We start from the raw sequence: 245,725 nt of genomic DNA, 5'->3' as shown, positions 1-245,725 counted from the left end.
TTCTTGAACCTGGAGTCACGGTTTTCAGGCTGCTGTACCTTCTCCCTGATGGCAGTAAAGAAATTAGAAGAAGGTAATGGTGGTGTGAGTCTTTAATGATATTGGCTGGCTTTTTGTGGCTACGTCTCCTATAGATCCTTTAGTGGGGAGGTCAATGCTAGTGATGGACCAGGCAATGACCACAAGATTCAGATTCAGATTCAGATTCAACTTTCATAGTCATTGTCAGTGTACAGTACAGAGACAACGAAATGCAGTTAGCATCTCCCTGGAAGAGCGACATAGAATATGATTTCAATAAATAAATCTATTTACATGCATTTTTTCTGTGGGAGGAGTGTCCGGGGGGGGGGGGGGTGATTGGCAGTCACCGAGGTACATTGTTGAGTAGTGTGACACCTGCAGGGAAGAAGCTGTTCCTGGACCTGCTGCAGCTCTCTGCAGTGTCGTTCGCTCCTGGGCGTTCAAATTGCCGAGCCAGGCGATAGTGCAACCAGTCGGTATCTTCTCCTCCGTAGGAAATAGGCAACGTTTCGGGCCGAAACCCTTGGGGTTTCGGCCCGAAACGTTGCCTATTTCCTTCCTTCCATAGATGCTGCTGCACCCGCTGAGTTTCTCCAGCATTTTTTTGTGTACCTTCGATTTTCCAGCATCTGCAGTTCCTTCTTAAACACATGTTCTCTACCGTACTCTTGTTGAAGTCCGATAAAGTAGGCAACGACACAGTGAAGAATCTCCTCGATCTTCTAGAGTTGTAGAGGCTCCTGTGCATTAGTGGCATCCTTGGCCCTGAGTCATAGGTCATGGTTTAAACTGCACTCCACAGACCTAGCTGAGGCTGATGATTCAGTGAGGCAGGTTTGGAAGTGCAAGAAAGCCTTGCAGTTAGATGAAAAAGACCCATTGTACCATATCACCATGAGCAGGGAAGCTCTCTCTCGAGAAAGGATGACACACAATCAATATTACCAGAGACGGACTACCTAGTCGTTTACCTCATGTTTAGCTGTGAGGCCTTGGCATTTGCATATTTACTTATTTAAAGCAAAGATTGCACTTTAACATAGAAACATAGAAAATAGGTGCAGGAATAGGCCATTCGGCCCTTCGAGCCTGCACCGCCATTCAATATGATCATGGCTGATCATCCAACTCAGTATCCTGTACCTGCCTTCTCTCCATACCCCCTGATCCCTTTAGCCACAAGGGCCACATCTAACTCCCTCTTAGATATAGCCAATGAACTGGCCTCGACTACCTCCTGTGGCAGAGAATTCCAGAGATTCACCACTCTCTGTGTGAAAAATGTTTTCCTCATCTCGGTCCTAAAAGATTTCCCCCTTATCCTTAAACTGTGACCCCTTGTTCTGGACTTCCCCAACATCGGGAACAATCTTCCTGCATCTAGCCTGTCCAACCCCTTAAGAATTTTGTAAGTTTCTATAAGATTCCCCCTCAATCTTCTAAATTCTAGCGTGTACAAGCCGAATAAACAAGAGTAACAAATATTTAACATGTAATGCTTTGGGATATTATGAGATCATGAAAGGCCTTACATAAATACAAGTTTATTTAGTTATCTTGTTTGTTATTTACTCCTGTCCTCGAGGCAGAAGTACCTGTACAACCTTTGAGCAGAAGCGAGCATCAATGTACCAGAGTGATTTTGGTTATCACATTGGCTCATGCACTTCCTTCCACCTTTGACAGCCTGGTCTCAATGCTTGGTGTGACAATGGCCTAAAAGAAGGTGACGGGTTGATAAGTTCAGGTTTATTATTTTCATGTGTACCAAGTTACGGTGCAGACTGTAACCTGTGCAGAGTAAGCTTCACCTCCGGCGAGTTAATGGTTGGGATGAATCAACTGACCTCTGCACAGGGAGCTAACTCTGAACAGATTAGTCCACTCAAGGATGAAGAATTACTTCGCCATTTTGAAGATTACTATTGAAGCTGTTTCGGCACCATGTCCAGCTATGCATAGCAGATCATGCCATCGTACGATGTGGAAAAAGCAAGAAACTTCTTTGGACTGCGGGAGTGTCTGTGAATTTCGAGCAAAGATGGACAGATGTTATTAAGTGACATACGCAAGGGTCCATTCCTGACACCTCGTCCTAAAGTTTATACATAACTTGTATGCTCAGTACCAACCTAAGCTACACACATTCAGGATCAACTCTTTCCCCACTGTTGTCAGACAACTGAATAGTCCTCCAATAAGGTAGGGTGTACTCCCGATCTTCCAACCTACCTCATTGTGGATGGTGCACTTTTTAAAATCTGCACTTTCTTTGTAATTGTAACACTGCAATGTTGGAATACTGTATTCTGCACTCTGATATGTTTCTCATTGCAGCACCTGTTGTACAGTTTTTCACTGTATCTTGATGCTCATGACAAAAATCTCCCCATTTACCAACACATGCCCCAAAAGCTCTCCGGACTGATACAATCTTTGAAGCTCTTGCAATATTGACACACTCCTGCAGAGCATTAATATTTCCTTTCAGATTTCCAACTTAAAATGTAAACAATGTTAATCTACATAAATGATCGAGATTCCAGCGCCTGTAGTTTGTTGTGTTTATGTAAATGATAACACAAGCTTGAAGGAGCAAATTGCCAGCTTCTATTTCTAATGTTCAGAACAGTGTTTAGGTTCATAAATTATAGGAGTAGAATTAGACCCATCAAGCCTACTTCACAATTCAATCATGGCTGATCTATCATTTCTGCTCAACCCCATTCTCCTGCCTTCTCCCCACAACCCTCAACACCCTTATTAATCAAGAATCTGTCAATCTTCACCTTAAAAACACCTATTGACTTGGCCTCCACAGCCATCTGTTGCAATGAATTCCACAGATTCAGCACCCTCTGACTAAAGAAATTCCTCCTCATCTCCTCCCAACAGGCACTTCTTTTTATTCTGAGGCTGTGGCCTCTGGTCCTAGACTCTGCCACCAGTGGAAATATCCTCTCACATCCACTCTATCTAGGCCTTTCATTAAGTTTCAATGAGGCACCCCCTAATTCTTCTAAATTCCAGTGAGTACAGGCCCAGTGCCGTCAAATGCTCATCATATGTTAACCCAATCATCCCTTGGGTCTTTCTCCTAAAAAAACCTCCTCTGGACCTTCTCCAATGTCAGCACATTCTTCCTCAGAGACGGGGCCCAAAACAGCCTAAAAAATACTCCAAATGTGGTCTGACCAGTGCCTTATAAAGCCCCCAGCATTACATCCCCAGTTTTGGAACAGTGCTTAGACAGGCAAATAAATGTTGCGAATATTCTCACTTGAATCCTCTACTAAATGAATCACAGGCTGAAGAAGGGTCCTGACCTAAAACGTCGTCTGTCCCTTCCCTCCACAGATGCGGCCTGTGTTCCTTCAGCAGTTTGTGTCTTGCTCTGACTATTTATGTGGTTAATATCAGCATGGCATGTTTTAATTTGTGCAGTTGATTTTGACATGCCTTGCATATACTAACACTTTTGCTCATGGGCCCAGCAAGAACATGCAGGATATTCTGAAAATATTGATATCCATGCCACCACCATATAGACATGACACAATTTCAGAATTAGATGTATTAACTAGCTAAAGAAAGCACCAGCTAACAGATGGGTACAAAGCAGATAACCCTTTGGACCCCTTGCTGAACCCCATTTACACACATTTGTGCTGAAGAATTGTGCCGCTGTGGTACTCAGCGAATTGCCTTTCTTTTGTTTTGTTCAACCAAGGCAGCGCGACAGAGAGAGAGAGGGGAGAGACGTTTTCAATGCGTGAAATTGCATATGAACAGTGCTGTGAGTTCAAGCAGCTGTGAGTTCATACAGTTAATGGCCACAAAAAAAAATCAACTGCACAAATCCAACATACCGTGCTAACATCACCCACCACGTAAACAGTCAGGGATTCATTTTGCTGAGCACATTCAACTGAGAATACAAATGCTAGTTATTTCCCTCAGGAATATTAGGAGCAGAACATGGAAATCCAGTCGTTCAAGCTTGCTTTATCATTGATGTAGATCAACATTGCATCCAATTGTAAGTCTGAAATCCATATGAAAGTGTTTATGCTCTGCATGAGCCATTGTCAACCACATCTCACCATATTATCATATCCCATCCCATCCCATAATGTTCGTTGGATTCCTTTAAAATTATTGATGGCTATTCACCTCAGCCATCCATGTGGCAGTTTCATATTTGAACCACTGTGAGAGTGAAACAGCCTCTCTTCAACTCCAGATCGGTCTTGCAAATGAATATCCATTTATGACAAAAATGCTGGAGAAACTCAGCGGGTGAGGCAGCATCTATGGAGCGAAGGAAATAGGCGACATTTCGGGCCGAAACCCTTCTTCAGACTGATGTGAGGGTGGGGGCAGGAAGAAGAGGAGCCAGTGGGCTGAGGGAGAGCTGAGAAGGGGAGGAGAAAGTAAGGACTACCTGAAATTAGAGAAGTCAATATTCATACCGCTGGGGTGCAAACTGCCCAAGTGAAATATGAGGCGCTGCTCCTCCAATTTACAGTAGTTCTCACTCTGGCCATGGAGGAGGCCGAGGACAGAAAGGTCGGATGCGGAATGGGAGGGGGAGTTGAAGTGCTGAGCCACCGGAATGCTGCCTCACCTGCTGAGTTTCTCCAGCATTTTTGTCTACCTTCGATTTTCCAGCATCTGCAGTTCTTTCTTATACATTTATGACATTCAGCTTTGGATCCCACAAGAAGTAGAATTCACCTCGATTCATTTACCAACAGAATTCTGTGGAGACCCAAGAAACGACACATTCTGGAATCTTGACTAAAACACAAAATGCTGGAGAAACTCAGCAGGTCAGGCAGCATCTGAGGAGAAGAAAACGGATGGATGATATTTCAGATCGGGACCCTTCTTCAGACTCAGTCTCTGTCAATCAATTACATCAGTCGCAGTTTTGAATTCTTCAATTGATCACCAGCAACTCCAGCACTGTATACAGAGGCTGAGGGGAGACTCGTGCAATTTGTTATGGTCCCTCTTTCTTGAATGCCCCACTTTGAAGGGTTTGTGAACACCTTTCACATGTCCAAATCAGACAGACATTACTACACACCAGGAGCTCTCTTATTTGTACAATGCCCTGCTCCATGTTAATTGATACGTGTCTCCCTACTACCTTAATGCCTCCTTCACCATTCCCTATGTAGTGCACATTACCTGCCTGGATGTTATCCAACTTGAACTTCATCAGGCGGTTATTCGACCTTGAAGTTTATCATTGCCAAATGCAATTCTCCACCAACTTGCCATGCACTTGCGTACGTGCACTGGAATAGCAATACGTCTTGGGGATCAAGAGGATTATTTCCCTCTCTGGTCCAACAAGTCAGTTATTGTTGAGTAACCCAAGAACTTGTCCATCATGATTCTGTATCAAGGAACAGAACTATAGCACCTGGTGCCACCAAAATCTAAGTGCATTAAACAAATGACTTGAAGCAAGAACTATGATTTAGGAGACATTGAGGCAGGTTTAAAAGAACAAAACAAATTTTTATTAAGTGCAAATGCAACTTGCATTAATAAAGAGCATTTCAGAACATCAGGATGTATAGATACAGAAGTTTTTACAGAAGTTAATCTGGTGAAGTAAAAGTTTGGCAGACAACTGGTGCATAGCAGGTCCCAAGAAGGCAGAGTGAGAGCCAGATTGTCTGCTCTTTGTTGAAACTGAGGGATAAATATTTGTCAAGATTTAGGGGGGAAACTTGATTTTTATTCTTCAAAATATTGCTTTGGTAACTGTAGTGTCTGGAAGAGAATAGACTGAGGCTCGGTTTAATTTCTGAATGGAGACACAGCACATTCAGCAATGCAGCTTCTTCGCAACAGTGAACTTACAGCACAGGGCTGTGGGAAGCTGGAATTGTGAGATTCACTCAGGTTTTGTAGAAATGTAGACAGAAATAGAAAAGAAATAGGCAAAATCGTGCACCAATTACCAACTCGTCTCCTGCTTTCCAGCAATGGTGGCAAGGTGATAGTCCTTGAGGCTTTGTGGTCTGAAGGATACAAAGGAACTCAGCGGGTCAGGCAGTGTCTGCAGAGGGAATGGATAGGCGTCGTTTTGTGTCCGGACCCTTCAACAGACTGATAGAGTGGGTTGGGGGGGGAAGAGAGGTTGCTGGAAAAGTGTTGGGGGCAGGACAAAGTTGGCAAATGATAGGTGGATCCAGGTGAGGAGGATTTGACTGGCAGATGGGTGGAGGAAGTGATAAAGGCCAGAGCTGAAAAGGATACAAAAGCATGGCAGATTAGAAAAGTGAAACGTAAAGCCAGAGGGACAGATATAGGAGGAAGGAGATTAGGGCTGGGGGTGGAAAAGAGGGACGGAATAGGGAGAGAAATGCGTGTGAACTGGGATGGGGGAGGGGGTGTGGAATAACAGAAAGACCTGCGATAGGGGGACATGACTTAAAATTGGACAAATCATTGCCCTTTCCCAATCTGAATGTGAGGTGCTGTTCCCGCAGGGAAAAAATGCTTGGCAGTCTTTATCAGTTCCTTCTTGCTTTCATTGCCGTCTGGCTAATGGCACTTGTAGTGATGTCCATCTATTTGATCTCTATCGGGAAGCATTGTCTGGTATTCCATGTCCCAGCTATCTGAGTAATTCTAGTGCTGGCTGCGTCATCCTTTGACGTACTCTGGAATCACTGGAGTGGGGGAATATGGATTGGAGGTGGGAGAACCTGGCAGAGTATCTGCTGCTGGAATCGACAATTGAATCTCCAGGAAATTGGGTATATTTGCCTGTAATTTTAAGCTTTAGCTTGGTCTGATTAACTCTATTTTACAGCCTTGCTCAGGGTACATTCCAAGTGTAAAAGTATATCATATTTCCCAGTTTAATATATGATTCCCAGAATAAAGATTATCCAAGAACTACCACGGCATGTATGTGCGTGTGTGCTCAGATGTGATTGTTGTATGCGTATGTGTGTGCGTGCAAATGTATGTCTATATATGTGTATGCAGGTGTATGAGAGTGTGTTTAGAAACATAGAAAATAGGTGCAGGAGTAGGCCATTCGGCCCTTCGAGCCTGCACCGCCATTCAGTATGATCATGGCTGATCATCCAACTCAGCATCCTGTACCTGCCTTCTCTCCATACCCCCTGATACCTTTAGCCACAAGGGCCACATCTAACTCCCTCTTAAATATAGCCAATGAACTGGCCTGTTTGTACAGATGTGTGTGAGTATATGTGTGTGTGTGAGTGTATGTGCATGTCTGTGTGTGCTTCTGTGAGCATATGTGTGTGAATATATGTTTGTGCATAAGTGTTCTGTGCTTGTCCCACAGTCAGGCACCTGAGTGAGATGTAATGTCTGTAAGCTTGCATATAAAATGGTCAGCCCGACCCCTGAGTCTGCCACCACCAAACTGTTGTTGCTCCACCAATTCAATACATTAGGACAGGAATAATAAATAATAATAATGGATGGGATTTATATAGCGCCTTTCTAATACTCAAGGCGCTTTACATCGCATTATTCATTCACTCCTCAGTCACAGTGGTAAGCTACTTCTGTAGCCACAGCTGCCCTGGGGCAGACTGACAGAAGCGTGGCTGTCAATCTGCGCCTACGGCCCCTCCGACCACCACCAATCACTCACACACATTCACACACAGGCAAAGGTGGGTGAAGTGTCTTGCCCAAGGACACAACGACAGTATGCACTCCAAGCGGGATTCGAACCGGCTACCTTCCGGTTGCCAGCCGAACACTTAGCCCATTGTCATATCTGTCGTCCCCAATAAACAAGATAATAGGAATTCTGCTCCTTGAGCCTTTCCGCCATTCAATTTGATCAAATTCCTCAGTACCTTAACACTGTCCATTCGTACTAAAGCATATCTCTCAGTACCTTTCTGCACAAAGCTCTCATTGGTCTCAGTTGAGACACTCAGTCGATTGAAGCTGAACACTTTTTTCGCTAACTGACTGGCCCACCTTTAATTTTGTCCCATGCTCCCCAGTGCAATCAGTGGCTGTAAACCCTGCCAATACTTATCGCCATCCTAATATCAGAGATGTCACTATATTTTTCTCCCAATATTTATTGAGGAGAGCCCGTTCTTTGTCTCTGAGGACGTGGCAGTGGCCGTCACTGAACTATTAAGAGCAACAGAGATGGTTCACGACAAATGTTTATTACAAATACTGCCCTCTGGTGTCTACAGGAGAAAAGAAAACAAGAGACGCTGTCCTGAAAACCATGGTTATTGCAAGAAAGAACTGCAGATGCTGGTTTACACCGAAGGTAGACACAAAATGCTGGAGTAACTCAGCGGGACAGGCAGCATCTCTGGAGAGAAGGAATGGGTGACGTTTCTGGCCGAGACCTTTCGTCAGTATTTAAGAAGGAACTGCAGATGCTGGAAAATCGAAGGTACACAAAAATGCTGGAGAAACTCAGCGGGTGCAGCAGCATCTATAGAGCGAAGGAAATAGGCAACGTTTCGAGCCGAAACGTTGCCTATTTCCTTCGCTCCATAGATGCTGCTGCACCCGCTGAGTTTCTCCAGCATTTTTGTGTACCTTCCCTTCGTCAGTATGTCTGAAGAAGGGACTCGACCCGAAATGTCAGCCATTCCTTCGCCCCAGAGATGCTGCCTGTCCCGTTGAGTTACTCCAGAATTTTGTGTCTCTATTCATGAAATGGTATTTCATTCAGTGTCAAGCAGATAAAAATTGGTTATTGTTTGCAAAGGAATGTAACGTGACAATTTCAGGATTGCATCTTGCTACTTTAACAGGTACTTCCAGCTTACATTGGTGAAGTGAGTTCAGTGCAATATGGAGTTATGTCGTTACTCATGCAATGTTCCTTTTGGAGTATTGCCCATTAAATTAATTCATGTTGTTCTGCAAATGTGGTTTGCACTTGCGGAGCAGGTTTTGAAAGCCTTGCTGCACAGCAGTGCCCCTGTCCCACTTAGGAAACCTGAACGGATGCCTCTGGAGACTTTGCGCCCCACCCAAGGTTTCCGTGCGGTTCCCGGAGGTTTTTGTCAGTCTCCCTACCTGCTTCCACTACCTGCAACCTCCGGCAACCACCTGCAACCTCCGGGAACCGCACGGAAACCTTGGGTGGGGCGCAAAGTCTCCAGAGGTTTCCGTTCAGGTTTCCTAAGTGGGACAGGGAGGTTCCAGCGTCTCATTAACAATCCACCTACAGAACCAAACTACTTCTCACAGCTGGTACACAAAATTGCTGGAGGAACTCAGCGGGTGCAGCAGCATCTATGGAGCGAAGGAAATAGGCGACGTTTCGGGCCGAAACCCTTCTTCAGACTGATGGGGGGTGGGGAAAGAAAGAAGGAAAAAGGGAGGAGGAGGAGCCCGAGGGCGGGCGGATGGGAGGGTGGGAGGAGACAGCTAGAGGGTGAAGGAAGGGGAGGGGACAGCACAGGCTAGCCAAATTGGGGGAAGTCAATGTTGATGCCATAAGGGCGCAAGGACCCCAGACGGAATATGAGGTGCTGTTCCTCCAATTTCCGCTGTTGCTCACTCTGGCAATGGAGGAGACCCAGGACAGAGAGGTTGGATTGGGAATGGGAGGGGGAGTTGAAGTGCTGAGCCACCGGGAGGTCAGGTAGGTTAAGGCGGACTGAGCGGAGGTGTTCGGCGAAACGGTCGCCCAACCTACGCTTGGTCTCACCGATGTAAATTAGCTGACATCTAGAGCAGCGGATGCAGTAGATGAGGTTGGAGGAGATACAGGTGAACCTTTGTCGCACCTGGAACGACTGCTTGGGACCTTGAATGGAGTCGAGGGGGGAGGTGAAGGGACAGGTGTTGCATTTCTTGCGGTTGCAACGGAAAGTGCCCGGGGCGGGGGTGGGGCGGGAGGGAAGGGAAGAATTGACGAGGGAGTTGCGGAGGGAGCGGTCTTTGCGGAAGGCAGACATGGGGGGAGATGGGAAGATGTGGCGAGTGGTGGATGAGACCCTGGTGTGAGCCTCATCTATGGTGGCGGAGGGGAATCCCCGTTCCCTGAAGAACGGGACATTTCATACCAGGGCATCGGAAATGTCCTCGTTCTTCAGGGAACGGGGATTCCCCTCCGCCACCATAGATGAGGCTCACACCAGGGTCTCATCCATACCCCGTAACACTGCTCTCTCTCCCCATCCCCGCACACGCAACAAGGGCAGAGTCCCTCTGGTCCTCACCTTTCACCCCACCAGCCGGCAAATACAACACATAATCCTCCGCCATTTCCGCCACCTCCAACGTGACCCCACCACTCGCCACATCTTCCCATCTCCCCCCATGTCTGCCTTCCGCAAAGACCGCTCCCTCCGCAACTCCCTCGTCAATTCTTCCCTTCCCTCCCGCACCACCCCCTCCCCGGGCACTTTCCGTTGCAACCGCAAGAAATGCAACACCTGTCCCTTCACCTCCCCCCTCGACTCCATTCAAGGTCCCAAGCAGTCGTTCCAGGTGCGACAAAGGTTCACCTGTATCTCCTCCAACCTCATCTACTGCATCCGCTGCTCTAGATGTCAGCTAATTTACATCGGTGAGACCAAGCGTAGGTTGGGCGACCGTTTCGCCGAACACCTCCGCTCAGTCCGCCTTAACCTACCTGACCTCCCGGTGGCTCAGCACTTCAACTCCCCCTCCCATTCCCAATCCGACCTCTCTGTCCTGGGTCTCCTCCATTGCCAGAGTGAGCAACAGCGGAAATTGGAGGAACAGCACCTCATATTCCGTCTGGGGTCCTTGCGCCCTTATGGCATCAACATTGAATTCCCCCAATTTGGCTAGCCTGTGCTGTCCCCTCCCCTTCCTTCACCCTCTAGCTGTCTCCTCCCACCCTCCCATCCGCCCGCCCTCGGGCTCCTCCTCCTCCCTTTTTCCTTCTTTCTTTCCCCACCCCCCATCAGTCTGAAGAAGGGTTTCGGCCCGAAACGTCGCCTATTTCCTTCGCTCCATAGATGCTGCTGCACCCGCTGAGTTCCTCCAGCAATTTTGTGTACCTTCGATATTCCAGCATCTGCAGTTCCCTTTTGAATACTTCTCACAGCTGGTTCATTCAAAAGTATGTTTCAATTGCACTCGTCCAACCATCACTTTCCCAAAAGTTTTACATTCTTATTGTTATTAATAATTAACATTTCATCACAGAAAATCTCATGGAGACTGTAAAGAGTTTAATTATTAATTACAAAGATTGGACAGCTTATGTAAATAGTCTTATGTCATTGGGGAATGTCGCAGAATGTTATGCATGGGATAGGGACACCTTTAATTTTACACTTAACGTGAAAAGTTTTTGCTTGTGCTCATCCGGTGACTCCCTGTGTAGATACAACATGTGACGGCACAAGTTTGATTCATGGTCTATGCTGAGTCATCTGTGTTAGTGATGAACATAGTACAGGAAATCTGTATCAATTTGTTATTGTCACGTGCACTGAGATACATGGCAACACTTTGTTGTGTGTGTAGTTCATACTGCACGTGAGTGTAACCAAACCACACATTGGTAGTCCAAAAAATGAAAATAAATAGTGTGCAGAATATAGTTACAGCTCCAGACAAAGAAAACAGCGAGGGCTGCAGTGAGGTAGATTGGAGGATTGGGAATGCATTATTAGCTTATGAGATGTCCCTTCAACAATATGCACAGTTGATCCTTCGGTGGTGCCAGACTAGCAGATTTCCATAGAAACATAGAAAATAGGTGCAGGAGTAGGCCATTCGGCCCTTCGAGCGTGCATCGCCATTCAATATGATCATGGCTGATCATCCAACTCAGTATCCCGTACCTGCCTTCTCTCCATACCCCCTGATCCCTTTAGCCACAAGGGCCACATCTAACTCCCTCTTAAATATAGCCAATGAACTGGCCTCAACTACCTTCTGTGGCATAGAATTCCACAGATTCACCACTCTCTGTGTGAAAAATGTTTTTCTCATCTCAGTCCTAAAAGATTTCCCCTTTATCCTTAAACTGTGACCCCTTGTTCTGGACTTCCCCAACATCGGGAACAATCTTCCTGCATCTAGCCTGTCCAACCCCTTAAGAATTTTGTACGTTTCTATAAGATCCGCCCTCAATCTTCTAAATTCTAGCGTGTACAAGCCGAGTCTATCCAGTCTTTCTTCATATGAAAGTCCTGACATCCCAGGAATCAGTCTGGTGAACCTTCTCTGTACTCTCTCTACGGCAAGAATGTCTTTCCTCAGATTAGGAGACCAAAACTGGGGGTGGGGGGGGGGGGGCGGAGGTGGTAAGAAGAAAGGAAGAGGCGGAGACAGTGGGCTGAGGGAGAGCTGAGAACGGGAGGAGAAAGCAGGGATTACCTGAAATTAGAGAAGTCAATGTTTAAACTGCCCAAGCGAAATATGAGGTGCTGCTCCTCCAATTTACAGTGGTCCTCACTCTGGCCACGGAGGAGGCCCAGGACAGAAAGGTCAGATTCAGAATGGGAGGGACAGTTGAAGTGTTCTGTTGCCGGTACATATGACAATTAAACACACTTGGCTTGATTTTTATATTGCATCTTTACCGACCTCTGCCTGTCGAAGCTTTGATGCGTAATCACGCTTGTATTATTAGTTGTCTATTTGTTAACACAGTTTAATGAGACAGTGGTAAATCAACTGCCACACACAAAGTGCTGGAACTCAGCAGGTCAGGCATCATCCACGGATGCAATGGAACAAGGACCTTTCAGTCTCAAGAAGGGTCCCAACCCAAAACATCACCAATCTAATCCATTCCCTCCATAGATCCTAACTGACACACTGAGTTACTCCAGCACTTTGTGTTTTGTTCAAAATTCCAGCACCTGCATTTCCTTGTGTCTCCACGAAAACAACTGTCAGGTATACCAGCCCATATGGATTAGTAGTGTTCAGGTACAATGAGGAGCTGTGCTTCAGCCTTTGTACTGCTACACTGATGTGAGGTTGAGCCTTCTGTCTGATTCCTGGAATCATCGAGTCTTGCAGCATTGAAACGAGGCCACTCGGCCCGACCCGTCCATGCTGACCAGTGGGCGCCCTCCCATATTAACACCCTTATGCCCCACGGCAGATACCAGCCTTGCCATCAGGGAATATCTGGATTTCAAATGGAAAACCATTGCCAAGATTTGCAGGCTGTGATTTTCACAGTTATCCAGCTGCTGCCCACATAAAATGAAAACATTTCTTAACGCGAGCCGGTGGGGGAAATAATTAAATGTCATTGGCACACTCTGCTGGAAGACCTCCGTGTCACCAAGGCAGCAACACCACCACTGCCAAGAAACTGCCACCTTGTTCTGACTGACGGACACTGGAATGATTCAGAGTGCTCTGGAAAAATAGTGTACAGAGATGCCGTGGGTTAGAAGGCAACCTCCTCACCTATGGAACTACAGTTTGGTTGCAGGACGTTATCATTGCAGGAGAGCTCTGATTGCTGTGTGCAGTCCAAAGAGTTTTGGTGTAGCACTTCCACTACTACCCTCGTCCAATAGGTACAAGTTCAGTCATAAAGTGTTGGGGAGAGAGAGGGGGGCTGGAATGTAGGACAATACAAAAAATACTGGAGTAACGCAGCGCGTTAGGCAGCATCTCTTGGGTAAGTGACATTTTGGGTCAGACTGAAGAAGGGCACAATCCGAAACATCGCCTATCCATATCATCCAAAGTAGGTGCCTGACCGACTGAGTTACTCCGGCACTTTGTGCTTTATTTATAAAAACTCCTGCATATCCATAATATTCCTTGTGCCTACATAGAACAAACAGTACAGCACAGGAACAGGCCCATCGGCCCATAACATCCGTGCCGTACACGAAGCCAAGGTAAACTAATCTCCTGTACCTGCACCTGATCCATGACCCTCCATTTCCTGTGTATTCATGAGCCTCTTCAACACCACTATCATATCTGCCTCCACCTCTACCCCTGGCAGTGCTTTCCAGGTACCCACCGAATCCCGCTTCTGAGTGCATACTGTCGTTGTGTCCTTGGGCAAGACACTTCACCCACCTTTGCCTGTGTGTGAATGTGTGTGAGTGATTGGTGGTGGTCGGAGGGGCCGTAGGTGCAGATTGGCAGCCACGCTTCCGTCAGTCTGCCCCAGGGCAGCTGTAGCTACAGAAGTAGCTTACCACCACCGAGTGTGACTGAGGAGTGAATGAATAATGCGATGTAAAGCGCCTTGAGTATTAGAAAGGCGCTATATAAATCCCATCCATTATTATTATTATTATTATTTTGTATCAAAAACCTGCCCTGCACATCTCCTTTAAACTTTGCCCCTCTCACGTTAAAGCGACTGGATGCCCTTTAGTCTTTGACGTTTCCACTCTAGCAGAAAGGTTCTGACAGTCTACCCTATCTACAGGGTAAATAGGATGGGGATGGAGGCTTGTGAGGAGCAGCTTTTGTTTAGTTTAGTTTAGAGATACAGCACGGAAACAGGCTCTTCGGCCCACTGAATCTGTGCTGACCAAACACTTACACTACCCTACACACACTAGGGACATTTTACAATTATACCAAGCCAGTTAGCCTACACACCTGTACGTCTTTGGATTGTGGGAGGAAACCAGAGATCCCGGAGAAAATCTGCACAGGTCATGGGGAGAACGTAGTAACTCCGTACAGACAAGCACCCTTAGTCAGAATCGAACCAGGGTCTCTAGCGCTGTAAGGCAACAACCCTACCGCTGTGCCACCGTGCCATGCTGCGAGGCATGGGTTGAAGACTCACTCTGCGACAAGAGGCAGCAGATCTACCAGCTGTGCCACTATGTTAAACTAATTTTCTCTGCTTGCCTGTGATCTATAATCCTCCATCCCCTGCATGTCCATGTGTCTATCTACAACCCTTTCTCCATTTCCCCCCCAGCTCTAACATTCTCTGCAGTCCCCACAAATCCAGCCATCTCTTCAGTCCAGAGTGCCAACGGCTATTGCTAAATCTTTCCATGTCTCATCCTCAACCACCTGATTTCTTTGGCTACTTGATGGTATGCGGGGCTGCTTCCTGGTGTCAGCGTTTCCCTGACTGGAGAAAACAAAAACTGGAGTTTATGTGGCATCTTCCACATCACATCTCAGCACCAAAAGGCACTACAATATTTTTTTTTAATTGTCACTTTTGTGATGCTGGAAAAAAAACAGCAGCAAAGCTGTGCAGAGCAAGGTCCCATACACAGCAAAATGCTGCATGAGAAGTTGGTGAGGCCATTGAAATGGATGAGTATCGGTCACCCCATTATAGGAAAGATGGGAAGGGTGCAGAGAAGATTTGAGGATGTTGCCAGGACTTGAGGGGCTGAGCTGTAGAGCGAGACTCAGCAGACTAGAATATTATTATTTGGGGTTCAGGCTAAGGGGTGATCTCATAGAGGTGCATAAAATCATTAGGGGAATAGATAGAATGTACAGAGTCTTTTCCCCCCCAAGGTAGGAGTATCATTAACAAGAGGGCATAGGTTGAAAGTGAGAGGGGAAAGATTAAATAGGAACCTGAGAAACAACTTTTTCACGCAGAGGGTGGTGGGTATATGGAACAAACTACTAGAGGAAGTAGTTGAGACAGGTCCATAATAACATTTAAAATACATTTAGCCTGGTACATGGATAGGAAAGGTTTTGAGTAATATGGCCCAAATGTGACTATATTAGCTGGGGCATTTTGGTGGCATTGGCGAGTTGGGCCGAAGAGCCTTTTGCTGTACTCTATGACTGTTGTGATGACCAAATAATCCATTTTAGAGATGCTGACGCCAGAGATAACTCTGCTGTTCCTCAAAGTCATGCTCCGGGATATCTGATATTGATTGAAGAGAGCTGACAGGGCCTTGAATTAAAGACTCAGCTGCCAGGCAGTACTTCCAATAGTGCAGCAATGCCTCAGAACTGCGCGGGTCGTTCAACCGAGCGAACACGAGAGTAAACACGAGTGAGGGGCCTGGGAGTGTTTCACTTGTGCTAAAACAGACGCAATGGAGGGAGGACACCACCTCACAAACCTCAAGAGTCAAGAAACATAGAAAACAATGCAGAAGACCATTCGGCCCTTCGAGCAAACATAGCAACTCAGCGGGTGCAGCAGCATCTAAGGAACGAAGAAAATAGATCTTTGGTTGACAAGGTTGACAGCCTATTTCCTTCGCACCATAGATGCTGCTGCACCCGCTGAGTTTCTCCAGCATTTTTGTGTACCTGGGATTTTCCAGCATCTGCAGTTCCTTCTTAAACACTTGAGCAAACATAGAAAATAGGTGCAGGAGTAGGTCATTCGGCCCTTCGAGCCAGCAATCGGCATTCAATATGATCATGGCTGATCATCCAAAATTAGCACCCTGCTCCTGCTTTCTCCCCATATCCCTTGACTCTGTCAGCACTAAGAGCTATATCTAACACTCTCTTGAATACATCATTGTTTTAATAATGTGAGAAAGTGTTTCATACTATGTACTAGCAATGGGACAATTACATTCTTACTTGCTACAGCTTAACAGGCCCATGAACCTAAATAAATAATGATCAATAATATAACAAATCAATAACAGACATTGTGGACCAAAAGGCCAGTTACTGTGCTATACTACTCCATGTGGTACTAGGTAACCTGACTATAATAGAGCAAACCTGAAGTCTGTACAGCAACCAAGACACAGTCCATAGAAGGTCGTAGTTGCTGAGGTTAGTGTTGTGCAGTGTTCGAGAGACTGATGGTTGCTGGGAAGAAGCTTGTCTTGAACCTAGTGGTCATGGTTTTCAGGCTCCTGTACTTTCTTCCTGATAGTAGGAGTGAAATGAGAGCGTGGCCAGGGTGGTGTGTGCCTTTGATATTATCTGCCTTGTTGAGGCAGTTGCTCCTGTCTGCTTGCCCCCCTCATTCCCCGCTCTGTGGTAGTGTCTGAGGAGACCCTCACTGGCCTTGTCAACCAAAGATCCTATAGCGGAGCAAGATAGTCCACTCCTGCTAAATCCAATGGCCTGACGTGTAGTATGCAACGGAGCGGAACGTGGACCATTTCAGTAACCTGACCCGACTTTGGTTATCCCTCTCGTAGTGTAATCAGCGTTGCGGGGGAACAGTTTGTGTGTGTGTGATTTAGGGTTAGATTCCTAATTTATAATTCTGTTAATTTTTGTTAAAGATTAATATGTTTATAAATTATGATTCTGTTAATTTTCTTTTTTAATGCATTTTTAAAACATTTCTTTTTAAATGGCTCATGTGCTGTGATTTTAGTTGATTTTTGTATTACGCTTGCACTCTCTAATTCATCTAATCACACTGTTTACAACTGCAGTATTTGGAAAAATAATAGCAATATCAAGATTCCAGTTGCTCTACTCTTGGGATGTTCCTTAAGGATCTTTGCTGTCAACCACCTTAGCACCTGTTGGACTTGAGGGGAAGTGGCCAACCCTGATCCCAGGAGAATGAGCAGGGAATATCTGCACTGTGCATGGACAGTGACACCCTGTGGCACGATCTGAGTACTGCAGGGAGATGACCGGATCCATGTGGCTTCAGTTGTTTCCCCTTTGACTGCTCTTCGTTCCTGTCCCATGCTGTTCTGCAGGATCACGTGATGACAGTGATGCCTCAGCCAGCATTGTTGTCCATCTCCAAATGTCTTAAAATCTGAACGTTGCACTTGAATTGTAACTAAACCCTTATTATTTTAACCTTAGGGAGGACAATGTAGATGTCCAGAGCGGGTGGAGCTGTGGTGGACGCTGCTGCGACCCGACCCCCGGAGTCCGGAGGCTGCAACTGCGGGTTTGGCGGGCGGCACCGGGAGCCCGGTCCCTGGAGGGAGACCGCTTTTCAGGGCTCCCGCAACGGCGACTTCTCCCGCCCGAGTTGCGGGGTTGAAGAGCTCCTGGAGTGGGGCCTTACAGCACCGCCCCGCGCGGCTTGGAATGGCTGCGGGACTGCGAGCGCATGCCGGGGGCTCTAACATCAAGACCCGGTGTGCGGCCTTGCATCACCCGGCGTGGCTTTAATGGCTGCGGGACAATTCGCCATCGCCCGCCGGGGGCTTTGACTTTGACTTTGACTCTGACATCGGGGGGGGGGGAGTGCAGTGGAGAGATAATTTTTTTTGGCCTTCCATCACAGCAATGTGATGGATGTTTATGTAAATTATGTTGTGTCTTGGGTCTATTTGTTGTAATGTATGGCTGCAGAAACGACATTTCGTTTGGACCTCAAGAGGTCCAAATGACAATAAATTGAATTGTATTGTATTGTATGCTTGAGAGGATGTCAAAATAACTTACAGGGAGGAGAGGGGTGTGGGCTATCGGCCAGGTTGGGCAGGAGAACCTGGGGCTATTCTCCTTAGAACAAGGAGGTTTGATAGGATTTTGATGGAGATCTTGAAATACCAACTGTATAAGAGTCCACATCTTGAACAACGGATACAGTAGATGAGGTTGGAGGAGGTACAAGTGAACCTCTGACTAACCTGAAGGGACTGTCGGGGGATGCTGCCTTTCCCGCTGAGTTACTCCAGCTTTTGTGGCTATCTTTGGTTTAAACCAGCATCTGCAGTTCCTTCTTACCCCTTATGTTCTTGATCACCTCAATAAGGTCATCCCTCAGCCTCCTACGCTCCAGAGATATTTCATCCTATCCAACCTCTCCATCAAGTCTGATATATATATATATACACACACACAAACCTATGCAAACACACATAAATATGCATACACAAGGGGTGCCGCATTGATGGCAGCCTCTGCCTACAGTCTGTCCGTTTTTGCTATATTTAGTTTGTCATAAAAAAGCATGTTTTGGAGGATTATTTTGTTTTTCTATGTGGGGGAGGGAGGTAGGGTAAGGAGGAAACCATTTCCCAGTCACTTCCTGGCTAGGATGCGACTATTCTCCGGGTCGCGTCCTCGCCCCCTCCTCGAGTCGTACCAACTGGATTGGCGCGGCCTTTCCTGCCGGGGACCAGACCAGAGCTTCAGCAGCGGCGGCACAGCGCTGGATTCACCGCGGAGCGGGGCGATGCCTACCTGGATCGCCGTTTGAAGCTCCGGAGCGTTGGGCCTGCAGCAACAACATTGCGGTGCTGTGGTTTGTGGGGCTTCCAGCGCGGGTGGCGCTGACTTCAACGTCGCGGAGTCCTGGGATCCCTTTGCCGAGGGCCGCCAGCGTGAATCTCCGCCCAGCGCGGCCTGTGGACTTCGGGAGGTAGTGGACGATTTGGAGGTCCAAGCCACTGAGGCTGTCCTCCCGTTCCGACGTCACAGTTTCATCATCCCGGCGAGCGGGCCCGAGCAGCGGGGCTAACCGTAACGGCGACTGTGGAGGGCTCGGAAGGCCCCGGGTGAACATCAAGAACATCAGAGGAAGAGGACTGACTTTGGTGCCTTCCCTCACAGTGGGAAACTTTGATTCTGCTGTATGGGGATGTTTTATGTTGGAGTCTATCCTGTGTTGTGTTGTTGTTTTATTTATATGGCTGTATGGTGATCACACATTTCACTGTACCAACTGGTACATGTGACAAATAAATGTATCTTGTATCCACACATATGCACCCACACACATACATATGCACACATATACATACATACATATATATCCCCAGCCTGTTCAATAATTGCTCTCATTTCTTATTCTCTGCCAAGCTAGCCAAAGGAAGTAACTTTTTGGAATGTACCTCATCAAGCCCTCTATGAATTCTGCACATTTCAAAGAGATTACCTCAGTCTTCCAAATAGCACAGCGTACAGCCCACTTGTGCAGCTTTGATTACAGGAATGAATCTTGTGAGACCTCTTTCATACAGAGTGTTATCTACTACATGATTCCCAGTTCCAGCAGGAAGAGCAATCAGGAAGATGAAAGGACCAAGACCGAGTGATGCTTTGAATTGTAAAAGACCTCTTCTTATTGAATCCTGTTTAATTACATTCTCAACACACTCGAGGATGTTCGCAGGTTCTCAAGAAATGAACAAAGAGAAAGCTTTATCCCACTTAAAAAATAAGACCCAAAACAGTACAGGCAATAAAAATTAATTATAATTTTTCTTGTGCAAAATTGTAATAATCTCTCTTCATAAATTACTAGCAAATCTGTAATAAACTTAGATAAAGAAAAATAACAAAAATTTCTGTAAAGTTCCTGTACATGCAAGTCTGGTCAAGTAACTGAAGTGGAACAAATTATCCCTTCTGCTTGTTGTGGCTACTGACAAGAGTAACGATGAGGTAACAGTATATTTATAGATATAGTTTTAATCATAGCTTCATTATTCCCGATTGGATCTTTTTAAAGAGGTCTTCCTCCAGTGAAACATATTTCTGCTGTCGTTGATCCAGGAGATAAAGTCTGTCCTTGATGAATCTTGGGTCAAATCCTTCCTTTCTCATCTCTGTTTTTTGGAACTTGAAGGTCCCTGGGAATGGGAAAAGAAGGAAAAGGTTAGCGTTGAGTATAATGAATGTTAGGTGTCAGCCGCGAGTAGTGCTTTCATCTCCGAGTCACAGGTCACAAGTTCATGGTCACGATCTTAGTTCGACACTTACAGACTCATACAGCAGGGAAACTGGCCATTCAGCCCAACTTGTCCCTGCCAATGAAGATGCCCCAACTAAACTAGTCCCGCTTTTGGCTCATCCCTCTAAACCTGTCCTATCATGTACCTCTTCAAATGTCCAACTTATTGGGGGGGGGGGCACTGTATTGTTGGAAGTACCATCGTTCAGATGCAGTGTTAAGATGAAGTCCCATGTCTTGCTCCCTCAGCTGGACCCCAACCCCCCCCCCCCCCCCCCAATTGGAGATATGCAAGGGGTTCTCAACAATGAAGGTCAACTTTCATATTTCAACCAACATCACGGAAAGATGTTACTTGATCAATTATCTCACCATTTTCCGGCCCACAATGAATGCATTGCTTCCCAAATATTCCCAAACCTTTGGCTGAGATTGGATAGCTACATACCCGTCTTGCTCACTACCGGCAGCAACCGCAGGAACACAGGCCGTGCGTACGGTGGCAAAGCCATCTCAAGGTCCACGTAGAACTTCTCCAAGTCTATCCAACCACTGGTGTCTGATATGGCAGCCATCCCAGCTTTACCTTCCGCGCCTAAAGTAAGGGTTGGGGAAAGAAAGAGAGAGAGAGAGATGGAAATACAGCATCACTAGAGACGACTTGAGCATTCGAGAGTGGTCAAATGATCTGGAATTGGTGGCTTGGTCCTACTGTCCTCATTGCAAATAAAGAAAAGATGACAAGGTCAGTCACGGTATAGTTGATGATTAATGATGAAAAGGACCATCACTCAGGTCAGTTCACACAGACTTTTCCAGTCACTCTAAAAGCAGCTCCAACTCAATCTTCTCTCTGCTATTTTTGACAAGAAAAACAGTGACATTGAACAGACTCTGGCTCCCCTTCACCGCCTCTGCCAAGTAACTGACCTACACCTCGAAAAGTCATTCCGCCTTTGCTCTGCTCTGCCCCGCTCCTGGCAGCTTGAAGCTTGCGTTGCTTTAGGACGTGGCTGAAATAACCTGACTCAGAAAAAGCCGCTTCCCCCTCTGTTATCAGGCTTCTACAATAAGCTAGGGTACTGTCCAATTCACCTCCACCACATTGGAACTGGTGCGCTACATTCCTGAGAACTATTTGCTGCACTCTTTATCTTCCTCTCGGCTCTATTGCACTGGAGTGTGATGTGATTGTATTTGTGTATTGTATTATCTGATCGGAGAGCATGCAAAGCTTCTCACTGTACCTCAGTACATGTGACGATAATAAACCTGAACCATGGTGTTTCAGTCTCAGTGCAAAGCCCTCAGCTGAAGCCTGATGGGTGCTACAGGCAGAGGTGAACGGGTAGAACTCGGGAGGTTAAAAACCTGATGGTTTCTCTACAGTCTGTCGTAGAAACTGAAGTTGATGTGCTCCTGCTGAAATAAGGACATAGAAACCAAAGATGGACCACTCCTGCTAAATGCAATGGGCTGACGTGTAGTACGCAACGGAACGGAACGTGGGCCTTTTTTTCATCCATTTCCGTAACCCGACCCGACCGGACTCGCAGTGTAATCAACGTTGCGGGGGAACAGTTTGTGTTAATAAATTAAAATTCTGAAAATGAGGAGAAGATTTTTACCAAAGAACTTTTATTTTTACGAGGATGTTTCCGTAACCGGCTTCCGTCTCCGCGCTAGTATCTTTGCTCCGCTATGGGATCTTCGGTGCGGAGAAGGAAGCCGGTTACGGAAATGGGGCCGAAAATTACCCACGAATCTGCCCATGACCGTACTACGTCTTTTTCGTCGAGTGATCCATCCTGCTTGCTATAGGATCTTTAATAGAAAGCGGCCACCGCGACACTAACACACATCCACAGATGGAGTTCTCTTACCTGGCACCTCTACTCCATAGACAACAACGTCAGCCATGCTGAGATAGCGACTTAAAATTCCCTCAACCTCTGTGGTCGACACGTTCTCACCTTTCCAACGGAAAGTGTCCCCAGTACGGTCCCGGAAATACATGTAGCCATAGTCATCCATCACCAAGACATCGCCTGGGACAGAGCAAAATCACAAAGGTCGCTGGGTGAGTAAAGTGCACACAATGAGTTCCTCCCCAATTACAAATACACTGGCAGGTACGGGAGCGGAAAGTCCTCTCACTCTAGTTCAAGCTGGCGGATACCTCACTGCATTGTTGAGGGAGGGAAAAAACAGTCAAAGGTGCCACCTTCTGGTTGAAATGTTAAATTGAGGATCTGTTTGTACCCTTGTGCATATGTAAAAAGTCCCAAAGCAAACCTTTCACAAAAACAGAAGAGTAAAGATGGCAGACAATAATGCTGGAGAAACTCAGCGGGTGCGGCAGCATCTATGGAGCGAAGGAAATGGGCAACGTTTCGGGCCGAAACCCTTCTTCAGACTGATGCAGGGTGGGGGGGGCGGAAAGATGAAAGGAAGAGCCAGAAGGCTGAGGGAGAGCTGAGAAGGGGAGTATGCATGCAAGATGGCATGCTAGCCAATGTTTACCCTCAACCCATGCCTCTGGGCACTAGTTAGTGGGAACGGGCAGTGTATGAACTGGTTGATATATCCTACATTACAATAGATTATTGGTGTAAAGCAATAAAATTGCAAAGCCCAGAAGCAGTGCAATGAATATTAATGCATGTATTGATTTCTTTGCTTTAGGACGTGGCTGAAATATCATGAAACTTATCCAATGTAACTTCATTTGATGTCACGTCAAGCTTGGCTTAAATCTAGGCCAGACTGGATTGTAAGGGTGACACAAATAACCCTCAGTCCCTGCAGTTGACGAATTTTTTAAAACTCTTTTTCATCCTTAAGATATTCCTGAGTGCCACATCTTGATTTGAATGCCACGATTTGAGGAACGAGTAAATTGACTGAAAAACACAGCATGAAAACAGGTCCTTCGGCCCACCGAGTCCACGCTGACCATCGATCTCTCGTTCACACTAGTTCTATGTTATCTCTCTATCACATGTACTCCCTACACACCAGGGGCAATTTGCAGACCCATTAACCTGCAAAACCACACTTTGGGATATAGGAGGAAACTGGAGCACCCCGAAGAAACCCTTACGGTCACAGTGAGAACATGCAAACTCCACACAGGCAGCACCCGGAGTCGGTATCGAACCCGGGTCTCCAATGCTGCAAGCCAGCAGCTCTACCACTGCGCCAATGGTAACGGTTGAGGGAACTGTGAAGCACTAAGTGGCAACCTGCTCAACTCCCGGGTTGGCAATAGAAACATAGAAAATAGGTGCAGGAGCCAGATGGCTGATCATTCAAAATCTGTACCTCGTTCCTGCTTTGTCCCCATATCCCCTGATTCCGTTAGCCCTAAGAGCTAAATCCAACTCTCTCTTGAAAACTGATATGTTCGTGGATATCCAAATTCACCCATTCCATCCAGCCCTTACCTGAAAGATAGGCCATGTCTCCTTTCTTGAACACATCGTTTGCGATCTTATGCGTTGTCGCTGAATTGTTTACATATCCATCAAACCTCCGGAGGGGGTCATTTTGGACAATACGCCCCACCAGCTGCCCCGGCTCCCCTAGACGGGAAAAAGAATAGAGTCAACACAGAACAGCTAAACCCCCACAATGTTTAACATTCACCAGGAAACAGACGGGGCACATTCACGCACAAACTCTGGCTGGTTAATGCGCAGTTGGAAACTGATCCCTAACTCAAACCCTCTCTGCTCGCAGTTAATAATACAGAACTGATTTTCCCTTTTAAACACAAAAAAGGGCAGCACGGTGGCAGTGCGGTACGGTGGCGCAGCGGTAGAGTTGCTGCCTTACAGCGAATGCAGCGCCGGAGACCCGGGTTCGATCCCGACTACGGGTGCTGTCTGTACGGAGTTTGTACGTTCTCCCCGTGGGTTTTCTCCGAGATCTTCGCTTTCCTCCCGCACTCCAAAGACATACAGGCATGTAGGTTAATTGACTCAGTAAATGTAAAAATGGTCCCTAGCGTGTGTGGGTTAGTGTTATTATCCTATTAACACTATCCTACGCGGACCCGGTGGGCCGAAGGGCCTGCTACCACGCTGTATCTCTAAACTAAACTAAAGATAGAATCATAAATTGCCTTAAGTCCAGGAGAATGTGAAATGGCTTGTCGCCAGTTTACCAATGGGTGCGGGAATACCTGGTTGACAGGGAATGCAGACACCTTTGGAATTCCGAATCAACTCCATCGTGTCCTCATCCACCTTAACCAATCGAATCGGGTAGACAAACGGAAGAATGCGGCTATTAAAACCACACGCACCAATCTACAAAGAAAAAATAAGGAACATTGATTAACATGCGATACAACTTTATTCATCCCCGGAGGGAAATTGGCCGTCAACAGTCATAAAGCACAACAAATACACGAAACATTAAATTAAAGTTAAATTAAAATGATGAGTGGAAAGTCGAGGATTCTGGATGTGCAAAGATTGAGGGGGGGGGGGGGGGGGGTGGGTGAGAATAGGGAGTTAGTCTGTACAAACAACAGAAGGGAGAGGAGTTGTACAGTTTGAACAAGGATCTCCTGTGGTGATCTGTGCTGCATCTTGGTGGACCCAGTCTGTTGCTGAAGGTACTCCTCAGGTTGACCAGGGTGGCATGGAGGGGGTGAGCTGTATTGTCCAGGATGCTCCGCAGTTTGAGGAGCATCCTCCCCTGCAAGACCACCTCCCATGAATCCAACTCCGCCCCCAGAACCACAGAACCACCCCCATTGACCACGGCTTGGAATTGCAACAGCCGTATCCTGGGCATATCCTGGCAAGACAGAGTGTCCAATGCCGAGATCCTGTCTCGCGCTGGCCTTCCCAGTGTGTACACTCTACTCAGGCAGCGCAGACTGCGGTGGCTGGGCCATGTCCACCACATGGAGGATGGCCGTATTCCAAAAGACGTCCTCTATGGAGAGCTGACGTCTGGGAGGAGAACCATCGGCCGCCCCCAGCTGCGTTACAAGGATGTCTGCAAGAGACATATGAATGCGCTCGACATCGATGTGGAGTCCTTGGAGAGCCTTGCAGCTGACCGCACGAGGTGGAGATGTACCCTGAACCAACATCTCAAAACGGGGGAAGAGAAACTGTTGAACGCAGAGGCAGACAAGCGGGCACGCAGAAAGGAGCGCAGCAACTTCAACAAACCACAGACAAACCACACACAAATGTGACCATTGAGACAGAGACTGTCACTCCCGCATTGGTCTCTTCAGGCACAAGCGACGCTGCTCTAGCTGAGGCTTGGAGCAAGCAGCCAACAACTATGATGCATCACCCACGGACAGTCATGACCGAGGGTGGCCTACGACTCATTGCCAACAAGCTCCCAAAGGTTTACTAGCTACAGGTACTGTCCCATGCACCTCTACCCCATTGTGGATATTGGACTTTGTCTCTGGAACTGTAGCACTACAATGTAGAGAACTATATTCTGCACCCTGTATCTTCCCCTATTGTACTTGAGGTCGACTTTATTGTATGTATGGTGTCATCTAACCTGATTGCATAGCCTGCAAAACAAAGTATTTCACTGTAACTCAGTACATGTGACAATAATAAACCTAAACTTAACAAATTTCCAGAGAGGAGAAACAAGGAACTGCAGATGCTGGTTTACAATACAAGGTCACAAAGTGCTGGAGTAATTCAGCAGGTCACACAGCATCACTGGAGAACATGGATAGGTGTTGTTTAGGGTCGGCACCCTTCTTCAGACCCATTCAGTACAAAGAAGGGTCCCGACCCATTATGTCACCTATTGATGTTCTCCAAAGATGCTGCCTGACCTGTGGTGTTACTCCAAAACTTTGTATATATATTTTTTCTAACAGATTTCAGGTTTCCTGTTCAAATGTGTTTGTGACTAAATTTCCCAGTAATATGTGCTTACAGAGAATTATCTTGTGTAGTCCAACAATTACGCTACTTGGCACCAACAACAAAAATATTCACACATATATACAGCATCTTATCATTTTGTTGCAATGTTTCAAGGCAACGCCCAATCCTCTTCATATCATGAGAAAACTGAACCAGAGTCTGGCCAAGGTTGGCTGCCTGACGCATTTATTTACAATAACACGCATTTGCTTAGTGTCTTTAGCACAGCCAAACATTACAGGTACTCGTTCAAGAGTTTAAAATCACAGACATAAGCAACAATTCTAAATTCTGTGCAGATTTCTCATTGCAGATTAAAACATACATTAAGCAAAAAGGAGGCGTGTTCAAACGATCAAGGTCAAGGTTTAATCGAGTGCCTTAAAAGGAGGAAAGTGGAGAGGTTTAAGGAGGAACTTGTAAGTCTAACAGCATGTGCAAGTGAAGCCCCAGGTGTCAATGATTGAGCAATAAGAAGATGCAATACGTAAGAGGCCAAAACTGATTTAGGAATAACCTCAATAGCTGCTATGCATCAGTAAGCCTTTTTCTCCCAGGGTGCAAATGTAAAAAATTAGTGGGCAGAGCTCTACAGTGAGAGGTACAATGTTTAAGTGAGATGTTTTTCCCACCCCCCCAACACAGAGAGTGGTAGGTGCCTGAAATGTGCTGCAGGGGTGGTGGTGGTGGGGGCAGATACAATAGTCACGTTTAAGAGGCATTTAGATAGGCACATGGACATGCAGGGAATGGAGGGAGATGGATTACATGCAAGCAGAGGAAATTATTTTTTCCTGGCATCATGTCCAGCTCAGACATTGTGGGCTGAAGGGCCGGTTGCTGTGCTGTGTAAAGGTCTATGTGGTGGAAGTACAGTTGGGAGACCCCCAGGTATTTCTTTGCACAGAAGAGCAGCAGTGGGAAAAGACAAAGCATCGGATTGTTGCAAAAATTAACATTGAAGGATCAGCTAAAATTGAAGTGGGAAAATGTCAGCCAAAGAACCTGGATCAAGCACTCATAAACAGTAACATAGTAACTAATCGAGTCAGTCGATGGTGGTTGAGGAAGCAATGATATACAGAGAGATGTGGAACTCCCGCACCATTCCCACTGGAGTGAGGGAAAGACTATTTGTACTTGTTGGGGAGTCAGTGATGATGGGAGAATCATCTGTATTAAATACCCATCAGGAAGGTGGGAAGCAAGGGGAAACATCTTTAGCTTTACGAAGTGGTTAGGGATAGTGGAACCTTGAAGGCAAAGGTCGATGAATATTTGAGACAGAAAAATACATAGAAATAGGGCAGAATGAAAGGACTCTGCCATGTTCATATTGAATCATGGTGCTGGCTCAAAAGGCCAAATGGCCTACTCCTGCACCCAGTGGCGGACTGGCCAGGGTGTCAGCTTGCTCGATGGCAAGTGGGCCCCTGATGAAGTGGGCCCCCTATATCAAGTGGGCCCCTGATGAAGTGGGCCCCCTATATCAAGTGGGCCCCTGATGAACTGGGCCCCCTTTGTCTCCTGGCAACCAATATTTTTAGACCCAGTCCGCCACTGCCTGCACCTATTTTTCTGTTTCATGTATTGGATCTATCTAAGAAATGGAGTGCAGGGCTTGGAGGGAATGCAAGAGATGTTTCCCATGTTTAGAAAGGATTACCCATCAGGAGAGGTCAGGCAAACTTGGATTGGTTTCTCTGGAACATTGGAAGTTGAGGAAATATGAAAGGCAATAGTTAGGGTAGATAATTAGAACCTTTTTTCTACAGGGAGTAAACGTCAAGGATAAAAAGGCAAAGCTTTAAAGGCGAGAGAGACAAAGTTTAAAGAAGATGGGTGGGACCATTTAATAACATTTACACAGAGGGTGCAGAGCGCCTGGAACACACTGTTAGGGGAGGTGGTGGAGGCAGACATGAGAGGTGTATTAACGATAGGTGCATGGATATGTGGGGAGTAGAAGCATATTGAGCACGTGCATCAGAGATTAGTTTCACTTGGCGTCCTGTTCTGCACGGATATTGTGGGACGGAGAGCCTGTCCCAGTGCAATGCTGTTCTGCGGATATTAATTAGCCACCGTTCATTCTGCTGACATGGCGCTATTCACGTGCAGTACCTTGTTGTCGAAGTTGCCCAGGCTGCAGTTGCATTCCGTGGCCCCGTAAAACTCGGCTATCTGCGGGATCTGGAAGCGGGAGGTGAAGTCCTCCCAGATGGATGGGCGCAGGCCGTTTCCCAGGGCCATGCGGACACAGTGCTCCCTCTCGACGCTGCGCTGGGGCTGGCTGAGGAGGTAGCGGCAAATCTCCCCAATATACTGGATAATCTGCAGAAGCAAATATGAATCACAGCCTCTGACCTTGGGCAAAACTTAAATAGTTAGGGATTGAAACAATAGTCGTTGCTGGAAAATTACAAAGAAGCAATCAATTTCAGAAAACAGATCTTCTAGAAACCCTGGGTAATGTCAGTGTGTTTTAGGTTTCGGGAAATATCAAGAGGTTTAAGGTGAGAGGGGCAAAGTGGGGAGATGTGTGGGGCAAGCTTGTTTTTTTTGCACAGAGGGTGGTGAGTGCCTGGAACAAGCTGCCAGGGGTGGTGGTGGAGGCAGATATGATAGTGGCATTTAAGAGGCTTTTAGATCAGCACATTGATATGCAGGGTACCGTTCTATGTTATAAAACACAAGGGTTATTCATATGGATAACAATCTCTATAGAACACTGTGCTGGCCCTGTACATTCTTGGGTATCCGAACATGAAATTGGAGCCCAGAAGGGTATTAGTATCACCAGGGGTTTCTCCAGGGTGGAGGTGGTACTTAAGAGGAAGTCTTTCGGGATCTACCATTATCCCTTATCCCCAGTTAGTTGTTAACGAAGCTGATTCTCCAGATCAGACAGAAATATTACAAAAAATAACCAGGATTGCTTTCTTAAGAATAGAGATGGCTGCGGATACTTTACAGCTGTTTCAGTGTGTGTATTTATTGTGTTAGACGAGGGTCAAATGGGAAGGTAACAGATTGAAAACCAATGAATTCTTCAGCTGACTCACCGTGCACCTGTACTTGATGCAGTCATCCCAAAAGCGAGAGGCAGAGAATTTTTTCCTGATTACAACAGTCAGTCCATGTAAAAGGCATTGACCTATCCCCACAATATTCCCTGGAAAAGAAAGCACTCAAATGAGTGACTTTGCAATTCAGTCTCCAAAGAGTTCCGTCTGATTCCAACCAACAAAATCGGTGGATAGGTAAATTAAATACGGTCAAAATAGATTTGCTGATGCATTAAGCTAGGCTCTGCTCAGAATGTGGAATTCCCTGCCTCAGAGGGCGGTGGAGGCCGGTTCTCTGGATACTTTCAAGAGAGAGCTAGATAGGGCTCTTAAAGATAGCGGAGTCAGGGGATATGGGGAGAAGGCAGGAACGGGGTACTGATTGGGGATGATCAGCCATGATCACATTGAATGGCAGCGCTGGCTCGAAGGGCCAAATGGCCTACTCCTGCACCTTTTGTCTATAATGGTTGAAGCATCAGAACTGAACACTTGAGCACGAGACAGTGCTGGAGGAACTCAGTGGGTCAGGGATCAAACAAGAGGTGATGTTTCAGATTGTCAGAATGATCGGAATTGGGGAGAAAACTGGGGGGAGGACAAAGCCTAGGAAACAAAATGGTGTCAGATACGGAGAGATGAGAAGTGGAGTGTAAAGCTGGAGGGTGGCATATAGACGGAAGGGAAGATGCGGGGGGGGGGGGGGATAAAAAGAAAGAGGACCCGGGGCTGGGGGAAAGCACACAGAGAAGGAACAGCATGACTGGTTGGGGTTGGGGTTGGGGAAACAGTGGGTTCCTCCAGGACTTTGTGTCTTGCTCAAGATTCCTGCATCAAAACGTACTGAACCAATCCATGTTAAAATCACTACAAGTTGTCACGATGGATTTTTACCCCACTGAAGGCAAACATTTGTAATTGAGAGAGTGATTTCTGTTGGAAATGGGGAGGTGGCGTAGATAGAGAAAGCTGTAGTGGGAGCCCAAAGCTTGGTCAATGGCTGAAAAACATTTCATTTGTGTACGCTAATCCAGCCCACAACTCCCAGCCAGATTACCTGCAGAGTGATAGAGAGGCAAACAGTCATAGACAATGTCATCGGCGCACATCCGGTAACCATAGTAAACCAAAGCTGCCATCCGGTAGTACCTGGAGAGGGAACATTACGCACATCATTCAACCGCAAATGCAAGATCTTTCAGAATAATCTCCACCCATCAGGTTGGTCATTAGAGCCATGCCAAGACTAGGGAATGATCAAGAGCTCATATTATGTGTCAGCCTCAGAAGAGAAAACATGAGCCCATTATTAGTTACAAGGAGAACAAAATATACAAACGCTGGGGTAACTCAGCCGGTTGAGTTGGGACCCTTCTTCTGAGGAAGGATTCCGATCCAAAATGTCACCTGTCCAAGTTCAAGGGTTTCGGCCCGAAACGTCGCCTATTTCCTTCGCTCCATAGATGCTGCTGCACCCGCTGAGTTTCCCCAGCAATTTTGTGTACCTTCTCCACAGATACTGCCTGACCAGCAGTTACTCCAGCACATTGTCTTTTTGTCTCTCTCTACCTTCTGCTGAACAGGAGCAGAGAGACGGCGGGATGACTGGAGTGGGACAACTCTTTGATTATATTGGCAGCTTTTCCGAGGCAAAGGTTATGTTGCAGAAAGTGGCAGCTTTAAGGACGTGCCTGTCTGTGAGCAGTTTGCTGGCTCTCGATGTCAAGGTCTATAAATAAAAAGGCAAGTGGCCGTGCCAAATGGTGTGGGAACCACAACTTTGGGCAGCTGATCCCTGGAATGGCAACTCTGGGCAGCTGCTCCCACAGATGAAGGGTAAAAACAGGAGCACCTCATTTTTTTCAGGCACCTGAACGATGGGATATAACCCTGTAACTTGTTGTGTCCTGCTGCTGTATGTGCAGAACAGCCCTGTGGAAAAACTAGCTCCATTTTAAGCGCAGCGGCCTCGAGGCTAATCCTATTCCATGACAGGAGCTCCAGGTGGGATTGTTTTCTCTGGAGTTTTGGAGGTCGAGGGGCAAATCAGGGGCAGATGGAGTCTTTCTCCCAGGGTGGAAATGTCAAAAATTGAAGGGCATAGGTTTGAGGTGGGAGCAAGAAGGTTTAAAGGCGATTTGCGAGGCAAGTTTTTTTAAATATAGAGCATGATTGGTACCTGGAATGCAATGGTAGGAGAGGTGGTGGAAGCAAATACGATAGCAAATGTTAAGAGGCAGGGGATGGAGGTATCGAGACCATGAGCAGACAGATGGGATTAGTTTAAAATAGCCTTGTGGTTGGCACAGACCATGTGGGCCGAATGGCCTGTTCCTGTGCTGTACTGTTCTATGTTCCTTCAATTCACCCCCTTTTCAGTAACTCAGTGTTGTACAAATAAAGAGGTACAACAGATTCTGTTAACCCCCTCCCCCAATCCCTGAGGAAATTCAGCCATAATGCATTTTGTTAACTTATTGTGCTCCTTCACCATCAACCTTATCCCTTTTCCTGACATCTGATCACAGGCAAAGTCATGTTTAAAGCGGCGATGAGTTTGAGACCATTTATTCTCCGCATTAGTAAGTCCACCAGCTTTTACCTCCATACAATTCTCTCACCCAATTCTATCTTTGTGTGTAGGAAGGAACTGCAGATGCTGGTTTAAACCCGAAGATAGTCACAAAAAGCTGGAGTAACTCAGCGGGACGGGCAGCATCTCTGGAGAGAAGGAATGGGTGGCGTTTTGGGTCTCGACCGTTTTGTGTCTATCTCTGGCTGAGCTTACCTGCTGCTGAGAGCATCATCCACACCATTCGGCTTTCCTTGTTCTATGCTCAATGAAATTCAGGATCTTCTAAATCTTTGTTCCAACTCTCACCATTCCATTCATCCATCATTGGCTTACAACAATTGTTCCTACTTAACCAATGTCTTAATTTCAAAATTTGCATTTATTCTTCTTTCAAATCCCTCCATGGCCTAATTTCCCCCTTTCACAATATTGTCTAGCCTCCAAATTGTGTCGCTCTATTTCTGCCTCTTATTCATACCTGTATTTAGCCACTCAGTCATTCACAGATGGCCTTTGCTCAAAACCCAAGCTCTGGACTTCACTCTGAGCCTTCTTCCTTATAACACATCTTTCTGAAGGGAAGAGAATGAAGTTCTTTTTCACCTTCCATCACAGTGAGGAAGGTGGAGGAGTCACTGTGGTGGATGTTTATGTTAAAATGTATTTTGAGTGTTTTGTTGCTTTTTATTGGTATGACAGTATGGCAAATCAAATTGCTCGTATGTTGCGAAACATACTTGGCTAATAAAGTATGATCATGATGATTATGATCTCTGGGCCACCCGCTTTTGTATCTGCATGCAGCTTGGAATCAGACGTTGTTTGAGCTGTGCTGTCTGTGTGGCGTTTGCACATGCTCCGTGACCACATGGGGTTCCTCCAGGTGCTCTGGTTTCCTGCCATAACCCTAAAGTGTGCCAGTTGGTAAGTTTAATTTAGTTTAGAGATACAGCACGGAAACAGGCCCTCCGTGTCCACGGCAACCATCGATCACTCATTCACATTAGGTCAATGTTATCCCACTTTCTAATCCACATTGATCCCACACAAGAGGCACAATTTACAGAGGTCAATTAACGTACAAACCCGCACGTCTTTGAGATGCGGGAGGAAACCCATGTACCCGGTCAAACACACAGTAACAGGGGAAGCATGCAAACTCCACATACACAGCACCAGAGGTCAGGTTCGAACCGAGTCTTTGGCGCTGAGGTTGCAGCTCTACAGCCGCACCACTGTACTGCCCATTAATTGGCCACTGTAGAATGAACTTACTCTATGGGTGGTTGGTAGAATCTGGGGGAAGTTGACGGGAACATGGGACAAATGGTTTATATTAGGATTACGATGAACGTGGGTGCTTGATGGTCAGTGGGGACCAACGAGCTTGTTCCTCAATGACTTTGTAACATTCATCTGAAAAGCTTTGAGATATTTCATTATGTTACAGGCAGTGTTTAAATAAAAGGTGTTGTTATTATCAGTTCCCAAAGTGACGAGACAGCAGGTGGGAACTGGCGCAGATCTTCAAGTCAACAGTTGGCTGAGTAACTCAGCAATGCCAGAGTGTGTCAAACCTCTTTATGTAGCTACATTTAGGACTCTCTCCTGACTCCTCAGCAACCGTTAGAGATTTCTCTCACCGTCAGAGAAGGTGCCTCCTGTTGTGAGACGGGCACGTTACCCGGAGAGCTGGGAAAGGGGATGGAAGCACTAACAGCTGACAATGACTCAGGTTTGACTCATCTGTTCTCCCTGTCAGAAGAGGAAGAGTGAAGGGATGAACGGGAGAAGACAAGAAAGGAAATCCAGAACATTTTTAATCAACTGAGCAACACGGAGCACAAACTCGTTCGACAGGTCATTCCAAACATCAATTCTGTTGTAGACACAAAATGCTGGAGTAACTCAGCGGGTCAAGCAGCATATCTGCCACAGAAGGTAGTTGAGGCCAGTTCATTGGGTATATTTAAGAGGGAGTTAGATGTGGCCCTTGTGGCTAAAGGGATCAGGGGGTATGGAGAGTAGGCAGGGATGGGATACTGAGTTGGATGATCAGCCATGATCATATCGAATGGTGGTGCAGGCTCGAAGGGCCGAATAGCCTACTCCTGCACCTATTTTCTATGTTTATATCTGGAGATCTGGATAGGTGACGTTTGGGATGTGTTGTAACTGTGTTGTGATTCAGAAAAATCTTTCCACTTAAATATTTTAAGTACATTGTCTAAGATATTACTAATGTTCAGATGGGAGTGGATATTAGATTGAGTGAGATGGAACACCATGGGGCGAGTCCAATGGGGTAAATGGCCATTGACGTTCATGGCACACTGGTCCTTACCTGCTATGGACAACAATGGCTGCCTTCGGCATTCCCGTTGTTCCTGAAGTATAAATGTAGAACAGTCGATCTGTAACAAAGAAGGGCACATTTGCAAGCAGAAGAAAGGGCAATTTGAACTTGGACAAAGGAGTCTATGGTTCACAGCTTTGGTCATTTCATCAGAGACTATCTGATGGCGAAGGGAATAAACTGACTGCCTTAATTCACGGATTGCTCCATTAGGTCAAGAAGAGCAGCGGACCTCCACATTCAGTTGTTTAAGGCCAGTGCTCGGTTAGAAGTTGAGGTAAATGCCTCTTTCCCCAGAGAATGGAGGACCTCTGCAACAGTCTACGCAATCATCCCAATCTGCTGGTCTCCAGCAGCGAGGATGACACCCATACCACCTTGCACAAACACCAAGTAAAACAAGGAATTCAGGGATGGCAGGATCTCCCTGAGTTTTTTCTCTTTTGAATTATTCAAGGGACGAGGGCCTTGCAGGCTTGAACCAGCAGTTAATAGACCATGTCCAATTGCCTCGAGGTGGTGGTGGTGAACTGCTTTCTTGGACCGCTGCCAGTCTCGAGATGCAGGTATACAACACATGCTGTTAAGGAAGGACACCTTCCCAAAACATTGTCTGCAGGTGGGGATCAGAGAGGACTTTCAAAGATAATTTGCTCTCCAAACCCAACCCAAGATCAACGGGACATTTTATTGTCCTCATACGGAGTTGAGGGTGCGAATATTGTGAGGTTAGGATTCACAATTGTGTTTATGGCAAGCTGCCAACCTGGGCATGCATATCTCTCAACATCTGTCCTGGGCCCGGTCCAGATGCAATCACAATTAATGCCCATCAATGTCTCCACTTCCTTCAAAGAATGAGAGGATTTGGCTTGAATGAGAGTGTTCAATGAACTCCCAGGAAAGATGGAGATTACTGAGTGATAGACACTGCCCAGTCCCACAGTTACTGACCTCCCACCATGGAAGGGATCTACAGGAGGTGCTGCCTCAAAACGAAAGCCAACATCATCAAGGACCCACATCACTCTGGCCATGTCTCCATGACCACCAAGATTGAGAACAGCTTCCACCCAGCAAACACCAGGCTCACGAATGCTCACAACACTAACCCCAGCAACTATGAACTTCTCTGGACTGTCTTTAGTTGCACTAAACTTTTCGTTTTTCTGCACTATGGCTATTAATGTATTGAAGTTTTAATAAACGATATTATTTTACATGCATTGCATTTACGGTCCTGTTAGGTTGGTGCAAGTAAGATGTTCATTGTTCCATTATCGCTACGTTTGACAAATAAACACTGTTGGCTTTTCCTGCTTTTCATAGCTAGCATGTTCATACCTGTGAATCCTCGGTTCTGGAGAAGGGGAGGGTGATGTGATGGAGAGGCTGCCAGTAAATGGTCGAGATTCACAGTGCCTGCAGGCAACTCGCCAAAGGTCCATTCTCCGGAGCAGTACAACTGCATGGATTTCCCCAGGGTTTGATGGATCTCCTTCAGGGCTGTTCAAAGACAACAGTGAAGTGACAGCAAGTCTCATTAACGGCACCCCATCCTTCATCCGAACCATGACATCCCTACAACCACCTTGTCCCAGAAGTGTACAACCACAGTACTCTGCTCCTCCTGTTTAATTCCACTGTTTCACACAACTACCACACAGTAACTAAAGCAACTAAAGCTTACATTTCTTTCACACTCCCCAGTCTGATGTCCCAAATCATTTATCATCATCCAAATAGCTTTGAATCATACTGATGGAAATAGGAACAAAGACATCATGCTGGAAGAACTGTGGGCCTAGCAGCAGCTGTGGAGGCAAAAGGAGTACGTCAATGTTTTGGGTTGAGACCCTGCATCACAACTCGTGCTGCAGAGACTGTGCGGGGTCTTGATCAGAAAAATCAATGTGGGCCCTCTCACGGCTAGGGCAGGTTCCGATCCTGTGAAGGGTTCGCAACCCGAACAGCTTGCTAATCGGAAATGTGACAGAGTTCCGACATGGCAGTAGATGCCTGCAGCAGCCAGCAAATCCATCTTGCGCATCTCCCAATTATAAGGGCTGTACACAAGGTGGCCATTTGTAACCTGGGGGAAGAACTGTTCACGTGCTTTGCCCATAGAGATGCTGCTTGACCTGCTGAGTTCTTTCAGTGTATTTCATTTTGTTCCAGATTATAGCATTTACAATCTATTTTGTTGTCTTAATGGGAATAGGAGCTAGTTAGTACATAGCAAGTTCCCACAAACATTGCAATCATTTTGTTAATATTCTAGGTATATTACCTTAGGGATAAAATCAGGCTAGAAAGCGAAAAAATACAGCACAGGTCACTTCCCTCCTTTACTTCAGATTAATGTTGTGGGATTGTTCATGGTTGTGTCTAAGGGTTAACAGGGCCTCCGTTTAATATATCTCCTCTAAATGCTGGCATCTCTAACAGTGAATTGCTGCAATGGAATGTCATATCTGGATTACAGGCTCAAGCCTCTGGAGTGAACCCACACACACAGATCCTGCTTGGAATAAGTATGAAGAAGGGTCTCGACCCAAAATGTCACCCATTTCTTCTCTCCAGAGATAATGCCTGTCCCGCCGAGTTACTCCAGCATTTTGTGTCTACCTCCAATTTAAACCAGCATTTGCAGTTCTTTCCTACACATCCTGCTTGGAAGACAGGGGCATCTATAACTGACACACTGGGTAACAGCAGCTGCATCAAGGAAGTGTGGTTCAGAGTGGGCCAAAACTAATGGAATGTGGAGCTGCCTACGATCGTGAAAACGGGATCGCCAAATCATCCTCCACCTTCCATAAATGGAGTGGGTACTTGAATTTCTGCTACTCAGCAACCGCTTGCTTTTTTAAACAATGCTCTTAGTGTGGCCAAGCATGCCACAGGAACATAATCAGTCAAAACATCTACACTGACCCAAGTAAAGACATTAGTTCTGTTCACACAAGGATGGCCTTTTAGAAAGTGAAGGCATGTTAGATCTTGTTTTATTAGTTTCTCTGATTAATTTTAATGTGTTCTATTTTTGTTAAACAGCACAAGAGAAAAGAACTCTGGTTTAGTTTAGTATAGTTTAGAGATGAATGAATGAATAAGTTTGTTGGCAAAGTATGTACACATACAAGGAATTTGCTTTGGTGCTCCGCTCGCAAGTAACAACACGACATACAGTAACAATTAAGAATAAAACATAAAATATTAAAACATTAAGAATAAAACATTATAGTTTAAACACGTGAATGAAATAAAATACCAGAGCAAAAGGAGGCTACAGTCTTTTGGTTATTGAGTAGAGCTACTGCTCGTGGAAAAAAGCAGTTTTTATGTCTGGCTGTGGCAGCCCTTGTCTCACTGAGTCCCTGCTGACCATTAATTGCCCGTTCCCACTAGTTCTACGCTATCCTACTTTCTCATCCACTCTCTACACACTGGAGGCAATTCACAGAGATCAATCAACCTACAAACCCGCAGGTCTTTGGGATGTGGGTGGAAACAGGAGCACCCGGAGGAAACACAGTTGGTCATAGGGAGAACGTGCAGACAGCACCCAAAGTTAGAATGGAACCCGGGTCTCTGACGCTGTGAGGCAGCAGCTCAATCAGCTGCTCCTCTGTGTAGATAAGTGCTGGTTTACTGTGGGGTGGGCCAACATTCCTGTTCCTGGAGGAGGTGAGGTTATTAAACAAACAGTTGTAAAGTAAGTTTTGAACAGCAACTCATTTAGAATTGCAAGGACGGTGTAGCTACTTGCAGGAGACCAGAGAAATTCCCTTTTTGCTTCCGCATTCGTTACTGCCCAGTGCTCTCAACTGAACCAATACCCGAGGTGCTTTAACTAGAGTTCAGAAAAATGAGAGACAATGTTATTGACACATGTGGGATCCAGTTGACAGGGTGGATGCCAAGAGGACCTTTCACTTGGTGTTGATGTCCCAAACCAAGAGGCACAGCATCAGAATAAGGGATCACCCATTTCAATGGTTTATTGTGACATGTACAGAGACACAGTGAAATTCTTGTTCTGCATGCATGGCCTCAAATCATACCATATACGAGTACAATAGATTCTCTTCTGGTCAGCACACAGAGTCAAGGAGCAATGTCCTTTCTTGCAGGGCTGTATTCACACAAATTCTAACTCGGAGCACATTGGATATATTCAGGATGGAAGAATGGAACATCTTAGTTTTGTTTATTGTTACGTCAACCCATTTCTTGAGCAAACTGGATGACAGATCTCTCTGTGAGAAGGAAATTACATTTTATGATAATTGAATCGTTTCTGAGTCACTATTATGGGCTATTTTTATGAACTTTGAATTCAAATGAGAAAATAAACCGCAAACTCCACAGTTGCCATGGTGAAATTCAAGTTAACGTCTTTAGGTCAAAAGTCCGGAGATCTGGAAACTCGCCTAGTAACTTAACCCCTATCCCATGATGTGATACAACTGACTGCACGTCAATGCTGGGAGAATGCATCTGACATTAGACAGCAGGTCTCCTGATGGCCAGAAGACCATCTGGGTTTTGGAGATAATTTTATCTTTGAAGAGAACTTTAAAGACTATGAAAGTTAGACTCTCCCTACAACAATGTACAGAGTAAGGACCCACTGATTGCCTAGTTCTAGTAGGAGCAGGTCTATCATGGAAAAGAGGGAGTGTATAAACACAGCTGTAATTTCTACATGGTGAAACCAAATGTATAAAAATGGCCTTTAATAAAATCTGACAATGTGCACTTTAACCACGTGTGATTTTTTTCTATTACAAATCTCAAATTGTGGAGTACAGAGGCAAATAAATAAATGATGGGTCTTTCTCCCAAACATTATGCAGGGCACTGTAAGAATTCTAAAGAACAAGACACAAAGAACTGCAGATGCTGGAATCTTGAGCAAAACACAAAAAGCAAACCTAGCCGCTGAGTTACTCCAGCACTTTAAGACAGAGAGAGAGAGAGCAGGTAAGATGATGCTTTGACCCTGCTCCACCATTCAATAAGATCCCTTCAATCCCATCATCCTGGCCTGACCCGATATACATCAAATCGACTTGTGTCCAAAATAAATCAATAGAAACTTACTGCACAGTGGCAACACAGTGGTGCAGCTGCTGTCTCACAGCGCCAGTGACTGGGTTCAATAATAATAAATATAATAAATAATGTTATTGATCACATACACCTAGGTGTAGTGAAATGCTTCTTGCCATGCAGCACATAAAGAAAGAATACAAACATAACAATAATAAAGACATTTAAACATAAAAACATCCCCCCACAATGGTTCCCATTATGAGGGAAGGCACAGTGTCCAGTCCCCGTCCCATGTCCACCCATAGTCGGGCCTATTAAGGCCTCCACAGTTGCCTTTAAGGAGGCCCGATGTTCCAGGCCGTTCTCGCCGGATGATGGTGCTCCGGCGTCGGGAGATCCTGATTTCGGACACTGCCTGTGTAGAGTTTGCAAGTTCTCCCTGTGACTGTGTGGGTTTCCTTTCACATCCCAATGACGTGCGGGTTTGTAGGTTAATTGGCCTCCGTAAACGGCCGTGAGTGTGTAGCGTGAATGGGTTGATCGATGGTCAGCATGGACTCGGTGGGCCGAAGGGACTATTTCCATGTTGCATGTTTTAATCAAATCAACTAACTTAATGGCCTCACAGAAAGACTCGAAATTTGGAGAAGATTTGGTCAAGTAAATGAGAGAAGAACAATTCCCTTCCTGGAACAAGGAATGAGCAGCATGGTGGTCCAGTCTGGGGTCATGCAGTCGGTAGAGGGGTTTAGAAGAGAAGAATTCTGAAGGCGTTCCACCTTGCACAAATATTTTACAAAACACAACTTTAATTCGCTACCCAGTACATTGGGCTAAACAATATGCTTCATTGTTGTGTAATCCTTTGGTTCTATCCTTCAAAAATTCTCCTGAAACCAGTACTCAGTAGATTGCCAGAGAAAGAGACCAATTGTAAAAGTCAAAGATGTTTTCTGTGCAGAGTTGAGGTAGGCTGCAATTTATAATTTGCAACTCTTCAGGCAGATAACACCCTGCACAGAAAGTGTGCACACACACACACACAGCTTTAATTGGGATCACTTGGAACGGCCCACACAGTACCAAACCTTCAATTAAACACTGGAATTTGGTAATTTGGTAAACACCCACAAACAGACAGCACCACGATATGCTCGAGTATTGCATTATAACAGGGAGGATCCCTTCTGAAGACTGCCTCCCTCTCAAAGCCAACCCAGTCAGCTTGCTAAACGATAGAGTCTTTACTGGATGCAGGGTGGGAAGAAGTGTAGTCTAGATAGCAATGGGAGTCAGTAGGTTTGTAGTAATTGTCTGTCTCCTGTGATGGAGACGGTGAGGTCCAGAAACAGTAGGGAGATGTCGGTGATGGCCCAAGTGAATTTTCTGTACAACTTTCTGTACAATCTTTTGTACAACTGTTTTTTTTTTTTTAATTGTTATCGTATCCATCTCAACTACTTCCTCTGGCAGTATACCCACCATCTTTTGTGTGAACTATAACAGCCTATTGCACTTTATCTGTTTATTTAAGTGTATATATATTTTCTATGATATATGGACACACTGATCTGTTCTGTATTTATGCCTACAATATTCTGTTGTGCTGCTGCAAGCAAGAATTTCATTGTCCTATCTGGGACACATGACAATAAACTCTCTTGACTTGACTTGAACAGTTACCCCTATTAAATCTTTCCCTTCTCACCATAAACCCATAACTTCTAGTTCGTGATTTCCCTACATTGTCCATTCACCTCATACATCTTTACAAGTTCAATAACACTGTGCTTTATTCTGACAAGGACTGCACTGGCAATACTGATCACAGAATACAGACACAATGTTTCAGATCCTAATGCCTTTGCTATTTCAGATTTTAATTCCAGATTTAATTTACCCCACCCCACGAGATGAGCATGACAAACTGCACTGCCACCCAGTCACCTCATATTAGCAGCTTCCTTCCCACAGGCAAATCTGCCCCGAGATTGTACTTGTGTGTAAAGCAGTTCAAATTCTACACAATTCCCCAGACACTTTTTAATGGGTCTCAACCCGAAACGTCGCCAATTCCTTCTCTCCATAGATGCTGCCACACCCGCTGAGTTTCTCCAGCATTTAGCATCCAACACTTTGTTATGAATGTTAACATTGTCTTATTGGAAAACTGGATTATAACTGGAACCTCCCACAGTTTTGCTCCCAACACGTTAAACATTTGGTTTCAATGCAATATACCACTTTATATTCAGAATTCAAAGTACTTTATTATTATACTTTTACCTATTCTTGAGATAATTTTTGATTCTTTCCTTGATTTAATATTCAGCCAACATAAAATTTATCAGTGTCCTATAAAGTATGTAACAACTACTGAAGTAGTTGTTGCTGACACAAGACATTACAGATGCTGGAATCCTGAGTAAAACAGAGGGGATGACAGTGGCGCAGATGGAAGAGCTGCTGCTTTAAGCGGCTTTTTCACGGGGCGACTTGACGCAAGAGTTAACCGGAGTTTAACATCGTGGGAACCTCGTGCGATAACAGTACGGCATTCGTGGACCACCGTGGACCACCGTAGCGCTAACGGCAGGTCATCGTGTAACTTGGTCACTCGGGAGAAAATTCAAGAAAGTTTGAATTTCTCCAAGAGTGACTTGTACACTTGTGGTTGAGTATTGCAACATTATATGAACGTAGTGGCCAGTGCGATATCCGTAATAACTCTTGCGGGTACCGTGGGAACTCCTGCGAACGGTGAACCCGGAAGCTGGACAGAGGGGACAGAAGGTGAGTAAAAATTATCTTCTGTGGGATTGAATTTAAAAAATAAATAAAAATAAAGATTTGCATCCGCATATGGACATCAACTTATTCATGAGTTATGTTAATGAGATTCAAGAAAATAACTATAATCTTTAAAAGGGACTTTAAAAGGGACTTTACTGAAAGGTTACGCATTTTTATGGTCCGTGAGAAATTTTTCACATGTACTTCTTTGAGAGATACAGCTCGGAGTCCTCGGGTCCAGGGGTCCTGAACGCTACCAATCAATGTTGTACAGAGACCCGTGTAAGGAGTGAACTGCACATGCTGGTTTAAACCGAAGACAGACACAAAAAGCTGGAGTAACTCAGCGAGTCAAGCAGCATCTCTGGAGAAAAAAAGCTGATGTTTCGGGACGAGACACATCTTCAGACTCAATTCCGATTAGGCTGTCTGAAGAAGGGCTCCGATTCGAATCGTCACCTATTCTTTTTCTCCAGAGATGCTGCCTGACCCGCTGACTTACTCCAGCTTTTTATGTTTTTCTTCCCAGATCTGACTTACCTGCTGAGTTACACCAACATTTTGTGTCCTTCTGTGCGTATTAACCAGCATTAACCAGCGTCTGCAGTTCCTTTAGACATTACCTAACTTCAGATTTTAGAGATATAGCGCGTGGGAACTCCTGCGAACGGTAAACCCGGAAGCTGGACAGAGGGGACAGAAGGTGAGTATGTGTCCTTCGAGGACGTCCCACCTAATTGTCATTGTTGGATAATCTTTTTAACAGGAACACTTGCAGAGATGGCTCCCAGAAAATCTCAAAGAAAGGGGGTAAAGCGTGTCAGAGATGTTTTTGCCATGTTGCGCTATTCAGTTTCTATATTGTTTCAGTTTCTATATCTATATTGTTGCTCTATTCAGTTTCCCAGGGGGTCGGGACGGGACTGGAGTTGGGAGGGAAAGGTGGGGGAGTCGAGGGAGAGGAGGGGGAGACAGATGGGGGTGTCTTCATTTACTGGCGGCGGGTGTCTGTCACTGAAACAGGCAGGTGAGATTTCACATCCACCTTGTGTGTGCCTCTCTCTCTCTCTCCCTCCCTCTTACACAGGCTGAGAGACTCTGCCTCTGTGAGTGTACGTCTCTTTCTCCCCCTCTCCCACACACAGTAAGACCGAGGTACTGTGCTCAGTCCATCTGTGTCTCCCACATACACAGTAAAATATGTCTCCAAATGAGCCAATTCAACCAAGGGAGGATATATATAGTGTGTGAAAAAAAAAGTTACATCATTTGTGTCACGTGTAGTTCATTCAAGATTTAACGCGAAAGCTCGGGAAACGGACAAGTCACTCGCACAAATAACAGAAATGCCGAGTACCGTGGGAACTCTTTATCTACCCCCGTTATATCGTGCGAGACTCGTGCTGGACCACGACCACTTCACTCTGGTGACATCTTGCGTCAACTCGCCCCGTGAAAAAGCCCCATTACAGCGCCAGAGACCTGGGTTCAGTCCTAACCTTGGGTGCTGTCTGTGTGGAGTTTGCACATTTTCCCCGCGAGTACGTGGGTTTCCTCCCACATCCCAAAGACATGTGGGTTTATAGGTTATTGGGACACTGTAAATTGCCTCTAATGCATAGGGAGTGGATGAGAAAGTGGGATAACATAGAATTAATGGGAGCAGGTGATCGCTAGTTGATAGCTGAAGGGAGAAAATAAACAATTGAAATTGTCACATTTGTGTAGTCTCTGTCACTTTCCAACATTGAGGTAAGCATGGAAAGCCGAGGGCGAGACAAAACTGTTACAGGCAAGACTTTTCCCAGTGTTTGAAACTGAAGCTATTACTCTCCCTGTAAAGTAAATTATCTCCCTTAGACTGAAGACATTTAGCTGGCATCTGCTCATGTAAATAGTTCCAATTAACACTAATTTGTAAATCTCAATTTAATCCTCTATCTCACAACGCAAAAATGCATTGTGGTTAAATTACTAGACCAGTATCTAGAGACGTAAAGTAACATCCCACTTCATATGTGGAAATCCTTCCTGGATTCTTGGGGAATTCAAAATGTGGTTAAATAAGTAAACTAGGAATGAAAAGGCTTTTATGAATAAAAATGACCAGAAAAACATTGCAATGTCATAAAAACTCATCAGGTACACCAACGTCCTTTCGTGAATAAAATCTGGTATTCTTACTGGTTTAGCTGCACTTGCAACACGAGAAATGAAGTTTGGCTTAACTACCCTCCGAAATGGCCCTACCTGGACCATCCACTTCTGGAAGCAAATAAAAATGCCTTCATTTGCTTGTTTCATCTCCCAACTTAATCCTTATTTTTAGTTGCTCTTTTCCAGACCTTTCTTCATCCAACATTTGGAAGCCCATTTGTTTCTAAAGATGGAAACGATTGTCAAGAAATTCCAAACTATTCAGAGGGGGGGGGGGGGGGGGGGGGGGACAACAATTGCATCAACCAAACAAAATGGAAGGAAAACCAAAAGAAAAATGGCAGGCCAGATCTACAGGGAAGAACAAATGCTGATTGTAAGTCCTGACAGTTTCCTGCGATGAGTGTGTAAAAACTGCTCCCCATGAGGAGAGAAATGTCAAGCCAATGGACAGGCCACAATTTTGGTCAGGAACCTACATCAGTCCCCCAATCAGTCTGAGGAAGAGTCCCGACCCACAGAAAGGTACATTTTGCGTTTTGCATTCCAGCATCTGCAGTCTCGTGCGTCTCCGTTGGAACTTGGTGCACTGCAAAAATGTAGCTTAAAAGCTAGTGACAAACTGTCAAAGGATGTGGGTATGTTTTTAATATCCACAGGAAGAAAGGCGTTACGCATTCTTTCGCTCATTTGAAAAATACTTAGATGCCGGATTTAACTTTCACATTCTCAAATCATTCCCGTTTACACTCATTGACTCACCTATTCAATCAACATCTAAAAGTTTAATATTCTTGTCCTCTTTCTCAAATTCCACCACTCCACCCTACCCTTATCCCAGCCCGAAGCGACAAAATCTCTGGCTTTCTGCATGAGAAATGTGGTGTCTCACAAATCTGCGCCTTTGAAGAGGTCACCAAAAGGATTTAAGAGGGCATCGTGGTGGGCATTGTCCATATGGACTTTAGCAAGCTTTTTGACAGGCCCCATATGGTACATTGTTCTCGATGATTAGATCACAGGGAGGTTTTAAATAGACATTTGGATGGATACATGGATAGGAAGGGTTTAGAGGTATATGGGCCAAATGCAGGCAAATGTGACAGCGCAATATGCCAATTTGATCGGCGTGGAAGAATTTCCTCCCAATGCTTTTGGCCTCATTATTTCCCTTCCCTTTTAAATGCTACTTCTTGAGCAAGCTTTTAATCGCATGTCCGAATGTGCCTTGGAGCCATTTTCTGTCTGATTATGTTCCCCCTGAAGCTTGTGGTGCTTTATAATAGGAAATGTGCCAAACCTATACAAATGATTGTTGTGAATAAATATGTCACAGCATCTCAGCACTGTCCAAATTCTGGTCTGAATTGAGTTTGCTGCCAACTTTGAGAGTATTATTATTGCAGGAGGTTACAGTCAGTCAGGTTTGCAATTCCTTACCTTCTCAAACTGCAACAAAATGAAAAGGTCGGTGGAAATTTGCCAGTTTATTCATTCTTCAGTAAAGGTAACTAATCTCACGGCTCAGTGAGAATCACCAAGAAGCATCATCTCCTAGGGTGTGGAACTGAGCAAAATGCCCAAGATCTGCATCTCAGCGCAGTCAAAATACATTTTATTCATTCCCGTCTCTCGGGTGCCAATGGCAACAAATTATAATCTTCCAATTTTGAATTAAACCATAAAGGGGAGATTGTCCCCTCACCTTCATTCAACCAACCAAATGATACACAACAGCATAAAAGAGTCTGAAGAAGGGCCCCAACCCGAGATGTTGTCTGTTCATTCCCTCAACAGAAGCTGAGTTCCTCCAGCACTTTGTTTATAGAATAAAACTGTAACTATGAACAGAACCAGGACTAACTAATCTGTTAACAGTTAAAGTGAATATACCTAATACGTGGGAATCAAAGTGTGTGAAAGGGGAATGGATATATTACTTTCAGATGTTCAAATGAAATGATCCCAATCAGACAGTAGAGATTTATTACACCAACCAAACATTTGGGCAGATTGTCAAGACTGATTCCCTCTTCTGTTCACAGCCACCAAAAGATAGACTGTGTGCACCAAAATCTGACTTTAGTCAAAAACATTAAGACCAGAGATCACATTAGCAATTTTCTTTCATCTAAACAAAATGTACATAGACCTAGCACCACTAAATCTGAAGAAAGGTCCCGAATAGAAACATCTTCGGACTCCTTCCTTCCACGGATGCTGCCTAACGTATTCCCCTTCACCCCAAGTTCATCTACCTGTTGTACTTGAGTTTGGCTTAATTGCATTAAGCGAGAGTTAGATATAACGGAATCAAGGGATATGGGGAGAAAGCAGGAACGGGGTGCTGATTTTGGATGATCAGCAATGATGATATTGAATGCTGGCTTGAAGTGCCGAATGGCCTACTCCTGCATCTATTTTCTATGTATTCATGTATAGCATTATTTGATTTGATTGGATAACATGGAAAATAATGTTTTTCACTGTACCCCATGTATGACAATGATAAAGCTAAACCTCTGGCAGTGTGGCATGCCCTCATTTCTGCACCAGAATATCAGCTCAACGTTTTGCCGAGGTGGGAGTTTTACCGAGGTTGATGCTCAATGCCTGCCAGCTTTCCTGGATGCCGTGCATCACTCTCACTATTTTCAGTTCACGAGGAAAGATGCTCAAATAGTGCTAAAGAGAGCACAAATACATTATGGCATTTACAAAGGGGACAGAAAAGAGGAAGACAAATAAAGAGCTTCACTTTTATTTCAACAGTACCTGCAGATTTATAAATCCACTGTGTACACGGGGAGCAATGATGCTGGAATCCTTGTTTAAATATAGCATACCTCTCCGGGTGCTGATTATTACCAGATTGTGTCCTTCACTTGTGAGTCTTTGCATACTGGCAGCGCACAGGTGCTCCTCAGGAACGTCAATATGTTGTGGTATACGGAGGCCCAATGCAAATGTAAAACTATCCATTACATGACCTCGTTTTGTGCATCGAAGCCTCAAATACATATTCAAATGGATTAGATCCTCTCATCTCCTCATGCATCATATATAATATCCTGAATCCAGGATATATTGTCTAATCTCGTTTGCAATGTATTTGCAGTACACAGAACAGAAACAGGCCCTTCAGCCCACCTTGTCCATGCTGACCAAATTGGTCTTTTGGGCTAGTCCCATTTGTCCGCATTTGCTACATAACCCTGGAAACCCTTCCTGTCTCTATATCTGTCCAAATGTCACCTCGTGCCAGTCGCATGGTGGGGAAGGTTGAGAGCGGTGAGAGGAGAGGAGGGTTGTTTTCCTGGTGTTGAAGTGTCACAGAAAACTGATGTGTCCCACTGGTAACTCACAGGGCTCACAGGACATTCTGCCCTCAATCATCTGCTCCACTCTACCATAGTTTTCACAGGTCAAAGCCCCTCGCTCGAGGATTCTCTTAATTCCACAGCTGCTTATACTAATGCTCAGTGCATTACTGGGGGATAACAAATTGCACACCATATAGCTGACATTCAATTTTACACCAGAATGATGCACAAATCCTGTACATCAATGCCAGACACAAATCTGACTTCTAGGCAGCTGGCAATAAAACAAAACAGAAACTGCTGGAAATGCACGAGGTCAGACAGCTTCTATGGAGAACGAAAAACAGGTAATGTTTTTAAAGGTAGACAAAAGTGCTGGAGAAACTCAGCGGGTGCAGCAGCATCTATGGAGCGAAGGAAATAGGCAACGTTTCAGCCCGAAACGTTGCCTATTTCCTTTGTTCCATAGATGCTGCTGCACCCGCTGAGTTTCTCCAGCACTTTTGTCTACCTTCGATTTTCCAGCATCTGCAGTTCCTTCGTAAACAGGTCATGTTTTTAGTTCCTTCACAAATACTGCCTGACTCGAGTATTTCCTGCATTTTCTCTTTTAACATCACATTTCCAGCTCCTCCAGTATACTGTTCTAGATTGTTTATTTTAATAGTTTTCAGACTTGGATTGGGATCCTCCTGTGGGAGGTCATGTGGTTGAGGGAAGGTAGGAAAAAGTGGCAAGATGGTGTTGTTAGTACGTAATGAACAAAATCAGATAATAATTTTGTTGCCAAAAGATAAGTCTCTGCTTAGCCATTAAAAGTATTTTGCAAGTTGTGGCATCCAGTGAAGTACTTTCAATATAGGCGGTGTGGCAACATCTCATAGACAGCAATGTTATAATAAAACACAAAGTGCTGGAGGGACTCAGTGGGCCGGGCACCTGAAGAAGGAATGGACAGTGTGAAGAAGGGTCCCGAGCCAAAACGTCATCTGTCCGTTCCCTCCCAGATGCTGCATGACGCAATAAGTTCCTCCAGCACTTTTGCACAGGATTGCAGCATCTGCAGTTTGTATCTCAAGGCTATCGTAAAGACCACTTGTAATTTGAGTTGGTTGAGCAATAAATTTGGGCCAAATACTGGAGAAAGTTTGTTTATACAGTTCCATGGCCAACCTGAAAGATGGCATCTCAAATAGTGCACTGCTCCCTTAAGACCACATTCCAAATGCCAGCCTGGAACTTGTGCTCAAGTCCCTGGAGTAGATCTCCGAGAAGCAAGATTGGCATTAGCCAAATCACACCGGACAAAGTTCCTGTCGCTTGCTGCTCTCGATCACTTGCTGCTCACATTTTACATGTCATAATGATGAGAGGTTGATATGCTTTGAGTCCAAGCCTTCTGTAGAACTCTACATTATTTTTAATAAACAAAATGTGACAAAGTGCTGGAGAAACTCAGCAGGTCAGGCAGCATCCCTGGAGAATTATGGATAGGTGGCTTTTCGGGTAGAGACCCTTTTTTCCCCCCATAAATGTAATTTGTTTCCTGTTTTTAAATGTTTTAAGACTGTGCCCTGAAGTTCTGGCCTAATCGAAGACAACAGAGACCAGGAAGAGGAGCAGAAATTGCCGTGTCATGTTGCACTGACATAAACATGAATATGTAAAATGACTTCCAATCCCACTGATGGTCACAAAGCACAGAAGAAGAATAAGAGTATTTTTTTCCCACCATTATATCACTGAATACCTCAAAACTAAAGGAATAAAGCTACCTGGACTCTTTCAACCTTAGTTAGCCTTGAGTGTGATTATGAATGCATTCTGAACATTGTATTCTTTTTGACCTTGTTTCCTTCAGAACACAGCACATTTGGCTCTGCTCATTCAGCTTGACTGGCCAAAGAGGGAGGGGCATCGGAAGGGGAAGAAAAAATACATTATACTGTATTTTAAAACTCGGCAAGTTTACAAACTCAAAGAATATTGGAAACAGGTTTAATGAAATGTTTCTAAAGTGTGCTAGATAAAGGATTTTAAGGTACAATGTGCAGTGCTGTGGTGAAAGAGCAGGCGGGTGCCTCCAGGGAAAGAGATTGCAAATTCAAATCCTGTTGCTGACGTGGGAAAAAATTTGAGCTGCACAATCCCGCACAAAACTGAGGGAGTGTCGCACTTATGTGGGCAGCGTCCTTTAGGGGAAAATTAAAACAAGACCATTTGCTCCCTTAGTAACAGAGAATGCTTTAGATCCACCCAAAACAAAACAAATCAGAATACTCCCTCATGTCCTGGAGGAGAGTATTTATCCAAATGCCGCAACATAGTGGTGCAGCCGGTAGAGCTATTGCCTCACAGCGTCTGACCTCCGGTGCTGTCCATATGGAGTTTGCACACTCTTGCTGTGACATAGAAACATAGAAATTAGGTGCAGGAGTAGGCCATTCGGCCCTTCGAGCCTGCACCGCCATTCAATATGATCATGGCTGATCATCCAACTCAGTATCCCGTACCTGCCTTCTCTCCATACCCTCTGATCCCCTTAGCCACAAGGGCCACATCTAACTCCCTCTTAAATATAGCCAATGAACTGGCCTCGACTACCCTCTGTGGCAGAGAGTTCCAGAGATTCACCACTCTCTGTGTGAAAAAATTTCTTCTCATCTCGGTTTTAAAGGATTTCCCCCTTATCCTTAAGCTGTGACCCCTTGTCCTGGACTTCCCCAACATCGGGAGCAATCTTCCTGCATCTAGCCTGTCCAACCCCTTAAGAATTTTGTAAGTTTCTATAAGATCCCCTCTCAATCTCCTAAATTCTAGAGAGTATAAACCAAGTCTATCCAGTCTTTCTTCATAAGACAGTCCTGACATCCCAGGAATCAGTCTGGTGAACCTTCTCTGCACTCCCTCTATGGCAATAATGTCCTTCCTCAGATTTGGAGACCAAAACTGTACGCAATACTCCAGGTGTGGTCTCACCAAGACCCTGTACAACTGCAGTAGAACCTCCCTGCTCCTATACTCAAATCCTTTTGCTATGAAAGCTAACATACCATTCGCTTTCTTCACTGCCTGCTGCACCTGCATGCCTACTTTCAATGACTGGTGTACCATGACACCCAGGTCTCGCTGCATCTCCCCTTTTCCTAATCGGCCACCATTTAGATAATAGTCTGCTTTCCTGTTTTTGCCACCAAAATGGATAACCTCACATTTATCCACATTATACTGCATCAGCCAAACATTTGCCCACTCACCCAGCCTATCCAAGTCACCTTGCAGTCTCCTAGCATCCTCCTCACAGCTAACCCTGCCCCCCAGCTTAGTGTCATCCGCAAACTTGGAGATATTGCCTTCAATTCCCTCATCCAGATCATTAATATATATTGTAAATAGCTGGGGTCCCAGCACTGAGCCTTGCGGTACCCCACTAGTCACTGCCTGCCATTGTGAAAAGGACCCGTTTACTCCTACTCTTTGCTTCCTGTTTGCCAGCCAGTTCTCTATCCACATCAATACTGAACCCCCAATGCTGTGTGCTTTAAGTTTGTATACTAATCTCTTATGTGGGACCTTGTCGAAAGCCTTCTGAAAGTCCAGATACACCACATCCACTGGTTCTCCCCTATCCACGCTACTAGTTACATCCTCGAAGAATTCTATAAGATTCGTCAGACATGATTTACCTTTTGTAAATCCATGCTGACTTTGTCCAATGATTTCACCACTTTCCAAATGTGCTGCTATCCCATCTTTAATAACTGACTCTAGCAGTTTCCCCACTACCGATGTTAGACTAACTGGTCTGTAATTCCCCGTTTTCTCTCTCCCTCCCTTCTTAAAAAGTGGGGTTACGTTTGCTACCCGCCAATCCTCAGGAACTACTCCAGAATCTAAAGAGACTGCGCGGGTTTCCTCCAGGTGCTCCGGTATCATCCCACATTCCAAAGACGTGCGGGTTTGTACACTCAAAAGTGGGACAACAGAGAACTAGTGCAAACCTATGATCTATGGTCAGCATGGACTTGGTGGGTCAAAGGGTTTGTTTCCATGTTGTATGTTCCAATAGAATTAATATCACGGTAAACAGATCATTATTGTATAGACCTCAATAAAGTGCTAATTGGTAGCAGTGTTTTTGACAATACAAGGGAGACAATAATTTAAAAAAAAAATTATTTGCTTGTAAAATGTTTTGGGCCACCATGATCTGGTCTAAAATTAATGTGGTTTGTTAGGCATAGTATCATAGAGTATGGAAACTGACCCTTCGGCCAAATTCATCCATGCCGACCGAGATGGCCCATCAAGCTACCCCATATGCCTACTTTGGCCCATACCCTTCTAAACCTTTTTTATCCATGTACCTGTCTAAGTGTCTTTTAAATGCTTTTTTAGTATCTGCATCAATTAGTTTTTTGGCAACTTGTTCCATTTACCCACCACCTTTTGTGTGAACAAGTTGCTCTTCAGGTGCCCCTTTCACCTTGCCCCTTTCACCCATGTGATTCCCATACCTTGGATAAAAGACTATGTATTCACCCTATCCCCCTCATGATTTTCTACACCGTTATAAGATCACCCCTTCAGCCTGCTGTGCTCCAAGGAATGAAGTCCGAGCCTGTCCAACCTCTCGCTATAGCTCAGGCACTCTAGTTCTGGCCACATCCTTGTGAATCTTTTCTGCATGTCATTCCAAATAAATGACACGTCTCTCTTTTTAATTTAGTCTTAAGCAAGTCACTTACTTGTCACCTTTGGTTCTGCATGTTTAATGCAGTCAGTCATGTTGTACTTACCATCGTTCAGCTCGCTGCCGAATATAATGGCCTTGGCCTTGGAGATGGTGATACAGTGAGTTAGAGCGTCCATCCGCAAGTTGAAGTTAATCAGTGCCGCCTCCACTCCAACTTTGGCCAAACCTAACCATAGTCCCACGTACTCGTTCCTGCTCTCCATGAAAACGGCCACCACATCACCAGTGCGGTAGCCCTGCTCATAAAAAAAGTTGGCGACTCTGTTCGAGTATTCGTCCAGGTACCGGAAACTCCAAGCGGCACCCGTCGCCTCGAATATAAGCGCCGTCTTATCCGGGTGCCTCTGCACAACTTCATGGAAGATCTTTGGGACTGTGTTGTTCAATTTCAAGTTCCGTTTAACATTGAGCTTGACTTTGAGGAGGACACCAGCGGCACTGAGATAAAAAGACAAAAAAAGTGTTAGTTGCTGTCTCCTTTCCTTGAACGTCTTCACAGGGCAAATGGTGCCATATTTGAAAATGGTGAGCATCAATAAGTATAGATTTAGGGTTGTTATTACCACTTGTACCGAGAGAAGCTTTTACACGCTATGGAGTTTACACGCTATCAAAACTGACACACAAATACAAATAAATTATACCCAAGTACAATAAGTAGAGCAAAAAGGAAGTGGAGAGGTGAAGCAAATGGAAGGACCATTCAGAAGCCTGATAACAGAAGGAAGACGATGTTCCCGAGGCTGGTGGTGCGCGGCTTTCAAGTTTCGGCATTGCATTGTTGAATTTCAAGTTGATTGCATTGGCTGCTTACAGAAAAGCAATCTCACCCCTAGTGCCCTGGCCTACATTGCTCTCTCACTGATATTTAAAATAGATGACGGTCTGGTTACTTCCTCCTTTGATGCTTGTGGGAGATTGCTATACACAAACTCCTATCATGTTTCCTGTAGCATAACACTACTTCCTTTCTGATTACTCAGGGCCACTTGATGCAATACTGGGAGAGTGATATTTGGGATTAACAAAAAAAAGGAAAGAGGTGGGACATAAATACAGCCGACAGGGAAGAAACAAACTGTAAGGAAGAAAATGGCGAGACGTCGTAATGAACTGAGAGACCAAGATATCAGCCAGTCCATTACTGCATTTCAGACTGCCCACATTTAAAAAAAACATCCTTGAGAAATGTTTTGCATTCATTAGGATGAAGGACAAGGGGAGGCAAGAAGTTTTTAATTTCACAATTTGCTAGCCCAAGGAAGATGTGTCCTGATCCAAAATGTCACCTATTCATGTTCTCCAGAGATGGTGCCAGACCCGCTGTGTTACTCCAGCAATATGTTTATAGCTCTGTTTGGAGACATACTACTGCAGCTGCGCTAAGCCTTCTCACCCCACTGCTCACAGACCCTCGCTCAGTCTCCATCTACATGGTCCTTGAGGCATATGGCAGCAAAGCAAGTCTGGATCCAGCCACCGGCAATGAAATGATTTGGGGCTATGTTAGCCCAGCCAGGTCAATCACAAAAAGGAGAATCCTCGCCCGTGTAATTATAGGGCGAGTGCCCAAGAATAATACTTGCTGACTAATTATGAATGTGTTATTAGTCACAGACAAAGGGAATCTCCACCACAGTTCTGCACCACATCAACAACATTCTTCTACAATCATTACTGCAAACACAGGGCGGCACAATAGAGCAGCTGGTAGAGCTGCTGCCTCACAGCTCCGGGGACCCAGGGTTGACCCTGACCTTGGGTGCTGTCGGTGTGGGGTTTGCACGTTTTCCGTGACCATACGTTTCCTCTGGAAGCTCCGGTTTCTTCACATAAGCCAAAGTCATGCGGATATGTAGGTTAGCCTCTGTAAATTGCCCCCAGTTTGTGTAGGGAGCGGATGTGAAAGTGGGATAACACAGAACTGGTGTGAACGGGTGATCAATGGTCAGCGTGGACTCAGTGGGTTGAAGGGCCTGTTTCCATGCTGCATCTTTCAGTCAATCAATTTAATCACAGTAATGGAGGCCACCGAACCCATTGAATACAGATCAACTCCTAAGAGTAATTCTGTCATTCTCATTCTGTTCTCACAGCCATGCTATTCTCTCTCAAATGACAATCCAATTCCCAAACCCAGGTCGATGCTGCTCACGTCATTTCTGAAGCCAACGACTTCCACCCACCCTTTATTTTTTGGCCAAATAAATTTAAACCCGCCCTTCAAGACCATCCTTATGCCTCTTCTAAAACTAAAAGCTACCCCATCTAAACCAATCATGATTTTGCATACCACTATCATAATTTTCTCAATTCCTCAAGGAAAAAAAAACACTTTTTTTTTTAAACTTGTTCCTACCATTAAACTCCTATATGTGAAACCTATATGGTGGATGGTGATTTATTTGAAATAGATGTGGGCTATTCTGTGTGCAGAATAAATTAGCCCCAATGTACCCAAACCTTAATACCAGAAGGTATGCCCAACAATTCCTATGGTAGAACTTTAAGCAAGTCTCATCCAGCCACAAGCTGCTTTGTTCTGTAGTCATTGAGCATTAAAAATCTGTTTATCACCTGCAAGTTTCAAACCTGCCATTAGATTGATCGCTGCAACCACTCACTTCCACTCCAGCCAGCCTCCGCTAGATGGTCCTGGCAAATCCTTCATACACATCTCCCGCACAGGCACAACAAACTAAACTGTCTTCTACACTGCAAAATTCAGGATTTCACCAATTCCTTCTTTTACATTGTCGTTGTTCCAGCACCCATTCTTCTTTCTCAGATCAGTCTCTCAGAACTAAGAATGAGTTTGGTTTGGTGGGATCCGAGATGGGTTGTCATCTCTACTTGTTAAGTAGAAATATTTCACCGCTTGCTCCCAATTCATCAGTTAAACTCTACCTCTTTGCTACTCCCTCCTTCTTTTGATGCAAGCTCCACTTTTGGGCCAACCTTATATTATCTGTTTGATCGTGTCCTATTTTGAACTTCATACGAGGTTTATAAACAGTCAAGACTGGAAACACTCATAGGGTCAAATAGCATCTACAGAAAATGAAACATAGTTAATATGTCAGACTGAAAATCTTTTTATCTGGCATGGTACCAACATTTTGTCTTTTATTTCAGTTTTCCAGCTTTTGCGTTTTAATAGATGTGTGGCTTATGTTGCATTATAAAAGAGAAGTGCTAAAGAATTGCACATAAATACACGCAATGTGCAACAGATAGAGCTAGAGGAGACACAAGGAGCTGCAGATGCCAGAATCTTGAGCAAAACAAAGGCTTGGAGGAACTCAGCAGACCGGGGGGGGGGGGGGGGGGGGGGGGTGTGGTGTGTGTGTGTGTGTGTGTGTGTGTGTGTGTGTGTGTGTGTGTGTGTGTGTGTGTGTGTGTGTGTGTGTGTGTGTGTGTGTGTGTGTGTGTGTGTGTGTGCGTGCGCGCGTGCGCGTGCGCGTGTCTGTGTGTGTGTGTGTGGTGTGGGTGTGTGGATAGTGTGGGTGTTTGCTTGGGACCTTTCATCAGGCTGACAACTGCATAGATACAGCCAGTTCTTTTCTTTTTGTAATGGTACATGCCGGTACTGTGTACTGGCAACTACAAGAACTAGATTTTCACATTTTTTAACGCCCATTGATTTTTGAGTTATTGCCTTAAATTAGAAGTTGATTTGCCACAAAATCCGAGACAGATGGGGGGACTGGGGGTATATTAATGGGAGATTTCATAAATGTTACTATCTTTTAAATTTATATTCATGCCGGCACCTTTATGTCTACAAACAAAAAAGCACTGGATACAGCTCATTCACAGATGAATTGATACAAACATTTGTGTCATTTCTAAATTTCCTCACATTCTTCATAATCTAACTTTAATGGCATAATAACTTTTCACTCAGAACTTCCCATCAAATACTTCTACCTTATTCACCTCAACATCTCCTTTTGGCAACAACTTCCACATTTTAACCATTCCCCAGGTAAAGCTAAACAAAACCACAGGGCATTGATCTGAAGCATTATCTTTGTTTTGCTCCCCGTGTACTTTGCCTGGTCTGATGCACGTCTCCATTTTCTGTTGTTAATACAGTGCAAATCTATTTAAGTTGTGCTAACTATTTGGTGACGATACTGACACTTGCCATGATCTTCTGCTTAAGTTGCAAGAAAGTAATAATTTTTCCTTTCAGATATTCCCTTGTCCTATCATTCCTTCCTTATATATGGTCTCAACCGAAATGTAAGCGGTCTATTCTCTTCATAGCTTCTGCCTGACCTGCTAAGTTCCTCCAGCACTTTGATTTTGTGCTCAAGATTGCAGCATCTGCAGTTTCTTGTGTCCTCCTTGCTCTTCTCTTATTACCTCTCTGTCCCAGTTCTAACAAACAATCTTGGACCTAAAATATGAATTGTTTCTTTCCACAGATGTGGGCTGGATTTTATGAGGTTTTATTATGCAACGTTAAAGAATTTAATGACATCGTCTCTGCCTAATCACCATTGTTTTAGCACTAACTAATATAGTTTAATAAAAATGTTTGTAATTTATCTGGAGAAACAGCTGTGCTTAGCGGATATTCTCCAATTAAAAAAATGTATTTTAGCGATGAGCCATTGCCACTCCAGTTGTAACATAGAAACATAGAAAATAGGTGCAGGAGTAGGCCATTCGGTCCTTCGAGCCTGCACCGCCATTCAATATGATCATGGCTAATCATCCAACTCAGTATCCTGTAATTCAGGAACCATCCCAATCCCTCCTCAGGCAGCAAAACAAAACTTTGCTTTCCTGGTCAACGGTCATATTTTTACCATAGTTCAATTTCCAGATTTTTCCCAATATCTCCAACTGTACATTTAACTATTAAAATAAATAATGTTGCATCGCACGGTAGTCAATTTTCCTGCAAGGCTAACTTTACCCGCTGCAAAGTTTTTGACCCAGGGATTTAGGGTGAAAAGGGACAAGTCAATTAAATGCCCTTGTAAATATGGAATGGTGGCCTCTTTTATTAGACAAAATTATTTGAAAAGGAAGAATATTTTATAAATCAAATAAACAAAAAAAAAATCATAGAATACACAAAAAGTTAGACGTAAACAAACGCGAGCTACACAAAGAAAAAGGATATCCACATCCTGAAGTTCATCAACCTAATGTCAAGGTTCTAGGAGGCCCACCCTTTTTCCATTATATTTCTTTAAAAGATGGCAGTGAATGTCTCATTTATTCCTTGGTCTCTTTCCTTTCTTGCAATTTTCTTTTCCTTTTCAAGTATACACCACATGCATTTGGCCACACCAAACAATGTTTATTCAGCGCTGACCTTAAACTAGAAAATATGTTGAAATCCTCCCTTTGCAGTTAGAATTAGTAAGAATCCCTTTGTAAGAGTCAGTACATACTCTTCCCTATTTTGGCTTAGCAAAGCCCAAAAGAGGAAATAGTCCACTAGCATTATGATGAAAGAACCTGGAAGCTATTCAAATATTCTGAATACAACACACACTTAATCAGGCATATTTTACATTAATATAATGTTATACATGTGAAGGAAAAACAAGTCTTTTAAGAGATGGTATGGCATGGGCTTCGTCCACCTCTATTTTCTAATGACCGCTGCTGAAAATTAAACCCGCATGGACAATGACAGGGTCAGGCCAAGCTGTTTAGTCCATCTGCAAGTGGGTAAACGGGAAAGGTCAACTCATATGGAATGGTCACCCAGGAAAAGTAACAGAGAAACTGGTGACCATGGAACAAGCAAGAGAGGAATGAGAGGAAAATAACAACTCTGTGACATATAACTTGATGCTGTTAAGGGGAGACACAAGGAATTACAGGTGCTGGGATCTTGAGCAGAACACAAAGTGCTGGAGTAACTCAGCAGGTCAGGCAGCAGTCGTGGAGGAAATGACTGCATGACGTTTCAGGCTGGATCCCTTCAAGTTTGAAGAAGGGCTGCAACCTGAAACGATGTCAGTCCATTTGCTCCACATATGCTGAGTTATTCCAGCACTTTGTATTCTGCTCAATGCAGTTGAGGGTCTTGCCATTAACTCTAACTTTCCCCTTATGTATCTCCCAAAATGCAACACCTCACACCTTTTCGGATTAAACTCCATCTGCCATTCCTCTGCCCATATATGTAATTGATTTACATCCAGCTGTACCCTTCGACGGCCTTCTTGACTGACTGCAACTCTACCAGTTATTGTATTCAAATAGGGAAGCCAAGTTGTAACGAGTCCCCACTGGTCATCAACAGGCAAATACATTCCAAGACCAAATCATTTAAAAATTTGCAACCTCTCTTCATTTGTTCTAAAACAGGTGGTCGGCAATGTTGGATGCAAACGAGTCATCTGATTGTCATTGCCCATTTAACTCCCTTGGTGAAGTTCAATGTTACGTACGATGAATTTCTTTCCTGTCGATTCAGAAATTCAAACGTTTGTGCATTAGCCATCGCCAGTCATGACAAAGCCTGTACTTTTAGAGATATATACATGTCTATCTTTTGTCTGGTTACATGACTAACAGAAAGCACCTTGCCCCGAAGAAAGGCAATAGCAGAGAATGGCAAACAATGAAATGCAGAGACTGGACTCTTCAGTAAAAGACAACGTGCTGGAGGAACTCCTCGGGTCAGGCAGCATCTTTGGAGGGAATGAACGGGGAACATTGCAGGTCAGGACCCTTCTTCAACTAGGTCATTGTCCCCATTTCTGTCAAGCTCCACTATTCACCTCAACATCAGCTGATATCAAGCAAAGTTCCATTGTTACAGTTCCCTTTCCATCATCATTGTTAAAACTCTTTCCTGCTACTCTCCTGGGATTCTTACACGGAAAAATAATCAGTTGCACAGGAAAGCAAAGAATTGCTGGTTTGTTTGCAACCACGCCCCAGCAGAAGTCACTGCCCTCCACATAATCCCAATATCGAGTAACGACAAAGGACAAGGAACCAGAGCAGGAAATGATAAAAGTCTGTAATGAAACTTGCTTCCTGCAATTTGCCTGAAAAAATAAATAAATGCCTGCTAGGAGTTCAGAAGTAGAGATGTGTGGAAGCCTGGATATTTTTGTTTCAATTATTACAATGAGGGAGATCTAAAGGTTATCCTTAAAATATTTTAACAGGCTAACTTCAGTAGAATATATGCACATGTCTTCATTGTTGAAGGCATGAAAATCCTGTTAGAAATACCAGAAAATTAAGTCACTATAGAAACAGTTTTTACCCACACGCAATCCGAATTCTGAACACACTATGACAACAGCACATATCCTCCCCATGCATGTACTGTATATTGTATGATGTTGTGTTTTATGTTATGTTTGACGGGAATCAGCCTACCTTGTAACATCCTGTGCTGAACCTGAATTCCACCAGTTTGACTGTGTGGTCATTAAATAATCTAATCTAATCTAACATAAATTAGTTTGAGGGAAAACAAAACAATACTGGAAAACTCACTGAGACTAAAAAGTCAAGGACGTAATATACCAGAGATTTGGAAGAGGTGGTTGGAGAGGTAGCAGATCATCTTTGATAATTCTATAAATGCTAGAATGGTTTGTGCAGATTAGAGGGTAGTAAATCTGACCTCACCATTTAAGGGGGGAAACAGAGACCTGCGAGTCCACCAGCAGGCCTGGGTGAAATAGCACGCAACAAAACCTTTTCACTGTACATGTGACAATAAACTAAAATGTAAATCTAGAGTATTGTGGACACTAGAGTATTGGCTTCCCACCAAAAATATATTCCGGTACTGGCCTTGGCAGGAGTGCATTGCAGATTCATCAAACTCATTCTGGGACGGCAAGTTTGCCGTAAATGGTGGGATTGAGCAATGTGGTGTGGTTTCTCTAGTTTAGTAGAGGTGACCTCATTGAAACGTATAAACTTATTTTAGGACTTGATCAGGAGATGTTTCCATCACCTGGCTAGAATGTCTAGAACCTGGAGTCACAGGTCTCAGACCAGGGCCCGGGCCATTTAGGGCAGAGAAACTTCATTATTCAGAGCATGGTCAATCTTTGGAATTCACTATGCGAGGGCTATAGAGGCTGTTGCAAAGTTCACACAAACCAGAGAATGACCTGGATATTAAAGGAATCTCAGAAAATGGGGAGAGTATTGGAAAATGGAATCGGAAGAGAAGCTCAGTCATAATCTTAATGAATGGTGGGGTAGTCTCAAAGGGAAAGGGGTCCTACTCAGAACATAAAACTGTACAGCACGGGAGCAGGCCCTTCAATTCACAATTCCCGTACCAATCATGATGGCAAGGTAAAATAATCTCATCTGCCCGCACATGATCAATATCCCTCTATTCACTGCATACCCATGTACCTATTTAAAAGGCTCTTAAATGCCACTATTGTATCTGCCTCCATCATCACCAGTGCATTCCAGCCACCTACCACTCTGCGGAAAAAATAAACTTTCCCCATACATCTCATTTAAATTTTGTCCCTCTCACCTTACAGCCATGCCCTCTTTGTCCTTGATATTTCCACCCTGGGGAAAAATACCCTACCTATACCTCATAATTTTATATACTTCTCTCAGGTCTCCCCTCATCCTCTGAAGTACCAGAGAAAACAGTCCAAGTGTGTCCAACCTCTCCGTTTAAGTAATGTACTCTCATCCAAACAATGAATGAATGAATGATAATCTATTGTCACTTCTGACAAGTCACAGTGATATTCTTTGTTTTGCATACCCAAGGTATGCAAAGAGTCACTACATCAAGGGTGCCGACAAAGTTACAAGTATCTCAATTGAACACAAACGATTTTTAACATATTCCATTGTAGTAACCCAGGCAGCATTCTGGTAAACCTCAGGATTTGATAGTAATGCCACAAATCCCTGGCTCACACAATGATTCAGACTTAGCACTCTCCTCCAAGACAAAAGGTTGAAGTTTTGAACAACTGAGACTCAAGCACAAAAATATCCAGTTACCAAGGCACTGCTGTGATGTTGGAAATGCCAGCCTTCAGATGTAGCAATAAAACTGAGGTAATGGCTGCGTTCTCAAGTGAATGCAAAATATCCCAAAGCATTCTCTGAGAGGAAGGAACAAGCCTATCTCTAGCCTTTGAAATTTACTCCACCCATCTGCCAATCAACTGTGTCCCCCTTCCTCCTCTCCCCTGCATCCACCTATCATTTAAGATAGACGCAAAATGCTGGAGTAACTCAGCGGGTCAGGCAGCATCTCTGGAGAAAAGGAATAGGTGACGTTTCAGGTTAAAACCCTTCTTCAGACTGAAAGTCAGGGGAGAGTTACCCGAGAGTCCTCTCCCCTAATTCTCGAAGGGTCTCGACCTGAAACATCACTTTTTTTTTTTTTTTTTTACAGAGATGCTGCATGAGCCACTGAGTTACTCCAACATTGTATCTATCTTCGGTGTAAACCAACATCTTCAGTTCATTCCTTCATCTATCACTTGCCAGGCTTTGTACTTATTTCCCCCCAGCTTGCTCCCTCCTACCCCAATCAGACTGAAGAAGGGTCTCGACCCAAAACCATTCTTTCTCTCCAGAGATGCTGCCTGTCCCATTGAGCTACTCCTCCTTGCGTATAACCTACTTGAACCCCTCCAATCTGGCTTTCGCCCCCTCCATAGCACAGAAACTGCTTTCCTCAAAGTCCTCAATGACCTCCTCACCTCTGCTGACACTGGTTCCCTCAACATCCTCCTCGACCTGAGCGCAGCCTTCGATACAGTGAACCACAACATCCTGCTCACCAGACTCAAAGACCTCGGCATTGAAGGCTCTGCACTCAGCTGGCTCCGTTCCTACCTTTCCAACAGATTCCACTTCATCTCTCTCCACAACCACACCTCTGCTACAGCCACAGTCACTCAAGGTGTTCCCCAAGGCTCCGTACTCGGCCCCCTCCTCTTCATCATCTACATCCTCCCCCTTGGTCAGATACTCCGCCACTTCAACCTGGACATCCACTGTTACGCCGATGACACCCAGATCTACCTCGGCATCAAATCCCCCCCACAACCCCCCCCCCTCTCCCATATCAACTCCTGTTTGTCAGCTATAAAAACCTGGATGCAACATAACTTCCTCAAACTCAACAGCGATAAGACAGAATTCCTCCTCATAGGCTCCAAAGCCACACTCAGCAAAATCAATAACCCCACTCTCACCATCGACGGCACCACTGTCTCCCCATCTCCCAAGGCCCGCAACCTTGGCGTGATCTTTGATTCCACCCTCTCCCTTGAGCCTCACATCCGCCATGTCATTAAAACCTCCTTCTTTCATCTCCGCAACATCGCCAAACTCAGACCCTCTCTCACACCTCCCGCTGCTGAAAGACTCATCCATGCCTTCATCTCCTCCCGACTGGACTATTGCAACTCATTTCTACTTGGCATCAGCTCCACCTACATCAACCGACTCCAACTGGTCCAGAACGCAGCCGCCCGACTCATCACCCACACCAAATCCTGGCATCACATCACTCCAGTCCTCAAACAACTTCACTGGCTTCCCATCTCCCACCGGATCACCTACAAAATCCTGATCCTCACCTACAAAGCCCTCCATCATCTGGCCCCCCCATATCTCACTGACCTCCTCTCCCCCTACCAACCCTCACGGTCCCTCAGATCCACATCAGCCGGTCTCCTCTCCATCCATAAGTCCAACCTCCGCAGTTTTGGGGACAGAGCCTTCTCCAGGGCAGCTCCCAGGCTCTGGAACTCCCTCCCCCAACTGATCCGCAATTCCGTGTCCCTCACAATCTTCCAGTCCCGCCTCAAGACCCATCTCTTCACCTCTGCCTATCCTTTGCCCCACGTCCCCCTCCCTTTTCATCTGTGCATTAATTGCCTCATATTGTGTTTTGAATTGTATTCTGTCTTTACTTTGTGTACTAGTCATGTCTCTACTATTTATTTCATTCCCCTTACATGTTTTTCCTCTACCTGCTAAATTTTTGTAAGGTGTCCTTGAGACTCTTGAAAGGCGCCCATAAATAAAATGTATTATTATTATTATTATTTTTGTGTCTATTTTCAGCATCAGCAGTTCCTTCCGACACATTTAGTCTGAAGAGTCCCGATCCGAATTCTGTCGCGTTATGTGCATTCCCACCACAGATGCTGCCTGACTCATTGAGATCCTCCAGCAACACTTTGTGCATTGTTCAGTATTGTGGTACCTGTATCTGCGGTTTTTGTGTCTCCAACATTTATCTCTCAGCGAATGACTAAATAAATGTATCGAGTTCATATCATTTTCTTGCCATTTGTAAGTTCTAGCTACATATCACCATAACACTGAACACTTCAAATATACTTTAAAATATTGGGTGTTCCTGAGATTGCCAAAGAAAGGTGATATGAATGAAAATCGTATTTCGCTTGGTCAACAGATAGTGATCAAAAACAGAAATCTCCTTCCCCAACTTAACCCGAAGACAAACAGCGAAACCCTCCACAAAAACCCACGGCCTGCTTGAAGACAATAATTAAGCATTGCCGTGGATTCAAATAAGGTAACTTTTAGATTTTGTATCACTCAGTGTAACATAGCAGCTTTTTTTCTGATGAAGGGTCTCGACCCGAAACGTCACCTATTCCTTCTCTCCAGAGATGCTGCCTGTCCCGCTGAGTTACTCCAGCTTTTTGAGTCTATCTTCGGTTTAAACCAGCATCTGCAGTTCTTTCTTACACATCTGCAGTTCCTTCCCACACAGCAGCTTTTTTTACTAGCTATTCGGTTTAACAAAAAGGCAGTAACATTGCCAGGCCGCTCCTGATAGTCATTCGCCGGCGGTCTATTTTCACAAGTCTGCAGATCTTCGACATCCAAGGTGACATGGCTGCACTGCAATGGTACAAAATCTCGCCCCGAGTTAAGCTGCCTCTCTGCATAAGACCCAGGAATTAAATAAGCAATAACTGCAACCGTCTCCTTTGCCAAGGACAAATGCAATCGGATCGCGGCTACACAAAGAACCCGGTGTCAGTCTTCTGGTGGGAGAGGAGGGGGAAGCGTTGAGACAAATGTGCAAATGTGCGTTACTTACTGTACATCCCGGCGGATGGTCTTGATGAAGATCTCGACGAATTTGTGACCTCCCGATGCGAGGTAAAACGCGCAGGTGGTGACTGCCACCAGCGTCCAGGGCATCCCAACCACCACACGCTGCACGAAGAGCAGGACCGTGCATGTTGCCAATCTCCACATCGTCAGCCCTGCCGGAGCCGAGAGACAGAAGCACAAGGTGAAGGGCGAAAGGGGAGGAAACGCAGCGGGGGGAAAGGGAGGGAGTAAGTGAAGGAGGAAATCACAAATGCAAGAGAGGGCTGTGGAATGTTAAAAGGAAGTGGGACGAGGATCAGAGAGAGGAAGGTTGCATCCAGAATAACTACAATTGTTCCAAGCCGGCAAATCACCCGTTTGCAACAACAAAAACCCTCCCAAGCATATTTCTCAAAGCCAAAGCTAAACTATTTCTCCCAGCTGTTATATTGCACTATTTTGCTTTAAAAAAACTATATTTGTAATTTTTTTAAAAGCATAGTCCGAGAATGTTTGCTTTCTCCAGCAGTCGGACTGTACTTACTAGCACCAAGCGACCTGCATGGGTCATTTGACCCTGTTTCCCCTGGTCGTTTGTCTTTGATTGACGAGCACGGTGACGAGTAGAGAGGCGTGCTTTCCCTCACTGCGCACACAGCACCGGGGCTTTCGGGAATTGGAGTTCTCCAAGCCTGCACTGCCCTTCGCTCCATGGATGCTGCTGCACCCGCTGAGTTTCTCCAGCATTTTTGTGTACCTTGCCTAATATGAGTCTAAAATTGCCTTTTATTGTCATATGTCCCAGATAGAACAATGCAATTCTTACTTGCAGCGGCTGGAGTAACTCAGCAGGTCAGGCAGCATCTCTGGAGAACGTGGATCATAGGTGACGTTTCAGGTCGGGTAGAAAGTAGTCATTTGGTTCCATCGAATTCTGGATTCATCTTCAAAACCCTGTGGAAATGTTAAAGTTCGAGTCACTGTGAGAAATGAAACACAGTAATCAACTATTAAAAATGCGTTTAAACCTCAGACTTTCCTCGTTAAGATGCCTTAACATGAAAACAGTCCAAAGGTAAATGAGAGATGGACACAAAATGCTGGAGTAACTCAGCTGGACAAGTAGCATCTTCAGAAGAAGGGTCTCGACACAGATACACTCTTTGTAAAAGGTCAGGAAAAATAAACGGTGGGAAATGTTAATAAGGAAATTATCATCAAAAGGAGAACTAGTTGAATGTCTGTTTGACCAATTATTCTGCAGCTTGTAACATGATATATGATAAAGATGTTGAATGGGGGTGGAAGATTGCAACCTTCATGTGGTCCGCCCTGTTTCGACGAATGAAATCAACCCGGCGTGCACAATCAAATAGAACAAGTTGTCCAACAACTTTAGGCTGTGCACGCCATACGCAAGAAGAAGAAGAAGATGTTGAATGGATATCTGTGCAGTTTTGGGCTTCAAGCTTCAGCAAGATTATTGAGAAGACTAAAGCAAACATTGACAACTTGATAAGAGAGCACACATGTAACAGAAGGGTTGTATTTGGCCTATATCATCACACATATACTGAATAAAGATGAAAAGAAACTGAAAATGGGAAGCATTTTATTTCTGTGCAGAAGTTTCAGAGCTTTTACAGGAAACAGTGCTGTGTAGATGAAGATCGCTGCAGAGTACAGCAATGTCTTAGAGACTTGGAAATTCATTTTGATTCCTAATTATGTTAGGAGATTGTTTGTTTACCAAAGCACAATTACTCTGTAGGAGCCTATGCTGTACTAAGTTTGCTCAAAGCTCAATGGCGTCCATTGCATTATCTGGTTCATAATAGTTTAGAATTGAAATCAGATCGATGCAATAAATCTTTTCTGAATTTAACTAGAGTATTAATTTGAAATATACTTTACAGAATAACAAATTCAAAAGCTTTTTTTGAAATTACAAATGGGATTTCTCCCAAGAATAATCAATAGATTCAACAGCAAAGCAAATAGTGAATGCAGTTTATTCTTTGATACTTTCGCCTGCTATTTTCTATATTACAACAGTGACTATCTTTTAAAATGTATTTACAAGACTTAAAACTTCCAGGCATTTCGAGGTTATAAAATATAATAGATAATGTAATTGCTTAAATTCTTTAACATAGAAACATAGATAGAAACATAGAAAATAGGTGCAGGAGGCCATTCGGCCCTTCGAGCCAGCACCGCCATTCATTGTGATCATGGCTGATCGTCCCCTATCAATAACCCGTGCCTGCCTTCTCCCCATATCCCTTCACTCCACTAGCCCCTAGAGCTCTATCTAACTCTCTCTTCAATCCATCCAGTGATTTGGCCTCCACTGCCCTCTGTGGCAGGGAATTCCATAAATTCACAACTCTCTGGGTGAAAACGTTTTTTCTCACCTCAGTCTTAAATGACCTCCCCTTTATTCTAAGACTGTGGCCCCTGGTTCTGTACTCGCCCAACATTGGGAACATTTTTCCTGCATCTAGCTTGTCCAGTCCTTTTATAATTTTATATGTTTCTATAAGATCCCCCCTCATCTTTCTAAACTCCAGTGAATACAAGCCTAGTCTTTTCAAACTTTCCTCATATGACAGTCTCGCCGTCCCAGGGATCAATCTCGTGAACCTACGCTGCACTGCCTCAATCACAAGGATGTCCTTCCTCAAATTAGGAGACCAAAACTGTACACAATACTCCAGATGTGGTCTCACCAGAGCCCTATACAACTGCAGAAGAAAAACTTAGTTTGAGAATGAACTTCTCCATACCCACAGCCAAACCCTTGTTGCTTCACGGCCTGTCCCACTTACCCGATTTTTTTGGCGACTTGCCGGCACCTGTCATAGTTGCAGCAGGTCGCTGAAAAATGTCAAAATGCTGAAAATCCAGCGACGACCAGAAAAAGGTACGACTCTTTGGGCCACTACTCACGACCAAACAGGCTTCACCCCACGACATGTCGTGAGTAGTGGCTCAAAGTGTCGTGTATGGCCATTCTGATGTGTAGTTCTGATGGCCACATGATAAGTAGGAGAGGTCCTGCTCCATGTGAATAAGACATACCCAAGCAATTTTCTAAGATGCTAGATGCTTGGCTATAGGCACAGTTAATCATGGAACATAAACCTTCATTGTTATGGCTGGAACCCCACTGCCTTTGCAGTATCCAGTGCCCTCTGTGGTTATTTGATATCACATGGAGTGAATCGAATTGGCTAAAGGCTGCCTTCTGTGATGGTGGACAAGGAAGTCAAAATGGATTGTCTATTTGGCAGTTCTGGATGATCTTGGTTGCAAATGCTTTACCCTTGTCTTTAAAACTCACATGTGGGCCTTGCCATCACTAAGATAGCAATGCTCTATTATCAGCTACTATTATTATCTAGATACGATGTGCTGGAACTGCAGTGCCTCTATCTGATTTCATGGTTATATTATCATTTTGTTCTATGTATCACGTACTTCTACTAATTGTGAAGCACAAGTAGTCCTGTACAAGTAGTCATAGCTTTGCCATTAACTTTCACATGGATGGTTCTGTTAATGGCATGTCCATCAGCAATCCTTAGTGAAACAGCAGTTACCTAACATAAACCCACCAACAGTAGTTTTAAGATTTTCAATTGACTGTGCCCTCTACAGTTTTTTGGAAGAGGAAACTCGAAATTTCTGCAACCCTTTGTGTGAATAATTGGTTTGCAATACTGTTCTAATTTTAGGGTATGCCACTATTAACATGCACGTTTAAACATGTTGAACTCAAGGCACCTGTGATCAAACCTCCCAATGGTTCAGAGGAAGAACAGAAGAAATGAACAGGCAACTAATAATAGCTAAAGTAAAAGTCCTGGAGGAATTCAGCAGGTCAGGTTGCATCTGTGAAGGGAATGGACAGGCAACTGATGACTAATAACATCTCATGTTTTTGAATTGGCAATGATTTTGTGACTGATGGAATTAGTGTCAACCACCTATCTCCAAGTTTTTTGGAGATGAATGGGGGGCGGGGAATGATGGCGAGTCAGTTCCCAATTAAAACGAGAACCATGGATCTAATTTCAAAGGACAGCAAAATGATACAGCATAGGAGACCATCCACCACATTGTGGCATTGACAGAACTTCCAACAAGCTTTCCAGTTACTCACTCAGCTGCTGTTACCCATAAGCCAGCAAGAGTTTCTTCTTTAGCCTTTGTCCAATTTTCTTTTAAGCCAACTAAAATGTGGATTTGACTTCACTGTGCATGAATGGAGGCTTCGATGCATATATTCAAATAGGATTGGAATAAATGTTGGAAATTATGTTACCCATGTACAGAGGGAGATGCAAGAGTCAGTCTGAAAAAGGGTCCCCACCCGACACGTTGCCTGTACATTTCCCTTCACAGATGCTGTCTGACCTGCCGATTTCCTCCAGTAATTTGTCTTTTGCTCATGTACAAAGAGTGTGTGTTTTAGTTTAAATTCCTTCAAATATTGTGTTTTATTAAGTTACGATTTTATTTAGTTCCCAGAAGTGTAAATTTACAAAGATCAAGTATACTCCCACAGAGGAATGGAAGATTGCAACAAGATTTTCCACAATATCAATCTGAAAGATATTGCCTCTTGTAATGCACCTCGGAATTCCAGCCTACGTAATTTGGTTGGAATTAGCCCAATTCCATTTAATTGGGCTAGAAATAGCTGAGGGGTTTCACAATGTATAATCTAATGGTAAAAACATGGACAATCAAACAAGTTCAGTTTGAAAAAAACCCAGTGTGCTATAAAATTGCAAATTTACAGCACGGTGGAGCCACACACGATTTGGTTAGAACTTGATCTTGGGTTCTGCCTATGTGGAATTTCCACATTCCGGTTTCCTCCCACATTCAGATATACTATTAGGTTAGGAAGGCTCTGGACCCAAAACATCATCCATTCCTTCTCTCCAGAGATGCTGTCTGTCCCGCTGAGTTAGTCTAGCATTTTGTGTCTACACTGTACATCGTAGGCCCCCCTCGGTCATGACTGTCCGTGGGTGATGCTTCATAGTTGTTGGCTGCTTGCTCCAAATCTCGGCTAGAGCAGCGTCGCTTGTGCCTGAAGAGACCAATGCGGGAGTGACAGTCTCTGTCGCAATGGTCACATTTGTGTGTGGTTTGTCTCTGGTTTGTTGAAGTTGCTGCGCTCCTTTCTGCGTGCCCGCTTGTCTGCCTCTGCGTTCAACAGTTTCTCTTCCCCCGTTTTGAGATGTTGGTTCAGGGTACCTCTCCTCCTCATGCGGTCAGATGCAAGGCTCTCCCAGGACTCCACATCGATGTCTAGCGCCTTCATATCTCTCTTGCAGACATCCTTGTAACGCAGCTGGGGGCGGCCGATGGTTCTCCTCCCAGATGTCAGCTTTCCATAGAGGATGTCTTTTGGAATACGGCCATCCTCCATGTGGTGGACATGGCCCAGCCACCGCAGTCTGCGTTGCCTGAGTATAGTGTACAGTGTGTGTGTCAGCATTTTCTGGACCTCAGACTGGGGCGGAGGTTCACCTTCCAACAGGACAACGACCCTAAGCACACAGCCTAGACAACGTAGGAGTGGCTTTGTGACAAGTCTGTGAATGTCCTTGAGTGGCCCAGCCAGAGCCCGATGATTGACATGCACCATAGTCCCGCATTTTGTGTCTACACTGTACATACTATTAGGTTAATTGGCTCCCACAAATTATCCATAACATAGATAAGTGGCAAAGAATAAAATGGGAGTTCATGGCCATATGAGAGAAACTGAACATCATTCTTCTGTGATAAAACAATGCTAATAAATGTGTGAGGATATTTTTCAATTTGGTGACACAATATTTTAAGAAATTGGAATTAATGTTAATTTATTTAGAAAAGTAAGAAAATGCACTTCAGTTTGAGAACAGAAATGAAAGAACAAACAAGAAGGAAGGGAGAAATCTGAAAGGAATGTGTGCCTTTACTGATGGGTGTTGAATAAAAAACAAACTGTAATGAGCAAACCTCTCCATTTGATGTTAACAGCTTTATTTATAATAATAATAATACATTTTATTTATGGGCGCCTTTCAAGAGTCTCAAGGACACCTTACAAAAATTGAGCATGTATAGGAAAAACATGTAAGGGGAATGAAATAAATAGTAGAGACATGACTAGTACACAAAGTAAAGACAGAATTCAATACAAAACACAGCATGAGGCAATTAATGCACAGATGAAAAGGGACGGGGACGTGGGGCTAAGGATAGGCAGAGGTGAAGAGATGGGTCTTGAGGCGGGACTGGAAGATGGGGAGGGACACGGAATTGCGGATCAGTTGGGGGAGGGAGTTCCAGAGCCTGGGAGCTGCCCTGGAGAAGGCTCTGTCCCCAAAACTGCGGAGGTTGGACTTGTGGATGGAGAGGAGACCGGCTGATGTGGATCTGAGGGACCGTGAGGGTTGGTAGGGGGAGAGGAGGTCAATGAGATATGTGGGGGCCAGATGGTGGAGGGCTTTGTAGGTGAGGACCAGGATTTTGTAGGTGATCCGGTGGGAGATGGGAAGCCAGTGAAGTTTTTTGAGGACTGGAGTGATGTGATGCCAGGATTTGGTGTGGGTGATGAGTCGGGCGGCTGCGTTCTGGACCAGTTGGAGTCGGTTGATGTAGGTGGAGCTGATGCCAAGGAGAAGTGAGTTGCAATAGTCCAGTCGGGAGGAGATGAAGGCATGGATGAGTCTTTCAGCAGCAGGCGGAGTGAGAGAGGGTCTGAGTTTGGCGATGTTGCGGAGATGAAAGAAGGAGGTTTTAATGACATGGCGGATGTGAGGCTCAAGGGAGAGGGTGGAATCAAAGATCACGCCAAGGTTGCGGGCCTGGGGAGATGGGGAGACAGTGGTGCCGTCGATGGTGAGAGTGGGGTTATTGATTTTGCTGAGTGTGGCTTTGGAGCCTATGAGGAGGAATTCTGTCTTATCGCTGTTGAGTTTGAGGAAATTATGTTGCATCCAGGTTTTTATAGCTGACAAACAGGAGTTGATATGGGAGAGGGGGGGGTTGTGGGGGGATTTGGTGCCAAGGTAAATCTGGGTGTCATCAGCGTAACAGTGGAAGTCCAGATTGAAGTGGCGGAGTATCTGACCAAGGGGGAGGATGTAGATGATGAAGAGGAGGGGGCCGAGTACGGAGCCTTGGGGAACGCCTTGAGTGACTGCGGCTGTAGCAGAGGTGTGGTTGTGGAGAGAGATGAAGTGGGATCTGTTGGAAAGGTAGGAACGGAGCCAGCTGAGTGCAGAGCCTTCAATGCCGAGGTCCTTGAGTCTGGTGAGCAGGATCTTATGGTTCACTGTATCGAAGGCTGCGCTCAGGTCGAGGAGGATGAGGATGTTGAGGGAACCAGTGTCAGCAGAGGTGAGGAGGTCGTTGAGGACTTTGAGGAGAGCAGTTTCTGTGCTATGGAGGGGGCGAAAGCCAGATTGGAGGGGTTCAAGTAGGTTATACGCAAGGAGGTGGGAATGAAGTTGCGACGCAACGATACGCTCCAGGGTTTTTGAAAGGAAGGGGAGGTTTGAGATTGGGCGGTAGTTAATGAGAGAGGAGGGATCAAGACCAGGTTTCTTTAGGATTGGTGTAACGGCAGCAGTTTTGAAAGCGGAGGGGACAATTCCTTGGGACAATGAGGAGTTGAAGAGATTTATGATATTACAACAGTGAAATGTCAGGCAACATTCTACATTCAGCTTAACTCTATTGATAGGATAATTACAGTGCATTCAGAAAGTATTCAGACCCCTTCACTTTTTCCACATTTTGTTACGTTACAACCTTATTCTAAAATGGATTAAATTCTTTTTTTCTTATCATCAATCTACACACAATACCCCATAATAAAAAAGCGAAAAGAGATTTTAATCCATTTTAAAATAAGGCTGTAACGTAACAAAATGTGGAAAAAGTGAAGGGGTCTGAATACTTTCTGAATGCATTATACCTCCATTATTGGACACTGTAAGTCTGCAATACTTGCATGGGTACACATATGTGACATTGGGAAGCTACTACATAAGGTAAGTCAAAGTCCCAGCTTGCCTGTTCAAATGATTGTTGGTAATTGCATGTTACAATTTAAAGAATTGTATACCAAACAACGATTTTTGCTGAGTCAATACTTCTATGAAACTGTTATTTACCCCATTGCAGTTTATGGAATGTGACGGCAACAAAACGGGAACTCTGCTAGCTTGTCAAACTGGCACTGCACCTCAAAACCTGTACTTGAGATAGTTAGGAATTGCATCATCAATGTATCATTTACAATAATGTTACTCCTTGTGAACTATATCAGTGTTTATGCTTCCTCTTACCCTATTTAATCTCACCTTATCAGATACGTTTCTATTGCTTTCTCCTTTATGGCCTTATCTTATTTCCCATTAAAAATATATAAAATATCTTTAAAATCAAGAAATACATGTGATAAATACCAAAATTTAAGTTTATTTTTTGTCTATTTTTCCTATGTATATTGTGCTATAACATTTTTAAAGTTGTTTGACAAGTAAATGACTTTAAAATGTAGAAGGTAGACAAAAATGCTGGAGAAACTCAGTGGGTGAGGCAGCATCTATGGAGCGAAGGAAATAGGTGACATTTTGGGTCGAGACTCTTTTTCAGACTCGACCCGAAACGTCGTCTATTTCCTTCGCTGCATAGATGCTGCCTCACCCGCTGAGTTTCTCCAGCATTTTCGTCTACCTTTGATTTTTCAGCATCTGCAGTTCCTTCTTAAAAATGTAGACTGTGACTTCGAAAGTGCCAGCACAGTGGCATTGCAGGTAGAGCTGCTGACTCAGAGCTCCGGGTTCGATCAGGACCTTGGGGGTTGGCGATGAGGAATTTGCACGTTCTCCCTGTGACCGTGTGGGTTTCCAATAGGAGCTTGGTTTCTTCCCACATAGAAACATAGAAATTAGGTGCAGGAGTAGGCCATTCGGCCTTTCGAGCCTGCACCGCCATTCAATATGATCATGGCTGATCATCCAACTCAGTATCCCGTACCTGCCTTCTCTCCATACCCTCTGATCCCCTTAGCCACAAGGGCCACATCTAACTCCCTCTTAAATATAGCCAATGAACTGGCCTCGACTACCCTCTGTGGCAGAGAGTTCCAGAGACATGTGGGTTTGTAGGTTGAAGGTAGACACAAAATGTTGGAGTAACTCTGCGGGACAGGCAGCATCTCTGGAGAGAAGGAATGGGTGACATTTCAGGTCGAGAGACCCTTCTTCAGACTCATTTCTTCTCTCCAGAAATGCTACCTGTCCTGCTGAGTTACTCCAGCATTTTGTGTCTACCTACGCTTTAAACCAGCATCTGCAGTTCTTTCCTACATATGGGTATGTACGTTAATTGATCTTTATGAATTGCCCCGAATGTGTATGGAGTGGATGAGAAGGTGGGATAACACAGAACTAGTATGAACAGATGATCGAAGGTCGGCTTGGACTCAGTGGGCCAAAAGGCTTGTTTCCATGCTGTGTCTTTCAATTTATAAATCGATCAATCGTAATCATCATAATCAGAAATTAGACGACATTATTCCAATCTGTGCTTGTTCCCATCCATGGTGCAAGCACACAATGAATGTTTTTTGAGACCTTTACTGTATAATTATTAATAACAATGAATAAATTCATCTGCAAATACCAGAGAAATATTAATTTTATATATTTAATATAATTTATAAATACAAAATGTGAGTTGATTTAGAATATAGGAAAAAAAATAGTTTAACCCTGATAGTGATGTGATATTTTACTTGAACTCGGTTGTGTTTTCTGGAGTGTGGCCTACACTATCAAGATATACTAAACAAAAACAAAATAACACACTTTATAGATCCATCTTCGATAAACATTTTTTTTGTTCCACATGCTTCGGCATTAGATGAATTTCTTCAATTTCTAAGAACTAAAGTACTTAGACTAGGTTCTGTCCAATCCCTCTGGGTTAAACTGAGAACTTGGCCCTAATCACTATTAATGACTCCTGTTGGAAACATTTTAGTTGAGAGCACTTTGCAGCTTAGCTCTAGTTGGTGATGTGCAGAATTGAAAGCCTGCCAAACTGGATAGGTCTGGGCAAAGAAAATGATCCTATGCTTGACTTACTTGGAGGAAGGCTGAAATATTTAATTAGTTTATATTGATCAACTGGATACATGTTCTATCACAATACAGACAAATCTGATTTAAATATGAATCTTATTAGTGATTTTTACAGCACCGAATGAAAATTCCATTATAAAAATTAAAATGACTGGACATCAGAGGTGGTGGGAGGAAGCATCCAACTAAAATAGTGAAGGAAGTCAGTAAACTACTTGAGGCAAGGCAAATTATTTGTATGTATACATACTTGGCTAATAAAATGTATTTATTCAAAATATTTTCCGATGAAATGATGAACAATCATTTCAAATAGTACAAGGTAAAGACATTTGGTGCTAACAATGGGAGAGTAAAGGTCTGGGAAAGAAGTTGAGATTAGCTTTTATGCATAAAGCAAAAGAGTTTACGTTATGGCCCAAAGGAAAGATAGATTGGGATTTAAAGAAGAGAACGTCTAAAAGATAATACTGTATTTGTGTTGTGTCTATCCATATGCTTCCTCTGATGAAAACCTTTAAAATAAACCTGTCTTTTCTCTAACTGCTGAGTTTATTAGTTTCAACATTCTGCGTTTATTTCTAATTATTAGCGTTTTCATATTTTACCTGTAATCTATCATTAGTTGATTTCTGACAGCTTCAGATCCTGGGAGTCAAGACTGTGTAGTCCCTCTGATAAGTTATGTTTGGAGCAAATAGATAACTGAACCAGGACACACCGATGTAAACAGTCCCCATTTACACACTGTGCATTCTGTCCTAGTTGTACAGTGTTGCAAAATCTTGAACCTTTAAAACAGATTCTCCCAACAGATATCTGTCGAACTGGAATCACACCCCTCCTTATGTTTGGATTGAAGAGCCCCCCACTGGGCAGACAGTGTAATAAAAATATGATAAACTGTAAATAAAGTCAATGGAAAATGATGATGGGAAATGGATTACTCGCCCATTGGCAATTGTTAAAATAAAAGTAACTGGCTGTTTGAGATATTTTTAATAAACATGCTCAGTGTTTAAAATAAAAACAAAATTTGCTGGCAGCAATTGTGGAGATGCTATTAAGTTTGAATTGTCTAATGTTTATAATGTTACCTTGACATTGATGATCCCACATCATAAATCTGTTTAGTATTAGCTCCTGCTATGTGCACTTGGATTTGATAGAGACATTTGATTATTTTAACCTAAGTACTCATAATGTAATCTTAGATCTTGTGTTTTAAATGGTTGGCATTGTTATAAGCATCATAAAAATTTACATATTGGTTGGCTAGATTCCTCTCAGTCTGTTCCGACAGAAGTCTTACCACCCGCCTAACTTTCAAATCTGTATCCAATGCAATCCTGCTCAGACAGGCGTTGGTCAAGAGGATCTAAGTCTGGAAACAAAGTCAAGGTTCTCAAGAAAGAAGCGTCAAGAATGTTTTATTGTCATATGTCCTGAAACAGAACAATGAAATTCTTTCTTGCAGCAGCACAACATATACAACACTCATGAAAGAAGATAAGAACAAAGGGTGTTAGAAGTGTGACATTTTCCCCATCCAGAAAAAAAATTCTGATTCAGCAGATTTTTTTAAAGTCTGGGTGACAGCTTTTTACTTGCTTAGAATATTAATGAATATGAAGCCATGGTAGATAAATGGAGTTCAGATGCAAATTAACTACTATTGCATTGAAAAAACAATCAGGCTTAAAGTCTTTCTTAGATCATTTTACTTTCTTCCTTATTTTAGGGGAAAATTTCAAGATATCATGCTCATAAGATGTCATGCCGTCCTGATGACACGATGTCATGTTCCTTTCTATTAAGTAATTTAAATATTATACTACTTGATAAAAAAATGTTTCAGACTTCTGTATCTGCATTTTAAAAAGGTCACCTGACTTTGGTGTGGTCTGGGATGTCTTAAAAGGACATTATGGCACAATACAAATTCATGTCATTATTATTTTAGTTTAGTTTAGTTTAGTTTAGAGATACAGCTTGGAAACAGGCCCTTCGGCCCACCAGGTCTGCACCGACCAGCGATCACCCTGTACACTAGTTCTATCTTGTACACATAGGGACAATTTTATCAAAGACAATTAACCTACAAACCTGCAGATCTTTGGAATGTGGGAGGGAACTGGAGCACCAGGATAAACCCCCACATGGTTCTCTGACACTGTAAGGCAGCAACTCTATCCCCGTTCCACTGTGCCGCCCGTGTTTGGGTGACATCATGTGCCCAGAAACAAGATACTTTAGTATAACTAAACCATTGAAAAACAATATAATGTGAATGGCAAATAATGAAAATAAAAGGTATATGTGTCTGATCAATTAGACAGGCAACACATCCAAAAGATTGGAGCAGCAATCAAAACTCCAAGATAAATACAAAGCTACACAGCCAATGAAGCAGATGTAGCTCAGCATACATCACAATCGAGAAAGCCACTTTTGGTCACAGAGACATGTGAAAAACAAAAAGGTTTCAAGAAACAGCAGAGAAAAGGTACAAGTTAAGAGAGTGTTTTTAAGATGGAAACCAGTAGAAAAATGTAATGGAATGAAAAAGGTAAATTTAGAAGGTTAGTTGAAACTAAACTAAGAAAGTAGAAGGGAATGTAGACACAAAGAACTCCAGACACTGGTTTACTAAAAAAGACGCAAAGTACTGGAGTAACTCAGCAGGCATCAAAAACTACAAAGGGAATAGATTAAACCAGCAAGGGTAAAATTAGAAATGATAACAGCTGCTTCTTCATGCAACAAATCCTCTATGTACTTAGATTGCACTGCCAGGTACAGTAATGAAGGCAAATTCCATGGAATAATTTAACAACATAATGTGTGTTTGTTTGGATAGGGTGAGGTTCCTGGAAAGATGAACTATAAAACTGCCCCCACCTTAATACTCATGTGATCAACAGCTTTCACTTATCCGCTGTAAATTCCTTCCCCTTAAAATTATAAAGAGAAAATATAATGCTATCAACAATCTAAACCAAATTCCGGAGGAGGCGCTGTCCTGAACGGCTGCCTGTCCTGCAGCTGTCCGTTTTTTTCCCTTTTTTATTATTTTTAGTACGTTGAGTGTGTAGTCAGGGGGCCTAATCTTTTTATGTGTGGGGGGTGGTGGGGGGGAAGGGGGAAACTGCTTTTCGAGTCCCTACCTGGTCGGAGGGGATGCCTTCCTCCGAGCAGCGACTTCGACCTGTCCTTGCGGCCTACCAGCGGGTCCTGGAGCGACGTTTCCCTGAGGGGACCGGGCCAGAACATCGGCTTTGGCGGCGGCGCATTACGTCGGCTTTGGCGGCGGCGCAGCGCTGGAGCGCTATTGCGGAGCGGGCGATGCCTTTCCTGGGTCGCCGCGCTGGAACTCCAGTATGCTGGGACCGCCGATAAGAACATTGTGGAGCCGCGGTTCTGTGGAGCGGCCGGCTGCGACGCTGAACGTTACATCCCGGAGCCTGGGATCTCTTGCTGAGATCGCCAGTGTGCGGAGTTCCGTCCGGCGCGGTCTGTTGGCTTGGAAGCCGCGGTCTCCGGTGGGAAGGCAGCCGTTCCTGGCACCTCAAGCCGCTGGGGGTTCTCCCGACGCCGGAGCACCATCACCCGGCGAGAACATCGGGCGCCGTGGTGGCGACTGTGGAGGTCTCAATTGGCCCGACTTTGGGTGGACAAGAGGATGGGGACTGGACTTTGTGCCTTCCCCCACAGTGGGAATCACTGTGGGGGGATGTTTTTGTGTTAAACTTCTTTTTGAATGCTATGTTGTATTTTTATTAGTGTGCTGCAAGGACATCAGAATTTCCCCTGAATAAGGGGATTAATAAAGTTTAATCTAATCTAATCAAAAAGAAAATCTCAGCAAGGTCAGGGAGCATATGCCAAACGAGTTAAACATGCACTGCCTTCTTATGGGATGCCAGTAATTGACGACTCAGATAGTTTTGAATGGAAATAAAAATCACTAAATGGGCCTCGCTGAACTTGCTCCATGCCAGTGCTTGTGCTTCACACTCTTCTATGCCATCTTTCTTAACCTAACCCTTTTGGGATATTAAAACATCTATCTATATCCTTCCCTTTGGCTTTGCATTTCACTCCACCGCTTCTCTTCCTATCTGACACCCTTTTGTCTCCTTTACACCTCTAGCCTTTGTCACTTACTCCATCCATCTGCTAATCAAACCTATATCCACTATATCACTTGTCAGGCTTTGTCCCACCCCCATCTCTCTTTACCGACTTTCTCACCTCTACTCCATCAGTCGGAAGACGGGACCCAATCAGAAACATTGACCATCCATTCGCTCGACAGATGCAACACAAAGAACTGCAGATACTAGAATCTTGAGTAAAACACTGAGTACTGGAGCAACTCAGCAGGTCAGGCAGCATCTCTGAAGGACATGGATAGGTGATGTTTTGAGTTACATAGAAACATAGGTGCAGGAGGAGGCCATTCGGCCCTTCAAGCCAGCACCGCCATTCATTGTGATCATGGCTGATTGTTGGGACCCTTCTTCAGATTGATTGTAGTAGGGGGCAGAAAGCTGGAAAAGAGGAGGGGGCAGAACAAAGACTGACAAGTGATAGGTGGTGGATACAGGTGAGGTGGTGATTGGCAGTTGAGTGGACTAAGTGACAAATGCAAGAGGTTAAAAAGGAGACAAAAGGTTGTCAGATAAGGAGAGACAAGGAGTGTAATTTAAAGCCAAAGTGATGGATATAGGTGGAAGGGCTGCTGGAATCCCTGGATGGATGGGATTGACGTAGTGAGTGCAGGAACAGGTGTTAATCTCCTGTTGGTGCAAGGGAAAAAACCTGGGGAGGGGGTGGTTTGGGTTGGAAAGGATGAGTAAACCAAGGAATTGAGGAAGGAGTGCAGAAAGGGGCAGGGTCACATTGGAGGTGGTGAAAAGATTGAGGAATTATGGGTTAGATTTAGAGGCTGATGGGGTGAAAGGCAAAGACCAAGGGAACTCTATTGTTGTTCCTTCTGGGAGAAGGGGAAGGGGGAGCGAGAACATAACTACGGGACACAGAGGAGACATGGATGAGGAATCCATCTATGACAGCCGAGGAAAAACCACATCTATTAAAAAACGAAACCATCTCAGATGTCCTACAATGGAAAGCCTCATCATGTGAGCAGATGCGTCGGAGAAATTGAGAGCAGGGGTTAAAGTCTTTGCAAGAGGCAGGGTTGGGAGGTGTACTCAAGGTGCCCCTGAGAGTCAATGGGTAAATGGTAGGAATGTGTAGGAAGGAACTGCAGATGCTGGCTTACACCGAAGATGGAAGATGTAAACCAGAGACATTGCCTGTCCCGCTGAGTTACACCAGAATTTTGTGTCTAACTTTGATTTAAACCAGCATCTGCAGTTCTTTCCAACACCTGTTGCCTGTCCCGCAGAGTTACTCCAGCATTTTGTGTCTATCTTGAGTTTATAGAAAATAGGTGCAGGAGGCCATTCGGCCCTTCGAGCCAGCACCGCCATTCATTGTGATCATGGCTGATCGTCCCCTATCAATAACCCGTGCCTGCCTTCTCCCCATATCCTTTCACTCCACTAGCCCCTAGAGCTCTATCTAACTCTCTCTTAAATCCATCCAGTGATTTGGCCTCCACTGCCCTCTGTGGCAGGGAATTCCATAATTTCACAACTCTTTGGGTGAAAAAGTTTTTTCTCACCTCAGTCTTAAATGACCTCCCCTTTATTCTAACTCGCCCAACATTGGGAACATTTTTCCTGCATCTAACTTGTCCAGTCCTTTTATAATGTTATATGTTTCTAGTAAACATCAATCGATAGAGAGGTCATAAGGCCATGTGATAGGAGTAGAATTAGGCCATTCGGCCCATCAAGTCAACTCTGCTATTCAATCATGGCTGATCTATCTCTCCCTCCTAACCCCATTCTCCTGCCTTCTCCACATAACCTCTGACACCAGTACTAATCAAGGTCCCTTATGATGGAGACAGGGAGATAGAGAGAGAGGAAGAGACTGAACCTTTGCGAGTTTATTATACACTGTCTGGTCGGTGTGTTGAGGTTAGTACCTGTTGCTATGGTGGTTCCTGGCTCCTCCCCCACGTTGCCAAGCCCCCGCCCCGCTCCCCGTGACGTCAGGGCGGCGGGCGCGGTGCAGGCCGGGATAGAGGAGGAGCGGTCAGCTGGCGGACTGGTGACGTGTGCGGCATTGACACCATGGCTGACGGCAGCCGACAGGCCAAGCTGGCGGCCGCCAAGAAGAAGGTGAGAGAGTGGGGATCACCATTGCCAACGTCGCCGTCCCCTCGGTGGCAAAGGGCGGCACCCCGAGGCGGTGTCGGCGGTCGAGTCACATCCCTTCAACCCCACATTTTCCCCGGTGGCACCACCACCCCCCCCTCCCCTCCCCCAACTGTCCGACTCCCACGTCCCCATCGGCTGGCTCATGGCGTCGGATCTCAAGGGAAGGGATCAGGCGAGTCCGCGGCATCTGCAGGCCTGCTTAGACCGCGTCCGCCAGCTGGCGACGTGGAGCGTGGAGCTACCATCCCTTGACTTTCCCTGGAGAGAGGAAGCAATAGCAACCGGTCTAAAGGGAAGCAAGGCCTTGTTAAACATCCTTTAACATTAAGAGGAGAGAAACTGGCCCCACCATGATCCTCGAGTCGACTCCTCAAACTCAAACATGAACCGAGGTCGGGGCACAAATAATGTCGAGCTTAATCGTGCCCTGTCCTCGGTTCACTTGAGGATGAGGGGATCGACTTCAGGATGATGCAGGTTAAATTCTGAACGTTAATGTTGATGGGATTTAGATTTCCGCACGTATTTTTATTCACAGTTTTTATCTAATGTCGAACGTTACACTATTGTCGGAGTATTAAAATTAAATGCGAAAGGTCGTTTGGTGAAGATATTGAATATTTTTGAGTGTGTAATACTTGTACTGAAGGCAAATTTTGTGTATAAGATCAATTGATTGCAAAGTACACATACTTTATCTGTTGATTCATCCTATAGATTTGTTCAAAGATCTGGGTCCCTCAATTATTCAGTGACAATTTGAGTGATGATCGGGTGAAGAGTAGGAATTATATGTGACATCCTGACAGTCAAGTAGGAGAATGAAATTTGTTTATTGGTAGTTAGCTGTCAGGACAGGTACATGGAAAGAAAAGGATTAGAGGGATATGGGCCAAATATAGGAAATGGGACTAGTTCAGATGGACACCTTGTTGTATGGATGAGTTGGACCGAAGGGCCTGTTTCAATGCTATGTAATTCTATGATGCTTCTACTTCTTCATCTTCTTCTTTTGTGTGGCGTGCACAGCCTAAAGTTGTAGGACAACTTGTTCTATTTGATCTTACGTTTGTGCACGTCGAGTTGATTGCATTGGTCGAAACAGGAAGGTTGCAATCTTCCACCCCTCTATGATGCTAAGTGCATCATTTCATGTTATATCTATTAATTTAATGGAGTTGACCTAACTGCTTGTAAGGCAATGCCGAAATATTTTTATCTGGGCAAACAGTAGAATTGAATGAAATTGCTGGTGCTTTATGCAACTAGGTTTGAACTAAATGAACCACAGCAGTATTTTGGCTTTTAAGACCCTGTTTACTTTATATGGTCATTGGTAAATTGAGCTATTTGTGTAGCTCTTGTATATCAATCTAAAGGCAAACAATTACATCTCAGAAAAGTAAAAAAAACAGGGATGCTGGAAATCTGAAAAACAGGGAGTGATTGCTAGAAACAACATGTCAGGCCTGGAGGAAGAAACAGAAATGACATTTTGGGCCAATAACATTTCATCAGAGCAAGAGATTGGAGGAACGAAACAACATTCAAGAAGGTAACAGGGTTTTGGCCTTTATTGCCAAGGGGTTGGAGTTTAAGAAGAGGGAGATTTTGTTACAGTTGCACAAGGTGTTGGTGAGGCAACACCTGAAGCACTGCACCCAGTTTTGATCCTCTTATCCAAAAATAATAAGTGACCTTATTTAAACATATAAGATCCTAAGACAGCGCAACAGGGTAGATGTTGAGCTATTCTTACTTGTTGGAGTCACAAACAAGGGAATGTAATAATGGGCCTATCATTTAAAACAAGTGTGTAGAATAATTTCTCTCTGACAGTGGTGGTTGAGCAATTTAAGATGGTGATGAGATACCTAGTTGAAAGATTGAGGATTTGTTATGGAAAGCTGGTTTGGACAGGTTGAGGCCAGCATAGATCAGCCACAATCATATTGAATGGGAGAGCAGGCTTGAAGACTGTAGTAACCTGCTCTTATTTCCTTATGTTTCTGTGTAAGCTTATTGACTTGAACGGTTTTGATGTGTGGGCTTGAGGTTGTTTGTTTGTTACTTATGTAACTAAAGAATTTATGGATTAAATGTATGCTCACATTCAGATAATGCATTGCCTAATTTATGCCTTTTGTAGCACATCATTTGGATATGATTAAAAAGAATGAACCAATTGATGTAATTGCATCAAACAAGCAGTGAATATTACTGCCATGTATGATCTTACATGCTGGAAGACCTGCTGGTTTACTTTCTATCAGTTGTCCAAACTTTTTATAAATTCATTTGTAAAATCGGGGATAGACACTTTGACTTCCTGAAACTTGATCCAATAACTACGTGGCCACGGTAGACGCAAAATGCTGGAGCAACTCAGCGTGACAGGCAACATCTCTGGAGAGAAGGAGAGGGTGACATTTTGGGTTGAGACCCTTCTTCAGACCTTCATTCAACACTTCATTCAAAGTCAGATCTTTTATCTACGTGGCCACTGTGGCTGTTTTGAATATAGTGATGAGATGGATATTTATTACTAGCATCGGTTATATTCTGCCACGTGTACCAAGATAAAATGAAAAACATTGTTTTGCTTGCTATTCAGACAAATTATATCATGTATTAATACCTTGGGTAATGCAAAAAAAAAATATGAGTGCAGGATATAATATTACGGTGCAGAGAGAGTGCAGGTACAAAACAGTGCAAGAGTTGCAATGAGATAGATTGGAATATCAGGAATTATGAGGCGGTTTAAAAGTCTGATAACAGCGAGAAATAAGCTTGAATCTTATTCCTGAATCTCGTAGTCTTTGGTTTTGAGCTTTAGTATCTTTTCTTTGATGGGTGAGAGAAGAGGAAATGAGTGGGCTGTGACTGGTCCTTGATTATGTTGACTACTTTCCTCAGGCAGCATAAAGTATAGATGGAGTCTGATGGAAACACGCTGAATTTCCTTAGCCTTCTGAAGAGGTAGAAGCATAGGTGTGCTTTCTTGGCTATAACATCAATTAGATTGTTGGGGATGGTTCCATGCAGAAACCTGAAGCTGCTGTAGGGATGAACTCTACAAGCAGCCTTGTATACATTTAAAACGTGGGTGTTAGGCTAGTAAAATATGGACGTATTTTTTAACTGTCGAGGATTGTTATGCATCTTAAAAATGCACAGTTGCTCCCTTTAACATGAGAGTTAAACTTGTGCTGCTTCCAAAAGGAACAGTTGCCACATTTGCCTCCATCCCAGATCATTCTCTGCTTAAACATTTCCGTTAGTGATTCTAATATTTGCTGTTGCTTTAAATATCCTGCCTATTAAATATCCCAGTTAATAGGCTGGTATAAATACTGGACCCGTTGAAAAATACTATCACTTCAAGATAAACGTAACAATTCTTCCTACATGCATTGACACAAGTGGATTAGTATTGGAACTAATCCATTCCTAATAATTTCAAATTCTGTTCAATACTGGGTTATCTTGTGTTTCTGGACAACTTGTTGAATATAAGAACAGAAGGCAGTCATAAAATATTTTTTAACTTTGTCTTCTGTTTCTTTATTCTCTATTATAAATTATCCAATCTCTTTAAAGCACCAATTTTTGCGCTCACCAGTCTTTTCCTTGTTATGTTTTTATAGAAGCTCTTGTCCACTTTTATCTTTTGCTGGTTTATTGTCATATTTTATCTTACCGTATCAATTTTGTTGTCCTCTGCTGGGTTCTGAAATGCTTCCAATCTTTAGGCCTACTGTTTTTATTGCAACTTTATTAGCGTATATCTTAGATTTAATATGATCTGTAATTTTTCCTGTTACCTGAAGATAAAACACTTTTCCTGTTGTTTTTTTAATGCTTTTAAAGACTTTTGTTTTACAGTACACTTTATTTATTTTTTAAACTGTTATCCATTCTATGTCCACTGCCGCAGCTTTCAGAAGAAGGCCCCTTCCCGACTATTACTTAACTCTTCTAATTGCTTGTAACAAAATCTAAGATGACCTTTTCCTAGCTGATTCCTCAACACATTTATGTAGCAAGCTATTCCATGTACATTCCATGAATGTCTCCTCCACCTTATTACTTCCAATTAGTTACAAGTAATCAATCAGAATACATATTACCAACGATATGTAACTTGATATTTCGATATTACAGCAGTCACGGTGAGCAGCGTCTAGTAAGAGTGATTGAGCAAGTGTGTATGGATATTGTTTTCGTCTTGTTTATTTCCAGCTTTAGCTGTTGAATTACAGAAGTGCACATTTCAGTGAAAGCTGAACTGCAGTGCGGCTATGATGTTTTTCCCACAGTTGCCATCTTTTGCTTTTTTCTAATGATTATACTCCCTGGTATAGAAGCAGAGTTTGCAACATTGAATGTTAACCTTGGTTTGGTAATAACACTTTGTCCTCTGAGACTAAGGGTCATGGGTTCAAGTCCCATTCCACTAATGTTCAGCACATAATCTTGCTTGATGCTTCAAAGCAAGCTCCTCTGGTATCTTTGCTTCAAAGCCCAGCAGAAAGAATGCTGGATAGTCAGAGGTTCTTTCACTAGACCACCATTTTTCTGTGAAAAATGTCTGTCTGCTCTTGCAGGTGGATGTGAATGATTCTAATTAAGAATATGGGACACATGGCTTCTCCCATCGTCATGTGCAATGTGGATCCTCCAACCAACATCAAAGAATGATCGATGATTAAATTGTCATTATCTGTTTTGATACTGCTACAATGTACAGTGCAGTAATTAGAACATTTCTAAAATGATTGATTAGTTGAAAAGAGGGAGAAAAAAAACTTGTAATGGGATATACAATTATAAATGCATTTAGTTTATACTGAAGGAGGTACCTGTCCTTTTCAGTGTTTGGTTTGCCATTTTTGTCATGTATGATAATCCATAATTTTAAAAGTTCCTCGATCTTGTGTACACATCATTTGGTTGGGAATGTGATTGATAAGCTTTTGTTTCACCGGATGATTTAAGGAAATACAATCACTTCTGCAAATGGATATGCAGGGAATGGCATCATAACCTGGCATCATGTTTGGTACGGACATTGTGGGTCGAAGGCCCTTCTTTTGTGCTATTATACGATACGATACGATACAATTTATTTGTCATTTGGACCCCTTGAGGTCCAAACGAAATGACGTTTCTGCAGCCATACATTACAAACAAATAGACCCAAGACACAACACAGTTTACATAAACATCCATCACATTGCTGTGATGGAAGGCCAAAAAACTTATCTCTCCACTGCACTCTCCCCCCCGATGTCAGAGTCAAAGTCAAAGCCCCCGGCGGGCAATGGCGAATTGTCCCACGGCCATTAAAGCCACGCCGGGTGATGCAAGGTCGCACACCGGGTTCTTGATGTTAGAGCCCCCGGCGTGCGCTCGCAGAGTCCCGCGGCCATTCCAAGCCGCGCGGGGCGATGATGTAAGGCCCCGCTCCAGGAGCTCTTCAACCCCGCAACTCGGGCGGGAGAAGTCGCCGTTGCGGGAGCCCTGAAAAGCGGTCTCCCTCCAGGGACCCGCGGGCTCCCGGTGCCGCCGTCCGCCAGACCCGCAGTTGCAGCCTCCGGACTCCGGAGGTCGGGCCGCAGCAGCGCTCCACCACCGCTCCACCCGCTCTGGACTCGGCCAGCTCCGCGACGGTGAGGTGAGTAGTCGGCACCAGAGCCCCCGGTCTTCCTGTTGGAGGCCGCTCCTCGTTGTAGCCCCAACGACAACGGAGACCCGACAAAGAAAAGGTCGGGTCTCCCGTGCAGGGAGAGATTTAAAAGTTACCCCCTCCCTCCCACCCCACCCCCACCCCCCCACACACATACCCCAACAAAAAATAACAAAAACTACATAAAAACATAGACATAAAATAATAAAAACGCAGACGGACTGCAGAGGCCGCTGCTGACGAGAGTCGCGCCGCCCACCATTATGTTCTATGCAAAAGACAGTTCTCAGATACTCATTGTCAGCCGTGTTTGTGCCAGGAAGTGCACCTGTTCATTGATTTAGTTCCTAGGTCCTAGCCTCTGTCATTGAATTATTGCAATGGTAGATACATTGCCAGAAGGGCTGCACCCAGACAGTTAATTGTTGTCCATTCTATTTAACAGCAATTACATTCACAGTAATTATTGTAGTACTTTTATGGCCACTTTTATCAAGAAGATTTTGCAAGTTGGTGTATGAATTGTCTGCTTAAGCAAGACATTGGATTTCCTTTGAACAGCTGACTAATATGTACACTGTCAACAATAGCGGTGGTGCTACCTCTAAAGTGTCCGCCAGTAGCACCTTGTACTTTCTGTCCATGTGCCGTAGAATGGGAACCTAATAATTGAAATTCTATACTTTCAGGAAGTATTTAGGAATGTTTATAGAGGGAGATCAGAGCTGTGCTTACTGGTATAACAGTACTTTGAAAGGTACATAAGTGACATTGGACTGGTCATCATGGAAATGGCAGCTATTGATGATCTTACATGTATCAGGACTCTACTAGGACATTGGTAAAATTGGACTATTTATATATCTAAACTTTTAAGTTATTCCTTTCTGTAGAATAACCTCCATGTTTTAATCAGAGGTTGTAGTTATGCAGAATTCTGTGCTTGTATACTGAAAATAAGTATTGCTCAAACTCAAATGTTTATTAAAGTCGACATTTGTTCTGGAGATCCCCCAGCCAGGCTCACTGCTTTGCCTGATAGCTACCAAGACAAGGCGTAATTGGCAGAAGCTGCAGTAATAGAGTTCAGGAAGAGGAGGTGGTGGCAGACATGTTCTGGCATTGGCAGGGAGATCCAAGTGGTAGGATTAAAATGGCCAATTTGTTAACTGCCGTATTTAAATGATATTGTGATTAGTCCTTCAGGCAATTTAAATAATTTCCTCTGGCTCATGTATTCAACAATTCGTGTTAATCGTGGGAAAGCTCCATTTAGTTTAGTTTAATGATGTTAAAGAGAAATGGGCCCATCAGCCCATCGAGTCCATGCCGACCTGTTCACACAAGTTCTATGTTATCCCACTATCTCATCCACTCCCTACGCACCATCAGCAATTTTACAGAGGCCAATTAACTTACAAACCCATACATAGATGAGGGAAGAACTAACATCCAGAGGAAACACGTGCAATCACAGGGAGAATGTATGAACGCCGCACACAAAGCACCAGAGGTCAGGAAAGAACCTGGGTCTCTGAGGCTGTGAGGCAGCAGCTCTATCAGCTGTGCCACACTTTACAAAAATAGCAAATGCTAGAAGCACTCAGCAGGTCGGACGGCATCACAGATGAATAACAAGGTCATTATCAGTTCTAAAATGTTGACTTTGGTTTTCCTTCCCGTCGCTGCTTCATCTTACCATTTTTAGCATTTTATGTTTTTGATTCAGACTTGTACCATCTGCACGATTTGCTTCAGTATTTATTCCTGCTTCCGTAATTGCTCGTATGAAAAAGCATATGCTGAAATATAATTAAGATGAAAATGCAGAATTTATCATTATATACATTTTCAAATATACTTTTCTAAAAGTGGACTTAACCCCAGCGCAAATAAATATTTGTTTTAGCACGAAGGTAGATACAAAATGCTGGAGCAACTCAGCGGGACAGGCAGCATCTCTGGAGAAAATGAATGGGTGACGTTTCGGGTTGAGACCCTTCTTCAGAATGATGTCAGGGGAGTGGGCGGGACAGGGATAGAATGTAGTCGGAGACAATAAGAGTGGTTGGAGAATTGGGAAGGGGGAGGGGATGGAGAGAGAGGGAAATCTGTGGCGGCGGCAGCAGCAGCGGTAGCGGAGACCCGACTCGGCCCCGAAGCTGCGGCGGAGACCTGACTCGGCCCCGAAGCTGTGGCGTAGGCAGCAGCAGCGGAGACCCGACTCGGCCCCGAAGCTGTGGCGGAGGCAGCGGAGACCTGACTCGGCCCCGAAGCTGTGGCGTAGGCAGCGGCAACGGAGACCCGACTCGGCCCTGGAGCTGTGGCGGCGGCAGCGGCAGCGGAGACCCGACTCGGCCCCGAAGCTGTGGCGGAGGTAGCGGCAGCGGAGACCCGACTCGGCCTCGGAGCTGTGACGGAGAACAAAGAGGGAAGAGACAGAGACTTTAAGATTTTGCCTTCCACCACAGTGAGGAGGTGTTTGGTGAACTCACTGTGGTGGATGTTAAATTTGTGTTGATTGTGTGTTTTTGTCATTTTTTTAAATTATATGTATGACTGCAGAGAAACAAAATTTCGTTCAGACCGAAAGGTCTGAATGACAATAAACAAATCTAATCTAATCTAATCTAATCAAGGGCTATTTGAAGTTAGATAAGTCAATGGTCATACCACTGGGGTGTAAGCTACCCAAGCAATATATGAAGTGCTGTTCCTTCAATTTGCGCTGGGCCTCACTCTGACAATGGAGGAGGCCCAGGACAGAAAGGTCAGATTGGGAATGGGAGGGGGAATTAAAGTGCTGAGCAGACTATCAGGCCCTGGGGATTTATCAGCCTTCAGTCCCATCAGTCTACCCAACACAATTTCCTGCCTAATATGAATAAGGTGGACTAAGCGAATGTGTTCAGCGAAACGATTGCCGACCCTGCGCTTGGTTTCGCCGATATACAGGAGTTGACACCTGGAACAGCGGATACTATAGATGAGGTTGGAGGAGGTGCAAATGAGCCTCTGAATAGACTGTCGGGGTCCTTGGATGGAGTCGAGGGGGGAGGTAAAGGGATAGGTGGTGTATCTGTTGCGGTTACAGGAGAAAGTACCTGGCGAGGGGGTGGTTTGGGTGGGAAGGGACGAGTTGACCAGGAAATTGCGGAGGGAACAGTCTCTGAAAAGCAGAAAGAGGTGGAGATGGGAAGATGTGGCCTGTAATGGTATCCCGTTGGAGGTAGCGAAAATGATCGAGGATTATATGCTGTATGCGACGGCTGATGGGGGGGGAAGGTGAGGACAAGGGGGACTCTGTCCTTGTTGCGAATGGGGGGAGCGGAAGCTAGAGCGGAGCTGCGGGATATCGAGGAGACCCTAGTGAGAGCTTCATCTTTAATGGAAGGGGGGGAACCCCCATTTCCTAAAGAATGAGGACATCTCGGATGCCCTTGTATGGAAAACCTCATCCTGGTTGCAGATGCGATGTAGACGGAGGAATTGGGAGTAGGGTATAGAGTCTTTACAGGAAGCAGGGTGGGATGAAGTGTAGTCTAGATAGATATGGGAGTCAATGGGTTTTAGAACCCTTATTTAAAAATGGTTCTTTTCCAGGTTGTGTGGTGAAAATATGCTCCCATGTAGAACACATTTTTTGAAAGCTGAGTGATTTCAATACATTACATGATGTTTCTCCTTTCAAAAGTTGAAGGAATTCCAGCAGAAGAAAACTCCGCCGACTCCAGGTGCCAGAAAGAAGAGAAGAACAGACGATGGAACAGAGGCAGCAACAGCTCCTGCCGACAATGACCAAGAAAATTGTGAGGTAAATCCCTGCGGATTTAATGTTATGGCCGTGAGTCTAGTTGATGTAATTGTTTTCCAACATACAAGTTTTCTGCAGTGCACCTTTATCCGGCTTTATAAATATTCCCTTACCCACTCTATGAAAGACTCACGGTAATTGCATGTTTTACTCAGGCTATTTGCATCAAAGTATAAAGCCGATTTTAGATTTGTGAATGTTATTTTCACTTGTAGTATATGGATATCACTGGCAAGTGTTTTTCTCCCCTGTGCATTCCTGATGGAAGGAATGTGAATTATTTGAAGAATTTACTTTGGATTACCTTCTGTTCTTTTGTGAGATAGTCCTTTTTTTTCTCAAAACTTTTTAGAACTGGATGTGAAAATGGTTACATTCCTATTTGAGGATTTTTGGTTCTGATGCAGTTAGTATTTTGTTGGGGAAATTGTGATCAACTGGTTTGTTTTTATATTAAATTGAATTATTTGGTTGAATTTAATTGGCATATGTATATTGTTCCACATATACATATTGGTAGAACTGCTTCCTCATAGCACCAGATAATTATTTCTGAAATCATCACAAGTAATGCCTTCATCTATGATTTTCTGAGAATGTTATTTTCAATTCTTGATTGTTCTCTCTTCTAAGATATTAAATCTTGCTGCTTGTGAGTCTTTTTCGCCTTTATTCATGTGTACACTTTTACAGTAAATTCAGCAGACTACGTAATGCGATATTAGATCCTGGCATTAGCAAGTGTATGCTTAACTATCTTTTTCTTGAAACCTGGAGATACTGAGGCTAATGATTTTATTCCTGTTCCAGCTTTGGGATAGACAACTAATTTGCCATGGAAATTAAAAATTTGGCTCAATTTTACACGCACCTTATCTAGTGTGCACATTGCATTAATTATTAATGAGGTGTGCATTAGCAGTATGGATTTTGATAAATAAACCATCGATGCTGTAATTTTAATGAGTGAATCATGGCTGATGGTGTATGCCTTGTTCTTTATATCAGGAGCCAAAATATAACTAGTTACCTTTCCTCCAACTGTAAAATTTATCTCAGAATATTACCTCCAACTTACTTGCATTAAATACCACAACCTGCTATTTGCATGCAAAATGTAAGAAATTTGATAGGATAATTGAATGCCTTTAAACTTAGTTAAAGGCAATAGCAACCAAATTTAAAAAAAGGTTAACTGGCTGCTTGACTCACTGAGTTACTCCAGCAACATGTATCTTTTTTTGAACTGGCAGTTTAGTAAGTAACTTCTGCCTATTCCCCAGCGTCTGATTTTACTGCTCTTTGAAATGCAATAGTCAATAGTTATGAGCAAGGATGTGCATTAAAATTTGCCTGATGCTAGATGCTCGTGATGCCCATTTATGCAACATTTATTCCACTACTTTTTAATTAATGACTATTTTATTTTTTCTTTCCTGTAAAGCACCTTGAATTGCTGTTTGCACGAATGGTGCTATACAAATAAATTTGCCTTGCCTTGCCTTACTTAGTGTTAGAAAATAATCATATGAATGTCTAAATGAAATCTAACCCTTGAGGATGCAGTACCAGAGGTTTGAACAGGACAGAAATATTGCTCATGGATTGTGATGGAAGCATGTATTTCGTTGAGATATGTGGTTGAACCCTTGCCTCCCATCCATGCACAGCTCCAGCAAGGTAACATTAAGGAGGAGCTGTATTCGGATACTTAATCACTTGCATACAAGGACACTTGGGCTTCTCGAACATTGAAGTTTCCAAGTTTGTCACCATCCTGAAATATATCTGTTTTGTGCCCCAAAGTAGATAACTTCATAATTTTCCTTATTTGATATATGCTTTATTTCCAACCAATAATGGAGTTAGTCTATATCCCCCTGAAGCCTCTCGATTTCTTCGACCTACTCTCCATCTCATCTGGCAACTTTGGAAAGGTGACTGGTCCACTCATCCAAAGTGATGATTTAGTTTGTGATTGGATGGGGCCCAAGTACCAATCCCCCTAAACCCAATTGGTTAGAGCCAGCCAAACTGAAAAAGGGTCCATTTATTTGAACTTTTTGCTTTCTATCTGTTAATCAATTCTCAAAGGTACACAACAATGCTGGAGAAAGTCAACGGGTGCAGCAGCATCTATGGAGCGAAGGAAATAGGTAACGTTTCGGCCCGAAACGTTGCCTATTTCCTTCGCTCCATAGATGCTGCTGCACCCACTGAGTTTCTCCAGCATTGTTGTGTACCTTCGATTTTCCAGCATCTGCAGTTCCTTCTTAATCAATTCTCAATATGTGCCAATATATTTACCGCCCTTCCTCCTCTAAACCATCGGTGCAGATTTTACTCAAAAGCCTGCACCACATTCGCTGGCTCCTCATAACATCCTCTAATAACTTTGCACTTCTTATACTTCAGAATATTTTCTTTAGGCTTATGCTTGTTCTGAATTAAACACTGCATATGCAGAGGATTCTGAAGATAATGGAAGTGTGCTGAATCGTTCTAATTTGTGGACAGTCTGTAAATGAAAAGTGATGTGAGAAAATTGGTCAGCAAGACCAAGATTGGTGACTTTTCATTTAAAGGAGAAAGTTAATTAGCTTTTATAGAACTTGTGGCATCTAATTAAACAAGTGGAGAAAACATTTCAATGTCGTTAATGTGACTATAAAGCTGTAGAATACGAGTGCGTTTCTAAAATAAAAACTATGGACAACTGAAGTATGATGGTAACTTTTCAGTTAAAAAAAAAAGTTCTAACATGTTTTCTAAATATGGACATTTCAGAAGATTGCTGATGACCTTGAACATCAGTTATAGATCAAACGGCAAATGCAGTGTGGGGTCATGCAAATGGGGGCTGCATAGAATAAGTTTAAATTATAGATGTTTTCACACAAAATGATGGTTCTTATCATGGGATTGCAAGGAAGTAAGATTGGTTTTGTTTGCTATACCTTCTGTCATTTCCTCCTCTCTTTCTCTGAGTTATCCTGTCTCTTTACCACTGTTCAGATGCCCCTGCAGAACATTCTGAAGGTGCTGGTTGCAGACTGCAGTAAGTCCAATGGGGTATCTCTATCTTCATTGGAAAGGCTAAAGGTGAGGTAGCTTTGGATGTAACCTGTTTCTTTGCCTGGTTGTCTTTGATGCATGCAAATGTTTGGTAAGGGTAGAGAATTGATGGAGTGGGTGTGGGAAGGAGACGACTTTCATGACGCTGTTTACTTTGCATGACTGTGGCTTTTACCTCTATGCTGTATTAAACACAATCCTAAATTCTGTTACTTTAACAATTTGTTTACGAGCTGATTTTGCTCTTGCTTGAATTCTCTCTGATTTGCTCTATGGATGTGTTCTGAATATGTGAATTCACTCTGAATTCAAAGTGTAGATTTAAGTAGCCATGGATGATCCATAGAGTCAAATGGTATAGTCATCATTCAGCATGTCATGCTTGTGTGTGTTCTTTCAAAGAGTCACTGAATTAATAATAAAGTTGATTTGCATGCATTCAGAACAGTTTCCTTGTCCTTTGTTTGGTTTAGCTCCAATCTTTTGTGTGTCTATCCAGGCACCTACAGCCGAAAAGATGGTTGATTGTCCCATTTTCTGGCTTTCTCCTAATTAAGTGTCAACTGTGAATATCCCTCCTTTGTTTCCTTCTGATAAAGAGTTTAGCAGCTTAACTGTTAGTCCTTCCCAAAGTAGTCCTGATTGGGGAAATAGGCAGCATGGGATTTTAAACCGATTATCTTTTTGTTAGCTATGGAAAATTGTTTTAAATCTTCGCTGTGTCAATATAAATGTTCTGTTTGCAGCACCTCGTATTTAAAAGATGAAAGCGCTGCTGAGTTAAGAGGCTTCATAGTGCATGTAATTTCATCATTTGGATTCCAGATATTTCTCTTAGTTCCTTGTCTAAATTTTGTCAATGGAATAATTGAATCCAGCGTGCAATTATCTTTCGGAGTTAAAAACTATTTAGTTGGCTTTTATCTGTTTCAATGTTTAATTCCAATTAAGTGGTTTTCTTTCATGCTTTTCGCTCAGCTGATTTCAATTATTTACAAATGCAATAACTTTCAGCGTGTGTTTTAAAAATTCTAACAGTGGAAGAATAACAAGTTTAATTTAATGAAGAAGTTTTCCTGAAGTGCTGTACAGAAACGTAATCTAATTTGGCAGCAGTCCAAAGAAGAAAATATTGTCTGTTTACTAAAATGATTTCAAAGGATACGGATATTCAGTTGTGAAGCAAGACAGTTTGGATGTGATCCATTAGAACTAAGAAAAATAAGAGATTTGGTTAATGCAATCAGCATACAGAATACTACCAAGCATTGACAGTTTTTAATCTTGCAGTTTGTTTTAAAGTTTGATAAGGCAGACCAAGGAATAATGAATTGGAATAACTAAATAAGAAAGGGAACATTTTCTTGATTTTGAAGTGTTGATTAACTGAATAGGGACACTAATAATATATTTTTCTTTGTGACATATTGATTAAAAATTGAAATGCACAGCTGCTCACTTTCTTCGTTCCAAGTCCATTTTTATTTTTATCCTGTTAGGAATATATTGAAGTAATAACATTTCAGTTGATACATTTAAGTGAACAGACCGTGCCTTGGTGCAGAAATTAGAACAGTCCAAGTAATGGCATTGAATCTGTAAGTTGATTCATATTTCAGCTTGCCCGTACTGGCATAAAGAGGCACTGTTTGTGAAAGGTAGCTAATTACCTGAAACACTGAGTCAATAAAATCAAGGCTGTGATTGAACAGAATGTACTTTGCAGAGAATCTGTGCTGGCATTCAGCTAAAAACATTTATAGAGAGGCAATCTGAATTAAATAACGTAGGTTGCATTAAGATCAAGGGAATTTATAAGTGTTGTGTGAGAAAGAACTGCAGACGCTGGATAAAATCAAAGGTAGACATAAAATGCTGGAGTAACTCAATGGGTGAGGCATCATCTATGGAGAGAAGGAATGGGTGACGTTTCGGGTCGAGATCCTTCTTCAGACTGGTGTTGTTTATAGGTGTTGTTAAGTAAAATTGTGGAATGCAGTTATATTGTGAGTGTAGAACTTCCAACTCCAGTTGTGTTTATGATACATTTTCAATATCCTCATCATCGTGGCCCTTGCAACCCCTCTTTCTCCATCTCTCCCCCCACTGTAGTTGTACTAGTTTTACTATCTTCCTGGTGAGTTCCACTGTCTGTGTAACCCGTTATCGACTATCTCCCCCCCCCAGCCAATAATTGACCATTGTGGTTTCTACAGTTCCTTGATTATTGTTGCTTTTTGTATATCTCCCATTCATTTGTCCTAAATACTGCATATACCTCTCGTTCCCCTTTCCCGTCTCTCAGTCTGAAGAAGGGTCTCGATCCGAAATGTCACCTATTCCTTTTCTCCAAAAGCTTTTCACTGTACCTCGGAACATGTGACAATGAACTAAACTAAACTAAACTAATTCAGAGATGTTGTCTGACCCGCTGAGTTATTCAAGCTTTTTATATCTGTCTGCATCTTTAGACTTCTTGTTGGATCACTCAAAGATCTGGGCTTGGAGAGTTCTGTGGGAGACAGGGGAATAGGTGAGGAAAATGTTAGGAAATGATAGGACATGTTTAGAGGGATATGGACCAAATTTTGGCAGGTGGGACAAGTGTAGATGGGACATATTGACCAGTGTGGGCAAGTTGGTCCTTAGGGTCTGTTTCCACGCTGTAAGACTATGATTATGTAGAAGGAAGAAAATATTAACCTTGAAGTTTTCAAAGGAGTATAGTTGGTAAGCATGGTAGGGAGGGCTGGAGAAAGAGTTTCACTGCAAAGCAGCAGTGACTCAGAGTTGCATCATACATTTTGAACAGAAGGCTCGAGTTGGGAGCCACTTGACTATGAAGTTGCATTACTGAGTTGGAGCAGAGCTAACAATGATATGCAGTTGAAGATTTAAAATACATTATTTTTAGTGACAGGGCAGACATTAGGAGAGATGCCTAGAAGTGTAGAAAATGTTATTTGTGTGGAGAAAGCTAAGCTCGTTGAAAAGATAGAAATAAGTTCCTCTGGTAATGGAATCGAGAGTGCACAGATGTGCAGAACACTAGGCTGCATGTGGTTTTGTTAAACCTACGAGGAAGCAACGGTAATGTTTGTGGGAATGGGCCCAAACTGTTGGGTTGATGTAGGTAATTTGCTTTAAAAATAAAATAAGGCTTTGCTGTTTGATTCTGCCGGGAACAAGTGAACAGACTGAGTCTTTGTTTTTTGAAAAGAAAGGTAAAAATGTTTCCTTGTTGATGTGTTGATCATTTTGAAGAGTTTTGCATGTGGGAAGAGCAATACCAAAGGCAATTAACCTAAAATTGTCATTGAGAAATTAAATGGGTAATTCTGTAGAAACTTCTTTCGGCAGAAATTGGGAGGAACATGGATTGCCACACCTTCATCAGTAGTTGAAACAAAATCTAAAAGGGCATTTAATGGGTAGTTAAATGAACGAAAGAAGATGATGGGGAGCAGAGTTCAATGTTGATAGGTGGATGAGGAAGGATGAGATGAGACCTATGTCATTATATATAAAAGGATATTCAGCCCATTGCTACTTCCTTGATTCTCAGAATGAATTATCCAGTTCTTCCTACTTCCTGATTCTTTATCCATAGCCCACAAATCCTTGTTTTTTAAGTTGATATCAATTTCCGCCATGAATATTTCTATTGAATCTTCTATTCACCGTTCTTGCATGCAAACTAGGTGTGATCAGAATTCTTGACTCAACAATTAATTTTCCATGATAGTATTTGAAGCCCATATTCCAGGAATTGATCAGTAAACAGCTCAGGCCAATTCCTAATGTTTTACGACCCTAAAATCTGTTTTACTCCTGAACTTAGCTTATAAAAAGCTTGGTATGAAACCAACTGAAGAAGTGTCCTGACTTGAAACGTCACCCCTATGTCTCAGAATATTACCTCCAACTTACTAGCATTAAATACCACAACCTGCTATTTGCATGCAAGATGTAAGAAATTTGATTGGATAATTGAATGCCTTTAAACTTCATTAAAGGCAATAGCAACCAAATTTAAAAAAGGTTAACTGGCTGCTTGACTCACTGAGTTACTCCAGCAACATGTATCTTTTTTTTAACTGGCAGTTTAGTAAGTAACTTCTGCCTATTCCCCAGCGTCTGATTTTCTGCTCTTTGAAATGCAATAGTCAATAGTTAAGAGCAAGGATGTTCATTAAAATTTGCCTGATGCTAGATGCTCGTGATGCCCTTGGCTGTCAGCTGAGCATTCAACATTCATTCCACTACTTAGTGTTAGAAAATAATCATATGAATGTCTAAATGAAATCTGACCCTTGAGGATGCCGTACCAGAGGTTTCAACAGGACAGAAATATTGTGATGGAAGCATGTATTTCTTTGAGCTATGTGATTGAACCCTTGCCTCCCATCCATGCACAGCTCCGGCAAGGTAACATTAAGGAGGAGCTGTATTTGGATACTTAATCACTTGCATACAAGGACACTTGGGCTTCTCGAACATTGAAGTTTCCAAGTTTGTCACCATCCAGAAATATATCTGTTTTGTGCCCCAAAGTAGATAACTTTATAATTTTCCTTTAGTATTTTCCTTTAGTATTTGAAGCCCATGTACCAGGAATTGATCAGTAAACAGCTCGGGCCAATTCCTAATGTTTTACGAGCCTAAAATCTGTTTTACTCCTGCACTTAGCTTATAAAAAGCTTGGTATGAAACCAACTGAAGAAATGTCCTGACCTGAAACGTCACCCCTATCCATGTTCTCCAGGGATGTTGCCCGACCTGCTGAGTTACTCCAGCACTTTGTCCTTGTAAACCTGCATCCGCAGTTCCTTGATTCTATTGATGATGTGCAGTATTCGTAATGATGACAAATCTCCAACATATCTGAATGTTGGTGGATCTGAGTAAAATTCTGATAATCTGGTATCTGGCTTAAGGGTATATGGGCGACACGGTGGCGCAGCCATAGAGTTGCTGTCATACAGCGTTTGCAGCGCCGGAGACCCGGGTTTGATCCCGACTATGGGTGCTATCTGTACGGAGTTAGTATGTTCCCCCCTTGACCTCGTGCTTTTTTCCCCTGAGATCTTTGATTTCTTCCCACACTCAAAGACATACATGTTTGTTGGTTAATTGGCTTGGTATAAGTGTAAACTGTACCTCGTGTGTGTAGGGTGGTGTTAGCGTGCAGGGATCACTGTTCGGAGCGGACTCAATGGGCCGAAGGGCCTGTTTCCGCTCTGTATCTTTAAACTAAACTAAATCCTGATAGGTTGGCATCTGGCTTATACATTAGTGTGGCAACCAAATAAATCTATTCCAGGCCAATTTTTTTTTTAAAGGCAGGAATGTGTACCTATGCTTTGGAGGTGGAGCCAGAGTCCTAAATGCTTATACACTTTTGCTTGTCAAAAGCTTGACAAATACAAACAGAAGCCTATTTCATGTTTTATTAATGCAGGGGTCATTTTCTGTGGCCTCAGTGAACATATTACAATATTAAGTAGCCTATGTATTAGTAGCCATCTAATATTATTAATATTCAGCAGCCATCACCTAATTTGAGGAAGGACATATTGTGCTCCTGTAACATGTTTAAAATAAAAAGTGAAATAAAGATGGGGTATTGATAGAATAACATGGTATAGATTGTAAAGTATGCTAGTTGAGCACTACCCATCCCCAGGAACCTGCATTATCAGAGTCACTGCTATTCTAGGCCATTTATCAGCAATGTCATGTAGTTTCAATGCTATTGCAAATCATTGGGCTACAGCAGAGAATACCTTGCAAACATTCTGTGTTTATGAGACTGTTGATGTGAATATTTTGTTACTTTCCATGTGGCACACTTAAGATATTTATGTTATACCTGTCCCTGTTTTAAATCACAGTAGTTTAACTTTGGGGCATTAAAATATAGTTACATTTTCTCTGATGAGTAAGCTATGTTTTCTGGAATCAACATATTTCAGCAGTTTTCTTTGTGCCATCTCCCAAATTCAGCAACCTTCATACGATCCTGGTCTTGGGTGGTGTCTGTGTGGTGTTTGCAAGTAGGGGTTTCCCCTTGGTGCTCTGGCTTCCTGCCACATTGCAAAATTGTTAATTGCCCCTAGCATGTGGGTGAGTAGGTAAAATCTGGAGGAGTTTATAGGAAAGTTAGAGGGACAGTTGGAGGGGAAAAACTATTGGGGAATGCGATTACTCCGTGAGTCAGCATAGACTGAAATGACAATAAGAAATTATGATGGAACACACTTGCATATGACTGACTATTCTCTTTCATGGCACTCAAAAAAAAATTGCCTGATTTTTTTAGTGTTTCGAAGTCTCATTTTGAAAGTGGGAATGCAACTAAAAGGATCATCATGAAGGAAGTAGAAATGCAACTAACTTGAAAGGGTTTTCAGAAAGAGCAGTCAATTAATAGAATGCTACCTGGCCACAGCCGGTAACACCCTAAGATCTAACATTTTCTTCCTACTCCTGAAATAATAATTTGATACTGGTTTTAAATTGTATACCTTTTGTATTTGTGTCTTTCCGTTGTTAGCTCGAGTTACCAATGCAAAAAGTGAATGACCAGAATTTATTTGAAAGTTGAATGGTCCTACTATGCTACTTGCCTGGAGCATAAAGTCCCACTTGTACTCTGCACCCATTAGTGTGATGTAATGTCATGGATACCCATTTGTTATTAAATTCTGTCCGATTTCTTTTGCCTCAATTGCCTTAAAATGTAGGCTATTAGTGAAACAATCATGATAGTTAAACTGAAAATCTCTATGAACATCCAGTAAGTGCACCAGTTCCTTGGTTTATGTTAGTTTTATGAAGTTGTCAAGACCTCAATAAACCCTTAAACAATATTCAAAAGATTATTCAGCATGTTAAAATTTTGAAATAATATTGCAAGCAGTTCCATCAGTCAAAATCTTCTCTCTAGGCCAGGGTGAAAATGTCAGATTAGAGAGCATAGGTTTAAGGTGAGAGGGGCAAAGTGCAATGGAGTTTTGTTTTCACAGAGTGATGGGTGCCTGGAACGCACTGCCACGGCTGGAGACAGATAGGATAGTGGAATTTAAGAGGCTTTTAGATGGGCATATGGATATGCAGTGAGATTAATTTAACTTGGCATCATGTTTCATGAAGACTGTCTGCCAAAAGGCCTGCTCCTATGCTGTACTGTTCTATGTTCTGTGTTCAGTAGTAGGACAATGATTTCCCTGTCATTTATAACCCAGGAGGCTTCTCTCCTCCAGCTGGGAATCAACCAAATGTACAGAATCCATGTTAATGATAATTGATATGTTTGATTCCACATGGTCAAAATTTTTACTTTTTTCTTCACTAGAAATATTGAAAATAAGTAAGTAAGTGAAGCAGCAAAAATTTCTGTGAATATTTTTAAAATTCATCAACAGGATCGGCATGCTGCTGACAATGCCAACATTTATCGTCCAATAATAATTGGGCCTGAATTGAGGAGGTAGTGGAGAGTTACCCACTTTGCACGAGATCAAGTGTCACATGGAAGCCACACAAATAGAAGATAGCAAATTTCCATATTTGAAGGTCATTGGTAAACCAAATGGGCTTCAAGATAGCTTGGTTCCCCAATTAATTTGCCAAATTAACTCAATTTCCACCATCCCTACAGGAATTGAATTGCAGGTCAAATACTCTCATTCAAAACAAAATACTAAACTCCTGGAGCCATACAGCATGGAAACCTGAATGCCAATTTCGGCATTCTGTCGAGGAGCTTAAATAGCTTTAAGAAATTGGCAATTCACATGCAATCCTACCTATTTTAATTAACTGGTCAATGTTCATTGAATCATGTAATTGTGTGTGCCAATCATCACTAGTTCAGTCAAGAATCTAGTTATTAAAGCCTAACTTGGCTGTCTTAACTGTTGGCTGAGAAACAATAACTTTGAAAAATATGAATTCAAGATTCTTCACTGTTTGTCCATCCCCTCCCACATGTTAGATCAACTTTGAGAGGTTGGGTACATGGCTTTTTGTTTTTAATAACTGTTTGTTTTATTTCATCAGGCCTGCTTGGAAAATGACATTGATAAACTTGGCAGTGAACAGAAGGACAACGAGGCTACGATTGCTCTTATCAATGCCTCCAAGAGTAGCTTGCCAAATACAACAATTGTAACACCGCATGTGAGACAGAATGAAACCCTCTCCCAGGTCTGTTTTTTGTGATTATTCTTACAGTGCCCTCCATAATGTTTGGGACAAAGACCCATCATTTATTTATTTGCCTCTGTACTCCACAATTTGAGATTTGTAATAGAAAAAATCACATGTGGTTAAAGTGCACATTGTCAGATTTTAATAAAGACCATTTTTATACATTTTGGTTTCACCGTGTAGAAATTACAGCAGCGTTTATACATAGTCCCCCCCCCCCCCATTTCAGGGCACCATAATGTTTGGGACACAGCAATGTCATGTAAATGAAAGTAGTCATGTTTAGTATTTTGTTGCATATCCTTTGCATGCAATGACTGCTTGAAGTCTGCGATTCGTGGACATCACCAGTTGTTGGGTGACTTCTCTGGTGATGCTCTGTCAGGCCTGCATTGCAGCCATCTTTAGCTTATGCTTGTTTTGGGAGCTAGTCCCCTTCAGTTTTCTTTTCAGCATATAAAAGGCATGCTCAATTGGGTTCAGATCGGGTTCTTGGTCCTCCAAAATATTCCAAATGGAATTTAAACTGGAGGTGATTGACTTGGCCACTCAAGAATTGACTTTTTTAGCTTTGATAAACTTTGTTGCTTTAGCAGCATGATTGGGATCATTGTCTTGCTGTAGAATGAACCGCCGGCCAATGAGTTTTGAGGCATTTGTTTGAACTTGTGCAGAATATGATGTGTCTATACACTTCAGAATTGATTATGCTACTACCATCAGCAGTTATTTGTATCATGAATCATGATAAGTGAGCCAGTGCCTTCAGCAGCCATACATGCCCAGGCCATAACACCCCCACCACCATGTTTCACAGATGAAATGTTATGCTTTGTATCTTGGGCAGTTCTTTCTCTCCTCCATACTTTGCTCTTGCCATCACTGATATAAGTTAATCTTCGTCTCATTTGTCCACAAGACCTTTTTCCAGACTGTGGTTACTCTTTTAAGTACTTCAAACCAGTGGTTTGCATCTTGCAGCGTAGCCTCTGTATTTCTGTTCATGAAGTCTTCTGCAGACAGTGGTCATTGACAAATCCACACCTGACTCCTGAGGAGTGTTTCTGATCTGTCGGACAGGTGTTTGGTTTTTTTTCTTTATTATAGAGAAGTCTTCGGTCATCAGCCGTGGAGATCTTCCTTGGCCTGCCAGTCCCTTTGCGATTAGTAAGCTCACCAGTGCTCTTTTTCTTCACAGTTGATTTTGGTAAGCCTAAGGTTTGGCTGATGTCTCTAACAGTTTTATTCTTGTTTCTCAGTTTCATAATGGCTTCTTTGACTTTCACTGGCACAAGTTTGGTCCTCATATTGATAAACAGCAATAAAATTTTCCAAATGTGATGGAAAGACTGGAGGAAAAACTGGGTGCTGAGAGCTCTCTTATACCTGCATTAAGGAGGCAATTAAACACACCTGAACAATTAAAACACCTGTGAAGCCACGTGTCCCAAACATTATGGTGCCCTGAAAAAAGGGGACTATGTAGAAACACAGTTGTAATTTCTACATGGTGAAGCCAAAATGTATAAAAATACCCTTTAATAAAATCTGACAATGTGTACTTTAACCACATGTGATTTTTTTCTATTACAAATCTCAAATTGTGGAGTACAGAGGCAAATAAATAAATGATGTGTCTTTGACCCAAACATTATGGAGGGCTCTGTATATAAACATGTATACTTTTCCTTTAGTTCCCATTTGGATTTGTGATGTGTGACTTTACATTTTAAAAGTATGTTAACTGATCTCAGTGATTAATCTTTCCAATGCAACCTATGTAATGATTTTGTTAAATGAATCCTGCAAGTGCAAGAAGGCCATGGTGTTTAATAAGACTGATTCTTGAGAGCCTATATGATAGAACATTTTGTTCAACTAAATCCTTGCAGCTTATTTTTCTCTAGTTAGGTATGTCTAGATGTTTCATTGCTATGGGAATAATAGTCAAGCCACAACATCATAATCTTGTTTACACCATATACCTGCTCTTGGCAGGCAGGGTCAGATGAGGAATGAAACCTGCTCATTGTGTTCGCCGATGCAGATTTGGTTAGCTCAGTGGAAGAATAGAAATGAAATTAAAATTTTCCTTGCTAGCACCAGTTAATTAGTTTAGAGATACAGCGCGGAAACAGGCCCTTCGGCCCACCGACCAGCCACCCCCGCACATTAACACTATCTTACACACACTAGGGACAATTTTTACATTTACCAAGCCAATTAACCTACAAACCTGTACGTCTTTGGAGTATGGGAGGAAACCGAAGATCTCGGAGAAAACCCACGCAGTTCACGGGGAGAACGTGCAAACTCAGTACAGACAGCACCCGTAGTCGGAATCGAACCCGGGTCTCCGGAGCTAGTTATCTAGTTGGGAAATAAAAACAAACTTTTGGAGAAGCTCAGCATGCCAGGCAACATCTGTGAAGGGAAATGGACAAATTACATTTCGGGTTGGGACACAGTCTGAAGAAGTGTCCTGAACTGAAACTTTGTCTGTACACTTTCCTGACTCATTGAGCTCCTCCAGCAGTTTGTTTTATATTTAAGCTTCCAGCATCTGCGGTCTCTTGTGTCTCCCGCTGGTTGGGGAAAATCCTTTCGGGTAAACTTGTGGGAAAAGGTGGCTTTTCATTACACACTTAAATTTTAATTTTTACTTGTGTAGATGTTGCATCCAACTGGACAAGACCAAAGTGAAGAAGGCAGGTAGGAGCATCCTTGATGTTTCACTAACCAATTTCTCACAACTAGATGGTTTTTCTTGCACTCATCTCCCAGTAAAAAGCAGTAAATAAAGGAAATGAAAATGTTTTAGCTGGGGAACAACATTCAGAATTAAGACTACATATTTTTTCTGAAGCAATTTTGAAATATAAAGCACTAGTTAAGGTGAAGATAGAAGAATAAGGGTAGTGATGTTGATCACTGGAAGTTAGAATTAAAATTATCCTTTGATAAGTGCAGTGCAGAAGCAATCCCCTCCCCTCATTTCATCATTGAATAACAAAGCTTCCCTCCTTTTTGTGCGATTTATCGAAGCTGCTTGCCATTGACGCTTAGATCAAAGGAACATTTTCATTTGTCTAATCATATGTCAAACAACACGGCAACAGGTCCACTGGCACACCAAGTCTGTGCCGGCCTTCCACCACCCACTTACACTAATCTGTATTTATTTTCCCCACATGCCCTTCAACTCTTCCCAGATTCGTCTATTCCCCTCTGTACCTGGGATAACTTTCAGCAGCCAATTGACCCACTGACCCAAGTGTCTCGGGGAAGTGGGTGGAAGCCAGAGTACCCGCAGGGACCAGGGAGAATGTGCAAACTCCACACAGACAACGTGAGAGGTTGGAGCTTCTTGGGTCCGTGGATATACATTCTAGCAGCTATATCAAAACAGAAGACATTCCCAAAACAGCCAATCGTTCTCTTCATACAAACATATCTCACTCAGCAGAGCTTGAAATTGTGATTGAGAACTGGTTTTGCATATAAACCATTTCTAATGCAGGGTATTGAGATTGATTAGCAGTCTGGAACAGCTAACTGCATGTCCGACCTGAAGCCTTTGCACCCTAGGCTCTCACAATAAATTTGCTGAACTGTCGAGAATCTGAGGTTCAATTTTACAGACATTTTTGTTTTATCGCTTTATAGGGGTGTCTCCTCTACAGAAAGCCTTCGGCAACTGTCTGCTCAGTTAAATGGCTTGGTGACTCAGGTGAGGCTGATTCCATTGGGCCAAATTTTATTTTTTAAAATTAAATCTAAATGTTGCATTAAACATGAAATCCCACCTTTCCTCTTTTTATTATCCTGTGGAGATTTGAGTCTTGTCCGTAACGCAGTCACACTTTTATTTTTACTTTTACTTTCAAATTCCTGAGTTAACGTAAGAAAAATAGATTGGCTGCTGGATTATTTTATGGCCTTCCACTAGATTTTAAGTTTTTTGTATTTATTGCAACAACCTTTTCCATCCCAACACCATCACATGCTCCTGTTATTGGTGCTATTTTGAATGCTCTCTTGTATCCTCTAACGTCTGGTAAACCTCCCTTCATGTGTTTCTTGCACTGCTTTTCCATTCTGAAATGAGGAATATCCAGTGCCTTGAAATATGGAATTAATTATCTCTCTTATTGATATTGCTCAGTCAAAACCTTGCTTGGTAAATTATTACTGGTGGGTCTTTGAAATTGTGTTGATCAATTGTTAATATAACTTGAGTGGGCAGAGAACTACTCCCTTTCCAGTCACATAGGTTCAAGTTCAAGTTCAAGTGAGTTTATTGTCATGTGTCCCTGTATAGGACAATGAAATTCTTGCTTTGCTTAAGCACACAGAAAATAGTAGGCATTTACTACAAAACAGATAAATGTGTCCATATACCATGATATAAATATATACACACATGAATAAATAAACTGATAGTGCAAATAACAGAAAGTGGTTGGTAATAATCAGAGTTTTGTCCGAGCCAGGTTTAATAGCCTGATGGCTGAGGGGAAGTAACTATTCCTGAACCTGGTTGTTGCAGTCTTCAGGCTCCTGTACCTTCTACCTGAAGGTAGCAGGGAGATGAGTGTGTGGCCAGGATGGTGTGGGTCTTTGATGATACTGCCAGCCTTTTTGAGGCAGCGACTGCGATAAATCCCCTCGATGGAAGGAAGGTCAGAGCCGATGATGGACTGGGCAGTGTTTACTACTTTTTGTAGTCTTTTCCTTTCCAGGGCGCTCAAATTGCCGAACCAAGCCACGATGCAACCGGTCAGCATGCTCTCGACTGTGCACCTGTAGAAGTTAGAGAGAGTCTTCCTTGACAATCCGACTCTCCGTAATCTTCTCAGGAAGTAGAGGCGCTGATGTGCTTTTTTGATGATTGCATTAGTGTTCTCGGACCAGGAAAGATCTTCAGAGATGTGCACGCCCAGGAATTTGAAGCTCTTGACCCTTTCAACCATCGACCCGTTGATATAAATGGGGCTGTGGGTCCCCCTCCTACTCCTTCTGTGCGTGAAAATTGGTTAATTCCTTCATTGAAAGATGATGCATTGAACTATGTTAGTAGGTATCAGTTTGGTCATGTATATTTCAGTCAAAGCTCATGAAGTTTGTATTGTGTTCTGGGAATTTAAAAAAAAAAGAACCTATGCAGCATGCCATTCAACAACTGTTTAAATAGCTTAATGTTTTCAAAATGGTCAATTGATTATATCCAATTACTTCAGAATTTTCTATTGTCATTTCAGCATTTGTAGACCTTTATATAAACTAATCATTTTTCAGCAAGCAAATCTGAACAGATCATAAAACAGTAATCCATTAGGATGTTCAGTTGAATTTGAGCTTCACTTAAATACACCACCTGAATTTCTCAACTGGATGGTCACTCGATCTGCTTCTCCCTACCCAAGTTTTAAAGGAAATCAGGTGAACTTAAGTCGTATTTTGAAATCTTTCTGGTCTAGGTTAGGTCATATAAACAGTATTGCAATGTATGTGGCCAATTTGATATTGTTTTGGGTGATGGCATTGAGCATTATAACTTGTCAAATAGAGTACAATTACTTTTTCCTTCTCCATTCTCCAGACAACTTATGTGAATGGTGAAAGTGGCGTTTGTGCCGTCAGCCCTAAAGAACTGGAGGTAGGATGATGCAAGTGGATTCTTATTTTTAAGGATGAAGGTTTAATGGGGACACAATTCATAACATTCTGTCCCCTGTTGAAAAGGGATTTTACTTCTTAGGGGCTCTTAATATTTTTTGTGTAACTTTTAAAATTCAAAAATGTCCCACCCTTGTGTCGAATAATTTCAGGTGGAAAATCTTTTTACATTTTTTTAGAAAGTGAGCTGCTGGAGAAACTCGGTGAGTCAGGCAGTACCTATGGAGGGAAATGGAGATTTGATGCTGCACCTGGACTTGAAAAGTAGAGAGGAAATGGCCAGTGTAAATATATGGAAGAGCCCCAGAGGTCAGACAACAGCTAGCAAGCAATAGGGGGAGGGGGAGGGGGAGGAGGGGGAGGGGGGGGGTTGAGGTTGGGGTTGATTGGCAGATAAGATTTGGGTTGAGGATGGACAGATGATGATGGCAACAGATGCTAGGAGGCAATGAAGGCTGCAGATTCTGGAATTTGACAGGAAAGGTAGGTGGAGAGTGGAACCAAATAAGGAGGGATGATGTCAGATGGGAATACAGAAAGAAGGGAGGGGTGAGAAGTAGGTGGGGGGGGGGCGGGGGTGAGGGGGTAGGTCCATTGGGAGGAGTGATATGTGGCTATTGGAAATAATGCCATGATAGGAACAAGAATTGTGGTCTAAGGAAGAGATAGAAATTATTTTTGAGCTCCACTGGTCAGAATAGGCCTGGAGTATTGTGAGTAGCTTATGGCACCAAGCTTATTAAGGAGAATAATATGCAGAGTACTAACAGACTACTGACAGGCACAGACTAGTGTCAGACTACTGGCTCAGCAGGTCTAGCAGCTTCTCATGAGAACATGGATAGGCGATGTTTACCTGCCAGGCTTTGTCCTGCCCCTCCTCATATCCATCTGTCTCCTCCTTTAGATTAGATTAGAGTGACCTTTCGGTCTGAACGAAATTATGTTGCCTGCAGTCATACACAGAACCAATAAAAACAAAACATACAATAAACACTAATTAAACATCCACCACAGTGAGTTCACCAAGCACATCCTCACTGTGATGGAGGCAAAGTCGTAGGTCCCCCCCCCCCCCGCAACCACCACACTATCAGTCTGACGATGAAGAATCCCAATCCAAAACTTCACCTATCCATGTTCAGCTGAGATGCTGCCTGACTTGCTGAGCTACTCCAGCTCTCTGTTTAACCAGCATCTACAGTTTGTTGGTTCTACAAACCTATTAAGGAATTGGTCTCGGAGAGAGTGTAGATTTCACAGAGTCTTGCTTGCTTCCATTGATTACATTACAGGGACTGATCCTAGGGGTTATATTCTCTGGAATTTTAGAAGCGGTGACTTGATAAAATTTATCAGGATATTCAGCAAAGCAGATTGGATTGATAGAGAGAAAAATACTTTCACCAGATATTGACTAGGACCAGGAGTCAATGTTTAAAATTCTAAGTGACTTTAGTAAACACTTACAGTCGAAATTTGAATCGCTGTTCCACAAATGGCAATTCATGCTCGACAAAATTTGTACGTTTAGCATCTGTGTTTAACAGACTTTTATTAATCAGATGTGTAAAGAGACATGAGGAAAGTCTGGTATAAGGTCACTGATCTTCCATTGATCTCAATGAATATTTGAACCGTCAGGAGAGACTAAATAGCTTTTTTCTATGTTTCTGCAAGTGCATAGGTTTGAGTTGTACAACCTCTTCCATAAAACAATAGGTTTGTCTCAAATATTTTATGCAACATTTTATTTTTATTTAGTTTCCTCTTTAATTCTACCCAGGTCTCCATACCAATCATGCTTGTTATTCCTGCTGAAGCAATGACTACTTGCATCAATTACTAGCCATTATTCATGTGTGATTTGAACTTGTTCACAGGACATTGGACCTTCAACTGATTAGTTTGTCTGCAAAAATTTTATTAATCTGCAACTCGAGGTGCAGAAATCACAAACTCTGGCTATTTTTGTCCTCAATGCACAAATTGTCCCTGCTGCATCGATAATTGACCACTTTCCTCAGTGGATTGAAAGCAAATTTTATACCGTTTCGAAATATCTCTGCACCTGTTGTATAATTTATAGTGAATATAATTGATAAAGTGATCTGTATATGATTGTGGCTTATAGCTAATGAAAAAGTAGATGAAACTGGATCTTGTCCATGCACCACACTATTTTTGTGCCATTATATTGTGACGGATAACTTCATCTATCACTGACATATGGCCCATTGTAGCATTCCAAGATACTTTGAAGATATTTTGCCGTCTCAATTAATTGTCTATCATTCTATCTCTATGTTTACTTAAATGCTACACACTTGGGTAACGTCATCTGTACGTGATAACGCCAAAATATGTCGACATCTGCATCACTTCTAATCTGGTGTAGTGAAAATAATATTTTGAAGGTAATTTAATGATAGTCCAGAGTTTTCCTAATTATGAATAGAGGAGTTTTTAGAATGTTGAGCAATAGGATGCTAATAACTTTCTACCTCAACATTTGTGCAAGTGACACATTTATTACAAATTTGAATAAAGAATAACATTGCTGACTTTAAATAAATGTCTATCCAATGGTAGCCATGACCTTTTATTTTGAAGGTTGTGGTAGTAGCATTGTGCTAAAATAACAGCACATATCAGTAATTTAAAACAAAACACAATACAGATGCTGGAGAGAGTCCACAGGTCAAGCAACATCTATAGGTACAGAGATAACTATCACTTCAGGTCAATTTATTTTTATTTTTGTTCTTAAGGCACAAGTTGTTTTTGCTAGCCAGTAGACTGGACAAAATGAATATCCAAAATAATGATTCCACATGATATGGTTCCAATATTCTTTCAAACTGGGGTTTTCATGATATTATCAACGTTAAAATAACCCGAGTCAAATAAATTCTCTATTGAGATAGAACTGTTTAGTTTCGCTATTTCCTTTGCAACTCCTCAAACAAACTCCAAATTATCTTGGATGGAAAACTGCCTCGTAAATGTTTCTTCATACTGGCAACCCTTAATTTGAGAAAGATAGAATTATCTGTTTAATTCAAAATAATGTATTTTGAGACCCTGCTGTGTTAGAATTGCTTAATTTAAAGCCAGCAGATGCTTCTGGTCATTTCCAGACAAAAAAGGCACTAATTAAGTGGAGTTGACTAAATGCTGAATAGGGTAATAATTGGCATATGATCCTTGAAGCTGAAAGTAACAGAATATAAAACAGTTTTGGATGACGAAATTTCAGAATTCCAATTTTTAAATTGAGAGCATTGAGCATTGAGATCAATAAGTTCCATGGATGGACTGGTACAGTTTCATTTTCTTTTTGAGCATGCGCTGGTAGCAACCAACAATAACTGTTCACTTTTATTAATTTATCTTTTCTTTTCATCTTTTTGTTCCTCCACTCTCTGAATCTGCATGTGTACACAGACACGAAACCAAGAGCTGACTATAGCTCTTGACTCCAGCAATGTATCAAATAAAGAATTATGTGCAAAGATAGAGGAATTGGTAAGGGCATGTGGAGTTTGTTGTAGCAGCATAAGATTATATCTGGTTACCATTGTGCATTTTCACCAACTTAATTTAAACAGCATGGTAAAAGAAGTTGATCAGTTCTCATCAAACTAAATGTTTCAAGGCTGGTTAAAGGAGTTGCTTTTGCATTGTACATGTTAATATTATCCTCATGTTCTGTATGGTATTAAAGACATACCAGCTATATATTATCATTTTATCAAAAGTCAAGTGCAGTGCAACCAGGGTTTTCTTGGTTGGTTTATCATCTACACTGCTTGAAAGATGTCCATGTTTTCATTTAATCATCTTTTTTCCTCTTACTATTTTTTTTTGTTCATGTCTTGCGTTTGCATTTTTTTTTTCTGGAAGTGTATTGCATGGCCCGTTTATTAGATCACCTGCAAGGCCTAAATGTTGCTGAAGTTCAAAGCAGAGGATTCCAGAGGATGCCTTGTTTTTGAATAATAGTCACCAGCATTATTTTTATTACCTAGAAAAACACACTCCCATTCTGGAATGTGCAGTAATGGAGTAAAAACATTGGAATTAGCAGTAACTGTTACATACCAATCATTGAATCACCAGGTTTTTTCCCATACTTTGAGCAAACTTTGCATGTTAGAATCTTTGAGGGGTTTTGAAACAAAAATCACATATTTTCAACTCCATATATTTGTAATCATACATAGCATAAGAGTTACCATCACAAATTGATGGACTGTACAAGTCGAAGGGCATGTCTGTTATTTCCAATGCAGATTTTTCCAAATGCTGTGACATTGGGCAATAACAAAATTTACAAAGATGAACTGGCAGTGGAGAAAATGGGAGAAAAGAGCCATTACCTGCCTATCAAATGACTTAAAAAAAAAAACTCCTGGTTCTTTTTTAAAATTGTAAAAAAAAATTGGATGATAATGATCTTTTGACTTAATGTTCAAACCTTTTGACAAGGCTGCTCCACAGAACAATCTCAATGCACTATTAGATCTAGATCACATCTCTGTCACACTGCACTTTTTCCCTTAAATGTGGCTGCAGTGAATCATGTATTCATTTTCAGACTGGCCTAGTTTCCAGTTGTTAATTTTCACTTCAGCAGTCTGCGAATGTGCAGACAGTCAGAACATAAAATTTGTTCAACCCTTTAAATGCCAGATTGATTCACTGCTGTGAGAAGGATGTTTGGTGAATTATATTTTGTTCTTGACCTTTTGCAAATGTCAGCATTGGTCCTGTACTTTGGGCCAATATCCTTTTAAATAAGAGCTCTTAACTTATTCGCAATGTGTTCCACAACAAAATGGGAAAGCAGCTGGTTCCTATCCTGCCAAAGCACCAGTTCCTGAATGAGCACTGTTCGTTTGGGATGACGTTTTCTTTTCCATATCTTTTCAGTTTGACAAAATGTGTCATGTGCTTAAGATCTGTGCACAGTTCATCAGTGAATTGATGTGGTGGTAGGGTTCATGTTTTATGTTAATTTCACACTTGGCATGGAGACACATTCAAATGCAAGGCAACAAGTGGAATGAAGGTTGGCACAAAATGCTGGAGTAACTCAGTGGGACAGGCAGTATCTCTGGAGAGAAGGAATGGGTGACGTTTCGGGTCGAGACCCTTCTCCAGACTGATTGGAATGAAGACGTGTTTCTTTGTCCCCAAGATACTATTTATTATCCAATGACCACATTTTTTTGAGCTTCAAAAAAAATCTTCAAAACTAGTGAAAAAAATATATATTTCTGAAGTGGAGCATATGTGGGGGAATAGTAATCTTCTACCTTGGAATTGTCTTGTGTTGGAAGGCCAGATATGTTATCTGAAATCCAGGTTCTGATATTTATGATCAATAGGGAGGTTTCACGGCAGACGGGTCACGACCCATGACCCGTACTGTTGCTATGCTACTCCAAATGGATTACACGCGATGAACTGCAGATAGGCACTTACCATTGTTTCCAGCGTAGCGGGCCCGTTAAAACCAGCTGAAATTGTCAATTTTTGCGCTGTAAATAATTATGGAAATCGGGATAAGCGTGAGAGACATTTAGCCTACTTCAGAATTCCAAATGTGAGGAGAAATGATGGTAGATAGAAACGAGAGCTGAAGGGACAACAACAGCCAGAGTGCTTGCCGAACATTTGCCGTTTGCTCACTGCATTCCATCAAGTAAGGCATTATTTGTGTTTTTTCTTGATTCCTTTGGCATCTAAAAAGTTTCAGAAGTGATAAATCTGGCTGTAATTTTTTTAAATTGCCCATGGTTCTCGTGGGTTTTTACATACAAAATGAAAACGCATCTGAAGGAAAATTTACAGCCAGATTTATCACTTCTGAGAATTTTTAGATACCAAAGGAATCAAGAAAAAACACAAATAATGCCTTACTTGATGAAATGCAGTGAGCAAACGCGATAATCCCCAATATTTTCAATGTTTACCAAGCACTTTAGCTGCTGTTGTCCCTTCAGTTATCGCTTCTCTATGCCTTCATCTCGCTTCACTTTTGGAATTCTGAAGTTGGGTACATGTCTCTCACACTTACCCCGACTCCCACAAATTTTTTCAGCGCAAAAATTCAACATTTTGGCGGTTTTTAACAGGTAGGAAAGTACGCGTTTCTAGCATTAATAACATATACCGGAAGTGACGGATGTCTTCCAGTTGGATTTAGTGGCTCCGTGCGTCGAGTCCCATGACCCAGTGACCTTCCGTGCGACCCCCCCTATAGATAAAAAATAAAACCCAGTGAAAATGTGTAGAGTTTGTGTATAGTAGATAGCATATTGACTGGTTGCACCACGACTTGGTTCGGCCACTCAAACGACCAGGACCAAAGGAAATTACAGAAAGTGGTGAACACCAGCTGGGCCATCGCGGGTAAAAAAAACCTCACCATCATTGAAGGGATCTGCAGCAGGCATTCCGTCAAAAAGGCAGCCAGCATCAACCTGACCATGCTCTCATCTCGCTGCTACCATCGGGAAGAAGGGGTGCTACCGTGAGGAAGAAGGTGTCTGAAAGCTGTGATCACCAGGTTCAAGAATAGCATCTTCCAACAACCATCAGGCTGTAGAACGCTACACAACATCTCTACCAACGAACCAGGGACTTTGAAGGAACTGCAGATGCTGGTTTAAACCGAAGTTCAAAGATAGACACAAAATGCTGGAGTAACACAGGCAGCATCTCTGGAGAAAAGGAATGAGTGACATTTCGGGTCAAGACCTTTCTTCAGACCTTTTCTCGACCCGAAACGTCACCCATTCCTTTTCTCCCGAGATGCTGCCTGTCCCGCTGAGTTACTCCAGCATTTTGTGTCTATCTTCGATCTATGGACTTTCTTTGATTGCACTAAGAACCTCAAGCTTTTTTTGTACTAGTATTGGGGTTATTGATTTAATGAATTTTGTTTATTTTATATTATCTATGTGTTGTGTTCCAGGCCTGTTAAGCTGCTCCAAGTAAGGTTTCTTTGTTGTATTGTTGTTGCAAACGACAATTAAACACTCTTGTCTTGACTATTGAGAATTGAGGGTTTAATTGTCATATGTACCGCCAATGGAATAATTAAATTACTGTACTCTCAACAGTTTAACAGGCCTGTAAATGCAATTACACAGATAATAATAATCAAAAAAACAATAAATGAATAAACATAATAGATAACCATGATAGTGCAAAAGCTGAAGCCCATAGTGCAACCAAAGACATAATCCATAGAAGATAATCATTTCTGAAGTCAGTGTTGCGCAGTGTTCAAGCGCCTAATAGTTGCTGGGAAGAAACTGTTGTTGAACCTGGTGGTCACGGTTTTCAGGTCCCTGTACCACCTTCCCGATGATAGTAGTGAATTGAGAGCGTGGCCAGAGTGATGTGGGTCTTTGATACTGGGTGCCTTTTTGAGGCAGTACCTCCCGTAGATCCCCATGATGGTGGGGAGATCAGTACCTGTGATTTGATGCTTTTGGTTTGAGATCCATAGCCTTTTATATCTGAAGCATGGGATTTCACACCCACAAGTAATTGATTTTATCACTAAAGGAGACTGCAAATTTTGGCCAGGACAGCAGTGATAGCAGCACTGGTTTTTTTTTCTGCACAAATCCCCCCAGTTTAGCATCTCTCCGATTAACTGGCTTTCTCCATACATGTGTTAAAAGCTTCCCATTTGACCAAAATTTTAAACTCTGCGCATGCATTCCCCCCCCCCAGCGCAGCATTGACTCAGAAAAATGCATGCGCAGAGTTTAAAATTTTGGTCAAGTGGGAAGCTTTTAACACATGTATGGAAAAAGCCAGTTAATCGGAGAGATGCTAAACTGGGGGGATTTGTGCAGAAAGAAAAAAAGCAGTGCTGGAATAACTCTGCAGGTCTCAGGCAGCATCACTTGAAGACATGAATAGGTGACGTCTTAGTTTCTTTGGCTGCATCACTCTGACTATAGGCCGTCCAATGTATTTGGTTACACACCGCTATCTGATGCGTTCCCTTACATCAGCTCTAGACAGGGCAGTGCTGCTGTTCTATTTGAGGCCATTTGTTCTCACCCGAGTGTGTTGTCAGCATCAGCCTTGTCAAATAAATATAGATTATTATCCTGCCAGTGCTTCGCTCATTGGATAGTACAAACATGGACAGCTGTTTTGAAATGTAAAAGTCAATCAAGGAAAAAGCCTTTTACTCAATTAAAACCTATTCCTTTCTGGTTTGTTGGACTCAAAATATACACAAGTCACACGTAGATTTGCTTATAATGCCATTAGGGAAATGTAATGTAAAATTATTTTAATGTAAAGGTCCACTGTTGTAATTAGCTTTGATGCCCGTTTTGCTCAGCAATTTATTAGAAATAGACTATTGAAGGTGAGCCAGAAAGAACCGTCCCATGATGATTTTGCCGTTGTGTGGACTGATCAAGTCGACTCCGCCATTCAATCGTGGCTGATTTATCTTTCTATTTTAACCCCATTCTCCTGCCTTCTCCCCATAACCCCTGACACCCATTTGTTTGAATGAGGCATAGTATCAGCAAGTGCTTAGACTTGAACCAGTGGCAGGACATGTCTTTTGTGTCAAACAAGGCATTTTGTGATCCAGGGAGGAAAGTAATTCAGAATTTCAGACGTCCCAAAGCCCTTTTAAAGTTTTGTGTCGGACATTGGATACTCAGTTTGAACACACAATTCACAAACTGCAACTCGTAGATTGTGACTCTGATCTGTGCTTCGTGTTCTAGTTTGAGGGATGAATCTTGGTCAGGACACAAAGGCTAACGCCACTGCTCCTCATTGAAATAGTTGTTGCATTACTTTAAATAAACCTGAGAGAATATCCAATAAACAATCCCTCAGTGCAACACTCACTCAGTACACTTGCCCATCATTGGAGTGGGTTTCACAACCTTGTGACTCAATGGTAGTGTTACAACTGACATTTCTCATTAACATTTGAGTGCTCTGATTAAAATTGTTTGGAAGATACAATCTGGATAAATTTACACAAAGCACCTCATTCAGTTGTCTTTGATAGGGATGGGCCAGGAATGTGCTTGCACGGAAAGCATCAGAGTTAGGTATAGCAACAACATCAGGATGCCACCTCCTTATGAGTAGCTCTGCTGAAATAATTGAACTTTAAACATGCAGTTTTCAGGTCATTGCTAATCTCTGTCTTGTGAATTGAAATAGAATTAATCAATATTCAGATTATGATGAATTTGATGAAATTGGACTTTTAGTTTGCAATGTTAACTGATCAACTTCTCTGTGTTATGTAACTTTGTGTTTTCAGACTACTGTAGCTGCATGGAATATATTTTTTTAGTAAAAGCATGACAGTCGTATGTTGCATGATTGCTTGAATTGTTGTAGATTAATTGCTTGCCGTGAATGGAAACTGACCCTTAAAGTGGCTGCACTCTAACAGTCATCTTTCACCTCGAGCATGTACAATAGTTTTATGTTCAAGTGAAGCAAACTGCAAGTAGGTTCTTGCACCAGTATTTTCAAATTAATGAAGGGGAGATGTAGGTGGAGAAGAAACTGCAGGGAATTGGGGATTTAGGAAGGGAAGAAATGGGGTACTCAGCCCAAGAGGAATGGAGGGACGCTTATCACAGCATATAAAATGATGGTCAATTAGTCCTGGTGTTTGAAGCTAGGTGTGAATGGAGGAAGGTTATCCATGGAAATATAGAATCGGGGGTGGGGGTGGGGGGGGGGGGGGTTGTTCATCCTAGATTAGTTTGACCCGGCAGAAGGAAGCAGTTTAGTATTTGGTGTTGTTGACCTAAACTAGGTGATCTAATAGTAAGACCAGATGTAGACCATACACATTCAGGTTTGACACGGGATCGATAAACCAATGTTCCACGGTGTGAACAGCAGGGGAAGCTTGTAACTGGGAACCCTATGTATCTTCTCAGTGTGAACAATGTTATGGGAAGTTTGGGTGTTTGACTGTGTTTTTCCCTGTAATCCAAACTTTAGTAGGGCCATATTTAGAAAATGGTCTAAAATTTGATTTGTTATTCATTCCTAATTTGACTCACAATAAAAACAGGTGTGTGTGTGTGTGTGTGTGTGTGTGTGTGACACTGGGATGTAGGAGTAAAATGTGAAGAGATTTATGTTTGGATATTTCACTGTAGTTTTCACATCTTATTTCTCCGAACAGAATAAAAACAACACAGAGCTGAGTGGTCAGCTGGAGAAGGTAAAATACCAGCTTTGATGTGCTTGGATTGTTTGCTTCTTTTCAAGGAGTTATTACTATTCGGAAGTTTGGCAGGTGACTTGGCCTGTGCCTTTACCAATGTTTTTTTTCTCTTTTTGATTATTTGGTAAATTTTCTGTTATATTTCCTCTCTGTCCCGTCCTTAGTATTCAGGGACAAATTACCAGCTCAATTCTCTCCATGCTTCCTTCCCCACACTCCAGTTGAGAATCAACAGCATTACCTTCCCAGCCTCTGAACTTGCCCAGAAGTCATTGTATGGCATTAAACAGCAAAGCAGCTATCAGTTTTCAATTGTTGCAGATGCATTAAGAACTAAGTACCTACATAATTCTGGCATAAGGCTTCACCCACTTTTGTAAGCAAGCTGTCGAATAGGGAATTCTAAAGTGATTTTGGAATTTTACCAAGATCTTAAATGGAGGAAGTAAATATTGCTTAAAGAGTCATGGAATTTTACAGCATGGAACTGGGCTATTCGGCCCAACTCATCTATGCCAACCAGGCGCCTAATCAAGCTAGTCCCATTACGCCTAGACCTGGCCCATATTCCTCAATTTTCTATCCATGTATCTACCCAAGTACTTTTAAAATGTCATAATTGTACTTGCCTCTGCCATTTGTCCTCGTAACTCATCCATGATAAGATTAAAGGAGATCTGAGGAGCAACTTTCTTCACAACTGAGTTGTCCTTCAGTTCTCCTTTTAAATTTAATTCCATTCACCTAAACCTTTGCCCTCTAATTTTGGATTTCCCTCCTCTGGGGAGAGGCTGTAGCTATTCATCTTGTCTATGCCCCTTGTGATTTTATAAACCTCCAGCAGGTCACACCTCAGCCAGCCTCTCCTTTGCAACTCAAACCTTCCAGACCTGATAACATTGTTGTAAATATTTTTGCTGTCTCCTTTCCAGTTTACTGATGCCTTCCTATGGCAGAGTGACCATAATGATTTACAGTACTCCAAACGTAGCCCTACTAACAACTTGCACAACAGTAACATGATGTGCCAACTCCTGTACTCAATAACCTGACCGATAAATGCCCACTTGCCGATAAAGTCCATCTGCCTTTGAGTTGACCCATTGACCCAGTTGATTAAGATCCCATTGTAATCTTAAATAACCTCCTTTGCTGACTGCGACACAACCAATTGTACTGTTATCCACAAAGTTGTTAACAATGCCATCTATATTAATATACAAATCATGAACGTAAAAAACGAACAATAGTGGACCCAGGATCTATCCATGTGAAACACCACGTGATCTTGCTAAATGCCACATAGATATTTTTTCCTCATCTACTTGCCCCCCTCTTACCCTCCACCTCTATCCACCCTGTAACATTGTATCCCGGAACATTGAGCTGCCAGCTCCGTCTCTCCTTCAGCCAAGTTTAGTTTAGAGATGCAGCGCGGAAACAGGTCCTTCGGCCCACTGAGTCCACACCCACAGGTGATCCCTGCACACCTACACGATCCTACACACTAGGGCCAATTTTTACATTTTATACCAAGCCAATTAACCTACAAACCTGTACGTCTTTGGAGTGTGGGAGGAAACCGAAGATCTCGGAGAAAATCCACGCATGTTGTGGGGAGAACGTACAAACTCCTTACAGACAAACACCCGTAGTCAGGATCGAACCTGGGTCTCTGGCGCTGTAGGGCAACAGCTCTACCGACCATGTTTCTGTAATATCCCAATCCCATGTACCTATCTATGCCCTGAATTCATCAGTCTTGCCTGCCAGGCATCTAAAAGCATCAATCTCCCTCGCTCCCAACCATGCTGTCCTGTCTACTGAGCTTGTTATTTTTCATTTCTGTATTTGCTTCAACTTTCTCATTTGCCTCACTACTGCATTGGGTACCACACCAGCCCGACTGGTTTAAACCCTCCCAAGTAACTCCAGCAAATCTCTCTGCCAGGATATTGATTTCCCTGTCCAGTTCAGATGCAACCCATCCCTCTTGTATGAGTCCCCATTGGTCACCAAAGAGATTAGTTTGTCGAAGCATCGTAAATCGGGGAGCATCTGTACTGTAGGTACACTGGGCTTCAGGCAAGCAAGGAATTTCAATGCACAATGACAAACTAATCTGAATCTAATCCCCATCCACCCATTTCCCCTCCCTTGGGCATTACATTTCACTCCTCTTCTTATCTGACACCCTTTTGGCTCCTTTTCATCTCCAGCCTTTTTCGCTTGCTTTACCCTTTTGCCAATCAAAATCCCTCTTGATCGCCATTCTCACCCCCCCCTCCTGCTCCATCCGTTTAAAGAACAATCCCACCCCAACACCTCATCTGTCCGTCTCCTCCACAGATGCAGTCTGACCTGCTGAGTTCCTCCAGCAATTTGTTTTGTCGAATGATTGCTAGACTCTGTCAAGATTTCAGTCCCTGACTGCCATCCAGTGGTTTCTCCTGCAAATTACACACACAAGTTGCCTCCCGTAGCTTGTTAAAAGCAAAAACCTAAAGTTATTTTTCTATTTCAGATTAAATTTGAACGATTCACCTGTGCCTTACTGTTCAGTTTTTTGCGAAGTCAGTGTAAAAGTCAAGTGAATTGCAAAGTCACACTGTTTCAGTGATTCATTAAAACCATTGCATGCTTTCCTAAAACCTTGAAATCTCTGATTTTCTTCGTTTTATACCTGTGAGTCTTATTACCCCACTCAGCACATGAGATGTTAAGTGGATTAGATTTGTAATCTGCTTTCATTTTATTCTTGAAAGTTTGTTTGTTTTGCACCATGTGATGTTATATTTACAATATATATCCATATTTACTTAGGGTAAGAAAGATTCGGAACAGAAGTATTTCAAAGAACATGCATCAATGAGAGAACAGCTCCAAGTAAGTTCATCAAGATGCAAGGTTTTTTTCTCCAGTGGTCTCTGCTCAAAGGCACTTACTGCCTGGTGCAGTTTTCACACAGAGGGGGGTGGGTTTCTGGAATAAGCTGCCAGAAGAAATAATTGAGGTAGGCACAATAACAGCATTTAAAAGAGTTTTGTACAGGTACATGAATAGGAAAAGGATAGGAGAGGGATATCGGGCGACTGTGTAAATGGAACCAACTAAGATGGCCATCATGGTTGGGCATGGACGAGCTGGGCTAAAGTGCCTGTACAACTCTGACCCAAAGTAGTCAGCTGAACTACATATTGTGACTGTGCCAAATGTAATCTGCGGCAAGGATGAAACCTGATGATACTGGGGACTTTAGAATTAAATGAATCTGGAATTTTTCAAAAGCAGTCGGTAGAGTTTAAGGAAGTATGCAGTTACCACCCTATTTGTATTTTAAAAAAACACACCACAATCATTAATCATTAGGGACAGAAATCTACCCACCTTGCCTGCTCTGGCTTAGACGTAACCCCGGGTGCACCCATGTCATTGACTCAGAACCGCGTACTCGGATCAGAGCAAAAAAACAATGCCCATGTCGTGATGGCCACGTTCTTTAAACAAATTTATTAAATATTGTTGTATAGTTTTGTTTGTTTATTGCCACATGTATAGGGATACAGTGAAAAGCTTGTTCTACATGCCTCCCAGTCATATGCACTCTGTATCTTTCCTTTCACTCTAACTGTTGTACTTGAGTTTGGCTTGATAGCATTTATATATGGTATCCATTTGATTGGGTAACATGCAAAACAAAGTTATGCACTATACCTTGGTATATGTGAGAATGGTAAACCTAAACCGAAATCATACTATATGTGAGTACAATAGATCCTCTTCTGGAACCGCATGCAGAGAGCCGCCAGGTTGCGGCACCATCTTGCACTGAGAATCATTGAAAATGTTGAATAATTTAATTGTATCTCCAGGTTCACATTCAGACCATTGGAATTTTGGTTTCTGAGAAATCGGAGCTCCAGACAGCTTTGGTCCACACACAGCAGGCAGCAAGGCTAAAAGCAGGTAAAGCCATTTGATTTATTAGACCCATTTTTCTCTGCCAACCTAATCGTGATTTTGTTTTGAGGAAAACGTTGGTAGTTCGCTGGAAAGCTTGAATTCTAATCTTTGTCATTTTTTTTTTCCTTTTAGGTGAGGCGGAAGATTTAAGTAACAAGTTGCAGCAATCGAGGCAAAGAGTGACAGAACTGGAACGCACACTGTCCTCCATCTCATCCCAACACAAACAGTCTGACAAAGTAAATGGCTAATTCTTCAACCGAAAGTCCAACTTCTCATTTAGGGAAATAAAATGTGCTTAATATTATTTTGAAACTTGTCTTTACAGATAAGCAAAGAGATTGAAAAAGAGAGAGAGAACCTGCGACAAGAAGTATACAAACTAAAGTGAGTTACAAAACATATTTACTGTGACATAACTAATTGTATTCTTTAAAAAGAAAACCTGATAAACCAACTATTTGTATTTGACTTGCAGTAAAATGAGCGAGGAGATAAAACAGCAAAATTCTGAACTCTCAGAACAGTTGCGGTCTAGGGTATCGGAAAATGAAACTATGAGAAACAACATTGAAGATTTGCACAAGAAACTGGAAATGGCTGAGCTGATGATTCAACAGGTGGGGCAGCTTATAGATTTCAGTACGGCTTCCCACTTTCTAGTCGAGATGATTCAAGCATTAAACTTGTACATCAAGTAGTAAGGGCTCAAGAAGAGGGAGGAAGAGTCTTCTAGATGGGAAGCAAAAGACAGCCCTAAAGGGAATAACGACAATATCCTAACAAATGATTGAGGGGTATAAATCCTGTGATGTTCATGTCCCTTCGTTCAATGCACACTGTGCTGACTTGTTACTTCAATATTGGATGCTCTCACCACTTTTGAAAAAATGTTCCAAGTTCATAATTGACTTTACAAATTGGAATTAGTGTTCTACCTTGTACAAATTGGGAACTATTCGCCATGCCAACTATCTGACAAATTGTTGGGTGACCTTGGGTTACGGATTTGGAGAGGTGTTTCGCTAGATCTGCCCAAGGAGCGTTTCCTTTTCTGATAAAGTTCACTCTTAAAAACAAACAACACACAATGGGTTAGGTAAACCAACTCAAGCTTTACTGATCATAGCCGGCGAGAGTGTCAGGTATACAGAGTCAAGTAAGCAACAGACACTTGACTCTCCTGAGCCTCCACTCTAATGAACGAAGACTTACAAGGTCTTTTATAGTGTGTAGGAAAAGTGGTCACATGCTTATACAGAGTTACAGCAATGACATTTAACACAATATATCAATCATAGGCCCAATCCTTTCAAAGCATACTTGTCACTCATACAATCACTTGTCATTCTATGGTTAATCAATCACAAATGGTTGATCACAAAACTTCTTCACAACAGGAAACAGGTCCAGCATCTGCAGTACCTTCTTAAACAATATAAGGATCTTTATCAGTAACCTACAGAAGTTTCTGTTTACCCAATTTCCAAGTCCACAGAAAACAACATCCTATCCCACCATTGTCAATTTGAGGGTTTGTGTTGAATATTATAAGTATATTTATAATGCAGATCAAATGTTATGATGTTTTGGTAAGAATCGTTTTATTTTGTCTCCTTCAGTTCTCAAATCAGTCGGCGTTGCCAGAGGTTAATCAGCAACTATACGTGGTTCTTGAAGAAAAAACTGAGTTAGAGGCACAGTTGATGCAGGTAAGGATTCTGCGGGTCAAAATCACTTGGTTGGGCCTCGATCCTTTGTATATGAGTTCTTGACTTCTGTGCGATTAGTATGCGGTCGGTTTTCTGTAGGCCACATTGAAAATAGCGAGGAACATAAGAAAAGTTCTTGTGGGTCAGAATCTGAAGAAGGATCCCAATCCAAATCGTTGCCTGTCCATTCCCTCTACGGATGCTGCCTGACGTGCTGAGTTCTTCCAGCACTTTGTATTTTGCACAAGATTCCAGCATCTGCAGTTTTATTTGTCTACTTGCTCGGAAGTATGGTTGCAGCTATTTCAGAGAGTTGGGAAAAACAGCTTGAGCAGAATCCAATCGGAGCAAACATTTCGGAGGATGTAAATAGTGTGAGAAGATCTTGGAGCTATCAGTTCAGTCACTTGCCATTTTGCAATTGGTCAATACTCGGGTATTCAGGTGCGTATGTATGCCAATGTAGAAATAAATTCATTTATCTGAAGACAATAAATATAAGATTGAGAGATATACATACGGGAGACAGTCTTTTTCCCTGGGTGGAAATGTTAAGTCCCAAGCTTTAAGGTGAGAGTGGTAATATTTAAAAGAGATGTGGGGGGAATTTTTATTTACAGAGCGTGGTAGGGGTCTGGAACTTGCTGCCAGGGGGGTGGAGGAGGCAGTGGTCTTGAACAGGCTTCTAAATAGGTACATGGATATGCAGGCAGAGGAGATTAGATTAACTTGGCATCATATTCATACTGGATTTGGGCTGAGGACCTGTTCCTATGCTCCTCTATGTTCTATCATTTGGGTTGAGGGATGGCTGAACCTTCAGGCTAAATATCAAGTGTCATTTTCTAACAATATAGTTGTAATAACTTTTTTAAATTCACATCCTCATGATATATTGGAAGAGGATTTAAGATTTAAAATAGAAAATCCTGCTAACCTAAGTTGTATTCATATAACGCAGAAAGCACTAATTTTAAAATGGATCTTGATATTCGATTGTGGTTGTTTTCAGGTGTCAGAGTCACTGCGGTTACTTCTTGCCGAAAGAGATCAGTACGCTCAGAAGCTGCAGGAGGAGGGCAGAATCTGGCAAGAGAAAGTTCAACAGCTTACAGCACAAGTTAGTGGTAACAGTAAGACCTAAATCTGTAGTGAATGTGTTGCTCCAACTTGCACTCAAAGGACAAATATTTCCTTTTTTTGTTGTTGTTGAAAACACATGTAATGTGTTCAGTTTTAGAATTCAAATATTTACCTGACATCCAAGTACTATGGGATTGCTTCTGCCATATTCGGATAAGATAAGATTATGTGTTTTTCACCTTATGATGCAGACTGGTTTTGGATATGCAACATATCCCCAAATCTTGCAGTGCAGCTTAGTTGTTTGGTACCTAAATAACCTTTGCAGGTTCTTTGAAGCAGCTGCCCAATTTGCCTATTATATTTTTGCTTTCTGGCTGTATACCAGTTCCCTTTTCTAATGCTGTTGTTAAATCTTTATCCACTGACTTACCATTCATTGCATTCCAGATCATGATATTTTCATATATTCAAACTTGTTTCCTCTTCCCCACTGGCTATTTTGCAGATTTCTTAGTCAGACAGAACTGAAACAGGCCATTCGGCCCAACTCAGCCATGCCGCCCAAGATGCCCCATGTAAGCTCGTCCCATTTACCTTCATTTGATCCATATTCCTCTAAACCTTTCCTATCCATATACCTGTCCAAATGACTTTTAAATGTTGTTATTCTCCCTGCCTCAACTACCTCCTCTGGCACCTTGTTCCATATACCCACTACCCTCGGTGTGAAAAAGTTGCCCATTCAGGTTCCTATTAAATCTTTCCCTTTTCACCTTCAAACTATGACCTCGAGTTCTTGATTCCTCTAACCTAAGAAAAAAACTGTATTCGCCCAATCTATTCACTATGCTTCTATACACCTCTGCAAGATCACTACTGAGCCTCCTGCACTCCAAGGAATAAAGTCCTAGCCTACTCAAACTCTCCCCATAGCTTGTGAATGTTATATACCTGTCTGGAATGTCCATACTATCCATAGCAAATAGTAAACTAAAGGGCCTCTGTTGTCACCAGTCGCCAATGGGAACCATGTGCTTTCACTGGAGATGGCACTTTGAGACGCCGGCTCACAGTGAAGAGCAACACTATTTTATCAATGCAAAAACCAGCAGAGATTTGGTGGTTCTGAACCCTCTGGGAACTCTCCACATTCATCCAAAAAATAACCCACAAGAGTGAATGCAATAAAATGCCAGCCAAAATCCCACTGTACAGATCCTTGCAATGGTTGAACAAACTATTACAGATTGTGCGCTGAAATTAGAATTGAAAATGTTTGCATGTTCTTATGAGGTGATTGATTAATTTAATGTACTTAAATACAGCTGGTAAATGACCTTACAGCTTAAAACCAGCTGGTAAATGACCCAGAATCTAGAAGTCAATCAACTACTTTTTTTTGTACGGACACCTCTAAAAAGTTAAAAACTAGACTGATGTACAACTGCATGTAGCATGCACTGTTATATGCGTAGCGTATGTTCTACAAACAATGACTGAGTAGACCTAATAAGCTTAGCAAAATAGCCAGTGAGAATATAAGATCCAGATATAATTTCTAGCTTTCATTACTGGATGTTGAAATCCAAATATGACTTTTGCCCCAGGCTTGTTGCTTGACTAAGTGTTTCTAATATTCCCTATTTTAAATTCATTTTTGGTTTGATTACAATGCTTAAATAATTTCATAAATAAAATCTAAGAATTCTATTGAATATGATCATGGGAAGTGCTTGCACAATTTGTTAGATTAATCTCCAGCAGAAATATCTCCACCTGAGAATGCACATTGATTAAACGGTCGTGTTTAAGAAGCAACTGCAGATGCTGGAAAATCGAAGGTACACAAAAATGCTGGAGAAACTCAGCGGGTGCAGCAGCATCTATGGAGCGAAGGAAATAGGCAACGTTTCGGGTCTGAAGAAAGGTTTCGGCCCGAAACGGTGCCTATTTCCTTCGTTCCATAGATGCTGCTGCACCCGCTGAGTTTCTCCAGCATTTTTGTGTACCTTTGATTAAACGGTCTTTCCTATCTCAATGCAACTATTGATCATGTTGTTTCTGCAGGTGAATGCACTTTCAGAGGAGAAGAAACAAAGTCTTGTGTATATGCAGGACTTGGAAACTTCATTGACTGACCTTAAGAATAGATCAGGTAATTCTAGATGTGTTTTTGCAACATTTGGCTAAAACATCACAACTTACAGCATGAATTGAATTGTTTTAAGTATAATCATATTTGGCACCATTAATAAGTGGAGGAATAGATAGGGTGAATACACAGTCTTTTTTTCCAGGAGAGGAGACTCAAGAACATGGGGGGCATAAGTTTAGGGTGATTTGAAAGTGGAAAGATTTAATATGAACTTGTGGAGCAACTTTTTCACAGATGGCAGTGAGTGTATGGAACGCGTTGTCAGAGGATGTTGAGGTAGCAACATTTAAACTACATTTAGAAAGGTTCAGGGATAGGATAGGTTTAGAGAAATATGGGCCAGATGTGGGCAAATGGACTAGCATTAATGGGGCATCTTGATCAGCATGGCCAAGTTGGGCTGAAGCTCCCTTTTCCATGCTGTGCTACTCTGACTCTGAAGAGTTCTAGGTGAAAATCTCACCCGCTGCAGAACACCAGGTGGCAAACGTGTAATGACAATGTTTGCAACATATCGAACTTGTATAGAACAGTGATCCCAAAGCAACAAAATGTAGAAACTATGAACTGCAGAAAACAAAACAACAAAAGATGCTGGAGTAACTTAGCAGGCTCGGCAGCGTTGCTGGAGAACATGGATAGGTGACGTTTTGGGTTGGATCCCTTCTTCAGACCGATGACCTAAGCTTTTTTCTGACCTGGATAATCAATTAACTTGTTCTATGTTAATTGATGAACAAACCCGATATGACTGTGGTGAGATCTGCAGCAACTTTCTCTGATTGGCAGTAAGTCAGAACAAAAGCAATTTGAAGAATTCCATGGTTTTTGGCAGAGGATGATAAACCTGCGGACTTCATAACTACTCCCTTTTTCATTCTATCCTTTTTAGACTTCCTTCAGAATATGGGTTTTTATAATCTCTGCTGTCCACTGGGTAGAAGAACAGGCGTTAATCCAATGTTTGTTTCTGTTTAAGGATGTGTAACTGTTATTCTCTGGAAACACCTCAGAACACCGGTCTATAGTAAACATGTTTGCAATATGCTAAGAATGAGGTCAGCAGTGAAACACAATGGAAAGAGCCTTAGAATTTCCCTGAAGATTATGCAAGGAACGGAGGATTGCTCTTTGGCGAGGATGCTTGCAAAGAAGGATATGCTGTAATTGCTTAGTGAATGGAGATTACATAGTTGGCAACTACAAATTAAAGCTGATTTGTCAAGAATTCCTAAATTGTAGTTTATTCAGTTATGTGACCCATAAAGTGAATGCCCACTAATCACCCCTTGAGCCATGGTCCACCTTGTCCATGCTGACCAAGTTAGCATATTGGGCTCGACCCAATTGCTTTCATTGGGCTCATAGCCCTCCAAACTAACAACAAATTATCTATTTTTTCCCCAGAAATGTAGAATAAATTTGCAATTTTGTGGCACCTTTCATTGCACCCACTGTTTTTGCAGTTTAATCAATTTATGTGGGAAACATAATCAAAACGTCCAGACAAGGGCCATCTTAATGCAAGTCTTCAGAGTCCCCTTATCACTTTTCACGGTTAAGATGTAGATAGTATTTTTTTTTTAAACTATCCTGGAAATGATGAAATAAGAATGCTGTATCTTGTGATTCCAAGAACTGAATTATCCATTGGTATCCCATGGCTCAGAATTTGTTGTTTTGCTTTTTCCTCTCCATCCCAGCCTCATATTTTGAAATGTCAGGATCAGTGTTATAGTAAGTTGTACCCACATGCTGTTTTCAGAATTTCCAATAATTGCTTTCATTGATTAAAGATAGTGATAGGAGAATAATAACACTTTTGGATCTCAGCAGAAAATGCAGACTTTGTGAGCAGTTAGATTCTGTAATATTCAGAGAGTGAAATACGTTATTTGTGCACCAGCTGTACAACCTCCACTTACTGTGTATTTGTCAAGAGTCAAGAGAGTTTAATTGTCATAGAGACCAGTAACGGAACAATGAAATTCTTAACTGCTGCAGCTAAACAGGCCTGTGAATGCAATAACACACAAAAATATAATAAACAATAATACAATAAAAGATCGTAATACTATGTAACAGTAATGCAAAACTGAAGTCCTTAGTGCAATCAGAGATGCAGTCTATAGAAGATCATAGTTGCTGAGGTTAGTGTGGTGTTCAAGAGCCTATTAAGTAACTTTTTGAGGTGTTGGCACTACTGAAATGCAAGAAAAGTATTTTCTAAATTTAACCATTTTAGCACGGATAATGTGACACAGTAAAATCGATATTCTTTAGATTTTTGGAAATCTTAATTTGATTTGTAAAGGAAAGTAGATAAATATTTGAAGAAGAGGAGTCAAGAATATGAGCAATGGATCCTTATGAATAAATAACATAGAACAGTACAGCTCAGGAACAGGCCCTATCACCCACAAAGTCTGTGAGCCGAGCATAACCCCAAGTTAAACTAATCTCCTCTGCCTGCACATGAGCCATATCCTTTCATTCCCTGCATATCCATGTGGCTATCTAAAAGCCTCTTAAACGCCACTCTCATATACATCGCTAACACCACGACTGGCTGCACGATCCCGCACCCACTACTCTGTTTAAATTTTTTTTTTAAATAGCCCTGCACATCTCCTTTAAACTTTGTCCTCTCACCTTGAAGCTATGTCCTCTAGTCTTTGGCATTTCCACCCTGGGGGAAATGGTTCTGACTGTCAACCTCTTACAATTATTGTCTATGCCTCTTATAATTGTATATACTTTTATCTGGTCCCCTCTCAACCTCTGGCGTTCCAGAGAAAATAATCCAAATGTGTCCAAAGTTTCTTTGTAGCAAATGCTCCATAATCCAGGTAGCATTCTGATTGCTGCAATGGGGCGATCAGAACTGCATGCTTTTAGAAAGGCACATGGATATGATGGGAATAATGGAATATGGATTATGCGCAGACAGGTTAGAGTTGGTCTTGGCAACATCTTTGGCACAGATATTATTGACTGTAAGGCCTGTTCCTGTTCTGTACTGTTTTATGTTTAATATTTCAATTTATATTGGTGAATTGGACACTTAAACTCCATGATTTTCAACCCCTCATTTTAAAATCCAAAAATCTTGTAATTGAAATAAAACTTGATCATTAAACAATTTTGTAGTGAAAATATAATGTGTATCATCTTGATTAACTGAGTTTAAAATGTTGACTGTCCTGTGTTGTTTAGAAATATCCTGTGAGGTGAGTGAAAGTCAAACTACACCGCAACCCGAAGGGCCCACAGAGCAAGAGAGAATGCTGAAGGGGAATATAAAGCAACTGCAGGGGGAGAAGGAGCAATTGTACACTCAGTACCAGGCACAGGTGAGACGGATTCTCAATTGTAACAAATACATTTAATTCTATGCAGAGATTTGACATGTGCATTTCTGGTCACCCTATTACAGGAAGGCTGTGGAGACATCAGAGAGGGTGCAAAGGTTTGCCAGAATACTACCAAAATTAGTTCAATTCAGTTTAGTTTACTGTCACGTGTACCGAGGTACAGTGAAAAGCTTTTGTTGCATGCTAACCAGTCAGCGGAAAGACAATGTATGATTACAGTTGAGTCATTTACAGTGTATAGATACACGATAAGGGAATAACATTTAGAGGGCAAGGAGAGTGTTGACAGAAGGAATTGGTTTATTTAAAAAAAAGACAGTGCTGGTGTAACTCAGCCAGTTGGGCATTATCTCTGGAAAACATGGATAGACAGTGCCTTGGATCGGAACCCTTCCTTAGACTGGGTCCCAAACTGAAGCATCACCTATCCATGTTCTTCAGAGATGCCTCCTGATCTGCTGAGTCACTCCAGAGCTTTGTCTTTTCTTTAGCTATAGGAAGGGTTAAACAAACCTGGATTATTTTCTCTGGTGTTTCGGTAACCGAGGAGAGAACTGATAGAAGTATGTAAAATTATGAGAACTCTAGACAGGGTAGACAGTCGGAACCTTTTTCACTGGGTGGAAATGCCGAAGACTAGAGGGTATAAGTCTAAAGTGAGAGGAGCAAAGTTTAAAGGAGAAGTGCGGGGCAAGTTTTTTTTTTTAACGCAGTGTGGGTACCTGGACCGGACTGCAAGGGGTGGTGGTGGAGACAAATGTGACAATTGCCTTGAAGAGGCTTTTAGATAAGCACATGGAAATGTCGGGATATGGATCACGTGCAGTTAGAGGAGATTAGTTCAACCTGGCATCATGTTTGGCATGGACATTGTAGGCCAGAGGGCCTGTTCCTGTGCTGTACTGTTCTATGTTCTCTGTATGAAAAGTATAATACAGCTAATAGCCAGTCAGCACAGGTAAATAAATATAATTAAAGGGCAGATTGACATCCTGTTTCACAGTAAGTCCTCTGAGATTTAGTAATGAGGAATGACCTGGATATAGAACACAGAACAGTACAGTGACATTTCGGGTCAATTCACTTACTCAGAATCGTAAAAAGGATGAAGTCGTCTGAAGAAGTGTCCTGACCCGAAATGTTACCTATCCATGTCCTCCAGATATGCTACTGAACCTGCTGAGTTATTCCAGAATTTTGTGTTCTCTCACTTTCTTGATCTCCACTGAATTTTCCCCAGTAGATGTACTGTCCATTTGTAGTAATATTAAAGAGTGCTAATGTAATATTGACCAATTAGGATAGCATCGAAGCCATTCCTCTGCCACAATGCTTTTTAACTTTGTAATAATCAGAGCAAAATGAATGGAGAGTGTGGGAAGGAACTACCGATGCTGGTTTACACCGAAGATAGACACAAAATGCTGGAGTAACTCAGCGGGACAGGCAGCATCTATGGAGACAAGGGATGAGTGACATTTCAGGTCGAGATCCTTCTGGACTTTTGTAGTGAGATTGGGCAGGACGCTGAAACTGCCTGAGAAAACGGTGGAATATTATTACTGAGAAAGTACATGCTTGCTTCAAAGATTACATCTGCTTGTGCATCTTCAGGTGTGTGACAATGAGCAGCTGAGTCGTTTGAACCGGGAACAAGAAGAGAGGCTGCAGGAACTGGAACGGACGGTGGAACGCTACAATGATGATTCTGTGGACCGGAAGCAACTGCTGGAAAATATGCAGAGTGACAAATCTACGATAAGCAGGGCGCTTACACAGAATCGAGAGCTCAAGGAACAGCTGGCAGAACTTCAAAATGGATTTGTCAAACTTGTACGTATTACACCGCGACTTAAAGTAAAATCCCGTTTCCTTGATAATTCAGCATTTTGAATTTGTTTCAGTAGCCCTGAGGATATTCTCTTTGGGCTCAATATCCTGAAAGTTTAGCTTATATTGTAGATGTGATTAGTGGACACTTTCGACAAGTGTGAGATGCAATGGACTACAGATGCAGGGATCTTCAGCAAAAAAAAACATGGTGCTGGAAGGAACTCAGTGGATCAGGCAGCATCTGTGCAGAGAATGGACAGGCGACCTTTTGAGTCGGGACCCGTCTGAAGAAGGGCCCTGACCTGAAACATTGTCTGTCCATTCCGTCTGCAGATGTTGCCTGAACTGCACTTTGTGTTTTGCGAACTGCAAACTAGTTTCAGATTTGCACAGACACTAAAATGTTTTAAAATCTAATTTTACTGTAATATTCATCTTCTGTACGCGGAAAGGATTCAGTCTGAATAAATGCCAATCTGTTAGTTTTGCTTGTTGAGTATATTCATGCTGAAACTTATCTGGATGGACCTTAACTGTGTGGACCTGAAGGGAACCATGTGATGTGGCAGGACAAGAAAGTAAGGGCTAAAGTAATAGATTAACTATGGTCTTTTAAAATGGTGGAACAACTTGAAGCATTGCCGGATCCTATTGTGTTTATCTTGTATACAATTTAACTGTCTACAGACTAATGAGAATATGGAACTCACCAGCGCCTTGCAGTCAGAGCAGTATGTGAAGAAGGAGGTAGCTCGGAAGATTGGAGAGTTGCAAGAAGATGTGGGGGATTTGAAAGAAAAGGTATTGATTTCTCCCAAAGCACCAAAACTAAACTGCTTAATATTACCACAGTATGGTTCTTAACCTAATTGCAGTTTCATTTAAAGAATTACTAATGCCAGTGCTCATTAAGTACAAAAAACATGGATTGATTGATTGATAAAATGATACAGCATGGAAACATGCCCTCCGGGATCAAAAAGTGGGTGAAAAGTTCCATCCTTTCATTTAAAAAATGTGCATTATGATTGCCCTGAAAAAACTTTGTACCATTCCTATTTTGTTGCTGTAAATAGGATAATGTGAACTGGTGAATTCTGTATCATCAATTCATCAGTGAATGATGCAGTTAGCAACATGTAGCACAGTGGTGCAGCTGGTGGAGCTGCAGCCACCGCACAGCGCCAGAGACCCAGGTTCGATCCTGATCTCGGTTGCTAGCCCAGTGGAGTTTGCACGTTCTCTCTGTATCTGTTTGGGTTTCCCCGGTTTCCTCCCAAATCCCTAAGACGTGCATGTTTATAGGTTAAATGGCACTGTGAAATGGCCCCTCATGTGAAGGAAGTGGATGAGAAAGTGGGATAATATTTGATCAATGGGTGATCAATGGTTAGCGTGGACTGTGTGGGCCGAAGGGCCTGTTTCCTTGCTGTATCTTTCAAACATAGAAACATTGAAATTAGGTGCAGGAGTAGGCCATTCGGCCCTTCAAGCCTGCACCGCCATTCAATATGATCATGGCTGATCATCCAACTCAGTATCCCGTACCTGCCTTCTCTCCATACCCTTAGCCACAAGGGCCACATCTAACTCCCTCTTAAATATAGCGAACTGGCCTCAACTACCCTCTGTGGCAGAGAGTTCCAGAGATTCACCACTCTCTGTGTGGAAAAAGTTTTTCTCATCTCGGTTTTAAAGGATTTCCCACTTATCCTTAAGCTGTGACCCCTTGTCCTGGACTTCCCCAACAATCTTCCTGCATCTAGCCTGTCCAACCCCTTAAACAATCAAAAACATATGAAATGGGTGCCAGATTCTGTTTCCCATGGTCTCAAACTACCAGTTTTGCCAACGGTACATTTTTTATGTCCTGCCCTCAGATCTGTGTTGCTTAATCTGGCAGACTTGTCCAAATTACCTAATGCCCGCCAAGATTCCTTCGTCTTTAATAACTGGTATTCTTGTGCCACTTGTGTTCTCGCAGCTTGAGCTGAAGTCACAGGAAGCTCAGGCCTTGCTGGGCCAGAGGGATCAGTTCTACACTCATCTCCAGCAGTACACCGCAGCCTATCAGCAGCTGATGGCCGAGCGAGAGGAGCTGCAGAAGCAGAACCTGCTGCAGACGCATCTCATGGACCGGCTGCAGCATGATGAAGTACAAGGGAAAGTCCACATTGAATTGCACCAGAAAGACCTTATGGTAACAAAGGTGAGATTAATGCTTCGGTTGTGGACGCAATGCTTTTCCCCCCCATTTCAAACTAATCTTGATGTGGAAGTTTTATAAACGACATGGATCAGTGGGGGAGTTGTGTGTGGGGGGGGGGGGGGGGAAACGTGGGAGGCAGGGGAGCATGTGGGGGAGAATATAGATCACAAGCAGACAGATGAGATTTGTTTATCTTGACCTCCAGTTACTGTGCTGTTCCATGTTCTAAATCTATGTAAGAGAACTTCACCCAGCAGGAGTGCCAACTTGCCATGATTTTATGTCTCTTGGTTTGGAAGAATTGCCCCTATAATGCTATTTTTATTGTGCTTGATATTGTAGTGTATTACGATTTATTTTTTTCCCTCAAAGTAGCCAGTTTTTAAGCTTCTGCTTCTGTCATGCTCATAAAAGGTGAGGCCCTCTATCAACTGCCTAGTGGCCTTAGTTTATGAAACAAAAATTAAGGATTTGAGGAACAATTCCAAGTTGTCTCTTGAAGCAAACTAATTAAACCAAATAAATCTAATTCATCAAATGTAACTGATGCCTGGAGATTGCAAGAGACAGGTTACTTTCATACAGCATGGACACAGGTCATTTGGCCCAAGTAGTTCATGCTAACTAAGATGCCCCATCTAAGTCAATTTATCTGTGTTTGGCCCATATAGATGTTTCCTATCTATATATGTCCTAATGTATTTTAAATGTTATTGTACCTGCCTCATCCGCTTCCTTTGGCACCTGATTCCATATACCCACTGTGAAAAAGTTGCCCGTCAGGCTCCTATTACATTTTTTTCCCTCTGGTCTTAAACCTCTGGCCTCTAGTTCTTGATTTCTCTACCCTGATGGAAAAAGGTTCTGCACTCACCTTATCTATTCCCCTCATGATTTTATACACCACATTCAGGCCACCTGCGCTCCAAGGAAGAAGTATCTTTCAACCTAGTGACAGACTGAGGGGGATACAGAGGCTCTGATTTGGAATGTGTGTCATCATGACGCATGATGCTGCCTGTCCCGCTGAGTTACTCCAGCAATTTGTGTCTACCGATGACTCATGACAACGTGTCTCCCATCCACAGGAGCAATTGGATCAATTAAACAAGGAAAACAACGAACTGAAAGCACAGATCAGCATATTGACAGCAGAGTTGAATGAGATCAGCCCACAGCTTCGAGTTGAAGGTCTGGGAGTTTTTGTTTCAAGCTTTGTTTTAAAGCATTATTTACTCAAGTTTTATTTCTGTTTCACACTGATAAATTAAACTGCATATTCATCGAGATTCAAATTCTCCAACCAAAAAGTATCTTTTGGTTGGCAAGATGTGTAACAGGGGGCAAAATAATTCACGATTTCTGTAAATAATTGGGATGAAGACTCTGAAAGAACGGTTATTAAATTGGTGATGACACAATAGTAATAAATAATGGATAGCTGCTGCTGCCTGACCCGCTGAGTTCCTTCAGCACTTGCTCAAGGTTCCAGCTTGCATTATGTCTTTTACATATATTCTTTAACGTAATTAATTTTGATTGTCTTATAAGTCGACGTACAAACTTACAAGTGAAAGCCAAAATTCCAATAAACCCTACAAAGCAACTGTCGAATCTTTAGCCTTATTTGTTACATTTGGCATTATAATATTGTAGGATTTCCAGTCAAACGGCTGCAATGTGACAATGGCCAGGAAGATGGCGATGTCTACAAATTAATCCTAGCATGGATTATATCAAAGCGATAAGATTCTAACCGCCACCCTATTAATATTATGTGTGTTGAATGTCTCATTAAAACCATATTCTGGTTAGACAGCGTGTTTAAATCGCAGTTACTAATAAAAGCAAAAATAAGTATTGGAATTAATGGCACTGGGATGGATATGCCTATGTTGCTGGTCCTCTGTGTCCTCATCTGCAAGGATATTCAGGAAAACTGATTTCTGTTCAGAAATTACTATTATTTCTCTCTGATTCAGGACAAAAGGACAGTAATGTCAAATTCTAAAGGGCCTGTCACACTGTATGAGGTAATTCAAGAGTTCTCCCGACTTTTCCCCGATTCAAACTCGGAGAATGTCCGTAGGAGTTCGTGGATGTCTCGTAGCGGCTCGTACGAGTAAAAAGTAAAACATTTTTTCATCACGAGTATTATTTTACTCGTGGACATTTTTCACAGTGTTGAAAAAACGTCACGACTTTACCGGATTTCCCGAGTACCTACTGTTACTCGTACGAGCCGCTACGAGAAATCCACGAACTCCTACGTACCCGCTACGGACATTCTCTGAGTTCGAATCGGGAAAACCCGGGAGAACTCTTGAATTACCTCGTACAGTGGGACAGGCCCTTAAGTGTGAAGTAGACAGTATTCATATAAATCACACCGTGGGGTTCTAAATGGCTGGCTGGTTTAAGCTCAAATCTCTTGCAGAAGTTTATGAAGCAACTTATATAATGCTATGTTGTGCAATGATTCATGTGTGATTTTCACAACTTCCTACTGATATAAATATTCAACTTTCTGTCACTAGGTGATGGCGTGGAAAGTGATGGTATATTGTCAGATAGAATTCAGAGACCCCATATTATAATACCCGAAGAACTGGAAAATAAAGACGAAATGGTAAGATCCCTCCCTGTCTGCAGAATATAGGGAACTACATGCAAACATCTAGCAATTTCAGTCTAGAAAGGGACTTTTTTCTTGCATTATAGGCACTATATAAATGTTCATGTTTAAGAAGGAACTGCAGATGCTGGAAAATCGAAGGTAGACAAAAATGCTGGAGAAACTCAGCGGGTGAGGCACCATCTATGGAGCGAAGGAAATAGGCAACGTTTCAGGTCGAGACCCTTCTTCAGACTGATGTGAGAGTGGGGGCGGGAAGAAGAAAGGAAGAAGCGGAGACAGTGGGCTGAGGGAGAGCTTGGAAGGCGAGGAGAAAACAGGGACTACCTGAAATTGGAGGTCAATGTTCGTACTGCTGGGGTGTAAACTGCCCAAGCGAAATATGAGGTGCTGCTCCTCCAATTTACGGTGGGCCTCACTCTGGCCATGGAGGAGGCCCAGGACAGAAAGGTCGGATTCGGAATGGGAGGGGGAGTTGAAGTGCTGAGCCACCGAGAGATCAGGTTGGTTATTGCGAACCGAGCAGAGGTGTTGGGCGAAGCAATCGCCAAGCCTGCGCTTGGTCTCACCGATGTAGAGCAGCTGACACCTAGAACAGCCGATGCAGTAGATGAGGTTGAAGGAGGTGCAGGTGAACCTTCTGGTAAGGGTGCATACGTAGGCATAATGTGTATGCATGTGTGAATCTGTGTGGATGTGTCACAGTGTGTGCATGTGAGTGTATGAACAATTTTTATTTTTCTCACTTTTTTGCTGTTATTTTATTGTTATTTTTTATCTTGTACATTTGAGCTCCGCTCAGGCAGTGCGCCTAAATTTTGTTGTATGCACCACTACAATGACAATAAAGTGATAAAGATAAAGAAATGCGGCCTCACCAACGTCTTGTACAACATAATGTCCTAGTTTCTACACTCAATACCCTGACTGATGAAGCCTTCTTTGCCACCTTATCTAACTGTGATTTCCCAAAATGCAACAATTCACACATATCTGCATTGAACTTCATTAGCCATTCCTCAGCCCACTTGCCCAGCTGATCAAGATCGTGCTGTAATTTTTGATAGCCATCTTCATTGTCTCGATACTTTAGCGACATTTGCAAACTTACTGATCATGCCTTGCACATTCTTATCTAAATCATTGATATAAACCACAAACACCAATGTGCCTAGCACCGATCCCTGAGGCACACCACTAGTCACAGGCCTCCCGTCTGAAAAACAACCTTCCACCACCCTCTGCTTCCTTCCATGAAGATAATTCTGTATTGAAGCAGCTAGTTCTCCCTGGTTGCTCTGCACCTTCTCGAGCAGTCTCACATGCGGAATCTTATCAAAGGCCTTACTAAAGCCCATATAGACAATATTTACAACCTTCCCTTTGTAAACCTTCTTGGTTACCTCTTCAATAAACAGTCAAATTTATGAGACTATCCCTAATCAGCCTCTGTCTATCCAAATGCACATGTATCTTGTCCACAGCATCCTCTCCAGTATCTTAGAGATGTAGGCTTAGTGGTCTATAGTTTCCAGGCTTTTCCTTTTAACCTTTCGTTAAAAGAGGCACAACACTAGCCACCCTCTAGTCCACAGGCACCTCACCTGTGTCTAATGATGATTCATATATCTTCATCAGGGCTCCTGCAATTTCTTGTCTATTTTCCTACAGTGTTCCAGGGTATATCTGATCAGGCCTGGGAGACTTATATATGCTTTAGCATGTCCAGCACCTCCTCAACCGTAATACGGACTATTCACAAGACATCTCCATGAACTGTCCCAAGTCCCCCAGTCTTCATCTCTCCACAGTGGAGAAATACTCATTGAAAACCTTGCTCATCTCCTGTGGCTCCTTCTGAGGGGGGCCTATTCTCTTTCTAGTTACCTGCTTTCCCCTAATGTACTTAAGACAGTGCGATATTTCCATTAAAGCTGGATGAGACAAGGTACTTTATAGTTTATTTCTAGAGAGGGGAGGTGCTCACTGGCACTGGCTTAGAACTCCAGAAAGCCAGGTACAATCCTGACTTTAGGTATTATAAACTCGATGGCTTGAAAGTTCACCTATAGCCTAAGAAATATAAATATTAGGAAATGGAAGCACACATCAGACAGGGTGGATCTGAAAAAAAGAAAAAATCCAGATTGCCCTGTGCGAATAGGATAAAATAATCCTTGCATTTCACTGTGCATTAAAAAAGAACAACGTTTCAGATTAGTGCCTCAAACTGAATCACCTCAAGAAATGTTGCTATTTGCATTCTGGGTGCTCTGTGGAGTTGTCTGCTGAATGTCTACCAGTCTATATGCGTTTTAATTTCTCTTCCTGTACATTATAGCAGGGAGAATGACTAGTTACAGTAGATACATTTCAGCACATTTCTTAATTTAAAAAAAAAATAGTTGAAGGCTATGTGGGAGCAGGCCTTGATGTGGTTAATTGATCCAAAAGGGATCATTCTTGTTGGACCCAACAGCCCTTTCCTACACACTGGGGGGCAAATTGGAGGCCAATTAACTCACCAGCCTGCTCATCTTTGGGACGTGGGAGGACACTGGAGCACCTGGAGAAAACCCACGTGGTCACAGAGAGACAATACAAACTCCACATAGCACCCAAAGTTGGGATTGAACCCAGGTCTCTGGTGCTGTGAGGCAGCTGCTCTACTAGCTACGCCATTGTTTTGCCCCAAAAGTGAGTTGGAACCCTGACTAATAGTAAACCCGTGCAATAAGGTAAATGTATCCAGTGATGTGGTGCTTGTCATGGTTTTGTTTGTTCTTTGTCTGAAAGTCTTTTCCCTCTATTCATTGTTCAGGTTGATTTCCTGAAGTCAGCACTCAGCCAATTGCAGCAGGAAAGAGATCACCTTACTCTACAGTTCTTGGATCAGAAACAGCAGCACCAGATCCTTCTGCAACAAATGTCTGCCCTAACGCACAAGCACAAAGAGTCCAGAGGTAGCCACCTCATTATTTTTACCATAATGTACAGTCAATCTTTAGTTAACATTGAACTGATACTTTGAGTATAAACACTCGAGAAGTTATTAAGTTCCATTATCTTTCCAATTCCAATCCAGACAGATGACAATTATATAGAACAATACAAAATATAAAACATATCAGTCTCCAGAATGTTTTGGATGATTAAGGGTTTAAAATTGGGGAGATTAATTGGGCCAGCACGGTGGCACAGAGGTCGAGTTGCTGCCTTACAGCGCCAGAGACCCGGGTTCGATCCTGACTACGGGTGCTGGTCTGTGCGGAGTTTGTACATTCTCCCCGTGACCTGTGTGGGTTTTGTCCGGGTGCTCCGGTTTCCTCCCACATTCCAAAGACGTGCAGGTTTGTAACTTAATTGGCTTGATATTATTGTAAAATTGCCCCTAGTGTGTAGGTTAGTGCTAGTGTACAGGGATCGCTGTACAGGGGCGGCGTGGATTCGGTGGGTCGAAGGGCCTGTTTCCGCGCTGTATCTCTAAACTAAACTAATATTAAATGAAAACAAAGATGTCAGCATAATAATATAAGGATGCATCAGGAGACGCCCTTAACCAGAGCAGCTGCATCTTCAGTGAAAGGTGATTACAAATATTGCCAGGCTTTCCAATAGCCCTGCTTATAAATCATTATCGATTTCTGCAATGCAAAACCCAGACCACGCTAATTTCTTTCATAAATAGTGCTGTACTTGCTCCCTCACGAGCACAGCGACGTTTAATGAGTAATTGGGATATACATTGTACACTGTATTTTGCAACTGTTGCAGCAAAGTTCCATCGACACCGATCAGAAAGATTTTGCTGCCCCTGTGGCCAGATCATCATTGTAAATAGTAGTTTGTTTGCGCAATAACATTCCACCTTACTTAGTATTACTAAATTGTTTATTACCCCTGTATTCATTTTCATTTCACAATGTTCCTCTTCCTTTTCCAGAATCCGCATTTTTTCCCCAGACCTTATAATCCATACAAACTATTTCTTCTTCTCTGTGCACCTCCCTGATGTTTCCGACTTTTTATTCCAATATTTCCCAGCACAGACAGCTCTTGATCCTTGCCTTTCAGATTTCCTGGGCTAATTCTCTTTAGTTTTCTGCAGCTTCAAAGAACTGCAGATGCTGGTTTAATAATAAAATAGATGACACAAAGTGCTGGAGTAACTCGAGTCATGCAGCATCTCTGGAGAATGTGGATAGGTGACGTTTCGGTTTGGGTTCCTTCTCCCGAAATGTCACCTATCCTTTTCTCCAGAGATGTGGCTGGACCTGCTGAGTAATTTCAACACTTTGTACCTCGTTAGTTTTCTGCTCTAGCTGTCAAGTTCTGGGAGAGAATTCATGATCACACCAGACTGTAGAGTTTATAAATTGCTGCCCACGGTAAATTTGAACATTTCAGTCAGCAAAGTTGGAGGAGGTGGGGTTAGAAAAACATTGAGTCCATTGTTAAAAAAAAACAATGATTGTTTTCCACAGATCTTGCTGACAATATAATTTATAACCACTCAATTTCGGCAGCTTTATTGCAAATGCTGGTTTACTTGCACCTGACTTTAATGCACCATTTTCTAATTAATTCTTAAAAGATACGATTATTGTAAGGCTTGCAGATTATTTTTTAAACCTCTTCAGGTTGTATTGAGAAGTGGTTAAAGATGCATTAAGCCCATTCTATATTTGTAATGCATGTGATTAAGGGTTAATGCAGTTTTTTAAGGGAAAAGCAATCCAGTCTTTTTGTCCCTTTGATTGATCAGAATTGAAATGACAGAATGAGGTGCAAGGGGAAGTAGAGGGCAGTTTGAAAAGACCATGGGGAATGAGCTGAAATAGGCTTTACAAGAGCACTACAATAATGGCATCTATGCTGCAAAACGATCACACGGTGATCCTGCTCCTAAGGTTTAAAGGGAGAATGGGTAAGTAAATAGGTTGGGGAGTGAGATTATTCGTACATGGAGCCAACGTGGGCACAATGGGCTGAGTCGGCTCCTTCTAGGCTATGACCTTTGCGATTCTGAATAGTTTTTGGTGGAACTAGGATTTACTTTCACCACTTATGATTTTAAGTCTATTTTCATTTTGTCAGGATCTACGGAAGGAGTGAGTGACATAGACACAGACACAGTGCCAACGGAGGTACATGAGGCGTTGAAAACTGCTATGGACCAGCTGCAGGTTAGTGAATGTACATGTTATTTCCCTTTTCTTTGTCAGAACCTCCATGGATCTGCCTCTAACGGTGTTTTAAGACACACAAGAGACTGCAGATGCTGAAATCTGGAGCAAAAAACAAACTTATCGAGGAACTTCATGGGTCAGGTGGCCTCTGTGGAGATAAAAGGATGGCTTGAACTGTTTTACTTGTGCTGATTTGTATCTTGTCCCTTTAAGGATCTCTTTGTAGATGCACATTAAGTGTTTCTGTAGAACTAAGCACATTTCATATGCAAAACCTGTGTTTGCTCCACGTGCTTTCATTTGAAAACTGCGTAAACATTGGCCCACAATAGTGATGATGACAATCGAATTCACCTTTGTTTAAAAGGAACTGGAAAATCAACATTCCATCCAAGACTGCAACAAATTGCAGCCCAGGCCATCACAAAAACCAAAGGTACACAAAAATGCTGGAGAAACTCAGCGGGTGCAGCAGCATCTATGGAGCGAAGTAAATAGGCAACGTTTTGGGCTGAAACCCTTGAAACCTTTCTTCAAGAGGGTTCGGCCCGAAACGTTGCCTATTTCCTTCGCTCCATAGATGCTGCTGCACCTGCTGAATTTCTCCAGCATTTATGTGTACCTTCGATTTTCCAGCATCTGCAGTTCCTTCTTAAACACATCACAAAAACCAACTTCTATTGACTCTGTATATACGTCAAGCTGCCTCGGCAAGGCCAGCAGCATAATCACGGACGAGTCGCACCCTGGCCACTCCTTCTTCTCCCCTCTCCCATCAGGCAAAAAGTATAGAAGTGTGAAAGTGCCTACCTCCAGATTCAGGGACAGCTTCTTCCCAGCTGTCATCAGGCAACTGAATCATCCTACCACCACCAGAGAGCAGTGTTGAACTACTATCTACCTCTTTGGTGACCCTCGGACTATCTGCTGGCTTTACCTTCCACAACATTATTCCCTTATCATGTTTCTATACACTGTCACTGGCTTGATTATAATCATTTATTGTCTTTCTGCTGACTGGTCGGAATGCAACAAAAGCTTTTCACTGTACCTCAGTACACGTGGCAATAAACTAAACTAAACTGAACTGATTCAGAGGCTTTCTTCCTCCCATCTCTCGAATGTTTCCTTTGAGTGTGATTCTCAACCACGCCCAACTGGTGCCGTTTATTGGAGACAAAAATATTCTGGTTTGTTGTAGACAAAAAGCTTCTTCCTATAAGCTGTTTAAGGGCCTGACCGCCTAATTTAAATAATATTGTTTTTTAAACTAGTAATTGTGTAATAATAAAACACAAAATTTGGAAATCCAGTTTTTTAGTTTTTAGATATGCTGGTACACCATCATAAAAGTAGCTTATTAGGAGTTATGAACAAGCTTCACTAAAAGTTAACTTGGACATTATGATAATGCCGTTGTATAAAATGTCTACTCTGTTTCCAACACTGCAATAGTCTCAAAATTCAATTCAAAATAAGCTCCATTCAAAAGAGTTTAATTGGCCGTCACGTGCTTCAGGCTATCCCAAGCTCTTTAAAAGTACTATATAAATATAAATTCTTCCTTTCATAATATTGCAATGAAGGTTTCGGTTTATCATTGTCACATATACTGAGGTACATTGGAAAGCTTTGTTTTCCATGCTATCCAATTGGGTCAATTAAATCAAACTTGAGTACAATAGTAGAGCAAGGGGAAGATACAGAATGTAGCATATAGTTTCTCAGCCTTGTAGCTCATCAGTGTTGGCATGAAGCAGAAATGTATGATCAAGGCAGAGTGCTCATCTCCCCACCTTTTTTTGCAGATCTTTAGAGTTGGACAGTTGAGTCCCAAGCTGTCCCTGGTACGAACCACATGCCATTCACTTGAGGCTATCAAATTGAGTATGTCTACCTCAGCCATAGCATTTGGTCCAGTTAGTATGCAGCACAATCAACTGAATAATAGAGATTTTGAAATGTCTTTGATTGCTTCAAAAACAAAGTAATGCAAAGACAACCTTCACGTGTGTAATAACTTGAATGCAACAAGGTCTCACCAGGTAGCTCTCAGGGTATTAATAATATGACACTAAAACATCTAATCAGACAGATGACTAAAAGCATTGTCAAACTGAGAAGGGTTTACAGTGTGGCTTGCATAGGATCTTGCAGAGTACAGGCTATCTATCCAGCTGGCCTCTGCTAATCTCTGCACTTCACGAGAGTCAAAGGAAGAAAGGTGGGATACGTTAATTGACGATTAATTGACTTGATAAAATGTAAACATTGTCCAGTGCTGAGTGATACTCTATCTAGAGCATTTCAGCATACTACATCTAGATCTAGACCTAGGTTTATGTGTAGAATTCCAGGTTGCTTGTGACATGGGAGAATTGGTGCAGTAAGGTAAAGTATGGAATTGTAAGAGCATGCAGATCTTCCCCCAAGCCATCAGACTCTTGAATTCTGTGTAATGTGGCGCCACTATTGTCTATTTTATCTTTTTATCTATTTTATCTTTTTATCTATTTTATCCTTTTGTTATTTTTATGTTGCACGGGGAGCCAGATGCAACGAAATTTCGTTCAGACTTGCATCTATTGGTGTATTTCTGAATGACAATAAAGTCTTTGATTGATTGATTGATTGATCTTGGGATTAAGGGTAAGGTGGCAGCTACAGAAATGTTGGGACAAAGCCATGAAAAGATTGATAGCTGAGCATTGCCTTCAAAATAATTTTTGCATTACAATGTCTACAAGCTAGCAATTTGGAGCAATTCTTCAGAGCATTTTGTGCTTCTGAAAGTATCAAAAGACCTGTAGACCACTTACTTTGATTAGATACAGGGCTCTAGAAAGGGCCTTCATACCAGGCCCACTCCTTGGCCCTTTCCTTGCAATTTTCACTGAATTCTTTTTCTTGCCCATCCCACTCCTGTTGGAAGTAACATAAGTAACTGATAATGTGTAAAGGGTTTACTTCCTACAGAGCATTAATATTACTTCATTTTTGTGTCGATAGGTTCGATTCACATCCCTTATGCAGGAGAAGGTGGATCTGAAGGAGCGAGTGGAGGAGCTGGAACATCGCTGTGTTCAGTTGTCTGGAGAAACCGATACTATAGGTAACGTGAGAGAAATGTTTAAACCAATCCATTACTCTGCACTCTATCTTTTGAATATCTCTCCCAGGCCAATCAAGGGTGTTGCTGTTGAAATGTTCTTTTTAACTTAGCAACCAAACAAATTGTATTTTAACTTTTTAACGTTTTAAGTGGAAAATATTCAACGAGGCAGTCACTGTTGTAGTTACAAGGATTTGAATGGAAAAGTAAGCTTCAGTAAAAGCAGAGCTGATTAACATATTGCTGATGCCGTTTTTCAATTTATTTTCATTGGTTTGCAATCGTGGGCTGTTTTTGAACTATTTCATTCATTTATAGGTGGGTGACTATGGTATTATAACAGTAGTAATCCACAATATATGTAATGTCAGACCTTTCATTTGAGTAGTCAACTTCAGTAGCATCTGGGTCCTTAAAGGAGCTACTTTCTGAAAAATGCAGTCCCATTGAAGTTTGTATCAACTACCTGGATGTTTTTGTCTGTGTTATTAATATATCAAGATCCTCTCATGTACGAGAAGGAACTGCAGATGCTGTTTTTTTGTTGTTGTTGCATATCTTTCATTCATTTGTTCTATATCTCTCTTCATCACCATCTATAATCTCTTGTTTCCCTCTTCCCTAACTCTCAGTCTGAAGAAGGGTCTCGTCCAGAAACGTCACATATTATTTTTCTCCAGGGATGCTGTCTGGCCCGCTGGGTTACTCCAGCTTTTTGCGTCTATCTCCTCTCATGTACGCTTGTGTTCGCTCATTCTAATGTTCCTCTACACTCTATAATCCTTTGCACACTGCCTCTCTCTCCTTCCCTCATGTGTGCATACTCATTGCCTGCTCCCACTTGCTCACCCAACACCCTCCAATCGATGTCTGCCTACTCCTCTCCACTTCACACTGTGGATGTCTGCCTACTCCTCTCCACTTCACACTGTTTGAGATGTATTGGAACGCAAGGCCAGATAGCATGATATATTGTTGTTGTTTTAATTGCAGTTTAACAATCCAATTTTATATTGTCCATATTATTTAAATGCTACAATATTGTAGCATTTAGAAAAAACAGCACAGAGAATGACAGTCCAACCACACACTTGTGTCATATCCATGAAAGTGTCTTCATACTGGGTCCCTCCTTTGCCCTTACCCCAGAACTCTGCTAATTTAAACTTTTTTTTCCTCCCCCCACCCACCCACATCTTTTGAATGTAAGTGCTAATGTGTATAACGTTTATTTCACACAGAAACATTTTTTGGTTTAGTTTATTGGCATGTGCACAGAGTTACAGTGAAAAGCTTTTTGTTGCGTGCTAACCAGTCAGTGGATAGACTATGCATGATTACAATCGAACCGCCCACCTGATATAAGGAATAGCATTTAGCACATGACAACGTCCAGTAAAGTCCAATTAAAGATAGTCCAACGGTCTCCCTTGAGGTAGATATTAGCTAAGGACTGCTCCCTAGTTGTTGATACGACTCTTCAGGTGCCTGTTAACAGCAGGGAAGAAACAGTTTTTGATTTTGAATTTGATTTTGACTTTTTTCTTTGTCTTTTAGGCGAGTATATTGCACTTTACCAGAGTCAGAGAGCCATTCTTAAACAGAGGCACACGGAAAAAGAAGAGTACATCAACAGACTGGCCCAGGACAAGGAGGAAATGAAGGTAGCTGCAGTTCCGAAAATGATGAATGCATGTTGTCAATTCTGTTAATAAATTGTGGTTAATTCTGTCACTCCCTTGAATACTATTGATGCTTTCTGAATTCTTAAAAATGATGTCTTTGATATCTCTTTGATATCTCCTTCAACTGATTGCTTTTAAGATATTTAATTAAGTAACAAATTGCCTTGATTAAGTACCAGCAGCATGGTAGTGCAACTGGTAGAGCTGCAGCCTCACCGTGCTGGAGACCCTGGTTCAATCCTGACCTCGGATGCTGACTGTGGGGAGTTTGCACGTTCTTCCTGTGACCGCTGGGTTTTCCCCAGGGGCTCTGGTTTCCTCGCACATCCCAAAGACCTGCGGGTTGGTGGGTTAATTGGCTTCTGTAAAATGCCGCCTGTATGTGGGCGAGGAGTAGAATCTGAGGGGAATTGATGAGAATGTGGGTAGAATAAATGTAGGATTAGTGTAGCGGGTTCGTTGATGCTTTTCACATACTCAGTGGTCCTCATGGCCTGTTTGGTACTGTATGACTCTAACTCTAAAATCTGGTCGGGAGAATAAAGAAGAGGATGGCAATTTTAGGACTGTATTTTGAGAGCTAGGTTAATGTCATTGGGTCTCGCTGTTATGAACTGTGTGGAATAACTTGGCACACTGCGTTATATTGCAAGTGAGATGGTGTCCAGAAATCCCCATTTCAATCGGAAATCTGTGGTTGCAATCACAGACATGTTGCCGTTTGTACCAAGAAACACAAATGGTCAAGCCAGCACAGAAACGGATTCTAAATTTGACTAATTGACTAAAAGTGAATGAAGTTGATAATTAGTGTGGTGGAATTGTAGGATGATTTTTGAAGGACATTTAAAAATAACGCTGATGCAATTGGCTATCTGACCCAGATCTGTAAGATTGCTGGTCTTTCTGTCCACTACATTTTCACACAGAGAGCATTAAGGATATGGAATGGAACAAGCTTCCAGAGTAGGTAATTGAGGCAGGTACAATAACAACATTTAAAATACATTTGGACAAGTTCAAGATTCAAGATTCAAGATACATTTAATTGTCACATGTGCCAGATGGCACAGTGAAATGAAATTCCCATACAGCCATACAATAAAAATAAAGAACACAACACACTATAGAATTTGACATAAAACATCCCCAGGGGTTCTGGTTTCCTCGCACATCCCATGTTCATGGACAGGAAATATTTAGAGGGATACGGGCCAAACATGGGCAAATGGGATGCCGCGTTTAGATGGGGTGTCTTAATCAGCATGAAAATACTTGAGCTGAAAGGCCTGTTTCCATGCCGCATGGAAGTCTTCCCAGACCCCTTCTAAGACTTAATGTCATATTCTCTTTTTTCCCCCCCCCCTCATCACCACATTAATTTTAAACTCAAATAATTTACCAGGTCAGGGTACATCGGAAGCCTTGGCATTTAGGAAACTACATTTGCAATTTAGTCGGGACAAATAAATCAAATCAGAATAGTTTTATTTTTATGTGACTTCTCAATTAACCTTTGTATTTGACCAAACTGGCCATAGAAAATCCTAATTTTAAAGCGTTCAATCGATAATCCAGCCATACCTTCAATCTAACTGTAAAGCCATTCCAGAATAGTTATTACCAGTGGGGTTTTTTTGTGATGGTAAGCACCTGTAAGGCCTACCAGCATTCTCCAATACTAAAAAGATTAGTATTATTATTTTTCCATCCAAGTCAGAAGGGTGTTTATTAATTATGAATCTTTTTCTACGAAATAACTATTACTGAGTTCATTCTTCAAAAGTGGTTACATTCACAAGGGAAGTGTAGGAAAGTTCTGCAGAGGCTGGTTTAAACAGAACATAGACACAAAATGCTGGAGTAACTCAGTGGGATAGGCAGTCTGAAGAAGGGTCTCGAGCCGAAACAGCACCCATTCCTTCTATCGAGAGATGCTGCCTGTCCCGCTGAGTTACTCCAGCAATTTGGGTCCACAAGGGAAGTAAAACTTGGTTGGGCATCAGAAAGGTGCATCAGACCCATTTTCCTTAAAACATAAATGCATTTATTATCTAATAATAATAATAATAATAAATTTTATTTATGGGCGCCTTTCAAGAGTCTCAAGGACACCTTACAAAAATTGAGCATGTAGAGGAAAAACATGTAAGGGGAATGAAATAAATAGTAGAGACATGACTAGTACACAAAGTAAAGACAGAATTCAATACAAAACACAGTATGAGGCAATTAATGCACAGATGAAAAGGGACGGGGACGTGGGGCTAAGGATAGGCAGAGGTGAAGAGATGGGTCTTGATGCGGGACTGGAAGATGGTGAGGGACACGGAATTGCGGATCAGTTGGGGGAGGGAGTTCCAGAGCCTGGGAGCTGCCCTGGAGAAGGCTCTGTCCCCAAAACTGCGGAGGTTGGACTTGTGGATGGAGAGGAGACCGGCTGATGTGGATCTGAGGGACCGTGAGGGTTGGTAGGGGGAGAGGAGGTCAATGAGATATGGGGGTGCCAGATGGTGGAGGGCTTTGTAGGTGAGGATCAGGATTTTGCAGGTGATCCGGTGGGAGATGGGAAGCCAGTGAAGTTGTTTGAGGACTGGTGATGTGATGCCAGGATTTGGTATGGGTGATGAGTCGGGCGGCTGCGTTCTGGACCAGTTGGAGTCGGTTGATGTAGGTGGAGCTGATGCCAAGGAGAAGTGAGTTGCAATAGTCCAGTCGGGAGGAGATGAAGGCATGGATGAGTCTTTCAGCAGCGGGCGGTGTGAGAGAGGGTCTGAGTTTGGCGATGTTGCGGAGATGAAAGAAGGAGGTTTTAATGACATGGCGGATGTGAGGCTCAAGGGAGAGGGTGGAATCAAAGATCACGCCAAGGTTGAGGGCCTTGGGAGATGGGGAGACAGTGGTGCCGTCGATGGTGAGAGTGGGGTTATTGATTTTGCTGAGTGTGGCTTTGGAGCCTATGAGGAGGAATTCTGTCTTATCGCTGTTGAGTTTGAGGAAATTATGTTGCATCCAGGTTTTTATAGCTGACAAACAGGAGTTGATATGGGAGAGGGGGGGTTTGTGGGGGGATTTGGTGCCAAGGTAAATTTGGGTGTCATCAGCGTAACAGTGGAAGTCCAGATTGAAGTGGCGGAGTATCTGACCAAGGGGGAGGATGTAGATGATGAAGAGGAGAGGGCCGAGTACGGAGCCTTGGGGAACGCCTTGAGTGACTGCGGCTGTAGCAGAGGTGTGGTTGTGGAGAGAGATGAAGTGGGATCTGTTGGAAAGGTAGGAACGGAGCCAGCTGAGTGCAGAGCCTTCAATGCCGAGGTCTTTGAGTCTGGTGAGCAGGATGTTATGGTTCACTGTATCGAAGGCTGCGCTCAGGTCGAGGAGGATGAGGATGTTAAGGGAACCAGTGTCAGCAGAGGTGAGGAGGTCGTTGAGGACTTTGAGGAGAGCAGTTTCTGTGCTATGGAGGGGGCGAAAGCCAGATTGGAGGGGTTCAAGTAGGTTATACGCAAGGAGGTGGGAATGAAGTTGCGATGCAACGATACGCTCCAGGGTTTTTGAAAGAAAGGGGAGGTTTGAGATTGGGCGGTAGTTAATGAGAGAGGAGGGATCAAGACCAGGTTTCTTTAAGATTGGTGTAACGGCAGCAGTTTTGAAAGCGGAGGGGACAATTCCTTGGGACAATGAAGAGTTGAAGAGATTAGTGAGGTAGGGGCAGAGAACGGGGAGGCAGGACTTCAACAGGGGAGTGGGGAGAGGGTCGAGGGAGCAGGTAGTGGGTTTGGAAGAGCTGATGAGTTTGGAGATTTCAATAGGGGTGACCAGGTCAAACTGGGAGAGGAAGCAGTGTGGAGGAGGGGTAAGGAGGTCAGTGGAGATGTTGAAAGGAGGGGCCTTGGTAGGTGGTGGAGTAGATGCTGGGGAGTCGGGTACAGGGGATAAAGATTGATAGATGGTGCTGATTTTATCAGCGAAAAAGTGGAGGAATGAGTTGCAGAGATCCGGAGTAGAGGTAGGGAGAGTGTTGGCTCGAGGCTTGAGGAGGTTGCCCACTGTGAAGAAGAGGGTTCTGTGGTTTAGGCAGGGATCGGTGAATATGGTTTAGGCAGGGATTGGTGAATAAGCGCCTTGAGTATTAGAAAGGCGCTATATAAATCCCATCCATTATTATTATTATTATTAATATGGAGGAGAGGTAGGCAGATTTTGCAGCAATGAGAGCATCTTTGTAGTCAGTGAGGTGGAGTTTGTAAGCTTCAAGGTGGACTGTGAATTGATGTTAAACTTACACTGTTATACAAAAAAATGGAAAATGATTTATTGAGATCTGTGCAGTTTTTAAATCTAGCTGTTATTACTTTTGTAGATGAAGCTGGCAGAATTGCAGCAACTGGTGCTGAGGTTGGTGGGAGAAAGGAACGAATGGCACAGTAAATACATCAGCTCCACGAAACTGTCAACGTACCCACTGGCAGATGAATCGCTACACCAGGATTTACTGGATGAAGACTTGGAGAAAACTTCCCCACGTACAGAAGGTCTGTACCAGCTTGACTGCAGTGATTGAAGCATTCCTGGGAAATTAGTCTGCAGCAATCAAAAACAAAATGGCTGGAGGAACTCAACAGCATCTGGGGGGGGAATGGATAGACGATGTTTTAGGTTGGGACTATTCGCAGGTCTGGGTCTGAGGAAGGGTCCAGTTTGAAGAAGGGTGGAAACCTGGCCTGAAACGCCATCTGCCAATTCCTCCCACAGATGCTGCCTGACCTGCTGAGTTCATCCGGCACTCTGTTTAGTTTAGTTTAGAGATGCAGCATGGAATCGGGCCCTTCGATCGATCACCCATTCACACTAGTTCTATGTTATCTCACTTTCGCATCCGCTCCCCACACACCAGGGGTGATTTACAGAGGCCAATTAACCTACAAACTGCACGTCTTAGGGGTGGGTGGAAATCGGAGCACCCGGAGGAACCACATGTGGTCACAGGGAGAATGTGGAAACTCCACACAGATGGCAGCCGATGACAGGTTGCAACCTGGGTCTCTGGCGCTGTAAGGCAGCAGCTGTAGCAGCTGCGCCACCCTGTTTTTTGTGTGGCATATTAACAACAAGTCTTTTCTCCCTAACAAAAGAAACATGCTTGAGGGAGAGCAGCTGAGGCTAATCTGATTAATTCTATTTATGGCAAGTTTGTTGTGTGAGAGGAGATTAAAGGGCTTGTCCCACTTGGCGATTTTATCGGTGACTGTCGGTATCATTGACTGACGTATCAGGTCACCAAAAAATTCGCGGCGTGATGACGTATGACGCGCAATGTTTTGTCGCAACATTTATTTTTTTGCCGCTGGATTTAGAAAATTTCAAAATCTTTTGGCTACACTGATAGGACGCCGGCAGTCGTTGAAAAAATCGCAAAGTGGGACAGGCCCTTTAGCAGACTGCACCTCTACTTTCTAGAGTTAGAAGAATGCGAGGTGATCTCGTTGAAACATACAAAGTTTGAAGGAGAATGTCAAGATAGATGCAGGAACAATGATTCCAGTGGCTGGGGTGTCTAGAATCCGGGGTTACAGTCCCAAACTCAGGATGATCTCGATTTCCCCTTTAAATAAAGCAACAACATTAGCTACTCTCCAGTCATCTGGGATCTTGTCTATGGCTAGAGAAGATGCAACCATCTTCTTCAAATATCCATTTAATGGCATAATCCTTAACAACTGATGGATTTTGGGTTGCAAATTCATAGTTCCCTGAAACTTGGCACACGAGTAGATAGAGTGGGAAAGAAGACATATTGTATGTTTGCTTTCATAGGTCGAGGCATTTAGTTTGAGAGTCAGGAAGTCATCATGCAGCTCTGCGGGACATTGGTTAGGCCGCATTTGGAGTATTGCGTGCATTTCTGGTCTCCCCGTTACATGAAGGATGTGGAAGGATAGCATGTGGACATGAAGGGAGTGGAGGAATATGGATTATGCGCAGATAGATAAAATATGATCTTGGCATTATGTTCTGCACAGACATTGTAGGCAGAAGGGCCTGTTCCTGTGCTGCACTGGTCTATGTTCTACAATTATCACAGTCGCCACTTTACATGTTCCACTCATAGTCATTTGATATTTTTTGTCTCAGACGTCATGTAATGTGTTAAGTCAGGGGTAGATGGTACTTTTGGAGCAAAATTGAGTACTAAAGATCTGTCCTGTTTACTGTGGAATATCAAGTTAATGCCTCTACACTGAGTTGTCAGCTGTGATTCTGTGACGAATAAGATGGTTAGGGTGGGAATGGGCAGTGAGGTGTTAAGCTACAGGGAAGAATTTAGAATTGATAGAACCTAAGCTTACAAAACTTTGGCTTGAATATTTTGATTTGTTTCTTATTTCCCCCCACCCTCCTCCACAGAACTACAAGACGTCAGCTTGGCAGATGATGTCGAATCTCGAGCAGTTTCACTGAGCGCTCAGTCCTCCAGCACAGTCCCTGTTCCAAAAGAAAACCTGCCCACCGAGGACTACACTACTAGACAGATCATGCAACTCCTTGAAGAGATCCAGAACCCACAGGCCAGACAAAACGCATCCCTGAACTATTCCACCAGCATACCATTCTTTTACCGGCCTGATGAACACGGGGAAGTGAAAATCACAATCATCTAGAGATGCATTTGAGCAAACAAAATGTGGGGTTTATTTGCGTGGGATAGATTTGTAAATTGGTGGAGATTAAAACAAATAAGATAAGCATGTCAAAATCTGATTTATAAAGGTGGAATGCAAGAAATGAGACCAGAATTCTCAAGAGCAACAGTGTTAATCTCACTATCTCTAATGGCACATCCAAAAATTGCTATAATTCTATTCTGAGTTAATACATTTCAGTTAACAGTTGCAATGAGACCCTATGAACATAATCATTTAAGTTACAAAATTTAAAATTCCCACTCCTATAATTCTCTTCTCCTTGCACCTCTCTACCATTTTCCAAAGATACTTATAATAATCAAAGAAGAGTTGTCCCAAGCAGCCATTTGACTGTTTGCAGTTTTCCTTAAAACTCTTTGGAAATTGGTACATTTCTTGACAACGGGAAGGTGATGGGGATATTGAAAATGTAATAACTCTGAAATAGATTTGTGTGGCCATTTTATATGTTAATAATTTAGAAAAAAAAGTATTTTTTTAAGCTGCCGAAAAGAATAGTACTTTTTACTTTAGGAATGCATTTTGTAAAACTATCCCTGTGGCTTGTAGCTAAAAGCATTGTGATATATGTGGAATACATCCCATCCAAACCAAAGGCTGGCAGGTTTGATTTTGCTATTGGCCGTTAGGTTATATCAGCTGGAGAAGCCACCACAGTAGCTGCACGGACCTCCTTGTACCTCATGAGGGAGGGGAGGGAAATATAATCAGCCAGGATTGGTTCTTTGATACCTACCCGCGGCTGTGGCTACCAGTGGTCGAGCAACCGGCTTGTCCTCCAGATCATATTGTCCCTTGACCCTCATCGTCCAGTCTCGTATATGAAGAATGCAGCAGCTGATGAGGTTTTAGAGACTTGTATCACCATTGAACCACCGGATGGGGAGGGGAAGGATGATATTATTGGGGTAAAATAAATGCATTTCTAAAGAAGGCATTGAGTTGAAGGAGAGAGAAATAACACAAACTTTATTGGGCAGAGCTTAAAGCTCTGTTTTCCTTTTGACTGTACATCTGCTGTCTATAACGATGAGTGCACCACAAAAACAGTTTCTATTCTTTGGCCTGCAGTTTTCATTCATGCTGCAGGTTTTTGGGGAAAGAGCATCCAAGTTCAGTAAGGTAGCACGGGTGTTACTGATGTGCCTGAACAAGCAGTGCGAGTTGCGGAAGAACGTACAACAATTAGTGTGTACTGACAATGTTTCTTATCAACGGGACAAAACACTACATAATTCTCTGCATCGTGTGAAACATTCACACAAAAACACCTTTCCCTCCAGGATGACGAATGTGTTCACTTCAACCATGCAGTTGGCACCATTGCCAAATACCTCAACAGCAACTGCTGCTTGCTAACCGGAGCTTCTGTTTGAGCAGGTGAAATCTTTGCTGCTATCCCTTTTTTACTGCACCTCTTAACTTGCCAATGTTTAGTTTTCTTCATGCTTGACTGAATCATCTGTGAGGAAAATGTTATCCTGCAGTTTTTCTCTAGCTCTGGTTTTAATGAGGTGTAGACTAGTGAATGTAATACAAATGAGGAGAATCTACAGGGCACACACTAAGCCTCGGTGACAGTGGGTGATGCCTTTTAATGGAATGTGCCCACCAACAAATACAGAAAACAAGAAATTCTGCATACTCTGGAGCAGCTGGGAGTTCTAATTTTAATGCAGGATATACTTTTATTCCCTGAATGTTAGATTCCCTACTGTCCCATAGTGGTTTATATTCAATGATTCACTGTCTGGTCCCATTTCACCCTATCAGCTGATAAAGTATTTGGAGAATGGATGCACTTGGACTGTGGTGATACAACTGGTTACCCGTACGTGAGCAGAGTGTGGTGATGTGATTAGTGCTCTATGCATGGACAGATTGTGAAGTGTGGCTGTGAATGAGTGGAGTGTAACGTGCCATGGTTACTTGCCCCATACATGGGCACATGGTGAAGATGGATGCATCTGGTGGTATCGTTTCAGGAGGTTTAAATATTACTGAAGGAGGTAAAATATGGATTTTCTTCTCTTTAATGTTTGTTCATGTTTTGGGAGGTGGGAAATGTGGCTGAAAGAAGGTGACTTGATGTTGATGGGCAGGGAAGAGAGATTGTGTGCCAATTTAAATCCATGGTTTGGTGAAAATATTGTCTATCCAAAGTATCCCAACAGACTGAGGCAGTGGTGGGCTTGTGGGCGTGCCACTACAGAGGTTGACCCTACTCCTTTTGTTTAAAACTGCATGAACAATTCTGGAGACACAAGGAACTGCAGATGCTGGAATCTTGCAAAGTGCTGGAGTAACTCGGCGTGACTCCCTGACTCACTCCGGCACTTTGTGATCTACCCCGAAATAATTCTGCAGGTGCTTTATGCTGATTCCCCAAACTCTCTGGGTTTTCTACATCATGTGAAAGTGTAATCCCTGAGCCAGTGATGGAATACCATCTCTTCTGTATACTACATTGAATCCAGTTCACTGGTGATCAGAGCACTGGCTACATTTTGAATATCCTTAAAATTAGGAAGATTAAAATGAGATTCCGTTCTCCTTAAGACAGGGTTGAAAACTTGATCCTTCATTTGCCAGCTGATTAGTTTGTAATTTTCACGTTACACAGCTGAATTCCTGTTTCATTTTCTTGGAGCACAGCAGTTAAAGTAACAGTGGCGAGCTGTGGCTTTATCAGCTCATAGTACCCAGAGGAGGTTGGGGGGGGGGGGGGGTGGGGGGGGGGGGGGGGTGGGGGGGAGCTGCTTTTGGCTCACTGTTACTAAGCAAGAGGGGTGGAAAGGCAAAAAGGTGTCATGCTTCAACATGTTTCTGGGACATAGTTAAGTTCAGAATTGCCATACTGTATAAAACAAAACCTGAAGACAAAAATCAATACAAAGCCTTGCACTGCAAGGTACAAATAATTCTGTAAATAGTGTACGTGTGTAACATTTTGTAAATTCATTGCGAAGAAGAGATGGGCAGCAGCAATTTAATCTGTTGCTCATGATGTATATCCTTAACTTGAATCTAATTAAACGGAAGCGGGGGATATGATTTCAGTATATTGCGGTATTTATTTGGGGATGAAGAATACATTTTAAAGAATGAGAAGAGAAACATAGAAAAAAAAATTTGTCTGCATTATAATACTGATGTGATCCTGTTAGACTTTCTTGTATAAATAAAAACTGATTCAATAAATTGCACTCTCTTTGTCCTGTCATAATTTTGTTCAGATTTGTTATTCCAGTGCATGCTGCATTAAATTCATCTGAGTGACCAAATCTCCTTGCCTTGAGCTCCCTCCAGTGGTAGCTGCAGGAAAATGAAGACAAAATGTAGAAACAAAGTGCTGGTTGATACCAAAAAATAGATGCAAAGTGTTGGAGTAACTCAGTGGGTCAGGCAGCATCTCTGGAGAAAAAGGATGGGTAACATTTCAGGTCAGGATCCTTCTCCAGACTCAGAATCTGAAGAAAGGTCCTGACCCGAAACATCACCCATCCTTTGTCTCCAGAGATGGTGCCTGACCCGCTGAGTCACTCCAGCACTTTGTGTCTATCCATCAAATGAAGACAGGGTTCGGATTCTGTTGGTTTGGTTGTCCCATTCCAAGAGGGTTGGAGAGGGTGGTCTCTCGAGATTGAGGGGGATATGCTTCCATGCAAATGTAAAAACAGGAAATGCCAGAAATACTCAGTAGATTAGATAGCATCTTTGGAGAGAGAAACGGGCAATAATTCCTCATCAGATTCTGGACATGTCATCTAGTTTGACTTTTCAGAAACCGTTTTACATTGTTTGAGATGTTGCCTATCAGATAAGATGCAAAAGTCAACCAGTGGTGTGATTTGATGTGCTGGGTAATGTAATCATTGCCTTAGATAAAACATCCATCTCTTAATCACCAGATTAAACAACTCATGCCTGCATAAACATTCTGTGCAATGACTGACTCTTGGTTGCCTACAAAATAAACCGACTGCACTTCAAAGGCAATTAGTGGGAAAATAGTAGTGATGTCCTGAGTCAATTAATATCTAAATGCTTAGGATTCTTGCTCGTGCCAATTAGCACATTGGTATCAACATTAGAAATCTTGTATGGTTTTCCATCCAGCTTGTGAACCTGCAGTACAGATATTGAAATTGGGACAATTTTTTTCATGTGACTTCAGTTATTGTGGGATCCCGATCTTGGTAATATTCAGATTTTAAATGCTCAAACTAATCCTGGTTGCCAGAGCCTGATGGGACCTATTCCAGGTTATCGAGGGAGCAAAGAGGAGATTGCAGGGGGTCTTGATGAGTATCTTTGATTCTTCTCTAGCCACCGTTGAGGTCCCAGAGGGTTTTGGCTACAAGGGGAGGTTGGAAAGACATGGATTGTGTTTTTTTCCGGAACATTGAAGGTTGAAGGGAGACTTGATGGAAATGTAAAAAATTATGAAGAGCATAGACTGAGAAGACAGAACCTTTTCCCCAGGGTTGAAATGCCCCAACACTAGAGGGCATAGCTATAAGGTGAGAGGGGGAAAGTTTAATGGAGATGTGCGGGGCAGGTTTATTTACACAGAGAGTAATTGGGGCCTGGAACTCATTGCCAGGAGTGGTGGTAGAGGCAGATACGATAGTGGCATTTGAGAGGCTTTTAGATAGGCATGGAAGTTCAAGAAATGGAGATATATGAAGCATGTAGACACAGATGAGTTCAGTTTAATTTGGCATTTGTTAAGCGCAAACATTGTGGGCCGAAGGGCAAGTTCCTGTGCTCTACTGTTCTATCTTCTAATACCTTTCAGACATTCCAACCAGGGGTTTCCTAATTAAATCTATTCAGACCTGGCAGCCATTTTGGAAGTGTACAAGTGGAGATCGTGGATGAAGGCATAATTTACTTCCTTGATGGACCAGGCTACTTTCCCAAACCACAAAAGCATTTAATAAGTGAGATAAGAGGTAATCGCTTGGGAGTGGATATGTGTGCATCCAGTATTGTATCTTGGGGCTCAAGCCCACAGCTTCCTTAAAGTGGCCACAAAAATAGAGAGTGGTAAAGATAATGAATGGTCTGCTTGCATTTATTGGTTGGGGCATGGAGTATTAAGAGTCAGGTAGTCATGATGCAGCTGTAAGACTTTGGTTAAACCGCATTTGGAGTATTGCATGCAGTTCTGGCCTCCCCTTTACAGGAAGGATGTGGTGCGGAGGGTGCAGAAGGGGTTTACCGTAATGCTGCCTGGATTAGAGAATATTAGCTGCAAGGATAGGCTGGACAAACTTGGATTGTTACGTCAGAACATGGAACAGTACAGGTAGACACAAAATGCTGGAGTAACTCAGCGGGACAGGCAGCATCTCTGGAGAGAAGGAATGGGTGACGTTTCGGGTCCAGACCCTTCTTCAGACTGGGGTCTCGACCTTAAACAAAAGGTAAAGTCCATTCAAAGATTGTGCGAGGGTCTCCAACGAGGTAGGTAGCAGCTCTGGACTGCTCTCTAATTGTTGGTAGGATGAGAAGAATTAGGCCATTCAGCCCATCAAGACAGCCATTTGGCCCTCTGCCATTCAATCAAGGCTGATCTATTTTCCCACCCAACCCCCATTCTCCTGCTTTCTCTCCATAACAGTTAATACCCTTACTAATCCTTACCTAGAGTACCCTTACCTGGAGTATTGTGTGCTCTTTTGGTCTCCTAATTTGAGGAAGGACTTTCTTGCTATTGAGGGAGTGCAGCGTAAGTTCACCAAGTTAATTCTAGGGATGGCAGGACTGACATATGAAAGAATGGGTCGACTGGGCTTGCATTCACTCAAGTTTAGAAGGATGAGAGGGAATCTTATAGAAACATATAACATTCTTAAGGGATTGGACAGGCTAGATGCAGGAAAAATGTTCCCCATATTGGGAGAGTCCAGAACCAGGGGTCACAGTTTAAAAATAAGGGGAAGGCCATATAAGACTGCGATGAGGAAAAACTTTTTCACCCAGAGAGTTGTGAATCTGGAATTCTCTGCCACAAGGCAGTGGAGGCCAATTCACGGGATATTTTCAAGAGAGAGTTAGATTTAGCTCTTGGGGCTAACACAATCAAGGGATATGGGGAAAAAGCAGGAACAGGGTACTGATTTTGGATGATCAGCCATGATCATGTTGAATGGCGGTGCTGGCTCGAAGGGCGGAATGGCATATTTCTGCACCTATTTTCTATGTTTCTGTCACCCATTCCTTCTCTCCGGTGATGCTGCCTGTCCCGCTGAGCTACTCCAGCATTTTGTGTCTACCTTCGATTTAAACCAGCATCTGCAGTTCTTTCCTATACACAGAACAGTACCACAATATTTGCACCGAACATGATGCCAAGTTCAACTGATCTCATCTGTCTGTACAAGATCCATAACCCTCGATTCCTTGCAATTCCCTGTGCCTATCTGAAAGTGTCCTAAATGCAACTAACGCAGTTGCTTCCACCACCACCCCCGACAATGCGTTCCAGACCCCAACCAATCCTTGTGTAAAAAAAAAAAACACTTTCCCTCCACATCTCTGCCAAACTTTCTCAGTCTTGCCTTCTAGCTATGGCCTCTACTCTTGGATATTTCCACCCTGTCAATGCCTCTGGTAATGTTACATACTTATCAGGTCTCCATCTTGGTGGGTGCCTGGAACACGCTGCCAGGGGTGATATGATATGATAGTGGCATTTAAGAGACTTTTAGATAGGCATGTGGATATGCAGGGAATTGAGGGATATGGATAAGGTGCAGGCAGTTGAGATTAGTTTATCATGGCATTATATTCAACAGATATGAGCCGAAGGGCCTATTCCTGTGCTACACTGTTTCAGGCTGAAGCAGCAATTGTAGGATGGGCATGAGTGAAGAGCATGACTGACTCTGGGAAGGGGGAGGAATAGTAACACAAGTTCTATTTAATGTGGGTGGTTAATTTTTGGGATGGGAGCTAGGTTACCCAGCCTATTGTTACCATTGGTCACTGATGACCAAGAAAGACAAAAGAAGCACTGAAATTGAAGATTGCTCCATCTTTCAATGAAACACACACGCACCAGTCTTCCCACCATTTACTCCATCTTCATACCTCCTCAGCGAAGCGAGCAACATAATCAAACCTCACCCCGGTCATTTCCCCTCCTTCCTGCTCCCGTCTGTTAGAAGGTACAGGAGCTTGAAAGTGGACACCACCAGACTCGGGAACAACTTCTTCCTCTCTGTTATGTGGCCTCTGTATGGTCCATCCATAAGTTAAGGTACAGTCCAATTCACCTCTGGCCTATTGTGGACATTAGACGTTGGAACTCATGCGCTACAATGATGAGAACTCTATTCTGTATCTTCCCCTTTATTCAATTTATTGTACTTGAGTTTTACAGCACAGGAACAGGCCCTTTGGCCCACAATGGCTGTGTCGACCATAATGCCAAGATAAACTAATCTCATCCGCCTGCACATGATCCAAAACTCTCAATTCCTGCATATCGACGTCCCAATCTAAAAGCCTCTTAAATGCCACTATCTCCCTCCGCCATTGCTCCATGCAGTTCCAGCTTCCCACCACCACCCGTTTAAAAAAAAAAAAAGCTTGCTCCGCAAATCTTCTTTAAACTTTCCCCCTCTTCCCTTAATGTTTAAGAAAGAACTGCAGATGCTGGAAAAATCGAAGGTAGACAAAAATGCTGGAGAAACTCAGCGGGTGAGGCAGCATCTATGGGGCGAAGGAATAGGTGACTTTTCTTTAGTTTGATCCAATTATCCCAGCAAGCTATGAACATAAATCAGAAAATGCTCCAAATTGATTGCAATTCATAAAATCAGCCGTTGCTGAGGCACCCTTTGCCCCATAGATGCTGCCTCACCCGCTAAGTTTCTTCAGCATTTTTGTCTACCCTCTTCCCTTAAAGTCAAGCCCTCTAGTGTTTGGCATTTTCACCCTGGTAAAAAGGCTCTGACTGCCTGCCCTATCTATGCCTCTCATCATTTTATATACTTCTCTCAGGTCTTCACATAATCACATCAGCCCTCTTGCATTCTCGAGAAAGTAATCCAAGTTACATATCACCTTAAGCCCCTGCCCTCTAGCTTTAGATTGCAATGGGGAATAGTTTTGCTACAATCTGTATTTCGTAATTTTGTATACATCTATCCCTCAAGATATCCCTCAAATCTCTCTCTTCCAAGAAAAAAATAAATCGAGTCTCTGCTCATAACTGAAATGTTCCATCCCAGGCAACATGCTGGAGAATGGAGACACGGGGAACATAAAGTCATACAGTTTGGAAACGGGCCCTTTGGCCAAACTAGCCCATACTGACCAACATGTCTCATCTACACTAGTCCCACCTGCCTGTGTTTGGCCCATATCCCTCTGAACATATCCTATCCATACCTGTCTAAATGTTTCTGAAACATTACAGTGGGCATATGCTGGAATCTTGAGCAAAGCACAATGTGCTGGAGGAACTCGGTGGTCAGGCATACCAAATCTCCTCAATCGATTATCTCCTGAATGCAGTGATCTCATTAAACCCAAGATTATTAATTCCTTATGAGAATACTGGGAGCTTCAGTAGGTTGGAATTTTACAAAGGGATTTGCTGAAATGCAGTAACTGCATCACTGATCTCTGAGGCTTGGTTTCTGCTATTATTATGTTGACCTCCAACAGTACTGGGTGATATTGTTATCGATCACCTTTGTCAGATGTGAAGCTAAATAGAATTTCAGACTATTATTTGTCCAAGAGAAAGTGCTCGCTTTGTGAACAGCAATGTTTTTTTCCCCTGCTGCCAGATCAATGGTGCCTCAGCACCGGCTGGTTTTATGAATTCCAATCAATTTGGAGCATTTTCTGATTTATGTTCATAGCTTGCTGGGATAATTGGATCAAACTAAAAACAATAAATGGGTAGGGGTGGTGAAGAATAAACAGCAGAACATCAGAAACCTGGAATGGAATCATAAGTAAATCAGACCGCAAACAAGGAATAAAAGACAGGTTCTAAAATATCCGGCGTGTATCTTTAATTATTTCCAGCGGCCCATATCCTGAATGTGGTGGCCTAGTTGTGTAGAGTTGCTGCCTCATAGCGCTGGACACCTGGGTTTGTTCCTGACCTCTGCCGTTCTTTGTGTGGAATTTGCACGTTCTCCCTGTGACCGCGTGGGTTTCCTCCGGGTGACCTGGTTTCCTCCCACATCCCAAAGACATGCGTGGCTGCAGGTTAATTGGCCTCTGTAAATTGCTCCTAGTGTGTAGGGAGGGAATCCAAAGATGGAATAACAGAACAGTGTGAACGGGTGATCACTTGGTGGACTCGATGGGCCGAATGGTCTATTTTCATGCTGAATCTTTCAATCAATCAGTATCAATTGTACTGTCTGCAGAGGGAGAAAAATGGGGTAGATTTATAACATTTCCTGGACTTCATTGCATTAATCGCACCACTAGTGTAGGATACTCGTAACAACAAGTCATTTTTAAGTGTACATTTTCACTGTGTTGACATGAGCTTTCCCTGTTCTACAAACAGGAGCCCTGAAGCAGTGCAAACGTCCACGTTCCCCTCAGATTTCCCCTCCTGCAATTGGAAAGGAAAGTGTTGCAATGTTTTAGATGTGATTTAACAGCAGTGTGGCGGCATCAGACCCAGTCCGTGCGTGGAACAGGAATTGATGCTGTCTTTGGGAGCAGATATTTCAATGCAGTGTGGGCCCAGCATTCATTAGCTCATGAAACTTATCTTGGGACATTGTCTACAAAACAAGAAGCTGAGATAATATAATGAAACGCCAACAGTGCCAGGAGAATAAATGATGGCTTTGATTATTGCACTAGGTTTCTGATGTAAAAGACCGATACTGTTCATGAAATACTTGTGCTTGCTACTGATGCTACAAGGAGAATTGTAATGTTATTTGTAACCTATTCCTCCCTTCATCCATCCCTCTCCCACTTCCTCCTTTCATATCCCCCTCACCCCCTCATCCTCCCTCTATCCCTCCTTCCATGCTTCCCTTTTTTCCCTTTTTCCTTCCGCCCACAATATTTAATATGTAAAATAATATGTGATTCTGTTCCATTCTGTCTGTAGTTTGTTTGGTTGTTTGTTTGTTTGTCTTTTTGCACAAAGTCCGCGAGCATTGCCACTTTTCATTTCATTACACATCTCGTATGTGTATGTGACGAATAAACTTGACTTGACTTGACTTTATCTGCCTCTCCATCCATCCCTCCCACCCTTAACCCCCCCCCCCCCTCCCCCACTCTGAATAGATGACCACACTCTTTATCCCTGTCAAAGAATGATGAAAAATACCCAATTTAAAAAGAGTTATGGCTCAAATGGAATGTGGATGTAATAATATCCTCTTGATCATCTTCACCCCCCTGGTGTATTAGTATTGATCGGATATAATTGTCTTTTTATAACCTTCACTTATTCCTGTGAATAACCCCCCCCCCCCTGTATTAATAACCAGCTGTGTTTCAGTTAGGTCACGTTCAGTATCGGCCCAAAGTTGAACGCAAGAATCTGAATAATTGACGGAAGAAGTCACTTTTAAAAGAAATTCTGGTTAATATGTCACAGGCTAAAGCTGCACCCTTTCAGTCTGCACTAAATTCTGCACGTGGGCTTCTGATGTAGGTAGCCGGTGGCTTTGCAGTGACCACAGGATGTGTTTCGACACTGTTGCAGCCTAACTAACGGCTTTGTGAAGAAACTAGGGTCAACAATGAGTACTTGTTAATGAAGTCAGTCCCAATTCAAATATTAATTCATCACCTGATGTGGGTGTTGACCAAAGGCCAGAGCACATCCCATGAAAACCAAGCCTGCTCCTGACACACGATCAGCTCGTGTTAGTCGGTGTAAGATGATACAACCAGCCATATTGCGGTGCAGCTCATTTAACATCAGCTGCAGCTCCCTCCTTCAAAATTCATGCTTTTCTCTTTTCCACCTTGATTGTGAAAAGTCATGCACGAGGTTCGGACAGTATTTACTTATCGAATAATGTATAAGCATTCTGATTCATTGATGAATTTGCTGCAGATGTTCTGGGATCATGAACCATTGATCACACTCGGGTGAATCGAACGTCCAGACCCCACCACCCACCTGCCAGGATGTTCAAGAGTAACAGAGTTCCACCTTTCCCAGCAGGTGAACATGTGATCAATGGTCGGCGTGGACTCAGTGGGCCAACAGTGCCTGTTTCCATTCTGTATCTTTCAATCAATTCAATCAATCAATCAAATCCTTGCTCGTAGGAAGGAACTGCGGATGTTGGTTTAAACCGAAGATAGACACAAAATGGTGGAGTAACTCAGCGGGACAGGCAGCATCTCTGGATAGAAGGGATGCGTGACGTTTCGGGTCGAGACCCTTCTTCAGACTGAATCAGGGGAGATGGAGATACCGAGATAAGGAAGTGTAAGGAGTGAAAATGAGACCAACGGGGATGGAGATCAGGGAAAATGTAGAATAGATCATTGTTAGCTCGGAGAAGGTAACAACAAAGCAAACAGAGATAAAATGTAACGAGGACAGTCAGGGAACTGGGAAGACTATAGACAATAGACAATAGGTGCAGGAGTTGGCCATTTGGCACTTCGAGCCAGCACCGCCATTCAATGTGATCATGGCTGATCATCCACAATCAGTACCCTGTTCCTGTCTTCTCTCCATATCCCCTGACTCCGCTCTCTTTAAGATCCCTATCTAGCTCTCTCTTGAAAGTATCCAGAGAACCGGCCTCCACCGCCCTCTGAGGCAGAGAATTCCACAGACTCACAACTCTCTGTGTGAAAAAATGTTTCCTCATCTCCGTTCTAAATGGCTTGCCCTTTATTCTTAAACTGTGGCACCTGGATCTGGACTCCCTCAACATCGGGAACATGTTTCCTGCCTCTAGCGTGTCCAAATCCTTAATAATCTGAAATGTTTCAATAAGATATCCTCTCATCCTTCTAAACTCCAGAGTGTACAAGCCCAGCCGCTCCATTCACTCAGCATATGACTGTCCCCCCCCATCCCGGGAATTAACCTTGTGAAACCACGCTGCACTCCCTCAATAGCAAGAATGTCTGAACAAGGGTTTCGGCCCGAAATGTTGCCTATTTCCTTCGCTCCATAGATGCTGCTGCACCCGCTGAGTTTCTCCAGCATTTTTGTGTACCTTTGATTTTCCAGCATCTGCAGTTCCTTCTTAAACAAGAATGTCCTTCCTTCTGGGCACAGGGGGGAGTGATGGAGGGAGGGAGGGCAAGGGTTACTTGAAGTTGGAGAAGTCAATATTCATGGTTCTGGTGCACAGTGAGGGGATTGTTGCCACATTGCCTCAGGTCTCCATAACCCAGAGATCTCCAGAGATGCTGCCTGTCCCGCTGAGTTACTCCAGCATTTTGTGTCTACATCCTTGCTCGTGTTGGTCATTGTTCTTCGTTCCTTTGAAACCACTGGATCCTTTAGCACAGTAGGAGGATTGTTGCCACGTTGGCCCAGTGCTTCAAATAGAAAGCCTGTCACCATGGCCAATGCTCTCCTGAGGTGTGCAGTGATTGGAAAGATTCATGGCCTGAAGAAGGTCCCGACCCAGAAGGTCGCCTATCCATGTCCTCCAGAGATGTTGCCTGACCAGCTGACTTATTCCTGGACTTGGTGTCCGACACAAGATTGCAGTATCTGCAGTTCCCTGGGTCTACGATAATCCTCTACACTGGTGAACTGCAAGGATATGTTCTCAGCCCGCCCTCTTTACTCCTTTTACACCCATGACTCTGCAGCTGTGTACAAATCCAACTCAAGTTACAAGTTGGCAGATGACACCACCTTAGTAGGCTGGATATCAAATAATGGTGAGACGGAGTACAGGAAGGAGACTGAGGACCTCGCAGGCTGGTTTCACGCCAACAACCTTTCTCTCAAGACAAAGGAGATAGTGATCTACTTTGAGGAAGTAAAACGTTACACATCCCCATACACATACATTGGCGGCGTTGAAGTAGTGATAGCGTCAAATTCCGAGGAATATATATCACAGGCAACTTGTCCTGGACTAGCGACATTGAAGCAATGGTCAAGAAACCACACCAACGCCTCTTCTTCCTCAGAAGGCTCAGCAAGTTTGACACGTCCCCAACAACTCTCGCTGACTTCTACAGATGCGCCGTAGAAAGCATTTCATCGGGTTCCATCAAAGCATGGTTGGCCAACGGTTCCAGGCAAGACCGCAAGAAATTGCAGAGCACAGACCATCACGCAAACCAATCTCCCTTCCATTGGCACCATCTACACTTCACGCTGCCTCAGCAACGCCTCCAGCATAATCAAAGACCAGCCTCACCCTGGTCACTCCCTCTTCTCTCCTCTCCCATCAGGCAAGAGGTACAGAAGTGTGAAAATGCACACCTCCAGATTCAGGGTCAATTTCTTCCCATCTGTAATCTAGCAGCTGAACCATCCTATCACCAACTAGAGATCGGTCCTGAGCTAACATCTACCTCATTGAAGACTCTAATTGGACTTTACTGGACATCATCTTGCACTAAACATTATTCCATTTATCCTCTTCTGTGCACTGTGGACGGCTTGATTGTAATTATGTATAGTTTTTCCGCCGACTAGATAGCACGCAGCAAAAAATATTTTCACTGTACCTCAGTACACGTGACAATAAACTAAAACAAGGAAGGGACCCAACCCGAAACGTTGATTAACATGTCGTCCAGAGATGCAACTGACGCGCTGAGTTACTTCAGCACTTTGAGTTTGATGCACGATTCCAGCACCTGCAGATCCTTCTGTCTTTACAGGCTTGTTGATCCTGTCATGTGATGCATCCCTCTGAAGGGATTTGAGAGCTTAGTTTAGTTCAGTTTAGAGATACAGCGCAGAAACAGGCCCTTCAGCCCACCAAGTCCGCGCCGACCAGCAATCACCCTGCACATTAACGCTATCCTACACACACACTCGGGACAATTTACACATACACCAAGTATACAAACCCAAGCCAATTAAGCTACAAACTTGTACGTCTTTGGAGTGCGGGAGGAAACTGAAGATCTCGGAGAAAACCGGGGAGAACGTACAAACTCCGTACAGACAGCACGGGACCATAGTCGGGATCGAACTCGGGGATCCGGCGCTGCAAGCGCTGTAAGGCAGCAACTCTACCGCTGCGCCCTTTGTATTGGGGGTCGGGGGAATATTAGGAATGGCCTCCAGGGGGGCTGGTACTTAGTCGAGGAGAATAGTTTTAGTTAATTCTCACACACACAAAGCTTTTGTAGTTTATAGGGGTCTGTTAAAATGTTACAACTGTACTTGCTACGACTGCTGCATTTATTTAATGTATAGGAGTTGGAGATTTCACAGGAGTGCCGATCCAATAGAAAATAAAGCAGAACATTTCTGAGCCGTGTGCTCATAATGTGTTTTGCAGGTTTTAGTTTGTTTTCCATATTCTCACCAGAGGAACATTCCACTGCACTCTGCAGGCACATGGCAAAAACTAAAACAGGTTCCCTGAAGTACAGCAAATGTTCATGTAACTTATGCATTGGCCAAATCAAATCTACTTCTTTCTGACTAAAGCACTTCATGTTATGTTCTTTCATAATTGCACTTCAGATTTGTGTTAGCTGTGGTGGCTGAATAATGGCTGGAATGTATTTCTTAAATGGCGCAATTGTGCTAAGGTAGCTTCTGTCAATATCCAACGCTCCCCTTTAATCTATAACCCAGCTAGAAGATTGGAGCTTCAATCAATATCGACACCAGCACACAATACGTTTAGATTTAGATGTATTAGTGTCATGTGTACTAATACATGATACTAAATCTCATTGCACTGACGTGCAATGACAATAAAATATATATTATTATTATTATTATAAGTATAGTGAAAAGCATTGTTTTGCATGCTATCCGATCAGATCAGATAATACTATACGTAAATACAATCAAGTAAAATTCAAATGTAATCGGTAGAGCAAAGGGGAAGATGCAATGTGTAGAGTGTAATTTTCAGCATTGTGGTGCACCAATGCAATAAACAAAGTCCAATATCTGCAATGGGATAGAGGTGAATCAGACAGTACCCTAGTTTATGGTAGGACAGTTTAGAGGGGCAGAAGATGTTCCAGAGTCTGGTAATACGCCCTTTCGAGCTTCTGCATCTTCAGCCCGACGGATGCGGGAAGAAGAAGGAATGACCAGGGTGGACACGTCTTTGATAATGTCTACTTTTCCGAGGCAGCATGAAACGTGGATGGAGTCAATGGTGGGGAGTCTGGTCTGTGTGATGGCAACATCTACAACTCTCTGCAATTTCTTGCAGTCTTGGGCAGAGCTGTTCCCAAATCACATTGTGATGTAACCCAACAGTATACTTCCCATGGTATGAAATCGATGGCTTGGAAAATCGGCAGCTGTGACTTTTCCACAAATACACTTTCTGAGGCCTTGGAAAGCGTGCTATAGTTCAGGCATTAGCTCTGGAGACAGGACATGGTGACCTTGGTGTATGGAAGTGGGGGGGTGGTTGCTGGAGGTAACGGATGACGCGTTTGAGGTGGTCATGAGTCGTGGCTCATGGTGTTGGCCGTGGGAGGCCCTATTACAACTGGGTGAGCGACCAAAACGTCACATATTCCTTTTCTCCAGAGATGCTGCCTGACCCACTGAGTTACTCCAGCATTTTGTGTCTATCTTTGGTATAAACCAGCATCTGTAGTTCCTTCCTACACACAAAGCCTTGGGCGTAACTGTTTTGTCGGGTTGAGATCTCACTGCACTATTTCATATTGTCCTGAACTTTAGTTCTTCCTCAGTCCAGTTAGAATGATTACATGATCATCTTCTCATGATTGTCTGTGGGAATTTGAACTGCACAATTTTGTTGTATTTTCTACATTACAATTGCTTCACTCAGTCATTTCACAAAGTTTTCTAAAGCCATTATAAAAATGCTTTCTTGTCTTTCTCCTTCAACCAGCAATTATTATCCATGTGCCAAATCAGGGTGAGTTTTGTGAAATCTACACTTATGATATGGGACGGAGTTTGTCCAGACATGCTAAGCTTATGGCTAGAGACAATTCATCTTGTCAATCTAAGAAGACACAAGATGCTGGGATCTTCGGAAACAAACAAAGTTGTGGAGGAACTCAGTGGGTCGGGCAGCATCTGTGAAGGGAAATAAACTGATGATGTTTTGGCAGGGTCACCAGGCGTATGGGCAGAATTACACCAAAGATCCATTTGGAGTCTCTCAGTCTTTGACTTTCCTCACAGACATGGTCCAAGAGATAGAAGCCCCCCCGCCCCCCACCCCCCCCACCTCCATTTCAGAGATGTTGATGCTAGGCGTGATGGTATTAAGCCCAAGAAATACAATTCTATCTCCAGCCAAACTCATTTTCCTGCTCAGCTGATTTCTGAACTAACCTGCTATTCAGAATTAAGCCCATTTAGGGCTGCTGGCTTAATTTCCTGGACCCCCCCCCCCGCCCAGCAGGGACATCGCATGGCACTCTACTGAGCATGGACAAGGCTCCCGACCCGAAACGCCAGATGTCCATTTCCACCACAGATGCTGGAGGACCTGTTAAGTTCCTCCAGCACTTTGTGCTCTGTTGAAGTTACCAACTTCTGCAGTTCCTTGTCTCTCCACTGTGCTTGGCACGTCACTGAGTCCAGGTCCTGAGTGCATCTGGAGATATTACTTGGTACTTGTGCACCCTTTATTACAGCACCAAAGTGGATTTAATTTAATGTTGGAAAGACTGAAATCATCCTGTGAATGGTATGTGGAGGAGGAGTTGCAAAGTCACACCTTGTTGGTCCTAAGAACTTCACTAAAGTAGTCTCGGGAATTTGGAATTTATATTTGAAAAAATATAAAATAAATGGCAAACTTAAAATGAACACATTTTTTTGTAGTTTTCTACTTTCTCATCTGGATCTTGTATTAATCACAAGACATATTTTTCCGTGTAGATGATTAGCATTTCATTCTTTATGTTTTTGAGGCCCTCTCTGGCCCTCTTTATCGTTTATCAACTAACAGCCACATAGGACGTGGGCAGATGTTTTCTGGAGTCAGGTTACAGGGATAATACAGGGAACATGTTTTTAATGAATAGAAATCAAACATAATGCCAAACAATTCATAGTCAAAGATAGACACAAAGTGCTGGAGTAACTCAACGGGATCAGGCAATATCTCTGGAGAAAAAGGATGGGTGAAGTTTCGGGTCGGGACCCTTTTTCAGACATGCAGTATAGAATGCCGAACAAGATACCTCATCGAAGCCACTGTGTCCCCATTTGCTAAGTCTGGCCCATATTCCTCTAAATCCTTTTGAAAAGGATGTACCTATCCATGTACCTATCCAAAAGTATTTTAAATGTTGTTATAGTACCTGCCTTAACCACTTCCTTTGGCAGTTCATTGCATATATCCACCACCCTCTGTGTGAAAAAAATCATAAGGTTCTTTTAAAATCTTTCCTCTCTAATCTTAAAACTATGCCCTCTCATTCTTGATTTTTCTAACCTGAAAAAAATACTTTTTGCATCTACCCTAAGTATTCCCCTCATGATTTTGTACACCTCAATAAGATCACCTGCGCTCCAAGGAATAAAATCCTCGTCCGCCCAATCTCCCCCTATAGTTCAGGCCCTTAAATCCTGGCAATATCATTGTAAATGTTCTCACCTTAACGTAATCTTTCTTAGAGCAGGGTGACCAAAACTGCAAGTGCGGCCTCATCAATGTCTTGTACAGCAATAACATAACATCCCAATTTATAGACTCAATTCCCTGACTGTTGAAGGCCAGCATGCCGAAACCCCCGTAATGCAAGCCACAGCTTTTGCCCTTCTTCTTGCCCTTCAACTTTCAGACCGTCTGCTGGCTTCATTCATTACTGTGGATCTGACGAGATTGCACAGTGGTGATTAAATGCAGTATGTATTTGTGACCCCTAGCTTGGCACTTTATCATCGTTATCTCTATTATACTGCCTGCCACTCTCTGTGCGATAACATGTTTTGGGGGAATGACAGATTAAAATGTATAAATCAGCACTAAAATTGCCACAAATTGCAAATAAATAGATATGTGTTCTCGGGCCATTTAATCACAATATCTATTCCTTCCACTGGTAAAGGTGGTGTGTGAGATTGGAAATGTTATCACTCTGGCCCAGTGATAATGAAATACATAACGTGCAATACAGTGTCACAATCAATCACAAATCTTATGTTGTTTGCTTTAAAAGCAAAAACACCGAAGACAGGGGAAAATACCAATAGCTGAACGGATGATTAATCCCTTGCTGCGAGTGCTGTGCTGATGTACTAGCGGAAAGATGTTCCTCTACCCTTGTTTACTGTGTCAGTTCATCACACGGACATCACTGATGATCATACACCCCCCCACTCCATCAAAATGATCATCACTGCTCCCCGCAGCTCTGCCTATTTTAACCCGCAACGATTGCCCTCATTAGCAGTTACAGTCGGCGCTTTCTGCTATTTGCGGAATGAATCAGTAAATGAATGACTACAACTTCCAGTTTGCATTGTAACTCTTGCTCCAATGCACCAGGCGCTGATGGAAATGGACCTGTTATTAAATGAAGCCCTAGTTTAAAAAAAAACACATTATTTGCATCCTCTGAGAAAGCTAAAACGCAAGGAGAATTAGCGGGCAGATGGTATATATGGAGCACTCGCTGGAGCAAAAGCAGATCCAAAGCAAACAGCAGGCGGTGATGAAGTGGATGGCAATTTCGACAGCTGACAGCGTCAGGGTTGATCGCGATGCTTGCTGGGGGCTGTAGTGCGTCTCCAGCCGCCTACAACATGACGTACGGCGAGCCGGACTACAGCTCCCGGCGGGCGTAGCGTGTCAGCGCAGTTGGATTTGGCTTTAAATCGCCCTGTGTAAACGGGAGCAGGAGCGGGCAGAGAGAGAGCAGAGCTGCTCCGGATTCAGTCTGTCCCCGCACCCAATGTAGACCTGTCTTTTTTTTTTTTTTTTGGTTGTGTGTGTGCAAAGTCAGGCCAAGCTTTGGTGTCATCTGTTGCATTGCATCGATTAGAATCGATTGGCTTGGAAAAATCGCCCGGGTTGGAGAGCGATTAAAGATGGGAAACCGTGGGATGGAGGAGCTGATTCCTCTGATCAATCGGATGCAAGATGCTTTCGCTCAGATCGGACAGAATGCCAACCTGGACCTGCCCCAGATTGGGGTGGTCGGTGGGCAAAGCGCCGGCAAAAGCTCAGTCCTGGAAAATTTCGTCGGGAAGTAAGTCTATTGCATGCATTTTGCAATTATTGGCCAGATTTATAAAAAAAAAATCTATAGTTTCCTTAAATAGCGGAAACAGCAGGGGAAAAAAAACCCCAATGGGTCGGTTCCATCGTTGCAAACGTGTGCTGTGAATCCGAATTCTGCCCATATTATATGAGAATGCGGTGGGCAACGAGGAAACCGAAACCCTCTTCACGCCCGTTTTGTACAAATTCAACAGGGTTCAATACAGCAAAATATTTTAAAATTATTTTAAATCAAGTTCTGCACCGAGAGCTATAAATATATACATTTTAAATTCCGTCATCACAACCTCAGCAGGATGCCAGAGGTAGCCAAATGCATTGATGCCGCCAACTGATTTCTGCCCAAAGGGTTGAATTCTGTACAGCTGGTTGGGCTCGGGGTGTTTTTTATCCATGGTCGGGGCTTGAATTGCCTCGGTACCGGGTAGATCGCTGCGGGTCTGTCAATGCACCAATCTCGCAGTTTGTCTGCATTGGCCGGCGCCTCCACCAGCGCCTGTGTTATTGTGCGGAGGATGCATGTGTGACCTTTAGAAGCGATGCAGCCCCGCTTCTGCACCTACATTCCTCATCTTTGCAGCGTTCGCCTCTTTATTATTGACATCTCAGGGCACCTGTGTGCAGTGAAATCTCAGCTGGTCGCAGGTGAAATTGATTTTCTCTTTTGGAGGCAAGGGTGGGTTGAGAGTAATCTCCCGACTTGCCATCCATCACTGGTGGGATTTGTTTGTAGGTTCTTCTCCCCCCCCACCCATAGCCCACACATCACAACCTCGACCATCGCCTGCCACCGGCGAGACTGCAAACACATTCGCGTTTAGAATGAAAACCCACAACCTGTCACAGCGGCAACATGGAGTACAGCAGAGGCTGGGTGTTATGAAATCGCACCGTTTCACATTGAGGGATGTCAAATGCTGCTGATTTGACCTCGATATGAAAAGAAGAGCGTTTGGAGTGGTAGAAACAGGCCCTTCAGCCAATCGCACCTGTGCCAACCAAGATGCCCGTCTCGGCTCATCCCATTTACCCATGTGTGTTTGGCCCATATCCCTCCAAACCTGACCCATTCCTCTACCAATGGCTTTAACAACTTGTTTGCCAAGCTGACCTTAAAGGTCAATGTTACTCCTTTTAGGATTTTTTGTCCCCCCCCCCCCCCCCCCCCCCCCCCCCAGCATGTTAAATGGATTTGATTCCAGATTGTTTAATCACCCTGTATACTGACAATGGGGCAATACAATTCTCACTTGCCGTAGCCTAACCAGCCTGTTTGTTAATGCAATAAAATACAGACAAATAAATAATTAATGATATAATAAATTAGTAATAGAAATACCAGGTATCCATAATAGTGCAGCAACGGAGTTGGTCGTGCAACCAAAGACACAATCCATAGAGCATGGGTTCCATTATTGCCGTTGCTCTACACACAACAATGGATGAAGGAAGGTCAGAACTCCTGACCCTGTGTTGCAATATAACATTGCTCTGCCCCAGAGATTGGAGCTCAACAATGTGACTTGTGCTCTAGTGAAAGTACTGAGGGAGACGCAAGAGACTGCAGATGCTGGAATCTTCAGCAAAACGCAAAGTGCTGGAGGAACTCCATGGGTCAGGCAGCATCTGTGGAGGAAAGTGGACGGATGATGTTTTGGGTTGGGACCTTTTTTCAGACTGGAGTAGGGAGGAGGGAGGTGGAAAAGAGGTGGGGTCAGGAGAAAGCCTGGCAAGTGATAGGTGGATAGAGGTGAGGGGGTGATTGGCAGGTCAGTTTAGTTTATTGTCACGTGTACCGAGGTACAGTGAACTGCTTATGTTGCGTGCTTTCCAGGAAGATGGATGGAGTAAGTGGCAAAGTTCACAGGTGAAAAGGAGCAAATTATGTTGGGGAAGGAAAGATGAGGAGGAGTGAAATGTAAGGCATGAAGAAGGAATGAGGGTGGGAGGGGAAAGAGGGGGATTGAAGAAGGTCATACAGAGGGAGGAAAAAAGAACAGAGATGAAAGAACGGTGGTGGGAGAAATGTGTGTGTGCGAGGGTGGGGGAGGGAAGGGGAAAGAGTGTGGTATTATTTGAAATTGGAGAATTCAATGTTCGTACTGACATCATATTGGAGTTGTATGTGGTGAGGCTGCATTTGGAGTATTCTGTTCAGTTTTGGGCACCTTGCTGTTGGAAAGATGTTTATTTAGCTGGAAAGAGCGCAGAGCAGTTTTAGGAAGTTTTACAAAATTCTTAAGGGGTTGGACAGGCTAGATGTAGGAAGATTGTTCCCGATGTTGGGGAAGTCCAGAACAAGGGGTCACAGTTTAAGGATAAGGGGGAAGTCTTTTAGGACCAAGATGAAAAAAACTTTTTTCACACAGAGAGTGGTGAATCTGTGAAATTCTCTGCCACAGAAGGTAGTTGAGGCCAGTTCATTGGCTATATTTAAGAGGGAGTTAGATGTGGCCCTTGTGGCTAAAGGGATCGGGGGGGTATGGAGAGAAGGCAGGGATGGAATACTGAGTTGGATGATCAGCCATGATCATATTGAATGGCGGTGCAGGCTTGAAGGGCCGAATGGCCTACTCCTGCACCTATTTTCTATGTTTCTATGTTGCTAAGACTCAATGGCCTGAACTGTAGGGAGAGATTGGCAGGCTAGGACTTTTTTCCCTTGGAGCACAGGAGGCTGAGGAATGATCATATAGACATGTATAGAATCGTGAGGGGGAGTGGGGCCTTCTTCTTCTCATATCCATCTTGTTACAAATGTTGGCCTTGCTGTCATCGTCCATCCTGAAAAAGCTTCTGGCGACAATCAGTGGAAGCCATCACTTGTCGCAGTAGATGATGGTAACAGAATTAGCTCAGGATACTTCCTGTTTCCAGCCCTGCGACGTGGACGCCTCTGCTATGGGGCCAGGGGAAATGGGGTGAATGCAGTCTTTTTCCAATCGAGAACTAGGAGACATAATTTTAAGGTGTGAGGCGAACATGAGGGGCATCCTTTTCACTCAGAGTGGTAGGTTTATATTGTTCAAGAAGGAACTGCAGATAGAAACATAGAAAATAGGTGCAGGAGTAGGCCATTCGGCCCTTCGAGCCTGCACCGCCATTCAATATGATCATGGCTGATCATCCAACTCGGTATCCTGTACCTGCCTTCTCTCCATACCCCCTGATCCCTTTAGCCACAAGGGCCACATCTAACTCCCTCTTTAATATAGCCAATGAACTGGCCTCAACTTCCTTCTGTGGCAGAGAATTCCAGAGATTCGCCACTCTCTGTGTGAAAAAAGTTTTTCTCATCTTGGTCCTAAAAGACTTCCCCCTTATCCTTAAACTGTGACCCCTTGTTCTGGACTTCCCCAACATCGGGAACAATCTTCCTACATCTAGCCTGTCCCACCCCTTAAGAATTTTGTACGTTTCTATAAGATCCCCCCTCAATCCCGTCTTTCTTCATATGAAAGTCCTGACATCCCAGGAATCAGTCTGGTGGAAAATTGAAGGTAGACAAAATTGCTGGAGAAACTCAGCGGGTGCGGCAGCATCTATGGAGTGAAGGAAATAAGCAACGTTTCGGGCCGAAACGTTGCCTATTTCCTTCGCTCCATAGATGCTGCCGCACCCGCTGAGTTTCTCCAGCAATTTTGTCTATGGTAGGTTTATATTAATGCCCTGCCAGATGAAGTACTGTAGTTCAGGCAGGCCTAATAAACCATTTTAAAGCAACATGTTTTTGTTTGGGGGAAAAACACAGGGAAATGGTGGCATCTTGGTCGGCACAGACAAATTGAGATGAAGGGCTAGTGTCCATGCTGCATGACTGTGTCGATGCCTGTTTCACATGGTTCTTCCTGTTATTAAAGAACAGATTTTCGTTCATCCACGTTGCTTGCAGTATGCACCGCTAAAGCAACATTTTCTCTTGTAGTCCAATAATTCTCCTCTTTTACTTGCAATTTATTATGAATTGAGTCTGGACAAGAAGGCTTTTGTTTGACATGAATATATTAGACTCTGATCAGACCACTGGCCATGTCTGCAATAGTCCCAACAGCACGCAATCAACAGTGGAATTGTATTCTAATACACGCTGTTCGCATCTCTGCCCTCGTTAGTACGGTGTAAGGGCAGTTGTCAGTAACGCAAACTGGTTCTGCTCTTTGGACCAGGAGGAATCAGCTGAAGAAGAGATCTCACCCACCCTTGACTTTTTTTTGAGATGTAATTTTTTTTTAAGTGGGATTGGGTCCCTCAGTCTTGCTTCCCGGATTTAATATGATATTTTACTGAGGTTCACTTCACCTCAGCACCACTCTCTTGCTCCAAGCCCATATTGAGTGATTTAGACTGGATAGACTCGGCTTGTACACGCTGGAATTCAGTAGATTGAGGGGGAATCTTAGAGAAACTTACAAAATTCTTAAGGGGTTGGACAGGCTAGATGCAGGAAGATTATTCCCGATGTTGGGGAAGTCCAGGGGTCACAGTTTAAGGATAAGGGGGAAGTCTTTTAGGACCGAGATGAGAAAATCATTTTTTACACAGAGAGTGGTGAATCTGTGGAACTCTCTGCCACAGAAGGTAGTTGAGGCCAGTTCATTGGCTATATTTAAGAGGGAGTTAGATGTGGCCCTTTTGGCTAAAGGGATCAGGGGGTATGGAGAGAAGGCAGGGATGGGATACTGAGTTGGATGATCAGCCATGATCATATCGAATGGCCGACTCCTGCACCTATTTTCTATGTTTCTATGATTTGATTAATACTTCATAATGACAGTCAACAGCTCCCTTTGAGATGGACCGAGCTGTGCAATCTTGTACAATGTGAAGTTTGCTCCCACATTTCACAGGCGTGCGGGTTTGCATGTTAATGGCTTTTGCAAATCGTCCAGCGTGTGTGAGGAATGGATGGGAAAGTGAGGTGACATAAAACTAATGTGAGGGGGTGATCGCTGGTGGCAGGGTCCAAAGGGCTTGTTTCTCTGCTGTATCTTTCAATTCACGTCAGCACAGAGACTGGGATTTGTTTGCGCTTCATTGCCGTGTGCAAAACAAGATCATAAAGGAGACATACCATGGCTGTATTCTGTATGAAGCACATACAGCTGAGGGAATCGTACAGAAGAAAGAAATCAGTGGGTAGGCGGTGGGAGACGAGAGACGTGTAAATTTACCAACATGAGAAATTAACAAGTTCCATTCACAATGTATCTATTTAAGAAAAAGTCTCCAGAAATTCTTAAGATCTTTAGCGTGTTGATAAGTATGGATGTCAAAGGTTATGGGGCGAAGGCAGGAGAGTGGGGTTGGGAGGGAGAGATAGATAGACCAGCCATGATTGAATGGCGAAGTAGACTTGATGGGCCGAACGGCCTAATTCTGCCCCTATCCCTTATGACCTGAAAGGCAGACCAAAATCAGATTCAAATAAGATAGTAGCCCAAGTAATGAAAGATTGCTGGAGATGGGGAGAGAATTCTCAAGAGGCAATTCAAGACCATGAGTTCCTGATGGGTGGAGGGTGGGCATGAGGTGGAAAAAACATGGAAACATAGAAAATAGGTGCAGGAGGAGGCCATTCGGCCCTTCGAGCCAGCACCACCCTTCATTGTGATCATGGCTGATCATCCCCTATCAATAACCCGTGCCTGCCTTCTCTCCATATCCCTTGACTCGACTAGCCCCTAGAGCTCTATCCAACTCTCTCTTAAATCCACCAAAAAAATGCAGTAAATTGCACTAATTCCGTCAGAACTAAGACAATGGTTTCATCATTACCCAACATGATGCACAGCTGTTTGACATGCCGTGTGGTCCCTCAGTGTAGTTTGATACATATCCATCACTTTTTAATGTGCCATTTTATTTCTGCTGTGACCTTTTCATGTTTTGATTGAACAAACAGTGATGTCTGACGTGTATCTGCATTAATTCTCGAGGCTGAAGGCACTATTCTTAAATTCAAAACGAGCTGCCGAGCAGCATTGGAGGCTGAGACCTGTAGCAACGTATCCTCAAACACTGAGGAAGGAGATGAGCTGGAGATTCAACTTGCTGGTGGCACCGTGTCGCAGCTAGATGAGCTGCTGCCTCACCGTGCCAGCATCTTGACTTCATATACGTGTAGGAAGGAACTGCTGATGCTGGTTTACCCCGAAAGATAGACACAAAACGCTGGAGTAACTCAGCGGGACAGGCAGCATCTCTGGAGAGAAGGAATGGGTGACGTTTCGTGTAGAGATCCGAAAAGTCACTCATCCTTATTTTCTAGAGATGCTGCCTGTCCCGCTGAGTTAGTTCAGTTTCTTGTGTCTAACTGGAGTTCAATACTTGCCTGCAATGCTGTACGTGTGAGACTTGCACATTCTCCCTGTGACTTTGTGCGCGTTTCTCCTGGGTGTTCCAGATTTCTTGTGCATCCCAAAGAAGTGTGTTTGTAGTTAATTGGAATCTGCATATTGCTACTATTATGTAGATGAGCTGTGGGATTGGGGAGAATCTGCTGCAGGAAAAATTAACTTTGCACTGAATTGGTCACCTTGTATTATGGTTATTAATTTGTTGTATTATTGATCGCTATATATTAATCTGGATGTGATTGTGGGTACAGGCCAGTTAAGCCACAGCGTTGTCTCTTGGCCGGAAGATATAACAATTAAACACTCGTGAATGGGGTTGATCTGTAAACTGCCATAGGTTTGAGGGGCTGAATGGTATCTTTAGAGGCTGTAAGGACAATGGTGAGTGATTTGAAGTGCGTGGGCCGTTTATGCTTTTGAAATATGTTTGCAGATCTGTAACCAAGCTGCAGTGGAGATCTCTTGAGACTTGGTTTAATTGGAGCAAGTAGACTCCAACTGTGTAATTATGGTCATTAATCCATTGTGTAGTTTGCATCGAGGGTCTCGAGGTGGCAATAATTGTTGCATAACCACGTGTACAGCCTAGACAGACGGTGCAAGGGTATAAGTTCAGAGAATGGTCGCTCCATGATATTAAAAGAAGCTATAGAGTTGTGACTTCTAAAATACATTTGGACAGAGATGTGGATAGGAAGGGTTTAGAGGGATATGGGCCAAATGCAGGCAAATGGGACTAGCCCACTACTGCAAGTTGGTTGGCACAGGCAAGGTGGGCTGAAGGGCCTGTTTCTGTGCTGCGCAGCTCTCTGACTCTATTTTGTATTCCCATACTCCCCCTGATTATTATTGAACTACACGAAAGTTGTGAAGTTAGCCATTGAATACACTCTGGGCTGATGGATCACATTGAGGTTCTTTATTTGTCTCCTCCCCTCTCCTGTCCAAATTATCATTGAAATGTGAGGGGGAAAATTCAGCCTGCACACAGCATGGTTCACAAAGGCCTATCCCAACAGTGCGATAGTCCCCTATAATCACTTAATAACATGTGTCACAGTACAGCTGCCACCTCATTGCCAGGGACCTGGCTCAATCCCAACCATAGGTGCTGTCTGTGTGGAGTTTGATGTATTCCCTGTGACTGCATAGGTTTCCTATGGTGCTCTGATTCCCTTCCACATGCCAAAGACATGGATTTCTAGCTTAATTGACCTCTAAAGTCCCACCTAGAGTGCAGGGAGTGGATGCTTAAGTGGGATGCGTGGAACTAGTGTGAATGGCCAGTGAGGACTTGGTGGGCTGAAGGGCCTGTTTCCATATTGTATCTCTGAGCTAAACTAACGAGTCAAATACCATCAATTGGGTCCAGCTTAGATATGTCATCTTGGTTGGCATGGGCATGGTGGGCTGAAGGATAGACTGAAAGTGCTGGAGTAACTCAGCGGGTCAGACAGCATCTCTGGAGAGAAAGGAAGGGTGACGTTTCGGCTTGGGACCCTCCATCAAATATTTCGGGTTCTGACTGAAAACGTCACTCACCAGAGATGTTGCTTGGCCTGCTGAGTCTCCAGCACTTTGTGTGTCTCTCTTTGGTATAAACCAGCATCGGCAGTTCTTTGTTTCTCCATCGTGGCCTGAAGGGCCTGTTTCTGTGTTGTATGACTCTCTGATTCTATTAATTCACATTTTGGTTCGAGGTCAGATTCTTTTCAATATCAATAATAGACGATGTGAATTTTAATAAGATCAGGAGTTATGAATCATCGGTGGAAGTAAAACGCACATGAGACTGGGTGTTGCATTGCCTGCTGCTGGTTTATTGTACAGGAGGAGAGGATGGTGCACGAAAGCAGAGTGGTGGGTGGGAGGTACACGGCCTACAGCATGACGAGCCATGCAACTGGTGTATCGCTGTATGGGGACCCAGCCACTACAATGTACGGCCAGCAATATCTGCCCTTCATCATTGCTCTGCATTCCCTGACCTTCCAGGTTCTTTGAATTAGACACATTGGCCATTCTCTTTGGTACCGTATGCCTGTGTTAGCCTACACCGTTTTTATTTATTTTATTTATGGATCTTATTTGAAATTAGTCAAAGCTTTTCAGATTTGGTGTTATGGACACTAATGTAGGATCGTGGTCGGCATGGACGAGTTGGGCCGAAGGGCCTGTTTCTGTGTTGAATGACTTGACTATACGCTGTGACAGCCACCACAGATCTCCATGAGATGGACTGAGCTACATACAGTTGCATGGTCTCGTACACTGGGGAGTTATGGCTGTTTGAGACCCCTCAGTCATTCAGCGAGAGACTGGTTGGTAACTCTTGGTTTCCGCCTCAGGTAACTGTAGGTCTCCACTTTATGTTGCTGCCTGACTCCCAGCACCGTTAAATCCCCCACAGTCCAAAAATCTGTCTTGACCTTCAATGGTTCAAATGTGTGATTTTTTTTTCCTTCTTTTTTTTTTTTTTTCTTGTTTTTTTTTTCTTCTCTCCTCTTGCTTTGGGATGTAGCTCCTCACTGTAGTTTGATACGTATAAATTATTAATAAAGAGCTATTTTGTTTTTATTTTGACCTTTTCATATTTTCGTTGAGCCAGTGATGTCAGGCGTGCATGTGACGGAGAGGCTGAAGGCATTCTCCTTAACTTCCAAACAAGCCACATTCAAATCTAGCAACTATATACGAAAATAGACACAAAATGCTGGAGTAACTCAGCGGGACAGGCAGCATCTCTGGAGAGAAGGAATGGGAGACCCGAAACGTCACCCATTCCTTCTCTCCAGAGATGCTGCCTGTCCCGCTGAGTTACTCCAGCATTTTGTGTCTATCTCCGGTTTAAACCGTTCTTTCCTACTCAAATCTAGCAAATCTAGATCTTGCTTTAAGTAGTACTTCAATTACCATGGTGGGATTTGAACACTTTGTTTGCCCTGATTATTAACTGGCTTTACTAGCACAGTTTTCATTCCGTGGCAGTAGTTTGGGATGAAAGGAGATTTGTTTGCACCTGGACCCGAAGGTTCTGGTGGCAAATGAGATCCAGGCTGATCCTGCAGCACCTGTGACAAGTGGGTGCCTGACAGGACAGGTGGTGCCGAGTTGGGGATGTGGTGGAGTCCTGCCATTGCTTCTGATGCAGTGAAGCCCTTAATTCAAAGTGCTCCACATTGTCCCACCTTAGTTTATTATTAGGTTTATTATTGTCAGGTGTACCAAGGTACAATTAAAAGCTTTGTCATATGAAGAAAGACTGGATAGACTCGGCTTGTACTCGCTAGAATTTAGAAGATTGAGGGGGGATCTTATAGAAACTTACAAAATTCTTAAGGGGTTGGACAGGCTAGATGCAGGAAGATTGTTCCCGATGTTGGGGAAGTCCAGAACAAGGGGTCACAGTTTAAGGATAAAGGGGAAATCCTTTAGGACCGAGATGAGAAAAACATTTTTCACACAGAGAGTGGCGAATCTCTGGAACTCCCTGCCACAGGAGGTAGTTGAGGCCAGTTTATTGGCTATATTTAAGAGGGAGTTAGATGTGGCCCTTGTGGCTAAAGGGATCAGGGGGTATGGAGAGAAGGCAGGTACAGGATACTGAGTTGGATGATCAGCCATGATCATATTGAATGGCGGTGCAGGCTCGAAGGGCCGAATGGCCTACTCCTGCACCTATTTTCTATGTTTCTATCTTGCATGCTGTCCAGTGAGATCTGATTATACTAGACATAAATACAATCTGGTCAAATGCAGATAGAGCCAAGAGGAAGATGGATTGCAGAATATAGTTCTCGGCATTGTGCCACATCAGTTATATAGACAAAATTCAATGTTTGCAATGCGGTAAAGGTGAATCAGACCCTCCCGTAGTTAATGGAAGGACTGATCAGAAACCTGATATCAGGAAAAGCTGTTCCTGTGTCTGGTGGTGTGCGCTTTCAAAGCTTCTATTTTTTTAATTTGTTTTTGCTCGATGGGAATGGGGAGAAGTAGGAATTACAGGGCTGAGAGCCAATCTGTGGATATATGCCTCTGTCACACTTAGGAAACCTGAACGGAAACCTCTGGGGACTTTGCGCCCCACCCAAGGTTTCCGTGCAGTTCCCGGAGGTTGCAGGTGGTTGCCGGAAGTTGCAGGTAGTGGAAGCAGGTAGGGAGAATGACAAAAACCTCCAGGAACCTCCGGGAACCGCACGGAAACCTTGGGTGGGGCGTAAAGTCTCCAGAGGTTTCCATTCAGGTTTCCTAAGTGGGACAGGGGTCTAAGAATTCCTTTGGCCGTAGATGACACCATTCAACCCTCTTGTAGATCTAGACTTGCAGGGGCATCAGAGTCAACGGCTCCAGTCCAGAACACCACATCAGAACTGGAAAAGGGAGAAGACTGGCATGTTTATGTTACAGCTTCTGGCATTTTGTCTGCCCATGCTCCCGCCGGATGCAGTCTGTTGGCAGGCCTGTCCTGCTGCTAAAACGTAAGAAATTAATTGTTCTGGTGCCGGTAAATATGACAATTAAACACTCTTGACTATAAATCCAGTGAGTTCCTTCAGCGTTTTGTTTTGCTCAAGATTTGCGCATCTGCAGTTCTTTGTGTTCCTAGGGTTGAGTTCTGCTCTCCATGGCTGCTGGAGTAGGTTTTCCAAAGCCGTTCACATCAGTTAAATGATTAGTGAACTGATTGAGACGTGCGAAAGGACTGTTGCAGCGACTGCGTCATTCACGACTGCCCGAGCTGTGAACAAAAATGGTGTTGGTGGAATTTGGGACACTAGTTCCTGTGAATTTTATTTTCACTGTTAAAATTTAAAAAGCTAATTTCATATCACATTTTAATTAAAAAATATCTCCTCCACATGAAAAAATATATAATTTTGCCCCAAATATTTTCCATTGAGGTTGAGATGTGTGCACTTACCTATAAAATGTGTACATTTTGCTCCATAATATTTTTTTTAAAGATCAAATAGAAAGTGCGATAGATTGATTTTAATTGAAATGAGGGAGGGTGGAGAGGAGAAAGGAAATGCCTGTTGTTGTTTTTTTAGTTGAGATAAAATATTTTAATTGGGGGAAGGAAATGTCAAGTGCAGATGATAAGTGCCGCCGAGTTGATTTGTGAAGTGGAGTGCCATCAGATTTGCTGCATTCCCAAGTGCTGTCTCCATGACGGGGATGAGAGATGAGTTGGTGACTGAGCCCGAGTTGTCTTAAGATCACTGAGGCTCTGTGGGGCTGGGCATGTCTTGGACAAGTCAGTAAAGACGTTTTCATAATGGGAACAGGCATTGCTTCCAGTCTGAGACAGTGTCACTGTCTGACAAATAGCTGTTGATTCATTCAAAGCTGTTTGTTTCTGGTGTGTGTCGCATTGCTGGGGTTTAATCCTCCTTTGAGGTGTTCTTGTCAGATTCCCTCTGCCATAGTTATGTTAGCTTTCATAGCAAAAGGATTTGAGTATAGGAGCAGGGAGGTTCTACTGCAGTTGTACAGGGTCTTGGTGAGGCCACACCTGGAGTATTGCGTACAGTTTTGGTCTCCAAATCTGAGGAAGGACATTATTGCCATAGAGGGAGTGCAGAGAAGGTTCACCAGACTGATTCCTGGGATGTCAGGACTGTCTTATGAAGAAAGACTGGATAGACTTGGTTTATACTCTCTAGAATTTAGGAGATTGAGAGGGGATCTTATAGAAACTTACAAAATTCTTAAGGGGTTGGACAGGCTAGATGCAGGAAGATTGCTCCCGATGTTGGGGAAGTCCAGGACAAGGGGTCACAGCTTAAGGATAAGGGGGAAATGCTTTAAAACCGAGATGTGAAGAACTTTTTTCACACAGAGAGTGGTGAATCTCTGGAACTCTCTGCCACAGAGGGTAATCGAGGCCAGTTCATTGGCTATATTTAAGAGGGAGTTAGATGTGGCCCTTGTGGCTAAGGGGATCAGAGGGTATGGAGAGAAGGCAGGTACGGGATACTGAGTTGGATGATCAGCCATGATCATATTGAATGGCCGAATGGCTCGAAGGGCCGAATGGCCTACTCCTGCACCTAATTTCTATGTTTCTATGTTTCTATAGAGACGTACAGCTTTGGAAAGAGGCCCTTTGGCCCAGTTTGTCTATGCTGGCCATGCCTGTTGTGATGATTGTGATTGGCTGGAGGGTTAATAATAATGGATGGGATTTATATAGCGCCTTTCTAATACTCAAGGCGCTTTACATCGCATTATTCATTCACTCCTCAGTCACACTCGGTGGTGGTAAGCTACTTCTGTAGCCACAGCTGCCCTGGGGCAGACTGACGGAAGCGTGGCTGCCAATCTGCACCTACGGCCCCTCCGACCACCACCAATCACTCACACACATTCACACACATTCACACACAGGCAAAGGTGGGTGAAGTGTCTTGCCCAAGGACACAACGACAGTATGCTCTCCAAGCGAGATTCGAACCGGCTACCTTCCGGTCGCCAGCCGAACACTTAGCCCATTGTGCCATCTGTTGTCCACTATCACGCTGTCACCATTCATCCCTTGGCTTGTAGTCAACACAGTGCTGGAGGAACTCAGTGGGTCAGGCAGCATCAGTGGAGGGAATGGGCAGATGACACAATGGGATGGGACCATTCTTCAAAGTGATGGAATAAGGGGAAAGAAAGCTGGGGGGAAAGAGGCGGTGTGGGACAAAGCCTGGCAAGTGATGGGTGAATACAGGTGAGGGGGGGAGGTTTATTAGGCAGATGGGTGGAGTAAGTGACTAGAGGTGAAAAGGAGACAAAAAGGTGGAAGATAAGGAGAAGCAAAGATCCTATAGTGGATCTTTGAGGAGAAGTAAAGCTGGAGGGAGGGAAGTGGGTGGAATGAAAGGAGAGAAAAGGTGTGATAGTCTACTCTTGGCTTGTGGGCCATTCTTGGCTGTCTTGTTTTCTGTATTGAATGACACTGTCTTGGGAGTATTTCAGTGTAGGTAATATTTGTATGGTGTTGGTTTATTACAGTTGCATGTCCATAGAAGAAGTAGCTGCATAGGTCTTGAAGACATGAGATTTTACATTGGCGTTGTTCCTTGAGTACGATGGTGGCAAGATTTTTAGAATTTCAGTGACTGTAAAATAGTTTGTGATGTCTTTGGGTTCTGAGCACAATGTAAATGCAAAGTCTTCCTTTGATTGTCACTTTGTTTACTGACACTATATGTTGGATGGCCAAGGGCGGCACAGTGGTAGAGTTGCTACCTCGTAGTGCCAGAGACCCAGGTTCCACACTGACTCTGTGTGGAGTTTGCACGTTCTCCTTGTGACTGCGTGGGTTTTCTCCGGGTCCTCTGGTTTCCTCCCACACTCCAAAGACGTGCGGTTTTGTAGGTTAATTGGCTTCTGTTAATTGTCCCTAGTGTGTTGGGTAGAACTAGTGTACGGGTGATCGCTGGTCGGCATGGACTCTGTGGGCAGAAGGGCCTGTTTCCACTGTATCTCTAAAGGTGAGCCAGAAGATGACCTGTACTATTCGATCCTCCACGATGGTCTTGATAGTGTGTGTGTGTGTGTGTGTGTATGTGTACAGTATATGCAAGGATTAATCTATAGCTGCAACCTTGGTAAAGATGCATTTAACAGTGAATGGGATGTTCGATGTCCTTGTTATCTGGACTCCAATATTAGATCCCCTGTTGTGTATATTCCAATTTTACTTAGTTTTGATGTATTCAGCAAGGTTATACATCGAGACCAGCTGTCACTGTGTGGACTCCACCTGCCGCCCGGCGTGAAGCCATTCAGTTGAGCTAATTACAACATGTCACTGGTCTTCTGGGAAATTCTTGGCTGTTTTGTTTCCTGCATTGAACGGCACTCTGTCTTGGGAGTGTAGGTAACACTGGTATTGGCTTATTGTTGTCACGTGTACCAAGAGCTTTTATTTACCTGCTAACAAAATCACAGTGTACACGAGTACAATCAAGCATTTACAAGTAGTGCAAAGAGAAACATACCAGAGTGTAGAATGTAGCGGTACAGCGTTAGTTACAGAGAAAGTGCTGATCGAATAAAAAGTGCAAGATCTGCATCGAGGTAGGCTGGCAGATCAGGACCATACCCAGGTCATGGGAGGGCTTTTCTTAGCCGTAGCTCCAATGAAGTTGGTCCAGAACAAATTGTTGGCGATATTTGCACCTCAGGATTTGACGCTCTTGACCATTTCCACTTCAGCACCATCGCTGAATGGGGGATGTACTCCACCTTGCTTCCTGGTGTCTACAACCTGCTCCTTGGTCTTGTTGACATTGAGGCAGAGGTTGTTGTCTTGATACCATGTCTCTAAGCTTTCTATCTCATTCCTGTGCTCCAGACACAATGTTCACTTTATCTATGCCCCTCTGTCTAGTACACTCAATGCCACCCCTCAGCCTCCTATGCTCCAAAGAGATTTTTCTTGTGATTCCGGCATCTGTAGTATCTGTGGAGAATCCATATTCTGCCCAGATCCATTTTTTGGTTTCAGACCAGGTCATTGAAACATGATGGATGGAGGATTGGCTTTGGAAAGAATAATTTATTAGAATGTGAAGTATATTAGTATTCTGACACGGAGATGGCCCAATGAACCTGACCACCTGAGGTTTATTGCTCAGCAGTTACCTGGCGATAGGCATCTAAGTTGTCATGTACAGGCACATCATCAGGCCCTTTCATTGATCTGAACAGCACACAAGGAGGCAATTCAGCTGAATTGGCTTCCGACCACTTTCTGAAAGGGTGTCTGCCCCATTAAATCACAGCAGGGAAGTGGGCCTTTTGGGGCACATTGTCCACGATGACCAAATTGGCATTTGGGGCTAGTCCCATTTGGCCATAGCCCTCTAAACCTTTCCTATCCCTACATCTGTCTAAAATCCAGTTCATTTCATGTGTTTGCCTTTTCTGTTATGCATTTGTCCTATTTTCTTATTGAAAGTTCAAGCCTCTGCCTACCCATGGCATCCACTTCACTGCCTCAGCAAAGCTCTCTTCACTTTCCACCCTGACTCTTTTGTTGACGGTCTTCAATCTATGTATCACTTAATTTTCAATATTTGAATCCACTGACACATTAATTTCTTGCCCAAAATTAAATGTGAATTTGCTGAGCTTTTGATTGCTTTGATGAGGTTCTGTTTCTGCTGTGCTGTGATGTCTCTTGCCGTGGTGTCTGTATGTGCATCTCCACATGAGTATCTCTCTCTTTTTCTCTTCCCCTCCTTTCGATGCATGTTGTTTGAGTAATGAGCTTGCAGCCAGGACCAGCAGCGCAACACCTTTCCTGCTCTGTGACTTGTTGGCTGTTCTATCTGCCCCATAGACACAGTCCGCATTAACTCTTGGCCATAGATGTTTTTTAAAAGGATGATTTCAGTTGACATAAATCATCAGAAAGCTACCTAGGGCTTGGAGCGAACCTTATCAACACTGCACAGAGGTAATCAACAGCATGGGGTTGAAAAAGAGGATTTGAGTTTATTTTGCCTTCAGCAATCTTGCTCAGGAGGGCGAAAAATTCTTCACAACCAGATTCCGAAGTTTATATTGTTCTGCAATGTCGGAAATTCTGACAAACGCAAGCAACCTGGACTGCTTTCTTTTAACACAAAATGTACCAGATGGCCTCAAGACTGACATCAGATTTGAATCTGAGCCATGTTCGGATATTTTTGGTCAAATAATTGAGCATCTATCTGTGAGTCCCTCTGTAATATTGTTAGCATGCAGTTACACGGGGGAAGGGCTGTGATTAGAATGTCTTTCATTCCCAACCCAGCAGCGGTGTCTGGCACAATGTATCTTGGTCATGACACCATGCGCACTCAATACTTAAATACAATCTGAGATACTGTAGTGAAGTGGGGAGGATGCTATTGTGTATTTAAAGCAGGGCAGAGATATGGAGAGTTTAACATTTTTTTTTTTTTTTACATTAGCTTTCTGCTTCATTAGCATGGTTAATATTTATTGCCTGTCTCTCGTTGCTCGAGAATGTGGCAGCGGCTGCTATCTTGAACCACCATCACCTTGCTCCTGACAGACACAAAATGCTGGAGTAACTCAGCGGGACGGGCAGCACCTCTGGAGAGAAGGAATGGGTTACGTTTCGGATCGAGATCCTTCGTCCCTGTGGCTATCAAACTTGTACAACTCCTCCCCCTTCTGTCGTGGGGTAGACTGAGACTGACACCCCTCCCCCTCCCCAATCTCTGCACATCCCCAGTCCTTTCCACTCATCACTTTAATTTCATGTATTATGTGTTTTTATGGCTGATCAATTTCCCCCCTGGGATAAATAAAGTTGTATCGTGTCATGTGCTGTACCTACAAAGCACGTGATCGTGTGGCTGGTGCTGCTTCAGCTGAACTTTAACTGAAAGGGACTTCATCCCACTTTCACCCCCCCCCTTCCCCATCCCTTCACCGTTCTTGGCTGTGGTGCCCCTGCCTTCTTCCTTCCTCTCTCTTCCTTCCTCCGTACCATTAGCTCTATCTAAACCTTCGCAACAGGAAGCGTCACAGGAATTGGGCAGGATTGAAGTCTGGGAATTTGCAGTTTTCCCCACTGTAAAAACCCTTGCAATGAAACTGCATTTCTACACGAGCTGAAACGCTGTGAAATGTGATCCCCCAGTTGTATATGTGGCCACTGTGACTAATAACTCCTGCTTTCAGGGCCAGTGCTCCTGCTCTCCAGTCTGTTGGCTTCTCCCCATGTTGCGACTTCCCTGTGAATCCACTGGAATGTTTAACGTGTACACGTATACCAAATCTGACGGACGCACTAAGATGACAAGATGGACTTTTATCAAGTGTCTTGTGCCTGGATAACAGAACAATTACATTATTTTGCAGCAGCTGAACAGGCCTGTAAACACAATGCACAGAAAACATATAATAATTTTTTAAAAATCAATTCATGGATAACAGTAATACTAGGTAACCGTAATAGTGTCACCGAAGACACCGTTCACAGTTCATCGTTACTGAGTTTAATGTTCGCGGGGCTGATAGTTGCTGGGAAGTTGTTTTTAATCCAGGATGTCACTGTTTTTGGGCCCTGTATCTTCTTCCCGATGTTACGGTAATTGAGGGCATGGCCAAAGTGATGTGGATCTTTTTGATATTGGCCGCCTTTCGGAGGCAGCGTCTCCTGTGGATCCATTTGGCTGTGGGGAGGTCAGTGCCTGCAATGGACTGGCCACTGTCCTCTACTCTCCATTGCCTCCTCTGTATCTGGTATTTTGAGGTGCCAAACCAGGGCATGGTGCAAGGTACACAAAAATGCTGGAGAAACTCAGCGGGTGCAGCAGCATCTGTGGAGCGAAGGAAATGGGCAACGTTTCGGGCCGAAACCCTTCTTCAGGTTATGGTGCAACCGGTCGGTCAGCAACGTTGCTGTGGGATATATAGATACATTCATGGTAAAGTTGTTATCTTGCTCCTTTTCCACTTATGCAACTCGTGTTGGATTCTCCTACCATCTGTCATCTTCTCTCTGAAGGAAGTCTCTCGTTTTGGGTGATGATTCGATCTAGTTCCGAAATCCCACCGGTTGCCCAGTTTATGACCTGGTGGTCAATGCTGGTGGGTCATGGATGGTGAAGGACGTTGTTTTCTCCACAGATGGATTTTCACAGTGTAATGGTCAGCAGATGGTCATCAGGATTGGGAGCCTGCAGTATCGGCATGGTGAACACAGAGGCCCCGTTTTAGTGGCAAGGAAAGGGAAGCTAGTTTAAAAACAAAGTGTTGGAGAAACTCAGCAGGTCAGGCAGCATCTGTGTGGGGAAATGGACAGATGACATTTTGGGTTGGGGTTCTACTGTTCTTCAATCTGAAGAAGGGTCCCAACCCCCAAGAAGTCATCTGTCCATTTCCTTCACCAGACGTTTCGGGTCCCGGCCCAAAATGTCACCTGTCCTTTTCCTCCGCAGATGCTGCCTGACCCGCTGAGTTTTTCCAGCACTTTGTTTTGCTCAAGATTCCAACATCTGTAATACCTTGCGTCTCCTTGGCAACTGAGTTATTAGTTTACCTTTTAAAATTTCTTGCAGTTTATTCTATTCGAACTGTGCTACCGGCTGTTCAGTGATCAGATGTGAGGTTTCAGTGCAAACTGGATGTGAAGACTGAGTCACTTGTTTACCAAAGTGTTGTTCAAACCAATACCTTTTCTGGACAGAAGACAGGACTGTAGTAACAACGCAGGTCAGGCAGCATCTCTGAAATACGTGGATAGGTGACGTTTAGAGTTGAGACCCTTCAAACTTGTGCTGGACTTTCCTCACTGGGCTTTCGTTTATTGTTATAGAGTTGTACAGCACGAAAACAGGCCTTTCGGCCTAACTCATCCATGCTGACCACAATACCCCATCTGAGCTAATCCAGCTTGGTTCCTATCTCTCTAAACCTTTCCTATCCATGTGCTTGTCCAAATGTCTTAAATCATACCTGACCTCAACTACTTCCCCAGGCCACTCGTCCCACCACTGCAGAAAATGTTGCCTCTTGGGTTCCTGTTAAATCGTCTGCCCCTCATCTTAAATGTTTGCCCTGAGGTATATAGCCACACTGAACTGTTCGGTGTTTATGCTTACAATATTCTGTTGCGCTGCAGCAAGCAAGAATGTCATTGTCCTATCTGGACTCATGACAATAAAACTCTCCCCCCCACCCCCCCCGCACCTCCCCACCTCCTCCCCCTCCCCCTCCCCACCCCCTACTCTGGGTAAAATACTGTGCATTTGCCTGATCTGTTCTCCTCATGATTTTGTACAACTCTGTGAGATCACCCCTCAGCCTCGGCACAGACAGGTTTGTGACCAAAACTGAACACAATATGTACGCCAAGTATGGATGAGCTAGTGAACGTTGCAATTGCTCAAGTGTAATACATTGTGAACCGTGGTGTGCAGTGTGCTGCTTGTGTTACTGAAAGATCAGCCACACCGAAGGAATGGCTTCAATCCTTTAATCCCATTAATCGTGTGCTGGTGAATAAAACATGGCAACTGAGGGAGATGTGTATCGCCAAAAAAGAAACTGGAACACAGTGTGTGTCCTCTGGTTTTCCTAGTGAAATTGACAATCGATGAAGCACTTTAAAATATTCTCCTGCTGTGAAGCTGTGGAATTGATCCACTTTTCTTTTCTATTTTCTTATTTTCTATTGAACACACTACCCTGGCTAGCTCTCATCTCGCTGCTACCTTTGGGGGGGGAAAAGGTACAGGAGCCCGAATACTGTGACCACCAGGTTCAAGAACGGCTTCTTCCCGCCAACCATATGTTTCTTGGACACTGCACAACACTAATCTTGGCAACTATGATCTTCATTGGACTGGGTCTTTGGATGCACTATGGATTTCAGTTTTTTTTTGCACTATGGTAACTAATGACTTGGTATTGGCATTAGTAACTTCTATTATTAATTTGTATTTATGGATCTATTAAGCTGCTGCGAGTAAGAATTTCATTGTTCGTGTCAGTACGTGTGACCCTCTTGACTTGCTGATCGGGTGAAGGTGGAGGGTGTGACTTGGAGACTGGTTGTGTTCACTTGCCTTGTCTTGGCAGCCCCAGCACAAGTAAGGTCCCCAGCCCCACTGGGTCTGAGAAAGAATTGCTACGTCTAACGTAGCAATGCACTAGACAGGGCAGCTGCTTTCTAAATGGTGATCAATTTTATTTTGTTTATTGATTTAACCCAAAACTGGGCAAATTGCCTTTTGAGAAGTGGCAGCATGGTGGGGCAGTGGTAGAGGTGCTGCCTTACAGCGCCAGAGACCCGGGTTCGATTCTGATGGTGAGTGCTGTCTGTTCGGAGTTTGTACGTTCTCCCCGTGACCTTGTCCCCGTGGGATTTCTCCCAGGTGCTCCGGTTTCCTCCCACACTCCAAAGACGTACAGGTTTGTAGGTTAGTTGGCTTTGTTAAATTGTAAATTCTCCCTAATGTGTAGGATAGAGTTAGTGTACGCGGATCGCTGGTCGGCGCAGACTCGGTGGGCCAAAGGGCCTGCTTCTGCGCTGTGTCTCGAAACTAAAGTGTTTTTTGATTTATGGGGAGAAAATTATTTTCCATTGCTAAGGTAGTTATTTGGCAAAGAACACTAGTCTTCATGGAACATTACTGCAGAACAACAGGCCCTTTGGCCGCCAATGTCAGCGCTGAACATGATGCCAAGTTAAACTAATCTCTGTCTGCATGCAATCCATCCATGTACCCATCTAAAAACCTTCAGCATGCCCTTATCAAATCTGCTTCCATCACAAGCTCTGCTAGCTCTTTGTCAACTTTCGCCCCACCTACCACAATCGGTCAGATGAAGGATCCCGACCCGAAACATCGCCTGTCCATTCCCGCTGCCTGACCTGCTGAGTACCACCAGCACCATGCTTTGCTCAAGATTACACCATCTGCAGTTCCCTGTGACCTCAAGTCAAGTGAGTTTATTGTCATGTGTCCCTGTATAGGACAATTAAATTCTTGCTTTGCTTAAGCACACAGAAAATAGTAGGCATTTACTACAAAACAGATAAATGTGTCCATATACCATGATATAAATATATACACACATGAATAAATAAACTGGTAGTGCAAATAACAGAAAGTGGTTGCTAATAATCAGAGTTTTGTCCGAGCCAGGTTTAATAGCCTGATGGCTGAGGGGAAGTAGCTATTCCTGAACCTGGTTGTTGCAGTCTTCAGGTTCCTGTACCTTCTACCTGAAGGTAGCAGGGAGATGAGTGTGTGGCCAGGATGGTGTGGGTCTTTGATGATACTGCCAGCCTTTTTGAGGCAGCGACTGCGATAAATCCCCTCGATGGAAGGAAGGTCAGAGCCGATGATGGACTGGGCAGTGTTTACTACTTTTTGTAGTCTTTTCCTCTCCAGGGCGCTCAAATTGCCGAACCAAGCCACGATGCAACCGGTCAGCATGCTCTCGACTGTGCACCTGTAGAAGTTAGAGAGAGTCTTCCTTGACAATCCGACTCTCCGTAATCTTCTCAGGAAGTAGAGGCGCTGATGAGCTTTTTTGATAATTGCGTTAGTGTTCTCGGACCAGGAAAGATCTTCAGAGATGTGCACGCCCAGGAATTTGAGGTTCTTGACCCTTTCAACCATCGACCCGTTGATATAAATGGGGCTGTGGGTCCCCCTCCTACTCCTTCCAAAGTCCACAATCAGTTCCTTGGTTTTGCTGGTGTTGAGGGCCAGGTTATTGCGCTGGCACCATATGGACAGTTGCTCGATCTCTCTTCTGTACTCTGACTCATCCCCATCAGTGATACGCCCCACAATAGTGGTGTCGTCAGCGAACTTGATGATGGAGTTCGCACTGTAGTTCGCTACGCAGTCATGGGTATAGAGTGAGTACAGCAGGGGGCTGAGCACGCAGCCTTGAGGTGCTCCCGTGCTGATTGTTATTGAGGCTGACACATTTCCACCAATACGAACAGACTGTGGTCTGTGGACGAGGAAGTCGAGGATCCAGTTGCAGAGGGATGCGCAGAGACCCAGTTCTGCGAGTTTGGTAACCAGTTTGGAGGGGATGATTGTGTTAAATGCCGAGCTGTAATCAATGAATAACAGCCTGACATATGAGTTTTTGTTGTCCAAGTGGTCCAGTGCGGAGTGGAGGGCCAGCGAGATCGCATCCACCGTTGATCTGTTGTGGCGGTACGCGAACTCATCAAACTGTGGTGGTTACTGCACCAGCAGCCAATGTTTTGGAGACTAGATGCTGGAATCTGGAACAAAACACAGTGCTGGAGTAAATCAGCAGATCAGGCAGCATCTATGGAGGGAATAGACAGGTGACACTTCGGGTCAGCACCTTTCCAATGTTTAGGCCCATTAATTATAAGACATGAGTTCAGATTCCATTCCAGCAGCTGGGAATTTTAAAATTGAAACCCTTGTATAAATTAAAAAGTAAGGTGGGCTCATTCATGGCAACCATTGAATGAGTGGATTGTCGTGAAATCCCACCTGGTTCACTATTTCCGTTGCCTTAAAATTTGGGACTGTTTGTTTTGCAACTGTTGATCCAGCAGTGTGGTTAACCCCCAACTGGCTCCTCATATCTGTGTTGTGTAGACACGGAGAACCAGTGTTGGCATTGTCAGTGATGTCCACATCCTAATGTCGACTTGTATATCCCTGTAGCCCCAGTTACAGTTCCAATGGACAAGCACCACCTCCATCTCAACGGCATGATCACACCCTTTGGTTGTTCTAATTTTTGCTCGGATATTAACCCGAGACAGAACTGGGGCTCCTGGCACCATTCTGGCTGGTTACTCTGGAAGGTCATTTATAAACAGGATGTACAAAGGCAAGTTGACCAGTCACATCCTGTTGCCCATCACTTTGTCAAGGAAGCAGCTGATTCAATTTGTTTTGTTTTTTAAACCTGCTGTTGCAAGGTTGTTGAGTCCCAATCAAGATGTGCTGATCTTTCTTGTGGAGCACAAACTATTGAATAAACTGCGAGCAAGTCTGAAGAAGGGTTACGACCCGAAATGTTGCCTATTTCCTTCGCTCCATAGATGCTGCCTCACCCGCTGAGTTTCTCCAGCATTTTCGTCTACCTTCGATTTTCCAGCATCTGCAGTTCCTTCATAAACAGCAAGACTCTTGCATTGATCATTTGGATCAGAACTTCATTCTTGTTCCTGTTCTTGACATGAAAAATTTCTTTCTGAAGTTAAGGGCCTGTCCCACTAGCATGCGATTGCATGCGTCTAGCGCGACCAAACGTGGTGGCTTGAGGCGTACGGCCTCGCGTGGGCCGGTCCCACTTCCAACCGCGGAGCCGTCTGGAGGTGTGCGGGGCTGGTCCCGACATCATAATCACCAATCAGCTGGGCAGGAGGCAGGCCGACTGAATTTGGACGTCGCACGGCATCGGGCGGTTACGTCATCACGCAACGGCACGCCGGGCGGTGACGTCATCACGCAACACCACGCACTAGGCGTACGTCGTCAAGACGCTGCGTACGCCCGTCGAGGCGCTGCGTACGGCCTCAATGCGGCTTCGGGCCGACAGGCTGTTGCCGCGCGGAATTTTTGGACAGTTGTCAGTTTTACGGAGCCCCGCGCGATGTCGGGACCGGCCTTGCGAGGCCGTACGGCTCAAGCGACCACGTTAGGTCGTGCTAGTCGCATGCTGGTGGGACAGGTCCTTTACACTCTGCTCTCTCAGGTGTTAACTGATAGTTGTCACGTGCATCGCATTACAATGAAAGGCTTTGCTTTGCACGATATCTGAGTAAATCATACCAATTGAACCCTGCACAAGCAAAAGGGGTTGTGCAAAAAGAGAAAGGAAATGGAGTACAGAATATAATGTTACACAGCTACAGAAAAAATGCAGATTCAAAAAGTGCATGGGCCATGAGGTGGCAAATTAAATGTTGGTCCCCCTCTGTGTGCTGCCCTTTCCCCAGTCCCCCCCCAGTAGATGGAGTTACCCAGTGGTCAATATCCTGGTGAGCTTGGAGTTGCTGAGGTCACTTGTTTTGTGCCTCTCCACCTTCTTCACCTAACCCACTGTGGACGTGACACTGTCTGTGTCTGGAGTCCATAGTTTGACTAGGATATGGAAGAGTCTCCAGACTGGGAATTAAGTTTGGAAGGACGACCCTGGCTACTTCCATGATGTTTCTTGTTTCTTGACAAGAAACATCATGGATGTAGCCAGGGTCTTCCTTCCAAACCTAATTCCCAGTCTGGAGACTCTTCCATATCCTAGTATTAAGCGACGGACACAAGATCTGACAAAGGGTCATGGTCTCGATACGTTCACCTGGTTCCTCTCTTCACAGATGCCGTCTGACGTATCGAGTGTTTCCAGCATTGTTTAGTTTCTGTTTCAGTAACTTTCTGGTGCAGAGTGTACAAGATTCCCGTCTTAAACAGACGCTTTTGCTGCAGGCAACTTGCCCTTGAGCATCTCCTCTGCTTGTCAGTTTTAGTCTGTCATGGAGAACACTGCAGACATTGATGCGATTTGGATGTTATTAATGTTTCCCTCCACCCCTCTCCCACTCTGGCAGGGAGAAGTCCCACTGCAGGTTGGTGCTTTGTGTGGACAATCCTTCTGCAATGCACCTTCTCCAGCTTGTTTGGATTCCTGCTGTCAGTGGCTCCGGTCTATGTGGGCCCTTGGTGTGAGGCTGAGCTCCACTGACTGATGCATGCCTGGGTTCTACAAGTCAGATTCTGTTTACAGCAAACGTCTCCCATTTTGGGAGTCTTTCATTTATCTTGCGTGTGTTATAATTCAATACAGGCACACAGAACAGTACAGCACAAGGACAGGTCCTTTGGCTCACAATGTCTGTGTCAATAGGCAGACTATTTGTCTTTCTAAAAGCCTTCCAAATGTCCCGATCATATCTGCCTCCGCCAGCCCACCAGATACCCATCACCCTGCAAACCTGCCCTGCACATCGCATTGAAACTTCTCATGTTAAAGCTATGCCCTCCAGTCCATGACATTTCCACCCTGGGCTGGGTTGGGTTGGGGGGGCTAGGTGGCGGAGATTCTGACTGATTGGCAGTGGAGGCCAATTCACTGGATGTTTTCAAGAGAGAGTTGGATATAGCTCTTCGGGCTAACGGAGTCAAGGGGTATGGGGAGAAGGCAGGTACGGGATACTGAGTTGGATGATCAGCCATAATCATATTGAATGGCGGTACTGGCTCGAAGGGACGAATGGCCTACTCCTGCACCTATTTACTATGTTTCAAATAACCCTAATAGTATTGCTAAAAAAGAAACGTAGTCCTTGGTGCAACCAAGACAGGTCATAGTTTAGTTAATGCTTTGTAGTGTTGAAGAGCTTGACTTTTGTCGGGAAGAAGCTGTTCTTGATCTTGGTGGTCACGGTTTTCGGGCTCCTGTACCACCTTACCGATGGCAGGGGTGAAATGAGAGCATGGCCAGGGTGGTGTGGGCATTTTGATGCTGGCTACTTCAGTGTCTCCTACAGAGCCCTTGGGGTGGGGAGGTCAGTACCTGTGATGGACCAGGCAGTGTCGATCACTTTTTGTCATCTCCTTGCGTCCTGGGCATTGAATTTGCCAAACCAGGTCATGGTGTAACCGGTGAATGTGCTCTTTAACATAAACCTGTCGAAGCTTGAGTATTTGGCAAAGTACTGGACCTCTTCAATCTTTTAAAGAAGTGGAGAAGAGCATCCTTGCCTACCAAGCATTATCTATCCCTCAATGAGGAATTTCCAGAGTTTCAATGCTGGCCTCCTCTCCTGCAGGGTGACTGAGGCACTGGGAGACGATGATGCAAACTATACAAGATAACTCTCGAATTCTGACTGCAATCTTTAACAGAAGATGTCTGGATGGTGATGTTTTATTTTACCATTGGAAGCTATTTCTGAGCGTTCAGTCATTTTGTGCAAACTGGTTTTGAACAAGTAACTTCAGATTAGTTGGAAAAATTCTGTGCTAAACGTTGGATGAAGTCTGCATTGAGACGTAGATATGGGGATCCAAATCCAAAATGAGGACAACTCATTCACCACATTCATCATATTTTCTCTCTTGGTTGAAAAATCTCTTATTGGAAGTTAGCAGTTGGAAAATTGGTGCACCTAAAAGCTAAAAGAAATGTCCAATAAACACTCCTGCCTATTTTTGCTGTTATTTCTGCTCGTAGTTCAAGTTGCTTGAAGCTGGAGTCATTATTGAGACATGAGGAACTGCAGATGCTGGAACCATGAGCAAAATACAAAGTGCTGGAAGAACTCGGCAAGTCGGGCAGCATCTGGGGAGGGAATGGATTGATGATGTTTTGGGGTTGGGCGCTTCATGATTTTTTGTTTGTTTGTATGTTTTGGTTATTCAAAAATTATCCTGGAAAAGACATGAGCATCCAGGAAGCAGAGACAGGGTGCAGTCATGGATTGTCACTTGGAGCCAGAAATACTCTAAATGGCTCAGCAGCGCCACCAGATGTGTTTCGAAGTTACTGCGGCTTCCCAAAGCCTGCATTACAAAACCGGCAAATCTTGGGTCAATGGGGGAATATTTAAATTTTCAGCTAAAACTGGTTTGGACCCGTGAAGTAGTTCTTCACTGGAATTCCCGAGTTGGACTGAATGGCGTGGTTGACTTCTTTGTCTGTGGGTTGGGGCTTGAAATGGCTCCAGGTTAATTTTCAAGCTTGAACATGGACACCTTGTGCATCTTTCTTTGTTTCTCCTCTAGAAGTGAAACCAGTTTTGAAGCTAAAAATGGGTATATTTTGTGCAATAGGGATGGGGAATACAGGGTGTTCAGGTGAATGGAAATGCTGAGAGTTAATGAGAATGTGAAGGTAGCTAAATGGGCAACAGATTAAAAAAAAGGGTCTCGACCCGAAACGTCATCCATTCCTTCTCTCCGTAGATGCTGCCTGTCCCGCCGAGCTAGTCCAGCATTTTGTGTCTATCTTGGGCATCAGATCACTTGGGTCTGTCAGAAGGCAGTGCCAACAGATATATAAGAATATACTTGCAGACACAAGGCACTGCAGATGCTGGAATCTTGAGTCAAACACAAAGTGCTGAATAAATTGAGAAGGTCAGGCAGCATCCGTGAGGAAGGGATGGACAGGTAATGTTCTGAGCTGGGACCCTTCTGATTGGAGTGGGGGGGGGGGGGGCTGGAGAAAGCTGGTAAAGTGAGGGGGGGAGGGAGGGGTGGGACAAAGCCTGGCAAGTGATAGATGGATACAGGTGAGGTGGAGTTATTGGCAGGTGGGTGGAGTGAGCGACACAGGCTGGAGATGAAAAAAGAGACTAAATGGGTGTCTGGTATGGAAAGAAGAGGTGAGAAATGGAGGGATGTGGGAGGGAGATGGGGAGGAGCAGATAACAATATCAAAGGGAAAGGTGGGGCTCGGGATGGGGATGATCTTGCTGAGAAGGGGAAAGCAGCAGGGTGATTGAGGTGGTGGGAGAAATTGGAGCTCACTGGGGGGGGAAGAGGGAGGGTCGCGGGTAGTACGTGATATTGTAAAATGAATTGTTCATACTGTTGGGCTGTAACCTAGTCGGGTGGAATGCGATGGACAGGATTATACCTGCAGTTGGATGCAGAAACAGGGAAAATATGGTGCAAAGAGAAGCTGACGACATGCTCTGAGCAGATGCAGCATTTGCAACAGTCACTGAATAAATGACACATTCATGAATTAATGAATGTCATCTAATACCCGTTGTGGTGATGCACTGTCATTGCAAAATGGCCAGAGATGGAGGTGAAATATTTCAGGTCATAGCCTCAGAATTAAAGGGCGCTCTTTTAGAAAGGTGGTGAGGAGGAACTTCTTTAGTCAGAGGGTAGTTAATCTGTGCCACAGAGGGTTGTAGGAGGCCAAGTCACTGGATATTTTTAAAGCCGAGATTAGACAAAATTCCTGATTAGAATGGTGTCGAGGGTTATGGGGAGAAGGCAGGAAAATGGGTTTAGGAGGCAGAGATCAGCCATGATTGAATGGCGGAGTGGACTCGATGGGCCGAATGGCTTAATTCTACTCCTTTTAACTCGCAATCTTGTGAAAAGGAGGTGGGATAGTGCTCATAGCAACAATTATGTGAAAATGGGAGAGGGACAGATTAGTAAATCAAGTCCTCAGTCTGAGTGAAGCTATTAAACAGTGGATGATAGAAGTTAATGGTGGCAGTTGTATACTGTATAGGGCTCAAATAACTTGCTGTATATTGGGAATGTATATCATGAAGGACATGATGTATGTTGAGAGAGATGGGATTCTTGTAACCTGGGCTTGAATCTATATAAAGATGGACAAAGCAAATGAAAGTTGCAATGAAGAGGATCTGTTCTTGGTGGAAGATTTTCTAGGTCAGCATATGATGATGAACCACAGGGAGTTAGTTTAGATCCACAGTGTATGAGATATGTCATGAAAAAGGTTAATTGATGATCTGGCCGTTAAAGCCTTTAGGAAACATTAATTAGATTATGATAGAATTTTATATAAAGATTGAGAATGATTTAGTGACAACTGGTCCTTGAATCTGAATAAAGCTAACTGGGTAGGCTTGGTGTTGGCCACCAAGTTGGACTGGGAAAGTACAGGACTGTGAGTCGGCTTATCGAAGGCAGTGATATTTTTACATGATAGTACGGTGCACTGGCACTTCCAATGTGACACGTAGGTTTATTAATCATGCTAAGCTAATGGATAACACATGTGCTTGTTCCTGGATTTGCTGCTCTTCCCTGCAATAATGTAAAATTACATTCACTCTCACATTCTTGTCTCCTGTACAGTATCTGGTATTTTTGTGGCGATTTTGGTTTATTCTTGTCATGTGTGCTGAGGAACAGTGAAGAACTTTGTCTTTTTAGTTTCGTTTTTTAGTTTAGAGATGCAGCGCAGAAACAGGCCGTTCGGCCCACCGGGTCCGTGCCGACCAGTGATCCCCGCATATTAACACTACCCCTTACACGCACTAGGGACAATTTTTACATTTACCAAGCCGATTTAACTACATACCTGCACGTCTTTGGAGTGTGGGAGGAAATCTAAGATCTCGGAGAAAACCCACGCAGGTCACGGGGAGAACGTACAAACTCCGTACAGACAGCACCCGTAGTCGGGATCTCCAGCGCTGCAAGCGCTGTAAAAGGCCTGTCCCACTTGGGCGTTATTTGCGCGTCATTTACGCGACATCATTGACGCGTCACGATGCACGACGCGACATCATTTATGCATCACAGACGCGTCGTGGAGCGAGCATGGCGCGAGCATGGCGTGCATTACACGAGCATGGCGTGCATTACACGAGCATGGCGTGCATTACACGTGCATGGCGTGCATTACACGCGCATGGCGTGCATTACACGAGCATGGCGCGTGGTGAGATGTGGTGGCGTAGGCAGTGACGCGCGGTCGCGCGCGGCAACCCCGGGATTTTGGGATTCACGTGACGCGCAAATGACGCCCGAGTGGAACAGGCCCTTTAGGCAGCAACTCTACCGCTGCTCCACCGTGCCGCTCATAAGATGAAACTGTAATCATTTAAAGTCCAAGAATGTTTGTTCAGAGCTGATGTTAACCCCGTTTTACTTTCCCCAGATGCTGACTGACCCACTGAGCGTTTCCAACAATTTTTATTTTTTTTAAATTTCGGATTTTCAACCTCTGCAGCATTCTTTTATAATTCGTCTTGTATTTGCTAAATTCTCTGTGGAATACAAAGCCAGCCACCTGGTACTTTAAAAGCCCTGCCTCCTCCTTGTTGGCTAACAATCCTAAAGCCTATGTCCAGTGACTGGTTAGCAGCAACAAAAGCTTTTTGCTGTTCCTCAGTACACGTGACAATAATAAATAAACTAAACTGAAACTGTGTGGCATGTTTGAGCTGCTGCCGGTGCCTCTGTGTGTGAAACAATGTTCACCAGTGTCCTGCTCTTCATTGCAGGGACTTCCTTCCTCGTGGATCTGGCATCGTCACCAGGAGACCCCTCGTTCTTCAGCTGATCAACTCCCCGACAGGTAAGGAGCTGTGGAACAACTGGTGGCTCCCCCCCGCCTTGCTTAGAGTCATAGAGAGACGGCACAGAAACCAGAAACATCGGGTCTGGTTGAGCTGGTCGAGCTGCTGCCTTGGAGCCAGAGAAGGTCAGGCAGCATCCTGACCTTATAACCATATAACCATATAACAATTACAGCACGGAAACAGGCCATCTCGGCCCTACAAGTCCGCGCCGAACAATTTTTTTCCCTTAGTCCCACCTGCCTGCACTCATACCATAACCCTCCATTCCCTTCTCATCCATATGCCTATCCAATTTATTCTTAAATGATACCAACGAACCTGCCGCCACCACTTCCACTGGCTCATTCCACACCGCTACCACTCTCTGAGTAAAGAAGTTCCCCCTCATGTTACCCCTAAACTTCTGTCCCTTAATTCTGAAGTCATGTCCTCTTGTTTGAATCTTCCCTATTCTCAAAGGGAAAAGCTTGATCACATCAACTCTGTCTATCCCTCTCATCATTTTAAAGACCTCTATCAAGTCCCCCCTTAACCTTCTGCGCTCCAGAGAATAAAGACCTAACTTATTCAACCTATCTCTGTAACTTAGTTGTTGAAACCCAGGCAACATTCTAGTAAATCTCCTCTGTACTCTCTCTATTTTGTTGACATCCTTCCTATAATTGGGCGACCAAAATTGTACACCATACTCCAGATTTGGTCTCACCAATGCCTTGTACAATTTTAACATTACATCCCAGCTTCTATACTCAATGCTCTGATTTATAAAGGCTAGCATACCAAAAGCTTTCTTTACCACCCTATCTATATGAGATTCCACCTTCAAGGAACTATGCACGGTTATTCCCAGATCCCTCTGTTCAACTGCATTCTTCAATTCCCTACCATTTATCATGTACGTCCTATTTTGATTTGTCCTGCCAAGGTGTAACACCTCACATTTATCAGCATTAAACTCCATCTGCCATCTTTCAGCCCATTTTTCCAAATGGCCTAAATCACTCTGTAGACTTTGGAAATCCTCTTCATTATCCACAACACCCCCTATCTTGGTATCATCTGCATACTTACTAATCCAATTTACCACCCCTTCATCCAGATCATTGATGTACATGACAAACAACAAAGGACCCAACACAGATCCCTGAGGCACCCCACTAGTCACCTGCCTCCAACCCGACAAACAGCCATCCACCATTACCCTCTGGCTTCTCCCATTCAGCCACTGCTGAATCCATCTTGCTATTCCTGCATTTATACCCAACAGTTTAACCTTCTTAACCAACCTTCCATGAGGGACCTTGTCAAAGGACTTACTAAAGTCCATATAGACAACATCCACTGCTTTACCCTCGTCAATTTCCCTAGTAACCTCTTCAAAAAATTCAAGAAGATTAGTCAAACATGACCTTCCAGGCACAAATCCATGTTGACTGTTCCTAATCAGACCCTGTTTATCCAGATGCTTATATATATTATCTCTAAGTATCTTTTCCATTAATTTGCCCACCACTGAAGTCAAACTAACAGGTCTATAATTGCTAGGTTTACTCTTAGAACCCTTTTTAAACAATGGAACAACATGCGCAGTACGCCAATCCTCGGGGACTATTCCCGTTTCTAATGACATTTGAAATATTTCTGTCATAGCCCCGGCTATTTCTACACTAACTTCCCTCAATGTCCTAGGGAATATCCTGTCAGGACCTGGAGATTTATCCACTTTTATATTTTTCAAAAGTGTCAGTACTTCTTTTACTTTGAAACTCATAGTATCCATAACTACTCTACTCGTTTCCCTTACCTCACATAATTCAATATCCTTCTCCTTGGTGAATACCGAAGAAAATAAATTGTTCAATATCTCCCCCATCTCTTTTGGCTCTGCAGATAGCTGCCCACTCTGTTTCTCCAATGGACCTTGTCCGTGTGGAGTTTGCACGTTCACCCTGTGACCACATGGGGTTCCCCCCCCATCCCGATGACATGCGGGCTTGTAGGATAATTGGCCTCTGTAAATTGCCCCTAATGTGTATCGAGTGGATAGGGGGAAATGGGATAACAGTGAGCTGGTGTGAACTGGTCTGATCAATGGTTGGTCTGGACTCAGTGGGTAGAAGGGCTATTTTCATGCTGGGTTTTTTTTTCACATCAATCCAAACAGGCCATTCAGCTCACCAAGTCTGCACTAACAATCAACAAGCCACCTGTGCTAATCCCATTTTAAAATTTTCTACACGCATCAGCTCCACCCAGATTCTGCCACTCACATCCACCAACATACATCTTTATATGATGTGGGAAGAAACTGGAACACCCAAAGGAATCCTAATCAATATAATCAAGCACTTGTCCCACCCCAGTCATTCCTCCTCCTTAGACAATAGGTGCAGGAGTAGGCCATTCGGCCCTTCGAGCCAGCACCACCATTCACTGTGATCATGGCTGATCATCCACAATCAGTACCCCGTTCCTGCCTTCTCCCCATATCCCCTGAATCTGCTATCTTTAAGAGCTCTATCTAACTCTCTTTTGAAAGCTTACAGAGAATTGGCCTCCACAGAGAATTCCACAGATTCACAACTCTAAGTGCGAAAAGGATTTTCCTCATCTCCTTTCTAAATGGCCTATCCCTTATTCTTAAACTGTGGCCCCTGGTTCTGGACTCCCCCAACATCTGGAACATTTTTCCTGCCTCTAGCATGTCCAATCCCTTAATAATCTTATATGTTTCAATAAGATACCCTCTCATCCTTTTAAATTCCAGTGTATACAAGCCAAGTCTCTCTAATCTTTCAACATATGATAGTCCAACCATCCCGGGAATTAACCTCGTGAACCTACGCTGCACTCCCTCAAGAGCAAGAATGTCCTTCCTCATATTTGGAAACCAAAACTGCACACAATATTCGAGGTGGGATCTCACTCGGCCCCCTGTAAAACTGCAGAAGGACCTCTTTGCTCCTATACTCAACTCCTCTTGTTATGAAGGCCAACATGCCATTAGCTTTAATCATTGCCTACTGTACCCGCATGCTTAGTTTCAGGGACTGATGAACAAGGACATCCAGATCTTGTTGTACTTCCCCTTTTCCTAACGACACCATTCAGATAATAATCTGCATTCCTGTTCCTGCCACCAAAGTGGATAACCTCGCATTTATCCACATTAAACTGCATCTGCCATGCATCTGCCTACTCACCCTACCTGTCCAAGTCACCCTGCATCCTCATAGCATCCTCCTCACAGTTCACACTGCCACCCAGCTTTGTGTCATCTGCAAATTTACTAATGCTACTTTTAATTCCTTCATCTAAATCGTTAATGTATATTGTAAATAGCTGCGGTCCCAGCACCAAGTCTTGCCATTCTGAAAGGGACCCGTTAATCCCTACTCTTTGTTTCCTGTCTACCAACCAATTTACTATCCATGTCAGTACCCCACCCCAAATACCATGTGCTCTAATTTTGCCCACTAACCTCCTATGTTAGACCTTATCAAAGGCTTTCGGTAAGTCCAGGTACACTACATCCACTGGGTCTCCCTTGTCCATTTTCCTAGTTACATCCTCAAAACAATCCAGAAGATTAGCCAAGCATGATTTCCCCTTCGTAAATCCATGCTGACTCAGACCAATCCTTTACTGCGATCCAAATGTGCCATTATTTTATCATTTATAATTGACTCCAGCATCTTCCCCACCACCATTGTCAGGCTAACTGGTCTATAATTCCCTGTTTTCTCTCTCCCTCCTTTCTTAAAAAGTGGGATAACATTAGCTATCCTCCAATCCACAGAAACTGATCCTGAATCTATAGAACATTGGAAAATGATCACCAATGCGTCCACGATTTCTGGAGCCACTTCCTTAAGTACCCTGGGATGCAGACTATCAGGCCACGGGGATTTACCAGCCTTCAGTCCCATCAGTCTACCCAACACCATTTCCTGCCAAAATGTGAATTTCCTTCAGTTCCTCCGTCACCCTAGGTCCTCTAGTACATCTGGGAGATTGTTTTCCTTAGTGAAGACTGATCCAAAGTACCTGTTCAACTCGTCTGCCATTTCCTTGTTCCCTATAATAAATTCACCTGTTTCTCTCTTCAAGGGACCCACATTTGTCATCTAATTTTTTTTTTTCCTCTTCACATACCTAAAGAAACTTTGACTATCTTCCTTTATATTCTTGGCTAGCTTACCTTCGTACCTCATCTTTTCTTCCCGTATTGCCTTTTTAGGTTTCGTCTGTGGCTCTTTAAAAGTTTCCCAATCCTCTGGCTTCCCGCTCATCTTTGCTATGTTATACTTCGTCTCTTTTATTTTTATACTGCCATTGACTTCCCTTGTCAGCCTCGGTCTCCTCTTACTCCCCTTAGAATCTTTCTACCTCTTTGGAATAAACCGATCCTGCACCTTCTGTATTATTCCCAGAAATACCTGCCATTGGTGTTCCACTGTCATCCCTGCTAGGGTATCTTTCCAGTCAACTTTGGCCAGCTCCTCCCTCATGCCTCCATAGTCACATTTGCTCAACTGTAATACTGACACCTCCGATTTTCCCTTCTGCCTCTCAAATTGTAGATTAAAACTTATCATATTATGGTCACTACCTCCTAATGGCTCCTTTACCTTGAGTTCCCCTATCAAATCCGGTTCATTACACAACACTAAATGGTCCTGGCACCTGTTGCGCACCACCAGACATTGGAATAGCTGCTTCCCCTCTGTTATCAAGCTACTGAAGGGTCTTTCCATAAGCTCGGGCACTGTCCGGGTCACCTCTGCCCTGTTGGACTTGGTCAATGGAACCGATACACTACAATGTTGAGGACCATATTCTGCACTCTGTATCTTTCCCTTTGTTCTACCTATTGTACTTGTGTTTGATTTGATTCTATTGAAGTATAATAATGTCTATTTGGGAAGCATGCCAAACAAAAAGCTTTTCACTGTACCTCCGTACCCATGGCAATAATAAACCTAAAGGACCCAAGGTCGGAATGAAACCCTAGTCTCTGAGACAACATCTCCACCATCGGCACCACAGTGCCACCCATGTCAATGTGCAGCTCATTAACTCTACTCGTCTATGTCCCACTGGGACTCCTCATCACAGTTCAAGTGGTATTGATGCTAAATGACAGCTTGCAAAATAAGATGTCGAGACACAAAATGTCACAAGCAGTCAGGTCCTCTCAAGACGAGGTCTAGTCCCGCATTGCAGAGTTATACAGCAGATGTGGCCCAGGCTATCACACAGACCAGATTCCCCACCATTGACTGTTTTCTGCACCCCATGCTGCCATGGAAACTGACCCTTCGGCCCACTGAGTCCATGCTGACTATCGAGCCATTCGCACCAGTTCTACGTTATCCCACTTTCTCATCTACGCCCTTCACATTACTCCCTCCCTACAAACCTTCACCTCTTTGGGACATGGGAGGAAACCCACGCAGCTACAGGGAGAGCGTGCAAACTCCACACAGACAGCATTCGAGATTGGGATCGAACTCGGGGGTTCTGGCTCGCAACTCATTATTGCTTTATTATTGTTACATGTACTGAGGTGCAGTGAAAAACTTTTGTTTGCCTTCTATCTGATTAAATCAGATCATGCTACGTAATCAAGTAATCAAGCAAGTAGTTTGAAGGAAGATCACCACCGGAAACGTCTGTCCATTTTTCTTTGATTATTCAGCCTGAAGTGTTTCCAAGTTTAAATTGGGCGATGGCGTGAGTCTGTTTCCAGAACTGTTATTTCAAACCACTGTGAAAAATAACATGTGGGATAAGAACTTGACATATTAGCTTGAGGGGAGGGAAATCAAAATGATATTCAGGTCAATGATCTTTCAGTGGAAAGCGAGGTGGTATGCAATGTTTAAGTGATGCTAACTTGCGCTGGTGCAGCATAATCTACTGTTTTTCTATATACTTGAGTATGGTTGTGCTTGTGTATATTACTGAATTGTATGCAAAGGAATTCCACTGTACCTTGGTCCATGTGCCAATAATCTAACGTTGAATCACTTTAGTGTGGAAACAAAAATCCCAGCACAATTCGCAGAAAGGTCGACAAGTAAATATTTACCAAGAAGAAAATGTGGGAGGGAGGGGGCAACTCTGAAGGGACTACCTAAAGGAGGTTAAAAAGTAGAGAGGGGAAACTTGAGATGTTTGGAAGAGAATTCTGGAGTTTCGAGGCAGTTTGGTTTCAAGTTAGTGTGATGCTTGAGGACTGGGAGAGGGGAGGTAAAGGAAAATGTTGGGTGTGCCAGCTATTTTAAACGGAAACAGATGTGGAGCCTTTACCTTGTGATGTGTGGTCCCAAGTAACCCGACCCAGTGGTTTAGGCCTGGCTAATCCCAGCCAAGTTAGTTTCATTTCGCTTGGAGATGCAGCGCGGAAACCCGCCGAGTCCGCGCCGACCAGCGATCCCCGCACACAAACGCTATCCTGCACATTAGGAACAATTTACAATTATACCAAGCCAATTAACCTACAGACCTGTATATCTTTGAAGGTATGGGAGGAAACTGGTCAGAAAACCCACGCAGGTCACCGGGAGAATGTACAGGCAGGGCCCGCAGACAGGATTAAATCCGGATCTGTGGTGCCGTACGGCAGCAGCTCTACCGCTGTGCCACCATGCAGCCCCTTCTATAATACCAGTTTTATTTCTGTTCATCTGTTCTGCAAGCTCCTGCCTCTGCCTGTTGTGATTACGAAAATCTAAAGAGGATTACATTGGAATGTGTTCATCCTGCACAAAGCACTTGTGCCGCACTGCACAGAACCTCTGCGATCTTGTGCAAAACACAGTGCTGAAGGAATCCAGCGGGTCAGGCAGCATCTGTGCAGGGAAGGGACTGGCAACCTCTTTGGTCAGGAACCTTCTTCAGACGTCTGATCCCATTGCAACCTCCAATACAACCAGTAAAGCCTCGGGCCTCCAGTAGTTCCTTGGACAGAGACCCAATTAGTTCCCCTTCGACTGGTAGTTCCCCTACCTGGCAGAATGTGTCCTCACCCTCAACTACTTCTCTTTTCACACTTCTCACTGTTCTCAAGTTAAAGTGTAGCCATGGGCCTGAGCCGTGCCTGGCATGTTGCTGGGTACATTGAAGGGTCCTTGTTCCAAATGTACACTGGCAGCAACCCCCAACTCTTTCTCCGCTACCTCAAACACTGCATCGCGGCTGCCTCCTGCACCCATGCAGAACTCATTGATTTCAGCAACTTTATCACTAAGTTCCATCCCTGCCTCAAAGAATCTTTGATACTTGCTCCTCTATTTTGACCCGTTTCCATCACGAGGGGGAAGACTGTCGACTGACTGGTATTATCATGGATCGCAACCTGAAATATCATCTGTCCATTCCTTCGACAGGTGAATGAATGAATTAATGAATGAATACCTTATTGTCACACGTGGCAAGTCACAAGGTGCTGACTGATCTACTGAGTTCCTCCAGCACTTTGTGTTTTGTTCAATATTCCAGAATCTGCAGTTCCTTATCTCCCTCAATGACTTTTTTAATCTTTTTCAAGTATATCTCTTGTGTGTTATGTGCAGTGGGCAAGGTGCATGTAAACCAGTGCAGTGTGAGCTAATCACAGTCACAAGGGACGTTAGCAACCACACTGCCGACCCCACCGCCATTCAATGTGTATTCAGTGCCCCATCCATGCTAGTCCCACTTACCCACGTTTTTTTGCCCATATCCCTATGAACCACTAGATAAACACAAAAAGCTGGAGTAACTCAGCGGGACAGACAGCATCTCTGGAGAGAAGGGACATAGGGTGAAGCACTATGGATAGTTGGCTGTTAAAGATGCTTTGGCCTGACCCGATACGTCTCCTATTCCTTTTTATCCAGAGATGTTGCCTGACCCGCTGAGTTACTCCAACACTTTGTGTCTATCTTTGCTAATACCTTGTATGGCTGGCAATATTACTACTGTTACTTTTCCTATTACCACTGGTATTATTTCTTAATGGTATGAAATTGTTACTAATGAAAGCGTACCCATTTGGTTCTGACAGTAAAGCTGTACGACTACCAGCACAGCAGCAACACTAACTGTGGAGACACAACAGAGGCCTTTTCCAGGGTTGAGACACTGCCCTTTTGTGCTTCCCAGTTTCGGGGAGAACTGAGCGATCTCTCTCTTTCTCCCTCTCTCTCCCTCTCTCTCTCTCTCTCTCTTTTTTTCCCCCCCTCCCCCCAGCACAGCTGTCCCGAGGGCCTTTCAACGTAGGCCTCTGGAAAGCCTCCCTCCTGAACACTTCCCTGCTCTATTCCTGCTCTCTGACCGGTGCATGGAGGGTGGCGATGTCTGTCAGATGGTCGCTCCCTTTGTGGGATCGCTGTGGATAACTAAGGCTGCACTCAGTCCTGAAGAAAGCAGCGCTTTTCTTCTTCTGAATGATGAGACATCTGGGGAAGATGGAGCAGGAGCGGCAGCTGATTCTAATTCCAGAGCAACATTGAATTCCGAGCTTGATTATACAATTCTGCTGGCGGTGTCCTCATTAAGCAGTGGCTAATATTTCAGCAGAATCATACTGGAGTCATAGTTATAATGCACAGAAACAGTCCCTTCAGGCTAACTCACCCATGCTGACTGATATGCCCCATCTACACTTGCCCTATTTGCTTGCATTTATCCTTCTAAACCTTTCATATCCATTTAGCTGTTCAAATGTCTTTTAAATGTTGTTATAGAATCTGCTTCAACTACTTCCTCTGGCAGCTCATTCCATATACCCACACCCCTCTGTTTGGAAAATGTTGTTCCTTAGGTTTCTCTTAAATTTCCTCTCTCGCTTCAAATCTATATCCTAGGTTGTGCGTTCTTAGTGCATTCCCCGCTATCTATTACCCTCATGATTTTATACACCTCTACAAAATCACACCTCGGCCTCCTGCGCTCCGAGCCCTAGCCTGCTCAGCCTCTCCCTATAGCTCAGGCCCTTCAGTCCTGGCAGCACCCTCAAATCCCTGCACTCTTTCCAGCTTAATGACATCCTTCCTATAGTAGGGTGACCTGAACACAAAACTCCAAATATGGCCTCGCCAACATCGTGTACATCTGTAATGTAACATAACATTTCAACTTCTATACTCGAAACCCTGACGTTGCAGGCCTATGTACCTACACCCACCTTGATCACCCTATCTAACAGTGACACCGCTTTCAAGAAGCTATATACTTGTGCTTCGAGATCCCTCTGTTCTACAACTCTCCCCAGGGCCCTGCCCTTCACTGTGAAGGTCCTGCCCTGGTTCAACCTCCCGAAATGCAATTCCTCGCACATCTCCATTAAACTCTGTCGACCATTTCTCAGCCCACTTGCACTGCTGATCAAGATCCTGCTGTGATTTTTGGTAACTGTCTAGGAGACCACCTGTTTTAGTATTATCTGCAAACGTAATCATGCCTTGTAGTCCAAATGATTGGTTATAAAGCACAAACAGCAATGGGCCTAGCACCGATCCTTGAGGCACAGGCCTTGCATCCATGAAGCCAGTTCTCTATCCAGTTAGCTGTCTCTCCCTGGATCCCATGCAATCAAACCTTCCAGGGTGACCCACCATGCGGAACCTCGTCAAATAATTCAAGGGTCAAGAGTGTTTTATTGTCATATGTCCCAGATAGAACAATGAAATTCTTACTAGCTGCAGCACAACAGAATATATAAACATAGTACAGCTACCAGATTTAGTTAATTATTTGGATTTAAACTCGTCTGATTGAACTTGTCCAAATTGTTGATCAGAAGATACAAAAGTTTGAAAGTGTGCACCACCAGACTCTGGAACAGCTTCCTCCCCTCTATTAGATTTCTGAACAGTCCTCTCTCATAAGCTATGGTGTAGTCACCAACCTACCGCAATGCAGACATTGGATTTGTTCTCTGTAACACCACTAGACTGAGAAACTATATTCTGCACTTTGCTGCAGAAGTTGTACCTGTGTTTGGTTTGATTGTATTTATGTATAGTATTATCGGATTTGATTGGATGGCATGCAAGATTGTATCTTGGAACAAGTGACAATAAATCTAAACCTACCTTAAGATTGCTGAACAAAGTATTATCCACAAAAGTAGAAGTCCAGGCAGTAAATGCAACCTAGGAGGAAGCAGTGGCGCAGGTGATAGAGCTGCTGCCTCACAGAGCCAGAGATCCATGTTCGATCGTGACGCCGATGCTCTCTGTGTGGAGTTTGCACGTTCTCTCTGCGACCACGTGGATTTCCTCCAGGTGCTCCAGTTTCAATAGACAATGGGTGCAGGAGTAAGCCATTCGGCCCCTTGAGCCAGCACCGCCATTCAAAGTGATCACGGCTGATCATCCCCAATCAGTACCCCGTTCCTGCCTTCTCCCCATCGATATGGCAAAGATGTGTGGGGCTTGTAGGTTATTTGGCCTCCATAAATTGCCCCAACGGTGTAAGTGGATGAGAAAGTAGAATCGCACAGAACTGGTGTGAACTAGTGATCGATGGCTGGCGTGGACTTGCTGGGCAGAAGGGCCAAGTTTCCATGCTGTCTGTCAAAGTCAAGATTCAATACGATGAAAAAGAGTGTGGACAAAACTTGGAATGAAGCCGGATAGATGTTCAAATACAAAATCCTCTCGAGGCAAGAGAAAAAAAATGGAAAGAAATACAACTGTTTTCGGACCATTATAAATGGGGACATAGAATGTATGAGTAAAGAGAGATTACATTTGTGCAAAATATTGGTCCGAGGCCAACTGGAGTAAAAGCCAGAGTGAGTTATTTCACCAGAATGCTGCCTAGGCCTCGAGCTGTGAGAGAACCAGACAATGGCGTTAGTTATAGATTTTTCTAGGAAAGTGCCAGAGTAGACACAATGGAAGTTTGATGAGACGGTCTGCTCTTTCTTCCAGCACTGTGTGTCTCTCATGGCCAGCCAGAAGTGTGTCGGGGGACACTTCGGCAAAGAACAAGAGCTTGGTGGAAATAAGGGGCCAAAGATTGGTTTGTTTTTGCAACCGCACGTTGACCGTTCCAGAGAGCCTAATCTGATCAGGATGTTTCAGGGTGACTTGGTGCTCTATAAATAAACCCACTATGCTTACACTTTACATAAATTTCCTTTTGACCTTTGTGTAAACAAAACGTAGTGTTATCCAAAATTAAGTACAACTTCCACAATGACTCTCTCGCTACAGGGCTCGTTTCTCCATTGCTTTGCTTGGATGCCAAGCTCTGAATTCCTGGGGATATGAAGGGTGGGATTTTCTGCTAGGGATCTCCAACTCGCATTTTCCATCCATTTCTTCTAATATCTGGAGGTATCACTGAAGGTAGGCAGAGTGGTAAAGGAGGCCTGTGGTATGCTTGCTTCTATCAGTCAGGGCATTGAGGAAGAGAGTCAGGCTGTCGTGATGTAGCTCTGTAGGACTTTGATTAGACCCCGTTTTCGAGTATTACATGCTGTTACACGAGTTTACCGGATTTCCCGAGTGCCTACCGTTACTCGTACGAGCCGCTACATGACATCCACGAGCTCCTATGTACCCGCTGCGTACATTACACGAGCTCGAATCAGAGGAGAACTCGGGAGAACTCTTGAATTACCTCGTACAGTGGGACAGGCCCTACACTCCACACACTTCCATTAAAACTTGCTCCTCTCACCTTAAACCTATGCCGTCTAGTCTTTGACATTTCCACCCAGGGAAAAAAGGTTCTGAATGCAATGCCTGTCTTTACCCCTCATCATTTTATTTACTACCATCTATATCAGCCTCTGACATCCAGAGAAATCAATCCAGGTTTTGTCCAAACTCTCCTTTCAGCTAATACCTTCCAAACCAGGCAACATTCTGGCAACACTTCTTCTGCACCCTCTCCACAAGTTTCCACATCCTTCCCATCATGGGGTGACCGTACGAGTAAAAAGTAACAATTTTTTTCATCATGAGTATTTTTTTTACTCTGGACATTTTTCACAGTGTTGAAAAAGCATCACGAGTTTACCGGATTTCCCGAGTGCCTACCGTTACTCGTACGAGCCGCTACATGACATCCACGAGCTCCTATGTACCCGCTGCGTACATTACACGAGCTCGAATCGGGGGAGAACTCGGGAGAACTCTTGAATTACCTCGTACAGTGGGACAGGCCCTTAAGTTATTTTTTTAATGCAGAAAATGTCGGGTGCCTGGAACGCACTGCAAGGGGTGGTGGTGGAGGCCGATATGATGGCGGTATAGATAGACACATGGATATGCAGGGAATGGCAGGATATAGGTCACGTGCAGGCAGGAGAGATTAGTTTAACTTGGCATGAACGTTGGGTGAAGGGTCTGTTTTTGTGCTGTACTGTTCTATGATCTATCTATGGACAGCAACAGTCAGGTCAGGCCTAAAACCAGTCACATATATTGGGCTGGAGTCGGGTGTGTTACGTTTATCTGGTCTATTTGGCTTGAGTTTTAATCATTCTGCCACTGAATCCCTCCCCTTCCACTGATTGATTCCCACCAGCTATTAATAATGCGACCCTCTCCTCCAAGATCAGGATTTGCCTCTCACTCACAGGTTCACTTCCTGCATCCCCCCCCCCAATCCCAAACTCACCAAAGTATTTAAAAGATACAGATTTCATTTAAGCTATCAGATGTAAGATTAGCTTAATGTGTGGGAAGGAACTGCAGATGCTGGTTTAAACCGAAGATAGACACAAAATGCTGGAGCAACTCAGCGGGACAGGCCGCATCTCTGGATAGAAGGAACAAGATTAGTTTGGTTTATTGTCACGTGTACCGAGGTACAGTAACAAGCTGTTGTTGTGTGCTGACCAGTCAGCGGAAAGAATACACATGATTGCAATCGAGCCATCCACAGTGTAGATACATGATAAAGGGAATAATGTTTGGCCAATTTAAAGTGGAAGGGAGAACGGATAATTTCCTCGCCATTTTTAACTGGGTCACCACACAGAATACCATGGCGGTATTTAAGAGTTTAGAGCGATACAGCGCAGAAACAGGCCCTTCGGCCCATCGAGTCCGCACCGACCAGCGATCCCCGCACATTAACACTATCCTACACACACACTAAGGACAATTTACACTAATACCAAGCCAATTAACCTACAAACCTGTACGTCTTTGGAGTGTGGGAGGAAACCGAAGCTCTCTGAGGAAACTTACATGGTCACGGGGAGAACATACAAACTCTATACTGACAGCACCCATAGTGGGGATCGAACCCAGGTCTCCAGTGCCGCAAGCGCTGTAGGCAGCAACTCTACTGCTGCGCCACTGTGTCGCCCATGTTCTTGAGTGACGCATCACCTTGAGACCATGAAGAACAGCAGCCTCTCACTGGCAGCCACAGGATAGACTTGCTCATTCCTCCATTGTTTTTCTTGGAACCCAAGCGTCAAATTCCTGGCAATTGTGTGGGTTGGGATTTTCCACTTGGGGATTCTCCAGCTCATTATGTTCCTTCAATTTCTCCTAATGCCCAGAAGAAAAAAAAACCTCAGTCTGGCAAGCAGAGAGGTGGAAAATTCATCACTCACCAGTGCCTGATCTGTGAGTCAGTTGTCGAGAGGAGCCAAGGCATCATTCCAGGATAGGGTTCCAGGTATTAAAGCTGTGGGGAAATCTGAGGCACTTTTATGTGCAGTTTTTTTCCAATTGTTTGATCAATTATTTTCTGGATTGCCGATGTTTCTGTCAAGGTCAGCATTTGTTGCCCTCGTTGATGGTAACGCTGTCTTGAACTGCAGCAGTTCCTGTGCTGGAGGATGTTGGTGGCGGAGGGAGATTCAGATATGGATCCAGTGTCTATGAAAGATTTTGATGGAGTATAGAGAGGCACAGGATTCGGAACCTTTTCCCCCCCCAGAATGTGAATGTCAAAGATTAGACGGCATAGGTTTAAGGAGTGAGGAGCAGGTTTCCAGGTTGGGTTGGAAGTGGTGGCCCCTTATATCAGTTGTCCTTGGATACATTGGTGGTGGAGATGGGAATTGCAGCGAAAGAGGCCATGGGGACCTACTTTTAATGATAGGTACACAAAAATGCTGGAGGAACTCAGCGGGTGCAGCAGCATCTATGGAGCGAAGGAAATAGGTGACGTTTCGGGCCGAAACCCTTCTTCAGACCCGGCCCGAAACGTTGCCATTTCCTTCGCTCCATAGATGCTGCTGCACCCGCTGAGTTTCTCCAGCATTTTTGTGTACCTTCGATTTTCCAGCATCTACAGTTCCTTCTTGAATACTTTTAATGATACCTTGCATCGAGGGTCTAATTGCCAATGGACCAGCAACGGAAGAATGAAATTCTTACTTGCTGCATGTTAACAGACCCATTAATGCAAAAACACACATTTATACAATAATCATTGATACAATACATGAATAAGTTTAAAACTAGGGAACAGTAAATGGACAATAGACAATAGATAATAGGTGCAGGAGTAGGCCATACGGCCCTTCAAGCCAGCACCGCCATTCAATGTGATCATGGCTGATCATCCACAATCAGTACCCCGTTCCTGCCTTCTCCCCATATCCCCTGACTCCACTATCTTCAAGAGCCCCATCTTGCTCTCTTGAGAGTTTCCAGAGAACCGGCCTCCACCGCCCTCCGAGGCAGAGAATTCCACAGACTCACAACTCTGTGTGAAAAAGTGTTTCCTTATCTCCGTTCTAAATTGCTTACCCCTTATTCTTAAACTGTGGCCTCTGGTTCTGGAAGAGAGTTTAGTTTGGAGATGCAGTGTGGAAACTGGCCCTTCAGCCCACCAAGACCTCACTGACCATCGATCACACCGGTTCTATACTATCCCACTCTCTCATCCACTCCCTTCACACTGGGGATGATTTGCAGAGGCCAATTAATCTACAAACCCACACGTCTCTGGGATGTGGGAGGAAACCCATGGGGAGAACGTGTAAGCACCACATAGACAGCAGCCGAGGTCAGGATCAAACCCGGGACTCTGGCGCTGTGAGGCAGCAGCTCTACCAGCTGCGCCACGGTGCTCTAAATCTGGAATAAAAAGCCAGGGGCAGTAATGTTGACCACAAACCTGATGAAGTGGCATAATAACCAATAACCAATTTGCTTCACCAATGCCCTCATTCAGTCTGGCTTGCCTGAGGCTCCAGCCCACAGCTGAGATGCACCATGAATGGACCCACAAACATAGGACAGTACAGCAATCCAAAAGGCCCTTCGGACCACATTGTCTGTGTTGTGCATGATGCCAAGATAAACTATCTGCCTGTACATGATCCATATCCCTCCACTCCCCGCATATCATGTGTCTGTCTGCAAGCCTCTTTAATGTCGCGACCGTATCTGCCTCTCCTGGCAGTGCTTTCCAAGCATCCACCGCCCTCGTGCAAAAAAGAACTCTCCTTTAAACGTTTCCCCTCTCACCTTGCAGCTAGGCCCTCTAGTCTTTGACACTTCCACCTTTTGGAAAAAGGTTCAGACTTTGTATCCCGTCTATGCCTCTCCTAATTGTCTATACTTCTATCGGGTCTCCCCCTCAACCTCGGGATTCCAGAGTAAACGATCCAAGTTTGTCCAAACTCTCCTTGTAACTATTACACCCTAATCCAGAGGGCATTCCAGTAAATTCTGATAAAGCTCTTCCACACACTCTCTAAAGCTTCCACATCCTAATGCCCCTGTCCCACTTAGGAAACCGGAACGGAAACCTCTGGAGACTTTGCGCCCCACCCAAGGTTTCCGTGCGGTTCCCAGAGGTTAAAGGTGGTTGCCGGAGGTTGCAGGTAGTGGAAACAGGTTGGGAGACTGACAAAAACCTCCGGGAACCTCCGGGAACTTGGGTGGGGTGCAAAGTCTCCAGAGGTTTCCGTTCAGGTTTCCTAAGTGGGACAGGGGTTACTGTAACTGGGCAAGCAAACTGCACACAACACTCCAAATGCAGCCTAACCAAAGTCTTATAGAGTTGTATCAAAGGCATGCAGCTGTGTGTGTGATGGGGAAGAGCAGTAAATGTTGGGTTAGCCATGGACAGAGAATGCAAAATACATCTGGGGAGAAAATGGTGATAATATCAGTGGGAGATTTTTCCACCAAATGAATCAACCCTGATCCAGCCTCGATCTGCTCAACCTATATCACTGTGCAGGGAGGAACTGCAGGTTTATACAGCAGACGGAGACACAGTACTGGAGTTACTCAGCAGGTCAGGCAGCATCTATGGAGAAAATGGATGGGTGACGTTTTTGGTCGGACCCCTTGTTCAGACGGACACTTCAGATGGACACGTTGTGTGTCTATCTATCAACCTGTATCACTGTTTGTGTTTGCTCACATCTCCAGAGTATGCAGAGTTCTTGCACCTCAAAGGGAAGAAGTTTGTCGACTTCGATGAGGTGCGGCAAGAGATCGAGCAGGAGACAGACCGGGTGACGGGCAGCAACAGGGGGATCTCGTCCATCCCCATCAACCTGAGGGTCTACTCGCCAAACGGTAGGTGTGCCCACACCAACAGGACAGTGTCCCCCTCTCAGTGGGCAAAGGGAAGCTTGTGAACAAGAGGGCACGGCCACAGAATAAAGGGACGTACCTCTAGAATGGAGATACAATACAATACAATACAATACAATACCATTTATTTGTTATTTGAACCTCACATGAGGTTCAAACAAAATTTGGTTTCTGCATCCATTCAAGAAAAGAACCAAGACACACACCAACACAATTTACACAAACATCCATCACAGTGACTCTCCTCCTCACTGTGATGGAAGGCAAAGTCTTGTCTCTCCCCTGCTCTCCATTCTTCTCCCGATGTCAAAGTCAAAGCCCCCGGCGGGCACTAGCAAGATGAGGAGGAATTTTCCATACCTTTGACATTTAATAATCAAGAAGCAATAAACTCCACTTTAAAATTACTGAATGACTTGGTCTTCACTGCCAGCTGTGGTAGTGAATTCCACAGATTTACTGCCCGCTGGATAAAGACATTTCTCCTCAGCTCCATTCTGAAAGCACGTCCTTTTATTCTGAGGCTGCCCCCTCTGGTCCTACACTCCCAGACCACTGGAAGCATCCTCAGTAAAGGTCGACACTTTCACACTTTTTCTGCTCTCTCTTCAGTGCTGAACCTGACCTTGATCGACCTCCCTGGGATGACCAAGATCGCGGTGGGCGACCAGCCCGTGGACATAGAGTTCCAGATCCGTGAAATGCTCATGCAGTTCGTTACCAAGGAAAACTGCCTGGTCCTGGCAGTGTCGCCTGCCAACACAGATCTGGCCAACTCCGATGCCCTGAAGATAGCCAAGGAGGTGGACCCACAAGGTATGCACCAGCGTCTTGGTTTAGCCCCTTGCCATTGAGAAGGTGGTGGTTATCATGGCCCCAGGTGCTGCCTCATAGTGTTGCCGCAAGGTCTCAGTCATGAAGGGACAACACTCTCTCTGATAATTCCTCTTGCCATTCCCTGGCCTTCCAACTCACTGTCCTGCAATGGTGCAGGGTATAACATGGAACAGTACAGCATAGGAACAGGCCCTTCGGCCCACAATGTCTGTTCCAAACAGGATGCCGTATTAAACAAATCTCCTCTGCCTGCATGTGATCCATTCTCTGCATATCCATATGACTATCTAAAGGCCTCTTAAACGCCGCTATCATATAATAATAATAATGGATGGGATTTATATAGCGCCTTTCTAATACTCAAGGCGCATTACATCGCATTATTCATTCACTCCTCAGTCACACTCGGTGGTGGTAAGCTACTTCTGTAGCCACAGCTGCCCTGGGGCAGACTGACGGAAGCGTGGCTGCCAATCTGCGCCTACGGCCCCTCCGACCACCACCAGTCACTCACACACATTCACACACAGGCAAATGTGGGCGAAGTGTCTTGCCCAAGGACACAACGACAGTATGCACTCCAAGCGGGATTCGAACCGACTACCTTCCGGTTGCCAGCCGAACACTTAGCCCATTGTGCCATCTGTCGTCCACCTCACCCCTGACAGTTTGTTCCCGGCACCCACCAATATGTAAAACTAAATCCTTGCACAGCACATCTCCTTGAAACTTTACCCTTCTCACCTGAAAGCCATGTCCTCTAGTCTTTGACATTATGAGGGAAAATGTTCTGACTGTCTACCATATCTACTGTTTGCCTCTCATAATTTCTTATACCTCTCTTAGGTCTCCCCGCAACTTCCGGCATTCCAGAGAAAACAATCCAAGTTTGTCCAAATTCAGTTTATAACTAAGGCCCCTTAATCCCGGCATCATTCGGGTTAATCTCTTCTGCACCCTTTCCCAAACTGGTGCATCCTTCCAGTAATGGGGTGACCAGAACAGTCTGCTGGGCTCTTAATGTGGTCCAACCAAAGTCTTATAAAACTGCAACACCACTTCCTGACTCTTATCGAAGAGGGAAGGGTTTTGCGTACCGTGAGGGGGTGGGGGGGATATTTTCCACAGCCCCGCCGTGCAGGGTCTGGCCGAGCAGTCTCCCGTGGATCTGTGGCTTTTTGACTGAAACCTCTTCTGTCCACTGCTAGGCTTGCGTACAATCGGAGTCATCACCAAGTTGGACCTGATGGATGAAGGGACAGATGCTCGAGAAATTCTGGAGAACAAACTCTTACCCTTGAGACGAGGTAAATGCCCCCCCCCATTGTTACTTGGTTGCCCCCCCCCCCCCTATACGTGTCAGTGATTCGTGCGAAGAAATCAGAGCACCTGGAAGGCGGCCACAGGGAGGGCGTGCAAACTCCACACGGACAGTACCCAAGGTCAGGATCGATCCAGGGTCCCTGGTGTTGTGAGGCGCCAACTGCACCACTGTGATAACTTTCTGGTTTCGGGTGACATTATACATCATCGGGAAATATTCGCACTAGGCTTTGGTCGAGCATCCCGTCCAAAGGCAGCGTGTCCATCAGTGCTCCCCTCTTGTTGCTGCAGCACTACGGCAGACACATTTATTTTGCTCTATTCTCTGGGACGAGGCTTGAACGTCTGACTCGGGCAACGGTCTGGTCTCCAATTGGTAGCTGTCAGCTGGGGGTACAGTGGGAAATGGAGACTCAAGAGGCTGGGTTGATGTTAGCTGGCTGGGGTGAAGCCCAGAACATACAAGAGTGCAGCACCACGAACAGGCCCTTCAGCCCACAATGCCCGTGCTGAACATGACACCATGTTGAACAAGCCAAACTAATCTCCACATGATCCATATTCTTCCATTCCCTGCTTTTCCATGCGGCTTTCTAAAGCCTCTTAAATGCCACTATCGGATCTGCCTCCATCCCTAGCATAATGTTCCAGGCACCTACCGTTCTCTGTAGGTTTAAATAAATACTTGTCCCACACGTCCCCGTTAAATGTCGCCTCTTCCACCTTAGAGCAACATCCTCTAGTCTAGTTATTTCCACCTGGGAGTTTGGGAGGAGGGGGTGGAAAAGGCTTGGACCACCCTACCAACGAGGCCTTTACCTCAGCTCCTTGGCTGGGATTCTTCACCCTGGGTTCCCGCACGCAATCGTAGGGCAGGGCTGGGGCAACTATCCTTGTGCACAGGGGCTGATATAGAAACGGGGAAACGAGGAGAAATAGCATCACAAGCCAACAGGAAGATGGGAAGATGGGAATGGGAGGAGCTTGAGTGTCGACTGCAGGGATTTTACCTGAACAATAACCCTCAGAACCAGGATGGATCCCACAGCGACCATTGTTCTTATCCTGTAATGAAAGACTCCCATCTCAGTCGCAGTCCTGGTCACCTCTCCAGAGAGAGTGGAGTGAAATACTAGTGTTAAATCCCATCTTCCTTCATTGTATTTAGTGAGTTTGTGGAGCTCATGGGCTGGGATTCCACAGTCGTCCCTGTTCCCTCTCTCCTGGCTGTGACCCAGAATTGTCTCAAAGTCCAAGAGGAAAGGAAGTCGCTCGCTTCTGTGTTTGTGTCCTGCAGCAACTGGAGAACAGCCTGAAGCTGTTGTGTGATCACTTCCAGGAGGTATCCATCTTAATGCTGCCTGCTAGAGTGGCTGCTCTTGTACTCCAGGAGGGGTTTCAGGGTCTCGCAATGTGGTGCTGGTCTCAGATTCCCACCAGTTGTCAAGCCTAAAGTCCTGAACCTGAGTCCATGGTTTGCTGTTGCTGGAACCGGATTCCACCCGGGATCCTCCACGCTCGGAGGCAGGGAGTCCACCGCGAGGGTAAATTGTGGCAGCTCTCTCCTGCACCGTGTGTCTGTGGAACTGACACCCACCCTGCCCTCTCTCCTGTCCTCCAGGTTACATCGGGGTGGTGAATAGAAGCCAGAAGGACATCGATGGCAGAAAAGACATCCAAGCCGCGCTGGCCGCTGAGAGAAAGTTCTTCCTTTCACACCCAGCTTATCGGCACATGGCTGACCGCATGGGGACCCCTTATCTCCAGAAGGTCCTCAATCAGGTAATGCCAACCTGCCTTCTCCTCAGCCAGCAGAGAGCTCCCTGCCCTTTCAGATAAAGCAGAGGATCTGACAACTCTCCAGAGTCTTGCTTCTTGCACTAGCATTGGGACTATGAATTAATTGAATTTTGTTAATAATATACTATCTATGTGCACTGTGGTCCAAGCCTGTTCTGCTACTGGAGGTAAGAACTTAATTGTTCCATTGTTGTTACATGAGGCCAATTAAACACTTGAGTCTTTACTCTCACAGGCGTGTCCCTGGTGCAAGCCACACTGGGGGGGGGGGAGGGGGGATAACAGAATGATGAAAGCTTGTTTTCTGTTGACCGATTTGATGTGTAAATTCTGAAAGTATTTGTGGTGCTAGGGAAACTCAAGAGATGGCCAGACTTGGCAAAAGTAAAGGCTAAAGCCCCTGTCCCACTTTCCCGAATTATTCCCTTGATTCAAACTCGGAGAGTAACCTTAGCGAGTCCGTAGACATTTCGTAGCGGCTCGTAATGCCAGCCGTAGGTACTCGGGGCATCAGCTAAGTCGGGACGTTTTTTCAGCACGTTGAAAAATTCCCACGAGTAAAATAAATAGCCCCGGCTGGCATCTCCGAGTTTGATTCAAGGGGAAAACTCGGGAGAATTAGTGAGTAACTCAGGAAAGTGGGACAGGGGCTTAACTTAGCGACATGAGCAAAACAGAAGTGCTGGAGTCGCGCAGCGGGTCAGGCAGCATTTGGGGAGCGAAGGGACACGGGATGCTTCGGACTGTCACATTTCTGGCTGTCCAAAGACGTGTCTCGGCCCCATACACAATCCGTCCACAGATGCTGCCTGACCCGCTGAGTTCCTTCAGCACGTTGTGTTTTGCTCAACACCTGCAGTCTCTTGTGCCTCCATGTTAGTTGATTATGGATCAGACCGGGTTTCCTGTGACTTTAGCACAGAGGTATAGAGGTTGGGAGGTCATGTTGCAGTTGTATAAGACGTTGGTGAGACCGCATTTAGAGTATTCAGTTCAGTTCTGGCCATCATGTTATAGGAAAGATATTGTCAAGCTGGAAAGGGTTCAGAGAAAATTTACGAGGGTGTTGCCAGGACTATTGGGTGTGAGCTAGAGGGAGAGATTGAGTAAGCTGGGTCTCTATTCCTTGGAGCGCAGGAGGATGAGGGGTGATCTTATATAATAATAAACTTTATTTATAAAGTGCTTTAAACAACCGCAGTTGCCACAAAGTGCTGTACATGAGAACTCATGGACAAAAAGTTATTACAAACCATTAAAAACCGTAAAACGAAGGACTAAAAACAGTAAAAATTAAAAGACATTAAAAGCACTAAGAACAGGAGCAATGTCTCAGCCAGTGTCGAAAGCCAGAGAATAAAAATTAGTTTTTAGGGAGGATTTAAAGATGGACAGTGAGGGGGCCTGTCTGATGTGCAACGGCAAGGTGTTCCAGAGTGCCGGACCAGCAACAGAAAAGGCTCTATCCCCTCTGAGCTTCCGCTTAGACGGTGGTACTTCAAGGAGCAGCTGATCAGCTGACCTGAGGCACCGGGCAGGAACATTTAGGTGGAGCAGCTCAGAGAGGTAAGGCGGGGCGAGCCCATTCAACGATTTGAAAACAAATAAAATAATTTTAAAATGAACTCGAAAGTGCGCTGGGAGCCAGTGAAGGGAGGCCAAAATTGGCGTAATGTGCTCCCTCTTTCGAGTTCCGGTCAAAAGGCGAGCGGCAGCATTTTGAACCAGCTGGAGACGAGCCAATGAAGCTCGTGCGACTCCAGAGTAGAGTGCATTACAGTAATCCAGCCTAGATGTAATAAAGGCATGGATTACTGTTTCAAAATGCTGTCGCTCGAGGATGGGCTTCACCTTTGCCAGCTTCCTTAGGTGAAAGAAGCTGGACTTAACCACCGCGCCTATTTGTTTATCTAGTTTAAAATCACCGTCCATCCTAAAACCCAGGTTTAAAACTGTTGGTTTTACGGACAATGCCAGTGGACCCAAGTCAACAAAGGGAGGTTCACGGCAGCCATTGGGGCCAAACAAAATCACCTCTGTCTTTTTTTCATTAAGTCCCAGAAAATGTAAGGCCATCCAGGACTTAATGTCCTCAAGACAAGACAGAAGTGATTTTAGAGAATAGTCGTCTTCTTTCCTGAGTGGCATATATAACTGGCTATCATCTGCGTAAAAGTTATAGAGGTGTATAACATCATGAGAGGAATAGATCAGGTAGATGCACAGAGTCTCTTGCCCAGAGTAGGGGAATCGAGGACCAGAGGACATAAGTTCAAGGTGAAGGGGAAAAGATTTAATGGGAATCTGAGGGATAACTTTTTCACACAAAGGGTGGTGGGTGCATGGAACAAGCTGCTAGAGGAGATAGTTGAGGTAGGGACTTTACCAACATTTAAGAAACAGACAGGTACATGGATAGGACAGGTTTGGAGGGATATGGACCAAGTGCAGGCAGGTGGGATGAGTGTAGCTGGGACATGTTGGGCGGTTTGGGCAAGTTGGGCGAAGGGCATGTTTACATCCTGTATCATTCTACGACTCTAGGACTCTAGGTAGACGTATTCTCTACGTGGTTACACTCATTACTTCTCTTTCTCACTCTGCCGTCCACAGCAATTGACAAACCACATCCGGGACACGCTGCCTGCCCTTCGCAACAAGCTGCAGAGCCAGCTGCTGTCCATTGAGAAGGAGGTGGACGAGTACAAGAACTTCCGGCCTGATGATCCTTCCAGGAAAACCAAAGCTTTGCTGCAGTAAGTACCACGCGCGCAATGCCAGCATCATGGATCCACTCGCCCAACCTCTACTACATCCTTATTCGTCTTTAGACAACCCCGTGCTCAAATCCTTCCGTGGTCCCACCAATCCCTATTCAGCCATCCAACCTAACAGAAACTCTGCGATCCTCTGACTCTGACCTCGTACATCAGACACACTTTCAGGTTGATCAAGGATGGGTTTTTCATTAGATTCTCAGTCCCGGAGCTTTCCATCTCTCCTCTTCCTCGAACTTTAAACTTACTTCACTAACGAATCTTTTAATTACCTTTCCCAGCATTTTCTCATATGCCTCATGTACTGTACTTTGACCCACACCATGCTCTTCTGCATCTGTGTACGGTCACTTTGTGACTCTACAGTTCGGAAGAGTCGTTTGGTTCGTCTCAGCTTCTCAACAATGGAACATCTGGGCAGGTCTTCTATTTACACCTCAACTTGCCAATAGCCTGTTAATAGACCCTTTATTCTGCTCAATGGTTTCCTGTCACTACATGTAAAGTCACTACAGCTCTGTCAATCTCGGGGGAATATTTTCCTGGATTAATGGCATGGTCCAAGGGCAAGTTGCTTTGTGAACATAGAACAGCACAGCAACAGGCCTTTCACCGCACGATATCCATGACGAACATGATGCCAAACTAAACTAATCCCTCCAACCTGCACATCATCCATATCTTTCCATTCCCTGCACACCCATGTGCGTGTGTGTAAAAGCCTTTTAAATGCCCCTGTTGTATCTGCCTCCACAATCACCTCTGGCAGCGTGTACTAGGCACCCACCACTCACTGTGTGTATGGAAAAAAATAGCCCTTCATGACTACTTTGAAATTCCTCCCTCTGACCTTAACGCTGTGGCCTCTAGTCTTTGACATTACCAACATGGCAAGGGTTTCTGCACAATTGTAGGTCTGGGAAGGCTAGGTTCCTGCTTCAAAGAGACAGCTTTGCCCACAATTGCTATGCATCAACTCTTGTAATGGTCAGAGACTGAAGGTCGGTCTGATCGAGGCGTTTCATTTGTTAGCCGATTCAAAAAGGTGATTGTGATGAAGGTATTTCCTCCTATGGTGTTAATCAAGAACAAGGGCAAGTGATCTTATAAAGGATTAGAACTTGGCTTCTTCTGAGGGAAATGGACAAGCATCTCCTCGTGCATCTGGGCCTCTCACAAGACTGTAGAACCCGTCACCTTCATAGGTGTAATCAATAAATCCTCAGAAAGTGCTGATGAATTGGCTCAAGTGATGGAGCACTCAGATAACGGGCAAGAGTTAGAGGGGATTGATGCATGTCATTCTGGGTGGCTGGGTGATGCAGCTGATCGAGTTGCTGTCGCACAGCGCCAGAGACCAGAGTTCACTCCTGACCATGGGTGTTGTCTATGTGGACTTTACATGTTCTCCCTGTGACCATGTGGGCTTTGTCAGGGTGCTTTGGTACCTTCCCACGATCCAAAGACGTGTGGGTTTGTAGGTCAATTGGCCTCTGTAAATTGACCCTATTGTGCAGGGAGTGGATGCAAAAATGGGATAACATAGAACTAGTGTGAACGGGTGATCGATGGTCAACGTGGACTCTGTAGGGCAAAGGGATTGTTTCCATGCTATGTCTTTCAATCATTCGATTAGCCAAATGTTTCTCAAAGGCTGTAATTGGAGCAGAGCAAGGATCTAAAGACAGATAATGGCCTCCTCCTCTTTAACTGTATTACATAAAACTTCTTGTTCTTTGACAGGATGGTCCAGCAATTTGCTGTGGATTTTGAGAAACGCATTGAAGGATCGGGGGATCAGATTGACACCTACGAGCTGTCGGGCGGAGCGAGAATAAACCGAATCTTCCACGAGAGGTTCCCCTTTGAGCTTGTCAAGGTAATGAAAGGCTTCAGCAAATCACGGATGTGCTGGAGAAAGTTGGCGGCTCATCTGTGGAGGGAATGGACACATACCATCTAAAGAAGGGCGGACACGGTGGCGTAGCGGTAGAGTTGCTGCCTTGCAGCGAATGCAGCGCCAGAGACCCGGGTTCGATCCCGACTGCGGGTGCTGTCTGTACGGAGTTTGTACGTTCTCCCCGTATCCTGCGTGGGTTTTCTCCGAGATCTTCGGTTTCCTCCCACACTCCAAAGATGTATAGGTTTGTAAGTTAATTGGCTTGGTAAATATAAAAAAGATCCTTCATAGGATAGTGTGGGGATCGCTGGTCGGCACGGACCCAGTGGGCCGTAGGGCCTGTTTCCGTGCTGTATCTCTAAACTAAACTAAAGTGTCTCGACCCGAGATGTCACCTGTCCATTCCCTCCACAGACGACCCGCCATAAACCCTGGTCAGCATGGATGAGTCGGGTCGAAGGGCATGTTTCCGTGCTGTATTATTCTATGACTCTGAGACATCAGATAAAGTTAGTGTGGGGACAGTGTGCCCCGGTCATTCAACTCCACAGCTACCTCTGAGAGTACTGGTCCTTGGACGTGTAGATAGGTGGGACAGGTTTGGAGGGAGATGGGTCAACAACAGGCAAGTGGGACTAGTTTAAATGGGGCACCTTGGTCGGCAAGGACAAGTTGGGCAGAAGGGCCCTTTTCCGTGCTGTATGAACAAGTAATTGGTGGACATTTTCCTATAATTCTTTACCCGCGAGCTACATTCCCACCAGTGACAAGCATAGAAATCGATATGTTTCCGCTCATCATAAATCATCCAGCACTCTCACCTCGGAAGACCATCTACCATGGATCCATGCATGTCAAGGTCTGGTTGAACTCAACTATATTTGAGTTCATTATGGATCCTGTTGTGTCTGCATTATTAACTACCATCTCTCTGGCTGCTTTGCAATCATCGCTGTCCTTTGGAGACTGGGAGCAAACTGCTATATCAGGTTTCTCCAGCTCATTATGGGCTACATAACCAATCGGGCTATCTGGTCATCAAGTGATACAGCACAGAAACAGGCCGCTCAGCCCAATGCAACTGTGATGCTCCATCTAAGCTCGAAACAAGGAACTGCAGGTGCTAGTTAATACACAAAGTGCTGGAGTAACTCAGCAGGTCAGGCCGCATCTCTGGATGGGTGACATTTCGGGTCGAGACCCTTCTTCAGACTGAGGTTTTGGGTCAAGACCCTTCGTCAGACTGGAGAAGGCCCTTCAGACTGGAGACTGAAGAAGGGTCTCGACCCAAAACGTCACCTATCCATGTTCTCCAGAGATGCTGCCTGACCCGCAGAGTTAACCCAGTGTGGAAAAAAGTGCCCATCGGGTTTATATTTTTTCTTTCCCCTCTCACCTTAAAACTATGCCTTCTGGTTCTCGATTCTCCCACCCTGGGGGAAAATGCATTTACTTTATTTATTCCCCTCATGATTTTATGCACTCGATACAAATCACCCCTCATCCTCCTCGAAAAAAACTCCTGGGAGACACAATGAACTGTAAAGGCTGAAATCTTAAGCAAAATACAAAGTGCGAGAGGTTCTCTGGATTAGACGACATCTGAGAAGAGAAGGGATAGGTGACATTTCAGGTTGGGACCCATCTTCAGACAGAAAAGGCATAGCCTTTTCAACTCATCCCCACAGCTCAGGCAACATACTTGTAAATTGTCTCTGTACTCTTTCAAGCTGAATGGCATCTTTCCTGTAACAGAGTGGCCTAAAATGAATTCTACTCATTTGGTACTTTTAACCCATGATTATATTTTTGGTCTGAAGAAGGCTTCCGGCCCGAAACGTTGCCTATTTCCTTCGCTCCATAGATGCTGCTGCACCTGCTGAGTTTCTCCAGCACTTTTGTCTACCTTCGATTTTCCAGCATCTGCGGTTCCTTCTTAAACATTATATTTTTGGTTCAATTACTCTAATTAAGCTTGATCTAGTTGTGTCACAGTCGCCAGTATCTCTACACTGGCCCCTTCAATAAACACAATGCTTTAACAAAAGCATTGTCTGACCTTTTTCTCCCACTGCCCAAGTGTGCAGAAGCAAGGAACAGCTATCCATATCTGGGAACAGCTCTGCTCTAGAAGTGGGTGTTGATCAATGAGTAAAATTCCTAGGGATTCTGAGCTGTTCGCTCCCTGACTGTCACCTGGTTCAATGCCAAAGGGTAAGATTGCAGCTCTGGTTGGAGACTGGATGTTGTCCTTTGTATGGGCTGGTCTGTTAAACGCATCTGTGTTATTCTTTGTGACAGATGGAATTTGACGAGAAGGAGCTGCGACGAGAGATTAGTTACGCCATCAAGAACATCCACGGAATCAGGCATGTATCTGCAAAACCTTGAGACTGTCGTCTATTAACTTTTAACCATGTCCGATTATTTATTTGTATCACTCTTTCCTTTCTCTTAGCCAAGGTGCTTATCCCCGAAACTAGGGGGAAAGGGATATTGACCTTGGATCTCTTCCTAGTCTAGCGTTAGATTGACTATGTTAGTTGACTGAGGATTAAAAGGGTCCAGGTCTTTTGTTGAAACTCCTGGTTTGGTACCAGTACTGTGGACTCTTCCTAACCATGTCCTATTGTGATGGATTCACCTTCCTAATTGTCTGCCACTGCTGTAGATGAGAATGACGGAGGAAATCTTCCACTGATTCCTCTCCAATTTCATGTATTTTTCCAGTACCTATTTATTGGAGAATTGTTCATCAGCTTTATAAGATGACTAGACTTGGATTAAAACCATGTGAGGACATCACAAAGCCCCTGAATTGAACGATGACCTAGAGTACACTAAGGAGGGGAAAGGACCAGGGCGACTGGGGAGGGATATTGAAAGAAATGGGTTTGCACTGGGATGGGGTTGCACAGGAAAGAGAAAGGGGATGGGGGGAGATTACTTAAAAGAGGAGAATTTGGTGTACATACCTTTGCAAATTGAGCTGTGCAAGTGCAATAAAAGGTGCTTTACCTCATATTTTAGACTTACCTGAAAGATCAAAATATTTTTTTCCTGTTGGACTCGTATATTAGGCAATGTAGGTTCAGATGAAGATGTAACACTAGATGGACCGAGTGGCCTCTCTCTCTGGGCAACTGCGGCTGCTAGAGCTTGATGCTCCATCTAGTGGCAATAATGTGAAGCTACAATTGACAGGGGAGACCTTTTGAGGTGTAACATGGAGGTGTGACAGAATAATGACGTCCTTATGAGATACTGCAAAAGCAATTCTAATTTAATGCATTGTATTTTTGAGTAAAACAGGGGAGTGTGTTGTGTGTTGTGCGGGTGCCCTCGCTGATGGGTACCCAGCTCCCTAGCATCCCCATTCCACTTGAGATGATGCACTGCATTGAAAAAGTCCCTGCAGGCAGGCAGCCATTTCAGAAATGATCAGCAATTCTGCCTCATCAGCTTCAGCACCACAGCCGCCCACAGCCCACAGCTGGAGGCTGAATTCTGCTCCATAAATAATCTTCTTCAAATTAAAAATTACTTTTTAAAAATTTAATAAATTTGAATAGAAAAACTGAAGAAATCACTTTTGCCAAGCGGTGCGCCTGCATGCATCTGCAGCTCCCAGAAGCTCTTGCGACTTCCTGGGCAGTTCATCCTTTTAAAAACACCTCCTGTAGTAAGCTGCTCAAATCCAGGCAGCAGCTTCTATTCTCCGAGGTGGGATCCAGCATGCTATTGTGAAGAAACTCTTCCCCGATCACCGGGCTAGGACTGGGAGTCTTTGTGGGGAAAATGCTGCTTTGGACCCCTTGCCCTTCAACACTATTTTGATTAAAAGATACAGCATGGAAACAGGCCCTTCAGCCCACTGAGTCCACGCCGACCATCGATCATCCATTCACACTAGTGCCCCTCTGCTTCCTTTTATCACTTCTTCCCCCTCTCTGCTACCTTCCTCTCTCTAACTGTTCCTTGGTCTATCCCACTCCTCTGCCTCACTGTCTCTGTCTGTTCACCTCTTGCCCTGATTCTCCACTTGATTTATGTATACTCCCTCTTCCCCCCTCTTCCCCCCTCTTCCCCCTCTTCCCCCTCTTCCCCCCTCTTCCCCCCCTCTTCCCCCCCTCTTCCCCCCTCTTCCCCCCCCCCCCCCCCCCCCGCTTTCCCCCCCACTTTCCCCCCCCCTTTCCCCCCACTTTCCCCCCCACTTTCCCCCCCTCTTTCCCCCCCTCTTTCCCCCCCCTCTTCCCCCCCTCTTTCCCCCCCTCTTTCCCCCCCTCTTTCCCCCCCTCTTTCCCCCCCTCTTTCCCCCCCTCTTTCCCCCCCTCTTTCTCCCCCCTCTTTCTCCCCCCTCTTTCTCCCCCCTCTTTTCCCCCCTCTTTTCCCCCCTCTTTTCCCCCCTCTTTTCCCCCCTCTTTTCCCCCCTCTTCCCCCCCCCCTCTTTTCCCCCCTCTTTCCCCCCCCCTCTTCCCCCCCCTCTTTCTCCCCCCCTCTTTCCCCCCCCTCTTTCCCCCCCTCTTTCCCCCCCTCTTTCCCCCCCTCTTTCCCCCCTCTTTCCCCCCTCTTTCCCCCCTCTTTCTTTTCCCCCCCTCTTTTTCCCCCCCTCCTTTTCCCCCCTCTTTCCCCCCCTCTTTTCCCCCCTCTTTCCCCCCCCCTCTTCCCCCCCCCCTCTTTCTTCCCCCCTCTTTCCTCCCCCCCCTCTTTCCTTTCCCCCCCCCCTCTTTCTTCCCCCCCCTCTTTCCCCCCCTCTTTCCCCCCTCTTCCCCCCCCTCTTTTTCCCCCCCCTCTTTCCCCCCCCCCCTCTTTCCCCCCCCCTCTTTCCCTCCCCCCTCTTTCCCTCCCCCTCCCTCTTTCCCCCCCTCTTTTCCCCCCTCTCCTCCCCCCTCTTTTCCCCCCTTCCCCGCCTCTTCTTTTCTTCCCCCCCCCCTCTTTTTCCCCCCCCCCTCTTTTCCCTTCCCCCCCTCTTTTCCCCCCTCTTTTCCCCCCCTCTTTCCCCCTGGTCCCTCTTCCCCCCCCTCTTTCCCCCCCTCGGTTACCCCCCTCTGCCCCCCTCTGTCTCCCCCCCTCTTTCCCCCCTCTTTCCCCCCCTCTTTGCCCCCCCTCTTCCTCCCCCTCTTTCCCTCCCCTCTTTTCCCTCCCCTCTTCCCCCCCCTCTTTTCCCCCCTCTTCCCCCCCCGCTTTTCCCCCCCCTCTTTTCCCCCTCTTTTCCGCCTCTCTTTCCCCCCCCTCTTTTCCCCCCCTCTTTTCCCCCCCTCTTTTCCCCCCTCTTTTCCCCCCTCTTTTCCCCCCTCTTTTCCCCCCTCTTTCCCCCCCTCTTTCCCCCCCCTCTTTCCCCCCCCTCTTCCCCCCCCCTCTTTCCCCCCCCTCTTTCCCCCCCTCTTTCCCCCTCCCTCTATTATCTTTCTCTAATCTCTCTCCCACCCATCTCTTTGCCTCCTTCTGTCTTTCATTCCCTACCCCTCTCCATCTTTCTCTCCTACCATACACGTACCTCTCACCTCTATTTTGACCACCCTCCCATCTATTGACTTTGCTCCCACGACCACAATGTGATTTCCCCAGTCTGCTCACTGAACATTAGCTCAATTGCTTGACCTTGAACAGAGTTGACAGAATAATTTTCTCTTTGCTTTACCTCATTGCAGTCAAGGCAGGCAAAACATTCTGCGCCCTGGAGTTTACTTGTGACTTCCCTGCGAGCAGAAGACTTTTCTATATAAAGTCTCTCAATTTACAAGTGTGAGTTTCCCATCATGAATATTGGAAACCAGTCTTGGAGCCTTCATTCCAAGCTCAAGAGTAGAGCACCAGGCCAAGGCTTGGAAATATTCCCAAATTAAAATCATTCCGTTCCTTTTGTTGATTTCTACCGTACATCAGTGGCAGGCTGACCAAAGTGGAACAGCTCTCCATTGTCAAGTACAGTAGGGGAGTAGGACTTTCACAAGGGGTAGATCAATCAGTTGGCAAAGCTTTATCCCCAAGACAGAAACCGAAGCGAGTGATCCAACCAAGACCAGAGATCGCAGATGATGCAGCAAAGGCCAGAGCTCGCAGCTGATGGAAACCTGAATTAAAATGCTCGGCAGATCAGGCTGAAGTGATCTCACCTCTGCCCGTTGCTCGGAGAATCTGCAGTCAGCGATTTCAAAACAAGATATATTTCTGCAGGAATAGGGGAATTACTGAGGATATTTTCGTCACTGTTAGTTTAGTACAAAACTGGAAAATAATCTTGCATTTTTTAACAAAATGTGGACACATGCCACTTTTAAATGGAATGTCTTCAAGAGAAATCAAAGGAAGCTAGTTTATCTTGAAAGGTTTGTTTAATTTTTTTAAATAACTCCTCGAATTGGATTTCAATGTCTACATACAATTTGAATGGTCTTAATATTACAAATGCTTCATTATTGTGTCTCTGACCAATGTTGCACGATGGGTTCCATCAACTTGATTTCTTTTTGGGTTTAGGTTCATTAATGCCACGTGTACTGAGGTACAGTGAAAAGCTCTTGTATGTGTGCTATCAAATCAAGTTAGATAACACAATACATAAATACAAGCCAAGCATACAGGTACAACAGGTAGAGCGTGCAGAATATTCGTGTAGTTCTCAGCATTGTGGTGTTACAGTTCTAATGCCCACATTGAGGTAAGGTTGGAGAATCACGACTGTACCCTAGCTTATGGAAGGACCGTTCAGAAGTTTGATAACACTGGGGAAGAAGCTGAGGGTAGCTACATGAAACTCTGGTGCTTAAGGTAGGACAACCGACACACACCTCTCACTATATTAATTTTAATTGGATGTATCCAGTATACAGACTGGAAGCTACAACTGCCAAGAAGAAAACTTACCTGTGAAACAAGAATATTCAATCTGAGAAGATTTATAAAGAAATCATTTATAGTTTTTATTTAACTTGTTGAAGACAGCGTTTCACTGAGAGGTTGGCAGGTTGGTCTTTCAGCTGTTTCAATCCATCCCAGCGTGAACAGAGTGCCTGAGGAAATCGGCAGGTTGGGCACCATCCGTGGAGGCTATGGACAGAAGACTGAAGGCTCAGTTGCCATGCTGGCTGAATTGAGTTTAGGATCAGCTCATGCCAATCCCAAGAGGCTGTGGATAGATACCCTAGAATAATGTACACAAAATAAGTGAGCTATGATAGCTAACAGAAGGAAGTGCTCAGTTTATTTAAAATAAATATTTCTTAGGTATAATTTTTTTTGTCAAGGAATCTCAAAATCTGTTTGCGTTTGTGCTAATGCCTTGTTTAACAATCATCGTCAAAGGTATCTGCTCTGAAAGTTATTAGATTCCTGACATTGGTATATCCTCAACTCAATGTGCCAGCAAGCTAGAGAGAGATGGAGACTCATAGGGGGGTGACAGGTCTAGAGAATTGTTGTCCAAATCGGTCTCTTTATTTTCTAACGCTGTCTTTTTATTCCGGTTAGCGTTAAACATGTTTGATGTTCAATACTTTGCCATTCTTTCCTCACTTTGATAGAACTGGGCTTTTCACGCCTGACATGGCATTTGAAACGATTGTGAAAAAGCAGATCTTGAAGATCAAAGAGCCCTGCCTCAAATGTGTGGACATGGTTATCAATGAGTTAATCAGTACGGTTAGGCAGTGTACCAAGAAGGTAATTTGCTATGTCACGGAGTCCTGAAAACCTGCTGCCTGTTCTTGGATCTTCAGAGAGTTGCCTTTGGGATGGCCATTGGGTGTTTGGGCTTAGAAGCCACCGTAACCTGGCTGCAAGCACGAGATACTATTTAGCCAGCATGTTTATTTACAGCACAGGCGTCTCAGTTAATATTCACATCCCTTTTCAGGTGGAATAATAACCTTCAGACAGGCATTTTAACACAAAGGATAACGTTAATACTGACTGCTTTAAAATGGAGCTGGAAACAACCATGGGATGCGGTTGTATGAGTTCAATGCTTTCCTAACTTGTCCCTTTGACTGCTTTCTTTTTCATTAATAATTTCTAAGCATCTGTGACCCAAGAAAACATTCCAAATTACTTGAGGGGAGTGTGGATGCACAAAAATTGACACCGAGCCAACAGGGTTTGGTTTACAAGGAGGGGGAGGATGGGGGGGGGTGGGGGTCGTAAGGATGGGTTTAGGGAGGGACTGGCTGAGGTAGATGATAGGACATCTATCAGTGGTGGAACCAAGGGAATCTAGGACTTGATGGAAGAATGCAGAGTTCCTGAGCACGGTGGAAGGGGCAAACTGAAAGAGAGATTATGTTGAGGTGCAAATCTAAGTTATCAACACACATGTTAAGAAACCTTAATTTACTTCACAAGATTGTCAATAGTTCTTAATTATTTTCCAGAGTAGTGCCAGCCCGCCATGTTACAGCCACTAAGCCCAAGCACCTGTAAACAGCTGTTTATTTCCCCCCCTCCTGTATCAGCTGGGAATGATGTGGTGTGCCTTTCATGATGTGACTGCAGCAAGGCAGGGGAACAAAAGTGGGGACAGTACAAGCCGAAATCAGGCCTCAAATTAGAAACGAGCAACTCTGGAAGGCCCTGACCCTGGACAGGGGAACAGGCTAGGCTGTGGAAGCATGGCTTGAGTTCTGATCGTGACTAAAATCTTTGAAGTGAATGCCTTGCCCATCATGAGGCACTGAAATCAAAAGGGAGAAAAAGACTGGGAGGGAGAGAGAAGGCCTATAGGCGCTCGAATTATTTCAGAATTCAGGTTGAAAACCAGGCTCGCTGATGGGATAGACTTTTAGTTACTGAGCCAAAAGCCTTGGTTCTCAGCTGATGCGAACGTTGGACTTGAGATGGCTCGTCGCTGCCCCTGTAAGTGTGGTGGTCTCCTGGTATTCGCAAGGGGAGATGAGCACGGGCTTCAGACAAACAAGTATTCAACAGTCAGCCACATCCCGTACCATTGGAGAACTCCAGCAAGGTTTGCAAGGCTGGTCTCTATTCGCACAGTCAGACAGTCAACGATTCTCACTGTCCTCCAACTGGAATCATGCTGTGGTGTGCACAGTGAGGCCAGACCCCAGTTTTCAACAAGTTTCTACTCCCCCCCCCCCCCCCCCCACCCCCACTCCCTGCCACCATCTTCACCTCAACTCACCTCACCTCCTTGACTCTGTTGAGATCAGCTTACTCTTTATTGCTTTGGAGAAACAAAGGCACAAAGATTCCCCTTTTTGAAGAGCACGGAATTCACATTGTTAAGTTATGGGTGAAAATTTAATGGAGTTTGGCTGAGTATAATAACTAAGGGATGGGAGAACTGATCAAAGAAGATTGTTCACCTCTGCCTGTTTTAACCCTGTGACACCAGGAAAAGTTGATAATCACCTTCTTCAATTTATTAAGTGGAACGGAAAGAAATCGAACAACACGCTCCTCACCTGTATCTACCTATCACTTGCCAGGCTTTGTCCAGCCCCCAATATCTATCCCCCCTCCCACGCCAATCAGTTGACCCAAAACATCTTCTGTCCACCCCTTCTCAGATGCTGCCAGACCCACTGAGTTCCTCCAGCACTTCTGTGCTTTGCCCCCACCCCAAAGGCATTCTCACTCCTCCAACACCGAAACTTCCTTCGTTCCCATAGCCTTTTGAGAGTTGATATTCAATCTGCTCTCGCCCCATCCCTACCCCAGCACATCTGCCTTGCCATTTTTTATGTTTGAAGCCTCTTCCTCATCGCTGCTGTGTTTTTTTTTTCTCGCAACAATCTATTTTGTGCTCCCTCTTGTCCCTCTGTTGAAACCCTTTGTCATTCTGAGCATCACCTTTCCTTTGAACGCTTTGAGTAATTCCGGGAGAACCTCTTATACGAGTCGTTTCCTCAAACACAAGGACATCATTGACCCCAAGTGAATAAGGAGACCTGTGTGGCATCTTTACTTGGTGAAGCTCCCGTGTTCCTTGGGTAGGGCTACATCAGAGTAGGGAAGAAGATAAGGTTTTTCAGGTTAAATGGGAAGCCAGTATTTTGGAAGCTTTTGGTTTAGTGTCGCAGTGGTGCTGGTTTACATTAGTGCGACCGTCACCGTTCCCATCGGAAACCAGCATCACTGCATCGCTGATGTTCTCAATGATGATGAATGAATGAATGAATGAATGGTTTCAGAACCAACAGAGCAAGGATGGACCACAACCCCTTACTTATTTCACTGTTCATTGAGATTATGCAATCTCACACAAGTGAGTTTTTGGAGTTTTTACACCACGGAAACAGTCCCTTTAGCTCAGTAAGTCTGTAGCGACCATCAACGATCCATTCACATTACACTAATTCCATTTTTTATTCTCATCAGCTGCCCCCAGATTCTACCACTCGATCTTTTATGGTGCAATACTGGGACAATATATGGTGGTCAATTAACGTATTAATCTGCTTATCTTTGGGGTCATATGATCATGAGTGATAGGAGCAGAATTAGGCCATTCGGCCCATCAAGTCTACTCAGCCATTCAATCATGGCTGATCCATCTCTCCCTCCTAACCCCATTCTCCTGCCTTCTCCCTGTAACCTCTGACACCCGTTCTAATCTAGAATCTAGTTATCTCTGCCTTTATCCACAGACTTTGCCTCCACAGTCTTCTGTGTGCCAAAGGATTCCACAGATTCACCACCCTCTGACTAAAGAAGGGATGTGGGAGGAAACCCATGTAGGCACAGGGAGAACTTGCAAACTCCATTAGGAGTTGAAGCCAGGTCTCTGGAGCTGTGAGGCAACAACCCTATTAGCTGTACCACTGTGTCACGTCAGTCTTCCAGTCTTCCATATATCTCCCCAGGCCAGGGAAAAGTCTGTCAGCATTTATCTTTCCTTGGTCTGCAATAATTGTGGATGTTTTGCTGAGATTATCTGTCCGTCTTCTAAATATCAGCTTTGATGTTTGCTAAAGTTGAGAGGTAGCTACGTGTAATTTAGGAGTCTTGATGAACAACGAATATGAATAAGATCCAATATAATCGTAGATAATGGAGACACAAGGAACTGCAGATGCTGGAATCTTGAGCAAAACGCAAAGTGCTGGAGGAACTCAGCGGGTCAGGCAGCATCTTCAGAAGAAAGGCCCTGACTCGAAACTTGCCCATTCCCTCCACTGAGGCTGCCCGACGCGCTGAGTTCCTCCAGCACTCTGCTTGTTGTAGATACAAGGAGACCGCTTCTCTTGCTGGAGAATATTCTGCAACAGTATATATATATATCTAGCACCTTTGACATGGTTTACCATTCCACAAAGCTCTGCAGAACCATTGCTAAACAAGATCTGATGCAGGACTGTGTGAAAGCTGAAGTTTGGGTCAGATGAGCAAAAGCCTGGTCCAAGATGGGTTTTAAGACGATCATGTAAAAAGAAGAAATAGGAGCCAGAGTTGCCCATATCTTCTGCTGCACCGATCAGTAACATTATAATTGATCTGATATTGGTCTCTGCTCCATTTAGTTTTGTTTAGAGATACAGCGCAGAAACAGGCCGTTCGGCCCACCGGGTCCGTGCCGACCAGCGATCCCCGCACATTAACACCATCCTACACCCACTAGGGACAATTTTTTACATTTACCAAGCCAAGTACAAACCTGTACGTCTTTGGAATGTGGGCGGAAACCGAAGATCTGGGAGAAAACCCACGCAGGTCACGGGGAGAACGTACAATCTCCGTACAGACAGCACCCGTCGTCGGGATCAAACCCGGGTCTCCGGCGCTGCATTCGCTGTAAGGCAGCAACTCTGCCGCTGTGACCATTGATTATAGGCGTCACCTATTTGTGTGACTTCTATAATCAACACCTCATATTGTGTTTGGGTAGCTTACAACCCAACAGTATGAACATTGAATTCTCCACATTTAGGTAACAACTTGAACCCCCCCCCCTTCCCCTTTTCCCCCTCTCTCCCCTGCGCCCCACCCTGATGCGCACCAATTTCTCCCACAAACCCACCTCCTTTTCCTAACTCGCTCACTCTTCCACCAATATCCCTTCCTCTGGCTTCACATTTCATGCTTCTTCTCCCCTAATCTCACAGCCTTTTGTGTTCATTTCATTCTTGTCCTTTGTCCAAACACCTGCCAATCAAACCCCCCATCCCCCCCCCCCTCACCTGTATCCACCTATCACTTGTCCCCACCTCCAGTTAATTTGAAGAAGGGTCCCAACCCAAAATGCTGCCTATCCATGTCCTCCACAGACGCTGCCTGACCTGCTGAGTTACTCCAGCACTTTGTGATTTTTTTTTTTAAACCCCTATAATCCTTTACTCACCCCTAGACCAAACAATGGATATATTAACCAACTCTATCTTTACTGCAGTCTGGGGTAGAGAATTGCACAGTCATACCCCCCCCCCCCCCCCCCCACTGAGAGAAAAGCTCTTCTTCATGTCATTAAATAGGCGATCCCTTTAGTCTGAATCCAGCCCTCCTGGTTCTAGATAGCCCCAAGAGGTGAGAAATCCTCTCAACGTCCACAGTGTCAAATTTCTAAACTCTAATAAAGTGTCGACCTAACCTGCTCAATCTAGGACAGCACCTTCATTCCAGGAGTCAGCTCAGAGTGAGGTTTCAGATACAAATTCCAAAATGGAGATTTGACAGAATTTGACATTTAGGTGCTATTGATTTGAGTTTATGAGGACGTTAGCGTAGTCTTGCCGACCTGCCAATACTACAGTGCAGGTGGGAGAATCACTGTTCACCTCATCTAGGGAAAGCTGCCTTTGTAATGTTAGAAGAAAGAGGGCAAGCTAAGACTGTGAACACTGGGAACAGCTTCACCATCCATTGACCCATCTGTGGAGCTGACTAGGAATTACTCACTATCGAGGGCTCAGAACTAATCTAATCAATTTAGGTTTATTATTGTCACATTTACAGTGAAAAGCAATGTTTTGCATGCTATCCAAACAGACCTGATATATCATACATAAATGCAATCAAGTCAAATTTAAGTACTGTAGATAGAGCAAAGGGAAAAATACGAGTGCAGGATTGGAGCGCACCAGTTCCAGAGACACAGTCCAGTGTTTACAGTGAGGGAGAAGTGAATTGGGCAGTACCCTAGCTTATAGAAGCCTGATAACAGAGGGAAGAAGCTGTTCCTGAGCCTGGTGGTGAGTGCTTTCAATTATCGGTATCTTCTGCTGGACGGGAGCAGGGAGAAGAAGGAATGACCAGGGTGGGACAGGTTTTTGAAGTTGTCAAGGGACAGGGATTTGATCACAAACCTGGGACTATGCCTTTTTTGGGGTTTTTTGCAGCAAAAATCCACTAACTAGTTCTCAAACTGACTTTACTCAACTTTCAAAATCCAAAACAAACAGTTCACACAGCTTTGAGAAAGATGCCTTGCGTTGTTTGGCATGACCCAGTGGAGCCGAGGGCCCTTTGTATCTGTTCAATACTCAGTATAAAAAATACTTGTTTGTCAGCTGGAACCTGCACTCTCTCTCCTCCAACAACCCCCCCTCCTCCTTTCCCCCCACACCACCCCATCCTCACCCCCCAGTATGAAAGCCTTAAAGGTAACCAAGGTCTTACTCTTCCTTTTGCTTTATGTCCCTTCCCATGTTTTCACCCCCTCACCCTGCTACTCCCCACCTTCTCCCCTCCCATCCCCTCCCACCTCCCCCCCCCCCCCCTCCCCCCCACCTCCTTGTCGTCATTTTCCTCCCACGATGCAATGCAGAACTGGGCTCTTCACCCCTGACCTTGCATTTGAGGCTATAGTGAAAAAGCAGATCCTAAAGCTGAAGGAACCAAGTTTGAAGTGCGTAGATATGGTGGTGAGCGAACTCACTGGCACCATCAGAAAGTGTACTGAAAAGGTAAAAGGTCACACCCTTTCTTTGAACCCTGCCTTTGCTACATAATTTGTTTAACCCAAAATTTAAACCAGTGCCTTTTCCATTCTAAGGCAATGCTGACTAAGATATTTGTACAGCACGAGTTTCCACGTTCAGTTTGCTGCTCAGTAGAACAACATTAGAACCCGGATTGTCTTTGGGATAGGGGTGTAGCCTGTAGTTAAGTGGACACAACATGAGATGTAATCTCCAGACATTCACTGTTCATGAAGTGTGTAGTTTCCCCAGTTCATTACCACTGTTTCATCTGATGTTAGGTCGCATTTTTGTACCAATTTATTGGAACAAACAGACTGTTAAGACAATGATAGTGTGGACCTGAGTACTTTTGGGAGGATTAGTTTGGAGATACGGCAGGGAAACAGGCCTTTTTGTCGCACAAGTTCCATGTTATCCCACTCCCTACACACTGGGGGCAATATACAGAGGCCAATTGACCTACAAATCCACACATCTTTGGGATGTGGGAGAGAACCGGAGCATCCGGAGTGGTCAGAGGAAGAACGTGTAAGCTCCACACAGACAGCACCCAAGGTCAGGATTGAACCTGTGTGCCTGGCTCTGTGAGGCAGCTGCTCTACCAGCTGAGCCCCTGTGCTGTCAATTGACATCTAATGTCCTTGACTAATGGAAAGTTATTGATTTTTCGCCAAGTTGCTGAAGGCCCCACTTCTAATGCCCGATTTCTAATGGCCAATCTAATGCCCAATTTCATTTTCTAATGCCAAATCACACTTCATAAGAAAGGAGGAAATATTTTCCTGGGTCCCTAAGAACTTTGCTTTACGTTTGGTGGCTGGGATGGTTGTGACAGTGGTCTCGAGCAAGCCCATCCTTGCCAGATCAAGTGGGGGAACTTTGGCCTAGAAAGACACTGTGCAGAAAGTTTGGTTGTTATTGGGAGGATAGCAACCCATAACAACATAGAAGCTGAAAATTATAGGAAGGGTCTTGACCCAAAACGTCACCCATTCCTTTTCTCCAGAGATGCTGTCTAACCTGCTGAGTTACTCCAGCTTTTTGTCTATCTTCAGAACATTCTACCAGGTCAGGTAGCATCTGAGAATGGTGAACAGAATTAACATTGCAGCTCAAAGGCCCTTCATGAATTCTGTTTTGAACCAGATTTTTACAGCTATTTCACATAATAGATTAGGTCGGGGCTCATTTATTTTGAAAGACTTCTCTAGGCGGATGTTGCCAGCACTGGAGGCCCCATTAGAAGAGGTTGGGCAGGCTAGGATTTTATTCTTTTGGAGCACAGGGGGATGAGGGGTGATCTCACAATGGTGTATAAAATCCTGAGGGGAATAGTTATGGTGAATGTAGTCTTTTCCCAATGGTAGGGAAATCAAAAATCGGATGATTTGGGTTTAATGTGAAAGGGGAAAGATTGAATAAGAACTGGAGGGGCAACTTTTTCACACAGTGTGTGGCGGGTATATGGAACGAGCTGTCAGAAGAAGTAGTTGAGGCAGGTACAATAACAACATCCAAAAGACATTTGGACAGGTACACGGATGGGAAAGGTTTAGAGGGGTATGGGCTGAAGGTTGGTAAATGGGACCAGATTAGATGGGGTATCTTGGTTAACATGGACAAGTTGAGCTAAAGGGCCTGTTTCCATGCTGGATGTTTATAAATCTTCAAAATGGTGAAGAGGTTCAATACATTCAGGGAGGATATCTTCACTATGAAGAAATTCAAATCTGGAGTCACAAATACAAAAGGATCAACAAGAGAAGCTTTACTCTTCTCCCTGTTGTCTTTGCCACTTTATGCCATGAGGCTTCTGAACAATGATTCAGATGACTTGGGACAGGATCCTAATAGAATCATAGTGAATCATAGAGTGATACAATGTGGAAACAGGCCCTTCGGCCCAACTTGCCCACACCGCCCAACATGTCCCAGCTACACTAGTCCCACCTGCCTGCGCTTGGTCCATATCCCTCCAAACTTGTCTTATCCACGTAATAGGAGTTTTTCATCATATAACTTTAAATTCTTATTAAATCTTCATCCCACATGGAATGTCAAAAGCCCGACGTCAGCAATAAATTCATAAAACTTGACGATTGTGACATTTGCATTAGATTTTCATTCAGTTTCACAACGTTTTTTAATTTTCCTCAAAGTACAGTGGCGGTTCCCCCTTTGGTTGCTTTGAGGATTCTAGTCACAATCTAAACTTCAACTCCCCCTACCATTACAAATCCGAACTTTCTGTCCTGGGCCTCCTCCATGGCCAGAGTGAGTCCCACCGCAAATTGGAGGAGCAGCACCTCATAATACGCTTGGGTAGCCTACACCCCAGCGGTATGAACATCGACTTCTCCAATTTCAGGTAGTCCTTGCTTCCTCCCTCTTTCCCCTCCCCTTCCCAGCTCTCCCACAGCCCACTGTCTCCACCTCTTCCTTTCTTCTTCCCACCCCCCCATCCCCACATCAGTCTGAAGAAGGGTCATAACCCAAAACATCACCTACTCCTTCGCTCCATAGATGCTGCCTCACCCGCTGAGTTTCTCCAGCATTTTTGTCAGCCCTCATCCAAGTGTGTTTGAGCTCAGTGCTGAGAGTACTCTCCACCATTGATAGAACATAGAACAGTGCAGCACAGGCCCCTTGTCCACAGTGTCTGTGGCAAACATAATGCCCAGTTAAACCAGTCTCCTCTGCCTGCATGTGATCCATATCCCTCCATTCCCTGCATATCCATGCGCTTATCTAAAAGCCTCTTCAATGCCAATATTGTGTGAATAAGACATAGGAGCAGAATTAGGTCATTTGGCCCATCGAGTCTGCTCCGTCATTCAATTATTGCTGATCTATTATTCCCTCTCAACCCCATTGTCCTGTCTCTACCACCACCACCCAGGCAGCACGTTCCATGTTTCACCCCCCCTCCCCACTCCCCCAACCCACACATAACAGAACCTAATAAACCAAAATTTGTCGAAAACAAGTCCTTGAGTCTTTGACATTTCCACCCTGCAAAATAGGTTCTGACTGTCTACCCTATCTACTCCTCTCATAACTTTGTATACTTCTGTCAGTTCTAGATGTTCCAGAGAAAACAATCCAAATTTGTCCAACCTCTCCTGGCAGCTAATATTCTGGTATTCAAGTAGCTTCTGTGAGATGTCAGTTCAGACTGTTGCCCTTTCTACTCTCTGGCTGGAGGGAGAGGCTTGCAAGGCCATAACTTGCCCATAACTGGAAAATAAAAATTCCTTTCAATAATTTAATGGAATCAAACGCAACAATTTTTCTTCCCTTCAAACTCCTTGACCCTTAATTCTCTTCTAATTGCTCATGGTTGAGCCATACATATTTGATTAGCTTACTCAGCACTCTGTTAGTTTTAGCTCTGAAATCTTATTGATGTCGTTCCTTTTTAGTTAGATCGATTAAAATATTTACCAACACGAAAGCAAAAATAGTGAAGAAACTTGAAATCTGAATTGAAATGCTGGATCTACTCAGTAGGTCAGGCAGCATCTGTGGAGAGAAATTCCAGGTTGATGAACTGGGAAAAGTTGGAGGTAAAGAAGTCTTGAGATAAGGAACAAGTGGCTGGAAGTGTTGTACAAGAAGGGAGAGACTAGTAGGGAAGTCAGTGATGGGGGTGCTGGAAGGTTGAACGGTAAACAGTGATTAGACATAAGGAACTGCAAATGATGGTTTACAAAAAAAAGGCACAGTGCTGGATTAACTCAGCGAGTCAGGCAGCATCTCTCGAGAACATGGATAGGTGTTTCAGACTGATTGTAAACAAAGATTGTCATGCAAGGAGAAGGAAGGCGGAATAGGGCCAAGGCTGGGTTTGGAGTAATT

General features: G+C 43.9%; 3 protein-coding genes across 13 annotated transcripts in view; 2 read left to right on the top strand and 1 right to left on the bottom strand.

Annotated features, from left to right (window-relative positions):
• Positions 1 to 19,954: 19,954 nt before the first annotated feature.
• Positions 19,955 to 65,384, bottom strand: LOC116990774 (long-chain fatty acid transport protein 4-like). 2 transcript variants are annotated; one of them, XM_033048727.1, is made up of 13 exons: positions 65,214 to 65,384; positions 64,674 to 64,842; positions 52,578 to 53,023; positions 35,840 to 36,001; positions 34,484 to 34,553; positions 30,622 to 30,713; positions 29,562 to 29,671; positions 28,621 to 28,830; positions 24,756 to 24,882; positions 24,016 to 24,153; positions 22,453 to 22,617; positions 21,018 to 21,164; positions 19,955 to 20,468 (listed from the first exon to the last, which is right to left on the bottom strand). In XM_033048727.1, exons 1-13 carry the CDS (start codon positions 65,380 to 65,382, stop codon positions 20,311 to 20,313), a joined length of 2,163 nt encoding a protein of 720 aa, XP_032904618.1. In that variant the 5' UTR covers positions 65,383 to 65,384; the 3' UTR covers positions 19,955 to 20,310. The 2 variants fall into 2 exon arrangements, with proteins under 2 accessions (XP_032904618.1, XP_032904619.1); XM_033048728.1 differs by having other exon boundaries at positions 52,629 to 53,023.
• A 15,618-nt stretch (positions 65,385 to 81,002) lies between these two features.
• Positions 81,003 to 156,253, top strand: golga2 (golgin A2). 3 transcript variants are annotated; one of them, XM_033048723.1, is made up of 29 exons: positions 81,003 to 81,098; positions 90,524 to 90,643; positions 93,659 to 93,745; positions 101,783 to 101,929; positions 104,604 to 104,644; positions 105,599 to 105,662; positions 107,535 to 107,591; positions 111,059 to 111,139; positions 117,831 to 117,869; positions 120,696 to 120,758; positions 121,745 to 121,838; positions 121,968 to 122,074; positions 122,164 to 122,222; positions 122,314 to 122,455; positions 123,458 to 123,547; positions 124,560 to 124,667; positions 126,701 to 126,788; positions 130,005 to 130,141; positions 131,777 to 131,995; positions 132,683 to 132,796; positions 133,980 to 134,204; positions 135,293 to 135,395; positions 136,742 to 136,833; positions 139,661 to 139,802; positions 141,937 to 142,025; positions 145,038 to 145,140; positions 146,698 to 146,804; positions 151,189 to 151,360; positions 153,234 to 156,253. In XM_033048723.1, the coding sequence occupies exons 1-29, from the start codon at positions 81,051 to 81,053 to the stop codon at positions 153,485 to 153,487; spliced, it is 3,192 nt and encodes a 1,063-aa protein (XP_032904614.1). In that variant the 5' UTR covers positions 81,003 to 81,050; the 3' UTR covers positions 153,488 to 156,253. The 3 variants fall into 3 exon arrangements, with proteins under 3 accessions (XP_032904614.1, XP_032904617.1, XP_032904615.1); XM_033048726.1 differs by lacking the exon at positions 93,659 to 93,745; XM_033048724.1 differs by lacking the exon at positions 111,059 to 111,139.
• A 16,241-nt stretch (positions 156,254 to 172,494) lies between these two features.
• dnm1 (dynamin 1) overlaps positions 172,495 to 245,725 on the top strand; it is a 165,174-nt gene continuing 91,943 nt past the window's right edge. For 6 of the 8 annotated variants that reach the window (XM_033048774.1, XM_033048775.1, XM_033048779.1 and 3 more), the window contains exons 1-10: positions 172,495 to 172,873; positions 202,750 to 202,823; positions 219,189 to 219,338; positions 219,969 to 220,172; positions 221,402 to 221,500; positions 223,138 to 223,298; positions 225,930 to 226,072; positions 227,837 to 227,972; positions 230,295 to 230,362; positions 235,517 to 235,655. In XM_033048774.1, the coding sequence (XP_032904665.1) occupies positions 172,713 to 172,873; positions 202,750 to 202,823; positions 219,189 to 219,338; positions 219,969 to 220,172; positions 221,402 to 221,500; positions 223,138 to 223,298; positions 225,930 to 226,072; positions 227,837 to 227,972; positions 230,295 to 230,362; positions 235,517 to 235,655 (1,335 nt within the window). In that variant the 5' untranslated portion in view covers positions 172,495 to 172,712. Of the gene's footprint in view, positions 172,874 to 202,749; positions 202,824 to 219,188; positions 219,339 to 219,968; positions 220,173 to 221,401; positions 221,501 to 223,137; positions 223,299 to 225,929; positions 226,073 to 227,836; positions 227,973 to 230,294; positions 230,363 to 235,516; positions 235,656 to 241,710; positions 241,850 to 245,725 lie in introns of all 8 variants that reach the window. The other 2 variants (XM_033048780.1, XM_033048776.1) reach the window with 1 other exon arrangement.

Source organism: Amblyraja radiata, chromosome 32 (assembly GCF_010909765.2).
Source record: "Amblyraja radiata isolate CabotCenter1 chromosome 32, sAmbRad1.1.pri, whole genome shotgun sequence".
NCBI lineage: Eukaryota > Metazoa > Chordata > Chondrichthyes > Rajiformes > Rajidae > Amblyraja > Amblyraja radiata.
This window is presented reverse-complemented; position numbering and strand designations above follow the sequence as displayed.

Coding starts and splice junctions, on each gene's coding strand:
- LOC116990774 (XM_033048727.1), bottom strand. CDS start 65,382: ATGGAGCGAAGGGCAGTGCAGGCTTGGAGAACTCCAATTCCCGAAAGC. Junction 24,883..28,620: donor TGGGCAACTTCGACAACAAG/GTACTGCACGTG, acceptor TTTTCTTTGTAG/ATTGGTGCGTGTGGTTTTAA. Junction 24,154..24,755: donor CTGCATTCCCTGTCAACCAG/GTATTCCCGCAC, acceptor TTTCCCGTCTAG/GGGAGCCGGGGCAGCTGGTG.
- golga2 (XM_033048723.1), top strand. CDS start 81,051: ATGGCTGACGGCAGCCGACAGGCCAAGCTGGCGGCCGCCAAGAAGAAG. Junction 132,797..133,979: donor TGGGGGATTTGAAAGAAAAG/GTATTGATTTCT, acceptor GTGTTCTCGCAG/CTTGAGCTGAAGTCACAGGA. Junction 142,026..145,037: donor CTGCTATGGACCAGCTGCAG/GTTAGTGAATGT, acceptor TTGTGTCGATAG/GTTCGATTCACATCCCTTAT.